Source organism: Terrapene carolina, unplaced genomic scaffold (assembly GCF_002925995.2).
Source record: "Terrapene carolina triunguis isolate 2854851 unplaced genomic scaffold, T_m_triunguis-2.0 Scaffold58, whole genome shotgun sequence".
Taxonomy (NCBI): Eukaryota; Metazoa; Chordata; order Testudines; family Emydidae; genus Terrapene; species Terrapene triunguis.
In genome coordinates, this window is record NW_020664409.1 from 91049199 (window position 1) to 91259192 (window position 209994).

A 209994-nucleotide genomic window follows, 5' to 3' on the forward strand; every position below is an offset into this window, starting at 1 on the left:
AAAGTAATCCCTGAATAGTGTGAAACAGGAAATTGTAATAGTGGGGATGGAATATGATTGCAACACAAGTAAGGATTTCAGCAGAAAAAGGGTCAAGAACAGCTCTGGCAGTGTTCCAGAAATGATATGCAGACTTACACAGATGATGATATGGGAGGAAAAAATAAGGTTAAGTTCAAGGATGACTTCAAGATTTCTGCTCTTTGGAACAAAGTGAAGGTTTACATGAGGAGAGTGATAGCAAAGTCTGCAATGAGACTAAGGGCTTGTCTACACTACCTACCGGATCGGCGGGCAGCAATCGATCCAGCGGGGGTTGATTTATCACGTCTAGTATAGATGCGATAAATTGACCGGTGAGCACTCTCCCGTCGACTCCGGCACTCCACCAGAATGAGAAGCGCAAGCGGAGTCGATGGCAGAGCGTCAGCTGTCGACTTACTGCCGTGAAGACACCGCGGTAAGTAGATCTAAGTACGTTGACTTCAGCTATGCTATTCATGTAGCTGAAGATGTATATCTTAGATCGACCCCGCATGGTAGTGTAGACAAGCCCTAAGAGAACTTTCTACCCAGAAGGTGTTTGATGCATTCAGTTGTAGGAAGATCTGGGATAGCCAGGATCTGGCAGAATCAAAAGATACAAATATATTGGAGACAGAAGTATCAGAGAGTGAGTCCAGGCAGATGTAAAAATGGGTGTCATTCCTTTAGAGATGATGGTCAACAGTTGAGGCTACCCATGAGACATCTCAGAGAGACACTATAACATAGAATGATAGAATCAGGACCAGAATGGACTTTGAGAGGCCATCTAGTCTAGTCCCCTGTACTCATGGCAGGACTAAGTATTATAGAGAGAAAGAACAAAAGTTAGGGATAGAATCTTGAGAATTCCACAAGGGGAGGGTTGGAGGAAGGATGTGAATCCTGCACCAGAAATTTAAAAGGAGTAGCTAGGTAGTATTAAATGCATGACAGGCAAGCACTGGTGAAACCAGGTTTCTGCTCAGTCGTGCATGAAAGGAAGAGCTATCTTCAATAGCATAGAAAGTTTTAGTAAGATCAGACCAGGACTAGAAGAGAGAGGTTAACTGCTGTGGCTACATTTCATATTTCTCTTTTCATCAAGATTACATTTAGAGTTAGGATTTTCTTGTATAGCACCAGCAACCAGAGTTTTTGCAAATAAGCATCTTCAGAAAAATGCATAATCTTCCAACTTTGAGAAGATATTGATATTTTGATATTAGTATTTTTTCCTGAAGCAACTATCATTTATCATGAACTGTTCTGAATGACAGAACTTTGAAATTATATGCAACATCAAAATGTAATCTATTAGCAAATCAGTAATTCTGTATGCATATGGCCCATATGAATTCATTTGGCATGCATAGTGATATCTTCACTGTTCTCTAGCATTCTGGATTAGTGAAGAACATAATTCATAGATCCATATATTGTAAGGCCAGAAGGGAGCTTTAGATCATCTAGCTCCAGTATAACACAGGCCATAGAGTTTTACCCAATTACCCAGTGAACGTGTGCATGTGTGAAGGGTAGTATTTTACAGTACTTGTGTAAGCTATTTTATTAGTAGCAATGTGTTGGCACTGGATCAAATTCATCATATATAACTCCGTTTACTTCAGTGAATCATTAATTTGGTAAATTATATCTAATGATTAAAGCAGAGACTAGGCAACAGGTCTGGATTCTTTTCCAAACCTGCCACTCACTGATTATGTGATCTTGGGCAAATCACAATATCATTTTACCTCATTCTATCCCTCTGTGAAAAGTAGTACCTCCACCTCCACAGTCTTAATTAAATTAGTACTGGGGAATCAAATCTGACATCCTTGGACAAAATATGTTATATGAGTGCTCTTACTAACAGATACAGCATTCAGGAATGACACTACTATAGCTATACATATTGCAGCCATTCAAACTTAGCTGGCATCCATTATGAATGTTTGGAAACCTGGTTACGGCATGACTTTATACTCTCAGACAGTAACCATTGTGTTACAAAAGTTGCATCCTCTGAAATAGAGAAAGTGTTACTAGCCTAAATATTAGTACATCAGAGGAGTATTTTTTGTCAATATGTTTTCTTAGCATCCAATATAACTCTGGCCATGCTCATTTAGATGAAATTGCTGTCTGATGTAAAATGCTTCTAATTTCAATATAGGAACTTCTGTGGCTTTCTACATGTAGTTCAGTGCCACTAACTGTGAGCTCAGTCGTGCTATTATGTTAGGGACAGTGCTCTGACCTTTCTTCACTATCTGCTGCTCTTTCCTTCCATACGCTCAGTCATCTCCACCCTACATGCTATTCTCTCTCCCCAAACTCTGTTCCGCCTCACTCCACTAACACACACTATCCAGTCAATGTGTAAGGAAAATATTGCAAGCCTAAATTTGCACAAAATTATACCATAAACAGTGAGGGAAGAGAGACATTTGTGAAAGTTACAAAATAACCTTGATAGCATTCTGTTAACACAATCTTTTGAACAAAAGAAGCAAGTACTTTCTTTGCAATAGAAAAATACATATGTATTTAATGGTCTCTGTCTTTTTAAGCAGAGACATTACTGAAATGCTTCACCCCACAGAGCTCAGCTCAGTTTTTGTCTATCACTGATTTAATGGCAATGGCCACCATCCAGTTTAAATACATCTTGATTAGTAATTGAAAGGGTGTTTGTATAGATGATTAGTAATCAGATATCAGAAGGAAAAGATTTGTTTTGCAATCCAGAGGGACCCAATGTTTTATTTTGCAAAATTACCTTAATCAAAAATGCCACACTCAAAACAGTACTATGGAGAATTACAAAGGAGGAGCTGTTTTGATCTTGCTTTATCATCTAGGGTAATCAACATTTCCCATTCCTAGAAGAGTGATGGGCAAAAAAATTTAACAGCTGCTTGAGGTTTTATCACTTTGGGGAAGGAAATTCACACATTTCCCCAGGAAAAGCTTAGATAGAGGTATCTTTCATGGAAACACCATTTAGACAGATTAGTTTAAAGAGGTCCACTATTTATACAAATTCAATACTCAACAGCTGTCTAATATTGGTTAAATCAAAAGCCAAAATCTATGTTTGTTTAACTCATAAATTGGTTTATTTCCATAATATTGACATTATAGGGAAAAGATGCATTTAAAACACAAGCCACTTTAATAGTGCTTGGACTGGATGCCAACTTTAACAATGCTATAAACTACAAAGATATGAAAGGGAAAAGGATAGGACTACCTCTGCTATGTGTAATAGGATTAGTATAAGCTAATTACTCTTTCTGCATTAAATAATATTTCCCACCTAAGTTTCAATCTAAGGCATTTCATCACAATGTCTAAATGTTGTATCTAAAACACCTGAAACTTGTCAAAATCCCTGCTGTGTTAAATTAAAAATAACCTGTGTAGTACTACGATGTAGCCTCACTATATCTGTAAATTTACTTTAACAATACAACACTATTTTTAAGATGATGTTATAATACTTGGAAAAAAAGAAAACAGTATCCTACCGTACCAATTTGTATTTCTTATCCATGAGTTAATAGGAGTTTAGATCACTTTTCTTACAGTCACTGCAATAGCTCTTCCCTTGGAGTCAGAGTGAATTGTGAGAGGTGCAGTGATCCTGGCTTGTTTTGTTTGTCCACTGTATGGCTTGCTTTTGAGATTGATCCAATGCAGATGAAGTCAGGGTGCCAGCTGTCCTTGGAGGACAATGGCTCAATTGGAAGATGCCTTTGGAACAAAGGAGCTGCTTCCAGGATTGATTTTACATGCACACATGTGACCTTTGCCTCAAATGACTCTATGGAAAGTGTCATCCCACTAAAGACCTGCTTTTAAATGAATCACTCTGATGCCCATGAGTAAGGCCTTTTAACTACATACACATTCAAGAGAGGTCACTCTGTGTAGAGAGAGCAATGTGATGCAAAGTTCTTTTTAATCATTTCACAGAATTAATTAATGGGTCTAATTATTTTAGGTCTCTTTCAAAATCCTTGGCTAAATTCTTCAAACTTGGGTGCTTAAAGTCCAGCACCTAAATCCATATTTAGGTACTTAAATAGTGGTGCCCTGATTTTCAGAAACTCTGAACACTCTCAGCTCCCATTCATGTCAGTGGGAACAGCAAATTTGGCCATCTTTACTAAGGTGCATAAACATAGATTTAGGTGCCCAACTGTAAGCATCCAGATTTCAAAATTATGGCCTTTGGTTGTTTTTTTTAATGACTTTATTGTATAGAATTTTATATTAATTCCTGCACTGCAAATGCATTTTTAAACAGATTCATTGTATGCAGGCATTCATTGAACTAGATTTCAGAGTCAGATTAATCAGGAATTGGACAAATCCACGTTTTTCCTATTTATGGAGTATCTGTGGAAAAATGGTTTGTGAGCATATAATTAAAGACTGTTATACATATGCAGAATAAGAGGGTCAAATTAAAGTTGCAGAGGCAATCTTAATTGTGGCATTTCCAAACTTCTGAGGGCTGGACTTTGCAACTTTAATAATGTTCCTTTAACATAGTTTTTGTGGGCATAATATAGATATAGAAATCCAATTAAAATATTGTTGTATTTGAAAATTATTCTGCAGTGCCTACAACCTAAATATTTCAGCATTGCAATAATTCATGAGAGCCAGCAAGTGAAACAGAGGAGAAACAAATTAACTAGAACACTTCGCAATTACAGTACATAAGTGCTTTTCAGCCATACAGCTCAAAGTGCTTTACAAAGGTGGACAAACAATTTTAACTCTGTTTTACAGATGGAGGAAAATGAGGTACATAGAGGCCAGCCAGCAAGTTAATTTCAGAGCCAGGAAGGATGTCTTATCTGCAACTATTCCCATTTTCAAATGGAAAGAAATGCAAAAAATAAACACTCGGGACCAGTGCTGAAAAGTAAATTAGACTTTTAAATATTTGCTTTAATAATATAATGCTTATTAACCAAGAACTTTGTATTATAAATAATGTACACTTACTGTGACAGTGTCCCCATTAAGCTTAAGCCGAAGCCTATTGAAGTCAATAGAAAGCCTGATTATACATTTCCTCCCACTACTAGAAGGAAGGAGGACTGAAACAGACACCTATGGGTTTCCCTCCCATCTAAATTAGCATCAAAATACTTTCCATTAAAATATGTAACAATAACTATACATGCTGTGAATATGGGGGTAAAAGACAACCCCAAAATTTTCTACTGCATTCCAGACTTTAAGGGAGGATGGCAAAGATTTGTAAATAGCATAGTTTCATAAAGGCCAGAAGAGACCATGGTGATCATCCAAGCTGACCTGCACGTAACACAGACCTTAGGACTTCCCTGAATTAACTGCTGCTTCAGGTTCAGTATCTGTGGTTGAACTAGGGCATATTGTTTGGAAAAACATTCAATCTTGATTTTAAAAGATTGAATGAAGATCCAATGAGAAGTGAGCGACTGAAAACATCTATTGAATCAGCCTGACCATCTCTCCATCACATGGAGGATTGTTCTCTGCACTACATGTTCTAATGTTTTTTCCAATTTAGTTTTAAAAGTCCTAGGCAGTAAGCCTCTGCCACTTCCCTTGGAGACTATTGCACAGCGTAAAACAGCTCACTGTCTGAATATTTTTTGCTTGATCCTGCTATTTGGCATGTTAATGGGACTTGCTCATGTGCTTAAACTTAAGCACATGCCCAAATGCTTTGCTAAATCCAGAACTATATCCTCATGTATCAGCCTAAATTGTTTCTCTATATAGTGGGTGTTTATATATTTCCAGCATTTGTAGACAGTCATCATATCCCTCCCCAACAAAGTTACCTTTGACGCTGGAGATAATTAGCTTTTTAAATGTTTCCTTATGTCAATATTTGTGCTAGACTGACCTGTGGCATGGGGCCCCAGGCAATTTCCCTGCTTGCTGTCCCCTAACGCAGGGGCGGGCAAACCTTTTGGCCTGAGGGCCATGTCGGGTTTCAGAAATTGTATGGAGGGCCGGTTAGGGGAGGCTGTGCCTCCCCAAACAGCCAGGCATGGCCCGGCCCCAGCCCCTATCCGACCCCCCTTGCTTCTCACCCCCTGACAGCCCCCCACCCGGACTCCTGTCCCATCCAACCCCCCCCTGTTCCCTGATGACCACCCTGGGATCCCTGCCCCATCCATCCCCCCCACTCCCTGTCCCCTGACAGCCCCCAGAACCCCCACCCCTGACTGCCCCCCGCCGCCCCATCCAACCCCTCCTCTCATTCCTGACTGCTCCCCTGGGATCCCGCCCCATCCAACCACACCTTCTCCCTGTCCCCTGACTGCCCCCCACCGCCCCCTCCGACCCCCTCTCTCTTTCCTGACTGCCCCCCCCGGGACCCCTGCCCCCATTCAACCCGTTACCCGCCCCCTGACCACCATCCCTCCCCCTGACCACCACCCAGAACTCCCCTGCCCTCTATCCAATCCCCCCTGCTCCCTGCCCCCTTACCCTGCTACCTGGAGCACCGGTGGCTGGTGGCGCTACAGCCGCTGCCGCCCGGCTGGAGCCAGCCACGCCACCGTGCAGCACAGAGCACCGGGTCAGGCCGGGCTCTGCAACTGCACTGCCCCAGGAGCTCGCAGCCCCGCCGCCCAGAGCATTGCGCTGGTGGCGCAGTGAGCTGAGGCTGCGGGGAAGGGGGAGCAGCAGGGGAGGGGCTGGGGGCTAGCCTCCTGGGCCAGGAGCTCAGGGGCCGGGCAGGAGGGTCCCGTGGGCCGGATATGGCCTGCGGTCCGTAGTTTGCCCACCTCTGCCCTAACACCAGCCCTGGCTTTTGTATGCAGAAAAGCAGTTGTTGTGGCACTGGTGGGCCGTGGAGTTTTTATTGCATGTTGTGGGAGGGGGGCTCAGAAAGAAAAAGGTTGAGAACCCCTGCACTAGAGCAGAAGCAGGGGTTTATTCATTTTCTGACTATAAAGGATGTTTTCTTTTTATGCAATTAGCTGCAGAGCTAGTTTTTTGGGGTGCTGGGAGAAAAGTCTTGTTATATAACAGATTGCTGAAATTATTTCATGTATCAACGGCATTAGGCAGGTGATGTATTAAACAGATGTATTAGAAAGCCAAACAAAAACAAAGTAGAGGTTCCAGAAAGTAATGTTAGATCCAAAGATTACAAATTATAGTCTTTATTCTGGAAAAGGATCCACCTCCCGGGAGGCCCACTGAAGTAGATTGCAGACCCTTCAGGACAGGGACCATGACTTCCTATGTAGCATGGCATGGATGTTATTGGAATCCTAATCACAAATAATAATAATGCAATCCCATTGCAGGATTCGGTATCTAAAAGGTGTGATCCTGTCAGGTACGGAATGTTGAGGGCATCTGGCAGGATAGAGCCTGAGGCCCAAATCATCAAAGGTATGTATTGAAATCAATGGGCGTTAGGTACCTACATACTTTTGAGGATCTGGACCTGAGGGCTTAATTTTCAGAGATGCTGAGCAAAGTACTACAGTTCTAACCGAAGTCAATGACAGCTGCCAGTCCTCAGAGCCTCTGAGAACCAGGCCCTTAACCTCTTGATCTTGCACACTCAGAGGGAGGTTCTGATTAGTTAAATCAGGTCACTTGTTAGATGCCTAAATATGGATTTCAGGACCTAACATGAAGCTTCTATTTTTGAAATCTTGTTTATATATGTCCCAATATGCTAGAAATTCAGAAATGGTGAACATTGTTTATCTGGCACTTTGTAATCCTTTTATTTCTGTGTTGTTTTATATCTGTATTGTGGTAAACAAAATGCATCAAAAACACCATTCCAGCTGTCAAGTGTGTCATGGAAAAAATGGGAAAAAAAATAGTACTTTTGCAGAATCTGCACTGCAGATATTCATGAATAAAAGATTGTGACTTATAAAGCAAACACACAACCTCTCCATAATATTAATCTGTTCCATATTTCATTTTTGGAAATGAATTATGGTTGAAAAATAGCCTTAGGGTTTATTTAATGTATTGCTTAACCCAGCCACTCACCCCCTGAGCAGTGGAACCTGGTGTGGTTCTGCTTCATTAGGAGCCTTTCATAGCTTCTATGCCTGGGGTCAGTTTCACCTACTGTGAACAGGTTTATGCATGAAGAATGGATTCTTAGATTTTTGTGGCCGGAACTGTACAGCAATAGGTAATACTATACAAGCACAATTCAAAAGTCTGAGTTAATAGAAAAAAATTATTCTGATCTGGTGCCTTTATAGGCATGGGTTGAGTCATATCCATCCTGTAATCTGAATGGATGATGATGTACAGTATCTATTTACTTTGGCATGTTTTCCACAAGTGTTTTATGTCTTTAATTTACTATGTTGTAGCTAGGGATCTGTTAGTTCCTTAATTTTCAATAGTTTACCATTTATCCATAAATATTTTCTTTGGTCTGAAACATTTTTTTTAATTTACTTTTTCCATAGGGAGAGAGATTGAGTTATTCTTTATCTCCTGTTAAGAAATGGCTTGTAAAAAAATATAGATCTTTGCTCTGAAAAATGATCAGATTCTGATGTCCTGTGGCAAGGAGTTCCACAGCTTAAGATCCTCTACCAAAAAGTCACTGGTCCCAACTTCTGAAATGTCACCCTGGGCTCTGTTCGCCCACTCTGTCACAGTGTCCCCAGTGGGCCAGATCTTCAGTTGGTGTAAAGTGGTGCAGTTCCAGTGAGTGATACCAATTTAGGGTCTAGTCCATTGAATGCAGCTAACACAGTGGGTCTTGAATGGAGAGATGGTCTATATGATAAGAGGAGCTGGGGCGGGGAGCTAGGGAGGTCTAAGGACCTTACAGCTTTGTAGCTGAACAATTCTGCACTGGTGCAGGGAGGGGGGAGGGAAAGTGGCTGATTTTAAAGGTCGCTGTCATTTGTAAAGTCTATGAATTTGCTGAGGGTAGCTTGAAGACTGGTTTACCTCTTATCACTCTTAGTATTATACTGGATGTTCCAGGTCAGGGGTAAGGTCAGAAAGGGAGCTGCGGGTCAGGGCAGCATGGGAGAGTGGAATAGTACTGGCAGCTGATAGGATCCTAGGCTCCTGTTGATTCTATAGCTAACATCCTTACCCCTTTGATCTAATCTCTTCCCCCACCCCCCGCTCCCCCCCAACTAATCTCATTATTCTCTGCAAGGAGGCCTCACAGGCAAAATGTTGCCTCCTTTTATTGTTTTTTGTTTCTTTCCAAGGCAAATATTTCTGCACTGCTGATCCTACCCTCCCTTCCTCCCTATCCCATAGTCCTACCCCAAACAACCTTTCTATAATCTAGAGCAGACCCGGGCTGAATCAGCACCACACGCAGCTTTAAAATTCCAGATCTTGTGCAATATGTACAAGTTTTTTAAATGAGATAGTACCCTATATAAACTCAGGATTGTAACCAGGCGACCTAATAAACAAAACATTCAAGAGGTTTGTTATACAGAACTGGGCCAAAAAGGGAAAGTCACAAACTTCAAGGCTGCCCTTATCAAGAGTAGAGAATCCAGTGGTTAAGGAAAGTTATAACAGTTTTCCAGCAAAATGTTTGTTAATGTCGGAATCTGCATATGTAACTTAAGGAATTGGTGAACCAGTTTGGTGAGTATAAAAACCACCCCAAACTCTAAATTTTTCACCAAATCAAACATGACACTTCTGTACAGGGCTGAATAAATTTGGTTATGGAGCCTTTCTATCTCCCTGGCCTCGCCTCTTTCTACATTAGGACCCTTACCTTCTAATCCTCAACAAGCAACTCCTCCTAGTTTTCCTAGCAGACCACTGGTCTCCCCAGTCCCCCTCCCTCTTTGTAATCTAATCCCCTTGACCCCACAACCCTTCAAAATCTCCCCTGTAGATTTCTACAGTGTTCAATGACCAGGGGTCACTACTACTATAGCCAGAGAAATTGGGGTTACTTTACAGAAATTTCACATCAGCGAGCAGAGAGTAGATAGTTTCTCTCTAAAAGGTCCTGGAGAGCTTCTTTCAGTGCTGTGGACTAGACACCTCAGTCCCAGGAAAATATCAACAAACTAAAGGTAATTCAGAGAACAGCAATGATAATTAAAGGGTAGAAGGGATTGATTTAGGAGGGAAGACATAGGTTAGATATAGTCTAGATATGGGAAGATATATATGTGTGTATATATGTACAACTTACCTTAATTGACAATGAAGGGGAGTTGGAATGATAACCACTGACAAGTATCTGAGGGATGTAAGAACCTAGACATCATTTTTGGTGTTATAAGGCGGGAAACTGAGTAAAGGGAAAATTTCCAAATCAAGGGACTGTGGAACAGTCTCCCAAAGGAAATGGTGGAAGGCACAGACTGTAAATGGTTTAAAAATAGAGTGGAGCAAGCATTTGAGAATGTACTACAGGGAACCATCCTTCCCAAGAATGTACAAGATAACCTAATACGGGGGGGGGAGGGGCTCCTGATTATCACAGTGCTCTGGATTTCCTAAACAGAAGGGAATACTTCCGAGACAGCTTTCAAAAATATGAATTTATACCATTTTTAAAATAGGGCCTGATCTAAAACCTGGTGAAATCAACAAAAGGCTCTCCTTGGACTTCAAAGCCCTTATGCTCCCAATACTTCTGTTAGTCTTAAAGTTGCCACAGGACCCTCTGTTGCTTTTTACAGACTCAGACTAACACGGCTACTCCTCTGATATAGTGAGTTTGTTGCTGCTGAGAAGTGATGTAGTGGCAGTGGAGACCAGCATCCTCTACTTAGAACAAACAGGTACACTGCCCACCACTGCTTAGTCAATGAGCCTCAACTAAGAAGCCTGGGGGCAAGAGGAGAAAGGAGACTCCATGCTTCTTCAGTCCTTGTTTCTTGTTCAGAGGGTAACAATTACAGAGGCAGGGCTCTTGGGTTCTACACACATGGACTGAGATCACCAACTTGAATTTCATATTTAATTATTTGAGGCTTTCATAATCTGACTCCATTTGATTTGCAAAATTTGGTTTATGTTCCTGCTCACAATTTATGGTCTGCTTCTGATTAGCTATAACATCTGGTTGCCCTTTTATCAGACCCCCTTGTGTTTTCCTCACTGAAGCTTTTAGAGGATGGTTTTCATTTTAATGTTTTTATTGTATTTTAAATGCTTTTTTATTGTGATGTACATCACCCTGAGTGCCTTGGCAGCGCATAGAGGGGGGGAGGTGCTTTAATAAGAATAAATTATTTGGTGCAATAATGAGGAATAGGACTTTTGAACATTTGGTTTCAACTTGAAGGGATTCTCTTTCACATGAGAATCACTGTGAGGATTTTCTTTTTTCTATTATTAAGTTCTAACAAAGCAGTGCTTTATTGTAGTTTTTCTATGTTTTTTTTTTTTAATTTCTTCACTCTATGGTCATGTTTGTTGTATTGCTTTCCTGCTGTTTCTCATTATATCATAAAGCACTTGATACATGTGAAAGTTACTCTATTGATATTCTTTTACATTTTTAATTACATAATTTGGGTTTTTTTTCTGGGTAAGAAATAGTTATTTCTTTTATATATAATAATTTCTAGAGGAAAAATAGTTATACAAAATAAATCAGTACTTCCTCTATATAAACACATTTAAACAAATATGCAGATTATTACAAATTGATTGGCTGCATTCACAACTGAGTCAGATGGTTCAAAAAAATTAACTCATGAGTCACAAAATGTATTCATCCTCCTTGGAAAGTCTTCCTTTCTATGGCCCTGATCCTGCAAACATGAGAAACTTTACTCACATGAGTAGTCCCACTGAGTTCTGCATGAGAGTTTGCCAGAAGTAGGCCTAGATTTACAGGGCCACTTAAACCAACATACCAGTTTTGAATGTTATTTTTCCGCATAAGTCATGTCACATTAAACCCTTTTGCCACCTTGACGTCATCTACTTAGTCCCTGCCTTGCTGCTCTCTTAAGCCCCAGTTCAGCAAAGCATCAAGTGCTTTGATGAATTGGAGTATACTTAGGCATGTACTTAAATGCTTTGCTGAATCTGTGCCTTAGTCACATTTCCTCATTAATGCCTATTTTCATGCAGCTCCCTACATGCTTGAAACAGTCTTCTACTTCCTGTCTGCCAAGCACCCTCACTCCTTCAAACACTTTCTTAAACCCAACTTCTTCCAGCCATCCTATTCACACTCACACCTTCCCTTACTTGAGCTATTGCCCCTTTTTCAGGGGCGGGACTTGTCTTATTAAACTCAATGATCTTTGGGGCACTATTATTATGTGCTTTGTAAAGCACTATGTACATTGATTGCAGCAGCAGACAAATAATTACCCCCCACCACAAACCATCAAACTACCAGTCTAGGCTGGATTCTGACTGATGACCTTGAGATAGAGGACCAGATGTATATCTGTGTATATCAGTGAAGCTCCATTCACCTCCAGGCAGTAGAGCTGCACTATTTTATACCAGTTAATTTCTACAGTGTATTTCCATTACCAATCCTCTGAGCCATGAAGTCTTTCTTTTATAGCTACTATTTGAATAAAAATACTGGGGAAAAGATGCCTCCTATAAATTCCCTAAAGCTACATCTCAGTCTTCGTGTATGAATAAGCACCCCAGTTCTATGCAAATCTGTTTGGATCATATTTTTAGGTATCCTATGAAGTTAGCTTAAATTACCGTCAAGACAAACATATTTTGGTTACATAACATTCAAGATGGAAAATGCAGGGGAGATAGCAAACTTTACAATGTTTTATTTGCACTTAGTGAAAACACAGAAGAGTAAGGGCTTTTATTGATGTTTGCACTTCCAGATGACAGGAGTCAAGGTAAAAGTGACTTGTTTGTCTTCTTATCACCTTTCCACTGTGATGCAAAAACAGGAATCAGTTAATTACTCCAGACACCTAAGGGGTCAGATTGCAACATGAAGGGTTTCTTGCCTTTTCCTTGTAAATGATGTCATGAAAAACCTTGTGTGTTTCCTTCCTCTCTGTACATGTGTCTTTTATGAGCAGACTGTTAGATTTACTGCTATTTGTTTTTTTTTTTTTAAATCACACGTCAATGTGCAATTCAAAATTCACGGCAACAACTGTGGAGATTTATCTGTGTTGTAGTTTCCCTTTTGCTAGGACAAAACATTTGGGGATGAAAAAGAAGATACCTGATGAGTGTTATGAAATGAGAATTGAAATGCCACATGAGTGACAGCCTTAATGGGTGAAGCAAGTAAGTGGCACTGCCTCCCCTCGGGAGATAAGAAGTCTGGGAACAACTGCCCTGCTGCCAAAGCCACCTATGGCCTCCGGGGCATTCTTAGTGTATGTCTATGCAGTGGAAGGTCTGATACGGCACACATCTGAGCTTTAATCTAGCTAGCTCAGGTGCCAACAGCAGTGAAGCAACAGCAGCATGGACATCAGCATGTTCAAACCACCCAAGTAAGTACGCCGGGTCCCGGCTGTAGCTTCACCGTTATCCAAGCTAAAGTTAGCTTGGGGTTGCCTACACGTGCTGCAATCACACCTCTCAATTGCAGTGGAGAGGCATACTCTTTGTGAGTTGTTTATGCTGTCAACGTTATGGCTACTCTTATTCACTTCACTATTTCATATAGACCCAAGATTTTAAAAAACAGGTGCAATGTTAGGCTCCTAAATCCCTATTTAGGCACCTAAATAAGTGGACTGATTCTCAAAAGTACTGAGCACCCAGAATCTCCCATTGGAGGCAATGGAGTTAACTAGGCCTTTTTCCCCCCTGTCTAGCCTCTAACTCCACCCAGCCTCACTTACCCACTGTCCTGTACAAATTCTCCACTGCCCCCAACATCCTCAGTTTCTTGTTTCCCATGCATCAGTTGTCCCGTCCCCCAAACCCAGAAGCCTCAATTCATTGCCCCTTACTCGGCTCCATATAAATTATCCACCTCTCCAGACAAGCCAATCAAGATCTGCCCCAATGTGCATTGTTCCCCACTTTAGCCCATCTATTCCTCCGTCCGTCCATCCATCAACTGCACACCAGCACTCCTTATCCATCTTGCTCTCCACCTTCCCCCACTCTCCAGTCAAATGTTTCTCTAGCCCCATCCCTTCCCTCACAGACTCCCAAATGTCTGATTCTGTCCTTCATTTTCCCTGTTGCCTCCCCAGCTAATTCTCTGGCTTCCACTCAGGGGCGGCTCTATGGTTTTTGCTGCCCCAAGCACGGCAGCAGGCGGCTTTCGGCAGCACGCCTCCGGGAGGTCCACTGGTCACGCGGATTCGGCAGCATGCCTGCGGGAGATCCACCGGTGCTGCGCCTTCGGCGTCCCTGCCGCCGAATTGCCGCTGAATCCACGGGACCGGCGGACCTCCCGCAGGTGTGCCGCCGAAGGCAGCCTGGCCGCCGCCCCCCGCAGCTTGCCGCCCCAGGCACGCGCTTGCTGCGCTGGTGCCTGGAGCTGCCCCTGCTTCCACTCCTTCTCCTGCCCCAGTCGGCACCACACCTCCAGGCATTATTAAATAACCCGTGTGGATTGTGAACTCCCAGCACTAACTGAAGTGGCAGGGGTGTTGAATCTTAAAGATGTCCTTTCTCCCAAAGATTCCTCAGCTGTTTAAGCTAAATAGTTGTTAACAAAAAGAAATAAACAATCTAAATTAAAAAATCATTTCCCCTTTCAGTTAATCAGGTTTCATTTCTTTGATACCAGTTCTCCGGCAGACATGCCAAACTCACAAAAAAAACGCAGAAATTGGGCTTTTTTTGGCTTAATTGGCTTGTGAGTTGCTTGTTGGGTAGTTTTTGGCTTATTTACTGCGTGAAAGTTGTCAAGGGTGTTCTCTGGGTGGTCATAAAGATTCCCAGGGGAGAGATTTTAAATTTTAACATGAAAACAAGCAGGAAAAATATTTTAAAAAGAAACAACTTTTCAGGCTGGCTTCATGCATCTAAAAGAAGCAAAATAGGGCATAATCCCTTTTCTTTTCCTTTTTAAATTATCCATAAGGCACTTACAGTTCTTGAAACAGAGGAGCTGACTGGTAACCTATTTAATTTGTTGAACACCTTCCTGAGAGTTTAGTGCTTGGGATTATGTTGTAGGTAGATGGACATTTGTCTAGGTAATCCTGACCTTATTTTTAAACTTAAAAACTGAAACATACTCACCTGAAAAGCTAATCATCCTTTCTATTACAAGAATTCACCCCACTCTTCACCAATGAGAAAATTAAATAATCTGAGCACCCCCTGGAACCATACAAATAAAACAGGTTTCAGAGTAGCAGCCGTGTTAGTCTGTATCCGCAAAAAGAACAGGAGTACTTGTGGCACCTTAGAGACTAACAAATTTATTAGAGCATAAGCTTTCGTGGGCTACAACCCACTTCTTCCGAAAGCTTATGCTCTAATAAATTTGTTAGTCTCTAAGGTGCCACAAGTACTCCTGTTCTTTTTACAAATAAAACAGTAACACTATAACTTGAAAAGAGCTCTTTTTCTAGGGAGGTATTGTCTTCCTATAGCAAAGTGTCAGTGTCTTGCCCCTGTGGCTCTCTAATGTTTTCCCCATTCATCTAACATTGGAAGTGAGAATCCAAATAGCTAAATCAGAACTCCGGAGGAAGCCAAACTTCCAAAGCTGTTCCATGAAAGGCCCCTTCTGGCCATTAAAGAGTTTTATGGCGACTGCAGCCGTCAAACCTTAGTCAGCCTTTTGTATCTGTCTTTCATCAACCGAATTCCAAGTTGTCCCTCCCACTAGTATCTGTTAAAGACCCCCTGAGGGGTCACAAATCCCTGGTTGGGAAACCCTGGGACAGGACTTCAGCTGTGCAGAGCGTCCTCCCCACCTGAAGCTCCAGCTTGTAACACCTTTCAGCTGGAACAGCAGTTTGCAGATTTTTGTACACTACAGGCTGCTGCAAAACCAACTTCCCTCCCTGCCCCAGCCCTTCACCTTCCTGGAACCTATGAGAGGGCTTAGATTTGTGAAAGAATAATATTAAGACAATGGTAAGGAGAGAATACAAAACTCTCTCCAGTGTGATGAATTGGTTACATTTCCCCTCATTTTGTACCTAGGCTGTTTATTTCCGTCTACTTGGGTGGAGGACTTTACATTGAGTCTTAGGCATTGGGTTTTTGCTTTTTGGGGGAGGGGGGAGGGGAGTTGCTTAGTCTGTGAGAAGCTGGGTCTTTAAACATCGATAGACTATTACTAATGTTAACCAGCAAGTAAGAGAAGAGGACGTAATAGGGAGATTTAAAGTGCTTAGAGTCTCAGTGCGAGAGGAGAAAAACCCCTTCACAAGGATGTTTTATAAAAGATACTGTAAGCAATCAAGATGCTCAAAAAGAGCAAAGGCAGCCACTGAGCAAGTTTTTAATAGGAACCAGACTGAACCGTGTAAAACAATGAGATAGATGGGCGAAGCAGTGATTTGGCAGAAGTTCTGATATTCCTTGCCAGGGGCTTTCCCGAAGAGTCATGGTGAAAGCAAATAACCCTGCCGCATTAGAAACTAGGTTAACAACAGGCACATCAGTAACCCAGCTGTGCCATTCATTCAGAAAAGGGATTCTTTCATGTACCTGACAATAAGTCTCACTGTATTTGCTGCACTCTAAACTTATGCAGGATGTGCCTCCCTACTATCAAACCATGTTTCAGACTGTGGATGTAGCAACTTAACAGCTGAGTTCATATGTCATTACAATAAGCATATGGCTTGACAAAACCTGCCTCATAAGTGAACAACTTGAGTCTATCAATCTATTTAGTTTCACAAAGAGAAGGTTAAGGGGCAACTTGATTACAGTCCATAACAGGGGTGGGCAAACTTTTTGGCCCGAGGGCCACATCTGGGAATAGAAATTGTATGGCGGGACATGAATGCTCACAAAATGGGGTTGGGGTGCGGAAGGGTGTGAGGGCTCTGGTTGGGGGTATGGGTTCCAGGGTGGGGCTAGAAATGAGGAGTTCAGGGTGCGGGAGGGGACTCTGGGCTGGGGAGTGGGGGATGAGGACTCTGGCTGGGGATGGGGGCTCTGGGGTGGGGCTGAGGATGAGGAGTTTGGAGTGTAGGAGGGTGCTCTGGGCTGGGACTGAGGGGTTCAGAGGGTAGGAGGGGGATCAGGGCTGGGGCAGGGGGGTGGGGCGCGGGGAGAGGCTCAGGGGTGCAGGCTCCGGGCGGCGCTTACCTCAAGCGGCTCCCGGAAGCAGCGGCCATGTCCCCACTCCAGCTCCTAGCAGAGAAAGGTATAACATAATCGAATGGCTGGAAGTTGAATCTAGACAAATTCAGACTGGCAATAAGGTGTACATTTTTAAAAGTGAGGGTAACTAAGCACTGGAACAATTTAACCAAGGATCATGGATGGATTCTTCATTGCTGACCATTCTTAACTCAAGATTGGATGTTTTTCTAAAAGCTCTGCTCTAGGAATTATTTTGGGGCAGTTCTGTGGCCTGTGTGGTACTGGAGGTCAGACCAGATGATCACAATGGTGCCTTCTGGCCATGGAATCGATGAATAAAACGATCTCTCGTCCTTAACCACAGTGAATGCTGGAGCCAAAATCAGAGAGCTGGGAATTCCTAGCTCCCAGACTTGTGCTCAGTGCACCGACCACAGAAACCCTTGTGCTCCAGCCCCGACGCTCCCAGTCACTGCACGGGCTTGTACAAGTCCATCTAATTGTCTCACTTTTCTCTCCTGTAAAACAGAGAGATGCGGATTAGTGTGTGTATAGCACTTTGAAAATACAAAGCATTGCCTAAATACTAAACACATTACTCATGGTACAAGATATGTTTTTCCCCTTTCACTTATATTCCTTACAGAGAAATCCTCTTTCTCTGTCATCCACAGTGAATGTGAACCATACAGCATATATAGCAAGGAGGGCCAGGTTTCCCCCCTCCCCCCCCCCCAGTGATGACAAAATGTTACCAAGCCACATTTCCAGAGTTGGAAATGTTCATCCAATATCTTAGATCATGGGCTCTTAACACGGGGCCTCAAGCCCACCCTCCCTTTCTTTATGTCTAGATGCAGGAGAGGAAGGGTGTCACAAAAGCTTTTTTCTTTTGTGACATGGGGGCGAGGTTGAGAAGCACTGTCTTCAAATGATGTAGCTAACAATCAACAGCAGCTGTATAGCTAAGGTTTGGGTTTGGGGATTTCGTTCCAATAAACCAGCATGACCCAAGAGGGAGGTTACAGCATGAAAAATGAATATTCAGTTCCAAGTCTGACATCTCCAACTTGTACAGAAGTTTCCAGAAAACAAGACCATCACTCAAAATGACACAGGGTGCTACATTATATCAGTATCTCCAACATGCATTAACACAAAAAACTTTTAAAATTAACATTGGTGTCTGATGTGACTCCAGTAAAACTCTCTGCTGAATCTCAGAGGTTGTGCTAAATTTGGTATAATGTCCAAAGAGAAAACCAGTCATTTTCCTGAGAAGTCCATCTAACATTTTGCAATGATTTTAAAGCAGCAGGATGCAACAAAGGATGGCAAATAGCCACTGCTGTGAATTACATTTCATTTCAGCTCTAAAGTTGCTTGTCAATGAGTGATCGAATACTGAGAAGACACATGGTGCACAATATGCAGCGCAAGGGTCAAACGCAGTTCATGGAGTCATAAAAGGAGGCACCTGGCTGCCCTCTAAAGGGTGAGGAGATGGCTAGTGATCAATTGCATGTCTGCTACTTCAGGTAAATTCAAATACAAAGCAAGTGCTATTAATCATCACAGAAGACACAAATTCAAGCAAATGTCATTGGTGTACTTTTAATTTTTAAATGCATGTAAATGCAAACTAGTTTTAGGCCTCATGCTCCTAATAAGATCCCAGCATGGCCATGTGAGGACTAAAGGCTGTGTACCCCTGGACATGTGCCAAGACTTTAATATGTTAGGCACCCAGGAGATGTGGGTCCTACTCCAGGCTCTGACATTGACCTCAGGCAAGTCTCTGTGCCTCTGTTCTGTCCCCTTTCCCATGCTCTTTCCCTCTCCTGGCTATATAGACTGCGTTCTTCCAGCAGAGACAACTCTTAGTGTTTGTGTGCAGCACAGTGGGCCCCTGAGCTTGGTGCTGCTATAATAGAAATCATAAATAATTACGCACAGAAAACCACAGCGTCAAAAGGACATTATTAAGGTTGCAAAGTCAAACACCCCAAAATTATGAAATATCAGAAGAAAAGTTGCCTGCGCAACTTTAATTTTTTGTACATATGCATTATGGTGCAGCAGACATGCTCTTGTGAGTCTATCACAAGAGATGCAATTTCTAAGTAAAATTAAGCCTCACTCATGATTTCATGATAGAATTCTCAAATGTCAGGCTCATGAGTGAGTCTTAAATTTGCTTTAGAAATTGCTGTCAGCCCCAGGTGGCTGCTCCCCAGCCAGCCTAGGAAGTGGAAGAGGGGACCCCACTGCTGCCCCCCCCCCAGGCCTTGGGAGGGTGAGGAACCCTAAGAGGAGCAGAGGTGAGGCTGGGAGGGCTGAACTATGGCCTGGGAGTGGCAGAGGGATGCGGGGGGGGGGGACTGATGGGGTGGGAGGCTGTATTGATGGTGGGCTCTGAGCAGATGGGCTGAGTGCTGGGAGAGTGAACTGAGCGGGGGCTGAATTGAGGGTGGTGGGTGGAGACAGAACTGAAGGGGGAACACAGGGCGCAGGATTAATTGCTGGGCTGGAGATGGGCAGATGTGGGGGTGAGAGCTCTTGCAGCAGGAACCAAAATCACCTTATCCAGTACATGGTGGAGAATGGGCAACACTTATTGTCACATGCACACACGCTGGGGATGGGCAGAGGGAGTTCAAAAATCAAGAGCCTCACCTAAAAAACACAATATAATCTTTCTTTAAAAAGCTCATGGTTTTGGGCCAACTCACGACTTGTGAGGAGCCGACTCATGTTTTTTGATTTATTGAAGTTGGCAATACTGGTGCAGTCTGATTACATGATCACATACCGTTCTTTGCATAAGACCCCTTCCTCATTCAGTGCACGAAGTGAACGGTGCTCACTGAATGAGCAATAAGTCAATATTTTGTTTCATCTTCATTGTTCAATGTGTGGCCCCAGGCTTTAGTTACTGCACTCTGTTCAAACAGCAAAGCCTGTCTTGAAGACAGAATTATATGTTACCTAACCGCCATTTCTTCTTTGAGTGCTGGTCCTTATGTGTATTCCACACATAAGTGACTAGTGATCAGTATTCAAACTGGAGGAAAATGTGAGGATGCAGTTGATATGGGTGTCTGTAATACTGATGTCCCCATGGCTGCATCTAATGAAGAGATCTGGACTAGGGCATAATGCTTTGTAAAGGTGTGGATGGAGCTCTAAGTAGCTGCCTTAGAAATGTCCAGTGTTGGTACCACAGGAAAGCGATGCAGTTGAGGTTACTTGTGGTCTTGTAGAGTAGGTCCTCACCACTGGGGAAGGAACATACATACAATCATCATACAATGATGCTTCCAGACATGCACTTAGAGTCGTTGGGCAGATAATGTTTCTCACACTCAGCTATCGTGGCAAATAAGTCTCAATGTTTTCCTAAATGGTTTCATTCTTTGCAGATAAAAGGCCACAGCCCATCTGACATTGAGGAAGCGTGGGGCATGGATCACTTGCTGGAGGATTCTCTGCACCTTGAGGTCTTTACACCACGATTTGAGGACCTCAATAACTCAGACATAGGTTAAGGGTTTGTTACAGGAGTGCGTGGGTGAGATTCTGTGGCCTGCGTTGTGCAGGAGGTCAGACTAGATGATCATAATGGTCCCTTCTGACCTTAAAGTCTATGCGTCTATGAAATGCAGTCTCTTTTTCTTCACTGGAAGCATGAGGTTTTTGAGAAGTATACCAGTAAATGAATAGGTTGGTTCATGCAAAACTCAAAAACTACCTTGGGAATGAATACTGGATGGAGGTGAAGGGAGACTTTTTCTTTATCAAATATGGTGTACAGTGGATCAGCCATGACCTCTCCCAGTTTGCTTACCCGTCTGGGCTATGTGATGGCAACTAAGAAGGCAACCTTCATGGAAAGATGTGACATGAAACATATTACCATCAATTTGAAAGATGGTCTGGTAAGAACTGAGAGTACCATGCTGAGGCCTCATTGCAGTGTGGGATTCAACACTTGCGGGGAGGTCCTAATGAGATCTTTCAGGAAACGAATTGTGGTTGAGTGTGTGTGGCACTCTGTACCTCAAAGCAGCACCCTGGAGCCCCCATATTCACCACTGTCACATAATTGTGATATGTTTTGTATTATATGTATGCCTTGTGAGATACCACTTTAAAAGTCTTGATCTGTTGAACATTGTATTTATTATCGTTGTATGTGAAGTTATGAAGTTTTGCTATCTGTGTGTTACTGAAATATGTTGTGAGGTAGGGAACACCCACAACCAGCGTTTCCGGTACAACAGTGGAGTAGCCAGACATGCTGATGGCCCATTAAAGGGAATCTATTTTCCCAACAGCCATGCCAGAAGACTTCTCAGAAAGAGCACATAGACAATGGAGACTGCTTGACCAATGGGAGCAGACTCCAACGTCACAAGCATAGATCTTTCCAGCAAACTGGAAGAAACTATAAAAGAGGGAAAGTGACATCATGACTTGGCCTCTGTCTCCCCTCCCTCCCAACAACACCTGGAAGAAACGTCTGGAGGACAAAGACTTTGAATTAGGGAGGGTGGTCCCGGGCTGAAAGGAGTCCCAGTCTGTGTACTGAGGAGCTATACCATCTATCAGGGTGAGACACTACTTGATTCAAATCCTGTTTAGTTTATAGAACTCAGACTGCAAATTTATTTGAGTTTCTTAGGTAACCAACTTTGATCTCTACATTTGCTACTTATAATCACTTAAAATCTGTCTTTCTATACTTAAAAAAAATCTGTTTTATATTTTACCTAAACCAGCGTGTTTTGGCTGAAGTGTTTGGGAAATCTCACCTCAGGTTACAAAGGCTAGTATGTGTCCTCTCCACATCGAGGGAGGGGCAGACTGGGTAATGAACTTCTATTGGTCAGGCTTCTGGGGTGAGGCTGGAGCCTCTCTATTGATGGTTCATGAATGGCTGGGAGGTCATTCATGTAACTCAGTTGGGTGTGTCCCTGCCTGTGAATGTCTGTATAAGTGCACTGCCAGTCAGAGGTTTGTAGCTTGGCAACAGCATCACAGTGAGATAGGGGTACGCCTGGCTGGTGGGACACAGGGTGTAGCGGTCCCACAGTCCAGTTGTACTCCGGGGACCCTGTCACAATGTGTAAAGATAGAATGGCTTTTCATTGGAGGGTGGAAGGCACTAATCAATGCCAGGTGGACCCACAATGAGCTAATGGAAAGTCCCACCATCTTGTGGGACAAGAGTCTAAAATAGCAGGAATACCTGGTGATTCTGGTGATACTGTTTCCATTGTGTCCAGGATGAGAAATGCCTCCATTTAGCTACCTGGCACTTTCTGATGGAGATCTTTCTGCTGTGACTGAGATAGTTGGGAGTGTCACTGAACATGAACATTCCAGGTCTGATGCCCAACCAAATACCAGGACAGAAGATGCAAAGAGTCTGGTTTGGGATGTTTGATGTTGCCATTCTCCTGAGTTAACAGAGCCAGAAAGGGCTGGATCCTGATGGGAGGATGGGTTGACATTTGTAGGAGGTCCAGAAACCAAAATTGTCTGTGCTAATTGAGTGTGGTGAGGATACCCCTGGCCTTGTTGTGATGAATCTTACACAGAACCTGAGAGAGAAGGTGAATGGGTGGAAAGATGTACCTCAGATTGTCTGTCCAGGATAACAGAAGGACATCACCTAATGCTATTCTGGAATAGTAGACATTTAACTTCTTGTTAAACTTGTTAACACCAAGATGATGTTCCTCACTACGTGAAAATTTTGTTCAAGATGGAAGGTCTGTGAAGAAGCGTCTGCTGAGATTGTCTGCCAGAGAATTCAGCACACCTAGTAGGTATGTTGCTAAGTGTGATGATTCCTGATGCACCAATTCAATAAATTTACTGTCTCTATACACAGAGATTTCACTCCACCCTCTTGGTTTACATAAATGATAGTCATCATTGTGATGTTTCACTCCATATTCTTTATGAAAATATGCTTATAATATGAATATGACATAACTGAGATGTACCTTGCAAGATGGGTCTTGTAAGATATCATTGGAAAGGTTATAATTTACTGAATATGATTATCCAATTTGTATGCCTGTATCATTTCTGTAGCTGAAGTTAGGAATATTGACTATGTATCCGTATTTCAATTATGCTACTTTGGGTGACACCCACGGCTAACACTTCCGGTACAACAATGGAAAAGCCAGACAGGGCTGATGGCCCATCAGCGAGGACAATGGACTGTGAAAAGACTTGGCCTTCCTGCAGACCTCCATGCTGCCACTGACCTACGGACGCTGTGATACTACAGAGTCAGGTGGTCTTGTCACCTGATACTAAACATTACCTGGGACTTCTTGTAACTTTCCACTGGAAGGGAAGGGGGGGGATCAAGTTTGGGAAACAACAGATTCCCGCCTTATGTAAATCCTATTTAAGGGTGGGGAGGAAGGCAAATGGGACTCCTCCTCCTCTCCATGGTCTGTCTGCCCAAGAAGAAAGATTGCTAAAGGCGCCTGAAGTGAAGGCAAGGGGGGAGTCCAGACTGAGACAGGGATCAGTCTGAAAAAGAAATATAACTGGAACTCTGAACCACAGAAACTTTGCAACCTGCCTAAAACAACATTTAGGGTAAGAAATTACATTTAGTAACTTGTTTCTTAAGTATATTAAGCTTAGCTTGCATATTATTTGCTCAGTAATCTGCTTTGTTCTATCTGTTATCTCTTATATTCACTTAAAATTCACCTTTTGTAGTTGTTACATTTATTTCTTGTTTATAATATAACAGTTTATGTAAGTTCTAATGGGGGTGGGGGGGGGAAGAAGTTGTGCATATCTCCCTCCACATTGAGGGTGGGGGCAAATTTCATAAAACCTTTGGGTTTGTACCCCATAAAGGGAGTGGGCACCCAATGGCAGGCCCCTAAGGCTGAATCTTTCTGGAGTGGATCTCTGTCTCTGTGTGCAGCTGGGTGTGGCCCTGCCTGTGTGCTTGACTAGAAGAGGCTTGTGAGCCTAGCCCAGCAAGGCCAGCTAAAGGGGACCCAGGCTGGCAGAATAGGCTGACTCAGTGGTATCCCAGCATATCAGGTGACACCCCAAAGGGCCCAAACCCATCACAATCATATTATCTGACGTTATCTCAGTGTAACAGAACTGATCAGGGGGGAGAAATGTGTTGCTGACTAGATGAACTTGCTTCAGCTCCAGGAGACTGATGTGCATTCTGGCCTCCTGAGGGTGACCTGTGCCTTGTGCAGTGTTATTTTCCATGTGGACTCCCCACCCTATGAGGGATGCATTTGTAACTATGGCTGCAGTGGGTGTGGATGAGAGGAAATGGACTCCTGCTTGCACCTATTCTGGTTTCGTCCACCACACAAGAGAGGCTCTGACTGTTTGGGGAATTGTTACCTTGTATTCATGGTGTCCTGGTCCAGAGAGTAGACAGATCAGAGCCAGGCCTACAATCAATGAAGGTGTAGCCTGGAAAAAGGCATTATGTAATTACTTACAGCTATGTGGCCTAGTAGGGAAAGACAGAACCAGATTATGGTGCGAGCTCTGAGGGTGAGTTATCACAGGCTGTTTGTGGCCTGAAATCTGTCTTTATGAAGGAAGGTTTTCGTGGAAAATGAATCTCGGGTCACTCCTATAAAGTGTATAGTTTTCATGGAGGTTAAAGTGGATTTTTCTTTGATCCCTGATGATGACAGAAGATGAAGTAAAAACAGGGATGCCAACTGGGCCTCCTGGCTTGAGGTGCCCATTAGGAGCCAGTCGTCCAAATATCGGAAGATAGTGTAGCCGTTGCATCTCATGTGGGCTGCCACTACAGAGAAGTCCCTTTGTAAAGACTTTGGGTATTGTCACCAGCCTGAATGGGAGTACTCTGAACTGGTAGTGCTTCTGTCCTACCATGAATCAGATAAATTTTCTGTGGGGCTGGTGAATATCCACATGAAATAAAGCATCTTTCATGTCAAGAGTCATGAATGAGGTTTTCTCCTCCAAAGAGGAAATTATCAATGCCAATGTCACCATGTAAAATTTTGATTTGCGAATAAAGACGTTTAGTTGGTGTAGATCAAGAATCGGTCTCCATCCTCTGTTTTTCTTGGGAACTAAGAAATATGGGGAATAGAAAACCCTTCCTTTGGTCTTGGGATGGCACTTGTTCTGTAGCCCCTCACTGAAGAAGAGAGTCCACTTCCTGATGAAGGCTCTCCTCATCAGAGTGATCCCTGAAAAGGGATCAGGAAGGGATTTTGTGGTGAGGAGGTAAGATAAACTTGATTGTGTCACTGGAATGGATAACCTCTAGTACCCCCCTGTCTGTTGCTATTGTCCTCCCGTTGTGGGGGGCAAGACGGTGTGGCATCAATATTAGGACACGGTTCTCAAGCGTCCCATCGAAAGAAACACTTGGGTGTGATTGGGCAGTGGTAATAGATGTGGAAGACATTGCATATCTGGGTCTTTGCACCCTCTGTCATTTACATGGTGGCTCATAAGGGTGTTGGTGATAAAACCTCTGAGGTAGTGGTCTGGGCCTATAAGTTTCCTTGTGATGTTTTCTCTTCAGGGCCAGGATGTAAATGACCAGGGACCAGAGAGTTGTCCTAGAGTCCTTGAGAAAGTGAAGCGACTCGTTCTTCTCAGTGAAGAGATTAGTGTCATCAAAGGGCAAGTCCTCAATAGTTTTCTAAATATCCCTGGGGAATGCTTTAGAGTGAAGCTATAATTCACACCTCATAACTACAGCTGTGGTGAGGACTTTAGATAAGAATGTAAGAACATCCATACTGGGGGTCAGACCAAAGGTCCATCTAATCCAGTATCCTGTCTTCCGACAGTGGCCAATGCCAGGTGCTTCACAGGGAATGAACAGAACAGGTAATCATCAAGTGATCCATCCCCTGTCACTCATTCCCAGCTTCGGCCGCATCTACTGCCACCTGGAGTGATGTCTGAGCCACCCATCTGCTTTCATCAGTGAGGGCCTGGAATTGAGCCCTGTCCTCATTGGGAAGTTTGTCTCTGAATTCCAGAAATTTGGAATAATTTGTGAAACTATACTTCGCCAACAGTGCCTGGCTACTTTCCTTGCCAGAAGGTTAAAGCTTTTAGGGCCCTTGGCAGTTGAGTGCTGGGTAGGTAAATAGGAATGCTGCCCCTTTGAATGGCAGTGTTTTCCAGTCCTTTTTGGAGAATGGGCACAGGAGACAGGAATATGCCACACAGTCCTAGCTGGTTCCAAAATGGCCTCGTTCACTGGGAGGGCCACCCTACTAGGGCCAGAGGGTTACAGAATGTCCAAGAGACTATGTTGGGTGTCACAGACCTCCTCAAGAGGGATCTGGAACTCGGCTGCCACCCTCTGCAAAAACTCCTGGTACTGGCTTGTGGTTATCAGGGGGGGAAGGGGATGACAGAGAAATTGCTTCATTGGTTGAAGAGGATGACACACCCATTGGGACAGTCAGATCTGACCTGACTTCCTCCTCTGTGGAGTCAGCTGGCATTGGCTGGGAGAAAAAGGCTGGTGCGATTCTTCCACTGATCTAGGGAGTCTAGTGTATGGATCCCAAGGAGCCCAGTAGGTCCAGTAGGAAGGATGGACTGACCAGGGGGGAGAGCCATAGCATTGGGTACCAACAGCCCCTGAGTAGTCATAACCAGGAGGAGGACAACTCCAAGGACTCCTATGGGTTCTGTCCAGGCTTGTCTCCCTCAGAGGGAAAGGCTCGTCAGGAACATCAGATTCGTCCAATGCAAAGGTAGGTCCTTGTTGTACCGCTAGTACCATTGGTATTGGTGGAATAATGCTCCAGCTAGGAGACATGGTAGGGGAAGATCTTCTCCTCAAGGTTGTTTCTTCTGGTGCTAAAATGTCTCTGAGAAGGACCAGGGCCAATAGGAGAGGACAAAAATATCCTCTGATGAGATAAAGGTATCTGTCCTTCCCAGAGTTCGAGGAGTCTCTGAGGTTGGGACCAATGGACCGGTGTTTCCCAGTGATCTGGCATGCATAGGATCCCATCTGGAAGATGTTGGAACCGCTGAATGGAGGTCCATTGTGCAATTCCCAGTCGGAGCCAGTGGAAGCCGATCTTTTGGTCTATGAGATGGAGCCATAGACGGTACCATCAGATCCTTCTTCCTTGCGCCTTCCCTTCCTAGATGGAAGATTTATGAGGGCCTAATTCTTTAAGACCCATGCATGAGGACTTACCCTACTTGGACCAAGAAAGGGAAGGATCCGTTTTCTTAGAGGCAGATCTGGATGGCAATCTATCTTTATGCCTATGTTCATTTCCCCTACTTTCATGAGAGAGTTTCTTAGGCTTTACGGTTGTGGTCTCTGCTCCAGAGCTTATGCTCACAGAGGTGCTGCACTGTCTGAGGTCTCTGTACAGGTGGTCTCCCCTGCCCGGGTCCGACTGGGGTCTCACGGCCTTCACCAGGAGGTGTTTCTGCAGATGGAGCTCTCATCCCTCACAGGTGCAGGGACGGAAGGAGTGGTAGATGCTGCACTTGGCAGCATTGGTGTTCATCACTGATGGAGAAGGAATGGGGTCAAGAGATACAGTTCTTAAATCCTGGAATTCTGGGTATAGTCCTCTGCAAAGAGAATCTGCCTGAGATGGTGAGGAACTAAACAACTATCCTATTTAAAAAAAAAAAAATACTAAAAACACTGAAAACTCTAAACACTAAGTCTAAGTTTACTAAAAACTATTTACAATTGATATCTTTACAGATTCTGAAGTAAAAGAGAACTGTAACGGACACAGACAATTCCAACTCAGGTCATACAGCGGTAGGAGACAGGAGGAGAGGTTGCTGGATCATTAGTAGTCCCTCCCAACTTTCCCAGCTTCAGCTTTGCCTTTTCTAGATTCACCATTTATCCTGGCACTTAATGGAGGCTCCACTTACGGCTCACAAGATCAATTAGTCTGCCCAGACTTTCAAGCTGAGCATATGCCTCCCTCAGTTGGCCCATTCTGCCGAACTGTTGTTTGGCCACTTTTCTGGTTAAAGCTCTCAGGATGGGGAACTACAAGCTTCAAGGCCTCTGCTGGCAAATCCTTGAAGTAGAGATGAAATGAATCTAAAGCACTGGTATGGACAATGATGTTTTAAAAGAAGTGGCGAGTATCAACCATACTATGTCAATTACTTAATATTTTTATGCTTTTGGCATTAATGGCAGTGAGCAGACTACGGGCAAGTCTACACTACAGCACTACATTGGCACGGCTGCACCGATGCAGCTGCACTGCTGTAGCTCGTCTAGTGAAGGCGTACTATGCCCATGGGAGAGCGGTCTTCTGTCAGCCTAATTACTCCACCTTCACCAGAGGCGGAAGCTATGTTGGCAGCAGAGCGTCTCCCACCGACATAGCGCTAGTGTGGACAGAGCTTAGGTCGCTGTAACTTGTGTCGCTCAGGGGAGTGTCTTTTTCACAGTGCAGGCTGGTGTTTTCTGCACTTAGCTTGACCCTGCACAATGTCCCAATATATTTTAGTTCATTGACACTCTCCCAATGAAAAAGGGTTTCTCCATTCACTTCTCTTGAGTTCCCTGGGTTTCCTTTCCTCACTCCTGTCTTTGTACCATTTCCCACACTGCATGGCAGATGGACACTTCCTACATGTCAAGCCCTCACCCTCTTCTCAAATTGCTATTCCTCACCACCTCTCCAGCCCCATTTCTTGCTACTTGCCTACAAGTGAGTTCATTGACCCCTTAAAGAAACATCAAGATGTGCAGACTGCAATTGTAACCACACAATCTTATTACTGTTATTACTTATTACCCTCATTCTTCATCATTACAGTGCTTCTTAGCGAATGTGCAACATGCCTCAGGTAGTATGCGACTGGGATTCCTCACCAAATTTGGTCCGCTGGTTGGATCATTAATTTCCCTGGCTTGGGACAGGGAAATGTAAAGTACCATGTAAGTGTCAAGCTTAAATCCATGATGTTTATTGGGAAATAAGCTTGTCTTAGCCATCTGACCACCAGGGTGTCTATCACAGTTTGCAGAGTACCTATTAGTGAACTGAATGTAAACTTCAACGTTTAGAGTGCTGGGTGGAAACTATGAGCAAAGAAACTGCCTCTTGTTTGATTCCTGAAGTGTTCAAGAAAACAGGACTGCCTAACATTCCTTGTAAATAAACAAGATTGCATCAAAGAAATACCTGACTCCATCACTGATTTCTCCTTTTAACAGAAACAATCTGTAAGACAGCTATTGTAGGCTAACCACTCAGGTTGAGAGAGACAACAATACTTTCAAATCTATTTGAAGTTAGCAGGCATTCAGTATATATTTAGACAACAGTGGAATTATAGGCAAAGCAACGGTTGTCCTTATACATAGGTTAACCTATTTAATTATTGGATGAGGTAATTATTTGGGTTTTGCATGCATGGTAGATCACTTAGAACTAGATTTCTGAAGTATAAGTTTCTTTCAGAAAAATTGCAATATCAAATTTAATTAACATTATTATAGGCCAGGCTAGTATCACTGCCCTTTGTTACACTTCCATTTATAAGACCTCCCCCTTCACTTCCAATAATAAGACTGTTTTCAATTGCTTGTAACTTTGCCAAAGTTTCACTATTTGGTCTGAAATTTTCCTTACCAGGTTTCTGCTTTGAGCAGAATTTTTGTGGAAAAATCTCAGCTCAAGCAGTTCATGCATTTTTGAAACTGAGAATAGAGAAATATGTTGTTGTTGTTGTTCAAGAGCTGGTCCCTATGTGTATTCCACATGTGGGTACGCATGCACTTCACGTGCCAGAGACTGGGTATTTGTAGCAAGTAACATCCACTGGTTCGTGCTTGCGCAGTCGCCCTCCTTGTGCTATGAACCGGGGGCATAAACAGGAGCGTGCCTCTCCAGTTCCTCCAGTGTTTATCGCTCGGATATTGATTGGGAGTCTGGTGACCCCTACTGGAGCAGGGATTTGGGTGAGCCCTGAGCAAGTATACCATTTATGGGAGTCTGATCTCTCCATGCACATTACAGCAAAACCTTGGTTACGTTTTAGCTAGATTGGAGGTGAGACTAGTGTAGCGAAAGCACCTCTTACATAAACAGTTGTGGATTAGTGAACCAGGTGGAAAGTTCATTAGATTTTTTCAATATAATCCTAAATCATGTACGTTTGTCACCTTGCCCACTTCCTAACATCTCTTCATAAGTAATTAGGGGGAAAAAGAAAACACCCAGCTGTAACTGTTTAAGGAACTGCTTCAACTTTTGGAGGATAGATCCCTAAACTTAATCAGGGCATTGCTCTGCAAGTGGCAGAGCTCTTCTTACACTGTCACTCAGAGCTATTTAACCTCTACCACCCCTTGCTAAATCAGAGTTCTTCCATCCACTGAAAAAAACCCTGTCAGTTCTAAAAAAAAAGATACTAAATAGGCTGTGCTGCACTGTAACAACTATCACAACCTTGTTCTTATTCACAAAGGTGTTTTTCTTGTAATTAAATTGTTACAATTTTGTGGAAAAGAAGCTTCAGCTGTTCACTCTGTACTGTTCTAAGTTTTTGTATGTCCCTGTAGCTTTAGGATTTGAGCATCAAACACCTGAAATGTATCCTATCAATTTCCCCACTTGCTACAAGGGCCATTCCCTTAACCTTGTATTTGCTAACAAGCTTACAGAAACAAGCAATCCCAATTATTTTAACTGTAAGCCTTTTTCTCCCTTCCCCCTGCCCTCCTTTGTCTTAATTTAAGAGTGTAAACTCTGCATGGCTGGTCCCCTATCTTTCTATATTCTGTAAAGCATCTGGGGCACACTTTAGGTGCTATATAAATCAAAAAGGTTTCTATTTTGAAAAATCTTGGCCTTAAAACTGAGGTTAATGGGAGGAGTTGGGTGCTCAGCACTTTTGAAGTTAGGCAAGTGCCCAAGGATGCACTTAGCCCAAATTTAGGCTTCTGTTTTTGAATATTTAAAGCAACTGTGCACCCCATGTGACAGAGAGCTCAAGAAATAGACCTACTTCAAAGTCACCCTGAATGCCTGTTGTTGGCCTAAGGACTATGACCTATCAAAGGAGGCCTGGAATTGTATAACAGACTCTTGAGTCTTGATCCTGTCATCTCAGATCTGCTTGAGGTTTCATGCAGGGGAAGCCTAAGCCACAAGGACTGATATCCCAGTTCTGACTGGACCGCCCTGAATAGAAACATTGGACTATAACCTTTGAACTATTTCTGAAAGAACTCTTTGCATCTACAAAGCTCACCATCTCTGCTATGAATCTGAATCTCAAGATTGACTCATGTTTGTATGTATACTGTTCTTTTAACAAATTCTCTTTTTCTTTTTTAATAAATTTTAATTTAGTTAATAAGAATTGGCTGTAAGCGTGTATTTGGGAGAGGTCTGGAATATTCATTAATCTGGGGGGTAATGTTTCCAATCCTTTGGGATTGGTAGAACCTTTTTTATATGATGAATAAAATTTTCATTAATCCTCATCATATCTAACTTGAGTGTCTAGGTGGAGGCCTGAGGCTCGGTTACTTTAAGGGAACTGTGTTGTTGGCTTATAAGGTATGGAAGCTGTTGTGTGCTGGTTTGGAAAATCTAAGTATTGGAATATTCACCAGCTTTGGGGATTGTCTGCCCCATTCTTTGCAGTTCACTCTGAGTGACTGGGGAGCCAGCTGAGGTCACAGTAATACATTAATGCAAAGTTTTTTCTAAAATTGATTTCTGGCTCACTTGTGTATATCAATATAGACTTTTAATATGTCATAGTTTTATGCCAAAGACAAAAATGTAAGAATAATTTATTTAAATAATATCTTGACACTTATTGAGGATATCAGAGGACCTTATAAGAATACAAAATTTATATTAAGTGTCCATGGCTTATTATGAATGAAAAATCATTATTGTGGTTTTAAATTCTGAATGAGACAACAGTATATAAATATAACTTAGTTTAAAATCGTATTCAAATCATTAATATTCACCTTCAGTATTTTAAGGGTTATATGTGATGTCTAATATTGTGTAAACAATGTTCGTGTTCTTACTTTGAGTGGATAAACTGTGTTAAAGAAATTATGGAAATACTGATAGGACTTAAGTGCCTTCATGTACAGGTCACATAAAATAACCTATGACTTTTTTATGAATATGAAATAAATGTAAGTAGTCATTAAAATATTGCAGTCTTATGCCCTAAGGAGCTAGACCAGGGGTAGGCAACCTATGGCACACGTGCCGAAGGCGGCACGCGAGCTGATTTTCAGTGGCACTCACACTGCCTGAGTCCTGGCCACTGGTCCGGGGGGGCTCTGCATTTTAATTTAATTTTAAATGAAGCTTCTTAAACATTTTAAAAACCTTATTTACTTTACATACAACAATAGTTTAGTTATATATTATAGACTTATAGAAAGAGACCTTCTAAAAACGTTAAAATGTATTACTGGCACGCAAGACCTTAAATTAGAGTGAATAAATGAAGACTCGGCACACCACTTCTGAAAGGTTGCCGACCCCTGAGCTAGATAATGTAAGATGGCTTACTGTTGTTCTCAATATTAATCTTAGAAGTTTACCTTGGAGTATTTTATGGGTTTGGATACGAATTTGCTATACAGAGACAAGAATCAAGTCTTGTGCAAGAGTTCAGAGAAGAGCTTGCATTATGGAATCCCTTCCCCACAACCACAGGACAGACAGAAAAGGTAACAACTACCTTAGCATCAGACATTGAAATGAACTGTGTAGTCTTTGCTCTCGCTGTGTTTATGTGCGTGCACACACACACGGTCTCTCATGTTCATGTATATATTACACACGTAAGAGACAGACACAAACATGTATACATATATATTTACATACATATATATGCAACATGCACACACGCACATTTTCACAGTGCTTGAGCAAATGCAAACCTACCAAGTCAAGCATTTTCCCGTATGGCCCAGGTAGCAGAGCCCTATGGATTAGGACAGTTTACAACTTTGAATATCAGAACCAGACTGTACAAAATGAACTGTATGCATTGCAGGTAACCTGTAAGATTTGCATTTACAGGAGATAAATAATCCAACAACCAGGCATTGCACTGAATCACTACACATTCAGCTTTTAATGTTGAAGGAGAAAACTTCAAAACAGTTGAACACTGAATAGTTATAAATTACAAAATTGCAAACTCTTGGGAGCAAGGACTGTGACTTTCTATGTCTGCATACAGTGTCTAACACATTTGGGGAGCAACCACAATTTAATTTTAAAGAAGGGAAAACAAACACATAGATGTTAAACAATTTAATCAGATTCAAACGAATAAATATGTCACAACTGGGATTAGAACCCAGGTCTATTGACCCTCAACTTTGTGCTCATATCACGAGAGTGCTGCTTCCCTTAAATGTAATCACAATCCCACAAATACCTTTCCACTTTGTGTGTCAACTCTTAACCTGTGGAAAAACCATCTGAAAAATTCCATCAAGCCACTTCAAAATCTCTCCTCCTTAATTCATGATGCCAGCAGAATATCAATCGACAGTGGCTAGGTGTTAAGTTAAACTGTACAAATCATGCTTGTATTACTGTTACCTTGTCCTTCCTTCCCCACCTCACCCGTTTTTTTTCCTGCTGCCAGCTGTGTCATATCATTAACCGATATTATAAGATTTTTGGGGATCTGGTCTTTGCTTAAAGTTCCTCAATGCTAGTGGCAATATAAATAAACATATCTCTTTTCATATATTGATATTTACAACACCAGCTCTCCAAAGCCTGTAACAGCAATATAATTTTAAAGTCTCATAGGTAAGGCCTAAAAGCAACAGAATAATCTAAGTAAACCCACATTAAGGACTGTCTGCTTTTTCCCTCTTACCCCCTGCTTCTTGATGCACTATTTTCCTATAGAATGCAGATAATTTGTTTCTGTTCAATGGTACACACCAAAAATATGACAAGATCCAACAGCAGGTATTTCATATAAAAGTGTTTATTGGGCAGGAGAGGTAGGGGGGAAACAGACTGGTTTTAAAAAAAAAAATCCTTCTTGGGCGCTTTTGAACACTTTTTTCCTAGATGTAGCATCATTCATTCTCTCAGGAGTCCTTTAACAAAAACATTTGAAAATAAAATATTTAACCTAAATACAACCATTTTATAACAGAAAGCTGAATAAGATGCAAAATCCACCCAACAGTAGTAAACTGGTACATGAAAATAAAAACATAAAAAAAACCCTACCTCTACGTACAAATAAGGAGAAAATATAAAAGAAGCAGTGATGTTTTTACTTGTATTGCCAAAAATTTTAAAAACTGAAGTTTTAAAACAAAATATTGGCTGGGTGAATTAGCATAACCAAACTGCATAAATCACAGCTAAAGACATCTGAATTCACTCACCTTTTAAAGTCTCAGACTTAGGTTAATGCAGTAATATATTTTTTCCTGTAGATTCATGAACTGACATTGTAGAATACTTCCAAGTAAATTCACTTTAACAGGAGTATATTTTTTAATGTATACAGATTTCCAAAACGTTTTTCATTTCAGCAAAAGTCATTTTTTCCAATTTCATCATACTTAATGAAAAAACTGCCTTTGCCAAAATAATTTACAAATTTTATTGTATTTTAAAAGCCTGATTAAGGGCAAAACATGCATTAAGTTTTTCTGCTAAAATTACGGAAACATAATTGCAGAATGCGATTATATTCGAAGGGTCGTGTCCATAATAAAAATCTGCAGCTTAAAAGAAGCTTGGAACTTTAAGAGTTTAGTATCTGAAAAAGGCAAATATTCTATGTACTATTTTTAAAACTCTGACATTACACTGCAATGGTTAAAGCAAGAAATAGCTCAACTGAAGAAGATTATGGGAAAGCCTTTGTCTTCTCAGGAGGTCTATGCTTGGTTATACAATACTGTCTTGGAAACAGTGCTTCATCAGAGGTCTGGCAGTTGGCTTCTGTTTAAAACATACTTTGCCTTGTAACATTCATCAAAGGCATAAAACATAATTGAGTCTGGCAGTACACATGGACAGCATGATGTTCAGGGGGTTGCCAGTAGACATGGGGTCCTTATATAAAGAGCTGTTTTCTTTGTTTAAAAGGGAAAATGAGTGGGAGGTGGGGAGAAAGAACAAGGAAAAAGAAACTGACTCAGAACCATAAAATATTTTTTTGAATCCAATTCAGTTCAGCTACTGAATATACAAATAGAATGTTTCAAATTTGGATTGTGACACAGCTTCTGAATTGCTAAGGCAATTCATGCTTTCCTATTTTCATAGAAAAAGATAGAGGCTTTAGTTATATACATCCTTCTAAATGCTCTGTGAATGCTCTGGGTTGAGTTCTAGAGTGCTCACTTCAGTCCGAAAGTGATGGAGAGCGAACTGACCGTCCACTGGCTGGGCTGTTGGAGAAAGTGAAGGGCTCCTTCTCTTTTTCTTTGCTGTCATGTTTATGTTTATGCTTATGCTTATGTTTATGCTTTTTCTTCTTTTTCTTGTGCTCATGGTGGTGGTGGTGGTGGTGATCACTGTGTTTTGAGGAATTGGATTCTTTGCTGAACACAGAGAGTGGAGCTGCTGGCACTGGAAGCATGTTCAGCTCTAGTGAAGACTGTTCTTTACCTAAGACAAAGATACAATTGGAATTTCAATTTTTACATTGTGATAAATTATTAACTCATAATTTAACATCAAAAAAGCTGTTGCTGAAATATAAGCTAGTATCTACACTCTCATGCCTCCCATCATATTTAGTATTCTAATACAGACTCTATTAGTACACTGGTGCCATTACCTTCTGGTATTCCTAGACAAGCCTATAAGCACACTGACAGTTTCCATATTGTAGACTTAATTCTTAGCAGTGTAGGTGGGATGTGCTACTCCCTGCTTCAAATGGTATAAATTTATCCCAGATGACTAGTGACTATACAGCTAAGGAACTACAAACATACCAATTTCAAGATACCAATTTTCCAACATAAAAGTTCAAAAACTTAATAAAATGTATGCAGTGAACAACTAGGGTGCTCGTGAAAAATTCTGGATATAACAATAGATAATGGACAACAATAATCAAACCAATGATTGGTACTATTAAGAAGTTAAATTTCCTGTACGGGCTGATGTCAAACATTAGGCTCTGTATACAAACATGAATTTTTTGATGCTGAACAGTGGAAATAAGCTGATTTTTCAAAATAAGTTATTTAACATTCAAGCATTTCCTCTCTCTTCTGAATAATACAGACATTCAAAGTTTGTCATCTTAAATAAACAGAAATCCAAATTATACTAATAGGATACCAATATTCTTTACACATCAGGATTTTACGTATTTAAGCAATACAGGAATAAGACCTCCAAATAGATATAGGCCTATTTCATCAACACAACAAGTCTGTTCTATATTCTGAATTTTTCTTTTATCTGTAGCATTTTACAGAATTGGAGAAATATTGCAGATTGGTCTTCCCAGGGAACCATGATTTGCTCTCTACCCACTGCAAAGGCAAAACTCAGTGTAACTGCCTCTGTCTTGGTACTCCAGTTTTCTTAGAAGTCAAAACATTTCAGGAACCAACTTTGTATTTTCTCTCAATATGACTGACAATCATAGAGAAAGACTTAAAAAAGCTCAATCTATTTAGTATATCCAAGAAAAGATTAAGAGGTGATTTGATCACCACCTATAAGTACCTACACGAGAGATTACAGATAATACATTCTTCTTTAATCTAGCAGAAAAAAACCCATAAGATCTAATGTCTGGAAGCTGAAGCTTACACGCAGGCTAGGAATAAGGTGCAAATTCTTAACAGTAAGGGTGGATAATTAACCATTAGAACAATTTACCAAGGGTTATGATTTGATTCTCCATTACCTGAAGACTGGATGCCTTTCTAAAAAGCATGGTCTAGCTCAACCCCTAGATATGGGCTTGATGCAGGAATTACTGGGTGAAATTAAATTGCTTATGTTATGCAGGATGTCAGATCAGATGACCACAGTAGTCTCTCTGGGCTTAAATTCTATGAATCTATGAACATTTTACAAAATGTAGTCCTGAAGTCAGCAGAATAATATATGCCTTACTATATTTGTTATCAAATAAAACCATTTAACATCACAATTCAAACCGACTTTAATTTCTGATGTACTATTAACTCTATTATGGTATATACATGACATGCACACGCTAACTAAGACATTAATTGTTGACTTTAATGCATATTAGCCACATCACTTTTTACTCTACCCTGGACAGGTGTAATCCAAATCTGTAGGCCACTTGCCAGTTTATTGCAAAAATATAAGAGACTGCTTCATGACTATACCTGTAACAATTCTTTATTTCTAATAATCTTAAATCTCTCAAAAGACCTCCCCTCTGAATCTACTTCCACTTCTTGAACCCATTCCTTTAAATTCTAGCTACTTTTTAGGCACCTAGAACAGCATGGTTTCTGCCCCCAAGCTGCAAGCATGCTGAAATACCCGTTGTAGTGAACCTATGAACCTTAGCACAATGAAAAATGAACACGTCTGCTCCAGATATTAGAATACAGTAGAACACCAATGTTATGAACAACGAGTTAAATGAACCAGATTTCCCAACCAGCAGGAGGTGGTTGAATCATGTAACAACAGTGGCATCCCTTCACATGCTGATGCCTTCAGTGCATTAGAATAATCACTTTGCAGTGGTTTGAAGGACAAAAAGAAAATGGCGCATCATACTGCAACTTATGCACCATATCTACTGTCATTTTGAGATATTGAATTCATAAAATCAAAAACTTTACAAAATTGCTCAGTCCCAATTAGTTCATGAAACACGGGTAAAGAAGATTACGTTTTTGTTTCCATTGCCTTCAGTGCACAAATAGTTTACATGCACACCATGTTGTATACAAATATTTTATTTGCATGTTACACTGGCAAAGTATATCATGTATGTAAAAGGTTATTTATATGAACAATTCTATTATCACAGTACACACTAAAATAAAGAGGGTATCAGATGAGCCCAATTTATAGACTTCAGCTCCGACTAACTTGTAGGGGAGAGAGATTTTCAGATCCAGGGTTTTGTTTCTGGCTCACCTCTAATACTGCATGCTGCATTTCAGAGGGCTAGATGGCCAAAGTTTCTCTGATGCCAAAGCATACTTCTGAATCTTCCAAATGTGGAAGGGGAAGGGAACAAAGCAAGTACCGGAGGTAGTATGTTAATACTGATAAGCCAATGGCAAATGTCCCTGAATGATAGGTCAGTGCTCCCCTATGAGAGAAGCATGAAAGACTAGCTGAAAGGTGCAGCATGCTCAGGTCTCTGTCTTATTCTTCTGAGTTTGTTTTTATTTCAAAATAGTAGGTCTCAAGCTCTTATGATTGCAAAGAAAGCCTTCAAAACATGAAGCCAGTAAAATCGATGCAGAAACAAATATCTGAGTTTGCAAAGAGCCTATCCTATAACAATAGCTCTAAAGTGTGAACTGACATTTATTTCAGTGAGTGCTAACTCAGATGTCAATGATACTTGAAATATCAACATTGTTAACTATATCACTGCTCTTCAGAGCACGTAAGAAAAGATCTACACCAGCATTTTCCAAAGTATGGGTTGTGCCCCTTAGGGGCAGAGGAAGAATTAAGGACTAACCAAGGAGGAACAGAAAATGTATATATTAAAACTTGTATGCCTTTAAAACCACATGGTAGTGAACGATTGGCTTCATTTTCCAGAGAAAGGGGCTCATCTTTCAAAAGTCTAGAAAACACTAAGACAAAATGACCTTCATTAAACTGATCACTGAACTGACCATCTAAGTATTAGACTTCAAAATCAATGGCATCACTAATTTTTTCCTTCTTCAGTTGACCCAAAAACCTATATATTCATGGTTTTATCAGATTGCACCAAAGCTTTGTATATTGTGATATAAAAAAGGAAATCAAGGCTGATTAGACTAGCTCAAATCCTTTCATATACTGTTCTTTAAATATATTCAAAACTGAGCCAGTTTGTGCCGCAGTCCTTGAATCTGACAACATTCACTTCCTTCACACAGCTGCTTCATTGACAACAGATGTTTTTCAAAAATTCCAACAGCACCAACTCCCCAGAAGACATGATATTTGATACTGCCAAAGAGTGCTTTGAAGTCAATACAGGCATCATAAATGTGTCATAAGAAGCATGTCCAGGTGATTGAAGTAAGACATCTATAAAATGGACTTTTGTGAGGAATTAGAAGGACTACACCTACGTTAGGCATTGACCCTCCCTAGACAGAAATCAATGTTGCACAAAGAGATCACCTTTTCATCCTCAGGATTCCCTATGATTAACGCTTACAGAAGGCCTGTATTAGCGACCTGCCAATCCGGGTGAGGAGGGCTAAATAATAATTCTTTCTAAGGCCATCAATTTCATTTCTACATTGGTCAAAGGGGGATTGCTGCAGGGAGACCATGCAATTTCTTCTCTCATGGAATAAGAATCTGAACCTGTGTTTCCCACATAATAGCAAAAAACAGTAACGAGTGGGAGAGCTCATGAATTCACTTCTGAAGTGGTTACTAGCATTCCTTGAAGCAGAATATACAAATTCAGAATCCACTTGGCATCTTCCTTTGTTCTGGATGTGCAGATTCCAACATAATTATTAGCTTTTCTCTGTTCCAGCTAGTTGGGTAGGTGTGCAGAATTAGATGAAATTGCCAAATGAGATGAGACTCCTAGAACACCTACTTAGTCAAACAGAATGTTACAAAGACTGCAGAGATATGATGCAAGAGAAGTAGCACAGATGGGAATACAGACTTCATTTTAAACTTGAATATTTATTTTACATGGGTAAGCTTTATTTTGATAAGCTTTCATCTTTTTTCCATCAAAATGAAAACTTTCAGAAACAAGCTGTTTGTCTTATGTCCTAGCTCCTAAATATAAAGATTACTAAATTGTCTTGTTTGCGAAATAATTACAACATCTAGTTATAAGCTGTCCAACTTATTTTTAATTTTCCTGATGGATGAATGTTGAGGGGCGTTTAGGTTGCTAGGGTTATTTAAATAAATTTTTATTTTACTTTGTGCTCAAATTTTGTAAACTGGTGACATAATACATCTCAAGAGACCTCTACACCCAGAAAAGGCCATGTCAACTTCCTCAAAAGTAGTCTCCTGTTCTGTATTTTTATATTTTGAGGAGAACTGCAGACTTTTTAAACTTGCTGGCTTAAGTGAGACTTTTCCCGTTTGATGTTTGCTGAAGATGATCTAATTAGCACCTGATTTTTCTGAATGCTTTGGAAGGCGGCACTGCAAGGTAGAGTGAGCAATGCTCAAAACCATAAGAATCAAGGGTGGGGCCAAGAAGCCTTCTGGGTCAATGAGCCACCTGAGAGAAGACTGAACTTCCAGAATCCTGAAACTGATCACTCAAGTCATCAACAAAAAAGCTATGCCAGTCTTTGGACAGTCTCTCCCTGCACCTGAAGAAAACCCACTAACAAGAAGTGCTGTGTCAGCAATATCACTATCTGGCTCCTCAACCACAGTTCCATCTCCTATTTCATACGAGCCCAGAAGACCACAAAAGCTGAAGAGTTCATAATTCCCCTGTTTTTGTGTTCTTCCATTTTCATTCTTGTCTTTTGTTTGTATTAGCTGGGATATGTCCCAACCCTTTTATTCTATAAATGTAGGGTGTGGTTGTATGTGTGCAACTGTGTAGCATCACCCATAAAGTCCACACAAGAAAGACATCAGAAAGAGAGTTCCCCAAGTTTCTCCATGCCATAAAACAAAGTCTCATAAAAATACTCATTAAATGAAGCGTCTTCAGTGGGTCCTAAGAATTTAAAGCTGGCAGCTGTGAACTGCCAAACAAGAGTTGTCAAACTTCTGCTTATCAAAGGGCTCTTTTAAGGCCTGTATTATATTCTCCTGCACAGGAGAGGGATGAAAAGGGTTACTCATCACACAAGAATTGAAATCTAAGGAGGAAGCTTTGTAATTGACTCTGAAATTGTGGTTCAGACATTAGATCATTCGGTTTCAGTATTTGACTGACCTGGTAAAATTCTTTAGTTGGGATTTATAACCAAACAGACAGCCACATCCTTAGAGCCCGTCTTAGAATATTATAAGCATTATTTGTTGTATTCATTTGGTGATTTAACTAATTTGATGACTTATTTCCAAACCAATATTGATACTAATTTGGTAATTTTATCTTGATTTAATAGTTGTATTTCTTTCATTTTTATTTAGTATTATTAACAATAGTTTAGGTTTGGTAATATTGTTTTTGATTTTTGTTTTTATTTTGTTTAATAGCTTTATTAAAATTTATAAAAAGATAATGAGCCATATTTCTTTCAATAAGCCAAGTGGGTCCAGAGTCCTTGAGGACCTGTGTGGACATTAGTTTGTCAGTCTAAAAGCCCGACCAGTCCCCTCTAATTACCCTAGAACAATAAAGCATTCTCTCAGTGAAATGAGCAGTTGCAACAGAATATGAGATCTGTATACGTTTTCCTGGCACAATGTATTTGTGATTCCCTGTAAGACCACAGATGAATGTCTTAGTCATATTGTGACTTTTATCTCGAATGTTTATGTTATTGTTATAGCAACTTTCACACACTTTCTTCTAAAGTACCTGGAAATGCCATTCTTCATGAAGGACAGAATGGATATTAGCTCAATATACATTATGCTATTTCAGTGCTATACTGGCTCCAACAGAATCTCAAAGCCTAAAAGCCACCAGATTGGAAACAAGCATATTTTAGATAATAAAATTATCCCATGCATACTGCGTACTTAGATAATATGTATTAAAGCTAGTCTACCACAACAATTACAGAAAATGTTTCCAGCTTAAAAAGGCTAAGCAAAAACAAGCCTCTGTCAATGCTGCTATCATGTTCTGAGAAACAAGAATTACTGCACATATCTACCTGCATTGTTAAGTACATTGGTATAGTGCAGGTGATCCTGTCTCCCTCTAGTGGCTGATCCTTGTGACTATAACAGCATGCTATTTACTCACAGCTGACTGAGGGCTTGTCTGTCTACATGGTGTGTTAGTGCACACCAACTGGGGTGTAAGTTCTTGTGCACACCAGTGTATTGTGTGGACACTGCTAGTGTACACTAAAGTTCTCTAGTGCACCTTAACATAGTACAGGCTATATCAACATGCACTAAGGAACTGTTAGTGCATGCCAGCAGGGTCCACACAGTGTGACACGCTGGTGCCCACCCACTAGAATTTACGCCCCAGTTGGTGTGCACTAACATACTGTTAAGGCAAGCCCTGAGTTAATTCATTTTGCTCAAGTAGCAGGGATTTGTACTCTTGATACAGGTCCCAGGTTGAATTTCCACTGATAACCATGGTGTCTGTACACATGCAGCCATGTTATGTTGAATTTGTACATCAAACTGATCTTCAATAGACAATTTGTAACAGTGCAGAAATTTGTAGTTCTTACCACAGACTCAAGTATATTGTCATAAATGCATTATTTAAAAATATAGCTAAAGTATTTTCCTTCTATACTTTGAGGCAATATTTGCTCCATTCATTGTCACAAGTTTCAAATAATTCCAGCAACTTTTCATTTTCTAGCTAAATGAACCATGTTTTGAACTGTTATACTGGTGATAAACGAGAATGGGGAAAAATATAAATGAACATTCAAGATCACCAAATGTAATCTGGTGATTAGGTTTCTATCACATAGCCTGCAGGTAGAACTTATGTGGGCCACTGGATAGGAAAACAGTGGTTTACAAGAACAGCAGAGTGGCCATTTTTATTATTCTGGAGAAGTGAGGGAGTCAATAGAACTTATGACATTTTTCCAACAGGGTATGCCTTTTCTAATAATTGCTACACCAACTTAAAGTGCAGTGATGTCAGGAGAGTAACTACCAGTACATAGAAATTACATCTTGTTACTCAACAGATATGCTCCTTATATGCTTTCAGAGTCTCATCTGCTTATTTACTTTTTATTTTTGCAGAGTCAATACAACTAAGAGAAACTGAACTGCATACTATTGTACATTGTGAAAAGGATGGTTAACTAAAGTTCTAATTATTATGGGTGATGATGTGCTGAGCCAGAAAAGCTGAACCCAGACTGAATGTGCAGGGGTCACATTTAGGAAAAAAAAAATGTTTTACTTATAAACTTATTTACTTCAGTTTATAAGTAAAGTGAAAAAAATTAGTCTGGAATCATTGACACAAATGGGCAATCCTGTGATACAATTTTTACAGTGACTGATTTTAGAGTATGACACTTTAAGAGAAGTGAAATATGAAAGTAAATAGATTCAATTTTAAGCTTGTCTGATGTAAAAGCTAATCCGATTGAAAGGACTACCTAATACAAAGGACACTTTTCCACATGGAATAAACCCATTTCACCAAATTCATCTGTGCAATACAGTGTATTAGTCACTTTGCAGTCTTAAATGTGACATGAAGGCTGGTGTTTATATTAGAAAGAAAGAGTGCAAAGTCTTGAAATTTTTGTGATCTTTTAAGACTGACGGTGGAACATTGCCACCGTTCTTGATCATTTAATAGCAAATAAAAATTCTGTTTTTCATATTAGAAATCTGATCTTGAATGACTTCAGATGCTCAAAAAAGGCTTCTGTTGATTCTCTCAAAGCTGCTGTACTTAGGGAAGAACTATAATTAACACAACAGCAAGTTTAAAAGATACTTCACATACTTGAATTTTCTGGGTTTAATTATTTTTTGTAAGATGCATAGAAGCATTCATGATTTGAACAGCATAAAAAAAATTCATTATTTTATTTAGGGCATTTTTAACATATGTTTGAAAACATTTTCCAAGTGAAGCTGAACTATGAAAGGTGCTGTAATTAATTATAGCATTAAACACTGAAATCCTATTTTTTCACAGAATAACCAGCTGTAGTGCAAGCCTCTCTTTACTATCCTGGTTGTGAGTCTCAACCCTGACCTCGTAGGGCCACCTTTATGGGTAAAAGGATACAACAGAAAGCTTGTAAAACAGTAATATAATAAAGAAAATCAAATTTACATGGTTTTCTGTAAGACATAGTAAGATGGAGAAATTTGTGTTTGAGTCCAATTTATTATCCTGTGGGGAAATCAATCAAAAAGCATGCTGAATATTACTCACAAATAGATATGGCAGCATTCAAAGCCAGCATGAACTCTCTTTCCAGCTGCTATTTACAAAGCTAGAACTGTGTTTGGCTAATTCCCTAACGTTTTGTAAAAGCTGATGTGAGTTTGACCCACAGCTCTGAGAGGAGAGGCTGTGTATGGACTAAGACCTCACTATTTTTTCAGGGTACCTTGGTTTGGAGATGACACGAGAGCCCTGATATCTACTAATAAGATGCTCTATTTTATCATCTTCATCAAAAGCCACTTCAACACCATCAACGGTTGAAGTATGCTTACTCTGTGCCAGTCCTGCAATAATTCAAATCATTCTGAAAGTCCCCTGAAAATCTTGGCTGTAAAGACTTATTGATATCTCTGGAAAACTGAGAAAATTGCATTTGGAAGCAATTCTATTTAGATATGGTAGGCTTTTTCCTCATTTGTTTATTATTTGAGCTCATCTGCCCTTATTGCTCACCTGAACTTCATATTTCTCTGTTTGTACCAAAAAGGAGAAAAAGGTGAAGTTTTAAAAGCAAAGAATATTTTTAATAAAACTGTCCCTGGCAGTATAAATAGCAGTATAAATCAAGGAAGAGAAAACAAGAAAAAATATGCTAAGATCAAACTGTCTCAAAATACAGTATTGTATGCAGTGTAGTTGTAGCTGCGTTGGTCACACGATATTAGAGATACAAAGTGGGTTAGGTAATCCTCACCCACCTTGTCTCTCAAAATACATTGATTTTCAAAGGCTTTTAAGTGAGTTCCATGCACTTTCAGAGGCAAAGATAATGTCTGATTTCTCAGTGACCTAAGAAATGAAGTGTATTTCATCTGTGCTAAATATATAAATAGCAGGGGTAAGTGCGTGATTCAGCACATAATCTCAGATTAATATTTCTGTCCGTTATAGATCTATATAAGTAATGGCCAACTGGCCCCCATTCTACTCTGATTCAGAATACTCTCATTCTGAACCTCAGCATACTTAATATGGAACATTAGAGCATGGAGCTGGCTGACGGAGAGTCCCGCAAGTCCCATTTGTGAACAATTTGGCACAGTTTTGCAAAGTTTCCTGTTTATGACTTTATACCCCATAGTAAATAAAATAATAAAAAATGAAACATTGCAAAACATCACATAGAAGTTATAAATACTAACATTCAACAGATCAGCTTCATAAGCTAATGAGTATCGGTGGTAGCTGACATGCCCCAGCATGCACCATGCTTTGCGATAACAGCAGAAAAGGATAGTGTCAGTCTATAAAAAGGGGAATAAGGACAACCCTGGGAACTGCAGACCAGTCAGCTTAACTTCAGTAACCGGAAAGATAATGGAGCAAATAATCAAGCAATCAATTTGAAAACACCTAGAAGATAATACGAGATAAGTAACAGTCACCATGGATTTGTCAAGATCAAATAGTGTCAAACCAACCAAATAGCTTTTTTTGACAAGATAACAAGCCTTGTGGATGGGGGGAAGTGGCAGACATGGTATATCTTGACTTTAGTAAGGCTTTTGATACTGTCTCACATGATCTTCTCATAAACAAACTAGGGAAATATAGCTGAGATGGAGCAACTATAAAGTGGGTGCATAACTGGTTTGAAAACTGTTCCCAGAGAGCAGTTATCAGTGGTTCACAGTCAAGATGGAAGAGCATATCAAGTGGGGGTGCAGGCCTGGAGGACCCACCTTTACTGCTCCTTTCCTGGGGCGGGGCGTGGTAGGACTGTGAGGCCTCCAGCAGGGGGCCTCAAAGGGCCTGGTACACCCCATCACAGATGTATTAGCAGGAGTGTTGTAAGCAAAACATGAGAAGTAATTCTTCCACCTACTTCACACTGATAAGGCCTCATATGGAGTACTGTGTCCAGTTCCGGATGCCACATTTCAGGAAAGATGTGGACAAATTGGAGAAAGTTCAGAGGAGAACAATAAATATGATTAAAGGTCTAGAAAACATGACCTCTGAGGAAAGATTGAAAAAATTGGGTTTGTTTAGTCTGGAGAAGAGAAGACTGAGGGAGGACAAGATAACAGTTGTCAAGTCTATAAAAGGTTGTTAAAAAGGAGGAGGGTGAAAACTGTTCTTGTTAACCTCTGAGGACAGGACAAGAAGCAATGGGCTTAAATTGCAGCGAGGTCGGTTTAGGTTTGACATTAGGAAAAGCTTCCTATCAGGGTAGTTAAGCACTGGAATAAATTGTCTAGGGAGGCTGTGGAATCTCCATCATTGGAGGTTTTTAAGAACAGGTTAGACAAACACCTGTCAGGAATGGTCTACTTATTACATAGCCCTGACTAGAGGTCCCTTCCAGTCCTACACATTTTATGACTAGCCATGACACTACTCTTGCACTTATATGCTTACCGCCCTTCTATATACTATACTTTAAAAGGTAAAACATTGCAAATCACCTTTCAGAGTTCAGCAAAGTTATGGAAAAAATATTGGTAATTATTTATGGGACACGCTAGAAGAAGGAGAAATCAAAGATTAACTAGTGTTGGTCAGTTACTGAATTTCTCTCTATTAATAACAGAGTAGGGAAATTTAGTAAGGAACTTTGCTTAAGGTTTTCAAGAAATATCTAAGAATAATACTTAGAGGTAAAAATCCAGAGAAGAGGAGTAACAGAACTCGACAAGATAATTGTCTAAAGGACAGGAAACAAAAAGGTAGTCACAAATGGAAACTTTTCAAGTTTAAAACAGTCATAAGTATCTCTGAGGCCAGTTTGAGTGTCTTTATTACTAGAATTAATCCAGTTATAACTTATTCAGATTGGCCACACTAGACATTTGTTACTAGAATAGATTTGCTTCTGCTTTATTGTTCTCTTCTATTTAAAAATGTTTTTTGTAACCTAGTACAGTCAGAAACCAACTTTCCTAAATCACTGACTAGGTCTATTTTTCTTCTCCCTAACTTTGTTTTTCTGGCTTCGTTTTATTATTTTAATTTGCATTTTTTTTCTAAGCGTAACATATTTCCTAACTAAGAAATGTATCAAAAATATACAACCAGACCACAGTAATATATATTTAAATGAACTATTCTTGAATACCTAATGACATATAAGACTCACAGAAACCATTCTACACTTGCTTTTCATCAACACTCAAACATTTACTAAAGTGCATTCAGGGGGGAAAAAGTTGCAGAAGAAGAACACTTTCACTGGTTGAGACTCATATACTATCTATGATCTGCAAATTAACCTATTCATACCTGGTGTTGATGGTCTCTCCAACATATTCAAATGATGGTAGATAAAAGCTTGACTATCGTGAACAGTGTCCATATCAATTTCCTCCTCTTCCTGAGAGTTTGAGAACTAAAACACCAGCAAGAAATATGTAAAAATAAGGTAATATTAATAATTAATTCTAACAGGTCTTATTTTTCTGGGGAAAGGAAGCAAATTTTTATCACAGATAATGAACAAAAATGAAGGAATGTATAATATAGAAGTCTTGCTCATTATCCTTCTTTCTAATTTACAGTGGAAACAGCATGAACATTTAGAACATTAATTGGCAGCTTCACTCCCTGCCAGCCAATAAAGAATCTGATGGGAGATGATTTTGCCAAAGTAATCACAACAACTACCTTACACATATGCACAGCATGCCTTTTGTTAGGCTACAGCGGTTAGAAAACTCAGCAAAAGACTTTACTGTTATACTAAATACCCTACATATTGTTAAAGTTGAATTGCCATTTTCTTACTCTGATTTTTAGTTTGACTTTACTGTCTTCATTCTTCTCTGGTATCTGCCCTGGCTCCAATGGGGACCCAAGTGGCATATCAGCCTTCCTCTTCACCCCTTGCTGATGAACAGAAACGCTGGATGCTGTTTCTTTAACAAGATGATCATCCTCCTGAAGCAGCATTTAAAGATTAAAATTAGAAGACAGCAAAAGCATATTTAAATCTAAAAGTGACATAATGGTTGAAAACACACTTGAGTTGAACAGAATCTTCCCTGTAGTTGAGGCAAAAAATATTCCCTAAAACCTTTCATGGATTTGTGCCAACCTCTCCTACAAACATACTTTCTCTTTACTTCAATCCTTGCTCCCTCTGCATATCTAGAACTGGCCTCTCTTCTGTCCCTTCTCACAATCATGGTACTGTTGGTGTGCAACAAATCTCTGCAGCTCCTGAAAAGCCTTTCTATATATATCTGCCTCACTAACTCTCCTCATTTCAAATCTCAGTTGAAAATTATCATAGTTTCTGATCTAAACAAGGGATTTAGATTAATCTTCTTCAGAGGTTAAATTTAAAAGTGAACACTAATTTTGTTGAATAAAAGTCAAATATAATGGTTATGCCTTTGATTTCCTTTTAGATGTCATACTAGCTTTTCTCCAAAAAGGAGATGTGTAAGACCCCTTTGAAAACTACTGCTTAGATTAACCAAAATAAAGGTAAGAGGAACATGAAAATAAATGTATAAGTCTAATGAGTTACAAACTACACAGTTATAGGCATTAAAAAGGAGAAAGGCTTTCCAAAGTACAATGAAAATACAAAATAAAATACAGGAAAAGACAAACGTACTTACAGAAACAGACACTAGCCCTTTCTAAAACCTAGACAAAAGTAAGGCCTACCATAGCTTTTTCTCCAAACCATTAGAAGCATCTACTACTATACTAAGGTGGTGTACCGCTTCTGAATCAGGAGTGTCCCACACCAATCACATGGTATAAATGCATGCTTTCTAGAATTAAAACTTCAGCCTTGGAAACTTACCTCCTCCCACAGCAGATTCCAGAACAATAATTTAACAAATCTCATTCTCAAACAACTCATGCTCACAGAACATGCAACCTCAAAAGACAATCTAGTCAACCTAGATATGCTCTAGCATCTGTCAGAAATTCTTTTTACTTCACAAAAATATATTTCTATCCTTGTCAGGCCTCTTCATTTCATGTTCTATTATTACTCCTAACACTATTTAAGTCTGTGAAACATTCTGGAAGAAAGTTTGCCTGAGGTGCTATCCAACTTCGGTACAGTATTATTCTGTTTGAATTTCACAAGGAAAACTAAATTAGCATCAGTTTAGGGTGATATTTTTTTGAAAATGAACACAGCCAAGTTCTGGGAACTGAAAAGAGGTTACCTAGATCCTTAAAGCAGGAAAATGCATAAACACCCAGAAATCAAGGTATTGTGTGTGCTGTAGGCACATCTAATAACAAAGACACATATTTAAGTAAGTTTCACAAACAACAGATATAGCGAAATGATGTTGTTTGCTCACACATTCTTCAGAGTATGCTGCTTCCAAGTATATTACAAGCTAATGGCCACATCTGCCTTTACATACACATAGCTATCTGCCTATGAGTTGCTGTCAGGTGCTCAGATACAAGCAAAAAATGTTACAGAGACGTTTATAAATAAGGACATTCATGATGCACATCTGAGGACAGAAACTAGTTATACGTGAATAAGTTAAGTGTTGCACAAATGTTGATAACTTTCAGAGGCAATTCAAAGAATCTGTGATGATCCACACATTAACACTGAATTTCTGCACTCATGATATTTTTATTCTCTAAAAGCTTTGAGCTCAACTCTGACTCTAAAGATAAGGACTAGAGAAAAGATGGACTTTGTAGTGAGAAAAAATTCTGTATTTATTTCCCATTACTTTGAATGTATATGTTATTTTTACTCCTACGTGTGCTATTTGCCTCAGAGGGAGTTAAGGAACAGGTTCCTATCCCAAACTGCTTACAATCAAATTTTATACATGACCAGTGAGTTACCTTCCGCCTACTAAGTTCTCTCACTAGCACTTACTCTTATAACAGCTGATTTTTTTAAAAATTAACCTGTCACAAAAGTAGTTTCCTCTTTCTCTACTAAATGTTGACTTTTCCCTCCATAATTACATCTGCCCAAGGACCACTTTAGGCAAGATTTAGTTCTGAACTAGTGGCAGTTTTTATATTAAAAATACATGACTTTAAAATCCAACATCCTGCATCCTCAAAGGCCTAGAAATGGGATCTTCATACCATTGGGAAGAGGACTTTTCTAGCTTCCCAGTGGGACCACGCAATTGAAAGGCAAACAATATCAGATTTTAAATCTGACATTTTTAGACGCTTCTATGAGTCTCTTGGAGCCATGCATTCAGGTGTAGTTGGACTCATGGGAACTAAGGCACTTGGTTTCTAGATGGAAATATAAAAAAAAAATCTCAATATATCCCATTTTCATGCTGATAAAAATCTTTATACCACACAGGTTCTGTGTGAATAAGGCTTACTTCTTGTAAATGATACAGAAACAGTTACGTTTTAGAATGGATACAAATGAGGGCTCGGGAAACTAGCTGGAAGGTCATTCCACACATTAGGGAAAAGGCACAAAGGTGGAATGAGAGAAAGAGACAGAGGGTATTAAGGCTGGCACTATACTGAAAGACTTGAGAGTAACACAGAACAAAAAGGTCAGAGGGTTAAGTCTTGGAAGTTCAGACAAGAAGTTTGAATTCATTACACAGTACAACTGGGAGCCAGCAGAAGTATTCAAAGCAGGGTGGGGGAGGCATGTGCAGATGGTCAGTGCTTACAGTGCTTTGGAATCCTATCAGTTGTCCATGATTGTTAGGATTGTTCATGGGTTCCTGACTGTTTGCCACTGACTCAGGGATGATGGTAGGATTAAGTACAGCTTTCTTTTCTTTCAGATTAAGGACCAGTCCAAGCTCTGGTAATGGCAAACAAGAAGGTCTACTGAGGCCAAAAAGCGTGAAGTACAGGTCCACAGCACCACATCGGAGCCTCCAATCGTGTGAAGTACCTAAAAATCAAGGAGGGGCAAGTGTTAAAATGTAGAGATAATCTTTAAAAAAAAAAAAAAAAAAAAGTTCAAATGATTTGGAGCCATCACGCTGTGCACATTTTTAGCCTATGCTGTCCTCATCCTTCCTCCTTCCCTCCTATTATTTGTTACACTCACTTGTTATGTTTGCTTTTAATAAAGACTGTAAGTTGTTTGAGGCTGGGAGCATGTCTTCCTCTATGTTCTGTACAATGCTTACCACAACAGGACCCCAATCACAACGGGAATCTTTGGGTGCTATATCACAACAACGCTAAATAATGTTAATAAAAAATACACATGCCACTAGTTTTCATATTTAACATCTCATTTTAGATTTTACTTTCAAAGACAATTAGCAGGTAAGTGGAACAACACATTGACAAACTAGCCTTTTACCTCAACAAGTCTGGATGTGAAAATGAGTTACATGACAAATAAACTGAATTTTATTGCTTCAACCTATTCTCTAACTGTCTACATCACAAAACTATAAAATCCAGCACAACTAGCAGTCTGGGGAAGCTGTAAAATTGGACAACTAAGCAAGAATCTTAAACAGCAGCAATCATTGCCACACCAGAAACTAGCTTCAACCAATCACATATTCTGTAGTACAAATCAATAAAATCCTGGCAATTCAGTTTTGCTATACACTCAAGAGTCATGATGTTTCTACCCTGTCTTGTCTCCTGTTCTGTATGATCATTATTATCTTGCCTTTGTTATAAGTCTACACATATGCAGTGTAGCTGTAGCTGTGTCAGTCCCAGGAAATTAGAGAAACAAGGTGGGTGAGAAATTGATCTTTTACTGGATCAATTTCTCTTTGTGAGAGAGACAAGCTTTAGAGCCACCCAGAGCTGAAGAAGAACTTGTCTCTCTCACCAACAGAAATTTGTTCAATAAAAGACATTACCTCCCTCACCTTGTCTCTCAAGCCTACATATACTCTTTTTAAAAATAATGTATGTTACTGAATACCATCATGTAGGAGGTCAGCTCTAGGCAAGGGACTGAGATGCAGTCTGTAATCATAAGTAAAATGAGTTGTTACTTCTGTCTGTCAGTCATTCTTGCATCCATACAACAGCAACAGACTCCAGTTACTAGTGAAGCATTATGTTCCAAGACAACCATAGTTCTAAGTCTGTGAGAAAGAGACATGACTGAAAAGTCTTTAGGGTAGGAACCATGTTTTCCTCTGTGTTTTATAACATTTAGCAGAAGAGGAACCCCAATCATGACTGGGGTATAACTGCTGTACACGCTCTGGAAATGTCACTGACATACTTCAAAAGGAGCAATTAAGGTGACTACCATCTAGTATGTTTCAACTAGAATCCAATATTCTGATTTGTAATTAAATTTAAGAAAATGTTTTAATACACTAAAAATGCTTTTATGAAAAATGAAATGATTAAAAACTCCACGTTGCATTGACATCATCACACACTAATGGTAAAAGCACATTTGGCACCACCCAAAGCAAAAAAACATCTAACATCTGGCACAATGTTGTAAGTACAATGGTTTTGGTGCTAACTCCGGCCAGCACTTGACTGATTACAAGTTCATCAAACTTATTGTTCCCTAGCAGGAATAGAAATTAAATTGGTAAACAAGACAAGGATGAGCCAACTGCCATGTTGATTTGGCTGAGCAAGACCTTGCAGAGGGAAAATTACAAGATGTATTCTTGTGGATTACAAGTACCATGGGAGCGAACAGTGTTTGGAATAGACTTAGTTTTATATATTTATGCAGTTTCAGGCACCTCTTTTCTGATGAGAGTTGCATGAACAATTGGCTGGTGATGGGGGGAGCAATGAAATCTGGACAGATTTAACATTCAAACTGAACAAGAAAATATGCTGCTGATGAGATATGAACTATACTTATTTTTTCTTTATAAACGATCTGGCCATTTAATATTCAATAAAAGATCATCAATATTCAGCATCAGTCCCACTTTCACAGAGTAGGTCCGCAGAACTGTTAATCTTAAATACAACTGCTGGGAGAATATGCGAACCCCTGTAAATATAGCTCAACACTACACTCTTTGGAATTCAGTAGTATTATCAACTTTATGTTTGTCAATGAAAGATTACAGAAAAAAACAAAGATTTGTTTCCCCACAATGTAATTATTTTAGGTTTTAGTAAATGTAAATGCACCACTGCTTTAAGACCATGCAGCCATATATCTGGTGGATTAACAATTCATCTTGCCTTTAACAAACATTTTTATTGGCACTCACACTTTGCAATTATCTTTGTATTTTTATTTACAGAAAATAAAATTCAACCAGAATGTCATCTTCATGCATAGGGACTAAGTGCTTTAAGTCCCAAATATAACAAAAATTTATATCTTATCTGTTATTTGCCAAAGGAGGTAATGGATATAAGTGAACACTGCACACACATTTCTCTTGAGAAACAGGGAACACAAATTCTCTGGAGATAACATCAAAATGTTTATTTCCTGAGTCTGACACTTGGCAAATCTTACAAAACTGAACTACTAGTAGTCTCCCTACTTTAACCCCTGGAGTGTAGCTGTAAACTTTCAAGCACTAAAAATAAAGATGCAAAGAGAACAGTCAGCTCTGAATGACCTAAAAGACTATGTAAATGTTTATTTGTAATCCGTACTGTGCCAAATGTTAAAGAGCAGTTCGTGAGTACTGGATAAAACTGCCTCAGTAATGAAAAACAAGTCAATAGCAAAAGATACAAATCCTTCTCACATTAGGATCTTTACTAGTCAAAGCCAAGTAAGTCTTAATTTTAAAGTAAAAACTTCTTATGATCTAATTTATCCACAGAAATTCTAAAATCTATTTTACTCATTTAGGTTGGGGACGGAGGTGCTTAATCTAATGAGAACTTGAAGTGTTTGATCAATTTGAATATTGAAAATAATTCAAAAATTCATTTCAGGATTTATTCAAAAATTATATCTATGAAAATTACATTCCAACATTTTATAATAGAAAAGACACAATGTGTGAAGTAGTAACACAAGGTGAAAACTGTTGGCCCTCTTACAAGAAATATTACTTTTGCAGGCTTGGATCAAAGAATCACACGAGATGTGAGTCTATGCTAAATGTACTCTGCAACAAGTACAGTAATTGCAGAGGATGGAGAAAAACAGGGTGCCAAAGGACAATCCTATATGCTGGGTATCACTACAAGATGATGCAAGTGTGAATGGAAAGCCTCAATTTTTGAGCTTCAACAAACCTAAGGAGAGCTCATTTTATATACCAGAGAATATGCAGAATGCTAACCACACCAAGTTTCTTAAAATACAGAACAGATTCAACCTGAATTCATAAGTTTCCAAAGCTGATCCACCAAAGCTTCATTGCACAAGGGAGACTCCATGTTCTTAGTAAAGGGTGGATTCCTCGTCAGCATGTTCAAAATCTTATGTCTGAAAGAGAAACAAAAATTCCCTTTTTAATCCAAATGAACTGAGACTCCAAAGTTACTGTTTTGTGTCTGCAATTCTGTTTTTGACACTGGAGTTTTTATTAGGAATACAAATATTAAGATTTGTGAGCCCCTAATATATACATATATTTTAATTCCTTTTATGTATTTCTTCTGTCTGTACATGCACACATATATGCACATCTCATCCCCAAATTAATTAGTTTTCAGATAATAAATAGGACATGACCAGGGTGGACATTAGTTGATAGCATCACTCATCATGGTAAAGGGAAAAAAGAACAGGAGTACTTGTGGCACCTTAGAGACTAGTACTCCTGTTCTTTTTGCGGATACAGACTAATACGGCTGCTACTCTGAAACCTGTCACTATGGTAAAGGGAAAGTGTGATTTTGTATCGAGGCTGATTTGTTTTCATGACAATTTGAAAGGCCGTGTTATGCTCTAAGGGAAATTAATCGGAGCTGTACTGGGTCAATATTCTCTTCACATTCTAATAAATATTTATTTTCAGTTTTGTTTTTAAACTTGTTTAAACATTAAACGTGTTACAAAATTAGAGGAATCAGTAAAAACATTTAAGACTCACTCTTCACTTTTTAAAAGGACGGCAACAATTTAGAAATTACATTACTGTCTGAATATTTTGCATGCAACACCTATGACCCCAATACCTGCCAGCAGTGAGCAAAAAACAAAAAAACACTGTAATTTTTCAGATTGTTTACTATGCTTTTGACAACACATTGTGAATAGTAATTTTCACCATTTCCCCTAAATAGTCAGTTTTCTCCCTTGTTGAAAAGGCCCTTATAAATATGGGAACAGAAAAACCTTTAAGATTTGAAGGGATTTTTTTTATATTAAGGATATAATTTTTAAAGTGGGTGCTCTATCTGAAACTGGAATTTAAAAATTAATAAAAAATGCAAATTGACAGCATCTCTTCGAGAGACTCAATTAAAAATATTCTGCTTCCTCAGCTGATGTTGCCTGTTACTTATCTCTGATCTAATGGGTCAAATTATATCTAACTTTCTTTAAAAAGAACAGCAGCAATATATTCCTAGGATAGGGAAATTAGTAACTATACTTGCACAGGAAGCCTAAAAGATAAATAGGAAAAATACCAAGTCTATTCATCTTAAAGAACAGTACTACTACACTGGCAATCAGGAACAGACGGAATTGAGGAGCAGGGAAACGAAGATCAGAGGCTGCCATGCTAAAATATATACAGTATTACATTGGCTAAATCTAAATTAAATCAGATAAAATTATCAAGTAACCACAACATTTTCACTTGTTATCCTTTCACCCCATCTACAGTCTAACAACTGTTTTACACTCTTTGGTAGCCAAACATAATGATGTTCATTCAGTCCTAACACACTTATACACACTTGAGATTAAAAAACAACAACTGTTGTATGCAACAGATCAATATTAGATTTGCATATGCCAATTATCTGTAGGAAAGCCTCTTAAATCAAAGGACAAAACAGAAAATACATGTAGTTTGAGACCAAAAACTTATCAAATTTTGTTTTTTTAGTTATGGATTGTTAAACAATGAGAAACACGTTGCTAAGTATAAATTACCATAAACATCAAAGATGAATGTTGGTGGTATTTTACAAATTAATGGAAACAAATTTTCACAAAATATTTATAGATTTTAAGGCCAGAAATGACCATTATGGTCATCTAGCCTAACCTCTGGCATAACACAGGCCAAAGAATTCTATGCACTAATTCTAATATTAGTGAAAAGTGCTGACTTTGAGTCTTTGTAGACATACTAACCTTACATAAGGTACAGGATCATTCTGAACCATGTTAAGCAACCACTGTAATTCCTCATAACTCCGATCAACTATAACAAAAATTAAATGACTTGTTAATAGTATGCAGAGACAACTAAAGAGGGAAGCAAAGACCAATTAGAAAATTATTCTATATGTGTTACATAGAATCACCAGGGATTATGTGTAGCTGTAGTATGATTGGAATGTATCACAAATGATGAAACAGACATTTCCATGTCAGTATAGATTAATACCAGTGATACATCTAAAATGACAATTTCTTTTTAAAAGGAGCAAAAATTCTTCAGTATTCGACATTACACACTAAAAAGTGAATAGTATGTAGAGAATATAATCCTGTAGTATATTTCATTCAGAAGAGTATAGAAAATATTATCCTGACACTAACTATCCATTAAGTTTTGTAATAGATGTCTAGCTGTAAAAAATGCTAGGAAAATACTCACTTATGGACTACAGGCCTTACTTATACACAAAACTGTGAACATACTCTTCTCCATATGCTTATAACCTGTTCTCTATCAAACTGTTTTTGAATATTTCAAAAGTCAGTGACCCAATCATGAATGTGTTAGCGAGTGCTCCTAGAGTAAATACTGTACATGGATTGGTTTAAGATTAGGAACTAAATTAGTAGGTTAGGTAGAGGCTTAAATCATTTGACTGTATCCCTTTAATTACCCTATAATACTACAAAAGAAAAACAATAGTATGGGATAAAGTAAACATATGAAAATATACAAATTCAAAGAGACTAATCTTCATTCAACTGTTTTCCTCATTTCATTTTCGTGGGGTGCCACAACATTATTTAATTCACAACCACCCACAATATATAGTTAATTGCTCAGCAGTGGCTTTACTTATCTATCAAGATAGCATCCTCCACATTTCAACTGCATTTACTAATTGTTCCTGTGCAGATGCCTTCAACAAAAAGTTTGCTGCTCTCTTTCTACTTTATAGAAACAAACATTCTCCATTTTCTGTATTTCATTTCCCTTATCTAATTTTCATCTGTTTTATTCACTTCAGTTCAACTTTTCCTTCTGATTTGCTTCAGTTTTGGTCTCTACTTCAGCAGTTTTTGGACTATAACTTATTTAGCTTTTCAAGTCTAATCTACACCAACAAATAGTTGCTATTGCTCTTTGAAATGACCTATATACTTCTGAATATAAGGCAACTCGGTTTTAATGGAACAGGTAATTATACTGAAAATTATCTACAGAAAATCAGCATCTTCTCCTTAAAAATATTTTAATAGCTTAATAGCTCTACTAGAAGAAAGAATGGTTACAAACCCTACAGGAATTGTGATTCTTCAAGGCGTTTAGTCAATGTGCATCCAACTATAGGTACACATGCACCTCGCGTGTGAGAGACTGGATTTTTTTTTTTTTTTTTTTAATTACTAGCAGTGTCCGTCAGGCTATGCATGTGCCTGTGCTTTCGTGTGCTCGTGTGTGAGGGCATAAAGGGTGGAGTGGCCACAGCCCTCCCTCAGTTCCCTCTCAATTCAAAGCCTGCATTGATCAGGACTCCCAAAAGTGGAGACAGAAGGTGGGGTTATGGGATCCACAATATCTTAACTAACCTCAGTTGCTGTATGGTAAGAAATTGTTCTTTTTTGAGTATATGTCAATGTGGATCCCTCTAGAGGTGACTGACAAGCAGTATCCTCCCCGGAGAGTGGGAATGAGAAGTTTCAGCTGTATCAGTCAGATAGAAGTACTGCACTTCCAAAGTTGGCATCTGATCTGGCTGCCACATCAAAACACATGTTCAACAAAAGCTAGTGAATTGCTCCACATAACTGCCTTGCAGATCACAGAGACTAACTTTTCTGAAGCAGGTGGACAATGCCACCTGAGCCCTGGGGAGTAGTCCTTGATGTTTGGACGGAGTGACTCACCAGCCAACTGATAGGTGGAAATATGCTGCATGATCCATTTCAAGTTGCTCTATGATGAGAGAGCTTGACCTTTCGATACTGGATATAGTCACAAAGAGGTGGAGAAAGCCAGGAAAGTTTGGTCCTTTAATAATACAGGTAGGTAATATAGCAAGGCTCTGGAGACATCCAAGCATGCACCTTCTTCTTTCTTGGCACTTAGTTCAGCTTCACCTGAAGACTGATAAGGTGATGGGGTTGGTTCAGGTGAATTTCGAGACCACCTTAATTGATGAACTTAAGAGTGTGGTTTCATCACCATCTCATCCCTATGGAAGGAGGAGTAACACAGACTGGCCATAAGACCGTGGTGTTCACTAACTCTGCGTTGAGGTAACTGCCATGAGAAAAACCATATTGATGGCAATGTAGTGTACTGAGCATTCTCTCGCTAAGCTTTAAAAGGAAAATGTGAGATCCTATGTGGGAGTCAGGTCCTGACTGGAGGACAAGAATGAAGAAGGCCCTTGAGGAATTTCAGTATCATAAAGTGTGACAAGACAGAGTATGACTGTACTAGAACATGACACACCAATTTCAGAGCAAGGTGAACCTTAAGGAATTAAATGCTACCCTGTGTGTTTCAGGAGGGAATGTAGTCCAGGATTTTTCAGTATTGGGGCTTGCACTGGGTCAATATTATTCTGAGTTGCCCATATGGAGAACCTTTTACATTTTGGAAAGTATGTCTTCCTGGTGGATAGTTTCCTGCTTTGTATAAGAATTTCCTGAACTTGTAGTGAGCAGCTTCTGTCAGCAGTGCTCAGCCAGCCAAAATGACTACAGATCTGAGTGCTTTATCTGACTGAGGTTCCAGGATACTATGTCTGAGCAAACCAGAAGGTGCATAGGAGGCTTCTTTGATATCTCTACCAGGTTTGGCAGCCAAACTTGGACAGTATAAGGCTGTCACAATGACAAAGCGTTATCCTGTCCAATCTTGGAAGTTATTCTGGAGATCAGAAGAGTCAGCAAGAAAGCACACAGCAATCCCCAAGCCCACTGAAGAGGAAGGTGTCCGATGGGAAGACTGGCGTCATGCCTCCTCTGGACCAGAAATTCAGATGTTTGGTGTCCTTTGTGGCAAACAAGTATATGGTGGGACACCCACAGACAACTGGTGCCTCCCCATACTGGGAGGGGGGCACAATCTAAAGGGGAGGACACGTATGTCTCCCCTGCCCAGTGACACCCACCCCGCCCTGCATCCAGCCCAGGGCCACCACTCTCTCCAAGGCATATGTTACCTGTGGGGAGGGAGCTGTGTTCTGTTCTCTCCTTGTATGTCCCCCTCCCACTCACCCAGCACGTTCGGCCACTCTCCCTGGCAACCGGGCAGGGTTTGGGAAGGAGCTGCGTCTGCCTGAGAGCCTAGCTGGGAGGCAGTGATAGCCCGCTCCCTGCCTGGGCTAGGCTGCCAGGGTTGGGTGGGATGTGGGAGGAGAGGGGCTCTGGCTCACTCGGACTCTGTCCCCGCAGCAGGGCCCTGAAGGGGGACAGTGAAGGTGGGTGGGATGGCGGCAGGGAAGTAAAATGGATGGTGTATCCTGCTGATATGATTTCCAAAACCCACTTGTCCACAGTGATATGCTTCCAAGCTTGTTGGAAGTGAAAAAGGCCTCTGAAGCAAGGAAGGTATGCGAACTGTTGTAGCTGGTAAGGAGAAAGGGGGAGTAATTCAGAACCTCAACCAAACAATCAAAATTGGTGTTTTGATGATGAGGGTTGTGAGGTTGATACCTGTGTGGCAGACAGTCTCTTTCTGGAACCTCTGCCTTTTTCGTTGGAGTTCATAAGGTCTCTGGGATTCAGAGAACTGAACAGGACAAGATCTCTGCGCTGTCTGGCACTTACTAAATTTCTTTTTAAGTGCACGTGTGTAAATTCCCAGGGAATGTAGAGTGGCCCTGGAATCAAAGTATGCAGAGACTTTTAATTATTCTCTGCAATCAGTTTTAAATCATTGCAGGAAAGGTCCTTAACTGTATTCTGGATCTCAATCCGAAATCCTGAGAGCTGAAGCCTGCAGGCCTGTCTCACGACTACCGCCGTAGAAATAAAGCAAGCACCTGTGTCAGCAGCATCCAGAGAGGTCTGCAGAGATGTTCTGGCAAGAGGCTGACCCTCTGTAATGATTGCCTGGAACTGATCCCTCTGTTCTGGTGGTAAATGCTCAACAAATTGAGCTTTGAGTAACTGGTGAAATATAATCATATCATCAACACCTGACAGTAGGTGATCCTAAACCGCAGAGCCACAGACGAACATGATTTGTGACCAAATGAATCAAGATGCTTCTGATCTCTATCGTACAACATTGATTTAGCGTGGTGCTAACTTCCACGTTAATTGGGAAAGATGGAACATAATATGTTTTTTCAGCCCTTCTACAAGTGGGCGATATTGTCACTGGGATATTACTTTTGGAGGATCCAGCAGAGCAGAACCTTATCAATAGGGTTCTGTGGTGCAATAGTGAATGCAATTCAGGCAGGTAACGCTGTAGGCAGACTATCTAGAAGTTTATGTTGTGACTCCTTAACCTCCTCATCAAATGGTATCTGGAAGGAGGCCACTACCATTTTAATAAGGTCCTGGAACTGTTTGAAGTCATCAGCCAGGACTGGTGGGGCAGGCATGATTGCTTCATCTGGGGATGAAGGAGAGGTGTTGGTTGGCATAGTGACTTCTTTGTCCACTCTTGCCTCTTGCTCCTTGAAAGTCTCTTCTTGTACTTCGGGCCTTTGAGAGAAGGGATGGGGGGGGATAGTCTACCTCTATTGTGCTGACGAGTGATGCTGGCGGGTGGGGGTCCTAGAGAATTGTTGGTAGTATGCCTCTCCTGGCTCCCAGTATGGACAATGAGGAGGCCCATATGGTATAGGTGGGGGCATCCAAGAGTGCTCATACCACTGGGATTGATCTTGAAGGTGTCTTTCTGGAATATGCTCCTTCTCCCTAGAAGTCTCCATATTAATACTCCTCTGACAGTGAGGAGGGGAGCCCTGAACTTAAATTTGAGAAACTGATGAGAAATTCCCATCCTCCTCCTCCTCTTCAACATCACTTTATAGAGGTGGAGCATCGGACGAAAAAGGTGATGACTCCGTCAGTACTGCCCACTGCTCACAGGACAGCCTCCCAGCACAAAAGGCAACATTTAAAACCCAGATAGCCAGGCATACCCTCCCAACAACCTAAAGGTCCCCACAGGGAAAAAAAACTGAAACAACAACGATCCTCACAAGATTTTTTTTATGTGTGATTTAAATACAGTTAATCATAATTAACTACTACTACTACAACTAAGTTAAGTAAAATTAAGAAAAAAAATTATAGTTGAGGTAAGTTCAACGTAGACACTGTTGAGGCTCCGTCTCAGGCTGAGGCAGCTGAGAAGAAACTGAGGGCAGTTTACTTGTGCAGCTCTATATAGCCACGGTGCAGTGCATGAGGTAGAGTAGAGCAGACACGGGCCAAAGGGGCACTGCTACCTAAAATCTCTGATCACAGGTGCATGTGCACCTGAAGTGAGGCACCCATAGGGACACTACTCGAAGAACAGGGCTCACACATGGCTCTGATGGACACTCGCACACCTACAGTGGGATCAGGGGTGAAAGTAACACTTGACTCTTACCAGAACAGGGGCTGGCTCCGGTCAGCATCCCCCAGCCAACCCATCCGCGCTGCCTGGCACTTTTAAATCGCCGGCAGATGCTCCTTTTGCCCCCCACTGTCAGTGGCCCGGGGGGGAGGGGGGAAAGGGGCAGCGACGTTAAAGCTTTAACGTTGGCTGCTACGGGCCGGTTCCAGGGGCCACTTTTTACCAGTACGCTATACGGGCCCGTTCTGGCTTACTTTCACCCTGAGTGGGATCCACACTGACACATACTCAAAGGAGGACAGTGCCTTTTACACAAAGGAGTTATTAATTTTGGTTGCTCCTTTAAGACTTTTGAATACTTTAAGCACTGATAATTTGGTCTTGTGTCTGCATGTCAGGTAGACTTCAGCCTATCACTCTAAATAGTAACATCACATAGGTTCCTCAGCTCCCTGTGCTCACATTCTGGGCACTCTGCTTGATAAGTGACTGAAGTGGAGTAGAGGATGGATGGAGCATTACATATGAGGATAGCTTTATATGGAGAAAAATTAATACTGCTTAATTAAGAGACGTAGTTTTCCTTGTCTCCCTTAGCATTAAATCACAGGGTTATCTAAAAATAATACATAGGCAAATTGATGAAAACATGCTATTCAGCTTCTAAAAAACATTAAGGGAACATCTAAATCATTGCAAATAAAACTGTGCAGCAGGAGCTCACAATGTTTTTGAGCAGTTTAAATCAAACTTATTTAAGTTGCAATTCCTAGGATTGCTAATAAAGCAAGTTTTGTAAATGACCTTTTATTATGGAGTGGACTGTCTGAAAAGCAACTTCTCTATATGAATAGTGTCAGGGTACAGAAATAAAGAACCCCATCTTTCTTGGTAAAAAACAAGTCTATTCTATTTACTAAACAACTAAAGGCTCTTGTGCTTGAAATATAATAGGGCTCTTCTGACATTTGCCATGTAGTGTAATCTGTTTATGCCAGACTTAAATGACTGATATTAATGCTTTTGATCCGCTCTTGAAATTTACATGGAAACTAGATGACACTATAAGGAGCAAAGACAAGTCTGGCCTTTGATACAGTACATCTTTTAATAGTCTAAAAAACCCCAAAACAACAACCCAGTAGATCCTCACATTCCTGGCAGATGTAACAACTAAAAATGTTGTTTTCCAAAGCAGGTACCTCAAATTACAAGAGTTCAAAAGCTCTGAAAGTTTGTTAGTCTCACTCTGGCACCAGGAACCTGAGAGCCTAAGCTTTCTACGCCCTTCATTAAACAAGATACTCCACTCAGAGGTCAATGCGGGGGAAAATACCTCAAAATGCACTCTACAGAAGGAGAAAGCAAATGAGAAAAGAGAAGGGAAGCTCACTATTACCTGAAAAAAAATGAAGCATTACATTTATAAAGGAATAAGTAGGGGGCCTAGAACACCCCTGACCACTTTTGTTTGCAGAGACAGAACTTCAGGGAGTTTGCCAGTTGGGCGGAAATAACCTGCAAATACTACAGCTGCGCCAATCTGTGCACAAAGAAAGACAAGATCCCAGCAATATTGACTAAGGAACAGGTTAAGCTAGTACTAACTATGCATTTCCATAAATCACTAAAGCCTTAATTTCCAATAGCCTCTGGAAAGTTTGCTAGTGTGGTGTTTTAATTTCAAATGATGGTTAAGAAGAAAGTTACAGAATATTTTTCAAGCAGTAAAGAATCCTTACGTCAGATCTATTATAGGCACTTTAAACAAAGAAAAAAATAAATAAAAGCAAATAAGCTTTTCAAAATGGAAACATGCTATAAATAAGCCACATAAGGGAGTGGAAAACCACAATCAACCAAATAGCCAGCCAAGCCGAGCCTCTGCCTTCCAATTCATAACCCAACATGCCTGCAGATGGCAAATTATAACCTATTAGCAAAAACAAAAACTAAGGTTGCATCAAGAAACACACCACTCACTCAAATTCTTTAAATCTTGAAAAAAAGTAAAGGGAATTCTTCAGCTTTCTATATCACCTACCATACCGTCAAAAACACATTCCATAAGGCATTTGTTTCTATCTTCAGGAGATACTGAAAAGCAATATTCATCCGAACTTCATGAAACTCATGCTCGTAAGGGCAAAAACCTTATTAGTAATCCTGTGCTCTCTTTTATCCACACATTGGCTCATCTACTGTCATGGCGTCACTTCATCTGAAAAGTTATTCTATTTAATATTACTGAGGTCACTGTTCAGGTTTTGCATTGGCGTGTGAATTTTATGCAGTGATCGAAAGTTTTTTTTAAAATTACCTTTTGTGTAATCAACAACTGCCTCCAAAGCTGCTATTCGGATGTCCACAAAGTGTCCATATTCTGCATATGTTTTAAAGAGAGCAGGATCACTGGGGACATGTCCATTCTTCTGAAGTACACGAATGGCTTTCAGACAGCTAGATGAGGGTGAGGGTGAAAAGGGAGGACAATCTGCAGTGAGTTTCTGGAATATCAATCACTGTGAATAAAGCTATTTTCTTCAATATTATGATATTAATTTGTAAACTTCACTGCAAATTTTCTAGGATAAAACTATCCAAATTACTATACCACCATGGGTTTTTATAGTTGTCAGGGCTGTAGGCACACAAAATTAATAAAAGATGAGTTTATACAGTAGATAGAAACACTGGACCAAATTCCCTACTGGAGCAAATTCACTCCTCTTGGCTTCAATGGAGCTGCTCCAACATACACCAGCAGAAAATTTGGCCCATTATGTTTTGTATTCTATATATTGTCCCAATTGTTTCTTTTGCATAATCTTCATAAATTTACTGTGAATAATAAATATGGGATACATAATGTGATCATTTAACATTGCCATTAAAAATATATATTTTTAGATTTTGATGATTTGAGTGCTTAATTTTTCTACATTAAAGTTTCATTAACACTAGTTTTTGCATGTATTTGTTCTGTGAGGTTTTAAATTTCTTCCTGATATTTTCAAGTTTTCTTAATTCTATGGTTTTAAAAATACCTTACATACTTTGCAATATTTTTTAAATGAAAGAATGGTTTTTTGCATGCCTTTTACTGTCCTTATGCCAAAAAATATTTTCCTGCATTCTGTTAATGCCCTTTTTTGTGTATTTAAAATAAAGAGAACACATCACTTAAGGCTAGGGAAAGTAAGCTCAATTTGATTACATCAGTGTTAACAGCAGGATGTAGGAAATTAAAAAAAACAACAACATTAAACATGACTAGGTCTATTCTCTCTTTATATTTGCATAAGTTTTAGAAATTATTAAATCATACCTGACTGTAATGGTATGTCTGTAACTGGGCAGAAGCTTTTCCATATTTAAGAACCTGGTAATTTCCTCAAGTATGAGTCGAACATCAGGATTTAAATTATCCAGAGTTCGAACTTCATTGTTCACACTGACTGCAGGAGTTACAGAGTTGGCTAGTGCGTCAATCAGTTCAGCACGATAATAGTTGTCTGAAAACTGAATTAAAGGACCATCAATTGAACAAAGAGAGGCAGAGCACATTGCACCATTTATTTTTTTACAATAAAACTAACAATGCTAAAGCTCTTAGTTCAGTTTACTCCTGTACTAAATGTTTATATAATAGCTGTCTAAAGAGTCACCTTCTATATCAAAAAATAAAACATTCACTATTAAACGGAATGAGTTAGTTGCTAGTGCACATACTTATGAACTTAATATAGCAGGAAGAATATAGTAAAAATCTATGAATATTCTGTTAATAGTCACACTCTGACCCTTCTCACCCAAATCTGTGAATGGAATGTTTTTCTCATTTATTAGCTCTGAAATAAGGCCCAACACTTTCAAACATGCATATCTTACATTAGGCACTTCAGTTCGCATTTAGATGCCTAAATTTTCAGAGGTAGTAAAAACTCAAACTCTTATTGGTGTTAATGGGTGCTGTAGCACTTCTAAAAGTCAGGACACTTTTTATGCAGGTGCATACATATGGATTTCCATGTCCAGCTCTCTCCCCCTTGGTGCTTCTAAGGTCCTCATCAATGTAGTACATTTGCAACATCCTTGTGAAGTAGGGAAGCATCATCCTAATTTTGCATGTAAGGATTTGGGGCATTGAGTGATTAAGCGACTTGATCAAGATCAAACAGAAGGTCTGTGGCACAGCTGAGAATTGGCCCTCAGTCTTCAGAGACCCAATCTAATGCCTTAAACACAAGACCATTCCTCTTCCTCGATACACACAGGTTTGAAATTTTGGTTCCTAACTGTGCTTATTTTGCTTAATTTAAATAATGACACATTTTATTTACAACATTTTCCTGAAGTGTCCTCTTGGGGAGTGGGGCAAGAAAAGACGGTTACCTTTTGTAACTGTTGTTCTTCAAGATGTGTTGCTCCTGTCCATTCCATTGTAGGTGTGTGTGCTCGCCACATGCACTGGTGCCGGAAGTTTTTCCCTCAGTGTTATCCGTAAGGGATGGGCTCTGGCACCCTCTGGAGTTGCGCGTGTATACGCCAGTATAAGGGGTGCCACCGGCTCCCCCCGCCTCAGTTACTTTGTGACGGAACTCCGTCAGAGGGGAAGGAGGCTGGGTCATGGAATGGACATGAGCAACACATTTAGAAGAACAACAGTTACGAAAGATAACTGTCTTTTCTACTTTGAGTGCATGCTCATGTCCATTCCACTGTAGGTGACTCCCAAGCAGTACCATTGGAGGCGGGTAAGAGTTCATGGATGTGTCGATTGCAGCACAGCTCTGCCAAATCCAGCATCATCTCTGGCTTGCTGGGTGATAGCGTAATGCATCATAAACATGTGTACCGAAGACCATGTTGTGGCCCTGCAGATGTCCTGGATAGGGACATGCGCCAGGAAGACAGCCGAAGACACCTGAGCCCTAGTCGAGTGAGCCTTCACTACTGGTGGAGGTACAGCCTGCACCAACTCATAACAAGTACAGATGCAGGTGGTGATCCAATTGGAAATCCTCTGAGAGGACACCAGAAGGTCCTTCATCCTGTCAGCTATCGTGATAAAGAGATGGGTTGATCTGAGGAAGGGCTTGGTTCGCTTCAGGTAGAACGCCAGGGCATGCCTTACATCTAGAGCATGCAGCCGCCTCTCCTCATTGGTCATTTGAGGCTTTGGACCAGAACAACGGGAGGAAAATATCCTGATTGACATGGAAGTGTGATACCACCTTTGACAGGAAGGCTGGATGGGGCCGCAGCTGAACTTTGTCCTTGTAGAATATCGTGTACGGGGGCTCCGAAGTGAGGGCTTTAATTTCGGAAACACATCTCGCTGAGGCAATAGCTACAAGGAATGCAACCTTCCATGACAAGTGGGAAAGGGACTAAGAAGCCATACGCTCAAAGGGCGGACCCATGAGCCTGAAGAGGACCAGGTTGAGGTCCCATTGGGGAACCAGGTCCCGGATTGGCGGAAAGAGTCTTTCAAGGCCTTTCGGGAACCTGATTGACATCTCATGCGAGAACACCGATCTACCCTGGATGCAAGGCCGATATGGCTGGCAGATGCACCTTGATCGAACAAAAAGTGAGACCTTTAAGTGAAGCAGGTAATCCAGGATGGACTGCAGAGACAACTGGGTTGGAGAGATATTCTGCTCTAACGCCCAGCAGGAGAAACGCTTCCACTTTGCCAGGTAAGTTGCTCTGGTGGAGGGCTTTCTGCTCTCCAAGAGAACATGCTGTACCTGACTAGAGCAGGCTTGTACCTCTGGATTCAGACAAGCTGTTTCCAAGCTGCGAGGTGGAGAGTGGCGAGGTTTGAGTGCAGGAGTCGACAGTGATCCTGTGAGAGTACATCCGGGCAGCTGGGAAGTGGCCACGGGGCTGCAACTGCCAGGAACCAATGCTGGCAATGCCATGCTGGGGCGAGCAAAATGACCCATCAATGATCCCTCTTGATTTTTTAGAGGACTTTGCTGATGAGCAGAATTGGAGGAAAGGCGTACATCATGTCTCCTGACCAAGACAGGAGAAAGGCATCGGATAATGAGCCTCTGCCGAGGCCTTGGAGAGAAGAAGTCCACTCGGGGAGCTCCCCACTTCTGGAAGAGCATTCTGATGACCTCCGAGTGAAGGGACCACTCGTGGTGAGAGAAGAAGGACCTGGTGAGGCAATCCGCCAGCGTGTTGCATACGCTGGGGAGGTGCGAAGCTTCCAGGTGGATTGCATGCTGGATTCAAAAGTCCCATAGACAGAAGGCCTCCTGGCACAGAGCCGACAATCAAGCTCCCCCCTGCCTGTTGACATAGAACACGGAGGCCGTGTTGTCCGTCAACATCTGCACTGCCTGGCCAGACAGTTGGGGAAGGAAGACACTGCAAGCCAGGCAGATGGCTCTGAGCTTCCTGATGTTTATATGCAATGCGAGCTCCTTTCGAGACCATAACCCTTGAGTGAGCAGTGTACCAAGATGCGCTGCCCAATCGAGGTCGGATGCATCCGAAATCAGGGAGACCATTGGTCGGGCTTGTGAACAGCACACCTTCCAACACCAGAATCAGGTCGAACCACCACTGCAGAGAGGTAAGTACCTGTGGAGGGATTGTGATGACCTTGTCTAGGTGATGTCTGCCCGGGGAGTAGATCAACTCCAGACACATCTGGAGGGGACGCAGCCTGAGTCTCGCCCAGAGCTTGACAAGTGGCTCGCAACATCTTGATGCTGCACTGGACCTAGACCTGGAGTGGCTCTTGATGAGCTAGTCGTTAAGGTACGAGTAAATCTGGATGCCCCAACATCTGAGGTATGCCGCCACCACCGACATGCATTTCGAAAACACCCTTGGTGCCGTTGCTAGGTCAAAAGGGAACACTGCAAATTGGAAGTGGACTGTCCCAACTACGAAACGTAGGAACCGTCTGTGTCCATGAAATATCGATATGTGAAAGTAAGTGTCTTTCAGGTCGAGGGCGGCGTACCAATCTCCCAGATCCAGGGAAGAAATGCTGGAGGCCAAGTTATCTACTACCAGTTTTTGCTGAATCCGTGTGTATATTTACACATTATATGTTCAAATACATATAAGTTAGTAGCACAGGGCATTGTACTGAAAAGTCTATTGCTCTATATACTGCCTATAACAAGAGAGAGTCATTAAAATAGATCATCAAACATTTGTAGGAAGGTTCCTTACCTTATTTTTCCTGTTGTCATTATACTTGATTAGGTCTAAAATAAATGTTAAAACCTCTTTAGGACAGAGGTTATGAACATCCCTCAGCAAGGCCATGGCAACAGGCATAGTCTGTGTGAAGATTAAAATAAAATTCTTATTATATTAGCAGGAAAAACAAAAACATTAAATATTAAATCAAACAATGAGCAATGAACAGTTTTACTCTTTGAAAAGTCAATTTTTAGGTGCCTTTGGAAAGTCAGACTTCATACCTTATATACAAAGGGTTGCACAATTTTTAGTTGAAAATATAGTGAAGTTATTTTCTAAAAACAGTTAGCTCTGACGGAGACAGACTTGAAATGGCTCTGAGTATGCAGGAGAGGAAGTTGATGCCAGGCAAATAAGGCTAAACATGGCAAATGAAACATCATGAGAAGCAGAATCTAAAATTTAGGAAGCTGAGGGTTAACATGCTGTGGGAAGAGAAACAACACTGAAGGTAGCAGGAGAGAATAAACAAAGATCAAAAGCATTTGCAAGAATATGAAAGAAGGCTGGGACGAGAGAGAGAGAGATGGTGAAAAACGGTGAGTATTTTTGGAAGGGAGGAGTGAGAGAAGGATGTGGAAGAAGAGGGATTAAAACTAAAGTTAGGACAGAACTCAATAACCCAAAAATTTTTAAAAACAGAGCTTGACAGAAAATCATTGTCAATCATTTCAATTGTTATTATTTTTTATCACAATAGCACGGAGGGGCCTCAAAAGATTGGGGCACCTTTATGCTGGGCACTGTACACATACAGTATAAAAGACAGTCCTTGACTTGAGAAGTTTAGAATCTAAATTTAGATGCAACAAGTGGGTTTGACAAACCATAGGATGGAGCAGGAAAACAAAGGGCAACAGTGATAAGATTATTGCATTCTACAGGCTAACTAGTGCACAACTTTATGATTTCAGATTCAATAATAATGACATTTGAATAATATTTGTGTCATAAGAGATTCTTGTACATTAATGAATTCAAAAAACAGCTGACAAATAATATGAATATTTAACTTTAGGTAAGAGGAACAAAAATTGTTTAACAATGTTAACTAACATAAGTTCTGGGTAAGATTACGTTTGCACATATTCGCAAAGCATATTCCTCTATTATGCCTGTATACTTGGTTCTAACAGTGAAATATATTTTAAATTTAAATGATTCCTGCTCGCTATTAGCTATTCAGAAAGAACTGTTATAACTTTCAATTTACTGTCTACTGACAAGAATGGAACAAACAGACACAGCATAACAAAGTTAGATACAATCATCAGACAGATTGTGGAGAGAACCAGTGATTTTGGCTTGTGGCTCAGACAGTGTTCTTACTATTTATATTGTGGAATTTGTCATTTGCAGAAAAAAACTGCTTCCTCTGACATATCTTTAAAAAGTACAATGAGAAAACATATTTTACCTTTTGCAGAAAGTAGCTTTGAAAGTTCATGAAGTTGTTGGTCTTCACAATGTTTGGACAACTTTTACAACAAAACATTCGGGTAAAGAGTGACTTCATGGCTGGTGGTCCGGTCCATGTACTTACCATGGAATTTGCAATCTATATAATTAGGGGGAAGGGAAGGCACATTATCATCACCTATGCAAGTGTATCATAGGCTGAACAAAAGCACACATATTTGTTTCCAAGAATTAAAAAAAATACAATAATTGGACAGAATGAACTACTCTTTTCAACAGAAACATATTTTTATCAACATAATCTCATCTCCAACATACTTTCTATGCACTGGAACTAAAGCGTGTGGAACTCATTTTACTTATAGGAAGTCTGCAACTAATTACCATTGCACGATCAATTTCTGTTTTTAATTATTTCCTCCTTTTATATTTTAGACAAATATTTTCTGTTCATTAAGCCAAGTTTTCTGTCTCTACAGAAGCCAATTACGGAAGAGGCATTTGCAATAACAACTTCCCAAATTTACCCTGCCAATAACCTCAACCTAGATTTCAACCACGCGTCAACCACCCCAAGAGTAAAAGACCACCCCAAGAGTAAAAGGCAATTCAGGCTCCTGTCTAGCTGTAGTCATGGACTATGAGCAGACTGCTGTCAGGCAAATCTTTTTGAGATCTGTTTCATCCTGTTCTGAGATCTTTAGTGTACAGAATAGTAAATGTCTGCAGAAATTAATATGTATATGATATTTATTGATAGAATTTTTAATGTTACCAGCAGAACTCCACGTATTCTATGATTCGGCAGCAACAGAGGAGCAGTTTGCCTTTGTTAAAGGACACTCCACAGAAGAGTAAGGAAAAAATATTCCTTATATACTGCAAGACTGAATGGAATGCGTGATGATGGTGTTCTGACCAAGTCCTGACACAGCCATATTAATGTTTTCCCTCTAATTTGTTTAGAAGGGCGACAGTTTCTTCCAGGAAACAATTTTCAGTCAAACAGAGCAAGAAGCATTGAGCAAACAGGGAACTGCTCAGTTTCTTGGGGAAAGGCAAAGAGAGAAGGAGCCAAAGAGAGAAAATGCCTCTCTAGAGGTTGGCAGCTCCCTTCCCAATGACAGAAGTTCCAGTGCTTCTAACCCAAGAAGCCAAAATTGATCCAAATCCTCTCCCAGTGAGAAACCTCCCATCTTCATGCCCACGGCTGCCAAATCCTTCTGTTTCTCTGAGACAAAGGTTATTATGAAAATGGGAGCTATATCCTCAATTCTGAAATTTCTGTAGCAGTGTAAGACAAACACATTCGGAAGCTGTATTACCAAAGATTAAAACATCAACACAGTATAAACTGTTATTTAAATAAAGACTGCATACCATAATTTTTAAAAAAGTGATTGTATTAAGTTTCCATTTATTTTAAGCAATTTGCTGCAAAATATATAGCAGGGGTGGCCAAACTGCAGCTCGCGAGCCACATGCAGCTCTTTTACAGTTAAAGTGAGGCTGGTGAAACCCCCCACTTCTTCCCCTACCAGGCTGGGGGGAGGGGGGAACTTAGGGCTTCTACCCTGCAGTAGGGTGGTGGGAATAGGGGCTTCTGCCAGAGATGACTGGTGCCTGCTGAGAGTTGGGGGACACAATTTAAAGGTTCACCCCTCCCACAATAGCTTGAGTCGTTCCCCCCCTCCCCCGCATGTCCACCCTCTTACCCTCAGTGGCCACTTCCTGCAGCTCTCAGGTGTTAGCTTCCTGTGGAGAGGCAGCGGCAAACAGCTGGGAGCTTCAGGGAGGGGACGCTGCTTTAGCTCCGCAAGGAGAGGCAGCAGCAAAAGCAGCAGCTCTCCCTGCAGCTCCCAGCTGTTTGCCGCTGTCTCTCCCCATGTCCGAAGCTCCCAGCTTGCCGGCTCCAGCAGCTGCCATGCAGGGAGAGGGCCTGTGACTGACCGGGACCAGCAAACCCTAGCAAAAATCTGGAGGGATACATGCCCCCTCTCCACACATCTCCTCTAGCTTCTGCCCAGTGGGGAGGGGTTCTTGGGGCTTCAGCCCCATGGGACGCGCCTGCCTGGGCTCATGACTTCAGCAGGAGCGGGGCTGAAGTCCCAAGCCCCGGCAGGTGACTCTGGCTCTCGAACTTCTGAATATTGTTGTATGCAGCTCGGAGGGTCAGTAAGTTTGGCCACCCCTGATATATAGGGCCAAGATCATCTATATTAAATTGAGCCAACAGCAGTATCTTCAGTATCTTTTTATATTTTTTAACTTAGTCACATTAATTTCTTACCTTCTCAATCACTAACTTAGCCACTTTTTCTGTTTCTCTATTCTATTTACATGCTATAGTTTGTATGTGGCCTTTAGCGGAGATCTTCCATGCATGCATGAATTAAATGAATGACCCAGTTTTACAAACCACAAGGTAAGAAGCTTGTCTCGAGTTATTTCTACTTTTAGGGAATACACCTCTACCCTAGTATAACGCCACCCGATGTAACACGAATTCGGATATAACACAGGAAAAGCAGCGCTCCGGGGGGGCGGGACTGCGTGCTCTGGCGCATCAAATCAAGTTCGATATAACACGGTTTCACCTATAACGCGGTAAGATTTTTTGGCTCCCGAGGACAGCGTTATATCGAGGTAGAGGTGTATATAAAAGCTCTAGGACAGCTTCAATGTTCCCATCTACCTTACACTGTTCACATCATATTCATCCAACAATATATTTTTAAGAGTTCTAACGTACCCTAATACAGTATGTCATAATAAAAAAGTTGGCTGTTCATTCCTCCTGAAATATGATCAGATAGCAATGGAGGATCTTTAATGCTAAATTGTGATGCTACAGCACAACAGCATCACTGTCCATTTAGCAGAAGGGAATGGACCCAAAGCTTAAGTGTCCCACTCAAAAAAGAATTAATTTTACTCAAGAACTCTGCTTTCTCTTTTCTCTGCATGGTCATATCTCCAGGAATCACCTACTCAGGAAGCTGTACAGTTGTTATTGCATTTTCTTCACTTTTGATGTAGGTTCGCTGAAAAATCATTACCTGGTTGATGATAGTATCAGCTTCTAGGCCAGCTGTGGTACATTTTATCATCAACTAAGATTGTATTTTAATAACCAGCATGGCTACAAAGTCCAAAAGATTAATTCATACCACTGTTAAAATCTCAGACCATTACAGCTCAACGTGTCATCTGACTGCTTCTGCTACTAATAGTTTTGAATGCAATATCTTAAGCAGATGTTTAATTCAACTTAGTTACTACTTAATGTTTTATCCTAGAATATCACATACTACTTCTGTGCATCAAAATGAAAATCCATAGTTCTGCAACCCAACATTTCACAACAATAATCACATTGCTAGTTAGGAGCCAACCATATTTCAAATAACCAGGGGAAATTTTGATTTTGCTCAATAAAGTTAATAAAAACTGAACACCTTAGTCTTTGTTAAAATTAAAGTGAGTTGACAGTGAGAAGTGTTGTTGTAGCTGTGCTGGTACCAGGATATTAGCGAGAGAAGGTGGGTGAGGTAATATCTTTTATTGGACCAAGTTCTGTTGGTGAAAGAGACAAGCTTTTGAGCTTACACAGAGCTCTGAGCACCATTCCCAGAGCTGAAAAGCTCTGTGTAAGCTCAAAAGCTTGTTTCTTTCACCAACAGAAATTGGTCCAATAAAATATATTACCTCACCCACTTTGTCTCTCTGATAGTGAGAACACAGTTTTCCTACTATCCGCCTTAAGGTAAAATTGGCACTAAAATCCATCAAATTATACTTTCTCCCCACAGTATTTCCCTATGAAAGGAAAAAAATCCAGTCCACATTGAGCTGCATCAAACTGTTTCACCAGAAACTATTCATTCTAAAATTGCCACTGTGGGGTTTTAAAAACCCTTTATGGACTTGCTCAGAACCTGGGGTTCATTTTGAATTCCTCACACTTCCAGACTGCAACCAAATCCTGTTTCATTTTCCTCACAACTTTTAACAAGAATTGACCTCTCTCTTCTTGCTGTCAATCCCTAAGCATATTCTTCCTTAACTACAGAAATCACCTCCTCTCCCTTAATTTAAGGCTGGCAAAATTTGGCCCTTTACTAGACAATAATCTTCTTGGGACTAACAGGGATCATGGCTCCCTTTGTCTTTGTATAGCACCTAGCACAATGGAATACCCTGGTCACTACTGCAACATTGATTATCTTCACCATCACCAATCACTCAATGAAAAATGTTCAAGCCAAAATTTTTCTCAACCATTGCTTCAGCCATGTCTTCCCTCTCTTGATATTCCATTTGACTGACTTCTCATTATGCTGCACAGGAAGTTCAAATTTCTTTCCCCAGTTTTTAAGTCCTTACACATCTCTGACGTGGTCTCCTTTTGCCTTTTCCACTACCAAGGATGCCAACCTGAAAGTGCTTTTCATCTCACACATCTGTACCTTCTTCCATTTTGTCTCTTTATACTTGGAATATCCTTTCAAAATCTACATGTCAAGCCTTCACCCTGGCCTAACTCAAATAACTCATGAAAAAACCACTTCTGCCACATCCCCTAAAAATATGAGGATATGCATATTTATATGTATATACGCGTGAGTGTATATACACAAACAAATCAATATGTGTGCAGTAACTGTATAACCAAATATCCATAATCATATTCTTCCATGCTCCAGTCTGGTTTATAGCCTCACTTGTCTGTCAAACCATTTAGATTATAATCTCTTTGGGGGCTGGGATCTGTCTTTTCTATGAAACACCTACCACTTGCAAGGACATCACCTTGTTCATATTGCTACACTCAGCAGAATTTACCAGGAGCAAACAGTACAGTGATAAAAGTGTTCAGTATAATAAGCAGTTTTTAGAAAAATGAAATGAGTGGAGATGCTATCAAAGCTGTTCTTTTTTAATATTCACTTTAAGCAAGACACTTACTGAGTTTTTCATAATGAATTCATACAGAGCACTCCAATAAATATGCACGTCATTGTTGAGTCAAACAGGCAGTATCAATGCCAGCACATAATGGAGAAAGTGTACTTTTATCTTTTGTGTTAGTATTTTGTAATGCTAAAATATGTTGCCACAAGTGTTTTGACTTTGAAAATAAAGTTACTCTAAATATATTTTCAAACAGATATATATTGTATACATCCTCGTAATGACAGAAAGGAAGTTCAGAGAGATTAATCTATTGCACACCAGAAAACATTCAGCTACTCCTTGATTATGCTTCCTTAAGATTTTTTTTTTTTAATTTTCACTCTTTTGACATTTCCACCTGTAAGTTTCCGGTGATATCCAATTTGCTTTTCATTTGAACTCCTTTAGGACTTACTAATTTTGTAACCAAACTGTTCTCCCCCCCACCTTTTTAAGTCAACAATTTGATTCTTAATTTTCAAATGCAGACTAACATTACATTTATTTTTGCACCACTCAACCTAAAGAGATATACTGCAACAATCTGAATGCACATAGTAGTCTCTCTCATGCTATAAAGGTGAAATTCACCACTTCACCAGATTTCTCAGAAGAAGGGCCAAGGACTTTCCCACCAAAATAAAATACATTTTGGCTCTCTGAAAATTTTTTAAACAAAAGTTCTTTTATTTCTTCAACTTAATGAAAACTGGAAAAATCCCTTGTGGTTTAAATGTCTGACATCTCAATTTTGACAATTATTATGAAAGCTTTCTGCAGTCTCCATTTACAGACTAAAATAATAAAGCTTTCCTTTCAAATCAGTCATGTTAAAAATACTTGGCAAACCACTTTAAACAGGCCAGATATCAAGCCAATTTAAGAACGGTGATGATTTTTGACTCATTTTCAAATGTTTACCATGTCTAGCAGATTTCTCTCATTATTTCTGTGCTATGTGATCTCACCTTTGCAAGACAGAAGCAGGCCAGCATTCTCACTCGGTAGAAACATTGCTCTTGTTCTAGTATATCAGTCAGGGCAAGTCGCGATGCTGGAGTGGGGAACTTTTCCAATGCCAAAATGGATTCTTCCTGTGCAACTACATCTCTCTCATACCGAAGCTGATATTGCCACATGAAGTCAGCTTGTTCAAATTCTACCTTCCTCAATACAGACATATCTGGATCTATTCTAATCCAGAGTAAAGGAGAATCAGCACTAAAAAAAGATACACAAAACATTCACAGCTTAAAACATTATAAGCCTACAATAGTAAATAAAAAAGATGTCTCAGCTAATTGTAAATTAACAAAAAAAAAAAAAAAAAAAGCTAAACCACTGTTAAACATGCTAAACTGGTAGCCATATGACAGGCAACAGCAAAATAAGTAATAGTCTTGATGTGTTTAATTCTCTTTCCTCAGAGACTGTATCTGGCATGGTTGAACAATGCTTAGACTACCCACAAGATGACCAATTAGAGACAATTGAGCCGATGGTTTTTAACATGTGGTGAGCTATCATGGTGGAAACTGACAGGGCTCACCAGCTCATTTCACATATACCTAATAGCTATTAGGAGATCCAAGTTACAAGTACTACTATACAGGAAATAGAACTCAGGGCTCCCAAGTCCCTGTGCAGTGCCCTAGCCACCTGACTATAAATGACCAGAACCACTTACAGTTAATTGTGGTCATTTCTTCTTTTGTACATGATACTTGTACTATTTGTCAAATTATTTCTGTGTATTTAATATGTAGAAATTATTCATTAAAAAATTCACCAATGAAAATGTCCTCTATAAATTTACATTACTAGATCACATGTTCATAAATGAGGCTTAATTTATCAGATTATTTTATCCCTAATTCTCTTGAAGAGAAACAGGCAAGCTGCCCTCCTTCATGGAGGTGATGACAATGCCTACCAATAATGGACCACTGGCCTTCATCAGCACAGGAGTACACGAAAGCTGCCAACACCTTCAGCAGTTCAGAGAGCAACACCAGTTCAAACTCACAGAGAGAACAGAGTGGGCATTTGTTCACAGCAAGAATTGACCCTGCTTCCATGGAGCAAGATAGTTCCAAGTGAATACAAGAATTTATAAATATACTTTTAGCATATAGGTCTCAGTACAAAACATTTGTACACAATTAATTTGCAATCAAGATGGATTAAGTATACATGAATCCCAGATAGGGTGACCAGATGTCCCGATTTTATAGGGATAGCCTCGATTTTTGGGTCTTTTTCTTATATAGGCTCTTATTACCCCCCACCCCATCCCGATTTTTCACATTTGCTGTCTGATCACCCTAATTTCAGGATTTCAGGAATCATCTAAGATGGATCCATCCATCTAGGTACTTACATAGCATTCACTGAGCTCCATCAAATATTTCCCTAAGTTTAATGCAAGGGCAACAAATTCTGAATTAATAATTCTTTATTAATTACTTGTTTAAATTTTATTTTTAAACTAACCTTAGAGATATGATTAGAAATGATCTTCATTTATTCCAACACATTATCATGCCCAGTTTGAGCTTTCTCCAAAAACGGCTCATATTACTCTACGCCAGTGTTTCTCAAACTGGGGTCGCCGCTTGTGTAGGGATAGCCCCTGGCGGGCCGGGCCAGTTTGTTTACCTGCCCCGTCTGCAGGTCCGGCTGATCGCAGCTCCCACTGGCCGTGGTTCACCGCTGCAGGCCAATGGGAGCAGCTGGAAGCAGCAGCCAGTATGTCCCTCGGCCCGCGCCGCTTCCAGCAGCCCCCATTGGCCCGGAGCAGCGAATCGCGGCCAGCGGGAGCTGCGATCGGCCGGACCTACGGACGGGGCAGGTAAACAAACCGGCCAGGCCCGCTGGGGCTTTCCCTACACAAGCGGCGACCCCAGTTTGAGAAACACTGCTCTACGCATTTATAGTACAATAATCAGAATTTCCTAAACTATCCCCAACTAGGAAAATAAAACCTCAGATATTGAAAAACAATGGCAAATATAAAAATGACGGATTACAGGCATAAACAGCAATTATGAACTGAAAGATAAATATCATCACCCAAAACCTTAAAACATGCTTAGGGCAAACATTAATACTAATAAGGGAATTATATATAAGCATGGAGGAGACGATGTCCATTTGTCTTCAACAAACCAACTTACTCCATTGCAGAAAGATCCATGTCCACCTCTTCTCCATTCATTAATGGAATCTTTTTTTTCTTATTTCTGTGTTTTAAAAAAGTAATACAATTTAAGCTATACCTTTAAAATGAAGAATACAACCTTCAGATAACTATACTGACTCTTTCTCTCTCTCTCTATATATAACAACATATAACATGTTTAAATCAGGATTAAGTGTAATATGTGATCACTATGAATACTGAGATAAAGTACACGTACCGATTAAAAACACAATTATGTTATAGCAGGGGTTCTCAAACTTCATTGCACCACAACTCCCTTCTGACAACACAATTAATCCATGATCCCAGGGGATAGGGAGGAGCAGAGTCCAAGCCCTGCTGCCCCAGTGGGAGAAGAAGGGGGCGCAGCCCAAGCACCACCATGTCGGGTGGGGGAAGATGAGATCAGAGCCCCAGATCCACTGCCCTGGGTGCGGGGTGGAGCTCAGGCTTCAGCCCTGGGTCCTAGCAAGTCTAATGCTGGCCCTGGCAATCCCATTAAAATGGGGCTGCGACCCACTTTGGGGTCCCGACTCACAGTTTGAGAACCACTGTGTTATGGGTTTATATTTCAGTCTTGCTGAAGTCCTCTTTGTTTATTAAAAATTCTCGGTGTGTATTTTGATTTTTTATATTTTGCTGAAGGTGGGGGTAACATCATGGTGTTCATATTCATGTTGGTAGTTTTTGTAAAACTCCAAAATAAATGATTTTTGGGAAAGGTCTGTTTTTAGGTACTTAATTCCCCTTCGCTCCCACTCTGACTCATTTAAGATCCTGCAAACCCTTACTCACATAACTTGAAGCACATGAGGAGACCCACTGTCTTAAATAAGACTACAGTACTTACATGCTTAAAATTAAGTACACACATACATCTTTGGAAAGTTGAGGCTGAAGTGATTTTTAAAATTTTTTTTAGGAGACTGAGACAATCTGAATAGGGAGGTATTTGGTTTGTTTTACTCATAAGTTTAATCAATACAGTCTTGGTATTTTTAGGGAAGGGGAAAATATGATTTTTAATCCAGTTGCCTGATTTGAGTTATTTCTTGTTGTTTCTGGTCTTCTTTCTTGGCAAGATGTCCCATTCAAAGGCATTTCTCCTTGAGCAATTCATAAAGGAATTAAAATTTACTAAAAACTATTCCATATTACACAAACAAGTTTCTGTTTAGATTTTCACAAGGCCTAGGAACTTTATGAACAACTGGAAATTTGTTGTTAAGTTTTAGTATCTGATTACCTGTGAATGTAGTGCTAATAACTGATTCTGCTTTTTCCTCTGAATTTTCTCTCATACATTTGTAGATATGTCTGCTAATTATATTATAACATATTATTATTGCCTTCATTTTCAATAAGCATGATAATATGGAACATGTGCATGAAGCCAGTATGGCTGATAGAAATGAGCATCTAGAAATGAAAATTACCACAGCTGAGGTGGAAGAAGAATTCAAAGAACTTAATGCACTCAAATCGGGGGGATTGAGTAATTTCCATACCAGAATACTTAAAGAACTGGCACATGAGATTGCTAGTCCAGTAGCAAGGATTTTAATACATCTACCTATGCCTGGAGAAAGAGAATGTTGTACCTATATTTAAAAAAGGGGAAAAAGGTGATGCAGGCAATTACAGACCTGTTAGTCTGACCTCACTACTATGCAATTATTCTTTCCTTTACAATTAGAACAAATTGTGAAGGAAAGAATAATTAAATTCATGGAGGTAAAGGGATGCAATGCAACATGGGTTTACCATGACAGGCTAACCTACTTTCAGAAAATAACTGATTTTTTAGATAAGGGAAGTCCAGTAAATCTAACATACTTGGACTTCAGTAAAGCATTTGACACGGTGCCACATGGGAAATTATTAGTAAAATTAGAGACGATGAGGATCAGGTACTAGAACTATCAGGTAAATAAGGAACTGACTAAAGGGAAAAAGGCAAATGGTTGTACTGAAAGGTAAATTATTGGATTTGAGGGAGGTTACTAGTGGAGTTACTCAAACATAGGTCTTGGGACCAATCTTATTAAATATTTTTATTAATGACCTTGGCACAAAAAGTAGGAGCATGCTAATAAAATTTTGCTGATGATACAAAGTTAGGAGGCAATCTCAATAAAAAAGAGGATCAGAATATTACACAAGAAGAGCCAGATAACCTTGAATACTGGAGTGACAGAAATGAGATGAAATTCAATAGCACAAAGTTCAAGGTCATGCACCAAGGGTCTAATAATAAGAATTTCTTCTACAAGCTGGGGCTCATAAGTTGGAAGCAACAGAGGAGAAAAGAGATCTGGACATGTGGGTTCATCGCAGGATGACTATGAGCCACCAAAGTGACGCGGCTGTGAAAAAGGCAAATATGATTCTAAGCTACATCAGGCAAGGCATTTCCTGTAGAGATAGAGAAGTATTAATGCCATTGTACACAGCACTGAGACCTCTTGGCATACTGTGTACAACTCTAGTCACACATGTTCAAGAGTAATGAATTTAAACTGGAACAGGTGCAGAGAAGAGCTACTAAGCTGATCAGGGGAATGAAATGCCTATCTTGTGAGAGGAGATTGGAACAGCTTGGCTTGTTTAGTCTAACAAAAAGAAGGCTGATAAAAGATATGATTGCTCTCTATATAGGGGGAGTAAATGCCAGGGAGGATATTTACCAAAGAGCTATTTAAGCTAAAGGACAACGTTGGCACAAGAACAAATGGGTATAAACTGGCCATGAACAAATTCAGACTTGAAATTAGGTTTCTAACCATCAGAGGTGAGGTTCTGGAACAGCCTCCTAATAGGAATTGTAGGGGTAAACAACTTAATTAGTTTTAAGAGGGAGCTGAACAAATTTATGAATGTGATTGTATGATGGGGTTGTTTGTGCTGGTAGGGGGCAGGACTTGGCAGCCATAGGGCTCACGTCTGGTTTTCGTCTTATTTTCCTAAAACGTCATGCTTCATGGTTTCAGCTGGCCACCTACAGGGTCAGAAAGGGATGTCCCCTCACCGGAATATTTTCTGGGTTGTTCTTTTTTAATCTTCTTCTTTTGAAGCATCAATGATGGCCATGGCTGGAGATGGGACATTGGACGGAGTAGGCCAGGGCTCTGAGGTGGCACTGAGCAGGCTCTCTCTCAAGTGCTTGACTGGCTGGTTCTTGCTCACATGCTCAGGGTTTAACTGATCACCATATGTCGGGTTGGGAAAGAACTTTCCCTCAGGATAGACTGGCAGTGACCTTTGGGATTTTTCACTTTCCGCAGATCACTTGCCAGGATTATCTTGGTATATCTCACATAATCATTTCCCTGCCACTATGAAGGCCTTAGACATTAGTGCACCTTGGTCCTTCCTGCTCTCTGCCTGTGGTACTTAACAGTATAGTCTCCTGTGGGCTGTAATATTTTGCTCTAATTTCAGTTATTGAGTTAATTGGTGCTGGTTGCTGTAGGTGGCCTGTAATATACAGATAGACTAGATGATCTGGTGGTCCCTTCTGGCCTATGACTCTATTATCACAAAATTGGTAAATTATACAGTAAGATTATCAACATTTACAAAAAGAAGTAATAAAAGATTTAGATTTCACACTTCCCATTAATTGCACTGGACATTATTATACATACATTCTATAAACATCTGCATTCTGAAGTTCTAATTCTTACCTTCTGCTTTTGGAATGGCAAGGTATATCATGTTTAAGACTGTTTTCTTCTATCTGCAATGTATGGTTGAAAGATCCATCAAGTTCTTGCACTGTTACTTTAAGAGGACCCTGAAGAAAATTAAGATACTTTCATTATTAGTGTAATAAAAACAAATTTGTCTAATATAAATATAAACCTAATGTTTATAAATGTGTGTACAGAGATAAATGCACATCAACAGTGTTGTAAACAAACTATGGAAAATGGACCTTACCACATATTTCTGGGTCCCAGGAGAAGTGTAGTCTTGCTTTATTTCCAATTCCAATACATTTCGTTTTCTATTAAACGCAAAACTGCCATAAAATTTTACCACACCACTCTGATCCCTAATAAATTGTATAGGAATTTTGAGGGACAAAAGATGGTGTTTATAAATAAAAATAACATTTATAAGGTATACATTCTCACATTTTGCACTAGATTTGTATTTGACTGTCACAGCACAAAAAGGTTCAAAGAAAAGTGGAGAGGGAAAAATATTTTGGGCTCCCTTTAGTCCCATCAATGGGAGACAAAAGCCGTGTGCAAAGGGAGCACCTCAGGAATATTTTTTAAAATAGTCTTATTGAAGATTTTTATATGCTGGTAGAGAAAACAAAATTATAGAAAGCTCAACAAAAAGAACTGTAGACAGAATACCTAGTACTGTGAAGTGCAGTAATTTTTTTCCACTGAAAATAAAAACAAGTCATAATGAAAAGCTGTATTATTTCACACCGTGTTCCACAGGTGTCCTTGCGCACTTCCTCTAGCACAGAGGTCCCCAAACTGTGGGGCACCCCCCACCCCCGGGGGGCATGGAGGAATGCACGGAGGGCACAGTGGGGCCCAGACCAGCCCTCACAGGGGGTGGGGAGGGAGCACCACCCAGCCCCGCCCCACCCCCAGCTCTGCTCTGGTCCTGCCCCCAGCCGCATCCCTGGCTCCCATCCCCTCGCCTGGCCCTGGCCCCAGCCTTGCCGCGGCTCCGCTCCTGGGCCCATGCCAGCCCCTTGCCTTAGCCACTGGCCACGGCTCCGTTCCTGGCCCGGGGGCAAGGCTGGGAGCGGAGCTGCACCTGGCCACCCGGGGCCGAGGCTGGGAGTGGAGCTGCACCTGGCCGCGGCCCTGCTCCCGGCCCCAGAACCACGTCCAGCTGAGGCCCCAGCCTCAGCCCCCTGACCGCGTACCCCTCCCCCCCGAGCCGTAGCCCCACTCCCAACCCCGGGAGAATGGGGGGGCACAGAGAGGGGCAAAAGGGGGTGTGACCCTCAAAAGTTTGGGGACCGCTGTTCTAGCAGTACTGGGTCTTTCTTCAGGGAGGCCAGACTCTTAATTTGAGCACCACCAGTAAGTATGTTTGGTTTTTTGTATGTTTTGGCTAAGTGAAACTCAGAGAAATATGACCAGAGATTATAGTTTACTGTTTTCTAACCAGATTTCACATAAAACATCCATTTTCTAGAAGCTTTTCAATCTGGGTCATTATGGTAGTGATCTTGGGTTTGTCACCTTCAGTAAAATTGAATACGAATAGTGATCTCCACCAGTTTTGTATTTCAGGCAGCTACTGGTTGAACCATTTCTGTGAATAGTTTTAGTTTGTATGACAATTATTGCCTTATTTTAGTCACAACTGAAATGGAACAGAGTTCTCACTGAAGTGCAGTATTTTCATCTAACAATAATGTGGCTAAAGCACAGAGGACAGGGATTACCAAATCAAATAATCCTGAAGAGTTATGGATCAATTAAGTTCTCTTTTAGTCATGTTCTCTCAGGAGTGTCTCTTTCAAAGTTACCCTGTTATTAGCTTGTTACCAGCTTTACCCACTTTATAAAAAAAGATCACGTTCATGGAATTCTCCACTGATTACTAGTATTTTTGCATAGCTATGTATGGAAAGAAGAATTAATAAATTAGATGTTTCCTTACCATGCCCCATAAAAAAAATTTGATGCGTGTTTATCCATTATGAAATATTTCACTCCAGAAATGTGGTACATTCTAAAATTTCTTTGGTGCACATTGATTTTTATGTATTGTTCTAGTATTGTGGTATAGTAATCTTGCTTTCAGGCCTTTTTACACACTAAGAGTTATATAAAATATTACTTACGGGAAAAGTCAGAACAAATGAATAATTCCCTACATACATGAATAAAATTGAGTTTTGTTTTCTCTACTGAAACAGTACAACCATATGGCATGTGTGATCCCCTTACACTTAACAATCTGTCCCAACTTGTATTTAGATTAGACACTCTGGTTACCATCCCCAAACCTGAAGAAGCGCTCTGTGAAGCTTACAACTTTGTCCCTTCCACCAACAGAAGTTGGGCCAATAAAGATACTACCTCAACTACCTTGTCTCTCTGATTTTGCTGCAGCCATAAAATGTTCATTTAAAATACCAATGAAAATAGATAAAACAATTTATTTTCAAATTTCTGCTAGTATTAGGGCTCACATTGATCTAAAAAATGTACTATCAATCTGCTACCCCAGGTAATTTATGCCACAGTGATTTACTGGAAATCACATCTGAAAATGCACCAGACTATAGCATTTTCCATGTCAGACTTTAGCATATTTCTAATGGCAGTGTCCCCTGGATCTCTGTAGTATAGTTTGACCTTTAATTCCATGAGACTGCTTGAGCTTCTTTATAGTAATTTCACTACTGGTAAAACTGACAAATACTGCAACTCCTTCCAGTCTTGAAAAGCAAAGAGCACCCAGAAAAAGCCAGCGTACTGTAAGTCACTAAGAAAGGAATCTAAATAGGTAGTTTGTTCCTATTTTTAATATGAATCCCTTTGTTTCTAACTCTGTTAAAAATTTAGGCATTTCATATCTTCCTGCACATTCCTTTAATAGTGCCAACAAAAAGCTACATTTCTTCTCCACTTTAACAATTCAGAACTAGAATGAAAAGGATACACCCACTGTTTTATTAAAGGCTGGATGTCTTTGCCAGAGACATTAGAGATGGATTTCAAAAATCCAGATGTGGAAACCAGCATCTGACTCCACATGTGAGACTGGAACTTCTGAGACGAGGCAGTGCTGGCCAGACTCAACAGTTTGTTGAAAACCTAAAATGATAGAAAAATTCATTTTACATATTTTGAAGATTGAATTATATAAATTTTTTATCTTGATTGTCTGTCTTCAGGCAATGCCAATGCCAATCAGCTCGTTCTGTAATGTTTATCTTAAAAAAATAAAGAAAGAAAAGATCCTTTTCAAAACAAAGGAATTTCAGAAACTCATTAGATTGTCGCTATCTGAAGTTGGGATTTGCAGATAGAGTGCAGATACAATGGGCTAAAAACAATGGTGCTGGGAAGAGGTTAGGCCTAATTCAAAGGCAGCTGCAGTACCAGCATTATCTTAATGACAAATAAAATGTTTAGCCCTGGGACAAAAGGAAGCTACACACTATTTCACCCTTTCCTATCTATGCTCATCACTCATCACCAGGCATATTTTAACAGGCAGTTTTCTAATAAATTTACATGGAGTTGAATGCAGAAATGTATTTCAGTATCTAAGCATTTCTAAAGCACAAGACTATAAATACTATGAGAGCTTACAGTTGACGTTAACTATCAACAGCAATCGTTTTCTTTTACACAAATATGATAATACATATGATTTTTTTACCTCCCTTTTACAGCTAAGGATGCATTCTCCAATAACTAACTTACCTAGTTATATGTGCATCTTTATAAAAAAAATTCTTCATGATTATATCTCATGTATAGGGCCCTACCAAATTCTCGGTCCATTTTGGTCAATTTCACGGTCATAGGAATTTAAAAATCATAAATTTCATGATTTCAGCTATTTAAATCTGAAATTTCACGGAGTTGTAATTCTACGGTCCTGACCCAAAAAGGAGTTGTAGGGGGGTTACAAAGATATTGTAGGGGGTGTTGCAGTACTGCTACCCTTACTTCTGCGCTGCTGCTGGCAGTGGCTGTTTTCAGAGCTGGGCAGCTGGAAAGCGGCAGCTGCTGGCCGGGAGCCCAGCTCTGAAGACAGAGCCACCGCCAGCAGCAGTGCATAAGTAAAGATGGTGTGGTATGATATTACTACCCTTACTTCTGCGCTGCTGCCTGCAGAGCTGGGCCCTCAGTAAGCAGCCGCCACTCTCCGGCCACCCAGCTTTGAAGGCAACCACACAGAAGTAAGGGTGGCATGGTATGGTATTGCCACCCTTACTTCTACACTGCTGCTGGCGGAGCTGGGTGCCAGGCCAACTGCCACCGCTCTCTGGCCGCCCAGCTCTGAAGGCAGCGGAGAAGTAAGGGTGGCAATACTGTGACCCCTTTAAAATAACCTTGCAACCCCCCCTGCAACTCCCTTTTGGGTCAGGACCTCCAATTTGAGAAATGCTGGTCTTCCCCTTGAAATCTGTATAGCATAGGGTAAAAGCACACAAAAGACCAGATTTCATGGGCGGGAGATCAGATTTCACAGTCTGCGCTGCATTTTTCATGGCCGTGAATTTGGTAGGGCCCTACTCATGTACTACATTACTGTGTTACGACTCAAAGTCTATTAAAAACTCTATTATACTTTGCTATAAAAGAAGATTAACTTCTAAGGCTATCTATTGTAAAACAAGTCACTCAATTTATTCCTCAGGACAGTAAACTGCTGTATTTAAAGTGCATATCAGGGTTGAGTTTTCTTTTACATGGACTACAAAGGACAAGTTACCATCTGGATACTGTGTGAAGGAACATAGTATAGGCTGTTGTGATTCAAGTTTAAACAAGAACCATTAGCGTTGCATGCTTTGTCCTATATTTTATCATTATACCAATTAAGAGAATTACATCTTTAGAGAGTGATACTGCTTTCAGAGTTCTGGGTCTCCCTTTATTAAGTGTCACATTTTTTCTTATGAAATCATAAAATAGAAAGAGAAACTGAAATCTCACAAGTATTTAACTTTTCAAAGAAACCGTATTTTAATTATTGTTTAGTTATGATAATGCTAGGAGCCCAACACAGGCCAGAATCCTGCTGGTTCTCTTTATAGTGCAAAAAAATTTTGTTTACTAAGTTTCAAGCAGTAACTCTACTGGAGGCAATGAAATTGCGAAGATGTCACTGAGGAGCTAATTTGGGTTCAGAACCTTTATTACTAGCCATGTCTGAGAAGGAAATAACCAACCTGTGCATTATAATCCAGTTTACCTGTACTATGAGCACAGTTTATCTCAAAGTTATTGATACACAAGCAAACATGAAACACCAAGATGATTTTTAAAAAGTAACTTACGGAACATAATTGTACTTAAAGATAAAAAGTTGACTATATCTCATATAAGAATTTAAACACCTACTTGTAGCATGAACTCCATACTGATCCTGTTTTCTATCAATCTCATAACAAGATGGGCTTTACACTGGAACATAGTGTAATATTCCCAGGAGAGCGTGTGAGGGTGTTTTATAGAAAAATGTAGATGTGATGCAGGGCTGAAAAATTAAATCAAAATAATTTAATGTATTTTCTGTTCTAAATATTATGGCAAAAAGCCCACAACAGTTACTGGTAACAAGATGATTGCAGTATACATTCATATTGTTTCTACTTATTTAAGACGACAATGCATCATGGATTTATTCATGAAAAAGTCTACAATTTTTATAATGTAGAGATAGGTGCATGTATATTACATAGAGGAGTACAGAGAATAAATTAGAAGAAACTACAGTTTCTTCTACAGAAATACAGTAATATTACAAATACGAAGTTGTCTAGTAAGAATTTAATCAATAAAAATCAGTGTGGAAAGGGTATATGTCATCAGACTACTGAGAATTGCTCATAGCTTTTTTGGGGGGGAGGGGTTCCCCTTCATTTAAAAGCAATTTGATTGCAATTACTATATATTTAAACAAACATTTATTTGGAAAGATTGATTGTTCTACAAATGAGAACAACTTAGTTGACCTTCTATGGATATTACTTATTTTATTTCAGTTTCATTTGAAAGCCAATCTCTGCAGCAAGGCTGTTGATAGTAAAATGGCTAGAAAAAGGGTTTTTGTTTAAAGCATAACATCTAAAGAAAATTTCACTAGTCTTGAATTACACAATGCAGCAAAGCCTCCCTTATCCTATCCACTGTTTCAGGTAGATTTTACAGTCAAAAATAGCTAAAATGAACCTGAACAAGCTACATACTGTATTAACAACGTAATTTAATTGGTCAACAGAAGTTAGTATAAGAGGTCTCTTCCTTTTCTAAGTCCACTGTTCTGCATTTATTTTTAGGTTGAAAAGTTGATGTTTGTTCAAATGCACAAGATCCAATTTAAAAAATGCTTTCATGGAGGAAGTTTCAATATGCTTCAAGAGAATATAATTTTATTATACTTTAATAAAATGAAAAAAAGATTGACTAAAAGACTTTTTGGGCAGCACCAAACACAACAGGGTCCTGGTCCATGACTAGAGCTCCTCAGCGCTAGGATAGTACAAATAAATTAAAAAATAATAATGTAATCCTTTTAAACTACTTAAAAACAAATAAAAGTTTACTAATCAAAGCATAGCAAAACCTAAAAACAACTTCAGTAATTAGGCACACTGGCATCTCCTATACAAGGTATATCATATGTCCCAAAACAGTGGTGGTCAGTAATCATCATATTTTCAAATTCACTTGCTTTTAAGTTGCTCTGAGACAGACCTAAAATTTTCAGTGTACTTTTTGGTTAGAACATTTTATTAATTAATCACCCTCACTGACACTGCCCTTGAAGATGAGGAGGGATTTAAACAAAAATCTGAATTAAATCATACTTGCAAATTAAATATTTGGAAAATAAAATATCACATTGCCTCACTATATGATCAGATAAGGAAAGGCCATATGATAATATCTACAAGCAAGAAACAGAGTTAAAAGTTCTCATAACTAATTCTGAATTTCAGTGTCTGTTGGGTTTAAAATCATAATGCACATGATCTGCAGCTTCTCCCTGTGAGGAGAATAGCTTGTATGGCATACAGACATTATATTTTAAATGGACTTCTTCTTGATAAGATTTAAAATAACTTTTAAAAATAAGCTGCCTGATCTATAGTCCAGTTCAAAAATAGAAAAGTTACTGTAACTGCCTTATTCGTGAGAAAAATAAGAACATTTGCCTGTTTTCCATTAGCAGAGAAGAAACTGGAGATGATAAATTTTGTAAGTCTGAATTTATTTTTGTTTGGCTGATGAATTAATGTTCAGTGACTGGTTTTGTTGTGCTAGAGTTTTTCCCTTTAGTTATTTTTATAGGTGTTTTATATTGAATTTTCCATAAACTGGTGACATGTCTTAAGGCATTCGACCCAGATGAGATCGGGCCAACTTCCTCAAAAGTGGTCTTATATATCTGGATTTTTTATTATTATTATTTTATTTTTTGGTCATAGACCAACAATCTCTGTGATATGAAAAACACAGAATATTTTAAAATTGCTGCTTTAAACTTTCCCAAGTTAATGCTCGCCAGCAATGACCTAATTCAAACTTGCATGGCTTCAAGGTAGGCCCTTGCACCTGTTTTTTCCGGACTTGTGAGGCAGAGAAGGAGGAGCTGCAAGGCAGAGTGAGCAAAATTCATAAACCTTAAGAATCAAGGACTAGGTTTAGAAGCCTCGCCTTTTGGGTCAACATCCATCCGAGGAAAAATTCACCTTCCAGAATCTCCTAGGCTGTTCACCTTGGGGAAAGTCAGGCCACTGCAGCCTCTGACCAGTCTCTCCCTGCACCTGAAGGAGGCCCATTAACAAGTAGTGCTGGGCCAGCAGAATATCATCTGGCGTCTTGTTTGCTGTTTCAGCTCCTACTTTACAAGAGCACAGAATACTGTGAGGACTGAAGAATTCCCAAACTTCCTGTTACCTTAAGTAACTTGTTTTCCTGTCCCTATTTTTTGCCTTGAATTTAACAGGAAGACACCCCAGCCTTTTTATTTGCTTTATTTTTAAGATGGGAAAGCGAAAGCGTGGCTGCGTGCATGCATGTGTGTGAGAGCGTCCTGCGACAGGGTGTATAAACCACATGCCAGTGATAAGGGGTTAGAGAGCTGCTGTGGGCCTGGCTGGACCTTCCTCCATCAGTCATGTCATGGGTGGAATAAAGGTTTAAAAGCAGGAATTCCTACGCAGTTGATGGGCAGCTCTGAGAGAGAGCGGACAATAGCTCTACAGTCCTCAAGCAGATCTCCTGGAAAGCATCAAGGAAACTGCCCTCAAGAAGATCATTCACAGATTTCCTGGGCCTACAAGGAGGTAGAAGACTCCGTTATATCAACCAGGCAGAATAGATTTGGTAAGCCCCTAAGTTAGCTGTGAAATGTTCTGTGCTCCAACCCTCTGCCCTTCTCACAGGTAGTGAATCAGGAACTATACTGAAAGAACTTGTGGAGTGAGGAGCCAGGAATCCCCATCTCCTTCAAATGCACACAGACTGTGTGTCTTAAATTAGTATTGGAGAGACTCCCATTTATGCAGGCAGGGACACCCTATGGATTTAGCAGCACCCAGACAAAAGTAGGCACCCATCAGAGACACAAGAATTGCGACACACCCATAAAGTTTACATGGAGAAGGTACCAGAGAGAAAAAGTGCTCATAGTTTAAACAGCCCTAAATATTGTCTCATAAAGACAGTTATTAAACTGTGTTTTGAACCTGAAAGTATTGAGAGACTTGATTTTGTCATCTATAATTTCTGGTAAATAAGAGTTCGTTAAACTTCTGTTTATCAAGGTTGCTCTGCTAAAGTTAGTATTATAATCTCTGTTGAGGAGAGAGAAGGAGAGGAAAAAGGTTAGCCACGACATAAAAACTGAAGTTTGAGAAGAAAGTTTTATAATTGGCTCCAAGGTTTTGGTTAGGACAGTAGATAGCTTAATACTAAAAACAAGTTATTTAACAAACTTTAAATTATTGGTTTGATTGACTTTGGTAAAAATCTTTAATTGGGATCTATAAACATGCAGACAACCACCTTCTTAGTCTCTTTTACAGAACGTATAGCAATTGACTGGTTTTTGTACTAATTTGATGGTTTAACTCCAATCCAATATTCATCTTAACTTATTTGATTGGATACTTATAACATTTTATTTTTAGTTTAATATAAACAGCTTACCTTTGGTGATATGTTTTCATGATTTTAGTTTAAAAAATTTAATGTGTACAATTGATACCAAGTCAATTTATTTTTAATAAGTAACAGGGGTCCATATCCTTTGAGGACCTGGGATGGAAACCAACCGGTCAAACTTAAAGTCTGACCAGCTCCCCTAATAAATGTACAGTGTCTGTCTCTGTGTGTGTGTGTCTCTCTCTCTCTCTCACACACACACTCAGTCCTTTTTGGAATTTCTTCTTATATCCCCTACCCCAAGAAATGTGAGACCATATGAATCTACTTGCATTTTTGTAGTAGCTCTAGTTTGTTGGCTTTTAAAAAACTTGATCTATTTTTTTGTGGTTTTCCCCAACACAACTCATAGAAAGTCAGTTTCTCTGAAGTGGAGAATATGTTGCTGTTATACTTTTAGCTGCTAACAAAAAGCCAAAAACAAAACAAAACAAAAAACCCCAACACTAAATCAAGTCCTAGCTCAGCACACCCAATTTAGTTTAACAAGGTATCAACCAGGCCAGGAGGCCTAAAATTAGATGTACCAGCTATGCCTTGTTTTCCAGAGGCATGCGCAGCAAGGCCATCTCATTATTTTGCCTGATTTGCTATTTGTGAAAGAGCAGGGCACTGAATTAAAGCAAAATCCAATATGAGCAGGCGGGCAAAGTGGAGTAATGGCCTGGAATGCACATGAAAGCTGATTCTGTAACTGTCAACAACCATACAGCCTTGTGTGGTTGAGGATTCACCTAGGTGGGAAATTGGTTGTTAGTTACATTCCAGTTCTCATTCTGAAAGTCCTTTCCTTCTCTGTTTTTTTTTTTTTTTTTTTAAATCAGTGTACAATTATTAAATGGGTATTCTGAGGCTATGAGTTCTGATTTTAAACCAAACTAAATCTGGATGTGCATACACTCAAAAGCAGAAAAGCATTCCTGCAGATGGCCCAGCCCATCTACTTTTCTCAATGGCTCTTAACAGCTGGTCTACTTTTAAGTTTCATTTTTCTAATTAACAGGACAAAAAGCTCAACATCAAAAGAGTGAATGTAACAAGAAGTGGTATCAGAAACAAGAGAGAAAAAAAAACAAATCCAACCACCAAATTCACCATTAATGCTGTTTAAAAATCATTGTAAAAGTAACAGGAATTAAGTTTTTAACTCCCTTTCCCTCTCCTGTCCCTGTAATGAAAACTGGTTTTTACAGCAGAATTAAAAACATTCAATAAAAATAACTGTTTTTATGTTTTAAAATTAGAGATTCATAAAACAATAGTGATAAACTACATCCATGATGTACTTTATGAGACCATTAATACATGCCTTAGGCAGCTGAAGTCCTTCAGCCTTTGGCCTTGTGCCTCACAACACACCCAAAGTATATATTAATGGCCTCATAAAAACACACCCTACAATGACTTATAGTTTAAACAAACATACTTGTCTTTCTCTTTTCCTCCTCCAAATATTGGATGCAGTAAAACTCCGCCAGTCTTCAGTTCATATACCACTATTTGGTCTAGCTCCTAAAAAGTACAATATATAAAAATGTATATATTGTTAAGCAGAAGAGGCTAATTAGTGGGCTTTCCAGTGTTCTATAAAGTGATCATTTCTTAACCTCAGAGATCAGACCTGAACAACAACAAGTGAAATGTATTTGAAGTAATTTTACTAATTCGTTTAAGAAAAAAAATCATAATAAATATTTTAGCACCAGAGAGCTAGCAATATTTACGGGATTACAATGAAGAACAGATGTCCATCATCCAGGCAAACAGAAATAAAGCAGTAGAACTGAATAACAGAGCTAAAGTTTAATATTCAGTTGATAACATATCAGAGGAACTTTGCTATTCACTTTGCTAGAGCATAAACTTCCTCTGTTCCCCTGATGAGTAAAAGCAATGGACTTCACCAATATCTGGGAGTGAGAGGTGATTTCGTTTCCAAGGCAGATTGGTTTTGCGTTTCCACTAAGAATAATCTATCACCTGTGATTACTACTAGCACAAGGAACATAGGAATTGCCATACTGGACCAGTCCATCTAGTCTTGCATCCTGTCTCTGAAAGTACATAGTACCAGCTACTTCAGAAAGAGATATAAGAAAACTAGAATTAACATCTTCAGGGAAATTTTCTTTCTAGCCCCCATTAATTAGAGGTTGGCTTATCCCCTAAAGTCCAAGGGTTCATAACCATTTCAAAAACTCTTGGTTGAACTTGTGTGCTATTATTAGGCACATATATTTTGCTTTACAACTTCAGAGCTTTTTGCAAACATGATTATTCAACATGAAACAGTAATGAGTATTGAGAAGGAGCTGTGAAAGAGAGAGTTAAACATGGGTAAATGAGTTATGTGAGAAGTGATTCCTTCTCTCCAAAAATTTAACTACTAAGGCCAGTCTCACCATGAGCTCTATCTAGGCAGAACCCTGTGCAGAACTTACTGCATAACCAAAGTCTAATATTTCTACCTGTAAAGATGCTAAGGCAGTTTTGAGGAAACATGGTCAGAATATTTAGTCCATAACAAATCCTAATGTCCGCCTTGATTCATCTTAGCACCCTTGATTCACACTGGCCAACTTCTACATTTTTGTGATGCCCCAGGATGCATCATTCAGTGAAGTCAAAGCTACCAATTGGATCCCTCTGGATTATGGAGGCAGCCCACAGGATAGCAAGTCAATGGCATTTTTATTATGAAGTACACTTTTAGAAGTTGGTGGTATATTATTTTAGACGCTTTGGTCTAAAACACAAGTATTTTGCAAAACACAGGCTATAACACAAAACCAAAGACATTTTATTAACTTAATTTTACAGCCTAAGAGCTACATTCACAAAAGGATTTAGGCACCTAATTGCTACTTTAGGCACCTGAATCCCAGAACTAGGCCCCACTGGGATTCACAAACTCACCACTCAGCTGCCACTGAACCCTGTCAGTTCCCAAACTCACTCAACACCTAAGTTTTTGTAGTAAAAGCTCCTTAAGTGCTTCTGTTTCTGCCTCTGTGCTCTTCAGCTGCACTCTCAGTGTCCAGACGCCGCACTGTGATAAATGAACCGTGGGAAGATAGGCGTTCCTCTGCTTCACTTGCCTGCAGAGTTTGATCCAGCAAGCAGGTTCAGAGCTCTCCTACCGGATCACGGATCTTAATGAAAGAGTCATTGGGCGCGAAAGAGAGAGAGAAGGAAAATGATTCTATAGCCTGGTTAGAGCACTCACTTAAGAGGTGGGAAACCTAGGATCCAATCCCCCTGCTCCAATGACTTTCTTATTTATCTATGCACAGTGGAACAGCTTCAACAGGAGAAACTCGGAGCCCCACATCAGAATATCCCCTAGCCCAGTGGTTAGGGCACTCACCTGAGAGGTGGCAGATCCCTGTTCAAAGCCTTTCTCCCAATCAGGCACTTGAACCTGGGGTCTCCCATATCCCAGGTTAGTACCTAGCCACTGGGCTACAAGTTAAAGGGAAGATCCTCCTCCCTCCTCCTCCTCCCTCCGCTGCTTCTTGCAAAAATGGTGTAGACGCCTAATACCAAGAGGGTTTGCACAGATGGAGGCGCCTCCCTCCAGATGCCAAACTCCCAAAGGGAGGGAGGGAGGGAAAGTCTTAAGACACACCCCTCTCCTTGGCATCTTCCATTGGCTAGCTTAGGTGGGGAGCTGCATAGTGTGTGACTTTTGTGAATCCCATTCTTAGGTGCCTATCCCTCTCCATTCATTGTACAGGAAGCTTGAATGCCTAATTCAGGCTTTGTGGATCCCAGTGATTTTCTAAGAACCTGAAGTTAAGCATGGTAACACTCAGCACTGCCATGCCTAAGTTCCTTTATGAATCTAGCCTTAAAAGAATAACAGACAAATATTTTGCAAAATGATGCTATATGCAGGGCCGGCTCCAGGCACCAACAAAGGAAGCAGGTGCTTGGGGCGGCCAATGGAAAGGGGCGGCACATCCAGGTCTTCAGCGGCAATTCGGCGGCGGGTCCCTCAGTCCCTCTCAGAGCGAAGGACCCGCCGCCGAATTGCCGCTGAAGAATGAAGCGGCGCAGTAGAGCGGCTGCCGAAGTGCCGCCGATCGCGGCTTTATTTATTTATTTTTATTTTTTTTCCGCTTCGCCGCTTGGGGCAGCAAAAAAGCCGGAGCCAGCCCTGGCTATATGATAAGTTACCAGAGCCCCTATTGGATCACCGCCATAGTTCAAGGAGAGATCCAGTGGTAGCTCTGACACCACAGAATGATGAAGCAGATTCAAGTAATAACCTGTATCTGAGTTCCAATATCAATATCTGAGGTTTAAAAATCACATTCTTCTTTTCTTCCTTGTTACTGGGCAAAAGACCCAACAAAGCAGAGGAAACTGACTATAAAGGGGAAGCAATGACAATGACTGTGCACAAAGTAAACAGATTAAGAAAAATATTTTCTTTCTAGATTTCTTCCATTAGGTATTTCACTTGCAACAACAGGAGATGTTGTGTTCTGTCAGAAGTATGATTTAACCTGACAGTGTCCCTTTAAATTGTAATTCAAAACTGTATTATTTGGTTTCTACCTTACCTTATCTTGATATTAAAATGTATGCATGCTTTACAAGAACAAACTTCTTCTGTCTCATTACCTTCTTAATCCAGTGGCGATATTCATTGACACCAAAGGTTTTTTTCATCCAAAGGCCATAAATATAGCCAGAGATTCCCTTCAGCACCCACTCATCTGACCTGCAACAAGAAACAACTATGAACTCTGTCTCCTTGACTTGCAGGGTATTTTGAACTAGCCAAGGGCAGCTCATGCTTCACTAATGCACACATTTCAGCAGGTTACATAACTTCTCAAGTCTAAGTCAATAGGAGCCTGATAAGCTGTGAACCGATTTATGTGATATTCATTGATTCACAGATTCCAAAGCCAGAAGGGACATCATGATCATCTAGTCTGTTCTCCTGTATAATACAGACCACACAGTACTTCCTTAAAATAATTCTAGAGAATATCTTTAGTTTTGCCACCCCAACCATCTCATGCTTGGGTAGATGACTTTGAGAAGTGCGTTCTGAGGAGGGATATGAATCTACAGAAGTAAGCTGTTTGGTGAACAACAGCATCAGTTGCAAGCACAAGAGTGGCACAGAAGGCTGCAAAGATGTGAGTGGGAGAAAGAGCACAAAAGGGGCCCTTGTAAGGTGCACTAAGGCCTTGTCTATACCAGGAATTTGCCCCAATTACAGCTATTAGTGACCAGTCAAGTCTTCAGCACAGCTAAGATACATCAGGGCAAATAGTTCAGAGTAGCTTTGCCTAGTCTACACTAGGAGTTTCAACTGGTGCCACTAAACCAGTGGCAGGCCACTAATGGCTGAAATCTACAGTATAGACAGGACTTTACATGAATGTTAACAGGCTGATGGACAGGTGGGTAAGAATAGAAAGAAACTGCAAGAGATTTTTGATGGGTAGAGTTGTACAGTTATGAAGGTGAGGCGCTCCCCCATCCTAGTAAACTTGCCCAGCCAATCCCATTCTCTTTGCTCCCAGACTTCTCCCTCCCCCTGCCAGCTCCCAGGCCCAGTATCCACCCTCACCAGGCTCCTTGTCATAATCTACTAGTTCTCCCACTCCACAAGTACCCTGTTATTCCTTCTGAAATCCAGTCAGGCTGCTTCCTCCTCCACACTGCCTGGGTGGCAGCAGATGGCAATACTGAGAGCACAAAAGAGAGTCTCCGTGCCATCAGTTCTAGTGCCACGTACCACAGCAGTCTGCAGTAGCCGGGAGCAACAATCACTGGGAAAGTCATGATCAGCCCCTGCAGCTCTAATGTAGGTGGAATCTTCAGAAAATGTACCTGCCAAACTCTAAGAATATGTGCATAGTGTAATTTTTCAAAGGTTTATAACTTAGCCAAATTTGGGCACATTTTCACAGGAACAGCAAAAGGCACATCCTTCAGACAAAGGCAATCCCTCTGCCAAATTTCAAGTCTTTGCTCCAAAGCACAGAGGCACTACAGCTTCTCAACAAAACAGCTGTAAGAATTTTTTTAACATGGGGGGGAAAAAATATTTTAACTAAGCTATTTTTCTTAAAACTTTCAAATTCAACCTGAGGCAGAGAGCCGACATGGAAAATTTCAGCCCAAATAGTTAAGATTTGGCAAAATGATATTCAACTTTATAAAAAAAAAATCTTAATGGAAAGCGTTGGGTAACTTTAACTAAAGGCAGCACTAATAGCTCTGCCTATAACATGAGATTAATCTTCTTTGTGCATATCTAAATGCCCAGAACCACTGTCTTCCATACCCCTATGAGATACTTTTTCTCCTGAACAGATTAACCTATTCCAGAACCAGAACTCACAGCCCTGATCAGCTTGCATGGGTCCAACAGCTACAGGTCTCAAAAGTCTAGTTAGTACCCTTCATTCATCATTTTTTCATAGAACCCTTACCATTTTTTTTATTGACTATTACAATCAACCTCTAATGTCAGATTCTGATCTAAGATTTAGTTCTTTTACTCACTTTGCCCTACCTTATTTGATAATGACTGCATACATTAGGTTATATAATTTCAGTAATTAGTAGCTGGTGGGAACAATGTTTTTTCTTTAATTTCTCTTTCAGTGGGAAACCAAACAATTTCTCTTGAATTCTTATTCACTGATGATCCTAATGATTTGTATTATTTCTTCTAAGGTTACTGCTTCGCCTACCGTTAGGGTAAAATGCAACATGCAAATTATACTTCCAAAATATCCTATTACCATTTTGTATATAGTACTGTTTTATGGTACTCACCAGGACATTCTGGATATAAAACAGCCAAAAAATTGCTGAGCCAGAGCCTGAGCTAAGTATCTCCTTGTCAGTGGAGTCTCATCTATAATCATTGCACTGTGTAAAAGATTTGTGCTAGATCAAAACAAAAAAAGAACATAAGCACTATCTACAAGAGAAGGAAACACAATCAAAACAAAATACGAGATGTGATACTATAATCTGGGAACCTTTCACTGTTTTGCCATGCAGAACTTAATTTCTATTTTTCTTCTAAATAACCTAAAGACAGACTCTTTAAATGACCTAAAGATCTCCAGATGTTTTCACATGCATAAAATGCTTCTGTCCCAAATGCAGAACTAATGCTAGTTTGCTTTTTATGTTTTATCTGGTGAAACTCTATGGATACATGGCATCTTTTTCCAGCTGAAGAAATATAACAAATTGTCATAAACTTCAGTAAGACAGCTGCACTTTATTTAACACAACCTTAAATGTTTTATGTGACAGCAATTCTGATTACAGAAAGCAAAATGCAGCCTTGCAAATGCTGGGTTTTGTTTTGCTATTTTAAATATAAATGTCTTTGTAAAAAGTAGGAAACTAGAAACTTATGTTAAAAGACAGCAGTATGGACAAAGGCCAATATTTTAAAACTTGGGTGCCTTAAAAGTCAGGCTATGAAGCCAATATGAGTTGTGGACATTCCACACCTTTGCAAATCAAGCCCTTATTTAAGTGCCTGACTTTAGGCACCCAACTTAGAAATTTTTGGCCCTAATCTTCTCATCACCAGAAAAGGGATGCAGTCTAGGGTTCTCTCTCAGCACAAATTTTTAGACATATGAGTGCTATAAATACTAACCTAAAAATACTCATGGAAGCATAAGCAGCTACTTCAACATATGCTTCATCTACAAAAACAGTCTTGAAACAGGAGTAAGGGTAGCGACAGGTAAGAATCTCCTCATAGAATTCAAAGACCTCATGAAGGTATGACGTGGTGTGTTTGAGCAATGGGAGAAGCTGTGGTAAACAAAAATGAGTCACCTAAAAAAACAAAACAAAATTAATTTAACAGGAAACTTAACAATATTTAAATATATAAATATCAAATTTTAACATTACATAACATTTAAAACAAAGAAAAAAAAGTCAAAAGAAAAACAGTGTTGTCCCTATGTAAGAGGCCACTTCAATGTAACAGAAACCAACATTTTTACAGCTGTGGTAACAGGTATCATGGAAGGAAAGGACACAGTGATGCCAATCTTAATTGTGAGAGCTACAACAGAAAAATAATTTATTTGAAAGGTATTGTATAACGAGTCAAGGTACACAGGTATGCAGTACTAAACTTTTAAAGTTAGCCCATTCACCAGTGTGCACTACAGGTCAACATACAGAGACTATTTTGGACCAGGAGATTGGGAAGCATTACAAAGGATGTCTACCATTCAAAGGCATAACTTTTTTTTTAAATCCATCAGTGACCTTGTTGAACACTATCTTCCTTTACACAATAATGCATTATTTTATATTGGACAGCAGCAAGTGAATCAAATGTCGCTATTGTTATTTAGTTTCAACTACATCATATCCTCATCCTAGTAAGTACCTTTTTGTTATTGTTATTTCCCCAAAGGTTACTGTGCAATTGGTAACAATGGACCTAATTTTTAAGAATTATGACAGGTCTAACACCATTGATTTCTGTGAAGTAACATCAGCCATGAGAGTCTTTGGATCAATGTCATTAGTAGCCCCCAAACCATTAAAACACTGCAGAAATGCCATTTCTGTTTCTTTATCACTGGATTTTTCAGATCACTTCCACTAATTTTTATAATAGATATTATATTTCCCACCAGATTTTCTGAAAAGTTAATTTATTCCTGTGAAAGATACCAGACTGTCAGTACTGGAGACTAAAGTCTTCAATTTTTCCACAGATCAAATACAGCATAGACATCAGTAGTGTAGGTTTACCAACAATACCCCCACCATGCTTGAACTCCAACCAAGAGGGACATAGATGGGCCACTTCCTGGGGTGAAAAGGTAGTTTAATTTGCCTGCCTAGTTCATCTTCAGTCTCTCTGAGAATATAGACAAGAGTATAAATCATAATGGCTCATTTTGTGGACATGGACAACACAACAGGCCACCATAAAAGAGACTCTTGCTACCAATTTATTTATATAAGCCACTGAACTATGTGGTAACAACTTGTAGTCACTATGAGCACTGGCTTGTATTTAAACCTATTGGAAAAGGTATCCTTTTACCAATCCCAACTAATCTAGTTCCCTGACTTCTACCTAGAGTTTTATTTCAGAGATACAAAACATTACCAGGATTTATAAAGGTAACACTAGATCAGTATCATCCCATAATTGTACTAGCAGAGACTGGTATGTTAATCATATATCTTTCTTGGACTGATACTTGCTGGATCTAGCTATAGGCACTAAAATGAAATAAAGTTACCAGTTCTCTAAAAAGGAGAGTCCTCTGAAGATTATTACCTCATGCATGTATGGATCAACAAGGATTTCAAAGGGTCCTATGGCCAGAGAGATGTTAGAAGCCGCAGTTGGAATAGTCAGCATGTAATGAAAGGTCTTCTTTCTCATATCATGGGTATATATTGTTTCCACCAAATCTCCATTTGAAACAGCCACCATTGCAGCATCTACTGTATATTCTAATTTCCATGTGCACAGTTCAGAGTATGAATCAACACAAGGAAACCAAAATCTAGGAAAAAGATTAGGATGTTAAAAAAGAAAAGAATAAGAAAACACTACATACTTTTCTTTTTTATGACAAGTTTTTCCTCTCCAATTCCAGGCTATATATATTCCTAAATACTTTGGTACTTGGCATGCAGGCAACCCCACTCTATAGCTCTCACTATGCACCAACTTCACACAAGTCTGCCAGCAGTGGAAGCTTCTTTGCTACTGTTTCCCATTAAATTATGCCACGCAGACTTTAGAAATCTCCAGTGGTTCATTTTGTGCCAGACTCTGTTGAATTCACTCCAAACAGAAGTTTGAGATTAAATAACTGACATTTTCCACAAGAAACTAAATTAGAAAACCGTGGAATTATTACGAGTATTTCCAATATGCTGAGATTCTGTAAGATACTCAAGATCCGTTATGCAATATAACATTTGAGGATTAAGATTCTTACCTTGTAGAATTTTGATATCCACAAGAAAAGACATGGGCCCCTCTCTCTGCCATGCTACCTTCTACATTAGGCACCACAAAATGAAGGCCTCCCTTTGGCTGGTCCAGAGAAAAATTTATGTGCACCTTTAGGACTTTTAACTCTACAGCAGTAAGAAAGCAACCATGTGTTTAGTGTGTGTATGAAAGCAATTCATATAACATTTATTTTACAGGAAACATTCACAGGGCTCAATCTTGCAAGGTACTGTGTGCCCTCAACTCTCATTAACTTCAGGGGGAGTGGAGAACATTCAGCAACTCACACAATTGGGGCATTTAAAGCTTAAATATTGTAATGTACCATCAAGCTATCAAACTATTTTCTATATTAAAATTTTTATATTAATGAAAACCTTCACTTGTGGTTCCTTTTCACCTTCCAACGCCCCAATACTAAAACATCTTTACCAGGGCTTTGGAGCTAGTAAATACAATAAGTGTCAACTATTAAAGGACACCATCATTGCAGAAGCTTAATCTAGGAAAGATTGATGTAAATACATCCCAGAAAATATAAATTAACTGTTATACTGTTCCAGCACAGTTATTCCAGTCTACACATAAATCTATATTTCTCCTTCACAATATGTACCAGACCACCCACACACAAAAATAAAATAAAATAAAATAAAACCTCCCACAATGTGACAGTCAAAAGAGAAATGTAACTTTAAAAATAGATGAAGATATGAAAATACACATATCCTTACAAAAATATGCCTAATTGGCTCCCATATACCTTGATTTAGTTTACAAAAATAATTTTAACATGCAAGATATTTGGCTTTCACCAATAGACTTAAAAAACAGAACTCACTAGAGAGGGGTAACTGAACCATTTTCTTAACTATCACAAGGAAAGCTCGAAGCCATGAGTCAGAATGCCCTTTCGAATTATCCTTGTGAAAATGGATAGCTTCAGAAGACTGACATTGACAGGTAAAGCATTACCCCAAAAGCCTGTGCATTTAAGGCAAAAGGGCTATTTTTAAAAGCTCTTGTGAGTGATGTGTGGTCCATATCCACAAAAGTACTTGGGTGCCTAAACTGTACTGCTCCCTCAATTGCTCCTGTTGAAGCTGTTCCATTTTGGATAAATAATCAGAGGCACTGAATAAGAGGTAGAAAGAGAGAGAATATGATTCTAATGCCTGGTGTTTAGGGCATCCACCTGGGAGGTGGGAGACCCAGGTACTAGTCCCCCTGCTCCTGTGATTATTTATCCGAAGAAGAACAGCTTTAACAGAACATCTCATAGCTCAGTGGTTAGAGCAATCTCCTGAGATGTATGGGAGACCCTTGTTCAAATCCTCTACCACCTCAGGCAGAGGGAAGAATTCAACCTGGGTCTTCCACATCCCAGGTGAGTTTCTAATCACTGGGCTAAAAGTTATAAAGGTGGGCATCACCACCATCTCTTCCTCCTCTTCCTCTCATTTTGCATTAAGCAAGGCAGGTGCTTAACTCATTCTCAGAAAAAAACAGCTTAGGCACCTAAATTCATAGATTCCAAGGCCAGAAGGGATCATTGTGATCATCTAGTCAGACCTCCTGTATAATATGGGCCATAGAACTTCCCCAAAATAATTCCTAGAGCAGATCTTTTAGAAAAACATCCCATTTGGATTTAAAAATTGTCAGTGATGAAGAATCCACTGCAATCCTGGGTAAATTGTTCCAATGGTTAATTACCCTCGCTGTTAAAAATGTATGCCTTATTTCCAGTTTCAATTTGTCTAGTTTCAACTTCCAGCCATTGGATCATGTTAGACCTCTTTCTGCTAGACTGAAGACCCCATTATTAAATATTTGTTCCCCAAGTCGATACTTACAGACCCTAATCAAGTCATCCCTTAACCTTCTCTTTGTTAAGCTAAATAGATCAAACACTTTCAATCTATCACTAGAAGGCATGTTTTTTAATCTCTTACTAATTCTTATGGCTCTTCTCATAAATAAAATATCAAGTTAGGTTGACAGGATCTATTTTACAGAAACCCATGTACATTTGCATTAATTACATTACCCTCCCTTAATTCTTTATTAATCGAGTCCTATGTCAGCTGCTCCATTATCTTGCCTGGGATGGATGTCAGGCTGACAGACCTATGATTACCTGGGTCAGCCCCTTTACCCTTTTTTAAATTGGTACAAAATTAGATTTCTTCCAGTCTTCTGGAACTTCCCCAGTGCTCCAAGACGTATTGAAAACCAACATTAACAGTCCAGTGAGCTCCTCAGCTAGCTCTTTTAAAACACATGGACCTGCTGATTTAAAAATGTCTAACTTTAGTAGCTTCTGTTTAACATTCTCTAGAGATGAGGGTGGAATGGAAAGAGTGTTATCATCACCATATGATGAGACTATATCATGTTTTTTCCGCATATACAGAAGAAAAATATTTATTGAACAGTTCTGCCTTTTCCACATTATTATTGATAATCCTACCATTTCCATCTAGTAGTGGACCAATAGCACTGTCAGGATTCTTTTTGTTCCTAATATACGTTAAAAACTCCTTTTTGTTGTCCTTATCCCTGATGGCCATAGATTTCTCCTTATGTCCTTTTGTTTCCCTTATCAATTTTTTTTACAATTGCTAACTTCTTATTTATATTCACTACTATCAACTTCCCCTTTCCTTCCTTTGTTACACTTTAAAAAAACAAAAAAAGCCTAAGCCATCTGATATCAGTAGAGGAGTTCCTGGTTTTGAATTGCAAGCAGATATGCATCTCCCCTGTAGCCCATATTAAGTTGCCCAACTCCATGTGGCACTGAACGCTGCAACACCCGTCCCTTTGTGGATCCGGGCTGTTTATTCTTTCCAAAAAGGTGTTGGTGGGGGTTTTTTGCGGGGAAGGGGAAAGAGTCATTCTAATTAAATCTATAGAATTTAATATATTATTTATGTTTACTTAAATCTAATGTCTTTCAATACAAAATGCCCTGGCTATCAAATCTGCAGTACCTTAATTTAAGTATCAATATGGTCTCTACACTTTACCATCAACGTGTTTCCACAGCTCTGAAGGAACCTTAATGCAGAGTTCTCCATTTCCAGCATCTGGGTCCACAGCACTGACCGCAGCAGCATAAGCATTGGAAAAATAGTTGAGATTTCTCCTACAAGAAAGTAAAACCCATTTCAACTCTTAAAATGCACATTCAAATATGGTATCAGCGCAACTTTTAAGATTATGCTCTCTGATTGCTTTGACTCTTGTTATAGTAGTGATTTATATCATTCTTGATAGGATTAGCATTAAACATAGAGAAATTTAGACATATAACAAATTGAGAAGTATCGAACAACAATACTGCTTCTTGGAAAAAGCAGGCTTATAAACATTTACTAACAAGTATGCAAAACACAGAAACAAAAAAATGTCTATTCTTAAAAGAATCTGAACATATGTTATGTAAAAAATAATCTGACAACCCACTTACTGGCATATGTGAATATCTAAAGTCAATATGTTGAACCATGTGGAAAGTATGTTTTTAAGGCCAGAATTTTCAAAAGCAGGAACCTACAGTTAGGCTCCAAACTAATATTTAGGCATCTAAATAAGTCACATATTTTTCAAACTGCTTAAGCACTTAACTGTTCCCAGTGACTTTAATGAGAGTTACAGGGTGCTCAGCATTTTGAAAATAAATTCACTCAATATTAAATATTACTAAATATTGTTGTAGAAATCTAATTTTAGGTACCATTTTGGAAAATATTGGCCTACATGTATACAGTGCTCTCAAAAACCCGATTTAAAAAACTAATTCTCACCAACAGGGAGGAATTGGTTGCGAATCTGAAGGTGGAAGGAAATTTGGGTGAAAGTGATCATGATAGATTTCGTGAATCTAAGGAAAGGAAGGAGTGAAAGCAGCAAAATAAGGACAATGGACTTTAAAAAAGCAGACATTAAACTCCGAACTGAAGAAAATCTAAGGGAAAAAACTGTTCAAGAGAGCTGAATTTCTCAAGGAAACAATATTAAAGGCACAACTGAAAACTATCCCAATGAGAAGGAAAGGTAGGTAGAGGCCAATATGGCTCCATCAAGAGCTCTTCTATGATCTGAAAATTAAAAAGAAATCCTACAAGAAGTGGAAACATGGACAAATTGCTAAAGAGGTGTAAAAAATAATAGCACAAGCACGTAGAGACATTCTCAGAAAGGCTAAAATCACAAAATGAGTTACATGTAGCATAAGACATAAGGCAACAGGAAGAGGTTCTTTAAATACATTAGGAACAAGAGAAGGAAAGGATAGTGTAGGTCAGTGGATCTCAATCTTTCCAGACTACTGTACCCTTTTCAGGAGTCTGATATGTCTTGCGTACCCCAAGTTTCACCTCACATAAAAACCTGCTTGCTTACAAAATCAGATATAAAAGTACAAAAGTGTCACAGCACACTATTACTGAAAAATTGCTTACTTTCTCATTTTGTCTGTATGAAATTTTAGTTTGTACTGACTTTGCTAGTGCTTTTTATGTAGCTTGTTGTAAAAATAGGCAAATATAGATGAGCTGATGTATCCCCTGGAAGATCTCTGTCTACCTCCAGGGATACACGTACCCCTGGTTGAGAACCACTGGTGTAGGTCTCCTACTTAGCAGGGAAGAAGAGCTAATAACTGATGACATCAAGAAAGCTGAGGTGTTTAACACCTATTTTGCTTCAGACTTCACTAAAAATTAGCACAATTACTATTAACAACAAGGAGAAGGAACTAAAGACAAAATAGGGAAAGAACAGGTTAAAGAACATTAATTAGATGTATTCAAGTCTGCGTGGCCTGATGAAATTCAGTCTTGGGTACTTAAGGAACTAGCTGAAGCAACATTGGTATCTTTGAGAATTCATGGTAGTTGGGTGAGGTCCCGGAGGACTGGAGAAGGGCAAACATAGTACCTATCTTTTAAAAAGGGAACAAAAAGGATCTGGGGAATTATAGATCCGTCAGCCTAACTTTGATACCTGGAAAGATACTTGAACAAATTATTAAACAATCAATTTGTAAGCATTTAGAAGATTAAAAATAGAGTATCAGGAATAGCCAGCATGGATTTGTCAAGAACAAATCATGCCAAACCATCCTTATTTCCTTCTTTGACAGGGTTACTGGTTTAGTGGATGGGGGAAAGAAGTAGACGTGATATATCTTGATTTTAGTAAGGCTTTTGACATAGTCCAACATGACATTCTCATAGCTAACTAGAGAAATGTGGTTTAGATGAAATTATTATATGGTGGATGTTGTTAAGAGCTGAAAGCTGGAATGTCGTTGCTGTGATAACACTGTCCAGGTGCTGCTTTGAGCTGTTACAGCTGCTCAGTGTTTCTCTCTCTGGAATGCCAATGTTATTAACACAAGCATAGAATGCAGCTTGTTAATTCAACAGATCTCAATGTTATTCATAAAGAAAGAGCACTGGCATGGTTCGGTGATGAAGGCAATCGGCCAGGTTTACTGCCTTTAAGGCACAGTACTAGTGTCGCAGTTCCATGGTTACAGGTACATTAACACGAGTGCCTGATAGCAAGGAACAGTTCAGTCAGCAGCAGGAATTTCTGTTGTCCCCTTGGCTGCACAAAGGGTTAAGGCAAAGAACCCCAAAATTTATAGATTAAGAAAAACAACTTACATACCACCTCATGTGTTTCATGACATCTGCTTGTTACCTCCCTTTGTATCATGCTCAGGTGTCTTGTGCAAAACATCCTCTTATTTAGTATTAGGTCAGGATCTTCCTAAACTAATATTTTGGAATGTGTTCTCACACAATATCTGTTGCTTCTTAGGAATGCCTGTGTTTTAGCAATGCTAGCAATACTTTTGCCAAGGTCATATATTGGGCAGTGAACTTGTAAACATCTACTTTAATACATGGCCTAACTTTGGTTCACAGCCTCTGGTTCAGATCTCAGATCTTACACCAGGCCCAGTGCTCCAGGCTCTCTCTTGCTCCTACAGTGGGTGCAAAAGTGGTTGAAAGAACATAATCAAAGAGTAGTTGTCAATGGTTCACTGTCAAACTGGGAGGACTTTTCGAGTGGGGAACCAACAATGTTTTCATTAATGACTTGAATAATGGACCGGAGAGTATGCGTATAAAATATGTGGATGATAAAAAGCAGGGAGGGGTTGCAAGCACTTTGGATCACAGAATTAGAATTCAAATCAACCTTGACAAATTGGACAATTGCTCTGAAATCAACAAGCAGGGCCAGCTCCAGGCACCAGCCCAGCAAGTCCGGCTCTTCGGCGGCGGGTTCCTCACTCCCTCTTGGAGCGAAGGACCAGCCGCCGAATTGCCACCGAAGACTGAAGTGGCGGCGGTAGAGCTGCCGCCGAAGTGCCGCAGATCACGGCCTTTTTTTTTTCTTTGCTTTGCTGCTTGGGGCAGCAAAAACTCTGGAGCCAGCCTTGTCAACAAGATGAAATTCAATAAAGACAAGTGCAAAGTACTTTACTTAGGATGGAAGGAAAAATCAAATGCGCAACTACGAAATGTGGAATAACTGGTGGGATGGTAGCACTGCTGAAAAGGATCTAGAGGTTATAGTGGATCACAAATTGAATATGAGTCAACAATTGTGATGCAATTGCAAAACAGGCTAACATCAGTCGTAGGTATATTAACTTGAGTGTCATATGTAAGACACAGCAGGTAACTGCCCCCCTCTCATTAGCACTAGTGAGGCCTCAACTGGAATACTGTGGCCAATTCTGGGTGCCACACTTTAAGGAAAGATGTGGACAAATTAGCGAGAGTCCATTGAAGAGCAACAAAAATGATAAAAGGTTTAGAAAATGTGACCTATCAGGAAAGGTTAAAAAAAATGGGCATGGTTAGCCTTGAGAAAAGGAGCCTGAGGGGGAACCTGATAACAGTTTTCAAGTATGTTAAGGACTGTTGTGAGCAGGACAACGATCAACTGTTTTCCATGTTCACTGAAGGAAGGACAAGATGTATGGGCTTAACCTGCAGCAATGGAGATTTAGGTTAGCTAATAAGAAAATCTTTAACTCTAAAGATAATCAATCTCTGGAATAGACTTCCAAGGGACGTCATGGAATCCCCATCATTGGAGGCTTTTAAGAACAGGTTGGACAAAACAACGATAAGGGATGGTCTAGGTATATTTGGTTCTGCCTCAGCACAGTGGGCTGGACTTGACTTCTCAAGGTCCCTTCCAGCCCTACATTTCTGGGAATGAAACAGGTTTTTAATTTGGTAGTCCTTTTCTCTGCTTTGGTTGCTGGATACAAATTGTTATACTTTATATGCTTTTCACACCACATACTGTATTGAATGTTGGAGCTCTGGCTTTAACTCACAAAAGCACAGAAAATCATAGTTAAGAATCAGTTCTCCAGTAGTACCTAGCTATAACTATCCCATCATTAACACTATCCCATCTGCATCCTGTTGCCCGTAAATACTGGAATTTTTATGGTCAAGCTTGAGAGTTTTCTTGATTTTGTGGTTTTACATCATACCTTTAAAAAAAAAAAATCTTTTAAAAGAATGCTAAACTCTGAAGATCAAGAACACTTTTCCAGTGTAAATCTTCTACAGATTTTTTTTTTTTTTAAATCTTGCTTGTTGAAGATTGGGTGTGCAACATCACACCATAAAGTATATTTTAAATTATTCATTACCTTTCATCTCAAAAGTATCTAAAGCATTTAAAAGCTCACTGCCAATGAAATCCAGTCATTGTGGGGATGGAGGGCTGCAGCCAGGTAGAAAGCCAGTTCATAATGTGTTGCACAACAGTGGGCAGATGAATAGTTTTGACCATAGATATCAAAGCAAACTTCCACTCTAGTAAGAGGGCCATGAAATCTAAAGTCCACACAAAGTAGACATGACCTCATTTTAAATCATTACTTTCTTTTCATCCGAACCCAATCCCTATCCACCATCCAGAGTAAACTACAAACTGCATTAAACTCAATTTACTGTATCTTACTTGGAAGGAAGAAGGGCTAAGGATCATCCAGGTGTCAAACTTGATGCTTACTCAGCCTTCCCCACCTGTGCCTTGGCTAAAAAAATAAACTAAGGTATACTGAGAACAGTATCTGCAGTGGGACTGAGAACATTAGGAACAGTAAACTAGACTAGTTTGCTTGAAATCTTCTCATCATAAAACATTAGCAGAAAATGCAAGCATCTGATTACAGAAACTCCAAAATCCCATGTGTTAACATGATCAATTTTTCCTGTATTGTAGTTGAAGTGCTTTTAAAAGGTAGGATTCCCGCAAAGAATCAGTCACATGAACAGTACCAGTGAGTTCATTTGGACTATTCACATGTACCCATCTACCTCAATATAATGCGACCCGATATAACATGAATTCGGATATAAAGCGGTAAAGCAGTGCTCCGGGAGGCTGCGCACTCTGGTGGATCAAAGCAATATAACGCAGTTTCACCTATAACGCGGTAAGATTTTTTTGGCTCCTGAGGACAGCGTTATATTGAGGTAGAGGTGTATAAAGTTACTCAAATGCTTAAGTCTTCGCAGGACTTGGGGTGAGAATGAAAAAAGCAAACACTGTATGAAAATAATTCCTTAATTCACTCATGGCTTGATTTAGTAATTATGGCAAGTCACTATCAAAAGAAAATAAAAATTAACAAGTCAACTTTAATATTAGCTTTAAGTTTGGGGTTTTGTTTTGTTTTAACTCATTTTAATGTAAATCTGTCTCTAATTATTGGCAGGGGATTCCTTTCCAGTACGTCAAAGAATTTGTTCAATTCTGAGGAATCGTGGTGAGATTGTGGTTACATTTTAAATTCCAGTGGATTTACAGACAGGAAAAGGTTATTATTATGTAACGAGAAAGGTAGACTATTAAGATCAATAGAGCCTAACATTTTAATAAAAATCAGTCTTTATTTTGTTCCTTTTATTGTGGAAATGTATAGTGGTCCAAATCAAATGGGTGATTCATTATAAAAGGAATCTATTAGAGGATTGGTACCATAGAGCAATCTTTTCATGGCTTGAATTGCCCTCTATAAACTGGATATGGCTGTTTAAAAATAAACCCCCACAGTTATAGACAAAAATTACAGGTCAAGAAATAATGATAAATTGTTCTAATTTACCAACTGTGGACTGATTGAGAGAGAATAATATACATTCACTTTCCAGCTTCCCCGAATGACACAGTTAGGAACCATACCTCCCATTTTAACTTTCTGTAACAAAATACTCAGTTTAACATTGTTTTAAATATGCTTCTAGGATATGAATAAACACTATACATGAACATGAATGCTGAAAATATGGCTTCATTTTTCCATGACCCTACACTTACAAGTCCTTAAACAGCAACATCAAGTATACAAACTATTGAGGAAACAGTATTTCTTTGCCATTTTACTAAAAACAATAAAGAATTATACAATTATGGTAATCCATGAGTACATCATAGCAGGTTGCAGATGTAGCAGAATAAAGTCTTGTACAAAAAAGCAGTATTTACTCAGCTGCTTTAAAATTGAAGTCCTCCAATGTTTAACCCCCCAGCAACAAAATATAAAGCCATTAAAACATTACCTTCCACATTAAAGACAGAAACAGAGTCCACTAAATGCCAATTGTTTTTTCTACATACTTTATACAATGAAGTTCTATTTCTAAACCTATATTTACCAAAACAAAAGCATTATCAGAAAATTGGTAGTCTTGTAAAGTAAAACCTAGTAACTGTATTAAATAGTGGTGTCTTGAGTCTGATACACATGGCATATGATGGGAGAGGGAAAGTTATATAATTGTTTATTTTAAACAAGCAATCCAAGCTGTGAGGAAACATCTTGATTCTAAATGGCATTAGTATGACACGTTACAGCAGGAAATAGTGCAAATGTGGAATATCATTATAACCATAATAGTAAAAATAGAAAATCTGATGTCTATTCAGTGGCCTGTTCAAAACAATTTGATGGTCTAAGTCCAGTTCCTAGAATACAGAAGGAAACATCACAAGACAAGTTCAGGGCAACTGCATCTGCATTTCCCCACAGTGATTCAGCAAGGGTACCCACTCTTGGCTTTTAGCTCCACAGCTGGTGCCTCTCTTGGGTGGAGAGACACATCTCTCTCCATTCTGACCAGAGTATTTCCAGGCTTGTCAGTTACGTTCCCTTCACTGTGTAACTTCCAGTACAGTCAGGTTGCCCTAGAGCACCTGTTTGCTTTTTCTTTCGATACAGATAACAGTATATATTGTTTCATAATACTATTATTGGTAATCCCTTTATTAACATATCTGAATACACTATTGCTCTAACTGCTGGTAGCAAGGAGGCATGGCCTCCCTCAGATGCGGACACGGAGGGGACACCGCAAGCCGCCTGGTGGGTGGAACCAGGAGGGCCATGCCCCGCAAGCCAGAAGCAGAGGGGCGGGACAGGAAGAGGAAGCATAAAAGGCCAGCCCAGCAGCTCAATTGAGAGGGAGCTGTGGAAGGAGACGGATGCTCTTTCCCCACTGCTGGAGTGGGATGCCCAAGAGAACCGCTGCTGCCCTGACGACCAGCCTGAGCTTCCAGAGAACCCTGCCACTCCAGACTCTACCGCTACCCTTGGCAGAGTATCCTGGGGAGACTGAGAACGACCAAGGGGGAGAGTAGGAAGCAACCCAGGGGAGCCACACTACTGTCTGGCTGTGGTGATTCCGGAAACACGGTCAGTGTGTTGCGGGTGGATTTCCTGCTGAGCCAGTGGCAAACCACTCTGCCACTGTTAGGGCCCTGGGCTGTGATGCAGTGGAGTTGGGCGGCCCCCCGCCACCCCTCCCCTGGGGTAGCAGTCTAAGTTCCCTGTAAGCTGCGCGGCCGCACAGCAACCTATTTAGCGAGGCACAGGTGCTCAGGGAACCCACCCACTGTGACCTGCCGCGGCTGGGGTAGGGGCGCCTCTCCCCCAGCCCCAACCTAGCCCAACCCGACTTCCCCTCTAGCCAGGGGGTGCTCGACCCCCCCCTTTCCCTGAGGTCCCCGCTCCCGCCCCACTTCCGCTCGGCCCTGTCCCCCCTCTTCCCCCAACCGCACCCTGTCCCTGCTCCTCCCTCTCAGAGCTTCCTGTTCCTACACGCTGCGAAACAGCTGTTTGTGGGAGGAACTGGGAGGGAGGAGGAGGAGTTGGTCAGCGGGGCCGCTGGCAGGTAAGAGCTGTTGGGGGGCAGGGATAGCTTGGCTGCCAGTGGGTGAGGCTGAGCAGCACCTGCTAATTTTTCTCTGTGGGTGCTCCAGCCCTGGGGCCTATGAGGGTGCCCCTGCCCTAGCCCTGCTGGGGGAGGGACAGCCTGAACCCAGCCAAGCCCTGACCCGCCGCGGCCAGGGCGTCCCTCCCCTGTCCTGGCCCCAACTTAACCCCGACCCAGACCTGATGCGGCTGGGGGAGGGGCGCCTATCCCATAGCCCCAGCCCTGGAGCTGCCGTGGAGGGGAGAGGCGCCTCTCCCCCCTAGCCCTCTCCCACATGCCAAATCCCTCGGCCTCACCACATGAATTTTTCTGTGCACCAATATGAAGGTGATGTGTCACACATCACCTTCATATTGGTGCACAGAACAAAATTCATTCTGTACACCTGTGGGAAAAATTAGAGGGAACACTGGTGGCAGTACTCCCCCTCCTTAAGCCAGGAGGCCTTCGCTCCTCGGGCATCCCTACCGAAGCCTCATAGACTGTGCTTGGCGCTCCCCCGTACTGGAGCCCCATAGACTGTGCTTGATGCGCCACTCTGCAGGAGCCCCTAGATTGGGCGGATAAGCTGCTACAGCTCTGCCTGACTGCAGGCCAGAGCCTTGACTGCTTGCCACCCCACCCTGTTTAAACCCTGGGCAAATAAACTGCTACTGCTCTGTCTGGTTGCAGGCCAGAGCCCAGATTGTTTATGGCCATGCCCTGCTTGAAGGCCAGGACCCATTAAGAACTGCTAATTCCCCCCTTGTTTTTAATTCCTTTGGGAGAATACTCTAGCAGACCAAACTGCGAGGAGGCATGGTCTCCCTCAGACACGGATGCGGAGGGATGACCATGCCAGCCTACACTGCTGCTGTGGCTAGTAACATCTACACCAAGTTATTTATAATGACTTCAAGTCTTTTCCTCAGAGGATCTTGAAAGTTCAGAGCTAATAAGTATATATTAAACACATTTTTGCCAATGTAAATAACAGCCAGAATTTCCAAAGTAAAGATAGACACCTAAATAAGTGGCCTGATTGTCAGAGGTACTGATCATCCTCAACTTCCAGTGAAGTCAATGAAAACTGCAGCAACTCAGCACCTCTGAAAACTAGAAGACTCTTGTTTAGGTGTCTAATTTTAGAGGCACTCACATTTGAAAGTATTGGCCGATGTTTATTTAAATTATATTTTATTTGCTTACAACTTAACTCTCCAGTATGTTTACATACAACCAGAATTGCTTAAAGGCCTCCACAGATTTGCTAACTAAAACATAGTGCCATCAGTAAGATTGCTGCTCACTTCCTTCTCATAAATCATTAATATATAAAACAAGAAACTGAAAATTGTACACACAAGCTCAATGAGCAAACCTATTAGTCAGAGGCCAAAAGTGGGGGAAATTCAACTTTTCTCCTCCCAGTTTTGCTCTTTGGAAAGTGGAAGAGCACCAGCTGTTTTCTATTTTTACCTAGCGGCTGGGTTTTGCATTCGGCCGGCCACCCTCCTAGACCATGTCCATTCTACTCTGCTGCTGCTAGGCCATATAGCCCAGGAAATATTTTTGTGCTACACTGATCACAAGATTAAGAAAAAACAATCAGAGTAATGTAGTTTTTAATCCATAACAAGATTTTGCTCTGTATTTTGTGATTATTTTCCTTAAGAGTCTTATTGAGGACTTTATCAAAAACTTTTTGAAAATCCACACTAACCATATTCATTAGATGACCTTCATCAACCATTAACATTTTCAAATATATTTTAATAGGTCAAAGAGGTACAAATCTTCTTCCCTTTAAGAAGCTATGGGGATTTGATACCGTTATTCTATCGTTAGACTCAGTTTCCTAGATCCAGAGGTGAGACACTCACTGGTCAGTATTTCTCAGAATAATTTTTAGGTTTTGTTGTTGTTTTATAAATATAGGCACCAGTTTAGCAACTTTCCAACCCTCTAAACATCACTGGTCCTGGTGATTTAGAGTGCTTGAGTTTTATGGTGTTCCATAACTTCCTCCTTAAAGACTTCACTCTAATTTCCTGTGAAAATTGCTTTAGGAATAGGACTTATTCAAACAATTTATTTTACTTTTCTGCTACTTCACCATAGTCTTTAAATGCACCTCCAAACCCTGGCAACTTCACTTACAAATACAGTCTTCTAATGCCCTTAATACACTTATTATGATACTGTTACAGCCAACAGGATCTCTTTGGAAACAAAGTGGTTTATCTCAAAAAGGTTTCTACCACTGAAAGTAATTTAACAAATTAATAAACATTTTGTTAACTGAGACATTATTACCACATGGACCTTTTTTGTCCTGAAGTCTAAACATATTCTCCCTTCCTTCCATTCCCCCATATTTGACTACTCATTGATTCTGTCCTAAGGAAAGCAGGTTATTCGCAAAGGGTAAAATTTAATTTGTTAACTTTTATAAAATACTATCACTGAACTGTTATGAAGTATTTCAGGTTGTTTTTTAAACCGTATCATCCCTTATAAACAGGAACTATAATTTACCAACCAATCTGTATCATTTACAGTTTTGGAAAGCTGCTTTTTGTTTTCTAAAATACAAGTATTTTTCTCAACAGCAATTACCCCTGGAAATGTGCTCTTCATATACTTACTACTCTCTTAGCCTGGCTGCGTATCATCCCAGGATTTATGAGAAACAAAGCTCTTTACAGATATGTATGATAGTGTCATCAGCTTACTGACAGCTAGCTGAGCTGTGCCGTGATGTCTTCTGGCTGCAAATATTTATAAAGGTAATAATTTCTAATTAACCTATCTAAATTGGCAAACTGCATTCAATCTTTTTGCCAATAATTGCTTTGTCCTTCCTTCATTTAAGCAACTTAAGACACTGCAGGCTTAAGACAAGTCATTTACTTTTTGGAAGATTAAAGGAAATTACAAAATGCTTTGGAAAATCAATGTAAGTTTCACATTCTGTAATCATCTTCCTGCTTGAAACTCACACATCATTGCTCTCCTCACTAATGTTTATGTACACACCTATGCTAACATGTGTGAAAGAGATTTCAAGACACCCATGTCAGCACTCATTTCACAAGTAAAAGCAAACAATCCTTATAGTAGTGGCAGTTCATAAAATATCCACTAGACAGATCCTTTGGCTGAGGCAGTAAGGGCAAGGTAAGGAAGCGTGTGAAAGAGGGCATAGCGGGGCATAGCAGAATTGCTAAATCATTGGGGCATTGGCAAAGACACAATGCTTTGAAATTTTACATTTAAAACATTGGCTTCAGTGTGTTAAGAAGTAGGAATTTACATGAAATTATATCTTTTATATATTTAATATAACTATAAAAATATGTTCTTTTCCAAGGGAAGACTTCAAACCAACTGGGAGATACAATATTCCCCTCTAATTCTGTCGTCTGTTTTACCCCACCACTATAAAAGTCTAAGGATTGGTACAATGATGATCCTTCCAGTTGAGAAAGGTCAAATGTAGCAATCTGGAGGGTTTCCTCACTGGCTCATAAATACAGAGAGGTCAGTGCAGAACAACGTATGACCCTGTCCCCAGAACCTGGGGCTTCAGACTTCCTATCTTTATTGGGTAGGTCATACAAAGACTACATCGGGATTTTAGGAAAAAGTAGGGAGAGGCCATCCATGGGGAAATCAAAGTTAAGATAGTATCACTTCTTAAATCTATTAGTATTAAGATTTTATCCTCCAGAACATTTTCTAAGAACAGTTATGATTGTGTCTCAGAATTACATTTTTGGGATACTGGATGCCTCAGGACAGGGCTTACAAAATTAAACAACTTACTAGCCAGAGTCTTGAAAAAATTTACTTGTTTACTCACCCGCCCTGGGTAGGAATAATTCCTTCTCAGCTGGAGAAACAATGCCATCAACTACTGTAGAAGTTAAGCTTTAATTGTAAAGAAAACTAAATGTCTAACTCTTATGGTTGTAAAGATAAACTTCACATTTGGTTCATCTTGTGAAGAAATGGAGTGCATTCTGCTATGCAGAAAGACAGTTCATCATACCACTGCTGCTGCTTATATTTTTCCCAAGCCAGAGCTGAGTGAAAACTGAACAGAATACTGTCAGTTTTCACAGGTGCTATTCAAAATCCTGTGGACAATTCCTGTGAAATTGTAAAGAACTATCCCAGTTCCTTGTCACTGCTTGGGAAAGCTATGAGCAGCAGCATCAGGAGCAAACACTGGAGCTGTTCACTGGAGAGGAGGACCCAAAATTTTGAGTTTTGGAAGGGGGTGTATGAAGAAATAGAGTAGTGGACACACCCCACTTTCATAGAGGCCAAGAGCCTGGCCAAAGGAAAAAGGAGTAGAGACCCTTTTCCTTTGTAACACCAAAGCAGTAAGAGGAGGTGGGTCACTTCCACTATCTATACTATCAAACTTCATTCACTTAATACACCACTAGTAAAAGTTCTACCACTGGCAGCAATGGTGCATTCTACAGAGTAGATGAAACTTCAGCACCTTCACCATGTGTGGTCTAATCCTAGTTTAAAAGGATGCATTATGACAGAAAAGTTTGCTTGTGTAGACAAGACCCCAGTGTCTATTTTTTTTGGTCATCCACACACAAAAAATAATTCCACAGACTGCATCTGCTGAAGTACAGAGCTTTGCCAAGCATCAGCACTATGAAATTAACATGATTCTTGTCAGTTTTACAGTGCTCACAAGATACTGAACAGTAGTGAGTCAATGTTAGAGCTAGGACTAGATTCAGGTCTCCTGACTTCCACTCTGGTGCCCTATCCATCGGACCGCATCTGGCAGAGTGGATTTTTCAAGCTTTTGCACAGATGGTTAGCAATGAGATACAGAGCCTATAGCTTCAAGAATACAAGTTCAAATACAGCCCAGGCCTGGTGAAATGCTTCTGGAGATCTTAGTCCAGATGCTAGTATATAGGTGATGACATTACAATAACCACAATTGGTGTCATTCCCGATAGTCTCAGCAGAGAGGCCAAGAACAGAATGGGCATGAAAAACAGAACTAGCCTTGCACTCTCCAAAGATGGTGCGTGTAGACTGCTGCCTATGCTGTGGATAAATAGAAGACAGCATCCAGGGATGTCAGTCGTACACTTAAAAACCCCCCAGAGTAAATTCACATTCAACATTAAAAACAAAAAGAAAACATTTGTACATGTTTTATGCCATCAGTGAAAAGACTTGACAGTAAAAAGCAGTTCTGGATTGGACAACAGGAGCTGATCTACCATAGGCTGAAGTGTTCCTTCTGATTTCATACTCCATATAAATTAGATCCCCAACTGAACAGCTAGGTTGAACATGAAGTTAATAAAGGACAATTTCAAGTTAGGGAACAGCACTTGTGCTTCAGGAATTGAGGCAAGGGAGAGTAAGTGCACTAATCCTTCTCTAACAGCTAGTTCCTAACCCATGTCAGGAGAAGTTTAAAGTTAATTTTATAGTTTTGGGCTTTGAGGTAACCCAGATGCTATTATAATTCATCATGGAAATCTAATAGTTAAGAAATGCAGGGTTCTAATGTATGCACAGGTAATGATCAAGACTAATAAACCTGACAGATTATTAAATTAAGCTTCATAGAACACTACTGGTACTTAAAAAAACCATTTAACTGAATCTTCATTTAGGGCATGTTTACACTACAAAATTATGTCAACCTATGATAGGTTGACTTACAGCCACCACAGTAATTATTGTTGTTTTTCATGTCCACACTACCCTCTTTCTGTTGGTGGGGTGCATCCTCACCAGGAGTGCTTCTACCAAGCTAAGGGGGCAGTATTGGGGGCTAAGAGTCCAGGCTCTGAGCTCCGCACAGAGCTCCCTGCTGGGAGTTTGGATGCCGCCAGGGCTGCTGTCTGATTCCCCACTGCTGCCCAACTTCACTGCTCCAATGCAGAGTCATGAAATCAACAAGAATGACAGCCAAACAGCCAATGTAAGTAGTTCAGTCTCTACACAGACACTGTCTCTTCCTAACTACACCAACATAAGCCTTACGCCTCTCGTGGAGGTGGAGTTATTATGTCGGTGTAGTAGGGCACTTACATCAGCTGGGGCAAGCCGGTAGTGTAGACACGGACATAATTAGGTTGACGTAAGGCAGCTTTTGTTGATCTAAGTCTGTAGTGTAGACCAGGACTTAGCCTCTTAACTGTTAGCATTCCACTAAACCAGTTTGTAGTAGAAAGAGAGCCTGAAACATGAGGCCTGAAGAGATCTGGACAAAAGTAGGAATCAAGTCTTGCTGATATAAAGCAAAGTTAGCAAAAGTCAGGTTGTGAGCAGAAGTCAGGCCCTGTTACAAAACATGCCTGCTTGCAAGTTCACAGAATGGGGCAAGAACAGGGCTAGCATTGCAAAAAAAAACACACATTCCTAAGAAGTACTAGGCACAGGACACTCATGCAAACACATTCCAGAAGGGTGGTACCAGAACACCCTGATACAGGGTTATGGTGTAAACACACTCCCCGAAGATGATACAAGGACACACTGACCCCCTTTTAAAGATAAGGTTAGGATACAGCGTGATGAATAAAGATGTTTTGATCAAACCATCATGTACAGCTTGGGTACCACTGATTTATTCTGACATCTATCATAACACAGGCCATAGAACCTCGCCTAGAAGGGATTAAATAGGGATGACTAAAGCTTTGTCTACACAGTTTTGCACTGATTTAACTAAATTGGTAGAAGAAGCAATTAAGTTAAATCAGCGCAACCCTTGGGTGGATACAGTTATTCCAGTACAAAGATGGCATACCAATATAATTATAAACAATCTATGTTATTTTTTCCTCTGATTTTAGTTAAAGTGGTGCAAACGTTTTGTATAAACCAGTGATTCTCAATCTTCTTGGGCTCAGAACCCATTTGTAAATGGGGCGGGAGTGGTTTGAGCATTGGCCTGCTAAACCCAAGGTTGTGAGTTCAACCTTGAGGGGGCCACTTAGGGATCTGGGGAAAAATCAGTACTTGGTCCTGCTAGAAAAGGCAGGGACTGGACTCGATGACCTTTCGGGGTCCCTTCCAGTTCAATGAGATAGGTATATCTCCATATATATGTAAACCTTGATGGCCTGTCACAAGCCAGTAAATAGCTTTAGTACAAAAAATTTGCTTACTATATATTTCTTACCCACGATATATAATTTATATATTAATATAATAGGTATGTACACATGCATAATATAGTGACTGCACTGGTTCCACGGGGTTGGATAGGCTCGGCTCGGCTCCCCACTCCAGGTGTTGCCATCTCCAAGGTTGCAATGCCACTCAGGTTTGGGCTGGTCCAGCCAAATTTGTGAGAGTGGTGCTGTGGCCTGGCCCATGGGGGTTACCCATACAAGTTTGGGTATCTCTCATCTTGAAAAGGGGCACTTGGGCCAAACATGAGTAGGGCTGTGACCCCGTGTACCACGTCACAAGTCTCAGATCAGGAAGTCAAGCCCAGCCAGCCCTGCAGAACCAGTGCCACAAAAGCCACTGCTGCGGGGTCGAATGTGGGGAAGGCTGTGCAACTCCTCCCCCACTCCAGGACCCAGCCTTCTTTCCCTCCCCCCAGGGCCTCCCCTGTGCCCCTTTGACATATTCTGGCAACCCAATTTTGGGTGGCGACCCACAAGTTGAAAAACCCTGGTGTAGATAAGCCCTAAATCTTAAAATTGTTCCCCAGATGATTTGACATCTTTTAGCCTTCTAGTAACATATTCATTTGAAAACAATGAGTGAGAAAAACAAACACCTGAAGCATTGAAGGTGAACCTCTGAGTTCATCACATTTGCCTAACAAAGTACATTTAAAAAACATTTGATATCATGGCAAAGTAAAACAAAGAAATGTTAATTCAAAAATCAGTAATGAAATGTCTCTAGCACAGCACTATAGAAGGAAACAGACCAAAGACTGAGGATTATATTTTACTTTATAGTCAAACTATTAGAGTAGTGGCCCAAGCTAGACAAATTCTCTTGAATTTTTCAGGAAATAATTCAGTATACAAAAGGAACTGACAAAGGAAACCATGATTTAGTTAATGGCTAACTCTTTCTTACTAAGATTGATGTTACTATAAGAAAATCATCAGTTGAAATCTGCCAGTGAACAAAAAACAACTTACTATCACAGTAACATAAGGCAGCTCATTTACAGAATTTCAAACAAGTTACTTACTGCTTTGACTCATGGTGACAAACCTCCAGTGTTGGATCATTATAAATAAAAGCTGCTTCCAGATCATTGACTCTTACTCTGTATATCCTGCATTGTTTACTGTTCAGTTTGATTCTATTCAGGTTTGCAACCGTGGGAAATATAGTCAGTTCCACATAACCCTATAAATATGTAAACCAATATCATTTAATTATACAGTCATATTCAAAAACACAATATAAAAATATTCTTTTCTATTCATTCATTCTATTCATATTTTTAAAAGGGACACCATAGTCAAACAATAGATCCAAATGCCAATTTTTTGTTTAAAAAGAAAGAACAAAGTTTCATAAAAGTTAAAAATGGATTCTCTCTCATAACTTTTGAAAGGTGAATATTCTCAGCTGTAAAACTAAGGAAGTTGGCAGTACGATTCAGGAGTAGGTGTATTACTGGAGATCATTTAACTTATTTTTAATGGACTAGAATTCAACTTGATGGTGTCCCTTTTAATTCAAACTGAAATGATTGTACCTATCTCATAATAAAACTGGATTCCATAACCTAAAGCCTTGATAATCCTGCAAGGTGATCCACACAGGCAAATCTGTGAACTCATTCAGAGCTCCATTAACTTCATCAGTGTTCCTCATGGCTGTCAGGGTCTGGCCATTAGTCCATATGGATTCAGGATCAGGGCCTAAATCTCTACTACTCTAATCCTTAAATAAACAGTGGCATTAGCTGAAATTGTGATTGCTTATTTTTAGAGGTATAAAAGCCAATTTTAACCAGGGTGGATAGAAATGATTTGCGGGGGTGGGCGGGGTGTCAGATTTTTATTTACGTAAATCGAATTTTTTTTTATTTTGTTATTTAAACTATAATTTTAAATAAGCCTGTGTAAAATGAAATATGAATTTACCACAAAATATGTTAAGGCATAACCTTATTATAATCTCTTAAAACATTTTAAGGTAACATTTTTATTTGGCATGTATAGTCCAAATGAAATTAAAAAGACTTGAATCTAATTCCAAATAAATTCAGGCACAAATTACGGTCCATCTTGTATCTGTATATCTGAAATTCATATTAAACCACAGTTCTGTTTGGCCTCGTTCTCTTCGGCTAAAGAGTCCTGTAACATGCTCCTGGTCAGAACATAGATAGCGCAAAGAAGTTACAGAGCATATGAAGCTTTTGTGCAGTTATATTTCCTCAAAAATACAGGAAAAAATCTTGGTTTTGGACATGACCTTTAATATTTTTGTAAATAATATACTTACTACAACAGACTTTCTCTGAAAATTTATGTTGTTGATGCAGACTACCTGTTGGGTTGTGCTGGAAAAAACAAAAGCATTTAAAATAAGGATACAGACAAATAACATGTCAATGTCATTTCTCATGTTTCTTTAACCTAATAAAAAGAAAATCTTAGTTGAACAATCTTTATATCATATGTGTGTCTATATACACAGATATTGTATACATATTATACTCAGTGTGTAAATATATATACATAAACATAAGGAGAGAATTCATGACTGTGTGATGTGGTATGAAGGTCTTATCTGCATGAATGGCCACATACAAGCAATGAAATGGGAATTGTGCAGGGCATCCCAAAGGTGTCACTAAAACCATCAAAGTATCACATCATCATATAGGCTGTACACACATATGCTACAAGGAAAAATAGAGTTTGAACTGTTTTGAACAGCTTTAAAATATTACACTGGAATTATTTTTGAATCTTTTTGTCTGTTACCCCAAATACAATAGCGCAGGGCTCAGAGGAAGTTATGAAAGCGCTAACAATTACCTAAATAGCTTTTCAATACGTGAAATGTCAATTATTAGAGTACAATATCACCAACTATATAAAAACTGACTGAGTTCTGTCCCTGCCAGGCTGCAAGAGAATAGGACTGGCTATTGCCTGCTATGGACCTCAAAGAGGTGTAATTGCTGGGGAAGAAGGGGGTTGAATGGATAGAGGGCATAAGGAGTAAACATTTCTCTGGCAAGTTGACTCTCTCATCATATATACACATCCTATACATGAAAGAGGAAGACAGCCAGCTGTCTTTTGGGAAACAGCACTTGCTTCAAGCATTGGAAGGTCCTGAGAAATAAACATTTAAAGCAATGGTATACCTCCACAAACTTTGTGCAGGCAGATCTTTGCACATCTGCAAAGATCATGCGGGAATGAGGCCTGAAATAGTTTTTACCACTTTTTCCTTTGGTTCGTACTACAGAGCACATACAGCTATAGAACAATTAACAGAATTCTATTCTGGTTCATGCATCATAAGTAGCATTGTTAAGTAAGTTCCAGCTGAAAAAGCTTTATACATGAGTTGGAAAGCACACAGCTTTCCTTCCAGATATCATGCTGAGTCTGAAGAGTAGGTAGATAGAAAAAAATATTTTACATGAAAATTGTGAACATTTGATATGGAATCACTGGAACATGGAAACCCACAATTCATCTTTAAAGAGTAAGATTTCAGAGTATAACTGAATGTTCAGCAATAATCTTAAAGCATCCCTAAATTACCCCTGTACAGTTTCATCTGACTTTACTTAAAAACCAACCTTAACGGTCAACTTTTGGTCAGCTTACTGCCTACACGGTAAAGCTTTCAGATTACACAATAAAGGGAACGAACACTAATCTCAAGCACATAAAAGAAATATAAAAATTAATACTTATAATTTATAAGGTCTTGGGCTCTCAAATCCCTTGTCTCCTTTCTTCCTATTCATCCTGCACAGCAGCACTGAATTGTTGAGAGTCAAATATGCATCAACATCGTCCTCATTAGCGGTCTTTGGATGGGTGGTTTGAGTTTTCCCCTTGTCAAGTTCCCTTTCATTACTGTTCTCTCATCAGTGGATCTAAGACACCCAAGATTCAGCCAGAGAAGCTGCACAGTTATAAAGTCAACAATATACAGTCTTCTGTATATATGTATGTGTGTGTGACACACAATTCCCTTCCACAGAAGGTACAAGGAGGGGACAAATCTCCTGCCTCCTTCACACAATCTGAGCTGCAAAATGCGGAGGGGAAATAGGTGTTGCGGGCCTGCTGCTCAACAGGTGATGGACTCTGCTGGGGGAGGTCTGGGAACTACTGATGGTGATGACTGGGGTGAGGGGTTCATGCTCCTGCTGGGTCAGCAGGGACTGCTGCTAATAGGTAGGTGGGAGGGGGCTGCTAAGGCGTTTGCTATTTTTAGGCGGGAGCGAGGCTGCCGCTCTTGGGGGTAGGGGAGTCGGCGGGCGTTGCTTGGCGGCGTCGGCTGCTGCCAGGAGGGGATAGGGCAGGTCGGGGGCTGCTCTGCGGCTCCTGCCGGGTGGGGTGCCGTGGGGGCACGGCTCGGCTGCAGCCCTGGGCGAGCAGGAGCTGCTCCTGACTTGGTAGCGCTGGGGTTATGGCTCCTACGCGCGTGGAAGCTGCTCCGGTTCCTGGCTGCCGCCGCTCCCGGAGCACGGGCTGGGCTGGCGGCCGCTGCCCTCCGGCAGCGTGTCTCGGGGGCAGTAGGGGCGGCTGGGCGCTAACCCGCGCACACAGCAGCTCGGGACCCTCAATGTTACTCCGTCCCAGGGCTCAGCAGGGCGGGCGAGGCGCTGCCTGGGCCCGTCCGGCGTCCACCGGCTCCACACCGCCAGTAAGCCCGGCAGCAGCTATGGCCGCCATTTTGTTGGTAACCTTTGACCTTCCGGCAGTTGAAAGGTCAAGTCCGGCTTTAAGGCTTTTAAAAATCCCTCTTTTTCATTGCCCCCTGTGCCGCGCGGCTTGAAGGAATCTGAGCGAGACAGAGAAAAGGAGGGTGGTTGGGAATCAAAATTATAGAGGTGAGCTTTTCGGCCGGCATGCGCATGCGCATCTCGCCCGTGGCAACGCAAAGCGGCTCGGCTGTGAGCAGATTCGGGGAGGCGCGTGCGCAGTGTTTGTGCCCCGCGCTCCTGGTGGTGGCTTGGTAAGAGATGGAGGCAGGGAAACAGGGATGTGCTGTATAGGGACAGGCTGTGGGACCCCTCTCCCCCTTCCCCGAGCCCCCACTCTGCCTCCTGCCCCTTTCCTCCCACGCGCGTCTCACACCATTTCCTGCCCAGTTCCTGATCCACCGAGCACTGGGCAGCTTGGCTGTGCCCCACTGGAGAGGGTGGAAATCTGTGTTAGGCGATGCCTCAGTTCCACCGTCCAAGTAAGGTGGGTGACTTATTCAGCAAAAACGTTTTCAGTGGGGAAGAACTATTTTGTGACTCTTTTTACTAAAGGTGGGTTTGTTTTGTGTTTTTTTTTTTTTCGGGGGGGGGGTTTGTGGTTGGGGTTTTGTTTTTTTTGCAAAAAGTGTTGGCTTTGCGTTGCGGGGAAGACTTAAAAATGAACGCCTGAAAAACGAAATATTTGGACTTACTGCGGCACTGCCTCGTGGGAGTTGTAGTTCTGACCTTTCACGTCCTGTTTTCTCTGGGCTGGTTGGCTGACCTGCATCTTCCATGGTGTGCAGCCCTCCTTCTCCAAGAGAGGAGGCTGCTGTTGTATCATGAAAGATGTAGTCTGACCAGGCGCCTGGCCTATAGCAAATGGGAGAATGAGGCACCAAACTGAAACGTTTTAGATTTTAGCTGAAATATTTAAATAAACAAATTAATGGAGATATCCTATCTCCTAGAACTGGAAGGGACCTTGAAAGATCATCGAGTCCAGCCCCGTGCCTTCACTAGCAGGACCAAGTACTGATTTTGCCCCAGATTCCTAAGTGGCCCCCTCAAGGATTGAACTCACAACCCTGGGTTTAGCAGGCCAATGCTCAAACCACTGAGCTGTCCCTCCCCAATTGTTCTTGTATTTCTGCTAAATTATCAATATTCCATTGAAGATTTAGATGGAAACAATTTTGTTTGTTGCAGTTTTCCACTGGGGAAGGGGGTAGGCTCCATTTGTTTTGACCAGCTGTATGGTAAGATGTGATAAAATTGCAGTAGTGGCCAACTCTCCACAGGGAGCTTGATGGGAACTAAGCCTGTAGTGAAACTTGGCTCCTAATACATTTTTGGACAAACACTAACCTTAATTCCCACAGCTGGCTTCGGCTGTATAGTTTGTGTAAAATCTCATGATCAATAGTTAGTAAAAGGTATTGTTAATTCCTTGTGGTATCTGTAGCTTTTTCCTCTTCATCATGGACATTTAAGTCAAGGCTGTAAAACAATTTCATTCCCTTCTGATCCTGTCTAATGACAATGGCTGCTTCTCCCATCCTCTTAATGTCAGACTCTCCCAATGCTGTGTTTTATATGCATAACTTAGTGACGGACCCTCCTCCTCTCCTCACTCCCATCTCCACTCAGAAAGGCACTCAGAGCCTGACATTCAACTAGTGTGAGGAACCTATTATTTCTAGGACAACTAACTTGTGTATTTATTCACTTTCAGTCTGTAACTTTGAAACTATCATTTTGATATGCTCAAAAACGTCTAAACTAACTCATCTTCCATAGGGAGTTTAGCCTGCACAAAGAATGGAGTGTCTGGTTTGTGCATTTTTCTGTGCTGATCGCATTATATGGAACTATCCCACTACAATGAATGGGACAAGTTTTACTTAAGAGAATTAAATTCATGAAACTGCCTGTCATGATAGCATGTACATCAAATAGTCAGAGTTGTCAAATTAGGGTGCCTAGTTTGGCAACTAAATCCATATCTGAGCATGATATGACTGCCAAACCTTGTTTGTAAGAAACAAATTCCTACCACTGTATTTAATGCCATTTTAATCTCAGGTTATAGGTATATCCATGTGCAGTCATGTCACAAAGATTGCTTGTTAGCCTCTGGCTGTGTTACATGGATAAACTATAGCATATATTGTATTATGGTATCTTAGCAACAGTTCATGGAAGTATTATATTGTGCAATATTCAGTTACAACTCCTTTATTTACAAGTGCTAATCTTTTAAAATGTTCACAATTCCTTACAATTCATAAAATGTACAAATCTCATTTGGGTAGCTGTCTTTCTTTATTCTTGCTCCACCTTAAAATACATGGAAGCAATTAATTTTAGAAACATAGTTGACTATTTTTTACAGCCAACCTACTAATAGAATTCTACCGTATAACATTTGAGTAATTTTTAAACTAAGCCTATACTATAGCAAAAAAGAGTGGATCAAGTGATCACAGCAGAATGAGATACAAATGCAATAGACAAGGAAGGGAATGGCTTTTGCGTATGTATTTTTGCTATCATATGCTGCCCTCATAACTGAGTGGGTGTGGGGAACTTAGTCTAAAAAGTACTTAAGAGGATAACTCAAGGAGGGAGGCTATATAATAGCAATCACTGGAAGTGTTCAAGGAAAGATAAGACAAACTGATGAGTAGTCAATGGAAAGCTGATTTTCCTGCAGTCATAGCAATAGTTAACTTTTGAGAATGGTGGATTAATCACCAAAATCTAGTTTACATATTTGATTCAAATAAAACCTCACACGTGAATAATGACTGTTGAATATGAGGGCTGAGACAGACTAGGTAAGTTGCTATAGGAAGCTGTACAAACATCTACATGTATAATATACAGCTCACTCTTATCTCTAAATTTGAAAAAAAGAAAGATGTATTGTGGATTTCATTCAAGCCCCTGCTGCATGGCCCCAGTCTTAATCTACTCATGTAATAGTACATATAGTCCTTGAGGTGCAGTAGAGAGCAGTGTAGTGTGTGGTCTATTTGTGAACTTGTGAAATTCTCTCCATGATATTAAGTATTATGCTACTGGACAAAGCTGTTGTGCTAAATTACAAAAGGAGTTCATTAAAAGCATGTCCCCCTTATTTTTTTCCTAGAAGTGACACTAAAAGTTTCTTCACACTTTAGTTATGTTCCCAGTAAGCTCTTGGTCTGTTTCCATGAGTTTAGGATGAAAGCTGTTGCATCTAAGGCAGGGGAGGCCAACCTGAGCCTGAGAAGGAGCCAGAATTTACCAATGTAAATTGCCAAAGAGCCACAGTAATGTCAGCAGCCCCACTGATCAGTGCCTCCCCCATCCCTCCCGATCAGCTGTTTTGTGGCGTGCAGGAGACTCTGGGAGGGAGGAGTGAGGGCACAGCAGGCTCGGGGGTGGGAAGGGGCAGAGCCAGGGGTTGAGCAGTGAGCACCCCCCAGCACATTGGAAAATTGGTACCTGTAGCTCCAGCCCCGGAGTCGGTGTCTATACAAGGAGCTGCATATTAACTTCTGAAGAGCCGCACATGGCTCCGGAGCCACACACTGGCCAGCCCTGATCTAAGGTGTTACTGAAATCTTTATTCTACCATCTCTTCAACTTCCTCTTTCCAAATCCAGGATTGTTTTGACACCAAAAGACAGCTTGTTTCCTGTTTGGCAGTCTGCTAAAACTGATGAGCAAGTACATTATAGTCTTATTAAAAAGTCAGCTGACAATGAATATTATACATTCATTAAAGAGTGTTTAGACAAATCTGATTGATCAGTTCTCTTAGTAACTTCCTACTGCTTTCCAGTAGATCACATTACCAAGTAAATAGCACTGTAAATTTACATGGTGCTTTACAGAGTAAGGCATTATTTAGAATCCACAGGATGAGTAATCTTGTATTAAGCAATTAAAAGTGTTGACCCTTAACATGCTGAGTAATCCGGTTTTATATTTTTGTGTTGAAGGTCTCATGTGGGAGAATGGAGCTGCTGAGAGGAAGGAGCAAAAGTTGGGACTCCTGGGCCACACACTGCTCAGCCCCTGATGGGAAGAAAAAACAAAAAAAGCCCACACTCCTGCTTCACTAGCCTAACAATTAGGGTATATAGTTCCTGAAACAGAGCCCCCAAATTCTGCCCTGAAGACCCAGTTTGTGGAGAATGTGAGATTTATTGTTCACTAAGGTCTTTTGGCATCCATATTATGTTGGGGATATTCTAGCAAAATGGAAAGACTGTCCTTCAATTTAAAAAAAAAAAAACAAGCTATCTGACAACAGCAAGGTGGCGGTGCTGGAGTTTCAGCTCTTACATTAGAATTCGAAGGCTAAGTATACCCTATTTTAAGGGTTAAACCAGGTTATTTTATAGCATGTTTGTTCCTCTTTTGCCCTCCTTCCCCACTCATTGGCACATTAACCATCAGGTGGTCTTCCACATGTATATGTAATGCCTTATGTGCATTCAAATTTTAAATAGCAAGCTACCTAAAGTATTACAATAATATTTCCATTTAACACTGAGATTTGCAAAGCTGTCAAATAGCAAACTGGGGTGCACAGGGTTACTAATAAATGACAAATGGAAATCCAGTTATAAAAAGCCTTTACAAAATTTAATTTGGCAACATTACAAAGAGTATGTGCTTCACAGCTCTACATTTCAAAAATATTTACATTTGGGTGGAAATGTTGCAGAAACTTTTTTTTAGGGTTCTCATTCTAGATATGCAGTATACTACTACAAACAGTTTAATTTACCACTTTTAAAAATGTAAGCCTTCTGGTATATTAATTTTAGGTTGACAATATTCCAGTGGTGAAGGGCAGGTTACAGAAAAAGTTGCTGAGTCCATAACATGTCTGAGTAATTTGAGGCATCCTCTTAGCATTATGTAACTTAAGGCAATTTTGCCAATACTATTAAATTGTCAAGAACCCAGAACCTTAAGTGCCTCATAATTCTGTTTCATGTTATCCACATTCAAAGACACGAACCAGAAGGACCACCAGTCACCTTCCAAGGTCAGCCACCTACTGACTTGTAGTCCACAGTGGAAATGAGTAATTCACCTATAAGGCCAAACTTCTCATTTTACACACACACACAGCTCAAAACACTAATATTGCTTGTTGGTAACTAATACGCTCTGACAGTTCAGTTGTTATAGCAAACAAACCAAGCATTCCACTTTGCTTTTGAAATACTATATTCAGTACTGTCACTGGAAGTAGACTGCTTTTACAAGATAAATGGGGGCGGGGGGGAGAGGAGGAAGGACTGCTGTGTAGAAGCAATAGTTTTCTCTGTAATTTTCTATTGGACTTCACTAACATATCAGCAGACTTAAGAAAAAAGTGTGTGCAAATATTTGCACAAACGAAGGGCAAGTAAAGTAAGGATAGAGTTTATTTTGCTTCTAGACAAACTACAAATTTCAGTTCAATACAAACAAATTTGTAAGTCTTTCTGGTTAAGTGGTGGAAACTAGATTCCAGCAAAGTGTGTTTTTAGATTTTGGTAGAGCAATTATTTCCACAAAGATCTAAAATAATAAAGAATTCCACTGTCTTTGGTGTACAGTACTACACTTTTTTTTTAAGCTGACAGATCTTTCACAACAGTGACATTTAAAATTAGTTGATATTGCTACATAATTACAAATAATTCTGGTATGAACACCACCAGTTGTTATTCCTTGATGTAGTCTTGATTCTTAAATAAGGTTGTTTCTTGTTATGAGATGGGTCTTCTAGAGTTATAAACTTTGACACCATTCTGCATGGAAGAACGAGCATATTTGGTCAGAAGTGCAGCTACTGTTTGCTTCTCTGCACATAAGTCTCTAGAGAGAAAAAAAATAGTGGTGAAAACATGCTTCAACTTTAACAAAAAAAATGGTTATCAGAACAAACTATTTCAGGATTGAGTACAAACTGTTTCGGTTTTCCTAACATAGCAATCAGCCTGGCTAGAGTGTTTATTAATAAGCTATTGGTGTGCTTCTCCCAAAATGCTTTCAATCATCTAAAATTCATACCTCGGCATAACTGCTGCATTTATGTAACTCCCAAAAGCATACTACATGCTTTACAAAACACAAAGATGGTTCCTACCTTGAATAGCTTACAATCTAAAAAGGCAAAAGCCTAATTCTGTTCTCCATTACACCAGTATAGCTGTTTACACTCCAGAGCCCATGCCATCATAGCTATATCAGCATAGCCCCATAGTATAAACTCAGACTACACTGTGGTTTTCTGTCAATGTAGATACACCACCTTCCTGAATTATGTTAGCTATGTCAACAAAAAACACTCTTCTGTTGACATAGCTGTATCTATACTGGGAATTGGCATGGCTATGTTGGTCAGGGGTGTAGGTTTTTTCCACACCCCTGATGGACATAGCTGTACTGATAAGTTTAGACCAAGCCTGAGTCAATGGAGCTACTTAAATTTTACTCTGAACAGCAGAATTTGGCTCAAAGTTCTGAGGCAAAGACCATGTCAAACCAAGCGTGTCTGCTTGTACATTGCTTAGCCCAACAAGGCCCAAAACTTGACTGGATCATGTGAGTGTTATGTCAATTTTGAACAAGGGAAAGGATGAAACATGAGAAGTACTACTGGAGTATGGTTCTGGAATTAAGTCTGATTTTACTGACTTTTAAAAAAAACTAATTTGGGAGATATGATGTATAAAGGAAAGTTGATGTTTTTTAGCCTTTTCTCTAAAGTCATAAATATTTGCTGATAATCTTCTTTCAATTTCCCCTCATTTTAAATATTTCCTGACTATGCTCTTCTGATCCCTTCATCTTCCTCTAGCCTGGCTGTCCTTTCTCCAGAGTGTGGTTCAACACCCACTGTGAATTCACTCTCTTAATAATCTGCAAGAGAATAATCTGCAAGAGAAAAGTTGAGTAACTTCCAGTTAAGATTTTGATTTCAAGACAGCTCATGTGTATGGGTCACAAAGTGTTACTAAAGGCAGAAAAAGGTCTACTGGAAGACAGTAACTTTTTGCTTTTTATCCTTTGACTTCAGTGGGGGTAGAATTGCCCAAAGTCAATACAAAACTTCCATTTAGTTCAATGGGGCTGTCAAGGCTGGTTCCCCACTTTGAACCTTAGGGTACAAATGTAGGGGCCTGCATAAAAACTTCTAAGCTTATCTACCAGCTTAGCTTTGGTCCGCTGCCACCATCACAAGAATTCCCTCCCTGGGAAGCCTTGAGAAACCTTTCACCAATTCCCTGGTGAACACAGATCCAAACCCCCTTGGATCTTAAAACAAGGAGAAGTTAACCATCCCCCCTCCTTCCTTCCACCCTCCTTTCACCAACTCCTGGTGAATACAGATCCAAACCCCCTTGGATCTTAAAACAAGGAGAAATCAATCTGGTTCTTAAAAAAGAAGGCTTTTAATTAAAGAAAAAGGTAAAAATCATCTCTGTAAAATCAGTATGGAGAATACTTTACAGGGTAATCAAACTTAAAGAGCTCAGAGGACCCCCCTCTGTCTTAGGTTCAAAGTACAGCAAACAAAGATACACACTCTGGTAAAAAGGTACATTTACAAGTTGAGAAAACAAAGTAAATCTAAGACGCCTTGCTGTCTTTTTACTTACTAGTTTGAAATAGGAGAGACTTGTTTAGAAAGATGGGGAGAACCTGGATTGATGTCTGGTCCCTCTCAGTCCCAAGAGCGAACCACCCCTTAAAACAAAGAGCACACACAAAAGCCTTTCCCCCCCCCAAGATTTGAAAGTATCTTGTCTCCTTATTGGTCCTTGGGTCAGGTGTCAGCCAGGTTACCCGAGCTTCTTAACCCTTTACAGGTAAAAGGATTTGGAGTCTCTGTACACAGAGAGCTGTTACCCTTCCCTTCATAGTTATGACACGCCCCCCAAATCACAGATAGTGTTGGACGTTTGGTTCCACACTGGCTGTGATTTCTTCCTGGAGTTCTAGGAGAAAACAGAGTTAATAAGACATACTACTGATTATATAAAAACTAACAATATGTTTCATTCCAAGAACAATTGTTAACCAGTTAACTCTGGGAAACTTTCCCGGGAGAGTGCATCAGCCACTTTGTTAGAAGCTCCCGAAATGTGTTGTATTTCAAAATCAAAATCTTGGAGAGCTAAACTCCATCGAAGAAGTTTTTTGTTATTTCCCTTGGCGGTATGAAGCCACTGTAGCGCAGCATGGTCTGTTTGTAGTTGGAAACGCCGTCCCCAAACATATGGGCGTAGCTTTTCCAGCGCGTACACAATGGCGTAGCATTCCTTTTCGCTGATTGACCAGTGGCTTTCCCTCTCAGACAGTTTCTTGCTGAGAAACACGACAGGATGGAATTCTTGATCCGGTCCTTCCTGCATTAAAACTGCTCCCACGCCTCGCTCGGACGCATCTGTGGTTACTAGGAACGGTTTGTCAAAGTCTGGGGCCCTTAGCACAGGGTCAGACATGAGTGTTGCCTTAAGCTGGTTAAAGGCCTTTTGACACTCATCAGTCCACTGAACTGCATTTGGCTGTTTCTTTCTGGTTAGGTCTGTCAGCGGGGCGGCGATTTGGCTGTAGTGTGGTACAAATCGCCTATAATATCCGGCCAAGCCTAAGAAGGATTGGACCTGTTTCTTTGACTTTGGAACCGGCCACTTTTGGATAGCATCCACTTTGGCCTGTAGGGGATTTATAGTTCCTTGACCCACCTGGTGCCCCAGGTACGTCACTCTGTTTTGGCCTATTTGACACTTTTTAGCCTTAACAGTTAGTCCTGCCTGTCGGATGCGCTCGAAGACTTTTCCCAGGTGCTCCAGGTGTTCTGTCCATGAATCAGAAAAAATGGCCACATCATCGAGGTAGGCAACTGCAGATTCTCCCAATCCCGCTAAGAGACCATCTACAAGTCTTTGGAAGGTGGCGGGTGCATTTCGCAACCCGAAAGGGAGTACATTGAATTCATACACCCCTGCCTGGGTGACGAAGGCGGACCTTTCCTTAGCGGGTTCATCTAGTGGTACTTGCCAGTACCCTTTGGTTAAGTCTAAAGTAGAGATGAATTGGGCATGTCCCAATTTTTCCAATAGCTCATCTGTGCGTGGCATTGGATAGTTGTCAGGACGAGTTACAGCATTTAGCTTACGGTAGTCCACGCAAAAGCGTATTTCCCCATCTGGTTTGGGAACTAGAACCACTGGAGATGCCCATGCACTGTTAGAGGGGCGGATTATACCCATCTGTAGCATGTCCTGGATCTCCCTTTGTATAGCCGCTTGGGCATGAGGTGACTCCCGGTAGGGTGGGGTTCTAATTGGGTGAGCATTACCTGTGTCAATGGAGTGGTATGCCCGTTCGGTCCGTCCTGGAGTGGCTGAGAAAATCGGTGCAAAGCTTGTGCACAGCTCCTTGATCTGCTGTCGCTGCAGACGTCCCAGGGTCGTGGAGAGGTTCACCTCTTCCACGCCACCATTCCTTGTTCCTTCGTAGTAGACACCTGCAGGCCACTCCGCGTCATCTGTTTCCTGGGCTGTAAACTGGCAAACGTTTAATCCTCTGGAATAAAAGGGCTTAAGAGAATTAACATGGTATACCTTAGGCTTTATGTTGGAGGTGGGGGAGGCTATGAGATAGTTAACAGCTCCTAGGCGCTCCTGGACCGTGAATGGTCCTTCCCATGACGCTTCCATTTTATGGGCCTGGAGCGCCTTTAAGACCATGACTTGGTCTCCTACTTTGAAGGACCGTTCTCTGGAATGTTTATCATACCAGGCCTTTTGCTCTTCCTGAGCATCCTTTAGGTTTTCTTTAGCAAGGGCTAAAGAGTGTCGGAGGGTGTTTTGTAGGTTGCTTACAAAGTCTAGAATGTTAGTTCCTGGAGAAGGCGTAAACCCCTCCCATTGCTGCTTCACCAACTGTAATGGCCCCTTAACCTCGCGGCCATACACAAGTTCAAATGGTGAAAACCCTAAACTGGGATGTGGTACAGCCCTGTAGGCAAAAAGCAACTGCTGCAACACTAGGTCCCAATCATTGGAGTGTTCATTTATGAATTTACGTATCATGGCCCCCAAAGTTCCATTAAACCTCTCCACCAGACCATTGGTTTGATGGTGATGAGGGGTGGCAACCAAGTGATTCACCCCATGAGCTTCCCACAGGGTTTTCATGTTCCCTGCCAGGAAATTAGTTCCCGAATCTGTAAGGATGTCGGAGGGCCAACCTACCCTGGCAAAAATGTCTGCTAATGCCTGGCACACACTTTTAGTCTTGGTGTTGCTTAAGGGTACAGCTTCCGGCCATCGGGTAGCAAAATCCATGAAAATCAGTACGTACTGCTTTCCTCTGGGTGTCTTCTTTGGGAAAGGACCCAGAATATCCACAGCTACTCGCTGAAATGGGACCTCAATTATGGGTAGTGGCTGGAGAGGGGCTTTAACCTGGTCTTGGGGCTTTCCCACTCGTTGGCACACCTCACAAGACCGGACATAATTAGCAACGTCCTTGCCCATTCCCTCCCAGTGGAAGGACTTCCCCAACCGGTCTTTGGTTCTGTTCACCCCAGAATGGCCACTGGGATGATCATGGGCTAAGCTCAAGAGCTTTACCCGATACTTAGTGGGAACCACCAACTGTCTTTGAGGATGCCAGTCTTCCTGGTGCCCACCAGAAAGAGTTTCCTTGTATAAAAGTCCTTGTTCTACAACAAACCGGGATCGGTTAGAAGAGCTGAGAGGCGGTGGGGTGCTCCGTGCCGCCGCCCAAGCTTTCTGAAGGCTGTCATCTGCTTCCTGCTCGGCCTGGAACTGTTCCCTTGATGCTGGAGACATCAGTTCCTCCTTGGACTGTGGACTGGGGCTTGGTCCCTCTGGAAGCGATGCAGGTGCTGGGGCTGTTTCCACTGACCGTGAACCGCTGTCCGCTGGTGCACTATGTGGTATCTCAGGCTCTGGCTGAGCCTCTTGGGGAGGGTTATCTGCTGCTTCCGCCAGTTCAGGCTCGCTGGTGCTCTCTGGCATTGGAGTTGTAGACTGGTTTGCAAGCACTGGACTCCGTGCCGGCAATGGTTCTGGTGCTGGTTGCGTTGCCAGTTCCGGTTCCGGGACTGGCTTTGGCTGGGTCTCTGGGATTGGATCCACTACGGCTGTTGCAGTCGTTGGCAGGGGATCCGGTTCCACCACCTGTGTTTGGGTCTCCGGTAACACAGACGGGGCCCTGGTGGACGGCTCAGGAACAGGGATGGGGGTGGAAGCTTGCTTAGCCTGGCTGCGGGTGACTATTCCCACCCTCTTGGCTAGCTTCACATGGTTGGCCAAGTCTTCCCCCAGCAGCATGGGGATGGGATAATTGTCATAGACTGCAAAAGTCCACATTCCTGCCCAGCCCTTGTACTGGACATGCAACTGGGCTGTAGGCAAGGTTACAGACTGTGACACGAAGGGTTGAATTGTCACTGTAGCCTCCGGGTTGATGAGTTTGGGGTCCACTAGGGATTGGTGGATAGTTGACACTTGTGCCCCAGTGTCCCTCCAAGCGATAACCTTCTTTCCGCCCACTCTCAAGGTTTCCCTTCGCTCCGAGGGTATGAGAGAGGCATCTGGGTCTGGGGATCTTTGGTGTGACTGGGGTGTAATGAACTGTAATCGGTTGGGGTTCTTGGGGCAGTGAGCCTTTATATGCCCCAGTTCATTACATTTAAAACATCGCCCTGCTAAGGTATCACCGGGGCGATGTTGGTTGGTGGAGACTGGTGGGGTGGGGTGAGAAGGCGTCTGGGGTTTCCCTTGGGATGTGGGTGGGGCCTTGGGTTGTCCCCGGTGGTAAGGTTTTGTTTCGGCTTGCCCCTTCTGATATTCGCTCCAACTGCTACTAGCTTTTTTCTTTTCTGTCACCTCCACCCATTTGGCTCCAATCTCCCCCGCCTCGGTTACAGTTTTGGGCTTCCCATCTAGGATGTACCTTTCTATTTCCTCAGGAACACCCTCTAAAAACTGCTCCATTTGCAATAGGAAGGGCAACTCTTCCGTAGATTTAACATTTGCTCCTGATATCCAGGCATCCCAATTTTTTTGAATGTGGTAGGCATGCCGGGTAAATGACACATCTGGTTTCCACCTTAGGGCTCTGAACCGCCGACGGGCATGCTCAGGTGTTAGCCCCATTCTGATTCTGGCCTTGTTTTTAAAAAGTTCATAACTGTTCATGTGTTCCTTAGGCATTTCAGCCGCCACCTCTGCTAAGGGTCCACTGAGCTGCGGCCTCAGCTCTACCATGTACTGGGGTGGAGGGATGTTGTATCCAAGGCAGGCCCTTTCAAAATTTTCTAAGAAGGCCTCAGTATCATCGCCTGCCTTGTAGGTAGGGAATTTCCTGGGATGGGAAGTGGTACCTGGAGAGGAGTTGTTAGGATGGTCTGATGCACCCTGCCTAGTCCTTGCTGCTTCCAGTTCCATCTCTTTTTCTTTCAGCTCCATCTCTCTCTTGTGGGCCGCCTCTTTGGCTTTCTCTTCTCTGTCTCTCAGCTCTATCTCTTTTTCTTTCAGCTCCATAGCTCTCTTGTGGGCCTCCTCTTTAGCTTTTTCTTCTTTGGTAGTCATTTTCCTGGTTTTCTTGTGCTGGGTCACACCCCTCTGCAGTTGACTGAAATTGGCATGTACTTAGCTCTGGCTGCTGCTGAGTTAACAGAGACTTTCTAACAAGCTACTCCCGAGGATGTAAAAAGAAAAAAAAAAACAATTCAACTTGTAAATTATCTTTACCAGTCAGTCAAAGTTTGCTCCCTTTGAACCCTTCTCTTAACAAAGGACCTCGTTAAAAAAAACTTAACACCTCTGCCTTCAGGCAAGGAGAGATAAGATATGCATCTACCTTCAGCTCTGCTTTCCAAGCAGCTAGAAGGAAAAAAAAATCTCTTACTAGCTTTTGGGTCTAAAATGATCTCCACCGCTATGCCACCATGTCAAGGCTGGTTCCCCACTTTGAACCTTAGGGTACAAATGTAGGGGCCTGCATAAAAACTTCTAAGCTTATCTACCAGCTTAGCTTTGGTCCGCTGCCACCATCACAAGAATTCCCTCCCTGGGAAGCCTTGAGAAACCTTTCACCAATTCCCTGGTGAACACAGATCCAAACCCCCTTGGATCTTAAAACAAGGAGAAGTTAACCATCCCCCCTCCTTCCTTCCACCCTCCTTTCACCAACTCCTGGTGAATACAGATCCAAACCCCCTTGGATCTTAAAACAAGGAGAAATCAATCTGGTTCTTAAAAAAGAAGGCTTTTAATTAAAGAAAAAGGTAAAAATCATCTCTGTAAAATCAGTATGGAGAATACTTTACAGGGTAATCAAACTTAAAGAGCTCAGAGGACCCCCCTCTGTCTTAGGTTCAAAGTACAGCAAACAAAGATACACACTCTGGTAAAAAGGTACATTTACAAGTTGAGAAAACAAAGTAAATCTAAGACGCCTTGCTGTCTTTTTACTTACTAGTTTGAAATAGGAGAGACTTGTTTAGAAAGATGGGGAGAACCTGGATTGATGTCTGGTCCCTCTCAGTCCCAAGAGCGAACCACCCCTTAAAACAAAGAGCACACACAAAAGCCTTTCCCCCCCCCAAGATTTGAAAGTATCTTGTCTCCTTATTGGTCCTTGGGTCAGGTGTCAGCCAGGTTACCCGAGCTTCTTAACCCTTTACAGGTAAAAGGATTTGGAGTCTCTGTACACAGAGAGCTGTTACCCTTCCCTTCATAGTTATGACAGGGGCCCAGGATTTCACCCTCAATATTCACATTCACAAAGTACAGATAATACTTCTGAATGACTATACTGTAAGTATATTTTACTCATGTAGAATTTGCGAGAAAAATCTAGCAGTTTAAGGTTTTATCAGCTATAGTTGTCCATGATGCAACCAAGTATATACTACAAGTACTATGCAAGTCTTTATGTACTTACTGTACTTTAAAACAGTATTATGCTTAGTAGTGAACTACTTACTGAATATATGGGGCAATATCTGCTTCTGTCCACTTTTCCCGAATGGTAAATAGCCTGTTGAACCTTTCCTGGTTATCCTCAGGCAACTCTTCTACTTTTAGCAAGAAGATAGTCTCTGGTCTTGAGTATCTATCCAACAGAGCCAAACCCTATAGGGACAACAATAGGATGACACAAATTTTAACACAGAAAACATGATCAAACCTCCCATCTCTTGGCATATCAATTTGTGTTACTATTGCCATTTATCTCAGTACTTTTAACCCCTAAACTGTACAAGGAGTAGCAATACTAAAAGCAAAATGGAAGCCTTCACAATGGGGCCATCATGAAGGAGGTAGTTCTCACATCCCTTAAGGGAGAGGAGCGTGTAAAAATACACGACTTGATATCCCACTACCACCTTCAACAAAATTTATATTGGTTGCAGCATGCTAGAATCATTAAAGGCTGTTCTACAGTATGTTGGACTTCTAGTTCTGTCTATATTGATAGTAATAGACTCTAGATTTGAAATTTTTCCTCTATAGCTATGTGTATCAGGTTCAGGGAGACAGCTAGAAGAGCACTCTCATGCTCCTACACAGCAGAGGTCCTAGGCAGTTTCACTTTACAGGAAACACCTCATAAGTGTTTTAATACAGCACCAAGATGCTTCTCTCAGCTGCTGGCAAATACTGTTGAAATAAAAAATAAGCCGGTTGTTCATGATTCATATACAAGTCCTACACGATGCAGCAGTAAGAACATCCTGCTAATACATGAAACCAAATCCACTAGTTTAGTTTTTACCTTGAGCTGATCCAGCCTTGTCGTCAGCCCTTCAGGGACACTTTGTTGCCATACTTCTTGAAACTCAGCTAGATTGAATTTAACTGCATTTTGCAAGAGCATTTGTGCTGTAGCTGTGCATATTTTATCTGCATTCATTTCAAAATAAACTTCATCTGCAAAGGGAAAAAAAAATTACACTTACAGGTTCTTACCTGCATTGGTATCAGGACATTTCTGTGCCTCAAGTTTCCCCTCTGTTCTGCAGTCTCCCCCTCCTGGCAGGGTAATTTGTGCCTAAGTTTCCCCTCTGGCTGATTGAGAAATTTGATGATGTTTTACCCTCTGGCTAAACTAAAGTCCCCTCCCTTCCCAGGTAAACAAGAGTCAGAACAGAAACAAGTACACCCTTAGTCCTCTCCTGGCCCCAGTTTTTAGCCCTGTTGATCAGGACTAACATCAATAGACCTGCACCCTCCTCAGGTGAAACAGTCCTTTTACCCTCCACCCCCATCTCTTTCACTCTTGTTTATGCAAGTCTGATATCAAACAGCTGTTTGCACTCTCTGAGCTAAACAGTTCAGTTGTCCTTTCACTTCCCCAAGGTCTGTATCACCTGATCTTCTCCCTTGATACAGGGTAGTGAAGAGGGTGAGGTGCACTTTCTCCCATCTCTGAAAGTGCTAGTCCAAAGCCCATAAAAAAAAGAATACGTGCAAACCCTGGGTCTCAAGCTTACCTGCTTCACCTTCTCCCGTCCCAAGCTCCTCCTGCATTCAGGTCCTCTCACAGACTTCCAAGCCACTTCCTTGGGCTCAAACCAACCAACCCCTTCCATGCTCCTTGTCTAGAGATATCCCAACAGTCACTGCTGCTATAGCGCCATTCCCAACGCCCTTAGTGGAGAGCTCCACACCAGGTCTTGCTACTTCCTTGGTCTCAGCTTACGCAAGTAGAGTGCCTTCTATAGCTCTGCCTTTCCCAACACTCATTCCAACCCCACATTATGGTCTGAAATCAGAAACACTCATGTTGGGCCTGTAGCCCTTTAAGAGCCACTGTGCCCTACTGCACAAGTTAATTCAAATGCCTGGATAACAAAATTCTTTAGAAAAAAAAGTTCTTTAATGCTGTGCAACACATTTAAACTCAATCACAGAAATTATGAATTGGAAAGATCTACTAGCTTATCTCAGGCACCTCTCTGCTAATTCATGATTTTTTTCTAATGACACTAGTTTCCCTATCCCACAGTTTAGTAGACCTCACTGTTACGGAAATTTTCCATGATAATCAGCCTAAACATTTCTTAGCTCAGTGTTGGCCTCCCTACTCTCTTACACTTTGTTATTTTAGTTACATAATTTATTAATTATTAACCCTCCTTTCTTAATAAATGCATCTGTGCCATAACTTACCTTCATCAGTATATTTCATTCCATAACTCAAAAGAATATGTTGTATCATTTCTCTGAAAGAAAAAGTTAAACTTTAAAATCTACTTTTATGCATTTCAGATTTATGGCAAAGGAATGCAGTTTGAAAAAAATGTATTCTATAAAGTTAATTAGCGTACAATCATTAAAAAAACACTACAAATACCTTCCTCCCTCCCACTAACACACTGAAACAGGGACGGGCAAGGCAAGGCAAAAGCAGGAAAGACAATAGGGGATGGGATGTGCCGTGGTTCAGTCCACTACCCCTGCAACTTCACCTTCCCCTGCCTCCCTAGTACCCACTCCCCATGTGCTTTGAAGAGGTGCAGTGGGAAGGAAGATAGACTCTTGCCTTCCCTCATTTTTCACTGGCAAAAAGTATCACAAACAGAGTTTCACAAAGCACTGCAGTTATGTATAACATATTAATAAAAGGTACTTTATGGACTGGTTGCATCAAATTATAGCCTAACTTGTACTACTTTGCAGATTTGGGATAAAAGCAAAATGTCAGTATGGGTTTTTTCCCCCTAAATGAAGTTCAACAAAAATTTATAAAGCCTCAGTCGGTAAGCACAATTCAATAGCCTTGTAATTTGAATGGAATGGCCTGTAAATATTGTAATACTATTCTATTAATATGATCACTGATATTTATTCAAATATAGCATTATACTACCAGAAGTACCAGTGCTTAATACAAAATGGTAATGCAGGAGGTACCCACCACACATTTTTGGTTTGCCATGCTTCCTGAATGGTATTCCACCATGGGCAGCCGTTTGCCAATTAAGTAATGGGTACAAGCAGCATGTACAATAGAGCGAACAGCATTTTAGCTGTTGTGTCAGTGTATATTTTAACAGTAGTCACTGGAATCAGTGGATACTTATGCCTGCCATGAGACTGGAGTAGGATCTTTTGTAATCCTGACCCATGGTATGTGACAGTGATCAGGGAACAAAGATTAGTCTAACCAAACCTCATGTGTCACACCTTTACTGCATAAAATTACTCAGGGCCATGCTATGCTCCCCTTGAGCACATAAATGGTGGGAGAGGAAAAAAAGGGTACAAGAAGCCCTCATTGTGCCCCATGCACAGCAAGGGACACAAGTGCAGCCCACATACTCCCTTTATAAAAGGACTCCTCCTCTATGGGACAAAAGATTCCTGCAAAACATGAGGAGACAGGCCATAGTCCTGTCCCACCTACATACCAGGCAACAAAGCTGGCATTTAGAGTGGGCACGGGGGTAAGTGCATCCCTTCCGTCCCAAGTAGGTTGTAGCAATGTGTTCCAAACTATGAGCCAGTGCAGCTCCACACTGACCTCAGAGCAGGGCTGTACCTTGAAGGTGAAATGGATTTATGTTTTACAGAGTCAAAGAACTTCTAATCTTCAGCACTGTTAGTTGAATATAGTTATATTATAGGACTCCTCTATGGTAAGTGCAAATACTAATGATGATGAATATGGGTAACAGTAAATTGTTTTCTAGTGCTTTAAGCACAAAGAAACAAAAAGATACTTACTCGGGTTCCAGGGGTCCAAGTTCTTGAAGACAGATACTTAAAGGAACCTTGCTAAAAGACCAAGATTCAGAATCTATTAGTTGAGTCACATGATTCAGAAGTTTCATCTCATAATCAAATTCTAGAACCCGCCAATATCCTGCCAAACAGAAGAAATATGTAATAATACTTTGTAATTCTGCTTCTCTGAAAATATCTTTCAGGATTCTCACACTTGAGTCTCAGCTCCCTTTCAAGGCACAAACAGAACACCAAGCTCTTAAAAGGTTATTTAAACAACATTTAACAAGAGGAGAAAAAGGAACAGAATAGTAGAATGGAGCAGAGACCAGTGTGATTAAATTTTTCAAGGAGATCAAAATACTTAGTTACTTTTCTATGTAAATCAACTACTACACAGTTGTTACAGGGATGTTATACCATTGAACAGGGATGTAGTTAATAAGAATTTTTAATGTTCTGTGATCCAAAATATTAAAGCATTTGAGAACTACTAACAATAGTGGCAGGTATTCTCAACCCACTATGCATGCCTATCTGCATGCCTTTCATGTTGTGACTGTTTGGAGTCAAATAAAGCAATTAACTCCTTTGACTCCCACATAAAACATTGGAAGATACTATAGACATTTCAGGAGAAAGCTATACAAAGCACTGCAGAGACCACCACTTTCATGCATTCCTCACTAAATTGACCCCATGTGTTATGCTACAAAATAATGCATATCCTACCTATAGGGACAAATACCTTCAATTTTACAGGCATTTATAACCTGCAACTGATGCAGTATTTCCTCCTCACTCGCTTGAATCCGATCTAGCAAGTCTTCCATTGTATACTGCAACATGCAAGAAGAAAAAAAGGGTTACCTTCAACCCTTGCTAAAGCTAAATTGAAGTAAGTAAATATTACCTTATATAACTATGATGAAGATAAACATTATTTAGAGTAGGGATGGAAGAACACAGTGGAGGCTTGGGTTTTGCAGAGCTTTGAAGTCTCTTAAATTTACCACACTAGTTCAAATTTGCAAACAATCTTTTCCTGCAATTTAAACTAGTTTCTCCAAAGATCATTCAATTTTTAAAAAAAATAACATTCTTTCTAATTAAAGGAAGCCTTTGCACCATGTACCAGTGATATAAGACTACCTCCAGAAGTCAGACTAGCTCAAGTGGGCATCCTATGTAAGGTACCCATTTGCTTTTCATTCCCCCTCTGTGGAGGACAGTCACTTTGAAATTTACAATATTCAAGCAGGTTTAAATTAGGCAAAACAAATTCTGAAATGTGAATGAGTTATCTCAATTATTGTTGTCAGCAAAATAAGTTGCTTCACATCAGTCCAAATAATTGACAAAGATGTTCTACTTGATTCCCCAAAATGCACCTCACCAGGTTTGTCTTTGTTATGCCTTTACATTTTTTTAAAAGGCACATCTAATATTTAAGCTAATACTTAAGTTTTTGTTTTAAAAAAAAAATTCCTGGCAGGAATGAATTGATTCATTTTAAGTATAGTAATCTGGCAGATTATGAGAAGGCAAAATAGCAAACCACCACTAACTTTGGTGGACACCATCTTTATTTTGGGATAAAAAAATGTTTTCTCTTTTCCTCCATATTTCTCTTCTATCCTGGTGATTGCTTTTTTCTCTTCCGTGCTTCCTTCCTTTTCTATTAGGATGCATGCTGTAGTACCATGAGATCTCACAAACTCAGCAGTGTTGGGACTATGTCAATACTTCAACAGGTGACCTCCAAGCTACACCCAAGACACTTCAGGAAATGTTATTGGCAATTTAGCAGATGAAACAAAACTCTCAGAGTTAGAATAGAATAAATGTCCTATAAAATGGTGTTTGAGAGCAATGCACTGCTGGATATGCTGTCTTTCAGATGAGATGCAACCGAAATCCAGACCACTAATGCTCGTTAAGAAGTCTGGGATTTCTATGTAAAAGTAGATATATTAGCTCAAGTGTTTTAAGCAAGTTATATCTTAGGTCATTTATTCTGTCTAAATTTTACTGTAATTTCACTGGCAACAGTATTCTTCACTTTTTGCCTCACACTTGTTTAGTGCTGCTGTACTTGGATACTAAACATCCGCTGTTTTACTTCAGCAGTGAAATATTTAAATGTTGAGTGAATATATGTAACAAACACTTTAGCAGTATGCTGTGTTATGAAAACATGAGTTTCCTATAATCTACTGAATTGCTCATTTTCATGCAGAGGGGGAAAAAACAAACAAACAATCACTTGTTAGTTGCCCATGCCAAGAGAAATGCAACGAGTAAACAAGGAGCATAGCAAAAATTCATATCATCACTTCTATTGTGGTGGCATCTACGGGCTCCAGTCAGAATCAGCGCCCATAGCAAGGTGTAGCCTCTCCTCCCAGGGAACTTACAATCTAATTTAAAATTCCACAGTGTTATCTGTAACAGTTAAGAATCTTATGTTTAAAAAAAAAAAAAAAATCATTTTTATTCCTTTAATATTCTATCTTCCGACCAAAATTCAGAAGATAATTAGACAAAACAGACATGTTAAAAGTATTTTATTTTAAATGCAAAGAAGTCTTAGATGTTACCTTTGAGCATTAGTATTTGAAAGGATATTTGCATTATCATGCAAATGTAAGTTAGCTGACTAGTTTTAAAGCTAATAGATCATATGTAAATGTTCAGAAACTGTATTTTACTCCATTTTTACTTAATATTTCCTCAAGACCTGCCTTATATTTTAGGTCAGATTATTCATACCTCTCATTCTTGATGTCTGAACTGGCTTTTATGAAGGCAGAACTTGCATGTTAATAACAAAATAAAACCCATCACTGGCAGGACAGATCTGTAATTACATTTGCCTTGGGAGTAATCTCAACCATTTCTCCCTCCACTTCCACCATATCACCCTTGCTATTCTACTTCTCTTCCTTCCCATATCATTTTACTTCCCTTTCCTTAGTGGTGAGTGCCTTTTACATAGGGTAAGTGATGAAGTCACAAGAAGCACAAGTAACTGGGGAAAGCCACTACACCTGATAGTCACATAACATTTGTGGGATTTAGATAGCCAGTTCCTTAAGACTTCAAAATGGACGTTGCCAGTCACCCTGCCCCCCAACTTCTGGCTTCATTTTGCTGGCTTAGTGCAGAAGTCTTTCCCCTGCAGGAGGGGGACAGTAATTCTTCTCACCACCCTCTAGTCAAATGGTTTTCAAACTTTTTTAGTTGAAGAAAATTGTTGATGCCCATGACCCAGTGGAGCTGGGAATGAAGGGTTCAGGGTGTGGGAGGGGGCTCTGGGCTGGGCTGTGGGAGGGGGTCAGGACTCTGGGCTGGGGGTGCAGGCTCTGGGGTGGGGCCAGGGATGAGGGCTTTGCAGGAGGGGGCTCTGGGTTTGGGGGGGGCCTCAGGGCTGGGGTAGGGGATTGAGGTGCGCAGGTGGGGCACGGGCTTACCTGTGGCAGCTCCCGGTCAGCAGCGCAGCAGGGGAGCTAAGGCAGGCTTCCTGCCTATCCTGGCACTGTGGACCGCGCTGCGCCCCGGAAGTGGCCAGCAGCAGGTCCGGCTCCTAGGCAGAAACGCGTAAGCTGCTCCACGAGGCTCTCGCCCGCAGGCACACCCCTCCCCCCCAGCTCTCATTGGCCGGGAAACGGAGTGCAGAGCTGGTGCTCGGGCGGGTGCAGCGTGCGGAGCCCCGTGGCCCCCCTGCCTAGGAGCTGGACCTGCTACTGGCCGCTTCCGGGGCGCAGCGCAGTGTCAGAACAGGTAGGAACTAGCCTGCCTTAGCTGGGCAGCACCACCAACAGGACTTTTAACGGCCTAGTCAGCGGTGCTGACCAGAGCCGCCGCGTCCCAGTGCCTTACATTCCGCAACCCAGTACTGGGTCGCGACCCGCAGTTTGAAAACCACGCTCTAGTCTACACAAAAACGGAAGACTCCGTCTCTTCTCACTACCTTTCTTTTTCTTCTGTGTACCATCAGGCAAACAGCCTACTGACTGCAGCCAGTAACACTGCTAGCAATTCCCGACTAGGCTAGCATGCCAGGCTGTCTCAAGCAGGGAGAAAAAGCAGCTCAGAGCAGGACTGTGTACAAGTGCACAGTTCTGCATAATTAAGTAAAACTGGGAGCAAAGGTATTTTTTCTAGTTAAGAATGTAGCTTTACTAGGCTTTTAGATCATTACCAATTACAAAGGAAAAGTAAAAACAAGGAAGTGATTTACTTAACAGGCTTACCTTTGAGTCAGACAGAGCTTTCTCTCTCTCACTGTCTGGCCCTTCATAAGGATTTTCCATTAGAAGTTTCTTTAGTTTCTTTAGTTTAGGTCGACATTTCCTTAATTCCCAGTAATTATTGGAGAAACCAGCAATCTACAAAAAGAAATTAAATGTTCGGTGACTCATTTAATTTAACACTGTCAGCCAAAGTAACTTGCAAAGAATAATTAGCAATGAATTTTACAGAGGTCACGTAAAAAAAAATAAAATCAAGATTTTTATTAAGAGATTGTTTCTCTTTTCTAAAAGAAGAGTAGGCAGAAATATTCTCCGCACTGAAGTCCATTATTGGTAATAAGAGTTAGAAGTCTGTAGTTCAGTAATAAAAGCATACCTGCTGTCTACATGACAAAGAAACCAGCTGGTCTCTACATATGGCCAATACCTGCTAATGGCCGGATAATTTAAAGTCCTGTCAATTTCACCCCTTCCAACATCTGTTCTTTTCTTCTTAATACCTCAGTCTTGCTGCTCTCCACAAGCCACCTTTTTATTCTCTTTCTCTCATCTTTCCAATTATTTCCCATATTCTTGAACTCCTAGTTAATGGATATTTTACTACACAATGAATGAGGAAGGGAGCTATAACTCATCACTTCATTAAACATGCATCTTGGGAAAGAAGATGTTCGCTACACAGCTATGTAAGCCAGGTACATGCACTAAGTGTGCCCAGAGGTCATTGTTAAAAATACTGCACACTTCTTTTCCCCAGGCCCTGAAAAAGAGGTTTACCAGTGACACCATGGCAGGGTTTGGAGCCAAGATATCTATACAGAGACAGGACATGACAGAAGCTGAGTGGGGCAACCAACAGAAGAACTGCCTTCATTCCCTAATCTACCACATAGGGAGAACCGAAAGCAGAGGTGTAACTGATACAAGGCCTCCAATCTTCTAAACTCACTAGGATCTTCAGAGGAATCTCAGGGTGCGTTGGTACATCTCTGAAGCATACCTTGGGCATCCCCCAAAAGTCCTACTGAGGAGTTCAGATGATAGGAGGCCTTAGTCAATGCTCTGCTGTGAAGAGGCCATCAGACAGGTGTGAGCACAAAATGGGGAAGGCACAGCAGGCTGCAAGCTCATTTAGTGCTACTGCTCTCAGATCCAGCCCTTACCCCTATATGAAAAATCCTGTTAACAGCTGGAGTAACAGAAAAGCTCAATTTTTTTTTAAAATGTATTTTAAAAAGTCAGGATTTTAAAGATGTTCTATCAAATTTGATTTTTAAGTAAATTTTTTTTTTAAATTGTCCTTTTAACTATTGAAGCTAGATTGTCAATTAAAAAACCCAAAACACTACTACTCAAGAAAGCAGCCTAGATACAAAATGCAGTATCCAAATTCTGTTTGGAAATCTTAGACTTTTTTTTTGTTTATAGTTTTTGCCTATTAGTTTATTTAAATAAATATTAGTTTATGACCTCAGTTCTCCAGCTCTTTTCACATGCAATGGCAATTACACAAGCAGAATAACTACAACATTTGGGTCTTTTTTCTGTGCTTATTTTTCATTTCTTTTCAAATCTCTCAGAGAAGAAGATATTCCTGGTCATTTAGCGGTAGAAAAATATGCTAACACATGTGAGTTCATAGCCAGAGCTAGTTGCTCACCCTGGACAAACATAGCAGAATGCTCAGACCCTTTGAAAGGGAGTGCTTGCTCCTGAGTGATCATCTCTTTGGACTGATGCATGAGCCTATCCATACTGCTTCCAGAAGAAAGGTAATTTATCTTCTTATTTGTATTATGGTAGCACTTACCGGCCCCAACCCCATTGTGGTTAGCACTATGCACACATAACAAAAAGAAAGTACCTCCCACAAAGAGTTTGCAATCTAAGCAATATAACTATACACTACAACATGTTTGGGAGAGTCTTAGGAAAGATCCCAACCAAAAAAACCCAAAAGTGATTTGACAGAAAGTTATCTTGGTGCATGTGACTTAAATAATTACAGAACATAGCAAGACTGAAGGAGGAGGAATATTACTTTCTTGTTAATCTACTTTGTTTTGAATGGACTTTTTCCTACCAGCAGAACTGCGGACTTTATGGAATAAATGATGTTCTGATTGTTCTGGGACTGGAGAAGGAGGGTGACTCCTCCTTAGTGATGTCATTATACCCACTGCACAAAATTAAGAGCAAATGATAATATTTTCCTAACCATTTTTAGGAAAATTTGATTTATTACATTTGCTTCAAAGGGGCAGAAACAATGAATTCTTTAAACTCATAATTCTAAAATCCTCCACCCCACAGAATCTTTTCATATGCAACAGTTAGGATAGAAGAGTCATCTTTCAAGATTTTTTTCTTAGACTATGGAACTAAGAAAGTGCAGCACAATCTGCCTTTCAGGGTAGGCTATTTAAACAGGCACTCTACTAATGTAAAAGTGTCAATTTGCTCTTTGTGTCTTATATTTAAGACAGCTCACTTGAGTGAAGGAGAAAATATCTATTCTTTCAAGTTACTAAGCACCATGAGTACTTACTGCACCACCAAAAATAGACTTTATGCTTGGATCTTTTAAACAGATGATAACTGAATTGTAAGACACTATAATAACATGCACCTTAGATGTAACACTAATGTGAAAAACAGATGATAAGGAAACAAAAGACTATACCTGGGCGTGAATGATATTACATGATGCTTGATCTGCAAGCAGCTGTTCTGGAGTTTTACAGCCAGGGATAAACAGCAACATATTTGAAGTATCTGCTATTTTCATATCATAAGTTTTATCTTTACTGCACAGCACAGCTTGTTCATCTTTTTCACCACGGATCACTAGGCTGGAAAAAAAAAAGTTGTTTTTAAATGCAAAAGTAGCAAAGGAATACTCATCTTTATTTACAGATGACATAACATTTCAAATATATTAAAAGTATTGCTAACCAGGTGGCAAGTTGCAGTTATTATGACTACTGCTACCAATTGGAATATCAGATCTACAAGCTGTGACATACAGTTAGTTTAATCCTATTACTATTACTCCTTCCTCCTTCCCACACCTCTTGCTCATTTGTTCATTTCACCCACTTTCTTATCTTTTAAATCTTGATCCTACAAGTTCATATACATGACCAACGCCACACTGAAGTCCCAATCACTCCCAGCTTAATTCAGGCCACTGGGTAATGGCACAACTACTACTCCTCCAATAAAAACCCAGACCTATTAACAGTGTAACTTTGAATGTTGTTCAGAAAAAAATTCTGCTTACATATGATTTTTAACATTTTTAACTTTTGCCTTAGAACAGCCGTTCTCAGGGGGCCTTGATCAAGTTTCAGGGGGTCCTCCAAGCAAGATCAGCATTAGATTCACTGAGGCCCGGGGCAAAAAGCCAAAGCCCCTTCAGCCAAAGCCTGAGCCGCTTAGCTTCATGGGGCCCCTGGCAAGTGCCCTGTTTGCTACCCCCTAATGCTGGCTTTTATATACAGAAAAACAGGTGTGGTGGTACAGCTGGGCCGTGGAGTTTTTATAGCAAGTTGGGGGGGTTCTCAGAAAGAAAAAGGTCGAGAACCCCTGCCTTAGAGGACAACTGTAGTCAAACGAAGGGGTTTTCAAACTTTTTACCAACCACAACCCCCAAGCCACTCACACTTTCTCCCAGAGCTCCATGCTCCAGAGTCCTCTGTGACCCCTAAAACCAGAATACATCCCATTGTTTCAACCAAAAGAAACTACCCAGAACCACAAAAAACAAATGTGGTTCACACCTATGCGCTTCATGAATAGTCCTATTGAGCTCAAAAGAACTATTCACAGGCAGAAATGTTTAGAAGTTGTATAGCACAACTAAATAAAACGTGGCTCTCATGGGACACAGATATGTTCTAGGTATCCAAAAATTGATCATTTCACATTTTAACAAATATATAATTTTTTAAAAAATTAAAAATATAAATTTAAACTCCGCCCAGCCAAGATGTGCAGGGGGCGCAGGGAGGCTTTCGGTTCGGCAAATTGTACAGATCCATTTTAACTGTGATCTGCCCCTTCATCATCCCCCCCCGTTGACACGATCGAATGACAAGGTCCCGGCAACCTCCCCATCCCCATCGTTCCTGCCCGCCCGCCAGGGGGCGCTGCAAGCCCGGTCCCCCGTGAGTCCCGCAGTCCCAGGCCGGGCCACTTCCGCACCTGTGCCCCGCCTCCAGCGCGGCGCAAAGGCCCGGCTCCAGCTGCAGCAGGCAGCACTCTCCGGCGCTGGCGCGGGGGCTGAAGCTGAGGCAGTGCACGGGCGGCAGCAGCTCCGCCGGGTTCAGCTTCGCGATATGCAGCGTGGCCTCCACCTCCTCGCGGCTCCGCATCCTGCCCGGCGCCGGGCTCCCCGCTCAAAGGGACGGGCCAGCGGCGCGCGGCAAACGGTTCCAAAAGCGCGCGCGCCAAAACACAGACCCCTCCACGCGCCGCGCTTGGGCGGGGCCATGACGAGGGAGAGAGCCCTACGATGAGTCACGTGACCCCTAGTGCGCGAGAAGGGGGTTGGTGGCGTGCAGCAGGGGCAAGAATGAGCGCGAGCTCTCCCCTTAGCCTATGGTTGGGGGAAGGACAAACGCGCGTGCGCGACTTGGATTCCAGCGATTCTCTGGTTCACGCACTAATACCCCCTGCAGAGCAGGTGCGGGCGGTGGAGTTGCGGTGTGAGGAGTAAAGGGGAAAGAGCTTCCCCCATCCTGCTGCCTCCTCCCTAAGAGGAGGGCTGCCCTATGCTCATCTCCCTGGCTTTCCCCTTTAGCTGCAGGGAGGTTCCCTGCAGAAGCTGGGATTGGGCGACAGGATGGATCACTTGATGATTGCCAGTTCTGTTCATTCCCTCTCGGGCGGGCATTGGCCACTGTCAGAGACAGGATACTGGGCTAGCTGGACCTTTGGTCTGACCCAGTACGGCTGTTCTCATGTACGTGCAGATGGTTCTCGAGCTAGCTCTGTCCCTGAGCTCCTGTTTCCCTGTGAAGACATAATCTGTAACAGAGAAGGGCGCCAGAGAAATGCGGCCCCCAACCCATTGTGTTCCCTTTGGCCTCACTGCCTCCCATTGCACTTCATTGACACAGATGTTTTGGGGGGCCCTGAGCTTAGGGGAGTTGGTACAATCCCCCCCCCCGCCCCCTTGTTAGACTCCGGTACAAGGGGAGCAGCTGTTTGTTGACTGCCCTTTGATTCCTATTTGGAGTCACACGCCATGTGAGGGACTTAACCACAATTAACGGTAGCAAGGTGGAGAGAGATTTTCTGATCACCGTGGGCAGCGGTCATGGCTCTGATGGGCTGAATCCCTGAAAATCAGAATTACGAAGGAGGAAAAATAACCATGACACTGGTGAGGCCCTTCCAGCAACAAACAACAGAAGTTGTTTTGCTGTCGCCGTTAACACCAACATCTCCTTTGAAAGGCCGTGGTGAGCGAAATCTCAGGTTCTGTTTCCAGTTCACTTTCCCTTACGCCATGAGGAGGAGCTATTGACAAAGGCTAAGTGCAGGTCAGACGTAGGACAAATGTCTATAGCAGCCTTTGCCACTAGGTAACTTGCCAAGTGCAATGTCACATGAGACTTGATCAGCATAGAAAACAGAGCAAGGGTGAAAGCAGACAACTTCCGTGGTGACCCTTTAATCCTATGATTCTATGAAATGAAGACATTTGTTCCTCAAAGAGCTTGCATACTAGTAACAGAAGCAGTAGAGATGCCTCCACAAGGAACTGCTATTCAATGGGGCCAGATTAAGGAATCTGGAATCTTTTCCCCTAGTTCCCATGTTCCAGAGAGGCAAGAGGCCACTCTCCTTCTGGAAGCAGAGGCCCATCCTTCATCTTGGGATCAACAGGTGGCAGCCCCTCTCCCATTGAAACTGACAGGGCAGCAGCAGATGGATCTCCTTTACCATCCAGGAGTGACAACAGGGGTTTCCACTCCCCCTTGGAGAGGCTGTGGTGGCACAGGGGGGCTCAATACTTACCCCAGTAGCTGGAGTGTATCTCCACAGGTTCATGAGTTCACTGTGCATACTTCATTCTTCTGCCACACTTTACTGGGATGGTGTTAAAGGCCCCTAAAGCAGTAGGGTGGGAGTTAACACCCCGTAGAAGTAAATGGGGTAGTTTGGAGCCCTCAGTGCTACTGGTTTGGTTCTGTTCAGACTGAGGCTGAGATCCCTGCATTGGTTATATTTGTTTCATGTTTTCACATTTTTCTTCATATCATAACTCTGAGGGCTAGAAATGTAGGTCTTGTCTACACGGAAAGGTTGCACCAGTCTAAATCACTTTTTAAAATGGGATAGTTAAAGTGGCACAAACCTCTGTGTACACACTCATTTTAGATTGACTGGTTTGTTTTGGTTTAATTTAAACCCGTTCCCAACCAACTTAAGCTACATCAAATAAAGCCACTTTTATACCGAAATAAGTGTTCACACGGGGGTTGCCCAGTTTTACAATATTGGCTTAAATTCACACATTAGGTTATACTGGTGCAACCAGTGGTGGATTACTTCACAGGCCAACTGGGCCCATGCCCAGGAGCCCCGGCCAAATGGGGGCCCCCAGGAGCACCGGAGCTCTGACCACGCCCCCTGCTTGTCTACACTAAACAGTTCTGTTGACAAAAGTCAGCTTTCATCAACAAAACAGTGGAGGTATACACATTAAAATGCTCCTCCCACCGATGTAACTCCCCTGCTTTGTAGACATCATAAAAAAACCACCTTGACAAGCAGCACAGAGCTTTTTGTGACGTAGTTAGCGTGTAGACACCTTTAGTCTCTAAGGTGCTACAAGGACTCCTCACTATTTTTGCTGATACAGACTAACATGGCTACCACTCTGAAACCTGTCATTTGGTTATGTCACCTTAATTGGCCTCCAGGAGGTATCCCACAATGCCCATCCTGACCACTCTGGTCAGCAGTTTGAACTCTGCTGCCCTGAAGGTACACAGGTATGCACCCCTCCCCCATTAAAAGGCTGCGAATTTTTGAAATTCCTCTTCCTGTTTGCTCGGCATGCACAGTTCACACAGCATCTTCCCAGCTGACCATGCCGGCTTTACACAGCAGACTATCTCCTGCATGGAGCACACCAGAGCAGTTGGACCTACTGAGTATTTGGGGAGAGGAGGCTGTGCAGTCGCAGCTTCGCACCAGCCGTAGGAATTTTGATACCTATGGGCTGGTTGCTAGTGGCATGCAGGAGAAGGGGCACAAAAGGGACACGCAGCAGTGTCGTGCTAAAATCAAGGAGCTGAAGCAGGCATATCAGAAGGCAAGGGAGGCCAATCGCCATTCTGATGTGACGCCAAAGACATGCCATTTCTATAAGGAGCTGCATGCCATCCTGGGCAGCAACCTCACCTCCACTGCCAAGAGCCCTATGGAAACTTCGAGGGGGACTGGAGCCAGCAGCGAGCGGACTCAACCCAGATAAGGAAGTGACGGAAGAGGAGGTTGAATTGGAGGATGATGTGGAGCACACAGCAGGGTCGTCTGGAGGTACGGCAAGTCAAGATCTCTTTTCCACTCCAGAGGGGTCTAACCAGCCCCAGCACTCCAGCTCCGGCGCACAGGATGCAGGAGATGGGCGCTCTGGTAAGTTTTTTTTGCTTTGACCCTGAATGGTGAGAGGAGGTTGAGCTCTCATGTACTTTGTTATATGGTAGAGGAGGGATAAGGGACAGAAATAAACAACAGTGCCTGTCCATCTACGCAGTGGGACCATGGCGGAAATTTGTTAATATACACAGAGATGTCACAGGAATCCTCCATAGAGGTCTCTAGGAAACTTTCCTGTAGGTATTCTGCAATCCTCTGCTGAAGGTTCTTTGGGAGACCTGCCTTTTCTCCCCCCACTGTAGGAAAGTTTGCGGCGGCACCCGGCAATTATTTCTGCAGGAACCAGAGCAGCACACAGGTGAGCGGCATACCCTTACATCCTGGGTTACCCTTAGGAGTGAGATATGGGGTTCGATTACCCTAGCCCAGGGATCAGCAACCTTTGGCACGTGGCCTGCCAGGGTAAGCCTCCTGGCGGGCCGGTTTGTTTACCTGCCGCATCCGCAGGTTCGGCCGATCGCAGCTCCCACTGGCCTTGGTTTGCTGCTCCAGGCCAATGGGGGCTGCGGGAAGTGCCACAGGCCGCGGAATGCGCTGACCGCCGCTTCCTGCAGCCCCCATCATAGCCCCCTGACTTAAGGGACATTGGTTAGATTTAAAATTTTAATTTATATTCTTACTTTGTTACTAACTCTTGAATACAACAATTGAAACAATTGTAGAAAAATAATTAGATTTTTCTATCACTTCTTGCAGTTCACCAAGCTTGGAATAGATCATTTAACTTTGGAAAGATGCTACAAGGGCAAGGCCCTGTGAGTTTGTACTGTGCCTGCCTGGGGCTCTAAGTGTTACCGCACTACAAATAATAGGCTAGAAACTGATCTTAAACAGGAGTGAAACTGACACTTTCAAGTAACTTTCACGATATTGCCAATCCCAAATTCTCAAAAATCATGAGATTATGTAAAAATAATAGATTTGGTGTTCTTATTTGCCTTGTGCTTTTTGAGCCTTTAGGGTGCACTGGGGTCACATTTTGATGCTTTTTCCACAGCCACGAGAGCTAGAAACTTCATTTTTCTTTAAAAATGAAGGCTGAAATCAGTACATATCCACTTGACTCCAGGAGCTGGGATGTTAAGGAAAACAATCCTTATCATGAGACTCATGACAAAATCATTAGAGTTGGCAACACTAGACTTTAAATCAGAGGTGGGCAAAGTACGGCCCGCAGGCCACATCCGGCCCGTGGGACCGTCCTGCCCGGTCCCCGAGCTCCTGGGCCGGGTGGCTAGGCCCCGGCCCCTCTCCTGCTGTCCCTCCTCCCCCGCAGCCTCAGCTCGCTCACTCCGCCGCTGGCGCAATGCTCTGGGCGGCGGGGCTGTGAGCTTCTGGGGCAGCGTGACCGGCCTGACCTGGTCTCTGTGCTGTGTGGTGGCGGTGGTGGTGGCGGCGGCAGCGTGGCCTGGCTGTACTGCGGCCAGCCACCGATGCTCCAGGCAGAGCGGTAAGGGGGCAGGGAACAGGGTGGGTTGGATAGAGGGCAGGGGAGTTCGGGGTGGTGGTCAGGGGGCGGGGGTGTGGATAGGGGTTGGGGTGGTCTGGGGTGGAACAGGGGGTTGAATGGGGGCAGGGGTCCCGGGGGGGGGGCAGTCAGGAAGGAGGGGGGGGTTTGGATGGGGCAGCGGAGGTCCGGGGGCAGTCGGGACAGGGAGCGGGGTGTGTGGATGGGGCAGGAGTCCCGGGGATAATAACTGTATGACCTCTTGTAGGACACCACCTTTCCCCCCACCCCACCCCAATGGCAGCTGCTACTGCTACAACTCTTCCCCCCCTCCACTTCCAAGTCATTGAACTTTTAGAATATCATTAATAATAATACTAAACAGACTTAGTAAAAATGCTTGTTTGCAATGTTGTATTAACATATGTATACATCATGTAAAAAATCCTAATTATACGATGAATTTCAAGTATTCTGTTCACTATTGATTTTTGTAGATTTGACTGAATGTGTGCATCTCTGATATATTAATTTGTAAATTTTAGATGTTATAACACATGATCTATTAAAATGAAGATTAAAAAGTGAGTAAAGTATCATATGAGAAGAGTCTTGACGCAGCTAAAATTAAAGTATATTTCCAATTCCATAATCTAAACGCAGGACCCTTGTGGCAACACATCATAAAATGACAAAATACTTGTAAAAGAGCATATTCTTTTAAAGGTGCATTGGTGCCACTATTGTCAGCTTCGGTCTCAACAGTGACTCAAGCATATTTTTTTGGAGTGGAGGATTTTTCCCCCCAGTAACTTAGTGATCTGAATTAGTTAATCATGAATCACTGAACAAGTGTCAATAAGGTTCACTTTGTTCGAAACAACAGCTTAAAGAAAGTGTAATCTCATTTGGCTCTTCTCCCCAACTACTGTTCATAACACTAAACACATTCCACTGGACTGTTTGTTGTCAACACAAAGCACAGTCTACTCTGGGTAGTGATACATCTTGAACCAACATTTCATAGTTAAGAAAAAAATGTTTTGACTGACAAAATGAAAAACCAGGACAATTCAGGCAGCTAGTAGGTCTTAGGGGACAGAGTCATCGTCATAAACTAGGATACACAGTCTTTTTCCCTAAAGTGTGTGTAGTAAGCCCTCTTCCATCATTTGCCCTATTCGCTGAGGAAACAACAATGCACTGGATATCCTGCAATTGTGGACTGTTGTTGCCGGCACAGAGTGCCCGAGGAAAGCAACAGCGGGGTTCGTTGCCCGGTGTGCTTCACGCCAATGAACACACCAGCGTGGAGAAGCAATCAAAGTTTATTTGAGATCTCAAAGCGGTGCAAGGAGACTGGCACATCTCAGATCAAGCACACTGAGACAAGCAGTTTTCCCTTTTTATTCTTTTTGCAGCTAGGCTTTTCCCTTCACCGCCCCCCTTCCCCCTCCCTTCCTCCTATAATAGTTTACATTAAGCAAGTAGCAAGCAATTACATTTAAGCAATTAAATCATCTTGGCGGCTATAAGTCCAGCTTGTTAGTAACTTCTCTTGGAATTATTATCTTGTCCCTTTCCATAGACAGGGATGGAAGCGTCACTGTCAGGGGATAAATAATACTGACAGGTGCTATTTCCAGCGGGCCAGGTGTGATTGGTAGACTTGAACTGTCAATAGCACACCAACCCGGGGGCCACTGGCCGCAGCCTAATAGGGGAAGGGAGATGTGTTGAGTTGGCCTGCGGCTTCCAGGGGTCGTCCCTTAATGCATACTGGGATTCAGTGGTACAGTTTTGCGACAAGGGGGTACCCGAGGTATTTTTTTCCCCTACTGAACCATCCCCATTATCTGACCAATTTTGGGACCACCCTCCAAGGTAACCCTGCCGCGTGGTGCGGGATTTGGGAGCATACCCAGCAGTTAGAGAGGTTAAACTCTTGGGCAAAGCAAACCTTCAGGGCCTCATACGTATTTGTTTCTAAGTTGATAGGGATTTTTCTCCATCCCGCATGTGCCTGGGGGGAAACGGGAGTCAATGAGAGGAGTGCCCCTATGGCAAAGAGTAACACAGTGGCAGACCCTGGACCTGTTTCCATTTTGGGCAGGTGACCCTGGGGTCTAACAATTATAATTCCCCAAATACCCACAAAATAACAATTACCAATAGCAGGCAGACTAAAAACAAAAGGGACCAGGCCACCAGGTTAGGCCGGCCCTGTGAAAGTAAACACAACCAATGCTCAGAGTTTTCGCGGGGAGTGTGCTGCGACTGTCCAAAGAGGTCACAGGGCATTCCCAGCAGACATTGTCTTTTGAATAACAGTTTAAGTCCCAGGTCGTCGCTGGCAGTCTTTTCCGTAGGCTGGACGGTCCACCGTTCAGGAGCGGGCACTGCTTTTAGACGAGAGTGATGGATCCAGTTTTTGTGTCCCTCAACCTTTGCTGCTGTGTGCGAGACCAGCAGGACGGTGTGGGGTCCCTTCCACTTCTCTTGGAGAGGCTCATCCTTCCAGGTACGAACGAGAATGGAGTCACCTGGTTGCAGGGAGTGGACAGGGGCATCCAGCGGGAGAGGCTGCAAATCTCTGGTATACCTGTGGAGAGAACAGCAGACAGAGAGCAACTGTACTGAGATAAGAAGCCACAGCCTACCTCCCACTCCCCTAACAGAACCGGTGTACCGTTCATAGGCCATGCCCTTCCAAACATAATCTCGAAGGGACTAAGCCCTAATCTGCCCTTTGGGAGAGCACGGATGCGGAGTAAAACAAGGGGTAAGGCATCAGGCCACTGTAGGGAAGCCTCCTGGCAGACCTTTGAGAGATGTCGCTTGAGTGTCTGATTTGTACGCTCCACTACCCCACTGGCCTGCGGTCGCCATGGAATGTGGAGCTTCCAGGGGATTTGCAGGGCATCCGATATCTTCTGAACGACTTGAGATGTGAAGTGTGTTCCATTGTCAGATTCCATCCACTGGGGGAGTCCGAAGCGGGGAATGATCTCCTTGACAAATTTAAGAGCCACTGTTTTGGCAGTGTTGTTTCGGCATGGGAAGGCTTCAGGCCATCCGCTGAATCGACCCACCAAGACGAGGAGGTATCTGAACCCTTGGGTTCGGGGGAACTCAGTAAAATCTATTTGCCAAACCAGTCCCGGGCCTGGGGTAGGTTCCAGAGTGGCTGGTGGCACTGACACTCTCGGTCGAGGGTTATTCTTTTGGCAGATCAGACATTCAGCCTGTACCTGGGAGGCCAGGGGTGTAAGTCCAGAGGTTAGAAAATATTTACTCATAAACTGGGTAAGAGCCTCCCTGCCAGCGTATAATTCTTTGTTTCTTCACCAGGGTCAGTTCTTAATGTCTTTTGTAGTCAGGAATTCCTGGACTTTGTGGTTTCAATGAAGCAAGTGTTCCTTCTTTTCTTTTCCTGAAACAGTGTGGTTCAGCATCATACAAGAGAGAAGTTACTAGCACATTACCCTGTAATGGTTTTGCTTCTTTTAGAAAAATCCAAAGGCACAGTAGGTCTGTCAGTGGACAAGGGAGAGGTTACTAGCACTTCACCTTGTCCTTTTTTCCCCCCCTGCTGTCCAGAAGGCACAGCAGAGCTAGAAGGAGAAATAGGCTTATCATTAGTCAGAGAGTTCTCCCGGGGGGGAGGGGTCTTTTTACAGTGAGAAGCATGGGTCCAGGTAGGCAGTCCTTGGCACTTCACAGCGGTGGTTAACAGGACTTAGAAAGGGCCTTTCCAGTGTGGAGCCAAAGCAGTCTTTCGTTGATGGACTTTACGTAGACTCAGTCTCTTTGTTTCAATGAATGGCAGGGCTGCTAGGGTCTTTGGTTAGCACTTCTTTTATCTGTGAGAAAAGAATCCTAACACATTTCATTAATGCCTGGCAGTGCTTTGCAGATCTCATAGTTGCTTGGGCACATTCAGGCCCCCCCTTTTCTTGGTTGTCAGCCAAGTCTTAGCTGTGAACAATGTCCTTGGATGGGGCCAGCATCTTATCTTTGGACTGAGCTTGCTAGCTATATTTTTTTCCTCAGTTAACTCGTTCTGTTCTTTTTCCTTTTGACAGTTCAAATGCACGGGTTAAGGCTACCAATTCCGCCAGCTGGGCTGATGTCCCAGCAAGTAAACCCTCTGCTTCCATGGTTTCGTGGAGAGTTACAACAGCATAGCCCGCCCTCCTTTGTCCGTTTGTAACAGTACTACTGTCATCAGTGTACCACTCACAGTCTGCATTAGGGAGCGGTTGATCTTTTAAGTCCGGGCGGCTGGAGTATTGGGCATCTATGACCTCCAAACAGTCGTGTTCCTGCTTCTCTGTTTCTGGCAGCATAGTGGCTGGGTTAAGGGAGGGGCAGGTCTGTAGGGTAACTTCAGGATTTTCTAAAAGTTTAACCTGATACTGAGCTACCCGAGCCTGTGTAAGCCAGAGACCACCCTTAGTATCCAGCAGGGCTTGGACCATGTGGGGAGTATACACTTGCACAATTCCCCCCAGTGTCAGTTTCTCGGCTTCCCCAAGCACTAGGGCAGTTCCTGCGACCGCCCGTAAACATGCTGGCCACCCCTTGGCAATTTGATCCAGTTGTTTAGAGAAATATGCCACGGGACGTTTCCAGGTGCCTAATAACTGAGTAAGCACTCCCAGGGCCACCCCTTTCCTTTCACGCACATACAGTTGGAACGGCTTAGTGAGGTCCGGCAGACCCAGGGCTGGGGCTTCCATCAGTTTCCTTTTTAAAACCTTAAATGCCTTGTTGGCTTCTGAGGACCAATGAAAGGGGTCGTGATCCGCTCCCTTAACGCATTCGTAGAAGAGTTTAGCCCACAGTCCAAACTCTGGGATCCATATTCTACAGAAGCCTGCCATGCCCAGAAACGCCCTGAGCCGTTTACGATTGCTTGGGATAGGAATTTGACAGATAGCTTCCTTCCTTTCGTTTGAAAGCTGACGCTCCCCCTGCCTTATGTGGAATCCTAAGTACTGTACTTCTGGGAGGGCAATCTGAGCCTTACTCTGTGCTACCCGGTATCCTCGGAGTCCAACAAAGTTCAGGAGGCTCACAGTGGCTTTAAGGCAAGAGGTTAAACCCACAGCGGCAATTAACAAGTCATCTACATATTGCAGGAGGAGGACCTTGTCCTCATTGTCCCACTCCTCCAAGTCTCTGGCCAGGGCCTGGCCGAAAAGGGTGGGGGAATTTTTAAATCCCTGGGCCAACACTGTCCAACAAAGCTGCTTTTTAACCCTTCTCTTGTCCTCCCACTCGAAGGAGAAAATCTCCTGAGATTGGGTGTCGACCGGAATCTTGAAGAAAGCGTCCTTTAAATCTAGGACCGAAAAATGGGTGTACTGCCCCCCTATAGAGGCCAACAGTGTATACGGGTTGGGAACAAGGGGGTGCAGAGTCTTAACCCGTTCATTAACCGCCCTCAGGTCCTGGACCAGCCGATATGTGCCATTGGGCTTTTGTACAGGCAAGATGGGAACGTTCCAAGCTGACTGGCATTCTCGAAGTACCCCGTACTTTAGGAACTGGTCTATAGTCTCCTGCAGTCCCTCTCTGGCTTCCCTTTTGATCGGATACTGCTTAATTCGCACCGGACCTTTTCCAGGCAAGAGCTGAACATTAACGGGGGTTTGATGGGCTGCTTTTCCTCGGACCCCGGACGCCCATACCAGAGGATATACCTGCTCCTCCCACTGGCTCCATTCTGGGGCTTGCATGGCCGAGGGCTCAATTGCAAGGGTCATTATCCACGCATTCTGTGCCTCCTCCCGTGCCTTTGACACAACCTGATTACGCTCCACCTCAGACAGCAGGGTCCGCATAAGGACATTACAATCATCCCAGTCAGGCTTATGGCTAGCCAGGCACCCCTCAAAGACTGAGATAAACTTGCTTGGGTTCGTGGAGAATTCCCCTGCCTGTGCCTTAAAGGCTGCTAGGTCGACTGGGTTAAAAGGCACATGCGTATAGACCTGCATAGTAGTGGCCGGGCGGTTGTCTGTTCCAGGACGGGCTATCCGAGTCTCAGTAATCAATGGATAGAATCCCACCGAGGGGGCAATCTCTGGGACCTGAGGCACCTTGTCTTTATAGGGTGGGGGTGTTGGAGCCGAAGGGGACACCGGCTCTGCCATCACAACCGGGGAGGGGTTCGAAGGACTAACATTAGCCACTGCTGGTCCTGCCGGGGTTAAATTACACCTCTGCAAAAGATCTGACCTATCTCTTAGCAACATAAACAACTGTACATACATATGTTCATTCCATTTACCTGTTCGCTGACAAAACAGAAGTAATTGAAGGATCGTATTATAATTAAGTGATCCTTCCGGTGGCAACCTTTCCTGGTCCTCCAGCTAGTACTGAGGCCAGTCTACTGTACAGAACCTTTTCAGTTTACTTTTAGTCAATGGATCCGATTCAAACACTTTCCAGTTCACCAGAATGCATTCTAAGGGCGTACACTTTGCCCTGCCTAAAGTACTCTGTCCCTGCCCCATACCCTAGGGAGACACTGGGCGTCCCCAGGTCAAAACAGGTAAAGTCCCCACTGGACTGTTCCTACCTTATCCAAGGGTCCGGTTTCGCACCGTCGCCCTATCCACGGGACCGGTTCCCCACCGTCGCCCGCAGCCGCTTCTCCACTGTATGAGCGCGTTGCACCGTTGTGCCCTCCGGGGTCGACCAAACCGCGTCTCCGCCGAGGCCCCCGATGAAGTCACCGGTGCGCACTGGGCGTCAGTCATCGCCGCAATCCGTCGACCTCCGAGAGGGGTCCGGGCAAGGCTAAATTTCAGCCTCGAGCCCACCCAGGGACGCCAAGACTGTTGCCGGCACAGAGTGCCTGAGGAAATCAACAGCGGGGTTTGTTGCCCGGTGTGCTTCGCGCCAATGAACACACCAGCGTGGAGAAGCAATCAAAGTTTATTTGAGATCTCAAAGCGTTGCAAGGAGACTGGCACGTCTCAGATCAAGCACACTGAGACAAGCAGTTTTCCCTTTTTATTCTTTTTGCAACTAGGCTTTTCCCTTCACCCCACCCCCATCCCCTCCCTTCCTCCTATAATAGTTTATATTAAGCAAGTAGCAAGCAATTACATTTAAGCAATTAAATCAACTTGGCGGCTATAAGTCCAGCTTGTTAGAAACTTCTCTTGGAATTATTATCTTGTCCCTTTCCTTTGATCTGTTATTTTGCCTTTCAGCCAGAAGTATGCAGGCCTCATTATTACCGCTTGGCACTGGTATGCAGCCTATTGCACCTGATAACTGGCAGTTACACATTCCAATTTCTGCATCTGGCTTTTGAGGTCGATTAGAGTTTAAACATGGAAGGAGTTTGGTTCATTTAGGCCTAGTGCAGGAAGGCTTCATCGACACTCGTGGTCTTCCACCCTCCCGAGTTACCTAGGGTTATGCCTAATGACACCAACACTGTGTTGTAATATATCAGTGATTTTCAGCCTTTTTTCATTTGAAGACCCCTACAAAATTTCAAATGGAGATGCAGACCCCTTTGACATAGCCTACAGACCAGAGGTTGAAAACCACTGTAATAGATCATCACACAAATTAAGGGTGATACTAAAAAAATAACAGAGAGAAGGATTGATCAGATCTCTTTTAAAGGAAAAAGCATAACACAATGCAGTACCAATCTTGTTTTGTAGGCTTGTTCTATTAAATTTCTGTCAGTCTGTAGCTCCCCAGTAAACTTCTAACTGGGCTATGAGACCAGGAAGTGCTGGCCAAACACTCCTAGCTGCAAGTTGTTCTCAGAACAGAAAAGATACAATGAAATAGGAAACTTTATTCAGGTAAGAAACTCCAGTCTTCTATAGCCTCTGTTACCCCTTGTGACCCAAGCAGTTAGCCAGTTCAGTATCTTGCAGCTTGTTTCCTTTCGGAGGAGTTTAGGAAAAAATGATGATTAGGGCCCTACCAAACTCATGGTTATAGGCCATGAAAAACGTGTCGTGGACAGTGAAATCTGGTCTCCCACCTTGAAATCTAGTCTTTTGGGTGCTTTAACCCTATACTATACAGATTTCATGGGGGAGACCAATGTTTTTCAAATTGAGGGCTCTGACCCAAAAGGGTGTTGCAGGGAGGTTGCAAGGTTATTTTAGGGGGGCTATGGTATTGCCTCCCTTACTTATGCGCTGCCTTCAGAGCTGGGTGGCCGGAGTGTGGTGGCTGGTGGCCGGAGATGGTGGCTATTGGCAGGGTGCATAGCTCTGAAAGTGGCGCCCCGCCAGCAGCAGTGCAGAAGTAAGGGTGGCAATACTATACCATACCATGCAATCCTTACTTCTGAGCTACTGCTGGCGTGGCTCTGCCTTCAGAGCTGGGCTCCTGGCCTGCAGCAATTCAGCTGCCCAGCTCTGAAGGCAGTGCCACCGTCAGCAGCACTGCAGAAATAAGAATAGCAATACCACAACCCCCCACTTACAATAACTTTGAGAACCCCCTCCCACTCCTTTTTGGGTCAGGACCTCTAAAATTACAACACTGTGACATTTCAAATTTAAATAGATGAAATAATGAAATTTTAAAATTTTAAAATCTTATGACTGTGAAATTGACCAAAATGGACTGAATTTGGTAGGGCCCTATTGATGATGGAGTCAGGTATTTCTTTGATGCAATCTTATTTATTTACAAAGAATGTAAAAAGTCATGTGTCTCTGAATGCACTAGGAATCAGTCAACAGGAGGCAGTTTCTTTGCTCAATATTCCAAGCCTCTTTTGCCAGCCAGCCCACACTCTATCCCAAAAGCGGTCTGTCCTAGCATCATGCTACAAGTGTGATTTTGGCTGTCTTTGGCTTCTGCCTGCCTTCTCTGTCTGCTTCTGTTGTGTTCTCTTCTTGCTGCCTGTGCGCGTGCACACAGTTCTACCAAAAACAATACGCAGCCCTCTGCGTTTGCATTCAGCCCTCCAGTGAAACCCCTCTGTCCACATAGCTCAATTCTTAACTAGCTTTGCATGTGCCCTGTGTTTTGTGTGGTCGCTCCTGAATTTCAGCTATCTTATTCCAAAAGGAGCTTATTTGATTCTTAGGCCTGGTCTACACTTACCCCCCAATTCGAACTAAGGTACGCAACTTCAGCTACGTGAATAACGTAGCTGAAGTTGAAGTACCTTAGTTCGAACTTACCTCGGTCCACACGCGGCAGGCAGGCTCCCCCGTCGACGCCGCGGTACTCCTCTTGTATAGCTGGAGTACCGCAGTCGACGGCGATCACTTCCTGGTTCGACTTATCGCGTCCAGACAAGACACGATAAGTCGAACCCAGAACTTCAATTCCCAGCCGCCGAACTAGCGGCTGGGTGTAGACATACCCTTACATTTATCCTGAATGAAGAGTGGCTGTTAAGCCCATTAGCTTCAATGAGGTTTCACTGAACTCCCAACATAATACTTCCATGTTTCTTAAAGATTCCTCTCATTAAAGAACCTGTAGCCTCACTTACCACCATCCTTCCCCTCTGCCCCACTTTGAACATCAAATAACAAATCTCTAATTTACATTTCCCTTCCTAGCTAGCTTCCAAAAATAACTACATGGCGGCAGACTGATTTAACACATACGTAGTAAAAACAATTTATTTGACAAATATATTTTTTTTAAAAGCAACTCAGTGAATTGGGGCAAAAGCTCACCTAATATAAGTGCTCACTTGTGTTTAATGTAAATAACCCCAATGTTCAACTACTTGCAGGTGGCTTAAAGCCTATTAGCCCTCCCTGGCTGTTTGAATTTCCCTCTGGGGAAGATCTATTCTTCTGCTGGCCTCCTGGCAGACAGGTGCCAATCTAAAAGACAGGTCCTAATTATGCCCCTTTTCTCCTACCCATCATCCAAAAAGATGGCTTTGGACCATGGGGGTGCAAACACAAGTAACCCCTCTCTTTAAGTAGGTTGTACATACTTGAATAAACACTTGTGATAACAAATTGTATGCATGCTGCTGCTAAGAGCATTTTTTATATTTAGCACTTTAAATTATGCACAGTGATGTATCCCAGGGGCCACTTGAAAAAAAGATACCTCATAAAATAAGGATGTTTTATAAGGCTACAACTTCAGTTACCAACCTTAAACAGATAATAGCAACAACAGGAAGGGATGAAATTGTAATTTTTGTGGTAAAGGATTGGCTATGACCAGTTATTCTGACCCTAAACTACCTTTTGACCAAATAAACAGCTGGACATTTATAATTGTTTTGCCCACCCAGACCTGGACACAAACTTGCACCATAGGCCAAAAAGAATAGACACTGGTGGATATTGTCTTAATAGCATTGACTGACCCCATTCATTCTGAGGGTATGTCTACACATGGAGCTGGAGGTGTGACTCCCACTTTCCATCGAAATACTTGCACTAGCTCAATGAGCTAGTGTGCTAAAAATAGTAGTGTAGTCAGGGTAGCACAGGCAGCACTGAACAATCAGCAGTGACATGGACTAGCCATGTCAGGTATAAACCCCCCTGAACCCTGTGGGTATGTACTTCACACAGACGTGCTACCATGGCTACACACGAGTATGTGCAAGTGAGCTCAGAATTACGCTTGGAACTAGGAGTAACCAAAGAGTTACTAACCTCTTCCCACAACCTGGGCCCAAAGTGGTGACAAAATTTACATCCTGCAAGACTATGCTGTACCACCAGATGCCGCTAGCAACTAGTGATATTTTTATGTCTAGCATACTATTCAGCCTCTAGATGTCTCTGTGCTGTATAGAGTTAAAGACAAGGAATGGTCCCTGTTTGGTAAATTAGGGAGACAAAGCTGAAACTCTAGCTTTGTGGAATGCTGTTTGCTTATGGCTGTAGCTTATAGTTTTTTTTAATAAAAGACCTGGACTGTGATTTCACATATCATGGCAGCAGCTGTTTGGCTGGCATCCCACCAAGCTCCCTGCTCCTCAAAAACCAAAATTGTATATCCAGATTGAACAAGTCATAACAGATTGAATATAGTCACTATCAGGAACATAGAGAAAAACACATCTGGGCAATTGTACAAAATCCTCAAATGTTCTAAGTTGGGCCCTACCAAATTCACAGTCTGTTTTGGTCAATTTCACAGTCATAGGATTTTAAAAATCATAAATTTCATGATTTCAGATATTTAAATCTGAAATTTCATGGTGTTGTAACTGTAAGGGTCCTGACCCAAAAGGGCGTTGTGTGGAGGTGGTCGCAAGGTTATTGTAGGGGGGTCTTACTATTGCCACTGTGATGTTGCACCCCATAATGCTTTATAGAAATATGCTTATGAGTGTAAATATGACATAACTGGAATATGTTTTATGCTAGATATGCCATGTAACATATCTTTGGAAAGGTTATGTTCTTCTGCATGTATTCATCCCATTTGTATGCATGTATCATTTTTGTATTCGAAGTTATGAATATTGGCTGTGTACTTATTTGATTTTAAGTAGCCTCAGTGAAGCATTTAGTCAGCTTCTTGAGAAAAGACTATTCTCAGTAACTGCCCAATCAAGAAACACTTAGTTTGACAATAGACTTTGATAGACGCCTATCCACATCTGAGCTTTCCTGGGAACGTTCCTATAGAGAACTAAGTCATGCATGGACATGTGACTTGCCCAGGTGACTCCAAAACTCCATTTTGTAGCTGGGATTCTACACAGGAGGAGGGAGAGGTGTCCACCCACAAGAGAGAAACCTTATATAATGGAGACCCCTCCATTTTGTCTTCAGCTAACTCAAGAGATAGCCTCTCCACCCCCAAAGGATACCTAAAAGAAACTGGAACAAAGGACAGTAACCACAGGGGTGTGAGTGATTGCTGGACCCAGACTAGAAGGAGGCTAGTCTGTAAAAGAAGCTTATTGGAACATCTCTGAGGGTGAGATTTACCTGCATTTAGTTTCTTACTATATTAGGCTTAGACTTGCATGTTTTATTTTATTTTGCTTGGTAACTTACTTTGTTCTGTCTGTTATTACTTGGAACCACTTAAATACTACTTTTTATATTTAATAAAATCACTTTTTACTTATTAATTAACCCAGAGCAAGTAATTAATTCCTGGGGGAGCAAACAGCTGTGCATATCTCTCTATCTGCGTTATAGAGGGCAAACAATTTGAGTTTACCCTGTATAAGCTTTATACAGAGTAAAACGGATTTATTTGGGGTTTGGATCCCATTGGGAACTGGGTATCTGGGTGTTGGAGATAGGAGCACTTCTTAAGCTGTTTTCAGTTAAGCCTGCAGCTTTTGGGGGATGTGGTTCAGACCTGGGTCTGTGTTTGTAGCAGGCTTGCCTGTCTGGCACAACCAGGCAAGGTACTGAAGTCCCAAGCTGGCAGGGAAGACAGGCTCAGAGGTAGTCTCAGCACATCAGGTGGCAGTCCCAAGGCGGTTTCTGTGACCCAACCCATCACAGCCATTCTGTAGCAGGGCGGCCACCCCACTCTGTCTCAGAAAGGGTTAAAAGCCAGCCCTTGGAGAGGGCTGGGGCTGAGAGGCAATCAGAGAAGGCTGGGAAGCAGCCAATCAGGGCAAGGCTGGGCCCTATAAAAGGGCTTCAGGGCCAGAAGACTGCCAGTCACTCTTCAGCCTTGGAGAGGGAAAGATTGGCTGCCTGCAAGCAGAAGGGGGTACCTTGGACAAAGCAGTGCTGGGAAGAGCAGGAAGAGCTAAGGAGCTCCAGCCTGGCGTACTCCCAGGTTGAGGCTTTGCTTCCAAGGCCCGAGGAGGTACTGGGTCTGTGGGGAAGCAGCCAAGGAAGGAAGAGGCAGCTGGTCCAACCCTCTTGTTGCTGATGAGCGGCCACTTCAGACTGCAGTTTGCCCCTGAGGGATGGGGCTAAATGAAGACTGGCAGTAGGTCATTGAGGCAAGGTGGGATTGGAGGTTCCCCTGGGGAGGGAAGGACCCCTGAGTGTGGAGGTACTGCTGTGGGGCAGTACCCCAGAGAAGGGGCACCACGGGCCAGGGGGGACATGGGGCCTACACTGATGCCAGTGGTAAGACCAGTAGTGACAGCAGGAGAGACAGACACCGGCCAGCAGAAAGTGCTCTGGAGCTGGAAGAGCTAATTCCTGAGGTAACCAGCAGGAGGCGCTGTGGCAGTGAGTGTGCGCCTTGCTACGCAGCCTTACTTCTGGGCTGCTGCTGCAGGTGGCACTGCCTTCAGAGCTGGGCAGCAAGAGAGTAGCAGCTGCTGACCGGGAGCCTAGCTCTGAAGCAGCGCCTTGCCAGCAGCAGCATGGAAATAAGGAAGGTGATACCCTACTATGCCACCCTTATCAGCTTCCTTACTTCCATGCTGCTGCTGGCAGGGCGCTGCTTCAGAGCTGGGTTCCTAGCCAACAGCCACTGGTCTCCAGCCATCCAGTTCTGAAGGGAGTGCAGAAGTAACGGTAGCAATACCATGACCCCCCTACAATAATATTGTGACCCTCTCTGTCCCCCTCCTCCCACCACACACAGAGGTGGATTAGGGTTTCCTGGGGCTGTGGGGTGGAGCAAGTGGGGGGCCCACCCCATCCCTTCTGCCTGTGCCCTGACCCCATTCCTCCCTTCTGCTTGCGCCCCCACCCACAGTCCCACCCCTTTCTGCCCTTTCCCCAGGGCCTGTCCCTGTTTCTCCCAGGGTCTCCCGCATTCCATCCCCCCACTGCAGCCCCGCCACCCCTTTTGCTCCTTTCTGCCTCCCCCAACAGTGGGTTCAAGACCAGAGAAGCTTTGTCACCACGCCATGGCTCCAGGGCCGCAGCAGGGAGTAAGAGCTTCTCCAGTCCCAGGGCAGCAGTGGGAGTCTGGGTGATGGGACTTCCCCTGTCACCTCCCACACTTCTGTGGGGGACCAGGGTTGGGGCACTGAGGCTTCTCCCACTCAGCACTTCTTCCAGAGAGCAGGTTGGGCACAGGGGCTTGCTCTGGTGGGGATGGGGGTCACTGGGGAGGGGCTGCCCCCGTCTAGCTGGCTTCTGCTGGGGAGGGGATCTGGGGCCATGGGGAGAGGGGGTGTTTCCCCATTCCATGGCTGCAGATGGGGTTGGGGGGCCACTGGGGAAGGGGCAGGGCTTCCCGCATTCTGCAGTTGTTGCCAGGAACAGAGGCCACTGGGGGGGGGCGTCCACAGCCCAGCACTGCTGCCGCAGAGCTGGGTTGGGGTGCAGGGGCTTCCCCCACCCTGGCAGCCGGGGCCCCTCGGCCTATGCCCCTTCCACCCAGTGGCTAATCCACCCCTGCAACATCCTTTTGGGTCGGGACCTCCGGTTTGAGAAACATTGGTCTTCCCCATGAAATCTGTATAGTATAGGGTAAAAGTACACAAGACCACATTTCACGAGGGAGACCAGATTTCATGGTCCATGATGTGTTTTTTTCAGAGCTGTGAATTTGGTAGGGCCCTAGTTCTAAGGCATCTCCCCCATATTTGGCAGACTGCTTTCTGATGTGTCTGTTGATTTCCTTGACTTTCTGGATTTGGGAGATCATTTAATGCAGTGTGGTATGAAGACGTGAGTGGAAGAAACAAGTCGCATAATTGGCAGAGCAAAGGGAGAATGGAAACGTTTGGACACTGTTGTTTGAAGGCAAGGCTGAGTAGTAATTTAAACTTGGTCTATGGATAAGGGGAGTCCAGTGGAATGCTTCAAAAAGCAAAGTAACCATCTTATAAACAGGCCAGGAATATGTGGCTGCTACATTTTGGATTGACAGAGGGGTAAAAATATGAGTATCAGGAAAACTAGTGATGAGGAGGTCATAGTAGTCAAGATAATCGGTATGGCATGGACTAGCGTGTCACTCATCAACATGGGAAGGAGGATAGAGTTTGTTTTGTAATAAAAGGTCAGATACCAGCAGTCACTTCAGAAAATGTCTGCAAAACATGATTTTTACATGATGTATTATTGCTAAGCCACATTATTAATTTACTATAAGGTTAGAATAGGTTTCTATAATGCTGCTTCATAAAAAAATCCTTTACCTTGATCAGTGAATATGTACTGGATCAACCAAATTGGTTAGTTTTTGCACACTTAAAGATGTAGCTTTCTTCTTCATTGGAAAAGCCTTCCATCTACTTTGCAAAGCAGTCAATAGCAGTGAAATCATATTTATAGCATATTCAGTTTTAAGAAGTCTCTATCAGGTTTATCCCGACTAAACCATTATTTTTTCTAACCTATTAATAGATTAAGCACATTTTCCTGTCAGTTAATCTAATTAATGATATTCACAACAATATAAACTTTCTGTGAAGCATGCAGTCATGTTAATATGAAAATAGCATGTAATCAGCTGACAATCTGCCTCTAAAAGTTCAAGAGCATCAGTATAAAACATACATATACACTCTGTATCTCTGTCCTGCAATTTTGGATCAACATGTAGTATTTTGCCACTTTTCTGAAATTTATCACCACATGCAGCCTCTGTGAAAATTAAGTATCACCTAATACTAATTAATTGATAATATAAAAAGTACATGCCTTGCTAATATACATACATATCTATTTTATGGCTAGACACTCCTTGCTACACAGCTAGGGATCAAACTATCTTTCCTGTCAAAGCTCTATTTCAATCAGAGCTCAGATACTACCATTGTGAGAGGGTGAAGTGTAAGAATTTAAATAACTAGGACCCCAATTCTAACTTTGCAAAAGGATAACAAATCAGCACAAGATTTAAATTGTCATCTGCTATTGATGAACTTTGCAAGAACTTTGATCTTATAAAGTATATTTTAGAGATAGGGAAGTTTAAAATGAGCCAGTTTCTCGGTTTGAAAGTTTCCTAACTTTTCCTGTGGTTTGTCACATGTCTAAAACAGCTTGGCCTAAAAACCTGATCTGTTCCATTCTTTTAATCACATAAGCACTGATGTGTCTGACTAGTTTGGACTTGTTTAATGGGAAAACTATATTGTCTTAACAATGTTTTGAAGGTTATAACAAATGAACACCAATAAATGCAATCTGAGCAAGGGGAAAAAAAGTATTATATTCAGTATGAAATGAGGAGGGGAGAGTTGACAATACCCAGCCAGACCCCTGGAACTTGAAAAATTAGCCAGCTATGAGACAATGATAGGTGACTGTATTCTTTGCAAATAAGCCTGTGTGTGTAGTTTTTTGGGATTTTTTTTTATCAGTGCTAAAATAAAAGTAAAGCTGAAAAGCCACAAATTTGGTTTATATTTTTCTGTCTCCCTCGATGAGGGAGGAACCAAGTATTTAAAAATCTGAAGTCCACATAATGCTTGCTCTTGTGGAAAAAGAAGAGAGGAAAAACTAAAATGGTTTAAAAATTCCTCAACCCTATTTATCTGATGCCTTTTCTCTCTAAAGAGCTCCCCCATCCTTTCCATTAAATAATCAAGGCCTTAATGGTTTGTTCTGTCATTGTCCTGATGTAGCTCTAGTCATCCACTCAGGGGAAAGAGAAACAATATTATGTGACTCACATGACTAATCACATAGCAGAAATGACAAATACATGAATATTTGTAACCATCACTTTGTGAGAAAGTCACAGACTAACAAATGTTTGCAAAACGGTATTCCTTGAACAGTATTTAAAAAAAGTTGCTCTACTTATCACACCACTCCCATCTGTTGCACTTTCTGCCACAGTGCCAGCTGTGGATCTCTACCTGTTCTATCTATGTGCCTGGAACTTGTGCTCATCATTCTGAGCTTTCTCCCAAGACTGATTGTACGTATGCCCACTGACGCCAACCCCTAGAGCTGATGGTGAAAGTAAGAAAGAGTGCAAAGCAGTATCCACTACTGCCTATGTGAAAATAACCCCCTCCTTTGATAGGTGATACTCAAGTTCTTAATCAAAGTTTGATTCTTGATTAGTGTTCTGAGCTTCTTGTTTGCAGGATGAAGCTAGTTCATTAATCCCAGAGTCACATTTTACTTAAACATTTACCCTTTTAGAATTTTGAGGAAATTACACAAATGCATAATGTTGGAATATATATTTAGTAGGATGCACTCTAACATGATATCCTCAGACCTTTCCCATCCATGCAGTAATATTCTATATATAGTGTAAGAATTTTCAATTTACAAAAATGCAACTACGTAATCCTTAGATAATTCTGAACAGAAAATGACATTCTCCTAGATTTCTAAGTTAAAAAAAAAATTCAGCCAAATACACATCTTACACAGAAATGCTCTGTAATTTAGAATAAGTAATATTCTTTTGAAATATGCTCTAGCTCAACCACACTATATGGCTTTGATGCAGGAATTACTGAGTGAAATTCTTTATGCAGGAGGTCAAACTAGATGATCAAAATGGTTCATTATGGCCTGGAACTCTATGAATTTATGAAAATGTAAGAAACCAAAATATACACTGCCCAGTTCATCCCCCCAAAGTGGGCTGGAATAAAAAGGAATATCATCATGTAACTAAAGAGCATTCAGGTGAAATTTGTATAGAGTATTTAAATATGAAGCATTGTCAGGCTTCAGTGGTGAAATTCCCAAAGTCATGTCTCCCTCTGCTCTGGGGCATGGACACTACTGGGTGAGTGTAGGGTTGCCAGCTCTCCGGTTTTCGACGGCAGCTGTTAAAAGTCCAGTTGGTGATGCAGGGGGGCTAAGGCAGGCTCCCTGCTTGTTCTGGCTCTGCGCAGCTACCCGGAAGTGGCCAGCATGTCCGGCCCCTAGGCACAGGGGCAACCAGGGAAGCTCCCAATATCAAGCGGAGTGCCCCAAAGGTCGGTCCTGGGGCCAGTTTTGTTCAAGATCTTCATTAATGATCTGGAGGATGGCGTGGACTGCACCCTCAGCAAGTTTGCAGATGACGCTGTAGTAAGATGAGGCCCTGAAACATAAACTCTTGTATCAAAGGCCCAGTCTGAGGCCTGAACCAAAGTACTTCCAGGCATTGCTAAGCAAAAGTTGGGCTGTGAGCCAGAGGCAGGCCCCACTCACAGAAGTTGCCGAGAAGAGAGTTGTTAGAAGCAGGCGCATCCATACATAAGTGCTAATAAGAGGAACTTGTGCCAAGATGGCATCAGAACACTCCACAGAGCTAACAAGGAACAGGCAGGTGCATCTTAAAGACAGGGTCAAAAGGACAACATGATGGATAGGTTTGTTTGAACCAACATGGTCAAAGAGAGAGACAGCCCCCAATGAGTAAAGGGGCTGTACTTCAATACGTCAATAGGAATGAGTAATCTGGCCTGTAACTGTATAAAAGTAGGGCCCAGAGTCCACATCTTTGTCAGGCATAGGGGGCAGTGGAAAGTCCCGCCACTTACTGAGCCGGTCCATTGCAAAGGAGTACAAATTCATAGTATGTTTTTGTAGAGTCCACGGGAAACTATTACTGTGCTTCGTTTGACAATAAACCTGGCTCGGGTTCCTTCGTACCTTACTAGAGTCTGGGGTCTTTGGGGGTTCTCTTGGGGTTTGCTGTGTCAGCTATCTGTGCAGAACTGGGGCAGCACACAGAGGGAACACGCACGCAGCCAACTGTTATCATCATCGAACAAGAGCAGAGCACCACACCGGTAGCCACTGACAGCAGACGCTAAACTGGGAGGAGTGGTAGGTACACTGGAGGGTAGGGATAGCATACAGAGGGACCTAGACAAATTAGAGGATTGGGCCAAAATAAATCTGATGAGGTTCAACAAGGACAAGTGCCGCGTCCTGCACTTAGGACGGAAGAATCCCATGCACTGCTACAGACTAGGGACCGAATGGCTAGGCAGCAGTTCTGCAGAAAAGGACCTAGAGGTTACAGTGGACGAGAAGCTGGATATGAGTCGACAGTGTGCCCTTGTTGCCAAGAAGGCTAATGGCATTTTGGGCTGTATAAGTAGGGGCCTTGCCAGCAGATTCAGGGATGTGATCATTCCTCTCTATTCGACACTGGTGAGACCTCATCTGGAGTACTGTGTCCAGTTTTGGGCCCCACGCTACAGGAAGGATGTGGAGAAATTGGAAAGAGTCCAGCGGAGAGCAACAAAAATTATTCGGGGGCTGTAGCACATGACTTATGAGGAGAGGCTGAGGGAACTGGGATTGTTTAGTCTACAGAAGAGAAGAATGAGAGGTGGGGGGGGATTTGATAGCTGCTTTCAACTACCTGAAAGGGGGTTCCAAAGAGGATGGATCTAGACTGTTCTCAGTGGTACCAGATGACAGAACAAGGAGTAATGGTCTCAAGTTGCAGTGGGGGAAGTTTAGGTTGGATATTAGGAAAAACTTTTTCACAAGGAGGATGGTGAAGCACTGGAATGGGTTACCTAGGGAGGTGGTAGAATCTCCTTCCTTAGAGGTTTTTAAGGTCAAGCTTGACAAAGTTCTGGCTGGGATGATTTAGTTGGGGATTGGTCCTGCTTTGAGCAGGGGGTTGGACTAGATGACCTCCTGAGGTCCCTTCCAACCCTGATATTCTATGATTCAGCGTGCTGCCCCCGCCCCCAGCGCCAGCTCCGCAGCTCCCATTGGCTGGGAACCACAGCCAATGGGAGCTGTGTGGGCGACACCTGCAGGTGTGGGCAGCACACATAGCGTAGAGCCGCCTGGCTGTGCCTCCGCTTAGGGGCCGGACATGCCGACTGCTTCTGGAAGCCTGCCTTAGCCCTGCTGCATCACTGACTGGAAGCTGCCTGAGGTAAGGGCTGCCCAGCTGGAGCTCGCACCCCAAACCCCCTGCCCCAGGTCAGAACCCCCCCGTACCCTAACTCCCTTCCAGATACCACACCCCCACCTGCACCCCAACCCCCTGCCCCAGGTCGGAACCCCCTCCTGCACCCAAACTCCCTCACAGACCCCAACCCCTTCCCCCAGCCCTGAGCGCCCTCCCAGAGCCTGCACCCCCTTCTGCACGCCAAACCCCTTGGCCCATGCCAGGAGCCCCCTCCTGCACCCCAAATCCCTCAGCCCTACCCCAGAGCCCACACCCCCAGCTGGAGCCCTCACCTCCTCCTGCACCCCAGCCCCCAGTCCAGTGAAAGTGAGTGAGGGTGGGGGACAGCGAGTGATGGAGGGTGGGGGGCTGGAGTAAGTGGGGGGTGGGGCCTCGGAGGGGCAGGGCAAGGGTGTTCCTTTTTGTGCAATTAGAAAGGTGGCAACCCTAGGTGAATGGGGTGAAAGCAGATTCTGCAAGATGCACTATAGGTGCACTTGAAATCTGTTTCCCATGTGGGAAGTTTCTGTGGGTTTCTCTGTACCTGTTGGAATTTAGCACCCTCTTTTGACTGGGGATGCAAATAACTGGGAGTGGGGAGCTGTTTCTGATGAATACCCCACTTAGAGTTTGCCTAACAGGTGACCAGGAATACAAAGTGCTAGAGATTTTAGGCCGGAGTGCTCAGAATTTGGACTCCGATTCCTCTTTGCAAATACCCAAGAACAGCTGCCAAGATACATTCTGTGCAACCTGAGCAGCGCTGTACTTTCTGCCAGGCACCAGGTACTGCAGCACAGACTAGCACAATTCTGCCCTCTTGGCTGGGTTTCTTCTTTCTCCATTTCCTTCTGACACTAAAGACCCCTATACTGAGCAAGGGAAAGAAACACTAGCTGCGGGAGCCTCAGAAGGAAAAGTCTAGGGTGATTTAGGAGGAGGATCACACTGGGAGCTCTGCACTCACTACAAGGGGTCAAGGCAAAATTAGAGTAGGGCGGGGGAATTTGGTTCTAAAGGGTCAGTCTATTTTTTTCTGCTCTCCCCCCCCCCACACACTTATTTTTAATTGTTGTAGAGAAAGAAATGCAGGAAGGAAAAACTCTGTGTGGAGTGAGGACAGGAACAGCTGGAGTTTTCCTTGCAAGAGGGTGGGGAGCAGGGGAGGCTGTGTTAGCTGTATCGTGAGTCCTCAGAGCACCTCTGCTCTTGCTCGGCAGCTTGGGCTGCACGCTGCCGTCTCAAAGGTCGCTTGTGATAAACATAGGGCCTCTCCCCTCCGCCCCCCAACCTTGGCTGCTACGGCTTTGGCTGTGACACTCAGTCTTTTCCATGCTGGAGAAGTAGTAGCGAGCAATGTGATAGACAGAGGGGGACGCTGCTGCCTTGGCTGGACCTGCTGCTGCAACCATGTGTCTCTCTCTCTGGCTGTGACACAGTAACAAGGAAATTGGTGGGATCTTTCTTTATCTCCACAAGGGAAAGGTGACCCGCACAAAGGTAAGCGAAAGTGAGGCGTGGATCTTCTGTAAGCAACTGGCAGTGACGCAGTGTCCCTTGACATAAGCAGACGGGGAAGTCAGTCTCCTCAGAAAGGCTTTTTGCAAAGGGTCGGGAAGCTGAGCTGAAAGCGTGTTTCCTTTGAGCTGTCAAAAATAAATTGCATGCAGGCGTTTAAAAGCTCAGCTCTCTGTTTGGAGAAGCCAGGCAAGTAGCCATGCAGCGATGTGCTGCAAACTAAAAATCACCCATGCAGCTTTGCAGCGCTGGGAAACGCAATCAAACTAACCGATCGATGGGACTTAATTAAAACGGGGCATATCCCGCAGGAGACTGGAACTGGGCTGAAATGTTCCCTTTAAGATTTGCAGGACAGGAAGGGGATTTTAATAGGGGTGGGGGAGGGGTTGGAATGTATTTATGTTGTTATTTAACCTAACCTAGTTGTCATTTAACAAGCATATTAAACCAGCCCAGTCATCCAGTGCGGAGAGCTGCAGCCTCCCTTAGCCCTGTTGTGTTGTATGTCCCCGGCAGGCTGGCAGCGATGGAGGAGGACATGGGCAGCATGCAGGAGAAGGCTGCTGAGCTGGAGCACATGGCTGAGGTCTTGCTCACTGGGGAGCAGTTACGGTAGGAGATGGCTCCTTCCTCCCGCACAAACATTACTACAGACTCTAAAAGGGGTAGGGTGACCAGATATCCCGATTTTATAGGGACAGTCCCGATTTTGGGGTCTTTTTCTTATATAGGCTCCTATTACCCCCCACCCCCGTCCTGACTTTTCACACTTGCTGTCTGGTCACCCTAAAAAGGGGAAACTCCTTTACTCCTGTGTTTAAGGAAATTGCTGTTAAATGGGCAGTTTTTTTGTTTTTTTTTACTTCACAGCGGTGCAAATCTGGATTAACTCCATTTAAATCAATGGCTCAAATTTTGCTCTCGGTTGCACAGGTGCAATCCTGTAGGGTCTGATTCTGGTCTCCCACTGGTGTAAAGCAGAAGTAACTCCACTGATGTCAATGATGTAAACGTGATGTAAGTGACGGCAGAATCAGAACTGCAACCTCGGTGAACTTGTGTGCCTCACCCTCTCTAAACCCATATTATCAGTGCACACACATACCTCTGGCAGACCTGCTAAACCACACACATTTGGGAAATGAAGGGTTTTTGTGTGTGCTTCAATTAGATTCTTAAAAACTCCTGTTTTCAGCCTGTCCCAGCTGCTCAGCTCTGCTGTTTCAGCTAGGAATTGGGCTATCTGTAAATAGTATTGCAGGCCTGGGATAATGAGTTATCTATCATTCCTTGTAATAGTTACTGAGACTGCTACAGTCCAGGGGCAGCTTTCTATTCCATTCTGTTTAGGGTCTTCTAATTTGGTCATAGCTGTACTATCTGAGGACTCTGGGGAAGGTGACAGCAAGTCAGCAAAGAGGTTTTAAAAGGCAAAACCAGAAGAGGAATAATAATTAAAATCAGATTTTAATAGATTTCTGGTCCAGTGTGTCAAATCTGATTGGCACTATAAAAATGATTAAGTTAGATGGATAGAATAAACCTCCATTAAGATCCAGGTTTTTTTAGTCTCTTGGAATTATGCAGAAAGACTTTGGGTCTAACACAATCCTTTTTTTATAGGGTTTTTTTTTTTTTAAATTTTGGATCAGTTGACCAAATTCCTATGCATATCACACAGCAATAAAGAAGAAAATTTTAAAGCTTCCCAATTCTCACTGTTAACATAACTTGTGATTCAGGAAATACAGACGATTGTATGATAGTGGTATAATCAGAAAGACGTAATAGCAGTATGCCAGAAGTTTTCTTCAAATTTTCAGCAAATCATTTAAAATGCTGGTTTAGCATTTTTCATTCATAATTTTGAAAACATTGCTTGATCTGGGAGCCGTTAAGATGAGAACCAAAGTTCCTTGATTTCATCTCAATCGAAGTCAAATATTCAGACTAATGGTTATTACTAAGATCAGTTTGTATTTTAAATTTGTATGTCAATGGTAGTTAAACTAAGAAAATACACTGCTACCTCGATATAACACGACCTGATATAACACGAATTTGGATATAATGCGGTAAAGCAGTGCTCCGGGGGGGGGGGGGCTGCGCACTCTGGTGGATCAAAGCAAGTTCAATATAACGCGGTTTCACCTATAACGCGGTACGATTTTTTGGCTCCCGAGGACAGCGTTATATCAAGGTAGAGGTGTAGTTACTACTAAAGCAGAATGTTTAGGAATCCTCTTCAGTTTTAAGATGCTAGTTCAGAAGACATTTTCATAGCTAGTAGTTGTTTTTTTAGGTTACTTATGCTGGCCAGATCCTCAGCTGGTTTAAATTGGTGTAGTTCCAGAGTAAGTGAAGCATTGCTGATTTGCATCAGATGAAGATCTGGCCCATGGGTTTTGGTTCTTATTCTAAACTGGTATGTATACATGTTCTTAGGACTTAGCTTAGGAAACTTAGCTTAAGCTGTTGGGGCCAAGTTTTTAAAGGTACTTAAGTGCTTAAAGAGGCAGATAGGCAATAGGAGTTAGGCCGGGGGTTCTCAAACTGGAGGTCGGGACCCCTCAGGGGTCACGAGGTTATTACATGGGGGGGGGGGGGTCACAAGCTGTCAGCCTCCACCCCTGACCCCGCTTTGCCTCCAGCATTTATAATGGTGTTAACTATATAAAAAAGTTTTAATTTATTAGGGGGGTCACACTCAGAGGCTTGCTATGTGAAAGGGGTCACCAGTATAAAAGTTTGAGAACCACTGAGTTAGGCTGTCTTGAAAATGCCACTAGGCACCCCTCTGCACCTTTATGCACCTAAAGATGTTCAAAAATCTGGCCCTTGGAGACTCGCCTCACCATTGCTGCAGAAGTTGTAGTGGGGTCAGCCACCTCCCATGCACCCGTTATGGCCGGGGTGCTGCTGTGGTGGTGCCCTGCCAATAGGGTTGCCAACTTTCTACTCGCACAAAACTGACCACCCTTCCCCTGCCCCCTGTTCACTCCATTCCCCCATCCCTCTGTCACTCACTCTCCCCACCCTCACTCACTTGCTCATTTTCACTGGGCTTGCTCAGGGGGGGGGGGTGCAGGAGGGGGCTCCAGGCTGAGGCAGTGGCTTGGGATGCAAGAGAGGGTGAGGGCTCCAGCTGGGGGTGTGGGCTCTGGGGTGGGGCCAGGGATGGGTGGGCTTAGGGTTCAGGAGGGGCTCTGGGCTGGGGGGTTGGAGCTGAGGGGTACAGGGTGTGGGAAGGGGCTCTGGGCTGGAGTGGGGGTTGGGATGCAGGGGGGGGGGCTCCAGCTGGGGTTGCAGGCTCTGGGGTGGGACCGGGGATGAGGAGTTTGGGGTGCAGGAAGGTGTTCTGGGCTGGGATTGATGGGTTTGGAGGGCAGGAAGGGGATCAGGTCTGGGGCACAGGGGTGTGTGTGAAAAGTGGTCCTTCCGGGAGCTTACCCCAGGCAGCTCCTGGAAGCAGCGGCATGTCCCCCCTCTGGCTGCTACGCGGAGGCACGGCCAGGTGGCTCTGTGTGCTGCCCTGTCTGCAGGCGCCGCCCCCACAGCTCCCATTGGCCACAGTTCCTGGCCAATGGGAGGTGCGGGGATGGTGCTTAGGGCAGGGGCAGCGTGCAGAGTCCCCTGGCTGCCCCTATGTGTATAAGCTGGAGTGGGGACATGCCACTTTTTCCCAGGAGCAGCGCGGCACGGAGGCTAGCAGGGAGCCTGCCAGCCCCACTCTGTGGCGCCGCCAACCAGACAGTCAATGGCCTGGTCAGCAGAGCCTCCAGAATCCCTTTTCGACCGGGTGTTCCAGTCAAAAAACAGACACCCGGTCACCCTACCTGCCAATGATTTTCCCCTCAAAGGGCTTCTTAAATAAACATTTCCTGCAGATTCCTGAATTTCCCTCCTGCTGACTTGGGGTCCTGCAGGAGCCCTTTTGCTCCCTGTAGCATCTATATAGATGGGGCTTATTCTGTAATCAGGGCTGCCTTACCTGCAGGTTCTCCAGCCCGTGGGGCAAGCCATCCTGCTATAGTAATAATATGTTACTTATTTTTACATGATGCTACCAGAGAAAATAAAGACAGTCTGTACCCCTATAAATCAATGGGGATCCACATGGATGGAAGGACCCACTCTTGTGAATCTGATTCCAGGATTCGGGCCTAGGTTTATCTCTGAATTTGTATCCCCCTCTGATACAAATATTTGTGTCTTATTTTTTCACTGTCTAGATCTTCTGGGCAACAGAATAGGTTTGTTAGCTGCACATTTTGTTTCAGAAAATAAGGGCCGCCAATATGTGGTAGCAAATGGGGTGGTAGACAAGTTTTGGCCAATGGTATATTTGTGGTTTCCTTTTCTTTTCCCATCTAAGAGAGAAGTATATAAACAACTTGCCTGGTTGCCTCAAAGAGGAAGATATTACAATAAAGGTATTATAGATATGTATAGAACAGACAAACTGATGCTAGAAAATTACAATAAAAACAGATTCTGAAGAAACATACTGTAGTCAGTTCTTAGGGATGCTTACAAACATTACATAAGACCTTAGAAGAGATGATTTAGTGACTGGTGATTATGTGGATAAAATGTGTATGAGTAAGTGCTACATACTTCAGGATCAGGGGGTAGCCGTGTTAGTCTGTATCCAGAAAAACAACAAGGAGTCTGGTGGCACCTTAAAGACTAACAGATTTATTTGGGCATAAGCTTTAGTGGGTAAAAAACCTCACTTCTTCAGATGCATGGGATACTTCAGGAGGACTGCCAGTGTTCCCTCTGATTTTTCCCATCCGTGTGCAGAATGAATTTTGCTATGTGCACCAATATGGAGATGATGGGTGGCAGGGGTAGGGCTGAGGGGCTTGGAGTGTGGAAGGGGGCTCAGGGCTGGGGCAGAGGGTTGAGGGGCAAGGGGGCGAGGGCTGTGGTTGGGGGTGCGGGCTTTTGGGTGGGGCTGGGGAAAGAGGACTCCCCCTCCCCCGCCCCAGCCCTCTTTCCCCACAGCAGCACCTGGGCTGGGGCTGCGGGAGGGGCGCCTCTCCCTGCCGCAGCCGCTCCGGGGCTGGAGGAGTTAAGTGCGCGGCCTTTCATAGCATCCTGCGTGGCCGCACAGGCGTGCACCTTAGCAGGAACTTAGATGACTGCATACCTCAGGCATGACAGAATAAAAGGAAAACACAAGAGGGGTACAGGGTTATGCAAAAAAAACCCTATGAAAATTAGGTGTTTATAATTATACTCTCGGTTTATTTGTAAACCAGATCAGTGTGTGTGACTTCATTCACATATTGGAAATAACTTCATTAAAAGTTCTTTGTGGATGTGTAAGGTGATGGTGGGTCATGCCACGTACCTTGATTAGCTATAATAATAACCGTTTAGGACCCAATAGTTCCTTCTACTTTTAGAAGTGGTGGATATCTAAGCAAATATCTGACTAAATTACTGTTGCAAGAATGCATGACCAATGGGAGCATAGCTCCTGAAGAAACCATGATCTCAGTTGGAAGGAGGCCCAGAGGAGCAGTGCAGAGGGTCCAGCCTTCTACAGGACTGGGGTTTGGAAGCTGCAAACCTGCCTCCTCACTAGGGTCCCAATGCCTCTCCGGGTAGGCAACTATGTGAAGTGCATGTCACCGGATTTCCTAGCAAGATGGGTTTCTCTGGGGGAGGGTATCATAGCCTTTACTAGTTATAGTTTGGACAGTGTTAGTCAGGTTTAAAGAAATTTAATAATCAGAATATATAGTTGTATTAATATATAATACAATTGAAGTCCATGGGAGTTTTGCCTGAATAAGAACTTCAGGATCTGGCCCTAAATTATTTATGTCCCAGTAGGTGGCAATGAATCATATTAATTTCAACATTGTTTTGAGAAGGGATTAGGGTGTCACGGTTGCTGTGAGTTTTTGTTTCCAACAATATAGCTATCCTCATGTACTGTAGACTATTTTGTACCATTACTTAGTTTACAAATTACCTTTCCTCTGGCAACAAAAAGCTGCTTCAATAGGTGGGTCCTTTATTTTAGTAAACATGTTCTGGGGTCTTATATTGCTCCCTGGCTGCATACATGCTCTCTCAGACAAGTCATACCTGTCTGCTGTCTTGCCCTTCTGCACAGGATGAGTTCAATAATGGTTTACCATTGCCAAATCCCTGACAGGTAGTCTTTTTCCAGTCCACAGGCCCCTTGTTTTCTCATGCTTTGTGTCCTTAGTGTCCATTGGCCATAGTTGGCCCACGGAGTAATGAGAAACATTAGAATATCTGAACCCACACCTATCTGGTTGCTTACTAAAATTTGCCTATGATCTAGAAAAGTAAACTCTGGAGTAGGTGTAACTTCAATAACATTTAACCACTTTCCTTCTATGATATTGTGGTGACCTAAATTTTTATATTCCTCTTATTTTATAAGCTCTTGAGCTGTCTTGAAGCCACTGTCTCCAGAGCCAGGGCACTATTGAGCAAGCACGTATGCACCATAGTAGAGAAAAGGGCAACATTTAGTTTGTGGCATAAATATTCATCATGAAGGAGGTATGTGTATTTCCACCCTTTTCAAGTTCTTCATTGTTGTACACTTATAGTATTTTTAGTAACATTATGGTTCCATATATCTTTATTGATGTATGGTTTGATTTCGAAAGGTCCTGGGGATCTGCAGCTCTCATTGACTTAAATGGAGTTAATGAATGTTTGGCACTTCTGTAGCTCACACTATTAGACCTTTAATATGCTAAGACATGTGTTTTAATAATTACAGCCACCATGTAGAAAACAATTTTCTTTCAATCAACACAGCTACAGGAAGCTACATGTGTGTAGCAAGACTGTTAAAATGCATGTATATTTATTTATATTTTGTTTGAGAAATACGCTATTATCAAGGAATTGAAGATCGAGTAATAATCATGCCCATGCACTGAGGGCAGAATTAACACTGCTCAGGCAGCCTGGCTTTGCCATTTCTTGTATGCTGGGCTCTTTACTCATTCTCCCACTGCAGTGTTTTTGGCGTGGGCAGTTCGCAGAGGTAGGCATATGACACGTTATTATTACCTTATTGTGGTGGTGTCCAGCAGCCCCTTTTGTTCACTGATTGTAGACCCATCTTTACCCTATAGAAACAGGCACACAAGGCCTAATTAGGTGGGAGTCTGAAACAGCAGAGTGGGTCTCCCAGGTGTAGCACTTCAGAGGTTGTCTCATAGGTATCAGGATGGGTGGGGAAGCTCTGTGCGCAATGCTCTGACAGGAACTCCCTCTCCCAGTTCCCCCTTTCACATCACCGGAGCTGGAGACCATGGTAGAATTTTTTTGAATGGATGAGGTGGGGAGAACACCATGAAACTAGGAAGGAGGTGGATTGGCCTCCACTCCTGGATTGGCTGAAAGTTGTCAGGGACTAGTCTGGGCATTTCCTCCTCTTGGGACAAATATCCTGGTGTCTGTAGACCCCAGTCTGTTCTGGAGTGCAAAGCCCAAGCACTTTGAATGTATAATTATGCATTTGAATAAATACTGTTGTGTGGGAGACTGAGTTGTTGGAGGGCTGGTACAGGGAACGGGAGGGACAAAGTTAAGAGGCAACAGCAAGGCAGGATTAGTTCATGTGGTGGTTTCAAGAAGTGTACCTGAGCTTCCAGGAATTGTACACTCTATAATAGCACCCTAGAAGATTGAATGCCAAAAAAGCCTACATAAACATAACATTAGCTTGCAATGTTAATAATGTCAGGAAATGCAACAATTAAGATCTTTACAAAAATACTAACTTCCATACGTGCACTACCTTTTATTCATATTTTTCTTTGTAAACAAGAATATACAATATTCAAGCTATCCATTTAGGCTTTTAAATAGTGTATGTACTACAAATTAAACATGATCTAAATTGCATTCCTAGTTATAGCTCTGTAACCACATTTACTTCAATATGTACTGGATAACGTAGCCAAGATTATTTTGCTTAGGGACTTTAATTTTTGCATTATTTTAAAGCTCTCCCAAAACTGTAACTGTGTAATCCTACCATCGTTTTTATGTAACTTATTTCTTTTTGTATATATTACTCTTTAAATATTTAGCTTCTCTCTCAAGGTCTCTGCAATTTTCTTTAAATTTAAATATTAATCAAATTCATGAATACTTAAAATAAAGTCAGGTTTTGCTACTAACTTGGGGGAGGAGGGGTTTGAACTGTGTATTGAAATCCCATATTTTCCCAAGCCCTTGAGGATAAATATCTGCAGCATGACTATGCTTATGTTCCTGCACAGTAGCAGTGGCCACAGCCAAGTGAAACTGAATTTAGAACTAAAGAAAAATAAAATATTTAAATCTAGACAGTCCTGCGCTGCCAGAAAAGTGCTATTGTGCGATATTATGGGTATAATAATACGCAATCATGCTCCTTCATTTCTGGGAAACTCTGAAACAAGGAAGGGGAATGAGATGCATGGAAACAAAGGGAAACGGGAAAGATGACACACAGACACTACGGGTGTCAGCAGGGAGAAACACAGGAAATCCAAGGAGGTTTGAGAATAAAGAAAGATATGACTATCCAACTGTGGAAAGAGAGAGATTTATGTAAAATTAGAGAGATTTGGGGTAGGAAAAGAGATGGCAACCCAGAGAGGAAAGAAGTGCTGCTGCTGTTTGGATTGGTAACTGACATAACATAGATACCTCTTACCCTCCAATAGTTGGGAACTCTGCACAGAAAGAGTGAGTGGAGGAGGGAAAGCAAGGAAGGTTCCAACAGAGAGAAATGAAATTAGCCCTGTTCACCCAAGAGAGAAATCTCATCAATTTAGAGCAGGGAACAGGTTACAGTTAAAATCTGTCTCAGCAGAGACTCTATGCAAATAACCAATCGAAGAGTTGTAATCCAAAGTTTGGCTTTCTGTTACATTGAGCAAAGTTTTAATAGTTGAATGAATATATGAAAATAGCTGCACTAAAGGTGCAAGAGTCTCATTTACAAGACAAATCCTCTCTCCCCCACACCATACTGGACTGGCTGAGCTTGGTGAATCCACCATTTGGGCCCCAGAAGGGTAGGCAGGATTAGAGCAATAACTGCAAAGGAGCTCTAAGGCTTCAGTCACCATTGCTGCTTTTACACCTGACTTCTCAGAGGGCAATATCCTGTGGCTGTTCTGCCATTTGGACCCACTAGCCTTGCCCCTCTGCCTTAGTAAGGCTCCTTGTTCCCACCACAACCCAGCAGGGACAATGAAGGAGACCTCCTAGAGCTGGGTTTAGGGATGCATAAGCAGTCTGCACCACTGGGTGGGCTCCCCAAATCTTATTCCTGCTGCCTCAGATGGGTCCCTCCTTGTTTGGGGATAGATAGGATTTGGTTCCGAGGATGTGGCTACACTGCAAAACAGACCTGTGGCACCATGAGGATGTCCAGTCTTAAACATAAAGCATTTTCAGACTCCAGTCCAACAGTTTTTAAAAATAAGGTTGATCTTGAAATCCAACATGTGGTATGGCAAGATAAGTTGGCCCTTAGGACACAATGAGCAAAGCTATTTACATACAACCAAGTCTAACATCTCTCTTAGTCAAAGTTTCTACTGTATCTTTCCAGGATATAATACAAAAGGAGGGGCAAATATTGACTTTTCCATTTCATAGGTGCTGAAAACTATGTTGTACAAACTATGTAACTGATTCATCAGAGGCCTCCATCCATATAAAAACACAACTCCAAAGTGTAAAATTCTTTTCAGAACTTCTAACAATATAATTTTGCAATGACTTCTGGCCTGTTTTTAATAATGCCTCACCCAGCAGGTGCATTCAGATCCTTGGCCATCCCAGTGACAACAAATGTACTTTCAAATAACTGAAAAAGTACCTGACTAGGCCTGAAAATTAAGTAAGCACAAATAGGAAGGCTGAGTTTTAAATATCAGAGGCTTAATTCTTTTTTGATTCTTCAATGCTGTGTACCAAATCAAAGTGATAATATTTCACACTCACTTTGCACATGTGTAAATGGCTGTACAAAGTGCAAGGCAGTGGAGAATCAGGTCTTTAATATGTGACCCTTTCCTGGAATTTAAATTTCAAAAATTATGAAACTGATCACAGACTCAGGCTTTCAGGAGGTTTATGTTATATCAGTATACTTTGCACTTATATAGTGCCTTTCCCCTCATTAGTGTTTTAGAAGTGTTAGTTAATCATCCTAATAACTCTGGTAGGTAAGTAAGTACTATTTTCCTTATTTTACAGATGGGAAGACCGAGGCACAGATGTTAAAGCCATAATTAAACTGTAAATTTTGGCACTTTTTACAAATGCACAAATGTAAGCAATTTTAGCCATCCTAAGGACAACATGAGGTGCTAGAATCACTCACAGTGTGGTATCCAGTGTCTGTTACTGATAGCAAAACTTTAGGCATTAAAACTCTTTCTTGTGTCTAACACAGCAATGCTGGGAATGAGGAGGTAGAAAGTCAGGGAGAAGAAATGGCACGAGGGAAGGAAACATGGATTATTCAGCAAAATGTGTTTCTGCAAATTAGCTACTTTTAAAATTGTTTCTGTCTCTACTTTAAATTTATTATTATTAATTTGTATTGTGGTAGCGTGTAGCCCGGACACTGCTAGGTGCTGCACAAACACAAAACAAAAAGATTGTCTCCACCCCAGAGAGACTACAAGTAGAGAAGACAAGAGACAACTGGTAGATACAGACAAACAGGAGAAGGAACAAAGGAAACTCTGAGACAGTGCTGCTCAGCATGTCAGCACACCTGTTGCCTGTTATCACATTTTTTGTAGGTATCACAGCAATGGAGAGTTTTAAGAAGGGTTATGAAGGAGGCCAATGAGATATGTTTGCAAAGGTTTACCAGGAGCTCCTCCTGTATGTGAGGGGCAGCATGAGAGAAAGCACAAAGATGCTTTGGCACCATTGGGCTCAGCTATGTGAGTCACTATCTCCAGTGGTCTATGAGAGAGATAATAGGCAAAGTTGGGGATAGGCTGTGAATGGCCTTGGAAGTGAAGATAAATAGTTTGTGTTTGATGGGAGGGAGAGTCAGTGGAGGGATGCAAACAGAGGGGTGACATGGTCAAAATGACTAGCCAGGAAAATTATCTTTGTCTTTGAATGGTTGTGAGCTGGGCAAGTTTGCGTTTCTCAAGGGTAGAGAAGAGGAAAAGCCTTGAGACATCAAATGATGAGCGTCTAGATCAGAATTTTAGCGGGGTGGATGGAGAGGAAAAGCTCTTTCTCTGTCAGAGATGTTATGCAGGAAGAATCCACATGGCCCCTGGAATCCTTCACTTTATAAACAGTTTCAACATGATCAGCTTTGACATATTTACCCCTTCTGGTTATTATGTGGTTTTTACATGGTTTGTGTAAACCATTCTCTAGTGCCACATTTGTCTTGGGATCCAAGACAGTTGTTTGTTTGTTACATTTCACTGTCTCCTCTTGTTAAGGCCAGTAGAGCTGGTGAATACTGTCACAACATTTCCATTAGTGGTCATCTCAATTTGTAACCACATTTGCTTTGTATATGTTTGCATCCCTTTTGCCTTTTCCCTCCTGTTTATAGTCTACCAAGTGAATGTATTGACAGGATTTCTTTAAAATAGTGTTTGCATATTGTATTCCTTTCTTTCTTCCTTTGTAAGTATCTCTTGTCTTTAAAGGATGCAAGCACATTGGAGCAGGGACTGTGTATTCCTGGTTTTGCACAGAGCCTTGCACATTGTCAGTGCAGCTGTACCAGAAAAACCTAACACATAATTATAATACACATCATGGAAACAGTGAATTTTAATTTAATTAATTTAATTTAAATGACTGTTACAGAATATTCAGAGGAAGCAAATTTTGAATTTGAAATGGTGTTTGCCTCAGAAACCTGATTCTAGACTTTGTGCTAACCCAGTCAGGGAAGAGAAACCAATAAAAGTTGTTCAAATTTAGAATATCAAATAATGTCAATTGCTTTTGAAGAGCTATATGCCAATGATTATTCACAGCAGTGATTCTGCAAGTATGTAGAACAATTTCAATCAAGATCATAATAATTGTATAAATTATCCATCCAACTGATTATTACCCAAATTTGTTATTGAGTGTAGAATATAATTTTATGGCATAGGAAGCAGTTAGTTGCTTCTTGATTTCTAAGGATTCAATTGAATGAGCTCAGCAGCTGGCTGTGAGTAATTTACTTTAGTGGGAAGGGAGAACCTGAGCTGATATATTTGCTGCCTGGTCAGTGCAAAAAGAGAAACTTAGGTATAAAGAAACGAAAAGTAGCATTAAATCATACACACACCGAATGCAGTGTGTGGGAACATTATGAGTACAGAAGCCTGAAGAAGGAACTGACATGGAAATTAAACAACTTTAAAAATTAGCATAATTTGGGTAACATAAAAAGAGTATTATAAAGTCATTCAGGAAAAATAGATGAGGCTAAATTATTTAGTGGATTTTTGTGACCAGAAAAATCTTTTATTTTCTCCATAATATGAGGTAACTACCATCATCACTGTTGCCTGTTCTAAGCTGTCAAGGTGCTGAAAATGTCAACTTAAAATTCACAGTGAACAAAAGAAAGAGCCCAATTTTGCCCATATATACATTTGAGCAGTGAATGGGAGCCCTGGTACGAGATATGACTCTATCCTAGGGTTGCCAACCTTCCAGGATTGGCCTGGAGTTTCCCAGAATCGCCATCGATCTCCCGGTGACTATTGAAAGCAATCCAGGAGATTTTAATAGGATTTTTAAAGAAAATTACATTGTCATGTTGGGGGAAAAAAATCTCCCGGAATAGCTTCAGTCAGAATTGGCAACCCTACTCTATCCCTGTAGAATGCAACTCTAGTATTCGCAACCCATTATTTAAAAATAATGAGTCAGGCCCTAAAATCATGATCTTGGATTAAAAATCATGAGATTTTTAAAACTAAATTTTGGGTTATTTTGATTTGCCTTCTGATTTCTCAGCCTTTAGGATTGAGAGGAAGGAAGGTACTATGGTTAGGACACTAGCCACGGACTCGGGAGACAATTTTCTGCTCTGCTACAGACTTCTTGTGTGATCTAGGGCAAGTCATTTCATTTCAGTGCCTCAGTTCTCCAGCTGTAAAATGGGGATAATAGTATTTCGCTATCTCACAGAGGTGTTATAATGATTGTGAGGTGTTCAGATATTATGGTGATAGGAGCCATGCAACTATGGTAGGAAGATAGGGTGCACTTGTTTCATATTTTCAGGCTTTTCTCTGTGACCATGAGGGTTAGAAACTTATTTATTTATTTTAAATGAAAGCTGAAATTCTTATGCAATCGCTCGATTCCAGAAGCTGGAGCTTTAAGAAAAACACCAAGGGTGAAATCCTGGTCCCATGGAAGTCAGTGGCAAAATTCCCATTGACATCCATGGGGCCAGGATTTCACCCCAGATATTGTGAGATTCATGATTAAAATCATGAGAATTGGCAACACTGCAGCTCACCCCAGTCCTCGGAGGGCTTTTGAAAGGTCCACCATGTCACTGAAGGCCTGTAATGCCATTTCATGAAGACAAAGGGGTCAAGGAGGAAGGAGGTATGCTCTAAGGAAGTTCTATGGCCTGTGTTGTACAGGAGGTCAGACTAGATGATCACAATGGTCCCTTGTGGCCTTGGATTCTATTAATCTAAGGCAAAGTGGCCATGTTAGGGAGGGGCTTTGTTCATAGCTTGCAAAGTACAACTAGACTAGTCCAGTTTCCCTTTCTGGCTGTCATCCCTTAGCATAATGCTGCAGTGGTTGGGGTGCAAACACTTAAGAAGAATGATTAAATTGAAACAAGGCCCCTTTTTAAATGTCTTTTAGAATTTCTAGGTGTAACAGGGTAGCTTGCCTCTTACATGAAATTGGACTCAGCTCTCCTGTTTGGTGCAGCTAGTTTGATGTAGTGAGGAGGGTGAGAGGCTGCCCCTGGGATTTATAAATGAAAGTTCAGAAGCCTGGAAGTCAAGTTTAGAATCCAGAGTCCAGAATCTTAAGAGAGGGAGAGAGAGATTATTACTCCCGGTTAAGAAATGGAGAGTCATAAGAGCTCAGAGAAAGGGCAGAGGCGGGCTGAGAGCTTTAAGGAGGAAGGAGTGGTGAAAATTCCCTAGTTGAGCCATGGAGCCAGATCAAGATGGTGAGAGAGGAAGGGGGTCACCTGCAGACTTTCCCAGGCCAGAGAGGCCTGAAGGCTGAGAGTAGCAGATGGAGATGCCTGCTGGCTCTCTGCGCTGGAGGGCTGAAGCCAGAGAGGCCTGAAGACTGAGGAATGGTGCAGGGATGAGCCCAGTGAGGTCTCTGCAAAAGTTGTAACCATACGTGGGGAGGAAACAGTGTAGTGAAACACCTCAGCTAGAGAGGAGCTGAGTTGAGGTGTGGTGAAAGACACTGGAGCAGTACCTGGGAACTGGGGTCAGGTCTGGTGAGAGACACTAGGACTGGGGTGAGGTGTGGTGAGAGACACTGGAGCTGTACCTGGGAACTGGAGTGAGGTGTGGCAAGAGATGCTGGAGCCTACCTGGGAACTGGAGTGAGGTGTGCTGAGAGACACTGGGAACTGGGGTGAGTTGTGGTGAGAGATGCTGGAGCCGAACTTGGTGTTTTTGCTGTTGGGATAAATGTACTATTTGGACTGGGTAGGGGACAGCAGCTCTGGTTTATGGTAGTGTGACTTTTGGTAATAAATTCCCCTGCAAATAGGGCTATATATATAGTCTGAAGGCTGTACTGAGTTTATTTGAGGAATCAAGAGGGAAACTGAGGTGAGGCACCACCTGCAGGGTTGCCCGGAGGAGGTGCCCAGGAGGAGGCCACATGTTTGTAGCAGGGAATAAAATCATAGGATTTTTCTGTTGATTTTAGGTTTTATAGAAAATCTTTGTAAATTGATCAAAGGGGCATTTGAAAGACAAACTGCTTGAACATACTTGATGTTTGGAAAATAAGTGACTTAAAGGGGATGGAGTTGCACTAAATGAAAAAATTAACAGTTTTATAGGATTTCTTTTCATTCATCTCTAACTCAAAAAACAACTGAAGCAGCTTAAATTGTGTAGAATAAAATACATCCATGCTAATAATAGCCTTCTTGTTGATTCCGTTTCTGTTACATTTTGGAACATCTGAGTTATAAGTAAAAGGCCAGTAACTATTGTACTCCTGGGAATCGAAGTACTAGGCAAAGAGGCAGGAAGAGGAGATTGCACAACACATTCAAGAGGAAGTAAAATAAGCACCAAGAGAGAAATTCACTCAAGCATGTAGGGGCCCTGGAAACGTCCCAAAGCAGAGGAATTCTAACAGTTCTGGGTGGGCAGTTGCCGAGCGGGTGCAAAGGAGACTGAGCATTCTTGTATTTAGAGGCTCTAGACCATCACTGCTTATGACGTGGTAGAAGTAGGAGCGGAGGCAGGGTCATGCCTTCACTGACCACAAACCTTTGGCAGTGAATATGTAAAGTGAATTTTTTGCCCCTTCCTAGTGCAGGGACTGGAGTAGCAGCTGCAGAGGTGCCCCATGACCTGCCTACATGTTGGTGAGTAAATTCAGACCTCTCCATAGTTCCAGGCAGAAAATCCATTGTAATGATGTTCCCTTTAAGGCCAGCATATTGTTGTAATCTAAGCACCCCAACACTGTTGGATGGGACTCAGGTGCTGGGACTCAGAGTAAGAAGCGGGATGCTTGAGTTCTGCTAATAAAACAGCATTAAATCCGTGTACCTGTTTCTGCATTTACTTCTCCAAGATAGGACACCTACTCACTTAGCTCTCCTGTGTGTGTGGAGGGTCCATTTCACCCAGAATGATGAGTGGCAAGGACATAGGCTTAGGGCAGATCTAGACTTAAAATGCTGTGCTGTGCTGTGCTTAAGTGAAGATACTTCTATGCTGATAGAAGAGCTTCTCCTATTGGTATAGTTAATCCACCTCCCCGAGAGGCGGTAGCTATGTTGGGAGGAGAAGCTCTCCCGTCTACATGGGGTTGGGGGTTAGGTCTGTATAACTATGTTCCTCAGGGGTGTGGATTATTCACACCCCTGAGTGATGTAGTTATACCGATATAGGTCTGTAGTTTAGATCTGGCCTTAGACAACATCTCCATTGACACTGCTGGAGAAGGAGGGCAAGTTGTTCAATAGAACAGGCAAAATTTTTCTGTGTGTGCTTTTGTAAAGGAACATTTCCATTTAATTACAAGGAGTGGTGGGGAAATGCTTCTTATCTTTCTAAAGCTAGTCCTCTTGTGAACATTTAACAAGATCTAATCAAGCCAGACAAAATCCTTGATAGCTGGTTGGCAAAGGGAAGCATTCATGATTCATAAGTGGTTACTCAACAGTTGTGTACACATTCATATCACTAATCAGGTGAAGGGAAAGTGCTGAGCTTGCACAAAACCTTGCCTGTTTGGGGTTTTTTGTGTGTGATTTAAAGTGAAAACCTTTAAGTAGGTTTGAAAACCTCAAAGTCTTAACTGGAATTTTTATTAACACATTTTTTCTCAAAGATGAAGTTTTGTGTAAGTTAAGACCCTGATTCTGTGCATCCCAAGCATGTGAGTAACTTCATGCACTTGAGTAGTCCCTCTCAAGTTCACATGCTTATGTGCTTGCAGGATCAAGGCTTGATGAAGGAAACCCACGTAAAGCAGATAGCATTGGTTTTGTCGTTTGGAAGTATTTGTGGAAAGATAAACAGCTATTCTACCAAAAAAGAAAATAAAAGATTTGATGCTGCAGAATCTCCTGAGTCAAGTCATTGTTGCCATTTAGCATAAATGCATTTGGAAGCAATGTAGTGTAGTCTGGTACAATCAATAGCTCTCCAAGGTATTTCTCAGTTTCTCTACAGAAAGTGATTAATTTTCTTCCTTGTTATTTGGCACTTATAATGAAACATTAAGGGACATTGGCTGATCTCTTCTCTTCAGTAGGTGCGTAAGGCTTTCACAGAAAACCATTCTGACTTGTAACTTATCAAAACAATTCTTTCATAAGCAAACATAATAGCTAAGTGAAATTTAAAAGGACCATAACATGACTGCTTAGTTTGCTGTCCCATGTTGAAATAGAATCATATGGAATCATAGGACTGAAAGGGACCTCTGTTATGAGAGTAGAAAACCTCAAATTATAGTTTCTCATATAAAACCTATAAAGTCCTAATTGCTATCTGTAGTACATCAAATAATTCTTTTTATTACTAGTACTCCTGTCTGTCAGGTGATGATTAAATGTTTCTGCTAAACAAAAATACTCATTGTATAATAAACTAGTTTACTAACATAGAATCATAGGACTGGAAAGGACATTGAGAGGTCATCTAGTCCAGTCCCCTGCACTCATGGCAGGACTAAGTATTATCTAGATCATCCCTGACAGGTGTTTGTCTAACCTGCTCTTAAATAAATCTCCAATGATGGAGATTCCACAACCTCCCTAGGCAATTTATTCCAGTTTATTAACCCTAACACCCTGACAGTTAGGAAGTTTTTCCTAATGTCCAACCTAAGCCTCCCTTGCTGCAATTTAAGCCTATTGCTTCTTGTCCTATCCTCAGAGGATAAGAAGAACAATTTTTCTCCCTCCTCCTTGTAACAACTTTTTATTTACTTGAAAACTGTTATCATGTCCCCTCTGTCTTCTCTTTTCCAGACTAAACAAACCAATATTTTCAATCTTCCCTCATAGGTCACGTTTTCTAGACCTTTAATCATTTTTATTGCTCTTCTCTGGACTTTCTCCAATTTGTCCACATTTTTCCTGAAATGTGGCGACCAGAATTGGACACAATACTCCAGTTGAGGCCTAATCAGCGTGGAGTAGAGCGGAAGAATTACTTCTCGTGTCTTGCATACAACACTCCTGCTAATACATCCCAGAATGATGTTTGCTTTTTTTGCAACAGTGTCACACTGTTGACTCATATTTAGCTTATGGTCCACTATGACCCCCAGATCCCTTTCCACAGTACTCCTTCCTAGACAGTCATTTCCCATTTTGTATGTGTGCAACTGATTGTTCCTTACTAAGTGGAGTACTTTGCATTTGTCCGTATTGAATTTCATCCTATTTACTTCAGACCATTTTTCCAGTTTGTCCAGATCATTTTGAATTATAATCCTATCCTCCAAAGCACTTGCAAACCCTCCCAGTTTGGTACCGCCCGCAAACTTTATAGGTGTACTCTCTATGCCATTATCTAAATCATGGATGAAGATATTGAACAGAACCAGACCCAGAACTGATCCCTGTGGGACCCCACTCGTTATGCCCTTCCAGCATGACTGTGAACCACTGATAACTACTCTCTGGGAATGGTTTTCCAACCGGTTATGCACCCACCTTATAGTAGCTCTATCTAAGTTGCATTTCCATAGTTTGTTTATGAGAAGGTCATGAAACATGAAATAGAGTTCTGCCTGGGTATAGAGGTAAATCTGACATAAACTAATCTAGTCTTAACTACTGTTGTAATATGAATATCTTTTGACTGTTGTTACAGTCCTTGAAACTGGGTGGGAGAAAAAGCATTTCACCAAATTAGATAACATGCTTTTGAAGATCTGGCTACTTCTTCCATCATTCATTTTCTGCCCAGGAGCGAGTACTAGCAGTGGTCTTTTTATTGTTTACCTCTTGCTCAGACAGAAGTGTATTTAAAGAGGAAGGAGGGTCTTGCAATTAAGACCTTATAGGGATTCTAATCCCAGTTCTACACCAGTTTTCCTACGGAACTTTGGGCAAATCACTTAGGTCTAGATTGTGCCTGTTCAACACAGCCCTGCTTTAGGGGTAGTGTGGAGCTGCACCTCTCCACAGAGAGGCAGTGGGAGGAGACACCTTGCATCCACTCCCTTCTCCCGCTGCCTGAGGGAGTACACAGCCTGCTACGCACCCTTCAGGAATGTAGCATATACACACTCACCCTCTTCCCAACTGGCTGATGTGGGAATGGACCCTGTGACAGAAAGGCCCATTAGCTGCTGACACAGAGTAGTGAACTGCTTTCAGGCCTGACAAACTCACTACACCTATCACATTGCTGTCATAGTATTTACCTATGAATAATGTTGTGTGAGATATCAAATGAAAGCTTATATTAAACTGGTTATTATAAGCTTTGCACGTTGTATGTATGGTTGACAGTTAAATTGTTATTTTTATATACTAAAAATGTTTAAACCATGTAACCAGGCACAGTTGATTAACATGTTTGTTCAAGACAAAGGAATGTTGATTTGCCAGTCTGCCTACGTCTCTGATATATGCAGTGTTGTTGCAGCCATGTTAGTCCCAAGATATTAGAGAGACAAGGTGAGTGAGGTAATATCTTTTATTGGACCAACTTCTGTTGGTGAGAGAAACAAGCTTTTGAGCTTATACAGAGTGCTACAGAGAAATACAAGAGGTGGAACAGAATGTTTAGCATAAGTAGTTACATATTTCAAGGGACCATTCAAGGTCCACTTGAAATATGTGTTAACTACTTATGCTAAACAATCTGTTCCACCTCTTGTATTTCTCTGTAGCACTGTGTATGTTTCCAGTTTCCAAAGAAGAACTCTGTGTAAGCTCGAAAGCATGTCTCTTTCACCAACAGAAATTGGTCCAATAAAAGATATTACCTCCCCCACCTATCTCTCTGATGTAAATCAAGTATTGGGAAAGCCAGAACACAATGGGAGATGCATTTGTATGTGAGGCAACAGGAAAAGCCATGTTGACGGGGGAGATGTGAAAGCAGGGGAAGACACCGGAGACAAAACCACTCTCTTAGGTGCAGGGAATTCAATTGTACCTTGCCTTTTCATGGGCTTCCTAAGTCCGGGGGAGAGGTCTAGCCCCTAAATCCATCTGTGCCTCAGTTTCCCTATATCACAGCAGTGGTGTTACACTAAATCCATCTGTGTGTGTCTGGTGCCCGGATACTGTGGTGAAGAATGTCATAGAAAAGTCTGTGAATAAGATTGCTCCCTATTTTTTTTAGGTGTGCATTTTAAAATTACAAGACTTTTCCTTTTATTGGACCAACTTTTGTTGGTGAAAGAGACAAGGTAGTCCCATTGATGTCAACTGACCTACTTCTGTGCTTGAAGTTCAGCGTGTGCTTAAATGCTTTGCTGGATCAGGGCCTAAATATCTTGTCCATGTTTTTGTTAATAAGGGGCCAAATTCATTCCAAGTGTAACTTAGTTGAATTTGCTGGTGTTACACCAGGGCAGACTCTGCCCTGAGCTAGCTGAACTGAATTTGATTATCTACTCTGTTATATCAGTTTAATAAAATCAGTGAAGTTATACCAGAATAAAATTGGTGTAATGGAGTGGGGAATCAGGCCCTTGTAGTCTTCATCTGAATCTCTGCTTCTTTTCATACGCTGGACTAGAAAGACACACTTTCTGTGGCTTATCTTTTCTTTTTTCAACAGTAATTCTTAACAGAATTCTTAATTTGTAACCAGCCAATGACTTCAGCTCTTTGAGGCTAAGAGTGACTGAGGCTACGACTACACTACCCGCCTGAATCGGCGGGTAGAAATCGATCTCTCGGGGATTGAATTATCGCGTCTCGTCGGGACGTGACAATCGATCCCCGAATCGACACTTGTACTCCACCAGCAGAGGTAGGAGTAAGCGCCGTCGTCGGGGGAGCCGTGGAGGTCGATTTGCCGCCGTCCTCACAGCGGGGTAAGTTGGCTCCGATACGTCGAATTCAGCTATGCTATTCGCGTAGCTGAATTTGCGTATCTTAAATCGATTCCCCCCCCCCGCCCGTAGTGAGGACGTAGCCTGAGCGACAAAGAATATTTTTTTCTCTTTGCACACCTGACACAGAATAGCTGTAAAAATGCTCTGAAGAGCTGACAAAATACACCAGACTTCCCTGCTTCCTGATTGGTCTGACTTCTAAAATATCTCTGCTTGCAACTGCAAGCCAGAGCTTAATTTCCATAAATACTATTTATTAAGCACCAAGAATGAGCTGCTCAGTGTTGCATGAAACATAAACAAAGACAGCCTTGGCCTCAACGAAACAATTTATCAATCCTGTCCAGGGATCCATGTGGCAGTGTGATCCTGGCCTTGATCCAGATGCATTATTGCACCTAGCTCAACTCTCATATATATAAAAATTCCCTTTTTTTTTTAGTGTGGTGCTAGTGAAAGTTATCAGGGGACCGTAGGAACCATGTGTAGGTCTCTTCCTTTATCCATCCACAAGCAAGGTTCAGTGAGGCTTCAACTGACTAGGTACTACCATCTGACGAACCTGGTTTGTGGATAAAGGAAGGGAACTTCAGGTGATTTCTGCCATCACCTGATAACTTTCACTAACACCAAAAAAAAAAAAAGGGGAGTTAGGCAGGTGAGCTTCCATTTTCCTTCTGACAAGGGGTAGGTTAAAAAAAATTGCCTGCATTTTGTGGTTCCTATTTGGCCCACTGTGTAAAAGCCAGTCTTATAACTTCTTGTGCCCCAACGAGACTAGGCTACGGTGCCCAATACCAAGTTGGAGATGGTTGAGTTTTCAGCATAAATTTTCTTTAAGAAAATGATGAAAATGTACTGGCATAGTGGTAGGCAGGGAGATCATTAGCTTCACTGACATGCAAGCATTGCAGGCAAGAGAAAATAATTAGAAATGTAACCCTGTCTGATCATGCAAATGTTGAGCACCTCCTACCAGCTGCTCAGCGATGTTAATTCGACTGGGTCTGATTCTCTACTGCCTTGTCCCTTGTGTGGTTGATCATTTACACTTGTGGAAAAGAGGGATCAACACTATAATTCTGATTTGATGGCATCTTACACTCACTTTGTACAGGTGCAAATGACTGTGCACAGTGAAAGGCAGTGGCGAAACAGGCCCATTGACTCTAGTGGAAGCCAAGCGCACTCATTCCCCTTACAGCACCAAGCCCTATGCAGTGCCTACCCAGGCCCAGGGCATCTACATAGCAGGTATAAAAGTTATATGAAGACTTAGTTACTTTAGTTGTTTAATAGGTCAGCCTTGCGGGTTAACATTATGCTCGACTGTCATAAGTAAAAAGCAGAGATTGGGCCCAAATTAATCCGCTCTGTTACCTTGGAAATCTTCAAAATCCAAACCTGGCTCAGGATCCAGATTTTGTAAGTGGCCTCTAGCTAGCTTCATAATGGCTCAAATGGAAACCCCAGGTCCAAATCTCCTTACTTTTTGACGGTGCTCAGATTCGAATCTGTGAGTCTGAATTTCTGGACTGAATTTGTGGCTCTAGTCTGAGCCCATCTCGAGGCGAAAACTGTGTGATTCCAAGTCCAGGCTCTGAACTGCGTATTGATTTGGCGCTGAGCCTGCACTGAGTCTGTTGGAGTCAGTAGGGCACCATGTGGGTGTGATTGTGCACAGTCAGTTGGAGGATCAAGGCTTAGTTATCTTCTAAACTTAAAGAATTTACTAATTTCCACCCCTCCCCCAAAAGGCCACCCCCGCCCCAAAACAGACCACACCAGTGTAGGGTGACCAGACAGCAAATGTGAAAAATCGGGACCGGGGTGGGGGGTAATAGTAGCCTATATAAGAAAAAGACCCCAAAATCAGGACTGTCCCTATAAAATCGGGACTTCTGGTCACCCTACACCAGTGACTAATTTAAGGTCACAGAAGCATTGGTACGTTGCAGCTTGTTTGGTAGGAGACATGAATGTCTTTTCCTCTTTAGCGTCCCCTGAGGCCACTTATTTAAAGTCCCTCTAAGGTTGGCTCTGTATCGTGGCACCTTCTTCCCACATTGCAGACATGGCTACCTACATAAATTAGAGACAGGCATGATGAGCGGAACTGATTTCAGAAGATGATTTAAAGACAACCTTTAAAATGTTTATTTCAGGGGACAGAATTTCCTCCCTGCCACACATACTACCAGAAATATCTTCGTCCAGTTTCTAGTGTAACCCACTGGTTTCAAGACTGTTCTAGCTGCTATGAATATCGGGTATCAGAACTACATAGTCTCATAGCTGAGGCATAAATAGAAAGAGGAACACGTAGCTGGAAAGTGTCAGTGGTTAGTTGCTGAGAATTGGCAGGCCTGTGTGGAAATGCTTGTCCTAGGCGATAAGCATTCCATTTCCAGAATACCTTCACCTAGGCCTCTATGTGCAATGTTTATATTTTCACTGACCGACATTTTTTTTGGCTGGGAAGAGAGAGGGAGAGTAAGGGTTTAAATGTAGACTAAAACTATAATATTTAGGTATTGCTTCTATCTGGAGAGGAGCAGTTTTGTCTTTCATTGGGGCTCTTTAGGAGCAGTGGTGCAAGTGGAATCCACTTCTTACCAGTATGAGGGGGGCAGCAGCTAATGGGAGGCACGTGACCTCCTCACATGACCCTCCACGTGACTCCTCCCTTCCCCACCCCCAGCCTGGGGCCCCTATGCTCTCCCGTCCCCTCCCCATGATCCAGCCCCCTTACCGGGGGCAGGGGGGGGGGAAGAGGGGCTCTGTCCTCCTCCTGCTGCACTGGAGACTTCAGAACTGCAGCGGTGAAAGGAGCAGAATGTGGGGCTGCTGGGCGGCCTCAGGCCAGCAGCTCCTCCGGCATGGCTCTACCGCCCCAGCCCTTTTATGCAGGGTCTCCTTCACCTGTACAGCAGCCCTGCCAGAGAACAGGGCTGGGGGTGGGGGACAAGGCTGGGGGTGGTACAGCGGTGCCGGAGGAGCTGCCAGCATGGGGCCACCCAGTGGCCCCATGTTCTGCTCCTTTCCCTGTTGCAGTTCCCGGGAGAGCTCTGTGGTTCAGGGCTCTCCCAGGAAACGCAGCAGGGAAAGGAGCAGAACGTCTGCAGCTCCTCCAGCGTGGCTGTACCGCCCCAGCCCTGTCCTCTGGCGGGGCTGCTGTAGAGACGGAGGAGACCCTACGTGGAAGGTCTGGGGTCGGTACAGATGCGCCAGAGGAGCTGCCGGCCTGAGGCCACTCAGCCCCACGTTCTGCTCCTCCTATGTCTTTCTGGTACGCCATACCAGCTATAAATACCTTGCTGGTAAGGCGTACCGTACCGCCCTACTTGCACTGCTGTTTAGGAGTCATTGAGGGAGGGTGCTGAACCAGTGTCTCTGGCTGCCCTTGCTACACCCTCTTCTCTTCTTGTCTAGCACTTCCCACAATTTGGGCAGCTTTGTTCCCAAAACCCAGCCATCCCTGGCAGAAAAGAGGTTTTGACCCTGCTTTACTCCAGTGCAGCCTCTTTGCTTGGCAGATGTTCTAGCACTCTGAAACCTGCAGTGGGTTTTATGACAGGAGAAGCTGGTGCAATCCCAGAGCAAACCTGATCCACCCAGTATTTATCTGTTAATTTCTAAGGAAGACATTGTGGTGTTATATGGTGCCAATTTTAAGTTTACAAAAGCATATAAAAAGCTAAATGATGAATAATGAATAATCCCTTCCCCTCCTTGTGTCCTCACTTTTCTGTCAAGTCCATCTTTTGAATCTCATCCTGCAAACACTTGCTAACATGAGTAGTCACACAGAAACCAATGGGACTATTCACTGTAGTAAGCACTACACAAAGCAGTAAGTGTTTACAGGTCTGGGTCAGTAGATTTTAAGCTCTTTTGGGGCAGGAACCTGTTTTCTGTGCAGTTTCTGTGAAGCTCCTAGCTAGCACATTGGTGAACACTAGGAAATAATAAATAATTATTAAGAGACTGAGCAGTAAACTGTTTATTCACTGGGGTTTTTGTTGTTTAAAAAGTTTGCAGTTCTATGGCCACACACAGGTCTTACGCTATGTGATGGCATGTCTGCAAAAGAGGCCTGATCTGGTGAAAATGAAGTGGGGTCAGAATGATACAAAACTTCCTCATATGCTTTTGTCTGAAATAAGCATATCAGAACCAAATTGTACAATGCCAGAGCTTTGCTGGGATAAGTGTAGTGACTATGTAGGAAGTGCTACACTGACAACATGGGAAGTGCTGGAGGACCAATCAGCCTCCTTACCAGTTATTTCAAAGAAAGGTGAAAGAAACCTGTGCGACATATATGGCAATTTTCCTGCAATATCCTTGAAAGACCTTATTGTATTGTTTATGTATTATTGTGGTCTGGGATTAAATGTAGCCTCTCTAGGGGGGAGATGTGACAGCCATTGCAACCCTATTCAGTATCTTTGGGGTCCACTGTTTTAAATGAATGTTTTATGTATGACTGTGTTCGACTCCATGGGGGAGGGCTACCACAGCTCCTCCAGGAACTAAAAACAGTGGGTGGGGATTAAGGCAAATCAGCAAAGTTGCGTGCTCCTCCCTCACCCCAAAAGGTACTGCTTTCTGGGGTTGCTCACATATGCTAGTTCAAACTAGATTCTCCAGAGACTGGCAGACAAAGGAAGGACTTTTCACACACAGCTGTGGGGAGAGGTAGATACAATGGAGGAAAGGGATAGGGTCCAGAGTGACCTAGACAAACTGGAGGATAGGGCCAAAAGAATCTGATGAGGTTCAAAAAGGACAAGTGCAGAGTCCTGCATTTAGGATGGAAGAATCCCATGCACTGCTACAGGCTGAGGACCGACTGGCTAAGCGGTAGTTCTGCAAAAAAGAACCTGGGGATTACAGTGGACGAGGATCTGGATATGAGTCAACAGTGTGCCCTTGTTGCCAAGAAGGCTAACAGCATATTGGGCTGCATTAGTAGGAGCATTGCCAGCAGATCAAAGGAAGTGATTATTCCCCTCTATTCGGCACTGGTGAGGCCACATCTGGAGTATTGTGTCCAGTTTTGGGCCCCCACTACAGAAAGGATGTGGACAAATTGGAGAGAGTCCAGCGGAGAGCAACGGAAGTGATTAGGGGGCTGGGGCACATGACTTATGAGGAGAGGCTGAGGGAACTGGGCTTGTTTTGTCTGCAGAAGAGAAGAGTGAGGTGGGATTTGATAGCAGCCTTCAACTATCTGAAGGGGGCTTCCAAAGAGGATGGAGCTTGGCTGTTCTCAGTGGTGGCAGATGACAGAACAAGAAGCAATCATCTCAAGTTGCAGTGGGGGAGGTCTAGGTTGGATACTAGGAAAAACTATTTCACTAGGAGGGTGGTGAAGCACTGGAATGGGTTAGCTAGGGAGGTGGTGGAATCTCCATCCTTAGAGGTTTTTAAGGCCTGGCTTGATAAAGCCTTGGTTGGGATGATTTAGTTGGTGTTGGTCCTGCTTTGAGCAGGGGATTGGACTAGATGTCCTCCTGAGGTCTCTTCCAACTCTAATCTTCTATGTTTCTATGACTTTTGGATAAATAGCCTGGGTTTAAACTGACTCAGAGCCTTCTCTCTGATACAGCGTACAGACAGGACTTTCTGTTCAAGGGGGTGGGGGAGAGCTCCAATCCTTGTGGAAGGGTTGGAAGGAGCCTCATAAGATTGATGAATGACCTCTGGTAGGCTTTGTAGCATGCATGTAGGTTCTTTTATTGTTTTTAATATGCTTTCTCTGTAATCCTTTCACCTTAAGAATAAATGTGCTTCTTTAGAAAGAGCTCTGTGTTGAATTGTAATTCGTAGTCTCTGGAGAGAAGACAAATTGCAGGTGCTGGCCTCTTAAGCAGTCTGGCTTGCTGGGGATATCACTGTATAGTCAGGGAGCTGTGCATCTGGAAAAACCCTGGTCAGGAGGGAGAGAGACGCAGTTTTCTGCCCAAGAGAGCTGACAGCTGAAGAGTCGGGAGCCTAGAGTGGGTGCCCTTGGGGGATCATGGGGGGATGAGGGGGGAATACAGGTGCAGTTGTCCTGAACTGTGACAACCTCAGAATGGACAATTTCCCTAATAGAAAACTTAATGGCCAAATGCTACTAGGAGTGATTTATTCCCAGGGAGTTAGTGACTAGTTTTTGGTTTCTCAACCTAAAAGTTCAATTTTTCCTTTAAGTAATGCTAATTATGATTGCTCTGCCAGTCCATGTTTTGCCTGGTAAGGAAATGACAGATTGTTCTGGATTAGCATAAGACAGACAAATGTGCAAGCAAAGACCTATACGTGCAAATATGTAAATGTTAAATACAGTGTATATTTGCTGGAAGCTTGAATATGATAAATGCGTACAGATGTGAATTTCAAAGGGCTGAATATAGTATATGTTTTTTACTGTCCTGTTAGTTTCAGAGATCTGCAGAAATGCTCTCACCTTTTTCTTCAAATAGGGCAGAATGTGGCCCCCAGTACAAAATGTCCTTGATGCCATCTTGAGTAATGTGAGGAATTACATTTGTGTGATACTCTAATACTATGAGGAAGGCTGGTTTCTTGTGGTAGTTATAGTCGAGTTGCAAAGTATCAGTGGCTAGACCGTAGGCGACTCTTAGATCACTCTTCAAAGGCCTCTGGAATCAAGATTCCCCCACCTTCATTAAGTTTGATGAGTGAGCTTTGCTTTGTGAATCAAACCTGTCACTAATTAGGTCTTGAACAATTCTTTTTATAGCTACTTAGCTAGAGAAACTATGCTTGTGTTCTTGATCCACAGGGCTGAACACTGAAACACTTTCAGAATGCCAGAGTCCAAACATCTGCTCTGTGTAATTAAAAATAGATGCAGTAAATGTATATGGGGCTTATACATCATGATTAACACTAGGTCTTTTTTTTAAATGTCTTTATTTTGTTCTATTCAGTTAGGAGCATATAGCAGGTTCAGAGTAGTGGGCTAGCTACTCTGTGGCTTAATGGTAGTGCTATACATTGCTATGCAGGCCGGTTGGGTTCCCTTTCTGGTGTCACACCCCAAGCCAGTTAGGCCCAGAAGTAGTACAAATAATTTTCCCACCCCCGCCTTGGGAAAGAGAGGTTTGAGACGCTTGTCACATAATGTGATGTCTGGAATAACAGTTATTTCCCATTCCCATTTGATACTTGTGAGAAAATGCTGACTCTTGCTTGGGGAACACTGTACCAACCTTGATACTAGTGCCCTTTTAACTCATATCAAACCTTATGTAGGTGCAAAGAATTGTCAGAGCCTGATTCTCCTTTTATGCCAGTGTAACTCCATTCATTTACTTTTATATCAATAGAAGTGAAAGGATGATCAAACCCACTCTGTACATATAGATATATTGATGCTGTTTCAGTATTGTACTTTCAGATGACTATGTAGCTTACAAAATGGACAAAGAACACTGATAATTCCAGGGTCTTTAAATAAAAAGTGCAGGCTTTTTCTTCAAAGCAAGATGACAGTTGTTACTGTGCAGCTGGAAAGTATCATAGCTGTAAGCAAAGACATATTGTAGCTTACTGTATTTACTGTCAGTGGGTTTTGTTATAAATACGTTACTTTGATTTGTATGTTGTTTTTAACTTAAAAGTATTCATTTTGATAGTGTTTGTAAAGTTACCTTTTAATCCATACTATGTACTTGGGGGAGGGGGAGCAATCTAGTTTGAGGATAAATACTGCAAATCAAAAAAGTTGCTACACTACCATTTGTGGATGGTTTTAGATAAAAGCAAAAAGAACAGGAGTACTTGTGGCACCTTAGAGACTAACAAATTTATTAGAGCATAAACTTTCGTGGGCTACAACCCACTTCTTCGGATGCATCCGAAGAAGTGGGTTGTAGCCCACGAAAGCTTATGCTCTAATAAATTTGTTAGTCTCTGAGGCCTGGTCTACACTACGAGTTTAGGTCGACTTTAGCAGCGTTATATCGAATTAAGCCTGGACATGTTCACACGACGAAGCCCTTTCTTTCGACTTAAAGGGCCCTTTAAACCGGTTTCTTTACTCCACCTCCGACGAGGGGATTAGCGATAAAATCGGCCTTAGGGGGTCGGAATTGGGGTAATGTGGACGGAATTCGACGTTATTGGCCTCTGGGAGCTATTCCACAGTGCTTCATTGTGACCGCTCTGGACAGCACTCTCAACTCAGATGCACTGGCCAGGTAAACAGGAAAAGCCCCGCGAACGTTTGAATTTCATTTCCTGTTTGCTCAGCGTGGAGAGCACAGGTGACCACGCAGAGCTCATCAGCACAGGTAACCGTGATGGAGTCCCAGGATCGCAAAAGAGCTCCAGCATGGACAGAACGGGAGGTACGGGATCTGCTCGCCATATGGGGAGATGAATCAGTGCTAGCTGAACTCCAAAGCAGTAAACGAAATGGCAAAATATTAGAAAAGGTGTCCAAGGCCATGAAGGACAGAAGCCATAACAGGGACGCACAGCAGTGCCGCGTGAAAATTAAGGAGCTACGGCAAGCCTACCACAAAGCCAGAGAAGCAAATGGAAGGTCCGGGGCAGAGCTGCAAACATGCCGCTTCTACGTGGAGCTGCATGCCATTCTAGGGGGTGCAGCCACCACTACCCCAACCGTGTGCTATGACTCCCTCACTGGAGAAACACACAGGGAAGCGGGTTCGGGGTACGAGGAAAATGAGGATGGAGATAATGTAGATAGCTCACAGCAGCAAGGAAGCGGAGAAACCGGTTTCCCCAACAGCCAGGATATGTTTATCACCCTGGACCTGGAACCAGTAACCCCCGAACTCACCCAAGGCGTGCTCCCAGACCCTGAGGGCACACAGGGGACCTCTGGTGAGTGTACCTTTGTAAATATTACACATGTTTTAAATGCAAGCGTGTTTAATGATTAATGATTAATTTGCCCTGGCAATCGCGGCCAGTACAGCTACTGGAAAAGTCTGTTAACGTATATGGGGATGGAGCGGAAATCCTCCAGGGACATCTCCAGAAAACTCTCCTGGATGTACTCCCAAAGCCTTTGCAAAAGGTTTCTGGGGAGGGCTGCCTTATCCCGTCCGCCATGGTAGGACACTTTACCACGCCAGGCCAGTAGCACGTAGTCTGGAATCATTGCATAACAAAGCATGGCATCGTATGGTCCCGGTGTTTGCTGGCATGCAGACAACATCCATTCCTTATCACTCTTTGTTATCCTCAGGAGAGTGATATCATTCACGGTCACCTGGTTGAAATGGGGTGATTTTATTAAGGGGATATTCAGAGGTGCCCGTTCCTGCTCTGCTGAACAGAAATATTCCCCGCTGTTAGCCACGCGGTGGGGGGGAGGGGTGAAGTGATCATCCCAGAGAATTGGGTGTGGGGGGGAGGGGAATTAGTTGGGTTTGTGCTGCATGTTAACCCTGAAACCGCAGCCCCTCCTTTTACATTGCAAACCCATTTCAAATGGCCAACCCAACGGGTGCTTGGTATGGGAAATGAGAGCGCTACTGTTTGAAACCATTCCCTCATGTTAAGAAGGTTAAAAAAGCCAAAAGACTGTGTCTTACCATGGCTGCCTGCAAGATGAAATCTGTGGCCTGGCACTGCGTGAGTGATCTCTCACACCAAACCGGCAGGCCCTCAATATAAGAGGAAAAATGCAACCTTGTAACGAAAGCACATGTGCTGTGTAATGTGAACAGCAAAATTTAACGTGAAAGAGTGTACCCATTGTTCTCTAGATTGTCTTTTTTAACCACCGCTCCCTTCTCCTCCACCAGCTGCAAATGTTTCTCCTTCACAGAGGCTAGTGAAGATTAGAAAGAGAAAAAGGAGGACGTGGGATGACATGTTCACAGAGCTCCAGATGTCCTCCCACGCTGACAGAGCACAGCAGAATGCGTGGAGGCAGTCAATGACTGATTACAGAAAAGCACAATATGAACGAGAGGAGAGGTGGCGTGCTGAATCGCGGGATGAACAGAGCAAGTTGCGGGCTGAAGATGATAGGTGGCGTCAGCTTGCAGACAGAAGGCAAGAGTCGATGCTCCGGCTGCTGGAGCATCAAACTGATATGCTCCAGCGTATGGTTGAGCTGCAGGAAAGGCAGCAGGAGCAGAGACCGCCGCTACAGCCCCTGTGTAACCAACAGCCCTCCTCCCCAAGTTTCATACCCTCCTCACCCAGACGCCCAAGAACAGGGTGGGGGGGCCTCCGGCCACCCAGTCACTCCACCCCAGATGATTGCCCTAGCATCAGAAGGCTGGCCTTCAATAAGAGTTAAAGTTTTAAACTGCAGTGTGTCCTTTTCCTTCCCTCCTCCCCCACCCATCCCGGGCCACCTTGGCAATTATCCCTCTAGTTGTGTGATGAATTAATAAAGAATGCATGAATGTGAAGTAACAATGACTTTATTGCCTCTGCAAGTGGTGCTCAAAGGGGGGAGGGGAGGGTGGGGTGGTTGGTTTACAGGGAAGTAGAGTGAACCGGGTGGGGGCGGGGCGGAGGGTTCATCAAGGAGAAACAAACAGAAGTTTCACACCGTAGCCTGGCCAGTCACAAAACTCGTTTTCAAAGCTTCTCTGATGCGCACCGCGCCCTGCTGTGCTCCTCTAACCGCCCTGGTGTCTGGCTGCGCGTAATCAGCGGCCAGGCGATTTGCCTCAACCTCCCACCCCGCCATAAATGTCTCCCCCTTACTCTCACAGATATTGTGGAGCGCACAGCAAGCAGCAATAACAATGGGGATATTCTTTTCGCTAAGGTCTGAGCGAGTCAGTAAGCTGCGCCAGCGCGCTTTTAAACGTCCAAATGCACATTCCACCACCATTCGGCACTTGCTCAGCCTGTAGTTGAACAGGTCCTGACTCCTGTCCAGGCTGCCTGTGTACGGCTTCATGAGCCATGGCATTAAGGGGTAGGCTGGGTCCCCAAGGATCACGATAGGCATTTCAACATCCCCAACGGTTATTTTCTGGTCCGGGAAGAAAGTCCCTTCCTCCAGCTTTCGAAACAGAGCAGAGTGCCTGAAGACGTGAGCATCATGTACCTTTCCCGGCCATCCCACGTTGATGTTGGTGAAACGTCCCTTGTGATCCACCAGGGCTTGCAGCAGCATTGAAAAGTACCCCTTGCGGTTTATGTACTCGGTGGCTTGGTGCTCCGGTGCCAAGATAGGGATATGGGTTCCGTCTATCGCCCCACCACAGTTTGGGAATCCCATTGCAGCAAAGCCATCCACTATGGCCTGCACGTTTCCCAGAGTCACTACCCTTGATATCACCAGGTCTTTCATTGCCTTGGCAACTTGGATCACAGCAGCCCCCACAGTAGATTTGCCCACTCCAAATTGATTCCCGACTGACCGGTAGCTGTCTGGCGTTGCAAGCTTCCACAGGGCTATCGCCACTCGCTTCTCAACTGTGAGGGCTGCTCTCATCCTGGTATTCTGGCACTTCAGGGCAGGGGAAAGCAAGTCACAAAGTTCCATGAAAGTGCCCTTACGCATGCGAAAGTTTCGCAGCCACTGGGAATCGTCCCACACCTGCAGCACGATGCGGTCCCACCAGTCTGTGCTTGTTTCCCGGGCCCAGAATCGGCGTTCCACGGCATGAACGTGCCCCAGGAACACCATGATTTCCACATTGCTGGGGCCTGTGCCTTG

At 42.0% G+C, this 209994-nt stretch overlaps 3 protein-coding genes across 5 annotated transcripts in view; 1 reads left to right on the forward strand and 2 right to left on the reverse strand.

Moving 5' to 3' along the window:
* Positions 1-33405: 33405 nt before the first annotated feature.
* TAF2 (TATA-box binding protein associated factor 2) lies at positions 33406-125110 on the reverse strand. 2 transcript variants are annotated; one of them, XM_024208587.3, is made up of 26 exons: positions 124145-125110; positions 122709-122763; positions 121438-121598; positions 104991-105109; positions 101942-102083; positions 101269-101500; positions 99607-99791; positions 98760-98873; positions 96579-96678; positions 93376-93461; positions 88119-88254; positions 85699-85853; positions 82987-83101; positions 82731-82840; positions 79019-79084; positions 76811-77063; positions 70885-71025; positions 69435-69545; positions 65557-65750; positions 64549-64688; positions 56645-56714; positions 54708-54817; positions 51120-51349; positions 48247-48399; positions 47746-47851; positions 33406-35924 (listed from the first exon to the last, which is right to left on the reverse strand). In XM_024208587.3, the coding sequence occupies exons 1-26, from the start codon at positions 124195-124197 to the stop codon at positions 35659-35661; spliced, it is 3603 nt and encodes a 1200-aa protein (XP_024064355.1). In that variant the 5' UTR covers positions 124198-125110; the 3' UTR covers positions 33406-35658. The 2 variants fall into 2 exon arrangements, with proteins under 2 accessions (XP_024064355.1, XP_024064356.1); XM_024208588.2 differs by lacking the exons at positions 121438-121598; positions 122709-122763; positions 124145-125110 and having other exon boundaries at positions 33407-35924; positions 104955-105078.
* Positions 125111-130762: 5652 nt separating this feature from the next.
* DSCC1 (DNA replication and sister chromatid cohesion 1) lies at positions 130763-151662 on the reverse strand. 2 transcript variants are annotated; one of them, XM_024208590.2, is made up of 9 exons: positions 151385-151662; positions 149862-150030; positions 147179-147313; positions 143671-143761; positions 142923-143061; positions 141366-141418; positions 139969-140123; positions 139177-139325; positions 130763-131016 (listed from the first exon to the last, which is right to left on the reverse strand). In XM_024208590.2, the coding sequence occupies exons 1-9, from the start codon at positions 151552-151554 to the stop codon at positions 130908-130910; spliced, it is 1170 nt and encodes a 389-aa protein (XP_024064358.2). In that variant the 5' UTR covers positions 151555-151662; the 3' UTR covers positions 130763-130907. The 2 variants fall into 2 exon arrangements, with proteins under 2 accessions (XP_024064358.2, XP_024064360.2); XM_024208592.2 differs by having other exon boundaries at positions 142923-142973; positions 143655-143761.
* A 25738-nt stretch (positions 151663-177400) lies between these two features.
* DEPTOR (DEP domain containing MTOR interacting protein) overlaps positions 177401-209994 on the forward strand; it is a 105270-nt gene continuing 72676 nt past the window's right edge. The window contains exons 1-2 of the mRNA XM_026646198.2: positions 177401-177509; positions 178047-178142. Coding sequence (XP_026501983.1) covers positions 178057-178142 — 86 coding nt within the window. The 5' untranslated portion in view covers positions 177401-177509; positions 178047-178056. The remainder of the gene's footprint in view (positions 177510-178046; positions 178143-209994) is intronic.

Coding starts and splice junctions, on each gene's coding strand:
- DSCC1 (XM_024208590.2), bottom strand. CDS start 151,554: ATGCGGAGCCGCGAGGAGGTGGAGGCCACGCTGCATATCGCGAAGCTG. Junction 143,762..147,178: donor AAGCTCTGTCTGACTCAAAG/GTAAGCCTGTTA, acceptor TGCATGTTGCAG/TATACAATGGAAGACTTGCT. Junction 139,326..139,968: donor CAAGGCTGGATCAGCTCAAG/GTAAAAACTAAA, acceptor TTGTCCCTATAG/GGTTTGGCTCTGTTGGATAG.
- TAF2 (XM_024208587.3), bottom strand. CDS start 124,197: ATGAATAGGAAGAAAGGAGACAAGGGATTTGAGAGCCCAAGACCTTAT. Junction 105,110..121,437: donor TGTCACCATGAGTCAAAGCA/GTAAGTAACTTG, acceptor ACTTTCTTGTAG/GAGAAATCTCAACTATTTTT. Junction 96,679..98,759: donor TTTATATCCAGAATGTCCTG/GTGAGTACCATA, acceptor TTCTTGTTGCAG/GTCAGATGAGTGGGTGCTGA.